We start from the raw sequence: 239578 nt of genomic DNA on the forward strand, positions 1-239578 counted from the left end.
GTCCCGGCCGTGTCGTCACCTGGGTCGCTCTGCGTAGCGCCGTCGCCACCCCTGTGGCCGTCGCCTCCAGCTCCCTGCTCCGCCATGGTGCTCCGATGACGCGCCCGGAGAGCCGCTCCGCCCTCTCCCTCCGCTTCGCTCCCGCCGGGCCCCGCCCCCGGGCCCGCGGCCCAGACAGGTGAGCGGCGGCCTGCGCGGGCGTGGGGCGGGGACGCCGAGTGCTGGCCGGACGCCGCCGGGGCTCGGCGCGCCCCCTGGCGGGCAGGTGCGGCGTCGCAGGCGCCCCGACGGACGCGGTCGGAGCTAGGGTCCCAGGCGGCGGGTCCTAGCCACTGCCGCGCCGGAGCGAGCGAGCGAGAAGAGCGTCCACCGCAGCCCCGGTGCGGCTGGGGGCGTTCGAGCGCTCCTGTTCCCCTTTGAACTCTGAAGCCTCCAGGTCAGTTTCGGCTCCGTGCGGACTGGAGTTCGTAGCGACAGTCGCCCAAGGAGCCGATGCCACGTGGAGAGCTGAAGTCCACCGGCTGGGTTCCGCGCCGGGGATCCTGGCTCCGTCTGTACCTTCGACGGTGACTCTAGCTTTTCTGTGTCTGATGGCCCAGTACGCACGTTACTGAAACCTGCGCTGACTGGCGTGGCGTTTCTTATTCTCGGATTCCGATTAGTACACTGTCTTGTGACTATCTTGTTTAGAAGGACCAGAGGCGTGGGTAAGGCAGCTTTTAAAAAGAAACATTAGCAACGGAGAAACAAATTTCTGCCGAAGCAGGCAAAATAAACGATAAAGCAACAAAATGCTGAGGGGGTGGTTAAGTGACCTACAGAAATGGAAACAGAAGAACAGAGCGGCCTACGGAGTCTGCCTGCTCACACACAGAGTCACGTGCCCACGCTCGGTTAGCTGAACAGATCCAACGATAAGTATGGGGGACAAAAAAAAAAAAAAAAAGAGTATCAGAACACAATCCTTATTTACAAGGGGTGTCCCTCTAAGCCCAGGATTGGAGTGTATCGCTTTAATTACAGATTTTCTGATTTGTCCTGGATTCTCCCCAGAGCACCTACAGTGGAAGAGGCAAACAGATTTTTTTTTTTTTAAAGAGTACACTGTAGCTGTCTTTAGACACACCAGGAGAGGGCATCAGATTCCATCACACGTGGTTGTGAGCCCCCATGTGGTTGCTGGGAATTGAACTCAGGACCTCTCGAAGGGCAGTCAGTGCTCTTAACCACTGAGCCATCTCTCCAGCCCCCGAAAACAGATCTTTAAACAGTGAGATAGTCCTACAGCATATTCCAACCAATCTTAACACGCTTCCGGTCAGTAAAAATGAAGTCCCAGGTAGGTGGAGGATGTGTTTGTTGGCCCCGGCTTAAGCACTAGCAAGGATTTTCACTTTGTGAAATCAGGAGAGTTTAGGAGAGCTTTCCTCGAACAGCAGAGAGCCTCTCTTAGCTGAATGTAGTTAGTTCAACTATTTGGCAGACCCCTGGAAAAGGAAGGTAATTTTTTTTCAGGCTCCTGATTGACGTTAAGTACACAAGTCAAGATGTTATTCATACTAGATGTTTCTGTTCTGTTGGTGTATTTGTTTAGCTATTATATTGGGTTTCTATATCTACCACTCTTCCAACCCTTATTTCACCCTAATCCCTAAGGACAGGAGAGAAAGGTGGGAGAGGAAGGGGGTATATACCTCCATAGGCCACTTTCTGCTGATTGGTACATTGTGTTTCTTGCCGGTAAGTCTAGCGAACCAGCTATAACAAAAGCAGCAAAAGATGGAGCAGCGGCCACCACAGGGTGCCCCACTCTGGACTCTCATTTATACATTCCCCCCACCCCACACCCCCAGAGTGCCCAGAATTAAACTATCTGTAGCTGGCAACAGTCACACCCCTGCTAGTGCAGGAGGTAGATCATGGCCACCTGCAGTGAACAGCCTCTAATCTCACACCTGGGATTAAAAAAGAAAAGAAAAGAAAAGAAAAGAAAAGAAAAGAAAAGAACCCCCCACACACACACACACATAATGGGGTTTTTAAAGAAGCCAAAATTCTCACTACACCAACCCACCTTACTCCCTGAGGCAGGAGGATCATCAGGAGCTTGAGGCCAGCCTAGGCTAAATAGTGAGACCCTATGTCAAAAAACTAAAAAAGCCATCGATGAGTGCTTGGCAGTAGTTGGTCCAGTGTGTGTTTGTCCTCCCGTTCCCTCAGTAGTTTGTGTTTTAGTCGATCCAAGTTAAATGCAGTAAGGCCTTGGACGGACTCCTCGTTCCAAACCTAGTTTGCAGTGTAGATGGTTAATTCACGGAGGGAATGACATCTGTTGAATGTCAGATGCCATCATACTGTCCTTGAGGCTGTACTTTTTACTAAGGGACACAGAAGCCATCTGCCTGGAGTTCACACAAAGTTCTGATCTCCCACTTCCCCTCCCCGGGGGAGAGCAGAGCCTCTGGCACTATTTCTTTTCTGCCTCCTTTTCTCCCTATCCCCTGGACACCCCTTCAGCTAGGGCCATGGTAACGTACAGTTTTTCTCACGCATCTACAGTGGCTTCCCAAGTCACAATATCAAGTGACTTTCTATCAGTTGTTCCCCAGATGTCTCCTGCCTCCACCTCGATGGCTGGGATGGTAGGGGGACGGTACCCCCTCAGGTCCCTTAGACACATTGTGAACTGGATCCTGCATTATTCTCAACTGGTTCACTCCCCACTAACCAGGCTTTACTCCCTCCCCAGACTCCTTTGTTGGTGTAGAGCTCTCCTCTTCTGTTTCCTCCAGAGATCTTCATACTCTCCAGAGTTTAAGCCACACCTTCCCTATCTCTTCTTTGTCTCTCGGGACCCTCCACCTGGGTGACTCTCAAGTCGAGAATGTATTCTCCTGACCTCAGTACCAACCTTCTCCAAAGCATTCCTTAGTCTTTTGTGTATGCGTGTGTGTTCGTTCATGGGTGTGCATGTATGGATGTATGGAGGTGGTTGGTCGGAAGGAAGGACAGTGTAAACCTTTTGAGACAGGGCCTCTCATTTTATCCAGAGCTTCCTTCTACAATGGCTGGCCAGCAAGTCCCCAAGGATCTGCCTGTCTCTACCTCCCCGGTGCTGGGGTTGCAAGCATGCACACCACCATGCCTGGCTTTGTTTCCGTTTGATTTTCTGTGAGTTGAACTCAGGCCCTCAGCTTACGAGGCGTTTTACTGACTGAAGTATCTTCCCAGCCTATTCACAATATTCTTTGTATAATACTGTCATGACACGCTGCTATGAATCCAACGGATCCAGATCATCCCGGCTGAGTTCCTACTTGTGACTCTTTCTTACCCATCTAGGCTCAGCATTTACCCCATCCTCTCCCTCATCAGCACTGCCCACAGTTCCCAAATCTTTTATGAGTCATTCCTGAGGCCCTCGCTTCCCATTGGCATGACTCACGCCGGACCCTCTTCCAGATCTGAGACAGGCTCGGAACTGCCCTGTCAGTTCAATTCCCCTTACACCGTGTTAGTAGATTAGCAATCACCAAACACACAGCCACTTTACACAGCTCTATCTGCTTCAAAACCTCTTTAATAGATTCCCTATTTCCATATAACCCGATGCTAATCTTACTCCCTACTTCCTGAGAGGTCCTTGGAACCCTTCATCTTCTAACTTGTGCCACGATCATTTGAATTTCTGCCCAATGGGTTTCACTCATTTTCCTCAAAATGGTTCAGATCCCCCTCTGGCCTTTCGAATGCCCGTGTTCGGCCCTGGTCCTGACTTAGTATCACTACTGAAAGGCCCAGGTTAAGATTCTACATGGAGTATGTCCACCTGTCCTGGCTCAGTGGGCTTTACCCTCTGAACTTGACTAGTGACAGCTGGGTTTAACACTTGCCAAGCCTGTGAGATGTGGGAAGATTTATTGCAAATCCAGGTCTTCAATGCATATTTTTGACGGCAGAACCATAAAGTCTGGAACTGTGAGTTATTTGTGCACAGGTTGAAGTGTCCTTGCTGACATCATGTACTCGTGGTGGGTGTCATTCATTTCTCTTCTATGGTGCTACAGCATCTCTGTCATCAGAGCCATTTAAATGGGGTTCTGGTAAATCCATTCTCTCTTAAAATAGAGGCACCGTCAACCCTGCATAACTTTCTATTCTAAATATCTTCCCAGGCTCAACTCAGCCTTGAAAAACTTTTCTTGATCCCGTTCTGGCTTTCGTATCCATAACCCTTCCTATGCTCTTGAGTCCTCTCTTGGTGGACCATGGGTGGTAAGAACTACCTCTTACTCATATGCCTCAGCATGGCCTCTCCAGTAGCATTTAGCCGGTTGTGTGCACGGTGTGTGCAGAATTCCTCTTGCACACTCGTGGAGGCCGGAGGACAACTGTGGAATTGTTTCTGTCCTTCCACTCTTGTGTGAGTTCTGACAGGTCATCGCAGGCTTGCATGGTGAACACCTCTACCCACTGAGGTAGTCATCTCATTGGCCCGCAGTATTGAACAAATGCTTCTGAGTGGCAACGATCCCAGGATGGGCAGCCCCTGGGCTCTTATTGTATGCCAGGCATCCCCTAAGTACCTTGCCTGTGCTGTTCTCCGTTCATTCCTAGAACAACCCTTTGAGGAAGGCACGCCGTTTCCCCATTTCACAGAGGGAGGAACTGAGACAGAGAGGCGAATTTGCCAAAGGCCCAAGTTAGGTGAGAGTTTCCTTCTGGGATCCACACTTAACAGTGAGGTAGCCACCTCACTCCCGCCCCGCCTAGGAGAGGAGCTGTGTCTCACTTTGCTTTTCATTGGACCCAGAAATGAGGTATGATTTGATCATCACTTGATGGGGAATTTAAAAGATGTGTTTGGTGCTTTTTATTTTTTTAAGATTTACTTTAAATTACGTATATGTACATGTATCTCCTTGTGTGTATGTGCATCTGAGTTTAGGTACCCATGGAGCTGGAGTTACTGGCTACTATAAGCTGCCTGATTTGTGGCTCTGGGAAGCAGGTCTTAACCACTAAGCCATTTCTTCCGTCCCAAGGTGCCCGGTCCTTAAAGCCTTCTTGTTGTTGTGTATGGTGTTACTGGATTGAGCCTACAGTCTCACACAGGGCTAAGCGAGTGCTCTGTGATATTACTAAGTATCTAGGTCATCTGAACATTCATCTAGGTCGAGAAGCCCGGGCATACTGAAGGTAAAGTCCTTCCTAGTACAAACCTTCCATGAACCTTAATCCACAATGGTAGGTGACCTGGGAACACAGTGTGTGTTAGGAAGGCTCGAGACAAGGAGACAGAAGCAGAGTAGGGAGGGAGGCAGAGAGACAGACAGACGGACACTGGAGGTAGGGGAGAAGGAAGGAAAAACTATATGAAGGACCGGTTAAAAATGGGTAGCTTGCTCCTATGTACACACAATATAAAAGAAGCACTTAAAACATTAAAATTAATGAGACAACCTGCGTCTTAATGCAGAGGATCTGAGAGACTAATGATCTGTCCTCAGGGGTGAGGTGTTTTAAAGAAGATCAACCCTGTTGCTGTCAATTGAGAACATTTTCAAGAGAATTATTTTATATACTCAATATGACAATATGACACATTGTACTTTTATTTTCACATAGAAATAAAGGCCATTTCTCTTTTATTGGAGACTTTTCTATGGGTCAAATCATGACACTTGAACGCCTCTGCATTGTTTCCACGCTATGGAATACACATCCCTGTGTATATAGGAAATTAATTTTATTTATCTACCTAGGAGCTTCACACCTCATCCTGGTTACAAAGGAAGGCTCATAAAAATATAATATTTGGCTCAAAAAATTTCCCCAGATGTGAGAACCACATTAAGGAGACAGAAAAGACAGTGGTGTCCATTAGGATCCTCTTGTAAACCACTTTGAGATATGGTACAGTGTCTTACTTTTTCGAGGTAACTTGGGGTCATGGGGAAAAGACATCGAGTTTAAAATATTCACGGCTCTCTTGCGCCCCCCGCCCCCCGCCCTGCTGTCCCCAAGGGACAATCTGGATCCCAGCTGTCCTTTCATTGCCTGAATAGAAACACATTCTATTCGATGTCATAGATGAAAGCAAAAGAAAAAACAAAACAAAACAAAAAAACAAAATTTAACCCAGTCATTTAGTGCATCAGCACAAATTAAGAATTCTCTGGACTCTGTCAAAGTAGCATTCCAGCAATCTTTTTACTTTTCTGTAAATATGACACAACAGATAGCTTTAGAACAAGCTAACATCACTACAATCCAGGCATGTGCTAGTGGTACCGTTCAGTAGTACATAAACCCCTCCAACAAACACACCCTAGGCCAGAAACAAGTTACAAAATACAGTCAATATGACAATTAGTACAGAGTAGAAACCATTACTCTTAGATTCTGCCCACTTAAAAAAAAAAAAAACAACAACTTTATACAATGACTGAAATGATGCCTTTCTGCTCAGACACTCGGGCACTACACACTGAGAACCCTAAAAAGCCGTGGTCACATTTTGGTTTTGTTCCAGTGGTACGCAGTCACACGAAACGTTCTGTCTTTTCCGTGGTAAACACCGGGTTGAAATGGATAGCTGCTGACTGAAAAACCTCTCCGTCAAAATGTGTAGGCTAAAACAAGCCCCGACATTACAGCTCTAATAAGGATTGTTCCGAAAAGTCCGTAGGAATTTTGTAGAAATGGAAGGTAGGAGATTTCAGTGTGTCTTATCTCTTTCTTTCTTTTTTGAGTAAACAAATACTGGATTTAAAGTGCAGCTTCTTCCTCGCCTCCCCTCGACTCCTCCTCCCACAAGGAGAGCAGTTCTTTATCAGTGTTCAGAATCTCCAGTCAAGGTCACCCTGGCGGCAGTCAGGCCCCTTTGTTCCGAAAGTCAATGATGGCCTTCCACAGCGTGCACAGCATCCCTCCCCTGTTTAAAGACAGAAGAACAAGCTGAAGAAAGCTTTCACTTGGAAATGAGAGGGAAAAAGGACTTCTCATTCAGCTCCTTTGGTGAGCGGGAAGACCCCAGGTTTAACAGGCTTCATGTGTTCCGTGTGCATAGTATTTCCCACCACCCTTCTTCAGTCCTTTCCTTTCCACCACGGAAAGTGTCGAGGACAAAACACCATTTTACATTTTGAGCATTTTTCAAATGTGATCATACATACATACATACATACACACATATACATACAAATGTGTGTATACATCATTTTACATTTTGAGCATTTTCCCAATGTGATCATATATACATACATACATAAACATATATACATATATACGTGTGTGTGTGTGTGTGTGTGTGTGTGTGTGTGTATAGTTTTTTTCAAGACAGGGTTTTCCTGTGAAGCTCTGGCTGTCCTAGAACTCGCTCTGGAGACCAGGCTGGCCTACAACTCATGGAGATTTGCCTGCCTCTGCCTCCCGAGTGCTGCGGTTAACAGCATGTGCCACCACCACCCAGAAAAGTGTCTTTTTAGAGGTGGTTGCTAAGTTACGGATCTACCTGGACCAGGAGAGAAAACTGACAAGAAATTGTACCAGATGATACAAATCATTCCAGCTGGTAAGTAAGTAACCACACCCACTATTTTACCAGAGGACCACAGGCTACCTTAAAGCTCTTCACGGAAGCCTGAATGGGATCTGCGTGACTTCGGTCTGCAGTCTGATTTAAGAAATCCCTTCCCATTGACTGTCCCATACTCAACAGAAATACTGGTTATTAAGAGTTTCCCCAAATAGCCTCGCCCAACTAATTTAGCTTAGTGTGAGGGTTGAGAACCAGACCCAGCCCTTGCTGAGCCGGCAGTGCTGGTTAGAGACCCCCAGGGCAAGGACCCAGACTTCCTGTTGTAAACCAAGGGTCTTTCCCTCGTGGTAACCAAACGTAAGAGGAAGAAGGCAATACCTTAGTCGGAGGCACTTCAAGTCGTCACGCGTGACGTAGTAAAGGACATCCACCAGCGTGTAATCCTCAGCCAGAAACTGCCGAGAGAGGGAAGCATGCACACGGTGAGATGCTGTATGTACCGTGAAGGAAGAAATAAAATGTGCCCACAGGGCAAGCGTTGCTAATAATCAAGAATGAACCCAAAAGGAAAGCCATTATTAAAAAACAACAACCCTCTGGAATTAGCAGAGGAAAAGCCTTCTGATTTCAGCCTCAGAAAGACACACGTCGATGTGATTCCCGTGGCTCACAGATTAGAGGTGATGCACGCAGGCTTAATCCTGCTTGTTGTTATGCACGCGCGCCACTCACGGCTCGCATCGAACAAGTCTCGTTCTCCATAGCTCTTTGTTACCAAGCAGTCAGACAGTATTCTTGGGACATTATTGCCTGTACATAGTCTCTAAACTTACTTTCCTTAGCTGGCAACACAGACCTCCCTGTAATTCCCTGCAAAGCCAGTTCTGGGTGGAAATGGAGCTTTTAATTATAGCAGCTGAAAGGGAAGATGACTTAGCGGGTCACTGTTTAGTCTCCCTTGATTGTGATTTGAGCCTGAGAGGATAAATATTTTGGAGAACTTGGTCGGGTGTATGGTTTTCCCTTAGTGAGAGAGTTACTTTGACTTAGGTATCAGTAAATTGTTAAATGTATATCTCTAAGGAGACCCTAGATTTTATGTTGTCCATATATTGCAAAAATAAAAGTTTATTTTGGTTATTTAAATGTATATGCATAAATCTGAAGACAGTATGGTATTATTAAGAGGTTGTCTTTTCTTGCAAATGGAAATACAACAACTTAAAAAAGGGAGTTTTTATTTCTAACTGTGTAAGGATGTGCGTTTGCACATGGGTATGTGCTAGAGTACAGGCATGTCTGGGCTCCAGGAGAGGGCACTGGATCCTCTGGGGCTAGAGTGATAGGTGGTTTGAGCCACCACATGTGGGTATTGGGAACCAAATGCCAGTATTCTATAAGAACAGTACACACTCTTGACTGCAGAGATCTCTCTCAGACTCTCAAATAGTACACACACACACACACACACACACACACACACACACACACACACACACGTTATACATGTGATGTTACCTCACATGCTCTACATGCTAACTGTAAGAGTATGGTGGTGAGAGAGGAATTTGCTGTAATAGACACAATGTGGTTTGTATAGTGAGTATTTCTGACATAAATTCCCCAGCCACATCTACTTTTGTCAAGTAGCAATGAGTAGCCACTGCCTAGCAGAGCTAATAACACTGCAAAAGAATTAAAAGGTTAAGGAGTAGCAGCAGAGGGGGCCATTTTCCTTGTACTCCTGTTCATTCCCTGCTCTTCTTAACTTCCCTTCTGTAAACAACAGAATCCTTAGAGGCCATGGACAACTGTGCGGTATCCACTTCCTTGCCTTTGTGCATCCCCCACCCCATGGAGAACAACTTCCTTTCCTGGTCTGTCCTGTCCCAGTGTATACAGTTGGCCAACTTTATAGTACGTTCTACCTTAGAGTCACTCATTGCCCTCTGGGAGAACCTTACACATGCACACATGCATGCATCCACACACATCTCCACATACACCACATATACCATACTCCACGCACATGCACATACACACCACAGACAAGCATAGCACACACACTGACAGACACACACAACCACATACGCGCATATATGTACCACACACACGTATGCAGATATACGACACACACACCAGACACATGTGCTCACACACACCACACACATGCACATACACACCACACATAGACAAGAACACCATACACACACAGACCCGTGTGCACACACACACACACACAGACATACACAGACACACACACAGAGCCCTGCAAACTCCATGTCAGAATTTGCTAATGTAAGACTGTTATTTTGTTTTTTTTTAAATCAGGGGAATTCATCTGTCTCTTGTAACGTATGAGCCTCTGTAGGGTGGGACTAGCTCTGACTCGCTGAGAAGCATGTCTCCCATGCCTAAGGTGCCAGTACATAGAGAACTGAAATACCACAGGTCCCACAGATAGCGCCTCTTTACCCGACTTATAGTGTCTTCGTCAGCTCCATTTTCCCTCAGCCAGCCAGTAAGTTCAGACTCTTCAATGGATGTACCAGGAGCGTTCAGGTGGCACACGGGAAACCCAGGGGTATCTAGAACCAAACGTGGGGAGAATCTTTAGTTTCACAGAAGCAATGTAGAACCCTCAGGATCCATGGGAATTTTGTGCTCATTTTAAATGCTGTCAGAGACTAACTAATAAAAAAGAACAGGTTAGCTGGCTACATGACAATATAAATAAAACTCAGACAAGCGAACTCTACCAGTAAATGGGAAGTCAGAAGTCACACTGTAATAAAATGTACTTTGTACTTTCGTATAATTTCTTAAAACTCTGTGTGCACCGATCATGCCTTGTGGTTTTCCTGCAGCCAAGAGAAATAGTTAGCAGAGTACAATACAATTACAGTCTCTTTCTTGACTATTTGTAATAATACAGAAGGGCCAAATAGTAAACAAGGAAGGGCAGCTACAACATCCTAATAATTAGCCAATGAGATTCAGCTGTGAGTTCTCCTAATGCTTATTCCTTCCCTGTTTCAAGCGATGGCCTTTTCTTACTGTAAGCTTATCTTATTGATGCCACTCCAGGTCTGAAAGGAGGAGAGCCAGAATATGCTGACACAGAGTAGCATTGTTTGATTCTTGCGCTCTCACTGTGAAATCTTCTGTCTGTTTTTGTTTTTTTTTTTTTTTTCCCCACAGACAGGGTTTCTCTGGGCAGCTATGGCTGACCTCCAACTCAGAGATCTACCTGCCTCTGCCTCCCAAGTGCTGGGATTAAAGGCTTGATCCACAGATGCTGCCAGCATTGTGAAATCTTGACAAGGACTAAAAGAGGGGAGAATCTTGTTTACCTCAATAATGCATTATCTCTGAAAGAGTAGCCACGAGCATGCATTTCTGTTGTGCTCATAGAAGATGAGCAGTTACTGAAGTTAAGAAGGAGATCTTTAAAAAGGACTTCCGGCTGGTGAGGGAGGGGCAGCTGCCTGCTAGCCTTCCCAGCCTTCTGTGGCAGCCTGGTTGAGCAGGCGTGCCTAAACGGGACAACTCTGAAATCCTCTGCTGCTTACCTATGGGTTGGGACTTAAGCCTCAGGTGCTTAATTTCTTGGTCCTTTTCTTCAATGGCTTGATGAAGGAGTGCCTGCAACTCTTTCTCTTTCCGAACCAACTCTTCAAGTAATCTGCGAGAGAGACTCTGGTTGGTTGACGGGATAAGAAAGCAGGAGGTAACAGTGCTTTTCTAAGCTCGGCCTTCTTTCCCAAGCTACAGCAAGCACAGGGATTTTCTAGAAATAAAAGAGTCAGTCGTGGGTACCAGTGGCTCTGGTCTGAAGTCAGGGAGTGCATGTGTCATGAGCTCTCTGTAGACAAGTCTCGGATCTGTGGAAATTTGAGGAATAACTTAGGCGAGGCTACCTCTTATATCTGGCTCAATAAAAGTTAATGGTTATTGTTACAATTGTAGCCATTACTGCTATCTTCTTTCTCCCTTCTTAGGCTGGGTTAGGCTAACAAGCATTTAAAAGCACAGCCCCATTTCTGGTACATTCAGTTCTTAAGGTGGGTCTGGTGTGCTCCCAAGACGCGAAGATAAATTCTGAGGTTCTAACATGACTTCTGCCCGTGGAAAGCCCACTAGCAACTAAGAACCAACCAGTGGCCAGCTCACACTGTCCAGCCTGTTTCTGTGAGGAATCACTACACAGCTTACAGGAGCTGGTGTCCTGGCACTACCTGGGAAATCCTGATTCACAGTTCTGCATGTAATTATAACGTATATAATCATTGGGGTTGGAAAGACGGCCGAGCGTTGAGGAGCACAATGTTATTCTTGCAGAGGACCCTGGTTTGATTCCCAACACCTACACGGCAGTCCACAACCACCCCTAACTCCAGTTCCAGGAAATCTAATACCCTCTTCTGACCTCTGAGGGCACCAGGCACACATGAGGTGCATGGGTATACATGTGACCAAAACACTCATACACACTAAGCAAATCTCAAAAAATAAAATACATAATTATTAAGGCCTTTACAAGGCCTTCAAGACCAACTATTAAGTAGCCTGCAGCTCTTGGCAAGCCAGCTCTGTTTCATTTTATGACCACTGATAGATTTACTTCGGGACTGTGCACAGCCAAATGCTGGTTTCCTTCCGTTGACATGCTGAGCAGACAGCATGCTGTAACTGCGAGATAAGCCTGCACCTGTAGACTGCCACACACTTCCTGTGTTCATCTTAGACACTGCCCAGTGCCTCCGGGCTTCAGTTTTCTTGTTTGTTAAAATGAAATGGGAAACTCCTAGGAAGGATTACTGTACAAATTCCATGAGACAACATATATAAGTAGAGGCCCCTAGCTTGCACTCCAAGACCTCCTCCATGCAGGACCTAAAGATGAGGCCCTCGTGAAGGAGATGGGTCACAGCAGAAGTGAGTGTAGAGGTGGGACAAAAGTGAGGCACAATAAGAGAGAGAGGAGGGCTAAAGAAGATAGGTAAGCAAAGAGCCCTGCAGAGAAAATCCTGTGCATGGTTAGATGGGTTAAACAACGGGGGCTGAAAGCAAAGGGCCAAAGAGAGACTTTGTATCAACCCCAGCAGGTGTGGTGTCCCAGTATGGGAAGAAGCGAGCTCTGAATGGATTTTTATTGGGTGATTTTGATCTGGAATGTATCTTTGTCTACCCTGCGGATTTACAGAGCGCTAGGAAAGGATGGCATATGGCTTTCTTACTTGCTATGTTTTATCTTTTGTGTCAGATCTCTCACTGAACTGGGAGCTCACAGATGCAAATTGATTGGCTGGGCACCAAACCCCAAGGGTCTTCTCCAGTGCTGGGATTACAGACAGGTGACACTGTGTCCAGCTTTTATGTGGCTGCTGGGGACTGAACTCATGCTTGCATAGCAAGCCATCTCTTCAGCCCCTAAGCTTAAGATTTTTAACACCAGGAGTTGCCCCCTTTCCTAAAATACACCCACATCTCCACACACACACACACACACACACACACACACACACACACACACACACACACACACACACACAGAGGCAGGCATGTACACTCGCGTCTTGTATCTGCTAGGCAAGCACCCTGTCATTGAGCTACCCTCCCATAACAACATTCAACTGGAGATAAGTCCAGGTAGTAGCCTATCGTCTCTGTACTTGGGAAGTAGGGGCAGGAAGATCAGGAGTTCAAGGGTATCCTTACCCACATACCTAGTTCAAGACCAGCACGGACCACATGAGACCTTGTATAAAAGGACTGAAAAAAAATTTAAATCTTAAGAAATAATAATATCCAACTGAATGTTCAAAAGGTCTAAGATAGACATTATCAATCCCTGCGTATGCGCTCAGTGCTGTTAGTAAACTGTCTGCCCTTCTTCCGATCATTTGTAAAGAAAATGTTGAATCTCACCTTACATTTCTGATGGTTAGGGGAATTTAGAAAAACCTAAAAAGGAAAGAGGAGACCAGTGGTCCTTAGAGTTCACAGATTCAACTGAGAGCGTGCAGAGAAAACACAAATGTGTAGATTATGACAAAAAGGTAGCTGTGTCAGAGGGTAATACAAAAAACATGGCAGATCCCTCTATAGAAATGGATAGATTTTGGAAAGCAAGACTTCAGGTTGAGCCAAGAGGACCTGAGAGAAGACCTGTGACCAGATGAAGAAAACAGCTGGGAACTGGGGTTCCGGGAAACTGCAGATGTCATAAACATGGCAGACAGAAGACTGTGCTGGACGGTGAGCTCAAGGCAAAGCAAACAGGCAGAGGAGAGGAGGGAGAACTACACGCACTTCTGAGATGTTTAGAAATGTAGGTCCTACCCACAAGCCCAGGAGGGCAGGCAGAGCTTTGATGGACAGACCAGCAGACAGACATAACAGCTCTTTGGTAGTGTTCCTGCAGAACTATTCTGACCAGAAACCATGGTAGGTACGATTGGAGCAACACAGTAATTCAGGAGGCTTCCCCCTCCAGAAACCAGAGCAGGGGCTCCAAAATCAGGACTGAGTGGCCGGGTGAAGCAAAGCGATCCAGTCTGTGGCAGCTACAATGAAGGGTCAGAAGAGGCACAAGGCAGAGCTGTGTGTCAGGGGACAAGGTCAGCGTGTGGATTATCAGAGTCACCGCCACCATATTCGAAAAACATCTCCCCCACGAAAATCACCAGCGATAAGCAGGTGAAGTTTAACTTTTAAAACCGTAAACTTACAGTAAGAAATATGTCACCTTTGTCACCATGGCGGACAGCTATATCTTCAACTAAGGTCTCTAAATATTTGAACGTCTTTTATTGATTCTCTAAAAAGTTTTCATTGCAGACTCAGAGCCATAAAGCCAGTTTCCCACATGTCAACAGGGACCGGTGCAGGAAGCTGTAAATCACAAGTACTCAGACTTTGAACTGTACCACCAACTGTGAAGACCAGGAGACATTCACTGCTCATTGGGTAACTGGATCAGATAGGTTCCAGGGCACCAAATTCTCAGCGACAAACACAATACGTCACGACGCAATCACAAATGTGGCCAGGAACCTTCAAGTTCCTGAGTGCGAAGTTTAGTCCTGTCCCTTTGAATACAGGGGCTTTTTCTTTTTCTTTTTTTTTTCTTTTTTAAATACATAACTAACTAACTTTGTTTTGGCATCTGTGATAGCTTTTTTTTTTTTTTTTTTTTTTTTTTTTTTGATTACATTGTTTTTTTTTTCATCCACTCATAAAGAGGGTCTGGGTTCCCATTACAGATGGTTGGGAGCCACCATGTGGTTGCTGGGAGTTGAACTCAGGACCTCTGGAAGAGCAGTCAGTGCTCTTAACCACTGAGCCATCTCTCCAGCCCCCTAGGGGTTTTTTCTTAAAGGAACTAGATATCCCAAGTCGTGGTCGATCTCTGTCTCCCAGAAGGACCGGACTGCCTGAGTCTGTTTCCAAGAGGGCCCCCATGAGGTCACAACTCAGTTATTCTGTAAATCCCAGGGTACCCAGGGTAAAGCAGCAGATAAGTGCTCGAAAGGCTCAAGTCACCCTCTGGTATTTGACACAGAAAAGCAGTTAGCTTTCTGCGCAGGGGTGAGAGAACCATCCTGTGTGGTCTGTGGGTCAGAATTTTGTTTGTTTTTATATACAAGGTTCCTCTGTGGCCCGGAATTCACTCTGTGGGCCAGGGTGGCCTTGAGATCTACCTGCCTCTGCCTCTCCAGTGCTAGGGTTAAAAGGCACACATCACCACACCCAGCCCCATGGGTTGGACTCTTTAAAGTAGACCCGGATTATTCACTGTTACAGGAAGGAGAAGAAAAGAAACGAGCCCGCACCCTCCCGTTACCTGTTAGTTTCCATCTTCATCCTCCCAAGCTGCACATTCAGCGAGCGGTGTGCATTCTGGGAATCATGGGATACGGTGGAGCTGAGCGTGCTCACCCCTGAGGTAGCCACGGCATCCTCCACGACAGGCTGAGGCCTCCGCGAGGTTTGATTCGAAGGCGATTCCTCGTGTTCATCGTCGACATCCAAGTCTTCCGGATCCGCCGTGTCGCTCTCCGACGCGAGGCTGAAATGTGGCCTCAACTCTACGCGGCAAAACACGGTATTAATAAACGCAACCAGCTGACTGTTTGCCTCCATGCGTTAGGTGGTATCAGCCCCCATGGGATCCGCCCAAGCTGCTCTTTCAAGGGAAGGCGAGTTTCTGTGCGTTTGTTCAGATTGGTCCTCCGGGCGGGAAGAGCACCTACAGGGCTCTAAAGATCATTCTCAGCGCAAGAAGTGAGCCTGGGGCTGGAGAGATGGCTCAGCGGTTAAGAGCACTGACTGCTCTTCCAGAGGTCCTGAGTTCAATTCCCAGCAACCACATGGTGGCTCACAACCATCTGTAATGGGGTCTAATGCTCTCTTCTGGTGTGTCTGAAGACAGCTACAGTGTACTCATATATAATAAATAAATAAAATCTTTTTTAAAAAAAGTGGGCCTGTATTATCTTTTTATTTATTTATTTAAATTTTCATTTATTTTTATTTTTAGCGTCCCATGGCTTCTATGCTCGGCATTTCTGTGCCTGGTCACCACCACACTGGAGAGGCAACAAGGAATACTCAATGTTCCCAGTGATCTTCAGGACAGCCAGAGAACAGAACTCCCCAGGGACGCACTCCCACTGCACTCTGTTCTGTGCCATCAGATTGGAACAGGGAGACCAAACACTTCTTGAACTTTTATTTCGAAACAAATGCTATTTACAGTAGCAGAGAAATTATATAACACAGAGGGTGTTCCCTTGTACCTACCAGAAGCTCGCCCTACGCTTAACGTCTTGTGTGACTTCAGAACTGCTGTCCAAACCAGGAAATCAATATTGACAACTAACTCCCCTCTCCCTCTCTCTTTCTTCCCCCTCCCCCCCTTTTATTTCTAAGAACAGGATCTCCGTGGCCCCCACCATCCTGCCTCATCCTCCCACAGGCTGGGATGACAGACCCACTTGACAGCATACCCTGACTCAGTGACTGTTAAATCTATCTCTTTTCTGATAATGTTCTCTCACTACAGTGAGGGACTGGCTCTTCTGGTCTCTCCCAGTCTGTGACTACTATTCCCGTGCTCTCATGACCTTTGTTCCCTAACCCCCCAAATAGGCTTAGTCTTTTTCAGGTAGGGTCTCTGTAGCCCAGGTTGGCCTTGAACCCATAATCTTCCTGCCTTAGCCTCCAAAGAACTTTAAGGAGAGCTGCTCAGATATTGTATACCATGCCCTTTATACTTGATAAAATGTCATCATTAAATAGACTGCATTTTTTTTTAATTTATCATAGACATGATGCTGTGCCCTTTGTGCGCCCATCATAGCAAGAGGTGCACGATGTGTGGGTCTTATTATCGCTGATACTTCCTTGGCTGAGGAAATATCCAGCCCTCCCCCCCATACCCCCCTGTCCCATCAGAGTTACTATTTTCCCTTTGCAGTTAGTAAACACCTTGTAAGGAGAGACTTGGAAACCATTCCCTATCCTGCCTTATCTACTAATTTTAGCAGTTCTTGCTTGCCATGATCAGGTCGCCCATGGTTGTGTGGTGGTGACTCTTCTATTTCCCGCACTCCCTCCACATTTGGCTAATAGAACTCTGTTGTAGCTACGGGCTGACTCTGCCCTGTATTTACTTATTCGATTATTTGGGTAATCCATCCTGTCAGGCTTGCTATAGTTTGGGTCTTAAGTTTCCCCCAGAGGGGGAAAGGGCTCAGTTCTTAGTACAGCGCCACTGGAAGGTGCTGGGGTCATTATGGGGCATATGTCACTGTGGGTTGTAGAACCTGGTTCTTGCTTCCCAGCCACGAGCTAAGAGGCTTAGCCCTGCCAAACACTCTCACTAGGACATGTCCCCACAAGCCTAAAGCCCAATTGCGGCCAAAAATGAACCGTCTCTCTTATAGACTGATTATCTGAGGAATTTTCTATGGTGATAGAAGAGTGACCGGCAGAGACCTATAACCCAATACTATTTCCGCTTCGTTTCATTTTGCTGTTTAAATTTCGGTAGCATGGACTCATGGGAATTTCTTCAAGTTGGATCCGGTATCCTTGTAGTGACACTCCCCACCCCCACCCCCACGCTTCTCAGAGCCCTTCCTGCTTTTTATCACCACAAGATGTCTCCAGTCCTCCTTATATCTCTCCTACCTCAGGCCTGAAACCAACCGCTTCAGCAGGAGCCCAAACTCCCCCTGTCAGAGAATGGTGTCCAGAAGCTACAATCTAGGTCCAGACACACTTAGGAACTTACAGGTAGTAAAGATGCTATGCCCACACCTGCGAACCAGACAAGGCATTCTTTGACCAGAGAGGGAATTCCACGGTTTTGAAGGATTCCCATTACTTAAACATTGGTGAGGTGGTAAAATATCTCATATTGATCCTTTTAGGTTTCTGTGTCCTACCTTTAAGATGCAGGCACAAAACTTAACAGCACACATGCCTAACCCATGCACACGTGTCTCTCTACAGACAGACCTGACTAGTGACATCTCCACATACAAGCCAGGCACAAGAGCTCTGCTTAAAAGCTTTGACTACTGAATAAACTGTCCAGGTACTTCAGAGGTTTGTCTTGGACCAGAAAGACACTCCTCACTCGTGTCTCAAACCTTGGCTCACCGACACTATGACTTTTGTGTCTCACTGCCCGTAGAGCGAGAGTAGTTTAGGTCAATGATTTCCAAACCCAGCCGTGCATCGAAGCGGCCAGAGAGCTGAACTCAAAAATCAATTTCTATAGCTAGAGTATAGAGGATTCTTTTCAGGGCCATGAATATATTCTCTGTGATGTCTAATGGTGGGGAGACATCATTACGTTCACCCAGACCCAAAGATCGTATAGTTCTTTTTTTTTTTTTTTTTTTTTTTTTTTTTCCTTTTTTTTTTTTTTCGGAGCTGGGGACCAACCCAGGGCCTTGTGCTTGCTAGGCAAGCGCTCTACCACTGAGCTAAATCCCCAACCCCAGATCGTATAGTTCTAAGAGTGGGCCTATGTGACTGGACTCTCGGTGACTGTGACAATGCTAGCCCAAGTTCATCAACTGTAACAAATGTGGCTTCCAGGTGGGGAACGCTCACACTGGGACAGGTTACGTGCATGTTGGAGCAGAAAACATATAGGAGGGCTGGAGAGATGGCTCAGTGGTTAAGAGCACTGACTGCTCTTCTAGAGGTCCTGAGTTCAATTCCCAGCAACCACATGGTGGCTCCCAACCATCTGTAATGAGATCTGATGCCCTCTTCTGGTGTGTCTGAGGACAGCTACAGTGTACTTATATAAATAAAATAAATAAGTCTTAAAAAAAAAAAGAAAAGAAAACATATAGGAAGCCGTGACTTTCCTCTCAATTTTGTGATTAATCTAAAACTTTTTGAAATTTTTAAAGAACCAGTTCCTGGGCCTTCACTCTGGAAGACTATTGCCAATTGGTCTGAGATGGGGTGGCGAGCTGTGACTTTTTTGCTGAATTTGTCAGAAGAACTGGCATTCACCGGTTAAAAACAGTGCCAAGGAAACGCGTCTATGGGTACAGATACCTACACACTGAAATTCATTACTATTTGGTGCATCTTACGGCTTCTAGTTCTTCTGTCCTGGTGGGCAGACTAAAGCAAGACTAGTTATGCAGACTAGTGATGAACGTTTGCTCAGTGTATCCCTGTGTATATTGGATGTACTAAATGAGTGTTACTTGGTGACTATGGTGGTTAAAATGAGAATACTCACACCCCATAAGCTCATGTAGTTTGGTGACACTAGTTGGGAAGGCTTAGGAGGTGTGGAGGAGTGGCCGCTGGGAGCAGACTGTGAGAGTTTAAAGACCTGAGCCACTTCAAGTTCCCCGTTCTGCTCCATGCTTGTGATTTAAGAGGAGAGCTCCCAGCTTTCTGCTTCAGCCATCACGCCTGCCCTCCGGCTTGCCTCCCCACCACGGAGGTGGTGGTGGTGGGTTGCTCCGGAGCTGAAAGGCCAGATAAACCCTTCCTTCTACAAGGTGCCTTGGTCATGGTGTTATCACAGCAAAAGAAAAGTAAGGCAGCAACTCAGAAATGACTTTTTGGAAAGTCAGCAAGTGCTCTTAAAAAACGCCTTAGTCAACCAGACACGAAACGGCCGAGGCGGACCGAGCGGCCCGGAACACACGAGCCCTGCTTATCTGTGTACACACTAAGTAAGGAGCTCTGACCTGGAACCAGGATGGTGATCGCTGTCTGCACAGCCTTCCGAATGATACTGTCCAAGGCAAACATCCAGTGTGGCTTGATGTTATGATTCCGGAGAACTTTATTGACCTGGAAGAAACAGTGACCTTTAGCCTATGTTAATTTTTTACATTATTTATTACTATTATTCTCCTCCCCCAAGGTGTGTGTGTGTGTGTGTGTGTGTGTGTGTATTTATGATGCACGGGTATATATGCATGAGGAAGAGGAAGAGGAAGAGGAAGGCTACAGTTTTGGAACTCAGCACAGCCAGAGGACGTCGTAAAATCGGGGAGAGTTGAAGGGGTTGTCAATAAAGATAATCCCTCCCCTGCAGTGTCCTGGATGCCATCTAACACAGACACATGCTAGAGCACACTCACGATCTGGAAATCGTCATGGGAAGAGAGTACAAACTAGCATTGGTGTGCAACCTACACCTCGCCACCATCCTGATCATTTTCTTCTTTTCCCGCAGCTGTTGCAGGTGCCTGTCTATACAGGGGAATAATCTGCTAGAAAATTCTAGAAAGCCCAGTCACACAAATCATCGGTTGTAAAGATAACCTTTTACAATGGCCGTTGATGTTCCACCCATTTAAACAGACACACGCCCGACCATTCTGTCCTTTAAAAAAAAACCATTGTGAAGTACACAGAATAGAAGACTTCCGATGTCAATCATTCTTTGTTTGCTCAGATGAGTTTTAATAGTATAGAATTAGCGATTTCAACCACCTGAGGCACTACGTGCCCTCATATTACTGTGTGGAGGCCCTTATCATCCATCCTTAGGACTGGGACTTGGGACTCACTGAGATCTAAGTTCTTACCCAACAGTCCTGCTTCCTGCTTCCTTCCTGCCTGACCTGCTTCCTTCCCTGTGGACTGCACCTCAGTAACCTCCCCAACGTCAGAGGAGGAACTGTTCGGCTGTTTTGAAAGACCATCCTGTTTGACTTAGCATTGACATTCTTAGGCCTCGTCCACAGTTACGACCCGTGTCAGAATTTCTTTTTTAAAGTTTGAACAGCACTCCCTTAACATCTGGACTGAGTCATCTACCTCCCTCCCAGTTCACAATGGCTGGGCTGTGGGTAGAGAACCAGGTGGAAGATGGGAAGTGGTGGGTGAGCTGCAAACTCGTGCCAAGAGTCAGAACAACAGCTGCTCAGCCTTTCCCTTGGTCCAGACTCATCCACACCACCCAGCTTAGGGGAGGGCCGGTCTGAGGACGTTCTCATAGCTGCTTCAAGGAAACGAACTACTTCTTGGGCTTCACTTGCTCCAGGAAATTCTTTCAGGCGGAGTTTGCAGTACCTCCATTTCTTAAATCGATCGGCCTGCTTATGCGTCTAACCGGTCTACCTCTTAGGAAACTGGAGTATTTCGAGTGTGAGTCTTTTTTACCCACGACGTGCCTACACAGCCTCTCATTATACAGAGCGTTGCTCAATGCCTCATTACACAGCACATTACTCAATGAGAGCACTGGACAGGCAAGGAGGAGAGCAGGGGTGAGTGAGTTTCATGTCCGTGTCTGACCTGGGCTCCAGGCCCAGGATTACAACTAAATAGCTCTCATTCTGAACTCTCTGGCCAATTCACTTCCCAACCTCTTGCCCAGAAGCCAATGTGTGGGCAAGCACAGATCAGCTACATCATTCACTCTGTGGCAGATGGCTGGGTTTCCACACTTGCAGTGTAAGCAGGAGGCCTTAGCATTTGATGTTAGTGACAATCGCGCTACCAGCTGCTTGGATCCTCTGTGACCGCAGTCCAGTCAGGAATCTAGTCCTGTTCCTGCCCATGGTACAGCAGAAAGACCGAGCAGTTTCCACTCAGAACACCTGTGCCTGATGAAGGATGGAGATTTGGTTTGGAATGGAGGATGTTTCTTATTTCAAATACAAATGTCAAGAAACCATCTAACACAGGAGTAATACATTACTACGGATTAACTTCTAAATTTTAAATAAAACCACACAGTGTGGTTTCATTATTCACATAACAGGTGCCCTCAAGATACTTTTCCCCCTGCCTTCCGTACCTCGTAAGGGTGGTCTGAGAGTGGTTCATGAGGGTCTACAGAGAAGCCTCACTCAGGAATAAGAGGAAAGGTTTTAAACCAGACTGGCAGAACAACCTCTAGCTTGTGCTGTGTAAGACTGTCAGCGATCTCTCATTGGAAGATGATTAATTTCCACTCACCGACTGTCTGTTCTCTGAACTATGTTTCTGGTGGGAAAACAGTGGATACTTATGAAATGAATCTGTTAAGAATGTTCTGTATGGAAAGCAGAGAAAAGCCATGGGGGCAGAGAGGAGAGATCACCAGTTATCAACAGTGAGCATTCCCAGGTGTAACCATGCATTTCTCGTGGTGGCCAGTAGATGGCGCTTCCTGTACAGCATTGTAAAACACGACTTAAGTTCAGAGGCCAGAGAGTAACCCACCACATAACCCTGAAGAGAAACCCAGCCTCGGGAATGTCTGTAAGTCTTGCTGTTTCCCTTGGTGGCAGCTGTGTGTGTCTCTTGCCTTTGAGGGAACTCATTAAATACCTCACATCTGTCATCCGAAGAGAAGGCAGTTTATCGAGTAAATGAAAGGGAACAGAATTTAAATTGTGACCCGTTTCTGCAGCGGAGTTTGTGGGGGAAACCACGGCACAGGCACTTACCGCATCCTGGAAGCCAAAGAGGACCACCTGCACCTGGCTGATGCCATGGCTGTCGAAGTCCAGCTCCAGCTTGAGCCTGGACAGTGTAGTGGCTATGATTTTCCGGTCAGTGGACCTCACGAACTCTCTGAGGCTCGAGATGAGAGTTGTGATGTGTTCCCACTTGAGTTTAGGCTCTTCAGGACCCTGAAAACAGAACCCACACAAGGCCTGTCACTCCACACTCCGCTCGAGCTGCCGTGCTCACAGTCTTTCCTCAGAAGACCTGAGCTCCACGAGACCCCCTGCTCATGACAAGGAGCCTGTTTGGAGCTCTGAGGCTCCCGACAGTAGCCATCACTGCTGCCAGAAGTAACCAGCCTTCGGAGAAACAGCTATGCCCACGCTGGCGGGCTAGTAGCCAGGCAAAGCCCAAACGGGGTTAGGCTGAGGTGATGAGAATTCTGCTCTCAGAAATTTTAATTGGACACTAACGTGAGACAGAGGCACCGAGCCACGGAATGTTAATGTCAGAGTCTGAAGGCCGAAAGGTCACGACCCAGGTCAGGGAAGCACCCAAGGACACGGGGAGGGGTGGGGGTGTGTGTAGATGCAGGGGAGTAGAGAATGACAATGGGTAGGGAGAAGAGGAGATAGAACAACACAAAACCAGCAACAGCCAAACAAAAGCAAGGACAGAAGGAACAACTGGAGCTTTAAGTCTCCTGGACTCACACCAAGGTTCCTCTCTGCCAGGCTCAGCCGGGTACCAATGGGCTACCTCTCTCCTGGCTGTGTGTATCTATCAAAAGGTGTGCCTGGCCCGTCCACTGCCTTTAAGTCAATTCCTTGTCATAGAAGGGGCCAGCTTGGACACCACCGTTGGAACCCAGCCTTAACAACAATGGGTAATCAGTTATTAAAAAAAAAAAAATAGAACCAAGGAAACGTTTACATATTTAAATCGACCTCTCTTTCAAAATGATTTATTTTATTTTATTATTTTATTGTGAGTAAGACACACTGAGGTGGGAGAGAAAACGTAATTTAAAGATGCTGTTTATCCTCATTTAACTTCAAGAACCAAAAGAATTTTTATTAAGCTCCTTTCTATTTCCTATTGCATTTTCTTACTGTATTATTAAAATTATGTTTCCCCACCGGGCCAATAAAATTCCCATCATTCGAATTCCATGAAAATTTTCAAAAAGCACCCTCACCTTCTTTCTCTACATAAATCCCTGATTCGGGAGCTTGGTCCCATGTTTTAGGTTCTCGTGAGAAAAGTCTAAACTGAAAGGCCTGAAGGCCGTCATTAAAGAAACATTTTAAAATTGCAAGGAGAACAATTACCCGCTTTGTTTTTTTCTCACCGCAAACTAAATGACAGCCAGAGGGAAGATTCACAGGCAACTTTGTAACAACAGGAAAACAGCAGGAGAGAAACCCGAGTTATTCTACAGGCTAGGAGGGCAAACATTTGTTTTTGATATCAGGTTTGTTTTCAAGACAGCAGCAGCAGCAGCAGCCGCAGCAGCAGCAGCGACATGTTGCCTATGGTTTATGGATGTGTGTGTTGCTGTCCTCTACAAGAACAGTCTCTACCCTGGGGAATGCTTCCTGTCCAGACTACCTCATCCCCTTGGCCATCACTACTCTGTCCTAACTCCAGGCCCTCTGTACTACGTCATTAGACGGCTTTCCTTTCTGAGTGAGGATGTTCTGCAGAGTAAAAGTGCCTCAGAACCCCACTGAACTGAGAATAGGACCCTCGTTGAAGGAATCAGAGAAAGAACTGAAGAGCTTGAAGGGGCTCGAGACCCCATATGTACAACAATGCCAAGCAACCAGAGCTTCCAGGGACTAAGCCACTACCTAAAGACTATACATGGACTGACCCTGGACTCTGACCTCATAGGTAGCAATGAATATCCTAGTAAGAGCACCAGTGGAAGGGGAAGCCCTGGGTCCTGCTAAGACTGAACCCCAGTGAACCAGACTGTTGGGGGGAGGGCGGCAATGGGGGAGGGTTGGGATGGGAAGGAAGGGGGGGGGAGGGGATGTTTGCCTGGAAACCGGGAAAGGGAATAACACTCGAAATGTATATAAGAAATACTCAAGTTAATAAAAAAAAAAAAAAAAAAAAAAGTGCCTCAGAACCATGGCAGCATTCGACAAGGAGCCTTTCCCATGAATTAGCATTCATAGGTTTTCTGCAGAAGTCCTCTCTAGTCTTATGTGCACAGGTGTGTGTGTGTGTGTGTGTGTGTGTGTGTGTGTGTGTGTGTGCGCGCGCGCATGTTATATGCGGATATGCACATATGTGAAGGCTACAAGCAGATATTGGGGTATCTTCCTCTGTTCCTCTCTGCCTTATTACATCAAGGTCTCTCAATGACCTTGAAGCCCAAAAACTCCAAGTTCTTCCATCTCTGCTTAGGCTGGGGCATCGGCATGCCCAGCCACGCCCAGTTTTTATGTGAGTGCTGGAGATTTGGATCTGAACTTTGCTCCTTGTTTCCACAGAAAGTGCTCTTGCCCACTGAGCCCTCTCCGTAGGCCCCTATTCTTTATTCCTTAAACTGCTGGTGAATTTGTGGAAGGTAATAAAGTTCAAAGGAGCGTCTGGGGCCGGGGAGATGGTGGCTCAGTGGTTAAGAACGCTCTCTTGTGGGGCTGGGGATTTAGCTCAGCGGTAGAGCGCTTACCTAGGAAGCGCAAGGCCCTGGGTTCGGTCCCCAGCTCCAAAAAAAAAAGAAAAAAAAAAAAAAAAAAAAAAAAAAAAAAAAAAAAAGAACGCTCCCTTGTAAGTATGAAGACCTGAACTCACCCCCCAACACACACGTAAAGAGGGGGGTCTTGTCTTCACCTGCCTGTAACCCCAGTGCCATGAGGCAGAGACTGGTGGATCCTGAGAACTCACTGGCCAGTCAGCCTAGCTTAAAGAGCAAACTTCTTGTTCAGTGAGAGACACTGTCCTAAGGTCAATAAGTCAGAGAGCAACAGAGGAAGACAGAGATCAATCTGCTCTGACCTCCACGTGAGCATGCACCACACATACTATCTCCATCCTATAACACGCTTCAACACACACACACACACACGCACACACACACACACCACACGCAAAACACACACACACACCACACATACTATCTCCATCCTATAACACGCTCAACACACACACACACACACACACCACACACACACCACACACACACACACCACACATACCATCTCCATCCTATAACACGCCTTCAAAAACACACACACACACACCACACACACACACACACACACACAACACAAACACAAACACACCACCCACACACACACAAACACACCACACAAAACACCACCCACAAACAACACACACAAAACACACACACACACCACACACACACCACACACATGCAAAAACACACACACACACACACACACACACACACACACACACACACACCACACACACACACACACACACACACACACACACACACACACACACACACCACATGCACACCACACACACACACATGCAAAACACACACACACATACACACACACACACACACACACACCACACACATGCAAAAACACACACACACACACACACATGCAAAACACACACACACACACACACACACACACACACACACACACACACACACACACACACACACACACACACACACACACACACACACACACACACACCACATGCACACCACACACACACACATGCAAAACACACACACATATATCACACACACATACACACACACACACCACACACATGCAAAACACACACACACATCACACACATGCAAAACACACACACATCACACACACATATCACACACACACACACACACACACACACACACACCACACACACACACACACACACACACACACACACACCACACACACACCACACACACACACATGCAAAACACACACACATATATCACACACACATACACACACACACACCACACACATGCAAACACACACACACACACACACACAACCATACACACACACACATACACACACACCACACACACACACACACACTCACACACACTCACACATACCACACACACATATACAGAACACACACACACACACACACACACACACACACACCCCACACACACAAGATATACACACCACACACACACATACAAGATTTCAAAGAAAAAAAGCTTTACATAGGTTAATATATTAAGGACCTGACTAATAATCCCCTTTGAGATTGTAGACTGAAATGAAAATATTTCTCTAGAAAGGTTTAAAAAACATTGAGAAAATAATTTCTACACAGAAGGGATTGTGATCAAGGTGCATGATGTGAAACTCTTAGCAAATCAATAAACACACTATGTGGGAGGGAAAACAAAAGAAAGTTATTTTTGTCCGGTTGTAGAATGAAAAAGATACTAGGTGACTATTACTAGGTTGGTTGATGGTAACAAGCTCACATCTGTACAGTGTTTTTTATTATGCTCTAGAGTTCCCAGGACTCAGCGACTCCTGTTAGCAATCCCAGGAGGCTTTGTGTAAGAAGGGAAGCAGCTCAGACTCTGAGGAGGGCAGTAACTTACCCAGCCTTTAAATGAGGGAGCCAGGGTTCTGACTAAGGCAAGTCCAAACTTAATCCAAGCTCCTAACTATGTGTCCCCAGCCACCAACTGGAGTCAAGACCCGTTCTGCCACCAAGCCACCATGTGCTGTGACAGATGGATGTCCCTCTTAGGAATTCACAGCATCCTGAACAGTGCAGCCAGCCACTGTCGCCTGACCATTTGGGTATGATTCCGGCTGGCAGTGCCTGGCACTACTCTAGGAGCTTCTTGGTGTCCAAGGCCTTCTCTCTAAGACTGACCTGGATGTGGGTCCTCCATTTTCTCTCACAGGAAACATTCCAGTGGGCTTTGTATTAAAAAATGTAGATATGCTATTCCACTGAAAATAATTTAGGAAAAAACCCCTCAAATTTTAGGAATTTTATAATCAACTATAGCCCAGTGTTAGAACATGTGATTCAGGTATTCCAGGCCCGGGCTTAATCCCAAGAGTGTATTCAGTCAATCAATTAGCCAGTGAATCAGAATTTCAGCAGTCACAGGAAGGACTATTCTGGAAAAGAGAGCTTCAGTGAGGACCCAGGCAGTAGAGTTGCAGCCAACCAGGAGTCAAAGAAACAAAACAAAACTACAAGACCACATCGTCTGTACTGGGAAACCGTACCTTTATGGAATGTGGGTAATCTAGACAATTCCTGACCTAAAAGTAAACATCATAAACTCTCGATCATCGGCAAAGCCTTCACTCCAGCATGGATAAGAGTGACCTTCCACCCCTGCTTTTCCACCATTTGCCATGCCAGGGAGCCAGGGCAGGGTGGAGGGTAAGACTATACACCCTGGAGCCAGACTGTCTGCATCTAACCCCAACTCCATCTTTCAAGGGCGTGTGACTTCAGAAGCTACAAAAGCCCTCTCTGTGCCCATTTCTGCATCACGAAAAGATGGTTGCCAACAGGAGTACACTTTAGTTCTGGCAACCCGAGGACTGAATGAGTACACACGTGGATACTGGCCCGATGGACTATTTGCTGTGGTTCAATGTATCTAATAGCTACCAGCTCTCTTCTCCTTCTCCTTCTCCTCCTCCCCCTCCTCCTCCTCCTCCTCCTCCTCCTGATGGACTATTTGCTGTGGTTCAATGTATCTAATAGCTACCAGCTCTCCCTCCCTCCCTCCTCCTCCTCCTCCTCCGCCTCCTCCTCCTCCTCCTCCTCCTCCTCCTCCTCCTCCTCCTCCTCCTCCTCCTCCTCCTCTGCGAGAATGTTAACTTTGGTGAGATACAGGGTTATTTTGTTCACTATTCTATCCCCTGCACGTGGAACAGAACTGGTGTGATGGTTGTATATGCTCAGCCCAGGGAGTGGCACTATTGGAAGGTGTGGCCCCGTTGGAGTAGGTGTGTCACTGTGGGTGTGGGGTATAAAACCCTCATGCTAGCTGCCTGGAAGTTGTCTCCTCATAGCAGCCTTCAGGAAGACACGGAACTCTCAGCTTTGTCTGCCTGGACGCTGTCATGCTCCCCTCACCTTGATGATACTGGGCTGAAATCTCTGAACCTGTAAGCCAGGCCCAACTAAATGCTGTCCTTTGTAAGACTTGCATTGGTCACGGTGTCTGCTCACTGCAGTAAAACCCTGACTAATACGCCTGACATTCATCAGCTGTGCCGCGTTTGCTGAATGACTAAACGAACTGCAAGTCATGCATCTGCTCCCTCCATCCAACCTTGGTTCATATCTCAGTCTGTCCTATTCTCAGTTCCTGAATGACCCTCATGGGACACCCAGCCTCCCTGACAACCACCCTATCCCCCTTACCTAGAGGCCTGCCTGCCTGCCTTCTTAGGCCAGAACACCTCTTTCCTGGGTCTCATGATCTCTGTGGGCCCTGTTTGAGACAGCTTTCTCTTAGGACCATAGTTGGTTTCCTTCAGAAAGTACCAATAGCATTCTCTTAAGTTCTCCCTGCAGCCCGAACCTTTACTGGCAAACACATTGTTCTACTTATGAGATCCAAAAGGTGGCTATCAGGGAATTCCAATGGTGACAGAATGTTCAGGCTCAGGGACCAGCTCAGAAGTTTAGTGAAGCTGACAAGACCCAGCTGCAGTTCAAGAGTAAAAGCCAAGAAAGAGAACTTGGCTCCCCATCTGTCTCGATGGAAGACAAGGCCAGGCCAACTGTTGGAGTGAGATGCTCATACCCTGGTCCACCCATCTATTCTCTTTGCAGCCGTTTTCCCAGGAGCTAGAGAGGAGCAAAGCTATGCGTGGTCCGCACTGCCACGGTCATGAGCAGTTCATAGTGATTACAGGGCACTGATGCTCACAGGGCCCACAGGGCTAACAGAGGATGACAGACATCACCGTGAGGATTTGCTATGTCTAAGGGAAGAAAGTGTGCATTTGCAAGAAGTCTGAGCTCTGGTGTATGTGCTGGGACTGAGGGATTCCTGTTATCTTAGGCGTAAATAAGGATGGCTAATCCATCTGGACTGGGGTCTTCATTAGATGTGTAAGAGACACTGGGGTGCTCACACACAGAGAGCGGGGCATCTTGGGATACTGGGAGAAGACGGCCATCGGTTCCCAGAGGACAGTAAATGTGTTGACACCTTCACCTCGGATGGTAAGCCTTCCCAATTTCAAGGAGACAAATTTTCTGCTGAGTGAGACACCCGGTTTGTGGCATTTTGTCCTAGCAAGCCAACGGACCAGGGAAAACAGTCTCTTTGGCAAGGTGTTTGGTTGGTTGGTTTGGTCGTTCTTTGCACAGGGATTCTAACGTACTACACAGTTGCTCACAGCTGACCCCCCTACCTCCTGTGTGAATTTAGTGACCTCATAAGCTAGGGTTCCTCCTGCTGATGCTTCCAGTGCTCAGAGGGACAGCTGACAGGCAGCCGTGAGCTAACGTCAAAATCAGCAATCCGTGTAACTTGTTTATCGACCGTGTGAATGAACGGCAGAACTGTGTAGGGACATGAGAATCTGTGTGTACCATCCAAGTACTGAGTCCATGTATGGACACTACGTAAGTCACACTCACTAACTTCCTAATGAAACAGCACATCCATTATTGCTACTGTGGTTGGTCTATCAGAGCCAAGATTTTACTAGGAGGACCGTAAACACCGTAATTCCTTCCATCAGTTCTCTTAAAAATACAAGAACAGGGAGGGAGGGAGGAGTAAAGGAGGAAGAAGAGCGGAAGAAGGGAGCACGGAGAAAAGGATGAAGGACGGACGGATGGATGGACGGAGGAAGGGAAGGAGAGGTAGAGGGTGGGGATGGAGAACAACAAGCAAGATAAAAAGGGAACAATGTTGCTTTTGATGTACAACCATTCACAAACATAGTTTCACACTTAAGGTTTTTTATTTATTTACCCTAATGTATTATTATTATTATTATTATTATTATTATTATTTTATCGTTATTTCAAAATAAGGTCTCCCTATTGTAGCCCAGGGTAGCCTAGAACTCACCATCCCCCTGCCTCAGCCTCTCAGGTGCTAAGACACCCAGCACACAGGTTTGTCTTATCACTCTGAGTCACAAACCCAGATCTCCTAGACAACTCCACGACGTACGCACACAGGTAAAATCTGTAGCATTTGGCTGGGGTATGGTGGGGTGTACCTGTACCCCACATTATCTGGAGGTAGAGTTTTAGGGTAGCTTGAGCCCAGTCTAGGCAGCCCAATGGAAATCAATTATTAAGAAATTAAACTAGCCGGGAGGTGGTGGAGGCGGCGGCCTCTGCACACTCCTTTAATCCCAGTGCTACGGAGGCAGAGGCCGGCCAATCTTTGTGAGTTCAAGGCCAGCCTGGTATACAGAGAGTTCCGGGACAGCCAGGGCTACAGAGGGACCCTGTCTTCAAAACAAAACAAAACAAAACACAAAACACAAATAACAACAAAAAGATTAAATAAAATTTACAAAACGACAACAAACTATGTGTATCTTCAGGAAGGGACGTGCCCCGGAGTCTTTACCTGGGCCAGAGACTCCATTAGGTTCCTCACAACCTTGTCCTGGTCTTCCGTCAGGATCCTGTGAAGGGTCGCCCGCCTTTCGCTATCCTTTCTCAGCATAAAAAAGCCAGAGTCTTTCTCTTCAGGGGACGGGGGCGCACTGTGATCTTCAAAGTTTTCATCCGGAATGCTGTAATAATGAAAATAACGTAAATCAGGGGTTCCTACACAGAGCGACAGTCCACAGGATGTGCCTTTTGGGACACACGAGTCAGCTCTTTACCCCAGGAACAGCGTCCGGATCCCTTTCCCGTCCTTTTCTCCACAGGACTTAGCTCTGGTTTTGAAGGAGAAGGGGTCGGCCTTCAGCTCTGTGTCCGGAGAAACGGAGCCGTACTCGCTGCTGCTGCTGGTGTCTTCTACCAGGACAGGGACCGGCAGCGAGATGCTTCTAAGATACTCTGAAAGGAGGAGAGAAGGTAGCAAACGCGTGAAGAACTTGACACGTATGGGCACGCGTGTCAAACAGACCGGTATCCTTGCCATGCCCTGACTGGATGAATCAAGCTGTGTAGGAAGCTGATCCTGGGATTACTGACCCTGCCTCACTCAACATAACAGGGGTAGGCGGGCCAGGGTTCAGTCAGGAAAGGCTCCCTTGCACCCTGAGAGAAGCCGTCTCTCAGAAGAAAGGAGCATCCCCCAGGACGGAAGAACTAGGCTGCAGGCTCAGCAGGTCCTGGGTTTCCATTTTAACTGATGACGTAAATTGACATTTACAGGTCTCACTTCCCACATCAGGAAACAGGGTGGCATGTACGATTTTAAATTTTACAGCTATATCCTCATGGGTGGGAAGGTGTGCCTTAGTATCTGTGGCTGCCTTGAAAGTAGGAAGGGATGGGGTGTCATGGGTCTAAGCCACAGGTTCTAATCCTGCTTCACCTAAGACAAACAGGCTGACTGCCCACCACGTGTCCCGGCCCAAGGAGGCACTCGAGAAAGCATTCTTTGTTTTTTTTTTAAAAAAAAAAAAAAGGCTTTGGAAACCAAGAAACCTGAGGCCCTCCCTAGCTGCCAGGCAGGAATCCCACTGCAAACTCATGCATCTGCTTGGCTTTGATGGGAGCTCCCCATATTTCATTCCAAACTGTTTTAAAAAGACAGTAAATTTTGCCAGAAACATCTTTAATGTCTCAACATTACAAACACCTCTTACTAAAAATAAGGCGAGTGTAAAGTTATAAAAGAAGCACCCATGGTTGCTTGGAAACCTCTTTTCACTTGATTTCTGTTAAGCCTGGTTGAGCTGATCTCGCCTGAATCTCAGAGACAGTGGATAACCCCACTATGGCAGGTTAGCCATCATTACAGGGGTGCTGGCCACAGGCCACCAGACAAACACCCACCGTGCGACAACCCACTCCTCTCTCTGCTTTACAAACACCCAAACGCAGGACGACCATCCTAGCTTCCCTTCTGTTAGAAGAAATCCTGGCAGAGACCGCCTAGGTGAGGAAGGGTTTACCTCAGGCCACAGTTCTAGGTTAAAAGCCATCACTTCAGGGACCAAGCAAGAGACCCAAGCCAGGAAATGGTGATGCTCACATGATTGGGTTCTCAGACCAATCAAGACAGCCTCCTGCAAACAAACCCAATGGCCACCCTGATCTGACAATTCCTCACTAACACCTTGTTCCCGGGAGATTCCAGACTGTGTTGAGTTGACAAGTAAAACCAACAACAGGCCTTTCATTTCTCCTTTGGCTCCTCTAGGTTGTAGATGTGTGTGTGTGTGTGTGTGTGTGTGTGTGTGTGTGTGTGTGTGTGTGTGTGTAATGTTATATGCTGCATATGTAACTAAAGAAAATATAAAAAAAACTATGTCATAATATTAATGGTAGTTCTTTCTAGAAGATATGACTTAAGGTGAAAGCATTTTCCAAACTTTCTACCATAAGCAAATTTTTTGTACGTGCATACAGGTATGTATGTGTTTGCAGATGTATATGCATGTGTTTGTGCATATATATGTATGGGCCCAAAGGCAAACTCTAGTATTGTTTCCCAGGCACTATATGTTTATATTAAATATTAAATAAATTTGTATATTAAATGAATATATATTATTTATATATGTGTGAATATATATGTATACATATATACACTGCCTTGCTTCCCACCTTGAGAATAATAAACTGAACCTCTGAGCCAGCCTCAACTAAGTGCTGTCCTTTACAGGAGTTGCCTTGGTCATGGTGTCTGTTCACAGCAGTAAAACCCTAGCTAAGGCAGGTAGCCAAAGGGCTTCAGTAAGAACTTGATTGAGCTAGGCGCAGGCTGTAATCTCAGCACTTGGGATACCGAGGCAGGAGGAGGCCAAGAGCCGGCAAGGTGGGGCAGGTGTTAATTTGTAAATCAGTGAGGCTCTACCTCCTCCAGTAAAGGAGGAATCAGCACCACGATCACTTGAACTTCAAAAGCAGAACTGGTATCCTGGGAATGAACAGACCATACTGTTTGCACGAGCAGCTAAGACTTTCCTACCTTGTGCTTCTGTAAACGTATTCATGTGAGGCGTACGCACGCCTGTCTACAGAGAGGGAGCGAGGCCTTCAGTTAGCCTACGTTTTACCTCTCTGGTCTCATTAGGTGGTTTGAATAGCCAGCAAGGAGAAAGTGTCTTGTGCGTTTCAAGGTTGCTATGGATACTGATTGCCTAAAAGGAGGCCTAGTGGGGTAAAAGTCTACATGCTTAAAGGCGGAACCCAGGACCTGTCAATCACCTTAAAATGAAAAGGACTTCTGGGGACAACACGTGTAGTCCTGGCTCTCCTCAGCCTGAGGAAAAAAATCAACCCGTGGACCTGGTTCTAAATTGCTTCTCTTGTTAAGCCCAGCCTCGTGAAAACAATCAAAATGTCTCCAAGGTTTCTGTTCTCTAAATATTAATGATATAATATACCATTTACATATTATGATGAGAAAGAATACAAGATGGAGGGGGAAATCTTTCTAGTAGGCAGGAGGTGTCATTTGATGATTCAAGGCAAGACGTCTGGAGCTCAAAAGAAGTTTGTGTCAGAGGTGTGACTTCAGTCACCAGTGATTGCAATGTAATTCAAAGCAAGGAATGCCCTAGTTTAGGGAAAGGTAGCGCACCCTTCCAGAATACCAATATTTTATAGAAAGGGAAGAGAGAGGCATCGGCAATGGAGAATGTTGAGGCCCAGTCATGGGACGAGAGGACAGGTAGATGAGGTATCAGAGAGGCCGGCACAGGGCATGGCTGAAACAAGACAAAACAGGCTTTCAGGCAAGAAGGCTCTGAGAAGTGGGGAGCTGAGGAAGTTCCTCTTGGATTTACCTCCCTGGGCCTCACTGGCAAGTTTAGTCAAAGCGGGTTCAGAGGTCAAGTGGAAGGGCAAATACTAGACTGCAAGGAATAGAAAGCAGAGAGGGCACTGTCTGAGGAGGATCAGGTCATGACAGAAGCCACCAGAGGCAAGTGTATATGACTTATATGGGGTAGGGGCGCTGGGTGGAAAGGACCCTTCTGGGCTCCTGGCCTTTGGTGGTTGCTGTCTGTCATTAGGGCTAGGAAGAAGGAAAGGGATACTTGGGTTTCCATTTACATGCTTATGAGGGAACTGTTCTAGATCGTTTGGCTTGCTTTCTCATGTTCTGGAGCTCTGCAGGCCGAGAGGAAGAGCTGTGCCTCCCCAGGAACAAGCTGACAGACCTTGAACAGCGCCGACACTCGGATCCCAACTCAGACAGGGGAGTACAGCGCTCAGGCTGTGGGATGGGAGCTGGAAAGGGTTTCTAGTCACTGGCAGTCTTACTGCCAATGCCCTGCCCGGTCCCACGAAGCCTGAGGCTATGAGGAGCTGGCTGCAGAAATCTTTAGAGGGGTTGATGGAAAAGAGTGTGAGTCCAGAATCCTCTAAAGGAAAGCTTTCCCGGAAGGCCAGGGTTTGGTTGGGGAAAGGGGCAGGTGGTCCCATCTAGGGATGGGACCCAGGTTGGCAAGAATTCCCATCTAGAGGAAGAAGGGGGCGCTGCTATTTCAATGGAAGTAGCTATGTTCTCACTTGGGGAAAGCGAGAGTTTGTCGGAGGCAATTTCTGTGAGGAAATCTCAGGTTAGAAGAGCTATTCAGGGGCAACTGGGACCTGCTAGGTTCCCCACTCACACAATCTAGGGATAAAGCTCCCCTCCAAAACAAAGCCTGCCAGCTTACCTGTCTCCAGTTGCCCAAGCCTTGGAGAACGGTCCCCACACCTTAGCTGCTCTAAGTTGGCTGAACTTTCTCAAGAGAACAGGAGCCCGGGCTACACTTGCAGGCCGTGGGCAGGGCCAGGCGTTGTTGTAATGACTAAGCAAGCATGCAGTTAGTCCAGGTAAAAGGATCCGAGTCTGAGTCACTTCTACACACCGAGTGTCCATTGCTAACATCCCTTGTGCTAGATGAACAGCGCCATTGAACCAGTGACATTAAATAAACAAACCATCCTCCGCCTAGCTAGGAGAATGATGACTGGTTTCACCCTACAACGTGGTAGCTGGAAGACTCAGATGATTAATTATTTATATTAACTAACATCTATCTAAATAAAAGACCAGTGCCTCAGCCATAGGCACCGTCGTTGAGTGTGAGACAACCACATAGGGTCTGGTGGGTGACGTACTGGATGGTGAAGACATAGGACACTTCTGTTGTTAGAAAGTTATGGACTCAGTGCTGGTCGGCGACCCCATTCCAGATCAAGCTCTCCTCCTGCTCTCTGCCCCTCTGCTAATTCTTTAGTATTTGGCGACGAGCCCTGTGGGATCCAAGCCTGAACACTTTGTCCAGTTTTGTCCTCTGCACACATGCTAACCAGAGGTAGTGCTAAGCCACCATGTTCCTGGTAGGGAAGTTGTCTGTGCTCTACCCAGGCATAGGGATATGACCTATAAAATACACCCAGGAAAAGGGGATAAAGAAAGGATTTCTTTTTGTCATCTAGAAACCCCAGTCATAGTCACGGATGTAATGGGTTGGAGGCACAAAGGTCGCAGAAACCCCGAGGACAGCGAGATGGTACTTTTGCTCCTGGTTCAGGGTAGCACGTGTGTCTTACCTGCTACCTGGGGATGCAGGGGATGGCCCCTTCCTTTGAGGGCAACCTTGTTCAGGTAGGGGGCGGGTAGATCATGGAGGAATAATCTCTGGGAGGGGGAAACTCAAGAGAATTTTGAACAGGAGAATCGTGGGGGCCATAAGGGAAAGAGCAGGGATCTGCAGGCTGTGGGAACAGCCTCTGGGGAAGCAGGTGCTGAGCAAAGGAGGCGGGCGACAATAAGAACAGTCACAACCGCCTTCGAAGTGCCTGTGTTTGTCACTGTGGAGAGTAAGTCACGTTCAACGTCACTCAGTCCACAGGGAACCCAAGTCTGACTCCAACACCCATCTGCTGACTCTCTAAAAATCCCAAGACCTTATAATAGCTTACCTAGAGTTGGACTATAAAGCTAGGGCGGAGTCCTGATCCCTGCAGAGTTATCCTGAACACAGAGGGGAAGGATCCAGGAGCCACAGCCGACCAGCAGAGATAACCTGAAATCTCATGCTCACCGAGAAGGCTAGGAGTCGCAGTGAGCCCAGTTAAGTTCACGGAAGTTCACGTATGTGGGTGGGAAAGGTTTCCCACAAATGAAAACCATGACCTTCAGAAGGGACCAAGTGATGCCAGACCAAGAGGCCGGGCACAGCCCCCACGCTCCTTCAGAACACTAGTATTGTCTCAGAATCAAATCTGGGAAGCAACTAGCACAGCGTGACAGCTGAAATAAGCTGCATGTCACGCATGAAGAAGAGATAACAGAGGCCAAGGGATCAAAACTGACTTCTGTGCCATGTGGGGTGCTCAAAAAAACCAAGAAGCACTGTGGGGTGGACCCTGAGGAAATGCAGGGGCTGCTTTCCACATCCCAGGATGCCCGTGGATAACGGAGGCAGCAACCTAGTCCTGTCTTAGAGCCAGCTCCCAACTAGAATCACAGAAGGACAACCGTAGTGACGGTGACTGGAGAAAGTCTGGGGACTGGGGAAAGCCTGGGCCTCTACTCTAGGCTGACTGGCTCTGAGGCAGCTAGGCAGCCGGCTGAGACCTGCTGGGGCTAACCTCCTGCCACAAGGGACATTAAAGCGCTCTCACTCCCACCAGCCGCCCACCACGGCCAGGCGCCTCCCCTCATTACTCTTTGAAATGCTTTCCCTGACCTGAGAGCAAACTGGACTTCTCGGTTAGGATTCGCAAACACAACTCTTTGCCCACTAGAGGGCACTGTACTGTCCTAAGATGCCCAGAGAAGGTGTCATCCCCCTGCCCCCCCCAAAAAAGGCCTAAGTAGCCAACTGGCTCACAGATTTCATCCAACTGATGATTTAAGAAAATGGTCACTACCCTGCACTCAGGGAGCAATGATTCAGGTCTCCGTTATGGAAGAGGCATGTGTTTGTACAGGAGGGAGCTGAGCCAGGCTCACAGCTGTGTGAATCCTTAGTGCACAGACTCCTCCCAGGTAAGCTGTGGTGGGGAGGAGGGGAAGAGAGGGAGGAAGAGGAGGAGGAGAAGGGGGAGGAGGGGAGGAAGAGGAGGAGGAGAAGGGGGGGAGGGGGGGAGGGGGGGAGAGGAGGAGGAAAAAGAGGAGGAGGAAGAGGAGGAGGAGAAGGGGGGAGGAGGAAGAGGAGGAGGAGGAGGAAGAGGAGGAAGAGGAGGAGGAGGGGGGGAGGAGGAGGAGAGGAGGGGAGGAGGGAGGAGGAGGAGGAGGAAGAGGAGGAGAAGAAAGAGGAAGAGGAGGGGAGGAGGAAGAGGAGGAGGAGGGGAGGAGGAGGAAGAGGGGGGAGAGGAGGAGGGGGAAGAGGAGAGAGAAGAAGAAGAAGGAGGAGGAGAAGGAGAAGGAGGAGGGGGAGGAGGAAGAAGAGGAGGAGGAGGAGGAGGAGGAGGAGGAAGAGGAGGAGGAGGAGAAGGGGAGGAGGGGAGGAAGAGGAGGAGGAAGAGGAGGAAGGAGGTGGTGACCATAAAAAAGTGTGGCAATGTATCAGTCACACTTTGCCAGTTCTCAGGTTAGTGGGCAAGAGTAAAACACAACTCACCATTCGATCCAGTCGAGAGAGCTGTGGGGGGAGGGGAAAAAAGCAAACAGTGTACATTAGCTTCGTCGTTAAACTGGGCAGTCAGTAAAACCTGAGCCCTTGAAAGGGGTCAATGTCGTTTCCTGCTATCCATCCGCCCATCCTTATCCAAGACAAACACCCAAATGCCAAGGACAAATGGATCCGTTGCCCCATCTCTCTTTCTGAAATGAATTATGGAGTCACTGACAAAAATTCGCTTATAATTTACACCTCCATGCTAATCGTTGCTAGCAACCAGACCCCCTGTATCCCTTCCTCCTTTCCTTTCTTTCCTCTCATTTTTGACAACTGTTCAGAAACAGTCTCTGGGAGGTGGCGGGTATTTTCTACGGCCTCCAACTAAAAGGCTTCATTAACTAGATGTTTGGGAATTTAATAGTTTTGTTACAGCCGGTAGCCCACTGGTGGCAATGTGGAGTTTCCACCCTGAAGGACCAGAGTTACCTCTTTCACACTGTAGAAAGTCCTGGCGGCTGATACAGTAACTACAGTCTATGGGCTGGGAGGTCATTACGGAGGAGGCCCCAGCATTTGGGGAATGGATAGTGGTGTGACTTCCCGATACAGAAGCAGATGCCTGAAAGCAACGTGCTGTTTGCACCAATTAATTTCCAGCGATACAGTAAATGGATGCTCCTTATAGAAACGCTCTTCCCTTTAAATGCTTAAGACTTAGAAACTGACCCACACCCTCTCCGTGCAACCACGTACCCGAGAGTTTGGGCTGTGTCTTCTTCTTTTTGCTGGAAACTTTTAGGAACTCATCAACAAGCAGGTCATTAGCACAGGCTCTCTTGTCAGGGTCTGGTTCAAAACACTTCAGTATGAACGCCTTGGCCTCGGCAGACATGGACTCTGGGATCTCGGGGTGGACCTTAAACATCCCCACCTAAAGCAAAATGAGAAGCACGCTGAGTCTCCCAACAGTCCTCTCTCACCGCATCCCCTCACCTTGCCCCTTTTTCTATCTCTTCTCCCTGTGGTCCCCAGGGTTTCATGCATTAAGTGGCCAGACACTGTGCTGTGTCCCCAGCCTGCCCGAGGCTCTCTGCAGACTACAGGGTACTTCCAGACTTTTGTAGCTTTAGCAACGATGCAGGAAGGGTAACTAGCCAAAGACAGACACAGTACAGGGCAATAAGACATTCCTTCAAAACCCGTGAACGCTCTAATATACAGCGCACTCTAAAAAAGATATTTTGCTGAGCTCACTGAGCTGTTCAGAGCAGCTATATGGTAGGCACGGGGGCCGGAGTTTTTCCGTTTGCGGACATCACGGAACCCTCTCTGCAACTAGGTGAACTATCGTCCTACTTACAGGAAAACAGGGCTTCAGAGAGAAGCACCTTGATTTGATTTGCTTAAGGCTCATGTTCCTTCCCCATCTCAAATCACCACCGTCAAGAAATATTTAGGAGCACTTTGAAATTAAAGCATATTTTATACTGCAGTTAGAATCAACTTTAGTATCTCAAAGGGTCGGGGCAGGTGAGATGGCCCATTTAAAAGCACTTGACAATCAAGCCTGAGAACCTGATGTTTGACCCCTGGGACCCAAGGTGGAAGAGACACGTTGTCCTCTGGTTCTTCACATGCACGACAGCAAGTGCACACACACACACACACACACACACACACACACACACACACACACACACACACATACACACTCACCACGGTTTCACATACTGTACAACTCAATGATGTCTTCATGTACCTTGTTATATATAAATGTATCCTAAGAAGTAATGATGTATTTGTAATAACTATATACCCTTTATGTTAAAAAATAATTCTAGGTGCTTTGCACAGATTATCTCACATCCCTCAGAAAATTCCCGTGAGAGAACCTGCTTTGCTCCTTACTCTGTACCTACTGATAAGGGGGTTCAATAATCTGCCCAATGTTCCATGCACGCTGACCCTGCTGGAGCCTGCATCAGAACACGGTATAGCAGTGTCAGGGGCTGTAGGATCCAGCCTGAGACCTTATCGCTTCTCAGGAGCAGTGGAGGCTGCCTTCCAGGGCCGGAGGTATGCGAACCTATCACCCGATAATTACCACATTAGGGATAATAAACAGCATCTTCCAAAAGTGCTGTCGGTGGAGCTTAGCATAAGGGATAGAACTCAGAGCTTCCAATGCTCACTCTTCATTTGCATACCAGCTTTTCAACAAGTGTGAGGTAGATCGCCCTTGGTACAAATGGGGATGGTACATAAGTATCACAGGGTCCCTGGCAAGAAGCCATCTGCAGAGGGGCAAGGGCTGTGCAACCGGCTAACAGTTACATCAGAGGTCCCTGTGGTACAGAGCAGGGACCAGAGCTTCCTGGGAGACAGGCAGCCTGGCTGGGAGGACTTTAGGGTCACTGCCTTGTCCAAATTTCAGGCCTGTATATTTCTATATCACTGCCCTCTGCACCCGGGGTGGGGGTAGGGGTGTGTTCTCACTTTCCAGAATTACTTATGGGAAAACAGACCGAAGGAACAGTCTAGGGAAATAAAGTTGGTTTACTCAAGATGGCAATTATACCCTTTATAAGAATGGATTCTTTAAACGTTTGTAGTAGAGAGATGCAGATTTAAATGTTACTTTGTGGAATTTTTGCGTTCCTACGTGCCTTACCACTGTGACAGATCCCCAGCCCCTCAGAATACTCTTACAATTTTCTTACATGAGAAACGCCCACACTGTCTCCCAGAGTGTAGAGTCCTGTGTTGTTTACACTGGGCTGTAAGAAGCTTACACGGAATCTCAGTTTAGAACGGAGGAAACTGAGGTGAAGGTGTAGAGTGGACTGCAGTGGGGGAGAAAAGCTCTCCTCGACCCCGACTGTGGCTCAACGAGTGCTTCCTGTAGCTTCTCCCCTAACAAACTCCAATATCCATGCATGCACAAAACACCCGTCAGCTATACGAATCTTTCACCCCTCTGTGTTTAACGTGTCATGTGTGTGACCTTGAACATGGCTGCCTGGGGCTCTCCTAGTTCATAAAACGGTGGTTTTCCAGTAGCCATTTCGATGATCGTACAGCCCAGTGACCAAATGTCGGCGGCCTTTCCATAGCCTCGTGGTCCTTTATCGATGATTTCTGGCGCCATATACTGAAGGGTACCTGGGAATAATGCAAACACGTTTCCACTTTAGAAAGGCAAAGAGGGATACCTAAGGATCATTTTAAATTTTCCATATAAATAGAACAATTAAGAAAATATGATTCAGGTCCCAATATCTCATCTTTCTCCGAGATCCAGCATTCTCTGCAGTTAGTAAAAGTAGAAATGTACGTGTTCACGATGGATTTGTATCACTGAAACAGAACAGTTCATCGATAGCATTTGGTTATGCATGGTTTAAGGCTCATGTGCCCCTCTAAGGGATGCCTTAGAGTCTTAACCATAGTTGGTCGGTTTCTGTTGTTGCTGTTCAGAACAGTAGGGAATACAATATATGTATTTCTGCATTCAGTTCTTCCCATCTATGACGACTCTATGTGTACTTTTCCAGAGAAAAATCTAGTTCTTTCGCTGATCTCATTCAAGCTATATAGTCCCCAGTTCCTGAACCTAGTATTTGACTCATAGATTCCCATCGTGGAGATCACTGTGGTTGGAGAAATGAGCCGGGACAAAGGCCAGTCCCAGTGCCACCAAAGATGAGAGCAAAACAGTGGTTATGAGACGCGGCCGGAAGTATGGACGTGAGAGACTGGGCGATGGGAGTCAGTCAGCACTGTGTGATAGAAAGTAAGGAGAAAGACGTCTACCCCATGGCAAAGACAGGAGGTAGCGATAACCAAGAGTGTGCTTGTGTTACAAACAAACAAACAAACCAACCAACCCAACAAGACAAAAACCAAGAAACTAGAAAGAGGATTACATGGTACCCATCAGTTGTGCAATCCTTCATGTCTCAAGAGGAAGGACCCACACGGACAGAGCTATGGCTCAGCAGACAAAAATAACGAGCACCGGGATTCTGAGAGCTATGATGAAAAGTAATTAAAAGACTTCCGGTGTGCGTGGCTCTGTATATTAAATATATACAATTCCTACTGTGGGTCTTAGCAAGACTTTAAGGTAGCGAGCGGTTCTCAACCCGTGGGTCGTGACCCCTCTTGGAGTCGAACGACCGTCAGATTCTGTGTTATCAGATGTTTACATTATGACTCATGACAGGAGCAAAATTACAAAGTAGCAACGAAAATCATTTTATGGTTGCGGGGGTGGGGGATGGGGGATGAGGGGTTGGCGGGGGGGGAGCTCACCACAACATGCAAAACTGTGTTAAAGAGTCACCACTTTAAGACGGTTAAGAACAAACTGTTTAATGGATCAAAGACAGGTCACGAAGCCGCTTTGAGGTAAATAGTAAGAGTGGACAAGAATAAACTGAGCAGGAGAGGGGTGGGGGTATGCAGAGCCGGTGGGAGACAGGGTGTGGTGTGGTGGAGAGGGACGGGCAGTGGAGGGAACCTTTTGGTGTTAGTTCTGGCCTTGAGGAAATGCAGGAAAGGCTTTCCTCCTGGTGCTAGGTGAGTGAGAAGCAGGGTCTGAAAGGCACTGGGCTCCAAGGCAGGTCACACCTTGTCAGACATGAGGGCTTTGTCATTGTTTCCTCTGCATGGAAGTCACTGGGACCTCTGGTGGACATTTTGGCTGCAATGTTGAGGGTGAACAGGAGGGGGCAGAAGTGGAAGCAGAGAGGCTGAGCGAGGCAGCCGGGACAGGAGAGCTGTGGTACCGGAAGGGTGACAGCCCATCCCACTTCTGGACCGACAGCTCCCTTGATGGTGGGATTGCAGCGTGAGAAAAGGCGCCAGTGACAGCCAAAGTCTCGAGTGGCCCTCGGTGGAGATAGGCAAGAGTGTGGGTGGGAAAGGTTTGAGGAGAAGGTAATTAATTCCACTTAGCATGTTAAGTCTAGTTCAGACCTCAGATCTTTACTAAACAGTCTTGTGACCTTGGGCAAGCGATTTAGTCTCTTTGAACCTTAATGTTCTCACCATAAACCGGGATAATGATGCCTCCTAATTAGGGTTTATGTACAAATTTCAGTGTGTACAATGCACCATGCACCCAAGTGAAGTATGCAGTCAGAACACTGTAAGTGATGACTACCCTCTGCCTTGCCCCTCACCCACATCACCACGGTCTGAAATAGAGCCAGGTCTCTCCTACATTCAGCAATGGTGAAGAGGCTTCTTGACCCCGAGACAATCAGGACTACAGAGCCCACTGTGTTGAAAGAACCAAGGCCTGCACGCCAAGGCTCTCAGATCAGCACTAAAGAGAAATCTGAGTGCATTAGTCATACACCGTACACATCGCCTTCCTGTGTGGCCAGTGGGAGAGGTAAGGGCCCAGGGCCCCCAGTGAGGACTCCTTCCCTGCAATGCCTTGGGGGATTAAGGACAAAATTTCAAGATGAAAAGAAGATATTAAATCAACATCCTGTCCCCAAACATTGCAGAAGTAGGAATTCTCATCTCCCAAGTTGCTAGGTCTGGGCAACATCTACATTGCGGCTTGCCAAGCTGAGGGAGAACGAGGGAAGAAGTGCAAACATGGGGGGAGTTGCCAGTAGGCTTGAGTTCATTTTAAAATACGTCGTAAATATGGGCAATCCTGTGTCTGAAATACATCGGAGTGTAGGAGGCGGTGCAGACTGTTGGATCTGAGAGACGAGCAGGATCCCTCCCTCCTCCTGCCCGCCTCTGAGGACACCAGCACAGATGCAGAGTAAGCCGGGGAGGAAGGTGGACTGCAAGCTAGTGTGAGAAGAGCAGAGAGAGAGAGGAAACCCTGAGCTCAATCACAGACAAACTGCCGTGACCACTGGAGATGTCTCCCTCTTCTTCCCACCAACGTCCCTATTTGCAAAACGGAGGCGTTTCCATCTACCACAGAGGATTCGAAAGCGGGGACATCTGGCCATCTTGCTTTACATTAAATAAAAAATTAGTCACGGACTCCTTAACTTTTCTTTTAAGTCAATCTCTAAATCTCTGGCCCTGCCCTCTTCTTCTAAGAATGACGGCACCTAGTGCTCCTGGAGAGGTAGCTTGAGAACATGGCGGAGAGACGTGTTCGCTGGCTCGGTATCTAATGGGCAGTCATCCATCTGTTGAGCTCTATTTTCCTCAGGACTCTGCCTCCGAGGCTGCTCAGTCACTGCGTTGCCTAATTTCTCATCTCCCCCTCTTCCAAGCGGATGAGTCACTTCCCCTTTTCCGAACTGAAACCTTAGGGTTATTTATATTGTGGGATTGATTCCTGAGAGAAAACAGAGTAAGAAGGAGGGAAACTGGAAGCCTAGATAGGAAGTGGTTGGAGTATGAGTAAGAATCAGAGAGGCTGGGCTAGCGCATGTTTGTCAACAGCAGTTTTGTGGGAGGGTCACTGTGGCTGTAAAGCCAGTCAAGAAAAAAAGAAAAAAAGACCGGGAAACAAAAAGCAAGTAAGTAGCCTTCAGTGGTTTTCGCACAGGCTGAGCCACTCCGAACCCCAAGAAGACAGAAGGGGAAGTCAGACCCGGTACACCATTTTCCAGTGAGCACCAGGCAATCTCAGCGTCAGTGTTCGTGAGAAACCTTAGTTTATCTCTCACCTGATGCTGGGGCTTAGCAATTACACTTTTAATTATCCCAGATGTGTATCATTAGTGGCAAACGTACCTGTAAAGGTTTCGGTGCACGGGTTTATGCCAGCAAGCCTCTTGGATGTCCCAAAGTCAGAGATCTTGAGCACGCCACTGTAGGTATTAATCAATACATTGTCACCCTGGGGAAAGAACATCCCAATCAAAACGTTATCTTTTCACGGATGCTGTTTGTGGCTGACTAGAGCCTGATCAAAGTGCCCTCAGAGCAAACAATGACATCTGTACGACCGTGTTCTCCACTAAGCAGTTTATCCCAGGACAGAGTTCTTTTCAGTACAGAGTTCTTGATATAATTTTTGTTTATATGCTATCAGTTGTTTATAATCTTCTCTTCGGGTCACAGGTTCAAACACGGCCCCGAGGGGAGAGCTCACACAGTTACAGTTAGCCTGGATCGCCTGTGGACTGGATCTATATAAATGACTTCCTTAACTTCCCGGGCCCTTTACATTCTCCTCTCTGTTGTTTCTTACTTTCCGTGGACTGCATAGGACGCTAAGCCACGGCTGACACTCCTGAAGACGTAGTCAAGAGAAAATGGCCACACAGTGGCCACAGTCATCTCTGCTCATCAGCATTCCGAATTCTTGGCTCTGGACGTATTATGCTCACCATTTATCCCTTTTGGCCATGTGATCTCTGCCCTAAAGTGAACACAGCACGGACACACACGTCCTCAGGCACGTGCCCCATCCAGTATCAGTTTGGCTATGTATGGACAGGCTCCACAAGAAAAGTCCTCTCTTTGTACAGGGGTGCACCCCAGTGTAAAAACCCTCAGCTCGCTTGCTCTAAACAGCGAAATGTCCTTCTTTTTTTCAACCTCCTGGTTCCACTGTTTGGTTCTGCACTCACCAAAAGGTGAACTCATTTTGTTTGTTTACAAAAGGAAGGACACACTTTAAGAACGTTAAGCTCTATCCGAACTTTATTATTTTTTGCTGGTGGAAAACGTAGGCGGTACCCTGCAAGATACAGGGAAAGACACAGACCTTCCTGAACGGGACTTCATTTGCCAAGGAATTAAGCCAAATAATTAACGAGTGGGACCTTATAAACTAAAAAGCTTATGCACAACTAAAGAAACAGTCAAATCGAGCTCCCTGCACCCAAATCCCATGGGGGAGAGAGGTGAACTCCCGGAAGTGAGGACAATCCTGAGATCTTAGGGGAGATGGCCATGTCTGCTCACATTGCTGGCCCAAGAGGAACCTGCTTAGTGGCCTCTGGATATAGGAATATAGGAGCAGGCAGCAGCAGGAACCTGCTGGTTTCTGCCTGCACCGGGTACTGAACTGAACTGGTCCCACAGCTCCCTGCACCAAAATGCCATGGGGGAGAGAGAGCTGGCCCCTCAGAAGTGTGGACAATCCTGAGAACTCAGAGGAGACAACTACTTTGTGCACACATTCCTGACCCAAGAGGAAACCGCCTAGTGCCCTCTGTACCCTCTGGGCACAGGGACCTAGGAGCAGTCAAGGGCAGCACCTTTTAGGTTTCTGCCTGCACCGAGAGCTGATAGTCAGTCGCCAGGAGCACCTACACACCTGAGAGCAGAGGTGAGACCAACTCTTCTACGCCAAGCAACCCGCCTGGAGCTTCAGGTCACACAAACCCAGGAGCAGCTCTCTGTTCCTAGGTCTGGCTGAAAGAAAACAGGTCTACAGGAATGCTGACACACAGGCCTACCGGTGGGTCAAGTCACTGAAAGAGACAGCAAGACAAGCTAACACCAGAGACAAACTGAGGTCAAGTGCAGGAACCTAAGCAACAGAAACCAAGACTACTTGGCATCATCAGAGCCCAATTCTCCCGGCAAAGCAAACACTGGATATCCAAACACATCAGAAAAGCAAGATTTGGATTTAAAAATCACATCTTATGATGATGATGGAGGACTTTAAGAAGGACATAAATAACTCCCTTAAAGGAATACAGGATAACACAAGTAAACAAGTAGAAGTCCTTAGAGAGGAAACACAAAAGCCCATTAAAGAATTACAGGAAAACAAGGAATTGAGAAAAAAAAAAAGGAATTGAGCAAAATCATCCAGGATTTAAAAATGGAAATAGAAACAATAAAGAAAGCACAAAACAAGACAACCCTGGAGATAGAAAACCTAGGAAAGAGATCAGGAGTCATAGATGCAAGCATTACCAACATATTAAAAAAGAAAATCTCAGGGGCAGAAGATACCATAGAAAACATCAACACAACTGTCAACAATAATGTAAAACGCAAAAAGCTCCTAGCCCAAAACATCCAGGAAATCCAGGACACAATGAGAAGATAAAGCCTAATGATAATAGGTATAGAAGAGAGTGAAGACTCCCAACTTAAAGGGCCAGTAAATACCTTTAACAAACTTATAGAAGAAAACTTCCCTGCCCTAAAGAAAGAGATGCCCATAAACATACAAGAAGCCTACAGAACTCCAAATAGACTGGACCAGAAAAGAAATTCCTCTCATCACATAATAGTCAAAACACCAAACATGCAAAACAAAGAAAGAATATTAAAAACAGTAAGGGGGAAAGGTCAAGTAACATATAAAGGCAGACCTATCGGAATTACACCAGACTTCTCACCAGAGACTATGAAAGCCAGAAGATCCTGGACAGATGTCATACAGACCCTAAGAGAACACAAATGCCAGCCCAGGTTACTGTATCCAGCAAAACTCTCAATTCACATAGATGGAGAAACCAAGATATTCCATGACAAAACCAAATTTACACAACATCTTCCTACAAATCCAGCCCTACAAAGGATAATAGATGGAAAACTCTAACACAAGGACGGAAGCTACACCCTAGAAAAAGCAAGAAAACCAAAAGCAACAAAACCAAAAGAAGAGAGAGACACAAACATAATTCTACCTCTAACAACAAAAATAACAGGAAAAAACAATCACTATTCCTTAATATCTCTTAACATCAATGGACTCAATTCACCCAATTAAAAAAAAAAAAAGACTAACACACATGATATGTAAAGAGGACCCAGCATTTTGCTGCATACAGGAAACACACCTCAGAGACAAAGACAGACACTACGTCAGCATAAAAGGCTAGAAGACAAGTTTTCAAGCAAATGGTCCAAAGAAACAAGCTGGAGTAGCCATTCTAATATGGAATAAAATCAACTTTCAAGCAAAAGTTATCAAAAAAGATAAGGAAGGACATTTATTCATCAAAGGAAAATTCCACCAAGATGAACTCTCAATCCTAAATATCCATGCTCCAACTGCAAAGGCAGCTACATTCATAAAAGAAACCTTACTAAAGCTCAAAGCACACATTGCACCTCACGCAGTAAGAGTAGGAGATTTCAACACCCCACTCTCATCAATGGACAGATCATGGAAACAGAAATTAAACAGAGACATAGAGAAACTAACAGATGTTATGAACCAAATGGACTTAACAGATCTTTATAGAACATTTCATCCTAAAACAAAAGAATGTACTTTCTTCTCAGCACCTCATGGTACCTTCTCCAAAATTGACCATATAATCGGTCACAAAACAGGCCTCAACAGATACAAGAAGATTTAAATAAATCCATACACCCTATCAGATCACCACAAACTAAGGCTGGTCTTCAATAACAACAAAAATGATAGGAAGCCCACGTATACATGGAAGTTGAACAATGCTCTACTCAATGATAACTTGATTAAGTAAGACATAAAGAAAGAAATCTAAGACATTTTAGAATTTAATGAAAATGAAGGTACAACACACCCAAACTTATGGGACACGATGAAAGCAGTGCTAAGAGGAAAATTCATAGCTCTGAGTGCCTCCAAAAAAGAAACTGGAGAGAGCATACACAAGCAGCTTGACAGCACACCTAAAAGTTCTAGAACAAAAATAAGCAAATATACCCAAGAGGAGTAGAAGGCAGGAAATAAGTAAACTCAGGACTGAAATCAACCAAGTAGAAACAAAAAGGACTATACAAAGAATCAACAAAACCAGGAGCTGGTTCTTTGACAAAATCAACAATATAGATAAACCCTTAGTCAGACTAACCAGAGGGCACAGAGACAGTATCCAAATAAAGAAAATCAGAAATGAAAAGGAAGACATAACAATAGAATCTGAGGAAATTCAAAATATTATCAGAGCCTACTACAAAAGCTTATATTCAACAAAAACTGGAAAATCTGGAGGAAATGGACAATTTTCTAGACAAATACAGTACCAAAGTTAAATCAGGATCAGATAAGCCATATAAACAGTCCCATATCTCCTAAAGAAAGAGAAGCAGTCATTAAAAGTCTCCCAACCAAAAAGAGCCCAGGTCCAGATGGGTTTAGTGCAGAATTCTATCAGACCTTCATAGAAGACCTCATACCAATACTATCCAAACTATTCCACAAAATTGAAACAGATGGAGCACTACCGAATTCCTTCTATGAAGCCACAATTACTCTCATACCTAAACCACACAAAGACCCAACAAAGAAAGAGAACTTCAGACAAATTTCCCTTATGAATATCGACGCAAAAATACTCAATAAAATTCTCACAAATGAAATACAAGAACGCATCAAAATGATTTTCCATCATGATCAGGTAGGCTTCATCCCAGGGATGCAGGGATGGTTCAACATATGGAAATCCATCAATGTAATCCACTATATAAACAAACTCAAAGTAAAACACCACATGATCATTTCATTAGATGCTGAGAAAGCATTTGACAAAATTCAACACTTCTTCATGATAAAAGTCCTGGAAAGATCAGGAATTCAAAGCCCATATCCAAACAAAGTAAAAGCAATATACATCAAACCAGTAGCTAACATCAAACTAAATGGAGAGAAACTTGAAGCAATCCCACTAAAATACAGGACTAGACAAGGCTGCCCATTCTCTCCCTACTTATTGAACATAGCACTTGGAGTCCTAACTAGAGCAATCAGACAACAAAAGGGATACAAATTGTAAAGGAAAAAGACAAAATATCACTATTTGCAGATGATATGATAGTATATTTAAGTGACCCCAAAAGTTCCACCAGAGAACTACTAAGCTTGATAAACAGCTTCAACAAAGTGGCTGGGTATAAAATTAACTCAAACAAATCAGTAGCCTTCCTCTACTCAAAGGATAAACAGGCTGAGAAAGAAATTAGGGAAATGACACCCTTCACAATAGTCCCAAATAACAAAATATTTCGGTGTGACTCTAACCAAGCAAGTGAAAGATCTGTATGACAAGAACTTAAAGTCTCTGAAGAAAGAAATTGAGGAAGATCTCAGAAGATGGAAAGACCTCCCATCCTCGTGGATTGGCAGGACTAATATAGTAAAAATGGCCATTTTGCCAAAAGCAATCTACAGATTCAATGCAATCCCCATCAAAATTCCAACTTCATAGAGAAAGAAAGAGCAATTTGCAAATTAATTTGGAAGAACAAAAAACCCAGGATGGTGAAAACTATTCTCAAGAACAAAAGAACTTCTGGGGGAGTCATCATCCCTGACTTCAAGCAGTATTACAGAGCAATAGTGATAAAAACTGTATGGTATTGGTACAGAGACAGGCAGGTAGATCAGTGGAATAGAATTGAAGACCCAGAAATGAACCCACACAACTATGGTCACTTGATCTTTAACAAAGGAGCTAAAACCATCCAATGGAAAAAAGATAGCATTTTCAGCAAATGGTGCTGGTTCAACTGGAGGTCAGCATGTAGAAGAATGCAGATCGATCCATGCTTATCACCCTGTGCAAAGCTTAAGTCCAAGTTGATCGAGAACCTCCAAATAAAACTATATACACTCAAACTAATAGAAGAAAAAGTGTGGGAGAGTCTCGATCACATGGGCACTGGGGAAAATTTCCTGAACAAAACATCAGTGGCTTATGCTCTAAGATCAAGAATTGACAAATGGGCCCTCACAAAATTGCAAAGCTTCTGTAAGGCAAAGGACACCATCATTAGGACAAAATGGCAGCCAACACATTAGGACAAGATCTTTACCAATCATATATCTGACAGAGGGCTAATATCCAAAATATACAAAGAACTCAAGAAGTTAGACTCCAGGGATTCAAATAACCCTATTAAAAATGGGGTACAGAGCTAAACAAAGAATTCTCAGCTGAGGAATATTGAATGTCTGAGAAGTACTTGAAGAAATGTTCAACATCCTTAGTCATCAGGGAAATGCAAATCAAAACAACCGTGAAATTGCACCTCACACCAGTGAGAATGGCTAAGATCAAAAACTCAGGTGACAGCAGATGCTGGTGAGGATGTGGAGAAAGAGGAACACTCCTCCATTGTTGGTGGGATTGCAAGCTCGTACAACCATTCTGGAAATCAGTCTGGAGTTTCCTCAGAAAATTGGACATTCCACTACTTGAGGACCCAGCTATACCTCTCCTGGGCATATACCTAAAAGATGCCCCAACATATAACAAAGACATGTGCTCCACTATGTTCATAGCAGCCTTATTTATAATAGCCAGAAGCTGGAAAGAACCCAGATGCCCTTCAACAGAGGAATGGATACAGAAAATGTGGTACATCTACACAATGGAGTACTACTCAGCTTTCAAAAACAATGACTTCATAAAATTCATAGGCAAATGGATTGGACTAGAAAATATCCTGAGTGAGGTAACTCAATTACAGAAAAAACACACATGGCATGCAGTCACTGATAAGTGGATATTAGCCCAAAAGCTCAAATTACCCAAGATACAACCCACAGACCACATGAAACTCAAGAAGGAAGATGACCAAAGTGGGGATGCTTCACTCCTTCTTAAAAGGGGAAACAAAAATATCCATAGGAGGTGATACGGAGGCAAAGTTTGGAGCAGAGACTGAAGGAATGGCCTGCCCCACATGTGACATACATACATACATACATACATACATACATACATACATACATACAAACATACCTACCCACCAAAATTAGACAACATGGATGAAGCTAAGAAGAGCATGCTGACAGGAACCTGATATAGCTGTCTCCTGAGAGGCACAGCCAGAACATGACAAATACAGCAGTGAACACTAGCAGCAAACCATTGAACTGAGAATGGGACCCCCCCTTGGAGGAATTAGAGAAAGGATTGAAAGAGCTGAAGGGGCTTACAATCCCATAAGAACAACAATGCCAACCAACCAGAGCTCCTAGGGACTAAACCACTACCTAAAGACTACACGTGGACAGACCCATGGCTCCAGCTGCATATGCAGCAGAGGATGGCCTTGCTGGGCACCAGTGGAAGGAGAAGTCCTTGGTCCTGCCAAGGACAGACCCCTAGTGTAGGGGAATGTCAAGGGTAGTGAGCAGGATGGGAGGGTGGCTGGGGATGGGAACACCCTTAAAGAAGAAGGACGGGGGATAGGTTGGGGGGTTTATGTCCAGGAAAGGGAATAACATTTGAAATATACATAAAAAATATCCAATAAAAAAAAAAGAAACAGACAAATCAGGAGGAAGCCAAAGATTCGGAAGGAATCTTTGCCAGCTATACATCTGATAGAGGATTAATATGCAGAATATATAAAGAACTGAAAAAATCAGAGAGTCAAAAAAATAAAAAAAGAACCCCAACGGATCAGTTCATATATGGGCTTGGGATCTGAACAGAGTTCTCCAAAGAAAAAATAAAGATGACTAAGAATTAGCTTTAAAAAAAAGTCCCTTGTCCCCAGTGATTAGGGCAATGCAAACTGAAGTAACTTTCAGATTTCATTTTACCGAAGTCAGAATGGCAAAAGTCAACAAAACAACGAACAACAAATGTTGGAGGGGTCTGGGGAAGCCCCACTCAGTGTTGGTGGGATTGAACACTGGTGTGGAGACTCCTCGGAAAGCTAAGTCGATCCCATGACACAGCTCTTTCTCTCCTCGGCGTAGGCCCAAAGGACCTGACACCCTGCCCCGCAGACACTTGTTCAGCCATGATGCTCGCTGCTCTATTCACCTAGGAAGTGAAGCAACCTAAATGTCCTTCAGATGACGCACGGATAATGGAAACTCGGTCCATATACGTCATGGAACGCCACTCAGCTGAAAAGAAGCATGAAATCATGAGCTCTTCAGATAGGTGGAAGGAACTAGAAAAGATCGCATTGAGTGAGATGACCCAAACCCAGAGAGGCAAATGCCCCATGTTCTCCCTCATCTGTGGTCCCTAGCTCCAAGCCTTCAGATATGAAAACATAAACTAGACCAACCGCAGAAACCAGGAAGGCGAAAAGGAGCTACGGAGTGTGGTGAGGGTCAATAGGGGGACATATCTGGGTGCGGTTGACTTGTAGAAGAAAGAGCAGGGGGTGTTTTTTGTTGAGGCAGGGTTTCTCAGTGTACCCTTGGCTGTCCTGGTAATTAGGGAGGTGGAGAGAGATTAATAAAGCAGGAGAGAAGGGGGTAAAATAACAGACAGAATGTTTGAAAAAGTCCTAAGGAATCACAACGATTATCTAGCTACTAGAATTACATATAAGGCACATAAGCCTATACATTCACACACACACACACACACACACACACACACACACACACACACACTATATATATATATATATATACACATACATATGTGTACACACACATATAAATTTCCCATCTGGGCTGTGATGCTCTCCCCACAAAGCCATACACTAGCTAACAGAAGCCCAAACATCAGGCATGAGAAGAACCCTTTTGAGCTGTAGGTCAGGGTTGTTGAAGAGACTCCCCATACATGGCTATTGCCACTGCTTCCAGAGGCTGACCGTAAGTCTCTGTTGATGTATATACCATATACTTTAGACACAGACATAAGGGATTCAAGCTGGTTCTGATTTTAGAGCCTCCTCCACGAGGCCAAGCTTTTGTTGTACCAGAAGATACCATGCAAGCTTCCAAGGAAAGGAAGAACCCAAACCAGCATCGCACACTATCCCTAAGAGTGCACAGTGGCAAGCACGTTTACTGGTAACCAAGAGTTCTCTAACTGGACTCAAGGCCCAGTCAACGAGAGGGAAATCGAGCACAGTGCTAGAAACCCAGCCAAGTGCAAGGGACTATGAACCATGGAGGAGAATCACCATCTACCACTTTACTAAACCATCACGACTCCTAACTCCATTCTAAACATCTACTCTTATGCCCACAGAAAAGGGTAGTTTTCATTCTCATCAAGGCAACTTCTCCTTATAACAGACAGAGATCATTAAAGAAAAGTAAACTGATCAAAATGCAGAGAACAGTGACAGTATGACACCAAGGCCCAACAACACATCTACAGCTCCTTCTCCAAAGACTCCATGATACATCTACAACACAACTCCTTCTCCAAAGACTCCATGACACATCTACAACACAGCTCTTTCATCAAAGGCTCCAGGGCCATAGCAGAAGAGAGGGCAGAAAGAGTTTAAGATCCAGAAAGTAACAGGAAGTTTGCTGTGAGGTTTCTTCTCCAAATGCCAGAGAAGTCACACCTAGAAAGTCTCACCAACATGGCTGCTTAAACAAGACCCAGACAAGGATGACACCGATAAACACATTAACATGGAAGGGGAAATCTCATGGGGCATCGACTCTAGAGAAAGAATTACAGGCCACTGAGAGCACAAGAAATAGAAATCTTCCCCAGGGAGGAGTCCCCAAATTGGTTATCCAATACCAAGAGGTCAACCTTGAAATCAAGTAACATTTTATACACTGAGCAGATTGTACTTACATATTTAGGAATATATATCTCAACAATTAAAGAAATGGAGGTCATAAGTTTGAGAGAAAGAAAGCAAGGGAGGGTCCAGGGGAAAGGCTGGAGAGAGAGAGAGAGAGAGAGAGAGAGAGAGAGAGAGAGACAGAGACAGAGAGAGAGACACAGAGAGAGAGAGAGAGAGAGAGAGAGAGAGAGAGAGAGAGAGAGAGAGAGAGAGCGCCAAGGTTGATTAGTTTTGAATTTGCTTTTTCATGAGAAGCTGATGTTTTTATTTTAGGAATTTGTATAGGAATTAATAGGCCTGGCAGTTCCTCAGGAAGAGGCCACATCCTGTTCAGCATGAGAGTACTAAAGTCCATGCTACAGAGCTCCAAGAAAACACCACGGATTGGCAGCAAAGTCTACTGGCTTCAGTGGGTGAGGAAGCTGTGCTGGAAGAAGACTCCGGCATGAGCATAACTGTGAACGGTGGACGAGAACTGTTACCACTCACTTTTCCTTATTCCCCATTCACAATGATCACTCAGAACACAACCCATCCCCAGAAAGACCCCCAAGGAGGATGAGTCGTGGCGCGTCCTACCTTTATATCCCGGTGAACTATCTGATTGTCATGAAGATATTTTAATCCTTCCAATATTTGCTTCGTATAGAAGCCAATCGTCTGCTCATTGTCTTTTAGTGGGCCCCATTTTGAACGGAGGAGAGCAGACAGACTTCCTGTACGATAAGAGAACCCATGGTTAAAACTCAGCCAAGCTCTTCAAATCATATACATGATGTGGCACTAAATTAAGCCGGAATGCACTGGCTTATCACAGTAGGTCAGAACCTACTGGTTACCTGGGCTCAAGTAAGAATGTGACACTATCCCTCTTCTGAAGGCAGTCATGATCCACAGTCTAAGTTCTAGGATGCTCGGATGCTAGCTTCAACCCAAGTCACAAGGGCTGAAACCAAAATGGTTTCGAAATGTCTGGCCTGCTGATAAGCATCAAGGTTATGTCACCTACCTAACCGTTGTCAAAGCACAGATAAGTCAAGACCTGGACTCTAACAAATTCTCGTTCCCTCTAGCTCTGCTTCGGGGCCTTAGAAACTCACACTTCTGAAAGTAAGACAGGCGGCCTCTTACCTCCTGGGACTTGCTCCATGAAGATTTTGATGAAGCCATTCTCACTGAAGGAGCCCAGATACTGGACAATGTTCTTGTGCTTCAGATGCTTGTGTAAGGCAATTTCCTCATGCAGGGGCTGAGAGTATCTGCAAGGCACGCAAACGTCAGGGCGCGAAGCATTCAGCCAGACTTCTGGAGAATTAACTTAAGCAGCGCACGCTGAAAATGCCAGCTAAACTGTGCCCACAAATAAAAAAATCAATGACCATCCAAGGCTTCTATTTTTCATAAATTCTGTGACCTTGCAGTTGCAGCTGGACAGGGGGCGGAAGATGTTGGATATTGTTCAAAGCCACTCGCTCATATCAACTCATTTCTTTTATCTAAATGTACTATTAGGGACACCCATTTTACAGACACAGGAAGTGATTAATAGATGGACGACCTCAGAGCACGAAGCTCCTGACGGACTCAAGACTTGACCTAGGAGAGTAGATACTATTCACACCACTGTCTGTGTTACCACGGCAACCTGCTCCACTGACTTCGTCGCCGTAACCACCATGCCAGGGGTGGGCAAATATTCCCAATAGCTTAACAATGCCCATCCACAACTTCCCAAAGGTTCATGAACTCCTTGGTAGGAACCACGAAACCATTCACGCTCCAATCTCTTTCAGCCCACTCGTTCAAACCCCTCACCTTCTGAATGACTTTCACCGGATCCTAAACAAAGCTCTAGGCCGAAAGGCCAAGCTGCACAACCGAGTTCAAACCCACGTGCTCAGTGTATGCAGCCGTAACAAACTACGAACGCGTTTTGTATTTCTGAACTAGCACAGCGCTTCTGATCGTTAAAGGAGGCCCTGCAAAGCGTCCCCCTTGAGAACGGCTATGGGAGTTAAGTGGCAGGCATTATGGTGTTCTCTGGAGAACGGCAGGATCGATGAGCGCTTAGGCAGGTATTGCACAGCCTGTCAAATAATAAAATTTCAACAAATCAATTTTTAGTGATTTAATTGGCTTTCCCTGGTAATTCATGACAGCATCTGGACCGAACAGACAGGAGACAGGACAGACCAGCTCAGGCTTAATGTAGTTTAAGCAGGAATGAGAAAACAACATGGTGCGAAGAACAACGGGATGGCTTCAGGTTGTATCCCTGCATGTATCAACGCTCGGAGGACCTACTTATTCTGATGGCTTAACCGGGCGGGCTCCTTAGACTGGACGCTACAAATCTTGATTTATGGAAGGCTCAGACCTTATGAATTAACAGATTAGGTGTAGGGGACACCAATTCCATTTTAGATTGATTTGTTGCAACCCAGAGTGGGCAGTTCAAATCAACATTCTTCTATTAGCTTTATTTAATAAGCTGTGTATGTTGGCGTATCAAAACTATAACTAAAGAAATCAGTAGTCCTCTCTCCTCTCTCTCTCTCTCTCTCTCTCTCTCTCTCTCTCTCACACACACACACACACACACACACACACACACACACACACGGCCATCCCCCTTCTGCTCTTTGGAAGCCGTTCTTTTCCCAGTTAAGAGTTTTGTACTAATCACTAAAGGAACAGACAAACCTGAGTTGGAATTAACAGGGTGGAGTCTCGTTTCCAAACAGCTCCAACAGTTAGACTTTATTTTCTGCCACAGGGTTAACAACCCAAGCATGTCAGAATACAGCTTTCATTAGTGAGAGTTACCATACCTGCTGTCTCTCTCTGGGATTTCCTTAATAGCAATTCTGACCTGGTTGCTCAGGTCTCGGCCTGCGTAGACTATCCCGTAAGTCCCCTTTCCTAGCACAACTCTGTCTCCATTTTCATCGTGTTCGTAGTCATACTGTGGGAGGGGACGGGGGTAAGACAGAAGAACAAAGCATTAGTTGAAAGTGACATTTAAAATACCAGGTTTTAAATTTGTTTGTTCTAGGCAGGGTCTTACGGTCTAAAAGTTGACCCAGATTTTATCATCCTCCTGACTCTACTTCTCAAGTGCTGGGGTTTCTGGTACTATAAGCAAATATTAGGTCTTTTCCCAAACATTTTCCTTATTTTAACAATGGCTTTACAAAGGAAAAAAATAAGATGGGCTTCTTAGGGAATGAAGAATAAGAAACATATATATTATTATATATTATATAATACATTGTGTGTGTATGTGTGTGTGTGCGTGCGCACACGCGCGCATGTTTATGAGCGTGTATGATGAAAACAGAAAAAGAACCACTAGTGGAAGGGTATGTGGGAAGATGAGAGACAGGGTTATCCATAAACAAAGTATAACTATCTAGATGATGAAAATACCATAACGAACGCCATCACTTTGTATGCTAATTAAAAATTAATACGCAAAATAGGAAAAGCTCCAAAAATTTTAAGAATTAAAAAGCAGACACTGTCAACACAAGGCAGGTAGCGTGTTCTCGTTTGATACCACGTAGCTTCGTAGCTAAGGTGCTCCCCCAGGAGGCTTTGAAGTGCTCCCCCCTCCCCTGTCCTGATTTTCACAGTCCACCTGGCAGGACATCTGTCTTTTCTGTCACCTCTAGCTAAGTTCCCCTGTGCTTCTAGGCTCTGGGTGCTACTGAAGCACTCCACAGCAGCCGGAACAATAAAACCGCCAACCGACAGAGCTCGAGGAAGAGCAAAGCTGGAGGTCTGAGGAGGTGACGGACAAATAAAGATTATTTATATTTTAGCCCCGGTCTAACAAGAGGAGGTGTTTTTGTGGATCAAAATGAGACAATTTATAAGGAAGAGAGAAGCACTCCCAGGAACAGCTACAGACCTGGGAGAGAAGCAAGACTCAAAAGTCCCCAACGGATCCTTAAAATAAAAAAGAGAGGAAATTTTTGATCTTTTATGTAAAAAGCAAACATTTATAGTCCTGAGTCCCCAAGGGTCAAGGATTTAGTCAGAACCGCATCAAAGACAACAGGGAACAGAGAACACTTCATAGAGGCCACCTCAGACCTGGAGGCTGCACATCAAAAGGTGTCGTGCACAAGGCGAGGAGACTCAAGCCCTGGACAGGAACTGCAGGATGGACAGGAGGGACTGAGGACAACCCTGCCCCCAACCCTGTACTCTCCAGAGCTGTCTGGAGTGCAGATCTAGAAACAGATTTGCCTCAGCGAATGATCTCTGCTATTTGCTTTGAAAAAAGAAATGGTTTCTTACACCTAAGAGCCAGAATTTAACATTAAATGCTGATGAGTCATGAGGATGGCCGTGTTCAAGGATTTTTATGTTTGTTAAGAAAATGACTTTGAAATATAGCATATCAGATTACAAATCAGGTTTTCATAGAACTTTAAAAAATGCATAAAATGGATTTTTTTTTTTTTTTTTTGAGACAAGAGTCTTGCTCTAGCTGCAGCCTCGTAATTCCCCTCCCTCTACTTCTTGACTGTTGGGATAGAATTCGGTCGGGCATGTACTGCCACGCCTGGTGAATTCTAGCAAACAAATTCAAAGAAGAAACTCTAAGGACACAGAAACTGAAGAATGTGTCCATAAAGAAATAAGCTGAGAAATCTCAAAAACAAGAGAAAATAGAACAGACTATAAATATTTGGAATGACTAAATGCAATTTCTAGAAAATGGCCCCTAAATAAGAGATAAAAATAAATTCATACATCATTACTCATGATGCAGGAACATGGTAAGACACCAAACAAGACTCCAAAGATAAGAAAGCTTATAAAAAGTAGCACCGGTCCAGGCGGATGAGAGGACTTAGGTAGCAATGGTACTCACGGTGGGAGCCCAAAGGTCCCGAGTTCAGTCCCACATGGAAGGAGAGAATGGACTCGTGAGTTGCTCTCTGATCTCCACCCCTGTGTGCTTGCATGTATCCTTGGGCACACACACTGTGCTGGCTAGTTTTATGACAGTGTGACACAAGCTGATGTCACCTAAGAGGAGGGAACCTCAATTAAGAAAATGCTTTCATCACGTCAGGCTGTAGGCAAACCGTCAAGGCATTTTCTTAATTAGTGACGGATGGGGGAGGGTCCAGCCCATTGTGGGTGGAGCCACCACTGCACTGTGGGTCCTGGGTTCTACAGGAGAGCGGGCTGGGCAAGTCCTGGGGAGCAAGCCAGTAAGCAGCACCCCTCCATGACACCTTCCTCCATGTTCCAGCTCTGATTTAGTTCTGATTCTGACTTCCTTCAGTGATTTGAAAGTGTAAGCCGAATCAACCGTTTCCCCCACAATTTGGTCATGGTGATTCATCCCAGCAATAATAACTCTAACCAAGACATATGCTTACTAAAAAAAAATGTTAGAAGGAAGTGTGGTTGTGCACTTCTCCAATCCTAAACTCGGGAGGTAAACCAGAAGTTCAGGGTCATCCTCAGAAACATAAGGGGTACTGGAGTCATTCTGTGCTACATAAGATCCTGTCTCGAATGAATGAATGAATGAATGAATGAATGAATGAATGAGAGCAAAGATAAAAAGGACAAGCCAACAACACAGGATGATAATTAGACTCCGGGGGCCCAACAGGCCATGCTGGCCTCAGCTCCAAGTTTTGAAGCCCTCATTGGGTCATATCTCTTGGAGGAAACACTCTGTTAGAGTAGGGTATGCAGGACTCCATCTTGGACTCCTCTCTCGGGACATGGGCCAAATTCGGGAAGTGCATGTCTGTTCTCTTGATGGCAACTCTGAACATCCACGTTGAGGTACCAGAGTTACATCAGAGACTCTTCCTATGTTAGGAACGATCCCTAGTGTGGAGAGGGAGGAAGGATAGCTCTTCTAACTCAGATAGATGGTCAGGGAATTCTGCTTGAGAGATGAGGAATGTGAGGGTAGGGGCGGGGCACGGGAGAAGCAGCAGGGAGCTTCGAACAATAGGCCCAGACTTGGAACGTGAAACAGGGATCTTGGAAAGATGTGGTAAACACCCAATTCCTGTGGTCTAGAATCTAGCAATCCGGGGCTGTGCTGGCTGGAATCCCACCAGCAAAGGCCTTTAACAAAGAAGCTCGACTTCGCCAACGTCCCTCTCAAAGAAACAAACCTACACACTAGACAGAGATTCACCAACACTTTCTATTGTTATAGTATTTCGAAACTTAAAAGGAAAGGAAAAAAAAAAAAAGAGTCAAGGCACCTTCCTCACCTGATCTCCAAACTCCTTGTTTCATAGTATGAAAGACACACAACCCCACCCCCACTCATATACACAGGGCCAGAGATCTCTTTTTAATGAAAATGTCAGCGGTGTGGTTTAAAGCCAGATCTTCAGAATCAAGGGCCTGTATTCATCCTACGGTGCTTTGAATGAGAATGGCTCCTACAGGCTCATGTATTCACATGCTTAGTCTCCTATGGCCTTGCTGGAGGAGGTCATGTTACCGGGTGTGGGCGTTAAGGTTTCAAAAGCCCACAGTAGGCCCAGTCTCTCTGCCTGCTGCCTGCAGATCATGATATAAATCTCTTAGCTACTGCTCTAGCCACCGTGCCTGTCTGCCTCTTGCCATGATGACTGTGGACTGTAAGCAAGGCCCCCAGTTAAATGCTTTCTGTGATAAGATTTGTCTTGGTCATGATGCCTCTTCACAGCAACAGAGCAGTGACTAAGATACCATGGTTAAAAAAAAAGAGTACTAATTTTGTTTTCAACACCAGCAGCGTAGGACAATGTCCCAGTGTATTGTCTGTACCCTCTCAACAGCCACACGCTTCTTCAAGCACAGGCCAGATAACCTTGCCCTTTCAACTCCCAATCATTCCTTCCCTTACCCACTCCATCGAATACATTGACAAACACTATGGGGTGCGCTCTGGGTAGGCTCACACTGCCAAGGTCCGTCTTCATTCTCAGTGCTAACGCCCCCGGACAAGCCTTAGAGTCCCCTTCCTTCTTGTTGCTTTCTTCTCTAGTCAGCTTTCCCTAGAAATATGACCCTCAACTTCGCAACATTCAAAACTCCAAAGTGACCATCCTGGTCACTTGAGAGCACCAACTCTGCTCTCATCTGACCCTGATGTTTTCGAGGGTCAGAGGCAGACTTTGGCACAGCATGGATATCCTTTAGGCCTCCTCTACCCATCTCCTCCCTTTTCTCCTCAGTCTCTTCCAGTGGGGATGACTCCAGATGCTGCTTTTCCCAGGCACAAAATTCCACCTCGTGCTGCAGGAATAAGAGCTTCAACCCATCATCTGTTGACTTCTCAAGACGACCTGATGTGCTCCCAGGATGCTCCGCTGCTCTCCCTTTGTTACTGTTATCAGTTTCACTAGGGACTGAAACCGAGGAGTGGTGCAGGCCAGCACGCATTCTACCAAGGAGCTACACTTTGAGCCTCTGCTCACATTTTCCACAGACCCAGTCTTGCCTATTTGTCTGCATCCTCATCCCTTATCTTAGCCTAGTAACTATTTGCTCAGTAAGTCAGAATACGGTTCAAAGTTTTAAAAGCAGGTAACAAATCATTTGGAGTCGGTTATCAGGTAGGGAGGTAGAGGCAGGAGGGTCAGAAGTTAAAGAGATGCCTTATATATAATTTGAGACCGGCTTGGGCTATGAGATCCTGTCTAGGAAAAGACAAGTTCTGCACCAGTTCAGTTTCGGTTGCCACAGGAGAACCGGTTCAGCCCAGTATAAAGCATGTATGCTGGTAGGATTAGCCAGACTTGAGTTTCCCACAGGAATCTAAGCATCCCAGGATCATTAAATGATGTGTTAGGTATAGAAGTGGACCCCTACTGAAAATGGCAGTCAGACACAAAACTCAGAAGATCTTGTAACAAAAACAGAAAGATCCAAATAAAAACCATCTCACTGGCAGCTACCCGCCTTGATGCTTTACTGCTCATTTTTCTATTACAAACTAAAGATATAAATTAAAAAGGCAATTCTGAAAGGGAGCTGAGATAGGAAGCTGGATGTTCTGTAAGGAGAGGGAATCAGCTATGTTGCAGACAGAAAACTGAGCGTAGAATGTGGCTGAGTACCCAGGAGGGCAAGGAGACGTCAGTTTACTTGGTGGCAACACTGAGCATCCATTCTAAGTGCCTAGAGTACTCATATATTAAGAGTACTATACTTTGGACGACCCTCCTATGCTAGGTGCTTAATCTAAGGATAAAGGATGTCCTGACCAGGGAAGTCTGCCTGAGAGACAGGCATGGGGCTGTGGGGACCTGAGACAAACAATAGGGGTAACCTTAGCCATTTGTTAAACAACAAACACGGGAAGAAAAAAGTGGGTGGAGAAGGAAGGGAGGTTGTTTAAAGACATCACACAGCTTATGAATCTTGTGTTCTATTTCTATGGCAATAGGTTAGCAAGTCAGGCTGTTGCTAAGGGAGACGGCAGCTGCATTTCAAAGCAATGATGGGAATACATGTAGAATCATTTTTTTTTGTTGTCTGTTCAGAAAATATAAACTGGTCCTGGGAAGAGAGCTGGCAGGGAGAATAGGAGTGACAGGGACAAACAACAGATCCCTGATCTCCCAAACAGACCTGGATTCTCCCACAGCAGATCCCTGATCTCCTACAACAGATCCCTGCATATCCCTGGCACCCTATAGCCCACCCCTCCAGTCTTGCTTATAGTATGAGCACTATCATACTATATATTTTAATTATTTGTGTTATTGTCTGTTTCTTCTTGAAACACTGGCTCTACTGGGATCTACTTCTGTTTCAGATTCTCCTGATTCTGTAGAATTGACTGTATATAGCAAGTGATCGATGTTTTCTGAATGGATTAGTTGGAATCCACTTGGTCCCGACAATGTAGATGAAGATGATTTCGACTAAAAATTTTCAAAGCAAAGAGCAGCCTTAGGGTATGGGGGTGGGGGAGGCTTTGGCTGACATAGCAAAACCTCCTTCAAAAACAGCTGCTGCAGCTTCCTCCCAAAGGGAGCATTAAGTACTCCAAGGTAGACAAGAAAGTGTATGTCCTTATGCTCTGTCCCTTGAAGTCCTAACCCTTCCAGTGGGTTGGCCTGAAGGTGCTTTTATTCTAATGCTAATACTGCTTCCTCAAGCCCTGGTTGCCCCAGAGACAGAGTCTGCTCATAGATCCAAGTGACGCTATGTAACCTTGCCCCCAAGTTGTTTCTACAAGGCAAATAAAGAGGCTGGCAGCAAACAGTTGGGCAGCAGAGACATAGGCAGGGTTTGAGATTCCCAGGCTGGAGGTCAGAAGAGTGGCAAGGGGGAGAAGAAGGTGAAGGGGGAGAAAAGAGACACCATGGTTAGGAGTCAAGAGAACATGGCCCTGAGGGCTGGCCAACTGGAGTTAAAAGCAGCTCAGATAAAACATAGTGAATAATAACTCAGGGTTACAGATAAGAAAGTAAACTCTAATAACAGAGGATAAATCCACCTAGCTCTTACGCTGTTTAAATAATAAGAGTCGTGTGTCTTTTATCGGGAAATGAGTGATCAAAGGTGGGGTAGAAATTCTACAATGATGTCCATCAGTAATTAATTCCAGCTGGCTTGAAGCCACTTCTGGGTATTTTATTCTCCTCCATTGATTAACATTAAAGTTTCACGTCCTCTCTTGTCTACTTTTCCTCTGTCAGTCAATGTGCAGGCCCCTAAGTACAGAACCTAAATTGGGAGAGGGTAAGAGATCAACAAAACGAATATACAGCGAGTGGAAGTTGATCTTACACAGCACCTCAGCAACACTGAGGGACATTTTTGTTTTCAGATACCTAACTGTCGCGTTTCAGATAGGTACAAAAATAGAAATAGGGTCTTAAAGAAAACAAGCAGTTTGTCACTCGGTCATTGCAAATCAATTCAGAGTCTCTGTTTAAAAGTGTTTGCGAGGCAGGTCAACAGACAGAGGAATGGTAAGGTCTTTCGTCACCGGGCAGGTGTCTGAGTCAAAGGAAAGTGTTCTTTCTATAGAACCTGTGCCCACTCCACCCACAAGGGGCCAACTTTCTCTTCCTGTTCACTGGGGACAATGTAGAGACAAGTCCTCAAAGCACGCTGCAGTGATGCCTCAGGCCTGTGCCAGTTAATACACAAAAGAGAGCTACAAAGACGTGTGTGTGTGTGTGTGTGTGTGTGTGTGTGTGTGTGTGTGTGTGTGTGTGTGTGTGAGAGAGAGAGAGACAGACAGACAGACAGACTGAGACACACAAAGAGACAGACAGAGAGTGAGAGACAGAGAGAGACAGAGAGTGAGACAGAGAGAGAGAGAGAGAGAGAGAGAGAGAGAGAGAGAGAGAGAGAGAGAGATGCTATGCTAGCTGTTAACAGTCCACAGCATGCTGCTGAATGACAGACAATACAGTGGGCAAAGTCGGGAGTGAAAGGGTAAAAACGGTATGGAAGCACAGAACATGAGAAACAGGAGAGGTTAAAAATAACTTAAATAGAAACATGGCACCTGAGATCTCAAAAAGCAGCAGATATGGTCCCCCAGTATGACAGCTGCCACGCTTGTCAAGTCTAGCCACTGGGAAGCATAGCACACAGGAAGGACGTGGCACCGCTGGACCACAGGGCAGAACGGGAAGGCATACAGGATCGAGAGAGTAGGACACTGGGCTTGACCCCCTCATTGTGGTTTGAACATGAAATCACCCCCACGAGCTCGTACATTTGAACACTCTGTCCCTAATTCATAGCATTGTGGAACCTTTAGTAACTTGCGGGAGGAGGCAGGTCATGGCTGCAGGCCTGGAGTTGTACCAGCCCATCATCACTTCCTGTCTACTCTCTGCCCCTTGCTCCCACGGTCATGTCTCCCTCGCCATGGTGGACTGCATTCCGTAAAACTGTACACACAAACAAGCCCTCTTTCCTTTAAGCTTCTTGTCACATCTTTGAGCACAGCAACGAGAAACACAGCTGGTGCACTCCTTCAAGGAGCTGTAAAAGCATAATAACCTAGCAGGCTCCGTGGTTAAATGTGAACTGGAGGTCTCCAACGAGGTTGAGAGGCAAGGCTGAGTGGCTGGGCCGGGGCTTCTCTCCCACTGGATTCTGGGGCTGGAGCTTGCTTGCACTCTCAAGAATGCAGTGGAGCAAGAAGTACAGGGGGGACTACAGGTAGTGAGTATTCAAACCTTCATGGCCAGCTATACTCAACTTCCTGAAGACCTCACTGTAAACCAGTACATGAAATTACCAAGAATATGGGCTCATAACCCTCCCATGAAAACGCAGCCTTGAGTCAAAGCGCACGGCCCTGAGGCAAAAGGAAGTGTTGCTGTATCAAGGAAGGAAGGTCCTCTGAGACATGACGTAGTGCTGTCTTTGAAATAACCCTGGAAAGTTCCTATGAATCGGGAAAATTATTTAAAAACTCGAAGCAGAGAGAAGACAATCGAGATCCTCTTGTTCAATTCTAAGGAACAAAATTATCTTAGACAAGGAGTATAAAAACTAAAGTTGTTTTCCTGGCAAAATTAGAACCCTTACCTTCTCCAGGGCTCTAGTCTCCAGTCAGAGATCTCAGAGGGTTAGATCTGTCTGAGCAGGAGAGGCCCAGGCATGAGTCAAGGGAGGCTGTACCCGCCATTACTGCACACCGCTCATTACTGGCACCAGAAGAATTCTAACTCCAGCTTCTAGGAAGTTTTTCAAGTGCCAGGAAATCTAGGGTTGGCTAAGAACTTGGAGCTTACGGAAACCACATTAACATTATCCGTTGAACACTGACAGCATCCTAATTGAAGAGAGAAGCATTCGGGAGCATCTCCTGGTCAGCCGTCTTTCCCAGTGTTCTCACTTTGTTGGGTGAAGGGACCCAGAGGCTTCACAAATTGGTACGTGTGTTGAAACCATCTGAGTCCCAGCTGAAGTACACACGAAATAGTTGTGTATACAAATCCCAACCATCTTTTAAAGGGAATCTCTAAGAAAATTTCTTTGTTTATAGGATAGAGGTTGGGAAGAAAAGGAACTTAGTTTGGGTTTAATCATACACAGGCTGAAGTTTGGTTTCTGTTTGCAGTCAGGAAGTGAGGCAATTCATTTTATTCCAGTAGCATGCTATATAAAATAATGTAAGTAGGAAATGCTGAGAGTAGAATCACCATCAAGATAGATATATATACACATACATATATATATGTGTGTGTATATATATATATATATATGTATGTATGTATATATCAGAAAGTTATAGACCATGTAAAATGTAAGTTAAGGTTTAACGATAGAGCTATGGCTATGAAAAACCACTGAGAGGAAGAAGCCAGGTGGGCCCCAACACCCTTCAGTCTAGAAGACTACTGTAACCATTCATAAATGCTATAACGCAGTTGGAATAGCTATAACACAGTTTCTTCACAGACTGGAAGATACTTAAGAGGAAGACCTGTAAGGTGCACACTGCATTCTTAACATTAATGTTGCTTTGTTGCAGATTCTGTTATTCAAAAACAACAAAATTAGCAACAGCTGAGGCACCAGGGCAGGTAGAGTCCAAACCCTTAAACAGAAGCTGCTTGAATTCTTGGCCAAGGCCATGAAGCCCATTGAGAATACCATAGAGATCATTCTGTGTCAGGGGGTTTAAACTATTCCAAAGGAGGACATGTAAGAAAGTTATCTACCAGAGAAGTTTGGCATTCCCAGGCTTACTGAAGAGTGCACAGGAGCGCTCTGATGAGTCAGAGCATTATCGAACATGTCTACCAGGTTTTGCGAGGTCAGCTGATTTAACAGAACCCTCTAGATGTTTCCAGGAAAAGACATTTGTATCCCCTACTTTAATTTGGTCATGTGGCTTTTGATAGACCCGCTCAGCCAGGAAGGGCCTCTCCCAACACCCACTCCAAATGCTACCACTAAACAGAGCTCTTTGCAAAGGGAGCTACTACCCTTACACAAGAGACGGAGGCCAGACAGATCAATCACAAATACTAGGAAGATAAATCTGTGCCATGCGCTGCATAGACTGAAATTAACTCCCAGTCCCCAAGTGGTGGTTCAATCACAAAACCAACCTTGTCTATCTATGGTTATCTATACCGTAGCCTGGATACAATACACACACATTTTTGTCAAAATATATGTAGTTTCTCAAAGGGGGAAAATGAGATAAAAGGTAGATGTTGATGGTGTAAAAAACAGAAAGAAAAGCAAGGAATGTGTGGATTGTGAGTGACTTTATAGATTTTCCTGCCTAAGCCTTTATGACTTTATTTTAGTGATCGTTCTCATTATTATTTTTACCCTGATGATGGATTTGTATCAAGTAAATCCAACTGAATTTAACACAAAATACAAATAGTAGGGGTCAAAAGGACACTGAAACAGGAGTTCAGAGACCTGACCCAAATATATAAAAGGACAGAACGTCAAATGCTCACAAGTATTATTGCCGACTACTCCTGTGACCGACAAGCTAACATATTGAGAATTTCTTTTTCTAAATTACATCTACCATCTTCTTTTACCTTTAAGAGGCATAGGCTTCCTCTTCAGTATAAAATTTACATAACCATTAAATAATTACAGAATCTAACTATTAGGTGATGACAGTAATGATTAGTTAGTATATTTAATTTTTTTTCCTTCAACTGTTATGTCTACTGAGTAACAGTTGAATTTTTTTTAATTTTTTTATTTAGTTCAGTGAATGGGATGAAATTACCAAAACAATCTAAAGCGTACATATACCGATCGTGAGTGTTAGTTTATAGCTTTTTTTCAGTTTCACCTTAATATTAGCATGTCAATTTCAAAATGGCGGCAGTGCCGCACACCTGTAATCCCAGCACTTAGGAGGCAGAGGCAAGGGGATCTAGAACTCAGGGCAGCCTTGACTACACAGTGAGTTCAAGGCCAAACTCATAGGGAAGGCCAGACAGATTTTATCACCTGGAATTTTCACTGAGTTTTTTGTTCAACATTGCCAAGGGGAGACTAGGGGGTAAAAAAGGACACTGTGGCCCACACCTTGAGGTCAGTGAACACCTCCATAGACATGGTGTAGTCAGTCACTGTTGGGTAATTTAAAATATGGCAGCTCAGTTCCTCTGAGGGCAGCGGTTCTCAACCCTCCTACTGCCCCGACCCTTTATATAGTCCCTCATGTCATCGAGATCCCCAACCATAAAGTTATTTTCACTGCTACTTTATAACTGTTAGGAACCATAATGTAAAATACCCGTGTTTTCTAATGATCTCAGGAGACCCCTGTGTAAGGGGTCATTCAACCCCAAAGGGCTCACAACCCACAGGTTGAGAACCATTTCTCTGGAGAGGACAAGATCAGTGTTTGCTTTAAAGCATTTTTATTGATCTTATCTGTACATGTTTCTGTAGGAGTGAAGTGTCGTATGTGTGTCGATGTCTGCAGAGGCCAGAGGCTGGTGTGGGAGCCCCTGGAGCTAGACTTACAGACAGCCGTGAGCTGTTGGACAAGGGTGCTGGGAACTGAAGCCAGGTCCTCTGGAAGAACAGAATGGGCTCGTAACTGCCAAGCCTCCTGTCCGGCCCTCTTATTAGAGAAAATTTACACTCGTTGAGTGCCTCTATGCTGCACCCCACCACTCAGTGATGAGTCTCATCCTTTCCCATCCCCCTTGAAGCCAGCTTCCAGCTGCTCCCTTGTAAGACACGTGCTTAATTCAGTCATTACCTCCAGGGAGTCACCTTCACAGTCTCCTTCCTCCGCACCTCTCCCCTTCTCTTCGGTGATGGTGTTCACCATTTCGAAAAACCTAGAATGAGAGTTGTATTCATAGCACATGTAATGTCTGTGCACATGTCTGTGCACTGCTCAGTAAACCCATCGTAAGTTGACAACATCTTAGGTGGGAAATTCATTTGGACACTGAACCCACTGAAGACCCTGACTCAGCCCGGCCTGCCTCCCGTGTGGTGAGAGCTTTTATGTCAGCCATAGAATGCAAGCCTAATTCAGGAAGAATCACATAGTCCACGGATCTTAGTGAACACAGTACCTGTATCTACCTCATAGTCTAGCACAGAGTAGTGTGTTAGCTGGCCACCCGCTAAGGAGCTACCGGAAGTGAGATCTGTGGTGAATGAGGATCACGTGCTCAGCTTTTGCTCAATTTGAAAGGTGCTAAGCCCAACCACTGTAAATCAATGTACCCCAAATGGACTTCGGAGCAAAAATGGAGAGGCTTTAGGCAAATACACCATTGGGATCCGTGTTAGGTGTGTGGGGGTGATGGGGGGGGTGGGGGTGGGATCGTGAAAAGAAATCTCAGGTTGAAAGGGTTTTCTAGAAATTCCTGATGGCAAACAATAGTTAAGTGTCACAGGGAACTAGAATACTGAAGTGACGAAGTCAGGAGCGAGGAGAATCAAATCAAGATTACTGGCGTCTGTGTGACCTCAGGCAAACCCTTCCACCTCCCGGGGGCATAATTGTGAAGCAGAGGAGAAACAGGTTTCTTGGACTCAAAGACACTTAAATACTCATCACGTGCTCATACGGTACAATATCTTCATAAAAATTAATGCTGCTTTGTTGTTACTATTGTAATTCAGAAACAACAAAATACCCACGTCCCGGCTATTCCAGAATATTTAGCATCTGTAAATTTGATCTGTCACTAAATCTTTTGCCTGAGCACTCCTATACATTATACCTAGAGATCCTATAAGTGCTGTCTAAAACACTGAAGTGAACTAGGGCAGAGACTGGCTTACGTATGCCCAGGTGACAGCCGCCTCTCTTGATGACATTTTTTTTTTTAAATGCTGTTTTATTTCTGAGGTTAGTTTCAATGCCAGGCAAGGTATCTGAGAAATAAATCTGTCCTCTGCCCTCTGAGTAAACTGGAGACCACTGGTTCGTATATAATGTGTGGGAAGTACTGTATACAGTGCTGCTGGTTTCATGGGCAAGCCTCTATGCAAGGCTGACCACATGGGCAGAGCAGGTTAGCACGTGACCAGTTTTTCTACAACTCAGAAATGATCTCTGTGCCTCATTTTATCTGCCTACCCATTAACATTTCCACCCATTCGACAAATATTCCTTGAACACTTAGGGCCTCACTCTGTTCTGCCTAATGGGACCCAAGGAACAGAGCTATTTTGGAGTTTGCAGTGTTCAATTGTGTCTACTTTCTTAGTTACTGAAGACACCCTTTTTATACAATAGATTTGGATCATGTTTTTCTCCTCCCCCAATTCTTCTCCTCCCCCATTCTCCCTGACTCCCGTCTAAGACAGACCAGGCTGGCCTTGAACTCAGCAGTCCGACTACTTTTGCCTCCCCAGTGCTGGGATTAAAGGTGTGCACCACGGTGCCTGGCTCCCCTCCCCCAGTTCCTAACCTCCATTCCTAGTGCACATTTCCTAGATGTCAATGAAATGAAAGCAGAGCAAAATCCCACAATTGATTAGGATATTAGTAAACGTGGAGTAAGGTGAAATTTCATGAGGAGTTAGAAACAGAAGTAAGATCACTGTGTTCTACAGGGATATGAAATATTTAACCAAGAGTACTATACCAGGGGAGAGTAATGCAAATGTACTGTGAAGTTCATAGATTTGGGTGGGTCATCTCTTTTAGGTATAGATCGGGCCCTAGGCTATGCGGCCGCAGAGGATCCAGTATGATTAGTCAGAAGTGGGCTCAGGTACTATGTATTTACGCTCCCCAGGAAGATCTATGGGAGGCAGGGTCGTAGTGGCAGACAGTAGTGAGTTTACGCTAAAGAATTCGATCATGAAAAAGTGGGCACTCATTTCTAATGAGTATTTTAAAAAATGAGGCATGGCATTAAACCATTAACCTGTTGGCTGATGTTTTGTGTAAAATACCCTGTGACTAGGCCAAGGCTTGATTGGATAAACAGAATCACCGAATCCAATGGCACATGCTTCTAAAGCAGAATTCAAATAAAGCGTGTGTATGTGTGTCTGTGTTTGGGTATGTGTGTATATATGTGTGTGTATGTGTCTGTGTGTGTGTGTGTATATGTGTATGTGTATGTGTTTGTGTGTATGTGCGCGTGTATGTATGTGACTGTGTGTGTGTGTCTGTGTGTTTGTGTGTATGTGTCTGTGTGTGTATATGTGTCTGTGTGTGTATATGTGTGTGTATGTGTCTGTATATGTGTGTATGTGTGTATATGTGTGTATGTGTTTGTGTGTATGTGTCTGTGTGTGTATGTGTGTGTATGTATATGTGTGTGTATGTGTCTGTGTGTGTGTGTGTATATGTGTGTGTATGTGTGTGTGTGTGTATGTGTGTGTGTGTGTGTGTAGCTGCCTCACCATTCAAAAGCAACCTGTTTTGTTTTACTTGAAAGCAGCGATCCCGTGAAAACAGCCCGTCTCACACACGACGACAAATACATGCCTTTTACAGTGCAGTTCTGTGCAGAAGTAGATTTGGAAGTCGTCGGAATTGTGAAGTACATAAAGGAAACAGCATCGTTCTTCAAACTTGGAGATACTGAAACAAACCAACCGAAAACTCACGTTACTCAGACAGACATCATCACTTTAGCAGATCCCTAACGAAAAGGGAGCACTTTTAATATCTAACCCAGTATGGCACCACTGCCATTTTATAGACAGCACTTTCGAGACACATAGTCCCCACACCATAATACCAGCATTCTGTATTACCCTACTCATCTGTCAGTGCGGGGCTGTTCTGCTGGGTGATGTGAACCACTTGTTGGGTTTGGTATGGAAGCGAGTCTGGTCTGGCATAGCCTTGACCGAGCTGAGAGGGAAGCTTATATTCATCCCAACTAACTGGCCTCAGTGGTTCAAGGCCTGTGGGAGATGCTTCCAGAGCTAGGGAGACAGGCCATACAGGTAGGTGCACTGCTCAGGCTGTAGAGATTTTAAAGGAGCGAAGCGAAGTGGAGCAGCACTGGGATTGGGCGTAGCGAGTGCTTTATTTTAGAACAACATGAAGAGTTTGGAGTTTGGTAAGTTAGGCCATGGTGGTTTATGATAGCCGTTAGCCAATGTTTTCTGTAGGGGGCCCGGTAGTAAAATATCTTAGGTCTGACAGGCCAAACCGCTCAGTTCTGCTACTGGAGCATGGAAGCCTTAGTTACAAGTGAGGCTATGGCTGTTGTCTAACAAAACTTTATTGATATGACAAGCCACGGTCCCCATTGGGTCCATGAACGTAACTTGTCAGGCTGTATTCAATCACCTTTGGATCTCCTCATTTTGGAACGCACGGCATCACTTGGCTTTTGAGAAAGGTCTTCCTATGTGCCTCAGAGTGAACTCACACTCACTACAAAATCCAGACTGACCCCGAATTCATGATTTTCTCGCCCTGGCCTCCTGAGCACAAGGACTACAGGTATGTACGAACATGCCTGGATTTTATTATTTTCCAAGAGTTAAAAATAGACTCTAGTCATCATCTTAGGCCAGGCGAGCCCTCTCCTATCCTAGCTATTTCTACTCAGACAGAAGGACTTTGTGCTTCTCTTCTCTAAAAGTGTTCCTTGTATGTCATTATTCATCTCTTGCCACACTGTGCCTGTTGTTAAAATGCTTGTTCCCCGTCCCTAGTCCTTACCTGACGGCAAATTATTCAAGAGGACGTTCTATCTTTGCCACCTTCATATCTTTAGCAGAATAGGACTCAATATGGTACGCAGCTGGTGCTCAATAAATGCCACTGACTGGAGCTGGGCACCTGGGTGACGCCAGGCAAACTGCTGACCTAGCTGGGTTATTCCTTAGTTTGTCACCCTTTCTTTATAGAGGAGGAAGCCAGGCAAAGGTGGCCGTCTTTGAAGTCACAGAGCAGAACTCAAGTTTCCCAACAGGAACATCGATCACCAGATGGAGGCACGACATATACACGCCGTGAGTCACAAGAACTGTAAGGAAGGGCTGCTGGGCCTAATTAACAAAGGCTAATTCATTGTATAACAGATCTGATGAGGCAAAATGCATAGCAACTACAGCGAATGGACTGTTGAAGAAGGCAGCAGTAAGTAAGGAGTTGCCTTGCTAAACGAGCGGTTTAGGGACTGAATATTAAGAGTGCAAACCTTTGCGAACGTATCGATTGGAAAGGCATGAGTCGGCCGCTTAATCTCGCTTGCCTCTATTCGATCACTCATGAGGTAACAGGCAGCTCCACCAGGGAAACTAAAATTATCTGTGACTCACTGCTCTGTCAGTTCATGCCCTAACACAGCCAGCTACAGCCCTTGCAAAAGCAACAGGATGTTGCACAAGCGGCGGACAGAAGTCTGCTGTCTCCCATCTCCACCATGTGGGGGTAGCAAACAGTAGGAAACAGAATCCGGTTTGAACGCTGAGTGAGTCTAGAAGCCCAGGCTTCCAGATGACAAAAGTTTTAAACACTTAACCATTGACAATGGATTCTGACCGGTAACCTTCCTTTTCATTCACAGGAAGAGCTTTTTTTTTTTTACCCTGAGCCACTGGCGTTATGACAAGGTTTTGGAACTGAACTGGTTTGTCACTGTGACCTCACACACATAATTGCTTCAACAGTGACCTTGGGGGAGATTTTAATGAGTTTCTTATTCACATGTAGTTCCAGGTCCAGGGTGTAGCCTGGGAGATGTCCTGCATAGTTTGGGTCTACAGATTATTAGTTCCTGGTAACATAAAGGTCAGGAAGCCATCTTACAGCCTTCACTAAAAGGTTAGTCAGCAGGAGAGGACCTCTACACGGCTCCCTGTTAGCCACGGTTCACATTTACCCCAGAGTCATAAGCATGGGGTCAGTTCAGGGATCCATGATGGTGAGGTACTGCTCACAACAGGCTGAAGGCTGAGCCTTTACAACGCAGGATTCCTGAAATGTTTTTCAAATGTGAATGATGGATTTAACTTAATAAAATATGCTAAGAGGATCTCAGAAAAGTATGTCTTCTATGTACATCAAACGGACCAGGGAAACTTACCTCACCCCCCTGACAGAGGAAGCGTTAAAGTTCCACTCATGGATACCCTTCTGAAACACAGGAGAAGATGAGCGACGATACATGGGGGGAAACATCATAAAATCATTTAGTTTTACTTTTAATAACAAAGTCATTTTTCCTGATGTGTAGCTCCTCAGGAGGGGCAATTCACCCTGAGTCCAATTCACCCCAAGCCCACAAGGGTGATGCTTACCTAACAGTTCCTGTGCTTCAAGACCAGAGCTTTTAAAAAGCCTGGAAGAATTACTGTCATTAAACCCGAAAGCTTAATCTTAGTTGTAACTACCGTGCTTTAATTTGAGGTTAAAACAAAAAACAAAAAAACAAAAACAAAAACAAAAAACAGACCAAAGTAAAACAACAAGAAACCAGTGATCAAGGTAATTCGATTGTATGGTTAAGAAGGTAATTTCCTTTTATGAAAAATGTCTAATGATTTCCCATGTCTTTGTGTGCTTGAACACACACGTCTGGGGTTTGTAAGCACATACGTGCAAACGCATGTGGAGGCCACAGGATAACTTCACGTGTCCTTCCTTGGCTTCTCCATTGGTGTGGAGCTTGTCTCTTGAGTCCCACGGGCAACTGTTTCTACCTCCCCAGGCTTGGGAGTGCGGTACATGCTACACCCCTGGGGTTTTCTCATGTTGGTTCTGAGAATAAACCTCGACTCTGGAACTTGTATGGAGCATGGTACTGACTGAGCTATCTCCCCAGACTTGGCATCTATTTTCCCAGAAAGAAAAGCAATCAATCTGAACAAAGCCTCTGTTGAACGCTGGGATTCCAGAAGCTACCACAGTCAGCTTGGAACTAACGTTAGGTAAAAATTTCAACGAAACCTCTGTGCCTTTTTACTTTTCAGAAATTAACATATGTGTGTGTGTGTGAAAGAGAGAGAGAAAGAGAGAGAGAGAGAGAGAGAAAGAGAGAGAGAGAGAGAGTGTGTGTGTATGTGTAAGTAGAGGTCCATTACAGCTCAAAGGGATTATTAGCTAATTTATGCAAAACTTAACATGCTAATAACGTTTGGACATAAAAATCTGATTTTATGTGATGATTATGTGATACAGCCCATGTTTTAAAAACTTAAAATGTATCTCTCAATCATGACTAAAATATCCTAATTATCATGAAATAATTGTTCTTAGATTATTTTCCCTATACAAGTGCTTAGGAATTTCAACACCTCCCACACTGACCTATGCACGGGATGACCTTTTGACCTCAGCCTACCTAACTGGTCTGGTAAGGGACGTGCGTGCTAGTTCAGTTGGCCACGCCGTTTACCCTGGCTCCCAGTTTCTCCTCTTAGTAAATGCAGACTGAAGAAGGCTGCCACACACTCTGTCATCAACATCAGTTGGGTTTTATTCAGTTTTATATCAGCTTTGTTCAGAGCATCCACATAGTTTGTTTTTGTTTTTAAAGCTTTGCTAGAAAATGAACTGACAGGATTCGGGCTCTCTTTTCAATCGTCAATGAGTCGCTGAGTCTAACTGACTTCCTTTACAAAGCTCCAGGGGATTGTTCTTGAGGCAGGAGTCTGACAGCTGGTTGGGAGTTAACTTACCTGTGTCTACTGAACTCTAGCTGTCATAGGGAAGACCTAGGGGAAGACTCTGGACTTACACCAGGCAAGGAAAAATGCCTCAAGCTCATCTACCAAGCCAGTGGCCTTCCATCTTGTGATGGACGACGGTGACAAAACCATCAGTCTTGCTGACCAACACTCATGCCAGAGCCTGGCTGGGATTCTTCAGATGCTATCCCTGCTTGGTCTCTTCCTCCAATAAGGACAAAACAACCCTCATTCTTTTCTTAACTATACCCTCTGTAAAAATTATAACAGAGATTGAAAAAGTCCCAAATGTTTGGCTACGACAATTAACAGCATGTAAAACAACCATGAAAGGAACCCCTTTTCCCCACTGTTATGAGGCTGCGGCCTCGGCCTGGCTAGTAGGAAACAGAGAGTCTGAGCTGTACCACTTTGAGCTGGTCTAGAACTCTTCTCTTGGCAAAAGCAACTCGGAAGCCTCCAATTTTTATCCCCAGCTCCTAGGTCTTTTCTAAGGCCAAGCAACCAGGAGTGCAGACAGGGCCTCTCGAGTGCCATGCAAGCTGCTCAAAAACCAGCGCTTGGTGCGTCTTACTGGGATTTGAGCAAATTCTATTGTCATGAGATCGAGGGAGGAAGGACAGTGCAGAAGGCCTAATGGGGAGCTGAGGGGGTGACCGGGTCCCTAAAGCATTTAGCTTGCAACACAGACCTGAACTCATGTAAAAATGCCAGAGAGTGGCAGGTCCCATGAAATCCCATCACTGGGGAGGCAGAGGCAGGAGAGCATCCCCGAGCCCCAGGAGTCAACCATTCTGTCCTAACTGGTGAATGCAAGGCCACCCAGAGACCCTGTCTCAAAGGAGGCGACAGCACACTCACGAAGATGCCACCCGAGGTTGTCCTCAGCCTTCCCACACGTGCATATATGCATCTGCACCTGGACACACACGTATGCATGTATGTGCACACATGCACTTACACACATATGTGAACCAGTAAACGCATGAAAATGTGTGTATGTCCTCTGTGAGCAGAGTGAGTGCTCTTAACCATCAAGCCGTCTGTCCAAGTCTTCATTTACTACTCTTTTTACCTTTTAGTACAGTACATGGATTCAAATTTTAAAAAATTATATAAACATGCTTCTCATTAAAAAAAAAAAAAAGGGCCATATATAAAGTTACCAAGTACTAGGCAGGAGCAAATGAAAATGGTGGCCTGCGGCCTCGACTCTCAATCTAATATTGGCTTCTAACGTCTATGGAGCTGAGGTCAAAATGTCTACATAACCGTGTGACCCAGAGAGCAGAGCAGTCTGGGTGGGCGTTGGCGTGCAAAGCAGCCACTGAGCATGACAAGCACAGACATCTGTAAAGTGGCACTGGGAGGAACCAAGGAGGGGTTCCTGAATAGACTGGGCTGGTTTGGTAGGCAATGAGCAGAGCACTTCCTGACTATCTGGTTCCCCACAGGCTGCTCTGCCCGGGGCCACTTTTCCCCACAGTGCTCTGAAGTTCAAAGCCGAAGCTGCAGTCAGTGCCCTGGAGACTCCGGACCTTCACGGCTAGAGGGACTCACCACAGGGAGGCAGTGGTGAGCTGCAAAGTAAAGTACCAGGGTCCGGGAACGCTGAGCTGGAGGGATTAGCCCAGCGGACCCCACAGCCTGGTTACCTATTTGAACCAGCACAAAGCACCATTTTCTAGGAACTGGTCCACCCCAAATCCCGTGCACTGGGCAGGGCAGGAATAAGAACTAGGAGCTAACAATGAAAGTGATAGTGATAATTTAATAATTATGCTATCGGGCCTTATTGCTTACCTGAGGTAACAGCCAGTCCTCCCTAGCTCTTCCTTCTCCCTAGCTAACAGTAATGACAAAAGGGTTTTGGTGTTGTTGTTGCGATGGTGGTGGTAGTGGTGGTGGTGGTGGTGGTGGTGGTGGTGGTGGTGGTGGTGGTGGTGGTGGTGGTGGTGGTGGTGGTGGTGGTGGTGGTGGTGGTGGTGTTACTGTTGTTGCTGTTGCTGTTGTTGTTGTTATTGTGTTGTTGTTGTTGTTGGTGGTGGTGGTTCTGCTGGGGCAGTAAATTTAGCCTTGATAAGTTCAGTTCCTTAGAGGTGGCTGACTTTTGTTATGAAGGTTTGGGCTGGATTCTCCTTTCTGGGATGCTGTCTCTAGGAATGAGGCGATCGATGCCTGTAGTGGCTGTTTATGTCCATGAGAAGACAGTCAACGGCTTACAGAGAACTCAGCCCAGAACTCTGATTCAAACCCCCACTCAGAAAGAAGTCATCTCTGAATTTCCCAGGGTAGGAAATACCATTTCCTTATTGGTTGAACTGTTTTACTTGGGAGTTTATAGCCAAACACGTCACAAACAGGGGAGACTGACTACCCAGTTTACTTGGCCTCTCCACACGGCCACTGGCTGAGAGCTGGGGTGGGAGAGGGCAGGTAGCCTTTGGGTGCTGCTGTTAGCCACGTTCGCGATTGAGAAGCCATGCACGGGCCATAAACACAGGTTGCTTAATTTTAAACCCTAAAAGGGAGAGAGGGATTTCAAATAACCACACAAAATGTCTTGCACGTGGCTTCTCTAGGTTTTTTCCCATGGCACACATGCAGATTTTTCTCAAGTATTGACTGTAAGCATCAAATGCCAATGGGGAACAAGTACAGGGCTGGGCCCCGTAAGGTAAAGCAGTTCTTTAAGAGTCCTGGGATTTAGACTGAATGGATGTCTATAGAGAGATCAGCTTACAACCCCGAGGGACATTTTTTGAACGTGGGCAATTTCACTATGAAGACTGCAGGGGATGGGATACCATAGGTGCAGTCCACAAATGTCAAAAGCCACTGAAAGAACTGGAGAGATAGCTTAGGGGTTAGAGCACTTGCAGAGACCCCAGGCTCAGTGCCTAGCAACTACGGGATGTCCCATGGACATCTACAATTCTAGTTCCAAGGGCTCTGGGACCCTCTTCTGATCGTTGTGAATATATATATATATATATATATATATATATATATATATATATATATATATGTGTGTGTGTGTGTGTGTGTGTGTGTGTGTGTGTGTGTGTGTGTGTGTGTGTGTGTGTGTGTGTGTGTGTATATACATGCATGCATGCAAGCAAAATAAATCAATAAATATTTTTTTAAAAGACCATGGAAGTAGATGGTGGGTAACTCGCCGCCTAAAACAGCAACCCTTCCTCACGTACTCATTTGTGCTTTAACGTAGGTATTCCTTAGCATACTGTAAAAAATTGTCAGAGAGAATAACAACGTCTGTGCCAGACCCACTTTGCTTAACAGAGGACCCTCCTGAGAGAGCAAACAAAACAATGAGTTGGAAATAGTTCTGTTTCCAAAATTCTCTGGCTCGCTGCTTGCTCTCTTCCTGTCTTCCAAAATCCATTGGCCTGCATTCATTCTCGGGACCGTGTTCCTCGCTAATTCCTTTAGCCGAATTCCGTTCCAAGTGTCCCTGGGTAACCTTGCTGTTTCCGGTTAAGCCTCTGAAGATCGCTCCCAGTCCTGCTCTCCGTCCAATGTAAGGACGTGTCTACATCTACTTCAGAGTGTGTGAATAAGGCACTGCATTTCAAGGCAATATGATTGGGACACACATACAATCACAGTGTTGTCTCTGAACAAACCGTGCCTCTGTAGGTGCCTGTAGGTCATCGGCTCCAAGTGCCCAGGTCCCAAGTGAAATTCCCCCAGAATTCACCTTTCCCTTCTGAGCACCCTGCTGCTGTTACCACTCTCAGACTTTGAGCCACCAGCACTTAATATTTCTGTTTAGTTTCTCTTCCTAATGACCAGTTGGGTCATAGATTTTTTCCTCCCTTTTCTTTTCAAATGACCTGTCACTCTGCAGCTGCAGCCCCGTTTTCCTGCACTAAGATCCCTAACCACTTCATTTCTGGTTCTTTTCTTAGCAGCCTTTTCCGTGCCCCTCGAGGGTCTGAGATTATGTCAAGGTGAGCTACATCTTACGGTTACGGTGGGAACATCACTGACACATGTTCTGTGCCCTGTTCTGGGGGATTCCTGGTAACTGTCTCATGCACTCTCCTATAGGGTTATTGTCTTTTCCTCATAGAAGGAGGCTACAGGAGAGTTACCCAGACTGCCCAGGTCACTCAGCAAGCAACAGGTAACACCAGCTTCCCGCTTCACAGCTTCAGTCCGACTGACCCTGACCCTGGCTGCTCTGTGCTACCCTCTTGCCAGCCCTTAGACTTTAAGTAGCTTCAATGACAGCACATATCTGAATTCTTTTTCCTCACTCAGGAAACAAGTTGTGACTTTTATACTTCCTGCCTCTCCCTGGTAAGCCAGAGAGGCTCTTTCCCACCCTTGAACACCTCGGGCTCACATTTGCTTAGACTGCCTCGGTTGGACCTGGCTCTCTTCTTCTGACCTGAGCTCATTCCTTTTCCTTTTCTCTTCTACTCCTGCCCACCACCAAAGCCCAGACTCCAAGTCGGAAGCTTCTCAAAGACATCCTGCCTGCTCATTTTCTCCTCACTGAACTCCACAGACCAAAGGCCCACAAGGTCTTCCCCACAAGCCAGCCTGGTCCCACAAGCCACAGAGCTCCTCATAGGGAGGAAGCGGCGGGAGTTCCGCTACTCATCAAGGCGTCTCGTAACACTCCACTTATATACTAGGAATGTTACTGACGTGGTGTCCGCCATTCTCTCCATAGGGAGAACACAGGGAATGCCTTAGCTGTCATAAAGCTCTTTAACAAGGCAGTTAGTTCTCTTTATGAATAAGTTAGTACTATAAAAAAAGACAATAGTGGGGTTGGGGATTTAGCCCAGTGGAAGAGCACTTGCCTAGCAAGCGCAAGGCCCTGGGTTCAGTCCCCAGCTCCGAAAAAAAGAATAAAAAAAAAAAAAAAGAAAAAAAAAGACAATAGTACCTTTTGGAATTTCCTATATTAAATTTCTATACATTAATACTCACAGTGGCCGATACTAACATAGGTATAAGGTGTATTTTGTCATCTGAAGATCCCTTAGTTACCACAACCTGTGAGTGGGCAAACTATAAAACCCTAGCACAGCTAGTCCACAGTTGTCCTGTGAATGTGGTAGCAGGGCCAGCGCTCCACAGGTCGGGATCTGAAAAGGCCACAGTTCTGACAGAAGCCACTCGGCGTCCTTCTGAAAACGGATAACTGTGTACACACTCTGGGTGGTTTTATGCTGTCCAGCACGTAGCCTGTCTGCCCAAACGCTACCCCCTTACGAGACTTAACATGACCAAATGTATTCAGACAGACACTAACTTAAAATATCAAGACGGGGGGTTGGGGATTTAGCTCAGTGGTAGGGCGCTTGCCTAGCAAGCGAAAGGCCCTGGGTTCGGTCCCCAGCTCCGAAAAAAAGAAAAAAAAAAAAAAAAAAAGAGCTGGGAAAGGCCTATCCCAGCTAACATGAACACCCCAGCACATGCGTTATCCTTCCTTCATTCTAAACATGCTGTACGGCTGGGCCTGCTTAGCTTCTGACACTGGTGGTTCATGCATGTGAGTTCTGACAAGTCGGGTGGTCCACACAGAGCAGAAATCCAGTTTTTAACCCAGTTCTTGTCACCAAAGTGCCAAGGATCCAAGGTGCCATCCTTTGAAAATTATCCTCCCTAGAGGCCCGACTTAGTCATAAAGTCAAGGAAATAATGTCTCTCCATCAGTGGCTACAACGGAGACGTTTAGTGTGTCCACAGCCCTTTATTAAACTTGTTCTCATCCTTGGCTGCGTATCAGAATCATGCATCAATTTCCCCATCAATGTGTGTGTGTGCACTCAGGGCTCACTCTGAGCACTGCACAAAAGATCACGACATAGTCATCCCGCAGGCTTACACAACGGGAAGCTCAATTTGTCTCCTAACAGATATTACAGTCTCCCAGAGGATACTCGCACATGGTTGAAAGAATAAAAGCAAGGCTAAATTCTTGGCTCTTAAAAATGAGGGTCAGCCCTAATTTAAAGAAACAGCAGTCATTTTATATTTGTTATTATCCTTAAAATATCTGTGGTGCTCCTTAGAACAAAGGGCTCCGTGAAGGGCGCTGTCTATGTCACTTCCTGTAATCTTCAGAACAAAAGTGGGAGAGGGAAGGGTTTCTTTTAGCTCAGGTTGGTCTGGAGCTCACCATGTGGCCGAAGGCGGCCTTGAATGTCTGCTCACAACAATCTTTTGAGGTGGATGATGCTGTTATAATAATAATAATAATAATAATAATAATTTAAAAGAATAATAAATACTTTATCATCATCATCATCAACTTCCGTTGTAAAGATAAGGCCTACTCAGCTTAGGAAATCCATATTGCCTAAGAACAGTGATAAAATCTAGATATATTCAGGTCTATTAACTTACAGTATTGCAAACTCATACCCAGTTCGTGCATTACCTTTACTATGTCACCACTGTATACATTTGCAGGTTCCCCTCATTGGTTTGTCACCACTGTATACATTTGCAGGTTCCCCTCATTGGTTTGTCACCACTGTATACATTTGCAGGTTCCCCTCATTGGTTTGTCACCACTGTATACATTTGCAGGTTCCCCTCATTGGTTTGTCACCACTGTATACATTTGCAGGTTCCCCTCATTGGTTTGTCACCACTGTATACATTTATAGTTTCCCCTCATTGGTTTGTCACCACTGTATACATTTGCAGGTTTCCCTCATTGGTTTGTCACCACTGTATACATTTGCAGGTTTCCCTCATTGGTTTGTCACCACTGTATACATTTGCAGGTTTCCCTCATTGGTTTGTCACCACTGTATACATTTGCAGGTTTCCCTCATTGGTTTGTCACTACTGTATACATTTGCAGGTCTCCCTCATTGGTTTGGTTTTTTGTTTTTTTTTTTTTTTTTTTTTTTTTTTGCCTCCCAAGGGGGAAAGTAAGTTCCATGAGAGGAGTAGGACCTGGCACAAAGTAAGTGCACAGCAAACATCTGTCCAGGGAACAAATGAATGAGTCGTGCTTAAAGAAAATTAAGAGAGTAATTTGGAAAACAATTATAACAAAAAGTCCCTCAAATAAACTTTCTCCTAAGACTTCTCTAATGCCTGTCCTTTCTCCTGTGGCTTGGGTAAGTCCTGCATGCTTCTGTTCTTTTAAGGGTAGGAGCGTGAGGGCTAGAACTGATGAAACCATGCATGTAAACTCACTAGTTGACACCGAGGCAGGGGGATTGAAATTTAGAACTCAGACTAGCCTACATATTGAGACCCTGTCTCAAAACGAAGAAAAACAAAATCTGAATGAACTTCCGACGTGCAAAGGCTGATCGTGTGCTTCCAGGGGCGGATGTAAGGGGGTCTGAGAAGCTTTGGAACCAAATGGCAGTGTGTACGCTGCCTTATTTTATCCAGACAACACCAAGCCAGTGCTAATGTGAAATTTAGCAGCTATATGGATAAACATGCGTTTGGACACAACGGTAATTATACGGGGCCCAGTGCAAGCCTACAAGTAGCATTATTCAAGAAGGCTTCTAGAATTAGGAAACATGACATTTACATAATTTTGAAAAATTACCCCCTTCAGGCATAACTTGGTTTACAGTCTGAGGTTCTAAAAAACGAAGAAATATCCCAATTTTTAGCACATTCGCAATGGCTATGCCATCTATACCATAAACCTGAATGATACCAAGTATATCCTGCTAATTGATGAAACTCCTAACCCCGCATTAGCAGTGTTTATTTTACAGCATGTACTTATGCCAAGATAAAAGCGTCAAGCTGTTTTTCTAATTAGCACCTCTACTGAGGTAGACCAGAAGGGCAGAAGGCCTTGTCTTAATGACACAGCTTACCTTGTCGTCAGGGAGGACATGCCAAATAGAGATCGTCTTCTCCTCGACTTCATTGTTGATCGACAGGTAAGAAGGCTGATAGATTTTCGTTGGCTCTAATATTAACACCTGGGGGGGGGGGAGGCAAAGAAGCTTGCATTAGAGACAACTGCTCCGTCAACCCAACACCATGGGGAAGAGGCCATAGGTTCAACCGCAGTAGAAACCAGCTTAGCTTCGGGCGAAGACTCCAGGATCGTCTGAGCATTTTGCGACACACACCCATTCCCAAGGCCCAGCTTTTATTGCTAACGGACTGTAAGCCACACTTCAAGTTCCACAGTTCAGCCATCCCAGGAGAACATAATAACTGTAAAAATCTGCATGCTTAAACTACGGCTCTCATGAGAGAGACGATCACCGCAAGTTCAAAGCCAGTCTAGGTTATACAGTGAGTTCCGGGTCAGCTTAGGCATAACGTGAGACACACCTCATCCCCAAAACTTAGATTAATCATCATGCAATACATATGCTATTCCTATCAAAGTAAACGCGTCACAAACGGCAGAGGAATGATAACGCATTTCTGCACACCCAAAAGCTTCGACTTCTAGAACAGGAATTTGAGAGTCTCTCCTGTCACCCTCTGCTATCAGGAGGCAGAAGGATGGTTTTTGTAGCCACGAAAATGTATTTATAAATAATTTGGGATTTTTACTGGAAGAGGTTTATATATAAACCAAAGAATCAGATATAGCTATGTGAAATTAAAAAAAAAATCTTTGCATTGTCTTCGAGATAAAGCTGGAACCTTCGATAAGAGATAAGTGATTCTCCTATTTCAGAGATGCCTGAAGGGCATGTAATAAGGGAGTTGAGACTCTATATTGAAAAGATACTGAAAAAGTTTTATTATGATGAATACTTTATATCAAGAGGGAACGACACCAATGTACCTTGCACTGCCTAAATTTAAAGTTGTGGTAGCTATGTTTGTATAGATCCTGAAAGTTAATTAAAAAAAAAAAAAACTGAGACAGGGTTGTGGGTGTCCCGGGCTGACCTTCAACTTGCTAGACTTTGCCCTTCTGATCATTTGAGCTCCTGCCTGCACCACTGTTTTAGGTGGCGCTGGGGACTGAACCAGGAACTCATGCATGTTGGGCAAACATTTTATCAACCTCGCTTCACCTCTAGTCCCCAAGACCTATTTTTTTTTTTTTTAAAGGCAGTCAAGAATGTTTAAAAAGAAGGAAGAAAAGGCATTACTCCATTACAGAGAAACTGGAATGGTTCTTTTTACTCTGCTGAATAAAGTTATTTTCAGAAGTAATCACAAATCAAGCAGGTTTATCAGATAAAACTGGAGACAAATCCTCCCCAGGGCTCGGTCATCAAGAAATAACAGGTTTCCCATGCATTAAAAAATGCAACGCAGCCTGAGGGAGGAAGGACAAGAATATGGGTCAGAAAACTGGTTCCTGGCCACATGCCAGGAATCCAAAACAGCCATTTGCCTGTGAGTTTACAATCACAGAACACTTACGTAACTTTATGTACATAGAAAGAGGGCAGGAAAACCTCCAGATTTTTCTTTACCCTCAATACAAACACAAACAAACAAACAAACAAAAAAAAACAGTCTCACAATGATGCCTGAGTTCTGACTCAGGACCCCGATTGGGTGAACCAAGTCTCCAATTCCAGTCAGTCAAGCTCAGTGCTACTAAGACTGAAGATGGATTTTCAACCACCAGGATACAAATGATGCAGTCTGGGACCTGGGTGGGAAAGGGGAGGGGAACGGGGAGGGAGGATTAGGTGTCAGGAGAGACAGGAGAGATGCCCAGAGGGCAGAAGAATGAATTAAAATATGCAGCTGCTGGCGTGGGGTTGGGGTCAGGGAATCTCTAGGAAGTCCTAGAGACCTGGGATGCGGGAGGCTCCTAGGAGTCAATGTGGGTGACTTTAGCTGAACCGCCCAACGGTGGGGATATGGAACTGAAGAGGCCACCTCCAGTAGCCAGAGAGGACCCCCAGGGGAGGGATAATTAACCCACCCATAAAACTTTTGACCCAAAAGCTGTCCTGTCTAAAAGAAATGCAGGGACAAAGATTGAGCAGAGACTGAAGGGAATGGCTGACCCGATTGTCTGGGGATTCATCCCACGATTGGGCAACATTCCCTGACACGATTACTGATGCTATATTGTGTTTGCAGACGGGAGCCCAGCATGGCTGTCCTCTGAGAGGCTCTACCCCACAGCTGACTGAGACAGACTCACAGCCAAGCACTGGACGGAGGTCAGGTACTCCTATCAAAGAGTTGGGGGACAGACTGAAAGAACCCAAGGGGACGGCAACCCCATAGGACGACCAACAGTGTGAACTCACCTGGACCCCTGAGAGCTCCCAGAGCCTGAGCTGCCAAGCAGAGCACACACAGGCTGGTCAGAGGCCCCCAGCACATGTGTAGCAGAGGGCTGGCTGCCTTGTCTGGCTTCAGAGGAAAAGGATGTGCCTAATCCTGTAGAGACCTGATGCCCCCCAAGGGGGGGATACCCAGGAGAGGGGCTACCCTCTCAAAGGCAAAAGGGAGGGATGGGGGGGACTCTGTGAGGGGGGACCGGGAGGGAGAGCAACATTTGGGATCTAAATAAATATAATATTAATTAAAAAAAAAAAAAAGAAACAGTGCTGTCATTATCTGAACAACCCAGCGTTTAAGGTACTTAAGCAAGTAATAGATAACAAAAGACGGGGATCCCAAAAGATCTTCCAAGGTTTCTTCACCAACAAACGAGAATCCTCTAGTCCCCAAATCTACGTGCACGTTATCTCAGAAAAGCACAGGCTCGGACGAACTCTCTCTCCTGTTGAACTATGCCTCTATTGTCACCCCAAATGTTTCCAATAGATAAACTCTGAACTGTGCGTTCTCAACTTGGGACAGGGAACAAAACAAGGTTATCGTGGCCTAAAGTTCCCGGAGCCCTGTGATGCCCTTGAGACGACAAAACAGGAGGCGTCTGTAAGATAACCACCGGAGGGGCGGAGGAATGGAGGGGAGAGCGAGGGAAGGAGGAGGAAAGGGAGGGAATGAGGTGAGGAGAAAGGGAAGGGGTGAGTAAGGAGGAGACAGGAGGAAGAAAAGGATCAACCAAGAAAAAGGAGGCAGCTGAACAGAGCCTGGCACATGACCGACCCAGCTCCTCACGTGGGACCCGACCCAGCTCCTCACGTGAAGTGTATACTCAGGCTCTCACGCCAGCCAACATCACAGTGACCGTGGACTTCACTGATCTGAGCCAGGAGAGCATGGCAAGGTCAATGGGATAGCTGTTAGCAACCAGTGCAAATTTACGTCTCTAGAGAACCCAGAGCACCAGGCCTCCCTCTCCTTCTGGTTCCTGACATTAGTTGATGGTCTCCAGGCTTTGCAGGGTGGAAAGCAAATCTCTTCCAACCCCAAGGGGAGTCGAGCAAAGGGAATAAACCAGACCGAGCATAAATAAACAGGGCCATCCAATGTCATTTCCCAAACTTTCCGCCATCTTTGACCATGTCTGGTTTTATTCTTTGACTCTTGGATGGCAAAGTAGTAGTTAGGAGAATGAGGTAAAGAGAAACAATCCAGTATACGACTTCTCATGTGGTCCCCTGGGTTTTAGTCAGACTGACTTTCTAAGTGGACAACGTGACCGTCCTAATCAAGAACACCAAAGCCCCCCCAGTATGAGCCATGGAGGATGCTACCACACAGACAAGATATGACCGACACAGCACCAGAAGGCTCCATGCCTTCTGTGAAGGGATATACGTGGCCGATTTGAGACACAGTGCAACTTACTACCAATGTGCATATGTGCATGTGTATACATGGATGCACGTCTCTCTCCCACAACCACCCCTGCCATTTTGTGATCTACATCTTGTGCATTTTCTTACATTTACCGTATGCTTTCCTTATTTCTGCAACAATCGATTTGCACTTTCTGCAGTACTTATCCACACATGCAGATACAGGAAAACAGGCATGTGGCTGACTGCAATGGAATTAGGAACTTCCTGGTAGATTTGTGCTTTCTGGAATTGATAGAAAATGAAGTGTGGAGAGTTCGACTAGTTGGGCATAGTGGTGCACACTTGCTCTGGAGGATGTAGCATGAGACTAGAACCATTGACGTGGCAAAATCTTGTCTCAAAAATCAAACAAGCAGGGCTGGGGATTTAGCTCAGCGGTAGAGCGCTACCTAGGAAGCGCAAGGCCCTGGGTTGGTCCCCAGCTCCAAAAAAAAAAAAAAAAAAAAGAACCAAAAAAAAAAAAAAAAAATCAAACAAGCAAACAAACAAGCTGTGGTGGGAGTCAGTGGTAGGGAGAGGAGGGAGGGGTTAGTAGTAGAGTGAGGAGGGGAGGGGTCAGTGGTGGAGAGGGAGGAGGGGTCAGTAGTAGAGCAAGGAGGGAGGGGTCAGTGGTGGGGAGAGGAGGGCTGGGTCAGTGCTGGGGAGAGGAGGTCCAAGGCTAGCGGTAGGTGCTGGGGGTTATAGGATGATTAAGCGTTTCTGACCCATATTCTCAAGGCCTTGGGTAAAGTAAGAATCAGAAAACTGCAATTTTGAACTCAGTGTTAACAGCAAAGCATGGGAAAGCAATTTTGAGTTTTCAAGTTATGTGTTCTGGAGTAGGAGTGAAAGAAAACAGCACTAAACCCTCTCTTTTAGTCTCTTAAAAAACAGACAGCCGCAAATAAACCATGAGGCTTCAAGAAGACATGGGATTGCTGCAAAAACAAATGATAAACAAGTCTGCAAGATAGAGTAATGTGTGCACGGCAGTGTAACATGTGCACGGCAGTGTAACATGTGCAGGGCAGTGTAACGTGTGCACGGCAGTGTAACTGTGCACGGCAGTGTAATGTGTGCACGGCAGTGTAATGTGGGCCTCAGCCCACCCCAGAACACAATGCCAATACCCCACCATGCTTGCTTCAAGACAGTTTCAAAGAACAGACTTTTCAAATACAGCTGAAGTCCCACGGTCCCTTCCATATCTCATCCCTTCCCGAGACAACTTTCCAGCATGTCTGGCAATTTCTACACCCACCAGCAAAGTCTAAAATGTTCTGTCCCCTACATTTGCCAACTGTAAACGTTTTACTAATCCGTGTCCAGCACAACAAAAACTATTTCTCAACTTACTTTGTATTTTCATGCCTACTTAACAGGTTAATTTCCTTCCCCTATGGTTCACTCTCTTTAACTTTCAAATTAGGCAAATTGTACATTTTATAACATTTGTATTAAATACTTTTCCTGCTTTATGGTTCTGTATTTTGCATGTTTATGGTAGTTTTTTAAATAAAGATTTTATTTATTTATTTTATGCACACTGTCGCTGTCTTCAGACACACCAGGAGAGGGCATCAGGTCCCGTTACAGATGGGTGTGAGCCACCACGTGGTTGGTGGGAATTGAACTCAGGACCTCAGGAAGAGCCGTTAGTGGTCTTAAAGGCTGAGCCATCTCTCCAGCCCCTATGGTAGTTTTGAAAGAAACACTTCCCTTTTTATATTACAGTTCTCCACATGCCAGGGAAGCCCTCTACACTGCTCCATTCCCAGAGCCTCCATTTTGCTGTGTGCATATGGGTATAGGTGGGTGTCTGTAGGTTCACATGTATATTTGAATATATATGTGCGTGTATACATATAGCCAGAGGACAAGATCGGTTGTGCTTCCTTGGGAGAGGCCGTCTACCTTTTGAAAAATTAGTTTTATATATGTGTGTGTGAGTTGCTTGTGTGTCTGTCTATGTACCACACATGTGCAGTACTCCAGGGGGGCTGAGGAGAGAGTCTTACCTCCTGGAACTGGAATTGCATTGTGAGCCATTGGAAAGGTCCTGGAAATCAAACCCAGGTCCTCTAGAAGAGCAGCCAGTGCTCTTAACCACTGAGCCATAGATATTCCAGTCCTCACCTAAAGGGCCTCTCACCGGCTTGGAAACTTATCAAGTAGGCTAGGCTAGCCCATCAGTGTGCAGACGATCTTCCTGCCTCTGTGTCCCCTCGCACTATAACGCCAATGGATGTGGCTTTAATGTGGGTTCTCCAGGTGGGGCTCTGCTTCTCCTGTTTGCATAGCGCATACTTTGTGGACTGGGCTATCTTCCCGGCTCTCCTCCTCCATTTTTAAGTGAGGTCAATCAGGATGAGGTAATATTTTCCCTGAGGAACTATGGGGCTCTTCTTGCTATAGAAAGTCTCTGAGATGGACATGGCGGTATATGAGTAGAATGCCAATACTTCTGAAGCAGAGGCAGGGGAATTTCAAGTTTGAAACCAGGTCTAGAGACACAAAGAATTCAAGGCCAGTCTGCTACATAGTGAGGTCTTGTCTTCCCTCCCAAAATGTCGCTTTGTTTTTGTTTTAAATAAGGGGCAGGGGTGTTTCTTAGAGGTAGAGTGCTTGCCTAGCTTTGAGTCTGATCCTCAGTATAGAATAGAGGGGAGGGAAGGAGAGGAAGGAGAGGGAGGGAGAGAGGGAGGGAGAGAGAGAGGGAGAGAGGGAGGGGGAAGGGGAAGAACATTTAAAGTAGGAGAAAGATTTAAAAAGGAAAATAGAAAAAAGTCTTTTAAACTTAGAGTTTATCCTCTCACAACTTCTCACTATTCCCCAGGTCTTATTTCTTTATTCACTTACAACAGACCAATTTACATTGAACTCATTTAAAGGAGTTAGGAATGGAAGCTACGTGGGTCTCCTTTCACTCGGCTTTCTAGCTCATCAGGCCAGCAGCTCACCCTTTCCCACCATTTCCTGCACCAGGGAAGGGCGAGCGGCCAGCTCACTCCGGGATATGGCTTTCCTGCTCTGCCCATTGTCTACACTAGGAAACAGCTCAAGGCTTCACCAGGAAGCCGGAGCAAAGCATGTTCATTCCGAAGCCCAGGATCCTAGAACTGGAAACTGGGGTTTATAAAAATAAAAAGGAGAACTGTCACTTCCCATGAGCATAGGACACTGACATCAGAGAGCTCAAACAAGAGATGTGTCACGTAGATATGGGAGGTAATTTCTGCCCAGAGCCGGTTGCTACTAAGTCCTGGATCAGATGTGTGCATGTACATGTGAGTGTGTGTGTGTAGCTTAGTCAGTAAGTGTTTGCTCTGCAAGCATGAAGACTGGGTGTATCCCAGTAACCATTGAACGAGTCAAGCTTGCTGCTATGAGCTCATATAATCCCAGTGTTAAAGAGCCAGGGACAAGTGAATCTCTGGAATTGTTGGCCATTCTAACCTAATCCCAGTGAGAGACCTTGCTTCAAAACCCAAGTGGATAGCTCTTGAGAAATGACACTGAGGATGACCATGGTCACACACACACACACACACACACACACACACACACACACGACCTTGAGAAATGTCATGAAGGATGACCCATGGCCACAAATAAATACTGACACACACACACAGGACCTATGGACAACCTATGGACACCCCACTATGGATTTGTATGCACAGTAAATATGTCTATATAGAGAGACATATATATATATGCATACATATGTGTCAGTGTCCATGTCTGTGAATCCATGCACACATGCATATGCACATGCACACATGGATGTACATGCATAATATGTATGTGTGTATGTGTGTATAGAGACATATATATATATATGCATCTATATGTTTATGCCTATGTCTGTATCCATGCATACATATACAGATGTATATGTACAGTATGTATGTATATACAGAGACATATATATATATATACACACACATACATACATACATACACACACACACACGTCTATGCCTATCTCTGTGTGTATTCAGGAATGCACAATGACACAGAAGTATGTGTACAAAATGTGTGTATGTGTGTGTATATAGAGAGACATTTATTATGCATATATATGTATATATGTATGTGTCTATCTATGCCTTTATCTGTGTGTTTATGGGCACACACACATGGATGTATGTGTATAATATGTGTGTGTATAGAGAGAGACAGAGACATATGTTTTATATATGTATGTTATATATATACACCTATGTCTGTGTGTTTATGGGCACACACACATACACATACTACACACACGTCTGCTAGAATCAGACACTGAATTGAAGACCAACCTGTAAGTCGTCATTTTTAGAGTCAGCCCAGGAAGCGACTGCTACACGCGTGTCTATGTGACCATGGGGCACCTTGACCCACCTGGCTTAGAGTGGTTGAGACAGAATCGCAAAACAAGCGAGCGGATGGCTTGGCCATAGCCATGCTGATGATCCCTAAGACAAAGCGACAAGACTGCAGCACCCGAGGACAGCAACCAGCCTGGGCCCCAGAGCTGACCCAGCAAAGCTTTCTGAGTGTGCCTCAGGACACACCGTAAGGAGCAACTCCAAGCCCTGCCCCAAGATGCATCTCACTCTCTGGTCTGGAGACCCCTGCAGACAAGTCAACAAAACTAGGCGTGGTGGGCACGCCTGTAACCCCAAGCTAACCCAGCACCAGGCTGAGGCAGGAGTTCAAGACCAGCCTGAGCTACTCAACCAGACCCTGCCTCAAAATATACAGCAATAGCTAAGCACTGAAAAATACAAAGTAAGCCAAAGAACTCAATCTGTAGAAAATAAAGATGTCTGCCAGGTTACACGCTGTGCATACTAGAACATGGGGTCAGAAAGTCACTCACATCACGACTGTCAAAATCACACTACCAGATGTTTCTTAATGACAGAAGCAAGGCATAACTGAACGCTGATATGCGTTAGAGTACTCACTGGAAATCTAACGACAGTAACATCTGTTTTTGTGGCCTCCACCAGGAAATCCATCCAGAAGTCCACGAGCTCCTGCTTGGCCGTGGGCTGCTCTGTGGTCAGTTTCACAAAATGCTTATATATCAAAATGGTCTCCACAATAGACTTGAGGTACCTGAGAAAGGGCACAGAAAACAGCACGGATTTAGGGGCCGCCTGCTCCCCTCAACCCCGTGTTTACCCTACAGGGGTATTTACATTCTCTTAAGTACACTTGTACTTATCATTGGGCCTCCGTATTTACCAAGCACGCTTTACTTTATGCTGCAAATCAGGTGCTTTCTCATGTTTAAATGTCACAAAAATCTAACCAAGTAGGTTTCTGAAAGATGAGAAAACTCAGGTGTAGAAAGCTTAAGTAAATTAGACCTGGAGCCAAACATCTCCCTAAAATGTGTTTTTATTTGTCATGCTGGAGATCAGACCCAAGCCTGTGCATGCTGGGTAAATGCTTCAAATCTGAGCCACATCCCCAACAACAGATCCTTCAGGAGACATTCTTTTCCTCTGAACCATTGAGATTAAGTATTAAACGAGTGTCCTCAAACTAAAGACAGATGGTGCGTCAAAAGAAAAAGTTAAGGAGAATGAGGAAGAAGATAATTATGCAAGGTGGTGGCTAAGTAAGCACTTTGCGGGCCACAGACGGGGAAGTTGGCATTACATAATAGGCATTACCGTGTGGCTGCTATAGCACTGTGGAGGATGGTGTCTGCCTTCTTCCTGACAGACTCCGAGATGCCTAAAGCCAGAGCTCTCTGTATCCCTACTTCGGTCCCCACTTCTGCCATCAGAAGTGTCCAAAAAAAGTTGTCAAAAGGAACAGCTCGTGTGGCTGAATGTAGCACGGGTGTTTTCGGCCTCATTTAGCTCATGTCATTTACTCAAAGGCCACTGTGGACATGCAGATATCAGCATAGCCCCTGTCCTCGAGCTACACACGGTGCCATGGAGACACATATCAAAAAGGCATAACAACCCCAGGAATAAAATCAGTGGGGATGGACTGTAAGGAAAGACATCAGCATCGACTGAGGCACACTGAAGAATGTCAGAAACAGGAAAGCAGGTGGTGGCCCGGGGTGGCAGTGTTAGGGGGTGGCGGCAGTGGTGGTGGTGGGGGGGGAGGGGGATTGCGGGTGGTCAGCATGGAAGTTTGAAGTCAGCATCGGAGTTAAGACGTGGTGTGTGAGCCTTCCCCCAGACAGATGAGCAAGGAGGCTGCAAGGGGCATCTTTAGGCAAGTGCTCGATGCAAACATTTAAAACAACCTGCTGCTCCCTGAGCAGTGTGACCCACAGAGTAAAGTGAAGCCTCTGGGAAGGCTGAGGGTGAACCTCGCTTGCAAAGCCAAGGAGATGGACTTTACCCCTCAGCTGCGATGGCTACTAAACTGGACTGGTGTAAGGACTTTTAGGGGAAGCAAAAGTCAGACTTGTATTTTAGGAAGATCTGTGTGGAGATGCTGTGGAGGAGGACTGGGCGATGAAGACATGAACGCAAAGTCCTGTTAGAGGCCACAGCTGCCTCAACATGACAGGCGCTCCGGGGACGTGGACAGTGAGAACCGGGCCTCAGACATGCGCTAGGAAGAGACTTTCTCTGCATGGCTACGGACCTCTTGGTAACCGCACGGGATGCAGAATAGAATTAGCATTTTTTTTTAAATGACTGCAGAAGGAATCTTATCTCTCCCATACTGCAGAGACAATAATGAGATTTGGATGTCATCCAGAGACAGCCCGGGATTTACAAAACACACATATGGGAGACACTCCAGTGTGTCTACCACACCAGGAGTGAATGGTAGTGGAGTCCAAGAATAAGAATTTCCCAGACAGAGACTGGATCATGCAGGGAACAAAGCACATGGGTTTACAATGGAACCCAGAGAGGCTGAGATGAACGAGTGGTCTCAGACCCGGGGTTGGGTCAGAAGTGAAGACACAGAGTGTGATCTGTGCGCACTTTATGTGTGTGATGCTAAGTCAGGTTGGTCTGGAGGGCTGGCCAATGTGCAGGAAAAGCTTAAGTGGCTTCACCGGAGTCACCACAACTTCTAATTCTTCAATAGTTTCCTTTATGAAAATTCTGTTTTTTTTCCTATAGGCTCTGGATGTTAGCCTAAAAACAGACAGCATGTCCTATGAGCTGTAAAACCCAAGACTGGTACGAGGCCGTCTATTAAACCGCATGAGCACGCGGGAATTGATTACCACGCTGGCGTCTTCAGTCTGAACAGTTTCTCAGATGCCTGAATGACCCTCAGATGGTCGTTGGCCAGGACACTGGCTCCCAGAAAAAATCCGACTTCCCAGTAGCTCTGGAGTTTCTCCAAGTTCCCCTTTTTACCCAGAAGGCTGCTCAGTTTGACTCCTAGGGGAGGAACGGGAAGCAGAGAGTTACAAGGGAGAGCCTGACTTTACACCTAGACGTGCAATTAAGTTTTCATTGCCCTTAACCATCAAAATAGCCGTCTTCTAGCAGCCTTCGGATCAAGAACTCCCCACTCCTCCAGCGCCATGTCTGTGTTCATGCCCCCTGCCCTGACAATAACGGGCTGAACCTCAGAAAGTGTAAGTCAGCTCCAATTAAATGCCGTGCGTTCCAAGAGTTGCCTTGGTCACGGCCTCTCTTCACAGCAATGGAAACCCTGAGACAGACACATTGTCTCACTAAACAAAATGCACACACAAGGTAAAAACTCTCTCTTAAAAACGTGTATTCGTTTTTATGTGTATGAGTGGTTTTGGCCACATGAATGCATGAGCATGCCCGATGCCTTGGGCAGTCATGTTTTTGTGTTTGTAAGTAACGTACAGGGTGTGTCTGTATGTGCAATGTGCACATATATTTACGTAATTATGTGTTAGCGGAGTTGTGGACCTATACAGCCAGACTCTAGGTAGACATTAGTGTGCCCCATTTTGCCCTTTGTTATGCTGTGCAGGATTTGCAGCTCTCAGCTCTATCTCCAGCCATTACTGTTCCTGTCTCACAAGGCATGATAATATAACTGTATTCTCCAACTGCTTTATTATATGGCTTGCATTATTTTGTATAATGTATTGATTTGCTTAAAATAGGTCCTTGTAAAACTGCTTATACTACTAAAATCCACTATGTTAAGAATTATTTGAGACCTAGCTGCACACGCCTGTACTCCTGGCTCCTGCAGAGGTGGCCGAGATAGCAAAGGCTGAAGGTTTGCCTGGGCTACAGAGTGATTTCAAGACCAGTCTGGGCAACATGATGAGACTGTCAGAGAGTACGTGGATAAAGGGAGTAGGCTGAGGGTAGCTCAGTGGGGAGCACGCATGTAGCACATGTGTAGCACGTGTGTAGTGTGTGTGTAGCACGTGTGTAGTGTGGCTCTGAGTTTAGTTCCCAGTTATCACTAAAAAAAAAAAAGTCTTAAAATTTAAAAATTGGGCTTTTGGCGGCGGCAGCCATCTTCCAGTAACTCGCCAAAATGATGAACACAAAAGGAAAAAGGAGAGGTACTTGGTCTATGTTCTCTAGACCTTTTAGGAAACATGGAGTTGTTCCTTTGGCCACATACATGGGAATCTACAAGAAGGGTGATGTTGTAGACATCAAGGGAATGGTCAGTGTTCAGAAAGGAATGCCCCATAAGTGTTACCACGGCAAAACCGGAAGAGCCTACAATGTCACCCAGCATGCTGTGGGCATCATCGTAAACAAGCAAGTTAAGGGCAAGATTCTGGCCAAGAGGATCAATGTGTGGATTGAGCACATTAAGCACTCAAAGAGCAGAAACGGCTTCCTGAAGCGGGTGAAGGAGAACGATCAGAAGAAAAAGGAAGCTAAAGAGAAGGGCACCTGGGTTCGGCTGAAGCACCAGCCTGCACCACCCAGAGAAGCCCACTTTGTGAGGAGTAACGGGAAGGAGCCTGAGCTGCTGGAGCCCATGCCATACGGATTCATGGCCTAATGGACAAAGGGAAATAAAGGACCCGGACTGCAAAGTGAAAAAAAAATTTAAAAATTGGGCAAAAAGGTAGGACGTGGCACTGTAACAGGAATAAGGCAGGGCGTAAGGCTGCTCGGGAAAAATATAATTACTACTTATTAACCTATAAGTATTAGTCTAGTTAACATACAAATAATTTGCTAACAGAACATATAATCCCTAAGATTTGTGGCCTGTTGGGACATAAACCAGCTTCGAAATAAATCAAGTGTAGATACCTTAGCCTAATACTTCTTATTAAATCTTTACTGCTGCTTAAATGGTCTTTAACTCAGACATATAATCTTATTGAAGGCGTCCACATTAAAATGATTTATATCTATGTCTACTTCATATTTTCTGAGAGTCATAATTTTATGCTTTTGAACATTATAACTCAAAAACAGTAACCTTTACCTTTCGAAAGTTACTTTTTATTATATAACGTATTTAAGCCATAAATACTTCTGGGGGAAAAAAATGAACATTTGGGCGTTCTCCACATTTTGAGGATAAATTAAAAGGAGAACAGCTTTGCCATCAGAAATTTTCACACGTTGGAAACAGTTGCACCTGCCTATGCAAACACATCACAGATCCTCCATGGATGTACAAAAAAAAAAAAAAATGTTTACAAAGTGGGCGGGAAAAACAAGATGCTAAAAATGTGTCTGCCAGCCTCAGCTGAAATTAGGTGAGAGTGAACCACTTTTCATGACGTCACACTTGTATAAAACAGTGACGCCCAGCGCAATATAACAGAAGAGTCCTGCTGCTTAGATGGGAAGCTACAACAGTCACAATAAAATCTCAGCACATTTTATACACAGAAGGTCACTCTAGGGTGGTCATATTTGGCTTTAACCATGGCAGAAAAATCTGTCAAATGATCATGACACCAGCCTTTTGACATTCGGGCAAAAATGTTTTTTAAAATTAATTTTACACTTAATTACGTGTGTGTGTGTGTTGATGTATGTGTATGTGTGTGTGCATGTGTATGTATATATGCATGCATATGTGTACATATGTATATGTGTGTATGTGTGCTCGTGTGTGTGTCCACCAACCACCACAGTCAAGCTCATATCATGGTTATGCCTGCAGAGGTCAGTGGACGACATGAAGGACTTGGCTGTTTAATTCAACCATGCGATTTCTGAAGATCAGATTCAGGTCGTAAGGCTTTGTGGCAAGTACTCTCACCCACTGCCATCTTACCAGGCTCAAAATGTATTATTATCTTTAACAAGAAATAGTATTTTAGCACATGGGTATGTCGTAAATTATTTACCCAAACACAGATGGGTGGCCATGTCTTATTACGTTCTTGTATACCTAGCTTTGCCCACTCACTCTGAATCACGAAGTTGTGAGTGCTGAATTGTTTAGGGACAAGAGATTTACCCCTGTGCTGACATGCTGTGAGTCAAGGCTAACACATGGCGCTGTTGTTCTTCCCCGTGACGATTGTGAGAATTGTCGTGTCCATTCAGCATTTCCAATCTCATTTTGTTTTGTTCTACTGAGACAAGATCTTATTATGTACCCTAGACTGGCCTCAAATTCCTAATCCTCTTGCCTTTACTGGTGCTGGGGCCATAGTACATGGATTAGAACACCGCCCCAACCACCTTTTAAAGCCCTCGTGATTATCCATCTTGTTTGTTTTGCAAGTAAACTTTTACGTCCTTCAAATTATGATGAATAAAACCTTTTTTATATGAAACTATAAAACTTTTAATATTGGAGCTAAAAATATGATTCTAATGTATGTGTGTTTGCTCAGGTACATGTGTGTGCAGGCACATGCTGTGTAAGTGTGTATGGAGGCCAGAGGAGAACAACCTGAGGTGTTCTTACTGGGTGAGGGGAATCTTTAACTCAGCCATGCTGGTTGGGCAATAAGTCCAGGAGATCCATTTGCCTTTGACTTCTCAGTGGGAAGATTACAAGAACACCCCACCATTTCAGCTTGGATTTTCTTTGTTGTTTTGTTTTGTTTTATTTATATATTTATTTGTTTGTTGGTTGGTTGGTTTTTTTTGAGACAAGATTTCTTTTTCTGTGTAGCACTGGCTGTTCTGGAACTCCCTCTGTAGACCAGGCTGGTCTCAAACTCAGAGATCCACCTACCCCTTCTTACCAAGTGCTGGAATTAAAGCTGTGTGCCACACCTGCCCAGCTTATTTTGACTTTTTTTTTTTGATGTTTCACGTAGCTTCTGAGATTTGAACTCAGGTCCTCATGCTTGCAGGCCAGCACTTTACCGGCTGAGCATCTCCCAGTTCCACCAATGTTTTTATATTTGTGAGGCTTTTCTTTTTCGTATACATTTATATATTATGGAACTAAAGACTTTAGTATATAAGACTGTACCCGTATTTAGGACATTTCCACAGAAGTTCTCTTTAGAAGTATATGTTATGCTGGGTTCCAGGCTACAACATTTTATTTCCTAAGTGCTGGGATCATGTGCGCCCCCCTGAAACATCTTCAAAGGTACTTAGGCATAATTTCTGATGTAATGACACAAATTATAATTTACCAAGTCCTTACCAATACATTTTTTTCTGTGTAAGTTTGTTTGTTTGTTTGTTTTTGGCTAAAGTTGTAAGCAATGAATGTTGTGTCCTCGTTATTTCAAATATTTTCCCTGCCATTTCTTTCATCGAATTGTCTGCTTATGTGGTTTGGATTTCAGCACACAACTCTCACTGGAACTGGCTGACTTGTAATCTCTGAGTTTTCAATAGTATAGTTTTTTTTTTAATCACAGCATTTTCAGCTGGTGGCTGCTACTAAATTCAAGGCTACTCTAACAGACAAAGGGAGACACGGAGCTCTGACCCAACACTCATTAGTTGCCTAGCACTGGGCATATTAAAACTGCTGACTCTTTCAGCACACAACACAATGAGCGAGGGACTACTTCCTTTTGCAACGAGAACAGAGAGATCTGGTAGCTCCCTGAAAGGCAGAGATTAGAGTCTTTCATTTTGGCTTTCTATTGGGAAGTTTCAAATATACACAATTATAAAATATTCTATAATAAGGGGGTGGGGAGCCAATGCTCAGTGGTAGAACACTGACTTAGCAAACACTATGTCCAACATATACAAAAACAAAACACACATGTGTGTATGTACAATGCACATACATATGTACTACAGTGAATGACCCGTTTCGTGGCAAATGTTAACATGTTATTGTTCCAGCTCCTTGATTATTTTTGCTGAACCATTTCAAACTAAGTCACAGTTATAATATTTCATGTTTATAGATTTTCCAGGAATCTTTAAAATTCCCCTATAAATACGTAATTCCCCATTAAAACCGTAATTCCCTAATGTTATATATTAGCTTGTCCTAACTAAATGTTACCTAAATGTCCCCCTTAGTTCTTTCTTTTTCATAACCAAGGTCATTTCATTTGGTATCTGTCACTCCGAATGCCTTCCAATCTATCTAACCAGCCATGCTTTTTTTCCTATGATACAGATGCCCTCCTCTTCTCCCCCAACTGAAGCAGGGGTGCCCTCTTATAAAATGTCCTTGTACTCTGGGTCTGGAATTTCCTAGTAGCCCCTAACTTATTTCACTAGATCTCTTGATTCCTACTAAATGGATATTGGACTTTAAATTTACAGTTAAACATTTCTGGTGAGACTATTTCATGAGAGGCTCCATTTGCCTCTTGGAATGGAAGAAAAAGGTAACAAGGTAACCACTTAAGACAGCGACGTGAGTTTAGAATTAGGGTCCTCATGAAATGGTTTTGGCTCTCACTGAAAATCCTCACCACGGTAACCAGGATCATGACATCCCCATCATCATCATCATCAGCTTGATGAATCGGGAGTCTCTAGGAAACCGTGTCCTCCTTGGGAGTAATAGCGCATGTAGCAATCTCCAAGTGGACAAGTGCATCGGGACAGGTAGACCAGAACGCCCTCTTTAACAGGAAGGGAAAGAATTTGACCTTTCCATCCCCAGCTCTGATTTTCTGAGACAGTGGCCACCTTCATGAGGGACAAAGGGTGTTCCTTGTGGTTGGTGATGAATTGTTTCTGTCTTAATATTTGTTCTTATCTTTATGGACACATGGATTGTTATAGTCAGTGATAATTATTTTAATTCATCATTTTTTACTGTTTTGAGGTTTTGTTTTTTTCTGGGTTTTTTTTTGGGGGGGAACTAGAAGATCAGCCTGTCACTGATCTTCTAATCGTCCTGCTTCCATTCCAGCATTCCTGGGTTCTGAGATTACAGGTGTGGCCACCAGGCCACTTATATGGTGCTGGGGATTGAACTCAGGGCTTCCTGAATGCCAGACAAGCACTCTACCAACATGAGCTACAGTCCTGGCTCCACTGATAATTTTAATGCTCAGGAAAAATGAGATTAAAATAGTAACTCATCTCATTTCCAGTCACAAGGTTCTTTTTCCTACACCATCATTATTGGTGTGGATGCAAACAGTAATTCTGACTCTTCACGAAATGCACCACAGAGTTTAAAAAATTCCCACAGAGGATGTGCGAAGCTACTTTTTTTTATTTCGTTAATGTTAAAAATATTAATTTTCAAGACCATGAAGCTAAAAACCGAGAATTTAAGATGTGATTCCGAGTTTTAAATGCTAGCTCTAAGTACTTGAACCCTCAATTTTTATCCAAAAAATGAAGACCTATGAAGCAATTAGGATAGCCTTAAACAAACCCGTGACTGTAATTAAGAGCTTGCGATGGTTTGGACTGGCGTGGATGTCGGTCTCCAAGGTTTGTGTACTAAAAGCTCGAGGCTCAGGATAGTGGTATCAGGCAGTATCAGAATCTTTAATAAGCAGAGCCTTATGGGAGGGTGGTTAGCTCATGGGAACTACTATCCTCAGTGTCCTCAGAAGGGATCTAGGTGGTTCCTGTGGGACCTTCTTTAGCTCCTATGAGAGTGAGTTGTTACACAAGAAAGAGCAAGTCCAGTCATCAAATCATACCCACAATTCCTGCATCACCACATAGCTGTTCCCTCTTGACATCCCCCACAATGGGATGCAGCTAAGAGACCCTCAGTGACTAAACCAGTGGGGCTCCTAGACCTTGGACTTTCAGCCTGCAAGCCTGTGGTCTAGGTAAACTATTCATCCTCTTGGTATAGCAGCAGAAAATGGACCCATTTTGACCACAGATCACGACGCTTAGGAATTTTTTTTTTTTTACACTAGAGATTTGCAAGCTTCAGATTTCTTGATTTTCTTGTTAGACTTTAAGTTTTAATTTTTCCCTTCATACAAAAAGCAAGCTAAGAAGGTTATCATAAAAATAAAAGTGATTACTATGGGGGTTGGGGATTTAGCTCAGTGGTAGAGCGCTTGCCTAGCAAGGGCAAGGCCCTGGGTTCGGTCCCCAGCTCTGGAAAAAAAAAAAAAAAGTGATTACTATGACAGTTTAGTAATTCAGACTAATTTGTGTTCTCAGATGCCGACACAATCAATGGAAGAAATTATAAATTTGAAAATTTGATTAGAGGATTAAATGAAATAAATACATTTAAATAAATCAAACATACCACTAGTCTTCCTTTTCCTTATATAATATTTAATATTGTTATATTAGCTTATTAATTTATTTGCCTAAACCATTTTTCTTGAAAAGGCACATAAATCTAAATTTTCTATGTAAAAATTAGTCTTAGGTCAACTCAGTTTGATTGGCATAATTTATGACTAAATACGATATTACCTAGAAGGCTAACCATCATCTCATGCTTGTACGGAAATTATGGTACGCATGATAGCATTGCATAAGCCCAAAGCTTAGTTCTTAGAGCAGCTATTCAGTCATAGTGTAAGTCTTCCTATACGGCAAAACTTGCAAATTTAAATGATTTAACCTCGTGTGTGTGCACATGCATGTGCAGGGGGTAGGTCTGTGTGCACAAATGCAGGTGGAGGACCGTGGGAGAGCCCCACTGGGGTTCTTCAGCTGCCCCCCTCCCCAGCACAGAGGCCTCCAAGTGGCCCATCACAACCAGTTTTGTTATGTGAACGGAGGAGGACGGGCCAAAGTCACATTTCCCTAGTTGCATGGCGTGCACTTTTACCGAGTTACATCCCCAACCAATTTTCAAAGATTTTAAAGCCAACGTGGTTTCTGAATGTTTGCTCAGCATGCGTTGTGAGTTCTTCTTGGGATAGAATATAGGGTTTACTTGGTGAAGTTACATTACAGTTCTCCCAACCTCAACGTGCTGACTGGTCTCATCTACCCACTACTTAAAAACGGGACCGAGAATAATTACATTTCCCAAACCACTGCTACTGCTCAACCTGCAGACGCAAATTGGCATCAGATCCCATGAGGGCTAAGAGGCTCCGATAAAACTTCATTTTTGTGTTCCAGGGCACAGCGACAAAAACGTTCAGACTACCGATATGGGGGAAGTTTGTGCTATGATAGAGCTTTTAAATTAAGGCGGACTATCTTAGCATCATTCTAAAAGGCCCAAGTTGATGTTTATTTCTATTTTCTGATTTTTAGTTATCAACCAAATACTTATTCTACTTGATTTTAGACAAAAGGTGGAAAAAGTGATCCAATTAACTAACACATGACATCAGCTAGAGCATGGTGCATTAATACAGAACAATGCTTATTAGATTCATATCACTCCTTCAGCCTGGGACTCTATTTACCCTCAGAAACGTCTTAGGACAGTGCATGACAGAAACCTTGAAAGTCCTTCCCAGATGACTTAAATAAAAAAACAAAACAAAACAAAACAAAACAAAACAAAAAACAACATAGGATTTACTTTCCTTAGAGACACCTAAACCATTTTCAACTTCAAAATAGTAAGACAAAATATTTTATAATGAATAATTTAATTAGTGTTTTTTTTAATCTTGCAAAAAAAATAAGGCCACAGACTTTTGTGGCTGTGGTAATAATTTCTCAAAGAGCTGGGAAGGTCTCTAAGGAGGGGTCCAGCCATTCACCAGGACAAAATCTGGGTTACCACAGAAGACAGGCCAGGATCTAGAAACGAACAATAAAAATGCTATCGAAGTCCCGAGATCACTGAAAACTTGATTCACAAAGATGTGAATCCTGATTTCATTAAACTCCAGAAGACCAGCAAGAGAGAAGGGCACATTGTAGCAAGGTTAACCCTTCGGAAACAGCGTCTGAGGGAACAGGTTACCACCAAGAGTGTTACCTACGTTACTGCTCTTCTGGGGGCTTTGCAGGCTGCACCTGCCACCAAGAAATCACAGGGGCAGCTGTGTTCGAGGCAAAAACAAAACAAAACAAAACAAACAAACAAACAAAAACAACAAAGAAATAAACGACAAAGAAAACAAAAGCCAAAAGAAACCTGAAGTGAGCCAGTTGGCTAGCCAGCCTGTTGTCCATCTGTCCTTCCGTCCCCTTTCTCCCTCCTTCCTGCCTCCCTTCACTTCCCTTCCTTCCATTTTAGATTTGTTCTTGTCGTGAGACCATCTCATGTAGCCCAGGCTATCCTGGACCCCGCTATGTATCTGAGGATGATCTTAAACTCTTGGTACTCTTGTCTCTACCGCCGAGTGCTGGGCTTACAGGTTTGCATCACCACGACCCAGCTGTCTCCTGCCCCCGAGCTGGGGACGGGGACCGAACCCAGGGCCTTGCGCTTCCTAGGCATGCGCTCTACCACTGAGCTAAATCCCCAACCCCTTCCTGTCTCTTTGATGTTTTTTTTTTTTTCTTTTCCTCTGAAAACACCAGGAACTCACAGTCTTAAACGCACCTGACATTCCCCAAAGTTAACCACTTGGGGACTGGGGTCTGAACGAAGAAGCTGCAGGCCAGTCTGAGTTGTAACAGTATGAACCGAGAACTTAAGAGAACGTCACCGTGTGAATCATATCCCAGGACTAGAACTCTGTACCCCAGTATGAAATTCTGACCCGGGGGACCCAGTAACACCCCTCCAGACACAAATTTAGATGAGATATAAAAACAAAAGCAAGGATCATCTCCTTCGACCACCTCTGGGTCCAGTGCCTTGGTGTTCTTTAAAAAATATCAGGCTGCAATTACCAACTTTCCGAAGCTCAAAAGAAGATTCAAACTGGTGCCCAGCCGCCAGCAAGAGGACTGCGTAATTAATTCCCGACTGTAGTGTTGGCTCAGACTCAAACGCCTTTTTGAACCTGAAAAAAAAAAAAAAAAAAACGTTTACTTTCTCAATCATGAAACCCTGGATGTGCAGTAAGTTCTGTTGGCATAACTTCGGTGCTCAAGTAAAAACTATTCCATTGGCTTCCACCCCAGAATCTAGTGTGCTATTAGGATTTAATGCTTAAGTAACTGCTTACCCATGACTCCTCATGTCCTCTGGCTCCGATACCTAACCCATCCCCTACCTACTGACCCCATCTTTTCTAAAGATTTCTTGTTTTTCTTTTTTCTTTTTCTTTTTTCTTTTTTTCGGAGCTGGGGACCGAACCCAGGGCCTAGCACTTGCTAGGCAAGCGCTCTACCACTGAGCTAAATCCCCAACCCCGATTTCTTGTTTTCCAACAACTAGCAGGAACATGGATGTGTGTGACGGACATCTTAGCAGTGAAAACACATAGCATTTTCATTTTGTTTTGTCCTGGGACACACGAAGCTTTCGCTGAGCAGTATCACCCTGGCAGTGCCCTGAAAGGATGGGGACATCCAGTAAGTGGTAGGAACAATGACAAAGGCCAAGGTGGGGCTGCTGCACCCGAGTTTTGGCTGGAAGGGTGCAAAGCTGTTTTCTGAACATGGGCCAGCCTGCGCTCCAAGCTTGAAAAGCACACTCAGAAGGACCAGTGTTTGGATCCCTGCTACCGTTTTTAAGGTAACACACACTAGGGGCTGATTGAGGGGTTCCACCCATGCGCTATTAAGCAGGCAATGAGGTCGAGAATTATTTCATTTGGACACATGAAGAAGGAAAGGAAAAATATAAACATTCTAGTCCCCAACAGAATGTGCTTGAGGTGAGCACATGAGGAAAGGGACTTTCTATTCAGAAATAAAATCAGAACAAAGGGAACATAGACTAAATTCTAATAAATGACCATTTCAGGACACATTAAAATAAGATTACATAAGGAAAAATATCATAAGAGCTATTTTATTTAAACCGTAGCTAGAACATAAGAAGAGCAAAACTGTGGTAGAGGGCAGATTATTGTATTTATATCCTTGGCTTTCAAATGTACTTGCCATTTCTCATAATTTAAAATAAGTTAGACATTGAGCAAAAACACATCTCTCTGCGTGTTAGATAAATATTTTCAGATTATTAAAGGAAATCCCAGCTATACAAAAGATCCGTACCTCTTTTAGAAATACAGATGTTTCCGTTCTAAATGGAAAACCAGGGTCATATCAAGATAACGTCATAACTTACAAGTCCCTGAGTATGTCTTAAAGGTCTTTGTTCATAGACAAGGAGACGCTTCCAATAGGAAACTTGCTTTCTCCCAGTAACATGAAGCTACACAATACTGTTCAACAGGAACCAATGAGCATGGAGTATCCCACCCATGATGGACTGTGACCTTCTGAACCGTGGGCCCCAACAAGCCCTTCTTCTCCTAAGTTGTTTCTGCCGGGTACCTTCTTCCACAGCAACAAGGAACGTTACCAGCACAAGAGGGAAACGAGTATAAACTGCACTTTATATAAGCCTGGAGACTGATGGAAAGCATCACGGACCTCAAACTCTAGAGAAGAGACTCCAAAAGACAAATACTGTTTGTTTTCTCTTCTACGCAGAAGTTAGCATTTAAGCACTTGGTAGGCGTGCCTCAATGCATAAAACCACAGAGGACAAGAGGAAGATGCTAGTGGGCAAAGGAAAAAAGACTATACAGTTATGGAGAGACAGGTGGGGGATACTGGAGCGGGCGCACTAAACAGGGAGAGAGGGGAGAATAGAAAGGTAAGCTAAGAAAGGAGCAACTCATGCTAAGGGTCATTTGAGGGGGTCATATGGAAACTTAATACTCAGAAGCTTCTTAAAATATAGACATATATGAAAGTAACTTAAATGCAGTCACCCATTAACAGGGAAGCCTTGACCACACACCTTTTGTCAAAAAAAACCTCCAGTGGGTTGCATCTAGTTGTTGCAAAGGGCCAACGAGGAAACCCCAAAACTTCTCAGGCGAATGCCAAGGCTGTTGGTTGCTCTCCACAAATGGATGGCAAGGCCCCATTGCTGAAGACAGCATTTATCTCTCTCACTAATCACAGAGAAGCCAAGCCGGTGCCTACCAAGAGCTTTCTCCCCTACTGACTAATGTTCATGGTACTGGAAGGTACTCCACATGTTACCAGAGGGGAGAGGTAAACGCTACCCCAGCTACAAACTCTGCCATCTACAGCAGATACCTGCCTGCATGATAGGCTAGTACAATACTAGCTCAAATGTTGTGGGAGTAACCAACCACCTTCTTATTGAGTTTAAAACTATTCCATTAGACAGAACCCATGCCTGAAACTGCTCAGGTAACCAACAACCTGAGACTAGAAGGCTATGGGCCTAGGAGAAAAACCAAATTCAAATACTATTGTTCCGCTAAGGGGACAGCAATACAATAACGCCTGATGACATTCTGCTAACGCAGAGACGCAGAACTGGACAATGTGCAGAGACTGAGGGGTTTTGGAATACTCAGTCCTAAATGGGATGCCTTCCAAACCCTCCCCTTCAGGGCTCAGGGAGCTATGGGGAAGAGGAGGCAGAAAGACTTTAAGAGTTGAGAGGATGGGTGACTCCAAATACTACAAGGACAGATACACATGTGAACTCAAATGATTATGGTGGCAGGCTTGCGTAAGTTCAAACCAGACAGGGTTTCATCACAGTGGTGAGACAGGAAAGTAGACATGGGCTTGTACCTCTGTCCAAGAAGCTATCTCCCATTGGCATCATCTTGCAAAGGAAGCATTAGTGCTCTCCAATGGAGTCTCACTAGGTATATTAACTACACTTAAAGGTCGGTCCCATGCGCAACAGTAGATGACCATTATAAAACGTGTAGACTTTTCGCCCCCTATTGCACTGCATAGTTTTATGTCAACTAGAGACATGCTAGTGTCATCAAAGGAGGAGCCTCAATGGAGAAAATGCCTCCATAAGATCTGGCTGTAGGACATTTTCTTAATTAGTGGCCAATGGGGGAGGGACCAGCCCCTTGTGGGCGGTGCCATCCCTGGGATGTTGGTCCTGGGTTCTGTAGGAAAGCAGGCTGAGCAGGCCATGGGAAGGAAGCCAGTAAGTAGCACCCCTCCGTGGTCTCTGCATCAGCTCCTACCTTCCCTGCCTGCGTTTCTGCCTTTACCACTTTTGATGATGAATTGTTATATGGAAATAAGCCCTTTCCTCCTCATCTTATTTTTGGTCACAGTGTTTCATCATAGAAATAGTAACCCTAAGACACTTTGGTGGGGCAGTGCTTGTTTCCCTGGCCTTTGGTTTACACATCATAGTTTCCAATTTTTATGGTCTCTCTCTCTCTCTCTCTCTCTCTCTCTCTCTCTCTCTCTCTCTCTTTCTGTGTGTGTGTGTCTTCCCTTTTCTAATTATGGTTTTTCTTGTTTATTTATTTTTTGACCCAATTGATAAGATATAATTGCCCACTTAAACATACAAAGCCCGGTACCATCCATCCCTTAGGAACATTAATAACAACCTGTAAATACACAGAGCAGTCTTGTTTATTTTCTAAAGAGAGAAAATGAAAGAAGGTAAGTGGGTGAGGAGGTCAGGGGGATCAGAAAGGAGTTGGGGGTGGAGGGGACTGTAATTGGAATATATTGTATGAAAAAGCTTTTCTCAATTAGAAATGACATCACTCCAAAACCACCGTGAAATTAGCATAACTCTAAAGTAAGATAAAATCAAATTCTGGAGACAGAAATGTTCCCCTGAAGAGACCTGCGCTGCTGCCGATCTCTCTCCCTGGTATAAGCAGAGATAGTCGGCCTGTTTGAAGGTCTGTTTGGGAGAAATGAAACTCACGGAGTACTTGATAATTGCATAGGTTAAATCTGAGAGAGCCTCAGACAATATGGCTCACTTTTCCCCACAGGGCGTGTTGAAGGATCGGTTGGGTTCTATAGCAGTCTGTGATGGGGCAGGCTTCCATAACAGAGTAACAATTTATGCCTGGTAATGTTCAAGTCCCACCTGGTTAACATGTCTTTAGGCAAAAGGGCTCAGTCTAAAGATGGTACTGAAGTTGGGGAGCTGTCTCAGCAAGCCTGAGAGCCTGGGTATGGATCTGCAGTCTCCATGTAAAACTCTGGGTACCACAGCGCACAGCTCTAACTGGAGTATTTGGTAGGAGAGACAAGTGGGTACCTGGACCTCGTTACCCAGGCAGGATAGCTGTGAGTTCCAAGTTCACTGAGAGATTATTTTTTTTTTAATTGGATATTTCATGTATTTACATTTCAAATGTTATCCCCTTTCCTCCCCTCTCCCAGACTCCCCACCCCCTCGCCCTGCTTCTATGAGGATGTTCCCACTTCCATCCACCCAATCCAACCTCAACACCCTGGCATTCACCTACATTAGGGAAATGAGCCTTCACAAGACTGAGGGCATTTCCTCCTATTGATGCTGGACAATGCCATCCTCTGCTACATATGTGGCTGGAGCCATGGGTCTCTCCATGTGTACTCATTAGTTGGTGGTTTAGTCCCTGGGAGCTCTGGTGGGGTTTGGTTGGTTGATATTGTTGTTCTTACTATGGGGTTGCAAACCCCTTCAGCTCCTTCAGTCTTTTCTCTACTCCTCCACTGGGGTTCCACTGGGGTCCCCTTGTTCAGTCCAATGGTTAGCTGTAAGCATCCCCATTTGTATGAGTAGGGCTCTGGCAGAGCCTCTCAGGGGACACCTACATCTGACTATCAGCTAGCACTTCTTGGCAACAGCAATAGTGACTGGATTTGGTGGCTGCATATGGGACGGATCTCCAGGTGGGGCAGTCTCTGGATGGCCTTTCCTTCAGTCCCTGATCCACTCTCTGTCCCTGTATTTCCTCCCGTGAGTATTTTGTTCTCCCTTCTAAGAAGGAATGAAGCATCCAAATTTTGGTCTTCCTTCTTCTTGGGCTTCATGTGGTCTGTAAATTTTTTCTTAGGTATTTCAAGCTTTTGGGCTAATATCCACTTAGCAGTGAGTGCATACCATGTGTGTTCTTTTGTGATTGGGTTATCTCACTCAGATTCTATCTAAAAGAATAAGCTGGAAAAATATTGAGGAAGATAAGCTATGGTGACCTCTAGGCTTCGTCCTTGTGTACATTTATATATGCATCTGAAAGCACTCATACAGACACACAAACACTTGTACACACCCCACATATAAACACACTGAATAAAAAGGGAAGAAATTTACTAAAGTGTGGAACTGAAGAGCTAAATCCCAAACGCTGAAACGTGGACAAGAACTCTCCCACAATGTTCAAGGGATCAAAAGGGGAACCTTCTAGGCTCTCTGTCAAAAGTCAAAGAAGGACACAGCCAAGACAGGGACAAAACAGACGGATTAGCTCAGCCCAAGCTGAACTCAGACACAGTTCACCTATGCTGCATTTGCTGACATCAGCAGCCCCCTGACCTACATGCTCTATGAAAGAAAACACTAATTTTCAGTCCTAATATAACTCTGGGATGCAAAATGCTTTGTGTATAATGAATCATAAGGCACGGAAAGGGTCAACCCAAGAGAACCACTAGAGCAGAGTCTGCTCAGGCAAGAATGGCCAAGATGCACATTACCTAGAAGATGAAGTCTTCAGATGCAGACTTTAACTACACATAAGGAAAGAAAATAGGAAAAGATGAAGACAATGAATGAAAGGAACAACTTTAACACAGAGTTGGAGTATTAAAAACATCGAGTAACCTGAACCTAACATATAGCATACTAGAAAATAAAAAGTGGGCTTAAAGGCACACTAAATACAAGAGAAGATATTTTTGGCAAAGTAAAAAAAAAATATTCAAAACGAAGCAGAGAAAGAAATAAGAAAAATGGACACAAGTGGACCTCTTCCTCCATCTCTCTACAGGTATGTATCACCCAACCTAGAATTCTTGAATTGGCCAGAGGGAGCTACTGCAGGGCTTAGTGGAAGAGCCTTTATCAAATATGGTTAGAGCCCTGAGTCCAATCATCAGCCCCAAGAAAGAAAGGAAGAAAGGGGCCGTGGGTCAGGAAGGAAGGAAGAAAAGCAAGTTGGCCAGAGAAGGATAAAGGCCTAACACCCTCCAAAAGAACCAATAAAACTGAGTTGGTTTTGCAACACAAACAGTGGAAGACAGAAGAAATAAGACTCCATCTTTAGGGTAATAAAATAGATGTTGTGAGACAAGTAAAAACTGACACTCACTGCCAGTTGATCCACACTACACATACCGCCAGGGTGTTTCCAGAAAAGACTGATCCGAGTTGGTACTGAATTGCAGAAACACAAACATCAAAATGGTGACCATATGACCACATATACGGTCAATTTAGGTATAGCGTCTTAAATCTATTGACTGTTTAAATTAGGTTTCCTGATTAGGAAAACAAGGAGATACAATTTAAGATACTACGCATAATTCAAGAGGACACCCTTGTGATGACTAATCTTGGTTATTAATTTTACTCCATCTGGAACTAACTAAAACCTAAGTTGCTAGGCACGCCTGTGAGGGGCTGACCCTCTCCTTCCCTTCCTTCCTTCCCCTTCCTTCCCTTCCCTTCCCTTCCCTTCCTTCCTTCCTTCCTTCCTTCCTTCCCCTCCCCCAACCTCTCTTTGATACAGGTTTTTCCCTCTGTAGCCCTGCTGTTGTTCAGTGACAGGAACTAGTCCCTAACTCAGAGCTCAGCCTGTGTTTCCTCCTGGGTTCTGGGATTAAAGATGTGCACCACCACGCCTAGCCTGTGGAGAATTTTCTTGATCTGATTGTTTGAGAAATCAAGACCCAGCCAACCCCTGACACACCTTCTAGTAACAAACCTTCAAAGAGGGACATGGAAAAAGGAAGCATTGTGTGTGTGTGTGTGTGTGTGTGTGTGTGTGTGTGTGTGTGTGTGAGAGAGAGAGAGAGAGAGAGAGAGAGGCAATTTCATGCTCATATAAATTAATTAACCACTATAATCCTCATCCGTCCAGTTTCCTACTACCCTTATAAATCACCCTCCAGTCTCCTCCCCACCCTTGTAAGCCCCTCCCTACAGTTTCCCTTCCAGACGGTCACTCTTTTTTACTACAATCCATTGAGTTTGCCTTTGAGATTCACACCTGATAAAAAGTACCCTTAGATGCTACAATAATGAAATCATTTTAGCGTAAACAGATTCGTTTTAGGGAAGCAAACTGCTTGGCAGTCCTAACTCAGCACGGGCCACCCTTCTGTGCTGTGCACTCGGCAGATGGTTTGGCTTGCTTTGCTCTGCTCTCCCTCTGAGATCTGGCCTAAAGGAGCAGCCACTGGTGGAATGGCCAGAAAAAAAAAAATGCTCACACTAAATCACAAATGGTCTTGCAGGGCAGAATGCACATCCATCCAGACATGTACTGAGCTTAAGGGCTGGAGGAGGTAGAAATGTGCAATCTTCCTGCAGAGAATGTCTCTGATAACATGACACCTGTGACGTCATCCGGGAGAGAAACTTGTGGCTAGTTCCAAAATACTAAGAGAGAGTATGAAACTAGCAGCCTCCGACTATTGAGTTCTTAGGCAGTGACAACTATAGGTGACATTTGGGGACCAGTACTTATCACCCTGACGACTGTTCAAGATCAGGGGGGAATTCCCAACAAAACTGAAACTGAAGCACAGAAAATGTCAGTCACGCGGTGTGAACGGGCACGAAGGAACTTGACTTTGTTCTCTGGATTCCAAAGTGTAAGCCTTTTTCTCTATCCCTCTCTACCCTTGGTTTGTACTTTAAAAAATATTTTACTAGCTTTTGGTCATGTGTGTGTGTGTGTGTGTGTGTGTGTGTGTGTGTGTGTGTGTGTGTGTGTGTGTGTGTGTGGTGTGCGTGCACCCGTGAAGTCCAAGGTCAATGCCAGGTGTCTCTAACTGACTTCATGAAATGGCATCTCTCACCGAATCAGTCCCCAGCCCCCATGTTTAACTCCTGACAGCCACTGTGTCTACTTTTCAGGAAGGATCTGAATTCAGGTCCTCTTGCTTATGTGGTAAGGGCCACATTCAGTTCCTGCCTCAGGTTCCCCCTCGACTTCCTAACTTGGCTGCCTTTGAGAATGGATCCCTTGCTCCTTTAAGCTGCTCTTGGTCACACATATTTAGGGCCATCTCCCTTGGCCCTTTTGTTTTACATAATAAAAGAGTTTGGACAGGAAACCATAAAAGGAAGAATAAAAGCAAAGAATAAAGTTTGTGGAGCTGGAGAGATGGCTCAGCGGTTAAGAGCACTGACTGCTCTTCCAGAGGTCATGAGTTCAAATCCCAGCAACCAGATGGTGACTCACAACCATCTGTAATGAGATCTGATGCCCTCTTCTGGTGTGTCTGAAGATAGCAACAGTGTACTCGTCATATATAAAATGAATAAATAAAATCTTTTAAAAAAAAAAAGAATAAAGTTTGTGTCTTCTATTGAAATTAATATGCTCTAGGAAAATGGAATTTTTCACCAAATACATTTAATTAGCTTCATGAGGCCAAAGACTAAATATTTAAGAAAAAGTTAGTACAACAATCGTAGTTTATATGCCCATAAAGTACGCCAAAGAAGTTGTTTGACGTTGTTAAATCTTTACAGTCTAGCTCGCAGGGGGATAAATGAGCACGGCTTTGTGTAAAGAAAATGGCAGTGGTTAGCGCTGCAAAATTATTAAGAAAGAACTAAAACGATGAGCTGAGAGTAACGCTGAAGCAGAGGGAACTTCTGCTGTAGCTTCAGCCGTCAACTTGTCATAGACTTAATTCCCTAGGCAGAGGAGAACCTCGACTGAAGACCAGCCTAGACCACACTGGCCCGTGGGAGAGTCCATGAGGCTTTGGGGTATCGGCTAATTGACACAGGAGGACCCGAGGCACCACACCGTGGAAGCCATCCCTAGATAGCCAGTCCCAGCCTGTGCAAGGAAGCAGCTGACGGAGCCAGGGTAGCAGGCCAGCAAGCAGCATTTCTCTCCGTGGCTTCTGCTTCATGCAGCTCCTTGTTTCCCCTTGACGTCCTAACTTGGCTTCCTTCCCTAATGGACCCCTTGCACCTTTAAGCTGCTCTTGGTCACACTGTGTCACAGCATAGAAAAAAATGATCGAGACAACTTCATTTGGAAAAAAATAATAAACCTTAGCAAAAGAACTGAACACACGTATGTATTAAAATTCCAATAATATTTGAGTAATAGCACAATGCTGCTTCCATTCCTGTTTTTAGCGCTAAATATCTGTTGAAAGGGAGCTAATAGGGCGTTCTACATTCAGCTTATCCTTACCTCCGAGAAATGATATTTTGTATCTAAATGCAGTTTTATCGTGGTTTCACTTAGAAGGCATCGATTCTCATTCAAACTTCCGAAGAGACAGATTTTGTTCAAGAACTTCCACCTTCTGACTGCCCGTGAAAGAGCGAGGCCTTGGTGGTGAAGTGAGTGGTGTGTTTATAAAGACTGTGTGCACACTTCCCTCCTGGCTGAGGAGAGTCTGCTTCCCAGCCGGGAGAAACGGGGCTCAAGTTCCATTTTGCTGTCACTTCCCCTTTGTCTGTGCCCTAACTGCCGTGATCCTCCCAGTGAGCCATGGGTGATTAAATTATAATTCCGTGCCCTTTGGTGCCTCTACAGACTCCTGAAATCATCACCCTCGAAACTTTCAAAGGCAAGGCAGAGCAGCACGTGTAGGGAAATGAGTGTGGAGTCACTTGCTAACTGGATCTGGTGACCAGGGAACAGCCTGCTAATTCCAAACACTTAGACACCGGCTCCTTATATTAATAATAAAAAATATCAGAGTGAGAATTGTAAAAGCCCCAAACACTGTTTATTCCACCCATTTCCACAAAATCTTTCTTTTTCCTGAAAAGAGAAAAACCATGCTGTTCATGATCTGCTTTTAAATTTAATATCTCGTGACACATCACCAGAAACATTTTTTTTTTCAGAGCTACACACGTTTCCTCAGCGTACATCCAAAAGAACTAAAATTGAGACCTCTAAAGAGATATCTGCATGCTGATATACATAGCAGTTCTTTTTATAAGGTGCAAAAGGCGGAAGGAGCGCCATGCTTGCGGGTGAATTTGGGGATGAGCAAAACGTGGTCTACACACATGGAGAGCCAGTGCTCAGCCTTGAAAGGGAAGGGATCTGACATCAGCTATCATATTTATAAACTCTGAAGATACGGTGGCAAGTCGGTTAAAATAACCACAAGGCGAATCTGAGGTGTCTTTAGTAGACTCACGGAAGCAAGGAGTAGAATCGTGATTCCCAGGGGCTAGGATAAGCGGGGAAAGCAAGTTATTTAATGGGTACAGGATTTCAGTGCTGTGGGATGGAGAGAGGCCTGTGCCTGGGAGGTAGGGACAGACAGACACACACCTATACAGGTTCTCCAGGTTGCTGAATTACAGTCTCAAAACCAGTTACCATGCTACATTTCTTTTAAGGTACGCTTTGTGCCATGACTGTCAAAAGAACGCAAAGAAACCAGGCCCCCAACTTCGAATGACTGATAGTCTATCTTGTGAAGACCCTATCCTCTATTTTAAAAACAAAAACAAAAAAGCAAACATTTAGGTTTCTTTTTTCTTGTTACCACAAGTCCAGTGCAGTGAATGCCACTGCAAATAAACCTTTGATTTGCATCTGCTATCTCTTTAGGACAGTTTCCAAACAGCTCAAGTGTACCAAAGAACATGAGTCGTATCACAGCTCTAGATGCATAAAGACAAACTGCATCCCAACAGATCCAGCCGACTTGTATTCTCCAAGATCACTGTGGAGAGACTCTCTCGTGCAGCCATGTTGAAATGTTCTCATCTCTCTCCCCCTTTGTCAAGAGATAAGGACAACAAAAGTAGACTGTGCTGATCCTCTGACAAGCGCTGCAATCAGAGAGGCTGCTGTCATTAACTGGCTGGCACAGCAATTATCGCACGGTGGTTATGGCAAACACCTGCTGCTGCTCAGCCAGTTAACGTCCTCCTCGAGACACGGTGAACTCCTTCTACCAGGTCCTGAGGCTTCTGGGCTGAGAGATAGCTCTCTGAACTGCACGTGCCAACCCACCATATCCAAGCTCCACTCGAGCATGGCAGTTTCACTGGAGAGAACAAGCTACACCAAGCCGAGAATTAGCGGCAGATGCGTACACCCCAACGGAGTCCCATATGAAACACGGAACTATGGCAACGCAAGTTCTCCAAAAACAGCCAGTGCCCTAGCAGGTCACCTAGTGAGACTGAATTAATGACGTCCCAGAGAGCTCAGATATTCCAAGACAGACAAGACAGTGCTCCAAGTCCATTGTGCCATGTGAGAGTTGGGTGTCACAATCTTACAGTTCTCTCTTTATAATAAGGTCTTACAAGAGGCAAGGTGACGATCCTGCTAACCAGTATCTCTGTGGCTTTCGAGGGACCCACCCTTATTCCCTTAGACTGTTTCCAGTTGTGAAGACTGCCCCCTTGGCAAAGTCTGGAGCCCCTGTTTGTTACTCAGGGGTTGCCAAAGCTCTTAGGTCACAGCATCGTGTCATCTCAAAGGTGACTGCCCCTCCTGCTTCACCCTCCATCTCTCATCCCACCGTCTCCTACACCACACCAGAGTTCCTCTAGCCAGCATGGCACCGCACCTGTCTTCCCTGACTTACTTAGTAGCTGTGATTTCTGTTTTAAAAAGGCATACTGGTTCATTGAACCACACTCCAATCACATAAAGATGAAAGAAAGCTATTTGTAGGGCTTGGTCCACGAACTACGTGGTTTGAAAACATGGGAGACCTGAGTTTGCCTTCTAGAACCTACATATGAGAAGCTCTTGGCAGCAGGCACTTGCAATCCCAGGCCTGTGGTGATAGATTCAGGCAGATCCCGGAAGCTCACTGGCCAGCCAATGGGTGAGGTACAGGACAGTGGGAGGGAGAGAGAGAGGGAGGGAGGGAGGAGAGGAAGAAAGGAAGGAAGCTAGGAAGGGAAGAGAAAGGAGGGGAAAAGGGAGGGGAAAGGGAGGGAGGGAGAGAGGGAGGGAGGGGGAGGAAGAAAGGAAGGAAGCTAGGAAGGGAAGAGAAAGGAGGGGGAAAATGGAGGGGAAGAGAAGGAGGGGGAAGGGAGGGAGGGAGAGAGGGAAGAAAGGAGGGGAAAAGAGGAAGAGGAAGGAGAGAGAAGGGGAAGGAGGGGGAAAGAGGGAGGGGCAGAGAGGGGGAGGGGAGGGAGGGACAGAGAGAGAGAGAGAGAGAGGAGAGGGAGAGAGAGAGAGAGAGAGAGAGAGAGAGAGAGAGAGGGAGGGAGAGAGAGAGGGAGGGACAGGGAGAGGGAGAGGGAGGGAGGAGAGAGAGAGAGAGAGAGAGAGGAGAGAGAGAGAGAGAGAGAGAGTTCTGAGTAAGCCAGTCTCTACTTGGTACTTGGTAACTGTTGGGCAGACCTAGAGATGATGCTAACTACAATTGCCTGGGGGTCTTTTCTGTTGAACTGAAGCTCCTGTCTCTCAACTTTCTGTGGTACATGGATCACAATTTACTCAGACACAAAACGCTCCAGGCTATGACTCAGGCTCCGGGGACTGACTGCTTGCTGAGACACTGCATTTTTTTTTTTTTTATCCCAGCACCTGAAGTTGACAGGGCAAGATTCCAATGACTATGCCCCAAAAGAGAAGGGCAGGTGAGGGAGGGGTTGGGATGGAGGCCCCAGGGCAGGTGTGAATGGGCATCTGTCGGATGAGGTGCTTGGGAAACTCAGAGGTGCCCTAACCTCAGCACCCCAGCGGGGCAGCTTCATTCTCAGCTCTAACAGAAAGCTAGGCGAAGGTCACTGCTAGTGAGAAAAGGCAGGCCCTACCGGAGGGACTGAAACAGTAAGAAGAGGCACAGCTAAATTAACTAATTAATTACAATTAATTTACACGAATTAATTAAACTAATAAATTAATTAAAATTGCAAGCATTAAAAACGATGCATTTAAAAATGGGGCCAGGCTTAGTGTCTGGCAGGATAGACAGACGTGACAACTCTAAAGTTATGGGCAGGCACTCTGGTGACGTGACAGTTCTCCAATGGTCAGTAAGTCAGGAAGTGATAGGAGAGCCATTCTAAGGTCTCCCACGGAGTTGGCTGACCCTTAGCAGCCTTTCCTATCACTAGAAAACTCAGAGCCACTTGGAGTGAAATCATAAAAACACGGGCCCTCAAGACCTTGACCACAAAGCTTTTCTGAAGGCAGTTAATCTTGAGCTGAACAGGAAACATTTAAAAGGAACCAGTAAATGAAACAAAGCCAGAAAAAGACAGAAGAATCTCTGTGCTCCTTAAATGGACCTAACACAACCTTGATCCGTCTTGCTATAGCCCAAGCTCCTGTTTTTAAAAGAGGAAACACTTCTACTCTGCTCATGTGCCCAATGCACGTGACCTCACCCAAACACATTTTCCACTCGAATTCACAGACTTTGGGAATCAGGCGTTTTGGGGAGCATGATTGACACAGTATCTCCACCATATCCCCATGGGCAGAAAGCTCCTCACACAACTGTCTCTAATCCCCTCCCATGAAGAAAAGTCTAATGTGCAAACCTCACGGTAATAAGCATTACTCCTCTGTAACAGGAGAGGGGGGAGACATCTACCGGGTTAAGAGACATAACAAAACTCTTTCACTGTAAGAATAATTTGAGGTACAAACTCAAACTTCAAAGGATACAGGAAGTCACTGTCCTTTAGTCTTATCTAGGCTCTCAGTCATTGCTGTGTTTCTAGTCTTCCTCTAGGCTACCAGGAGGACACAAATTTTAAATACCATTATTTCAGCCTCGCATATTAACAACAACGTGTTACTAGCTATCGGGAACTCCTGAAGAGTCACTTTCTTTAATAAACAGACAGACACATGCCAGCAAAGTTGTACACAGAAAACTATACATGAATTGGTCAATATTTCAGGAATAGTAAGACAGGCAAAAGGACAATATAAGCAGTGCTCTGATATAGCCACCGTCCAACGGTGGGATGAATGATATTAAATACAATTGAACTGCACGTGAACCACTCGACTCCCTCCTGTTTGCGGTGCCGTTATACTGGATTTGAGGATTACGGCACCCACCTATGCATCTATACAGACACTTTACACACACGACGACACTAAATATCCTATAAAGAACATAGGAAATTTTCATCTAACATGCACACATACATAAACACACATACACACGCATGCACATATATGCATGCACACGCACGGGCCCACATGTACTAGTACTAAGACCCAGGGCCTCATTCTTACAAGGTAAGCACTTTACCACTGAGTTACCCTCCCTCCCCCAAGTCTCTGTTCAATTTTTCAAAGGACTTTCTATATCACAGTTTTCTCTAAGTGTATATATCTGCTGTGTCTAGGGTCAACAAGTCGCTGACTTCTCTAGGCAATGCCAATATCTCCGGGTAGTTATAAAAGAGGCAAGGAATTGGGACTCCCCCCTCTTTAACATCCTTACCAAAAATTAATATTGTCAGATAATAAAATCTGGGCATTCTGAATAGAATTTGTATGTTAGCATTTGGACTATAAAAGGACTTTATTTTATATAACTAAAATACTTTTTCAGACATTTGTGCTTTTCTTTTTTTTCCCCTTAGGCTCATTTCAATTTTTTTTTTTTTTTTCGGAGCTGGGGACTGAACCCAGGGCCTTGCGGTTGCTAGGCAAGTGCTCTACCACTGAGCCAAATCCCCAACCCCTTCAATTTTTTTAAAAAATGTTTTTAGGCCAGGCCATATATATTGAGCAAAATCCTGTACTATGTTTCTTGGTACCTTTTATATTACTCATATATTTATGCTTCCCAGTGCATAGATTCCTTCCTGTATTTCCAGGTTCCCCTTCCTCCTAAAGAATCCCCTGTCACATTCTTCTAGTGAAGGTAACAAAAGACATGATATTTATTTACCTGGAACAGACACAGTTTTACCTTCAAGTTTGAGAAAACCATTCCTGGCCTCCTAGCCTCTGCTCATCTTTCCTTTCTTCTGGTAGTCACTGTGCTGGCCCACTGTCTCCTGGCTGCCCTCCATGAGGACTGTACCCTCTCCCTTACAGAATGTAGCTGCTCTTGGATTACTCTTACGGCATTTCCTGGCATTTCTAAGATCTAGCAGCTTCGTGATGATGTGTGAATGCAAGCTTTTCTTTGTTTAGTTTGTGGGTGGCTTGCTCTGCTCTCTAAACTTGTGGGGTCAGGATGCATCAAGCTGAGGGGGAGGCATCGCCATTTATACGCTTGGAATCTTTTTCCTTCTTGAACTTCAAAGTACAGGTTGTGTCAGATGCAGCAATGCTTGCTGCGGATCACTGAGAAGGTTAATTTCTCTCTCAGTCTTTTTCTTCCTTCTGCTCCAATCTCATTTTGAACTACCTCTTCTCAAGGTTACTGACCTTTGCCTATATTATGTGACCTATGGGAGATTAGCACCAGCCTATGGCGTTTAACTTCTAATACGGTATTTTTTTTTTTAGCTCTAGAATCTTTGATGTTCTTTCTTTTTCAAATCTTTCCGTCCCATAATCCCTCGCACTACTATTCATCGTAAACATCTTTCCAAGTGCATTCTTTAATATTTTATTACTCTTTTTATGTCCTGTCCTTCCTCCCTCCCTCCCTTTCTCCATTCCTCCCTCTCCCTCTCTCTCTCTCTCTCTCTCTCTCTCTCTCTCTCCATCTCTTCTCCCTTCTCTCCTCCCTCTTTCTCTCATTCCTCTCTCCCTCTCTTCCATATTTCAAGATGGGGTCTCATGGAGCCTAGGCAGGTGCCAAACTCACTGTGTAGCTGAGACTTCCATTGAATTCCTGATCCTGCAGTCTCCACCTCCCAAGGGTTGGCATTACAGGCGCACATGCATACATCACCACAACCAACTCTGTGGATGCGTTCCTATGCCTGGCTTTTCTCTTGAACATGCATCATCCTTTTCCACCCCTTCAATAACTTTCCATGGAGTAATAGACATAGAGAATATGCTACAAAATCTGGTCTCTCTTATTTCTTAAGAGTTTGGTTATATCTTAGCCACCGTTCTATTGCTGTAAAGAGACATTTTAACCAAGGCAACCCTTATAAAAGAAAGCATTTAACTGGGGCCTTACGTATAGGTTAGCACAGGACCAGCATGGTGGGAAGTGGACAGGTATCATGATGGAGCAGTGGCTGAGACCTTTTCCATACTGAACCATAAACAGCAGGTAGAGGTGGGGTAGGGTAGGGAAGGGTGGGAGAGCAGCCAGACCGGACCTAGCCCAGTGATAGACTTCCTCCAACAAAGCCACATCTCCCAGTCTTTCTAATCTTCCTCAAATAGTTCCACTCCCCGGTGACTAAGCTTTTCAAATATCTGAGTCTAGGAAGGCCATTCTCATTCAAGCGGGCACATTGTATTACCTCACCCCATGGGCTCTGACCCACACCCCAATGCAAAATCCATTCCTTTCAACCTCAAGTCTCAGTGCTGTTCAAAAGTCCAAAGACTCGAGGCAGTCTCTTAACCGTAACCCGTTGTAAAATCAAATGAAACCGCAGATCGCCCACTTCCAACATGTAATGGCACAGGATAGACATTACCGTTACAAAAGGGAGTAAGGGGAGCCTAGTGAAGAGACACTGGACCCAAGCAAGAACGAAATCCAGCAGGGTAAACTCCAAATTCTGCTATGAGGCTCTTCCAATCCCCTTCCAGCTCTGTTGACTGCCACACATTTCTCTCTTAGGGGATGGCTCCACAATCTGTCTGCAGCTCTCCTTGGCAGGTATCCCAGGGCTCTGGCATCTAAACATCTTAGATCTCTAACACAATCCAGGATTCCCCCCACCCCCCCAGCTTCCCATAATAGCTTCTCCATGCAGGACTCCCCTGAGTTCTGTCTCAGTGGCTTTCCTCAATAAAGCATTTTACTCCTGTAACCTTATGAACCCTAAAGCCAGAATAACACGGCCAAAGCTGCCAAATTCTTCTGTTTGCTAGGGCTGGAACCTGCCCCTCTTCTTGAATTACATTGCTATAAGGCCCAGGAGATCCCTCGGAGCTTTGCCTTCTGCAGGTTGCAGGGTTAGTTGAGTGTGGTCTTGCCCTTTATTCCCTTTAGCATCAGGCTTTTCTTTCATCTGTTTATAGAACACAAGCCTTGGCCCCAGCCTTGCATCCCCTGGCCCTCCTTTTCTCCTCAAACTGAACCTTTTATAGTTCTCTTTGCTTCACTTGTCGCTTCTCAATGTAGGTAGGCCCAAGTGTGGTCCCGACCATGGGACACAGTCCATACTAAGCCGTCTTGAAATTTCCTCTGCCAACCTCATTAAATTCAAAACTGTTGAATGTAGCCTAGGGGCATATTTTAGGATGAGGGTGAAAAGCCGTCACATCATTTGCCAATATTTCACAAGAATGATCTCTAGGCTAGCTGCTAATAGCCGTCCCCTCTGTAGCCTTTTGAGCTGGGCCTGTGTAGTCCAAATGTTCTTCAGCACATACTGTCTTCCATGTTCCTACAAGGACGACCCAGTGAGCCCCACTTGGAGAACTCAACATCTTTTACAGTCCGAAGTCCCTAAGTTTTCCATATCCCACCCACAAGCCACAAGGTCAGGACTGTCATAGCAACATCTTTACCCCTAGTACCAACTGCTGTCTTAGCTACTCTGTCCTACCGCTGTGAATAGACACCATCACAGACGCAAATATAAAAGAGAGCAATTTAAATCGGAGGCTTGCTTAAAGTTTTAGAGATTTAGTCCACAATCGTCATGGCAAGAACCAGATAGCTAAGAGCTTTCTATAGCTAAGATAGCTAAGAATGGGGTTGGGGATTTAGCTCAGTGGTAGAGCACTTGCCTAGCAAGCGCAAGGCCCTGAGTTGGTCCCCAGCTCCAAAAAAAAAAAAAAAAAAAAAAAAAAAAAGATTGCTAAGAACGGTAGCTAAGAGTTTTATAGACGATCCACAGATGGCAGGCAGAGACAGAAAGACAGACAGACAATGGTCCCACTGTGGGCTTTGGAAATGTCAAAGCACACCCTAGTGACACAATTCCTCCAACATGGCTCCATTTCCTCCAACAAAGCCACACCTCCTAATCCTCCTCAAACAGTTCCTCTTCCTGGTGATTAAGCATTCAAATACAGGAGCCTAAGAAGCCACCATAGGTTAAAAGAGGCAAATAGAGTATTAGCAATTGGTCAACATATGGAGGCTTGGTTTTATTTGTTGTTGTTTGTTTTTTTTGTTTGTTTGTTTTCTTTTTTGTTTTGTTTTGTTTTTTAGCATGGTTCTGTGATGGCCTTAACTTACAGTATTCCCTTCATCTTAAGGCTAAGCCTTTTAGAGTTTCTCTTGAAAGTTTGAGATTCTCTGAGTCAATGACTTCAAACTGAAAGCCATCTCCTCTGCCATGGGCAGCTGCTGAAACTTCTGTTCTGTCCTACAGTCTTCCAGATGCCAGTTTACTTGGAGGCTCCTTCACCCAGGGTCCAGACAAGGAAGAGTTCAACATGCGGATCCTGTGTCTCCTTCTGTGGCATGGTCATTACTCAAGGGTTATTTCTAGGAACTTTGGTCACCTAGTATCATCTCCTTAGGCCAGTAAGATTGTGATTTTCTATTTGAGTCCAAAGAGAAGTCTGGGGGATTAACTCCATGTTCTTCCCGTAGCCAAGGACCAAAACCTCCCCAGGTTCTGATCCTCTCTAACTCTTCCCAACAGTTCTAATTGTCATCAGCAGGAAGATCAGCACAACTGAAGCCACTCTGTCCCCACAACACCCCATACCCCGCAAAAGCCAGTACCTTAAGAAGCAGCAGCACATCTGAATTCTTTGAATTCTTTTGTGTTTTTTGTTTGTTTGTTGTTGTTTAGGATTTCCTTGCTTGGTTTTTTTTCTTTCTCTTTTTTGTTTTGTTTTTAGTACTTTGAAGGCCTTGTTTAAGAAATTCATTCCTAACCCAAAGCCATAAATAATCTGCAGTTTTAGGCTAAAAGTATTTTCCTTAATATATCTTTATTTTCGCGTTTGGATCTTTCAACTCGCTTAGAATTAAACTTCTGCGTGAGGCTTAAGAAAGAGATCTGGGCCTGGAGCTGGGGTTGTTCCTTAGGCTTGTCTAGCATAAATAAGGCCCTGGGTTTGATACTTAGCGCCAGAAAAAAAGGGGCAAATTTAAATAAGTGAAACAAAGCAAAATAGAGATTCAACTTTGTTTACTTCTCTGAGGAAGTAAATCCATTTCCTAGGACCTCTCCTGAAGTCCCAAACCCTCCTCTGGCTCATCACTTCACTAATCACTTCCCATGCCCTGTCATAAAACTAGTCTGATGAGCATAAACCTTTGTGCTACAATGTTTCCTTGGCCCAGGCCATACTACAACCTCCTGAGCCTCCTCTGGCCCAGCAGGTTCCTCCATCTACTCTCCAAAATTGCTATACCTATTCTTGGCCCTGGAATCTTTCAAAATAAACTTCAGAAATCAAGTCACATAAAAAAAAAAAAATCCGTTCTGGGACAATTAAAATATTAAGCTGGTGTATCCACAAAAAACTTGTGTATTTTTTGACTTCCTCAAATCTCTCCATGTTCCTTCTATTTTTTTCCTCACAAAATTATACTTTTGCTTTTCATAGTATACATTTTGAATCAAATTACTTTCTTAACTTTTCTATCTCATTTATGTAAATTTACCCTTCGGTGTTAAATGAACCTCACCAGGTTATGTACTAAAGTTAGGAAATAAATATTTGGCTCACAACATACAATCGAGCTGGCACAGTCGGAATGCTTCCCTTCTCTCATCTGCACAGTGTTGTGCATCACAGACTTTGGGAGTGGGAAGATACTTCCCGTCCTCCAGCCTTACCAAGATGCTCCATGGTCCCTGCTTTCGGTGTCAGTGAAATTTGAATCCAAAAACATGTCTTTGTAGATTCGGCCAACGAGACAGTACATATCCGAAGCAACTTGTTCTTCACTTTGCACCATAGGGATCATGATGTCAAGAGCTTTTGCTCTGTCTCCAGGGAGATTTCTCCTAAAGTAAAAAGCATTGTTTTCGTATAGATCATAAATGCAATTAGAAACCAGTTGCCTAGTCCATGTAATTGATTTGCATCAGTAAAGTTTGGCAGAATAAAAATAGAACCTGAGACTCCTCTGTGGACCCTGTCCTAAACCTTCTTATCCTGTCTACTGAGTCTGTCAGGGATCTCTTGTGAGGTGTGAGGGGTCAAGATGATGGACTTATAGCTACCAGAGTCCTGATCTCCCCCCTGCCTGTGAACAGGTTCAAGATGGTGGAATGCTACTGTGTGGACCCTGTGACCTTGAATGGAGCAGAATCAGCTATTATAAATAAGGGAAAACTCTTGACCTTTGTTTTCAATGGCTTTTGTTCCAAAACAATGAAAAAAATTCATTCATAGATGATTGCAAAATTAAAATCCACCCTAGAGTTCACTGGTTTCTCCATGTGGCTAAGCATCTGTGGAAGTGGCCTCATGGAGTTCTTACGGTATGGCCTCGAAGATGAGACCTCAGTCGGGCATGTTAGGCAAGCACCCTACCCCTGAGCTCTATTCCGACTTTATTTTTCACTTTGAATTTCAAGACAGGAACTCTCTGAGTTATCAGGACTGGCCTTGAACTCCATGCAGCTTTTTCTTAAGTAATAGGTGTGGATGGCTCTCAAAATCACAATTTACATTTCTCCAGTGACGAAAATATAGTGCTAAGTGGAAAATAAAGTCACAAAAGAGGCTGACAACAGTATGATTCCACTTATGAGAAATATTTAAAATAGAACAATCAATACTGACAGAAGCACATTAGTGTTTGCCAGGAGCGGGAGGATCTGTGCTGTGTGGGTTAGGGTGACTGCCAATGGGTAGAAGCTTTCCATATAGGGTAAAAAGATACTTTATAATTTGTGGGAATGACAGCTATATAACTCAATTAATATACTAAAATCAGAGCTACATGATATTTTACATGAATAAGATAAGATATATTTCAAATAAAATAACTTTTAAAGTTATGTGTACTGTCATATTCTCGACTATTTCAAATTTTTTGGTTTATAAATTCAATCTTTACCTAAACATCTTGGATTTAGAATATTGCTTTATACAAATATGCTTTTCATTCTGTTATACGCTACTTTTGGAGAGAGAAGGCAAAACACACAAAGTAAAGTTGTAAGAGATTCCTAGGGTTTTCCTGTTTGTTTCAAAAGACATTTTACTTTAAATAAAAAAGGGGACGTGTTTGACAAAGAGCAGGGACGCTCTGGAGGTCTTATCCAAGCCCATCAGATGTAAAGGACATTTAATAAGTGAAATACATAGTGGCCTTCTGTCTACATCTGTTGGTGAGGTTGGCAAGTTCTCCAGTTCTGTTGGGTAGGGGAGGAAACACATCGGTTCTAGCTGGACATCATGGCTTTCTAGGACAGCACATCTCCGCTGGGAGCCTTCGGAGACAATTACTCAGCCTTTCCAAGCTTCAGCTATGAAATGAGGGAAGTTATGATACACGGTGAGTTCTATATAAATTAGATTTCTTCTGCAGCAGCACATATAAGCACCCACCTCACCCTGAAGGAAAGAGTGGTACAGCTAAGTATTTTTGGAGTACTCAGGGCTCTGGTTCCATCCAGGGTCAGAGCAGAGATGACCCTGTGTGATGACTGCAGCGGGGAAGTCGCACTGAGGTGTGCTATGATGCAGACAGAAGGCAGAGGGGCAGGGGGACTAAGACAAGCTCTGTCAAAAGTGACTCAGACAGGCTCATGGACACGTAATTTAAAATGTCACCGCCAGAGTTCCGGTTATAACTAATCCTGCTCACAGCAGTCCTGGGGGAAACTGTCTCTGGATGCGAAAAACATTCACTTCCTCAAAACTATCCTCATACTTCAATGAGTCAGTATGTGAAGGGCCAGATGATAGTAAGGTTGTGAATCTCAACCCAGGGTTCAATCAAATAGCATTGAGAATAATTAGGGAAATGTCTATACTGAACGTGCACAGATTTTTTCCCCTGAACAGAACAAAATAACAACCATTCTCATAGCATGATAGTATGTTAGATATCATAGTTATCTAGAGATATAAATATATATAAATATAGAGAATGTTTAAATATATAAAGAATGTTTGGCTGTTATATGAAATCCTGTACCAATCTATAAGGACTTGAACATCCTTGGATCTGAGTACCTTTAAAGAGTTTGGAACACATTTTTAACAAACACCCAAGGAAAACTATATTTGCTTAAAAGTAGTATAATATTGATAAAATATTGAATGTCATAAGATATAAATAGCAAACACAAGCTCTGTCACAGGAAAAAAAAAAGAATTATAAAAAAATCGTAACTACAAATACCATGACAGGCTTTTACTAACAGAGAGACAAAGGACTCTCGCGTGCAGGCACACACAGACACACACACACAGACACACACACACACACACACACACACAGGCTGGTAAAAACAACAGTCATCAAAAGTCAGACGTAGGAGGATCAAAAACTCAAGCCAGCCTGAGATATACAGTGAGACCCCGTCCACAAACAAACAAAACCAGAGAGAGATCAGAAGGCTTGCACTACCTCGCATGGGCTGTGGTAGATATGGGAGCTGCTGGGAAACCACAGGGACATTGGTAAGAGCTGAACCGTCATGTCGGAGCATCCCAGGAGGGAATATCTTACCTGTTCAGGGCAAAGGCATAATGAAACTTCACGTGGTGGTGCGAGGCCAGATCGAAGGTCGGTAGCTTTTCTAAGGTCTCTACCAGCTTCACTATGGAGTCATAGTCCTTTCAACAAAATGAACAGAACAGAATTAAACCCTGAGGAGAAACCTCCGACAAGACAGCCAGGCATCTAATGCTGAGAAAGGGACTAACGGCAAAGTTAGAATTGTTGAGGGGCATAGAAGGCCTCTGCAGCAACCCCCATCGACACACACACATACACACACACACACACACACACACACACATACACACACGCACGCAGCAAACAGTCTAGGCAGGAAGCCATTGAAGAGAACTCTTAAGAGTTCTGATAAGGATGCTGAATGGCTCCTGGTAGGGGCGGGGGTGGGGAAGGACTCAGTTTTCTTTAAGGGGTTGGCCACTGGGAGTTTGACCATGCTCTGGAGAGTATACACAAGTTGGACTTAGTATCTGTTTTTTCTTTTTCTTTTTTTGGGGGGTAGGAGAGGAGATCCCAGGGGCAGGAGGTATGGACCTGGGAGGATTAGGAAGTGAGTGATTGTGGTATATGATGTGAAATTTCCAAATAATCAGTAAAAGTATTGTGTTAGGAAAAAAAACAATCTGTTGAGACCTTTGAAAACCCTAGAAGCAACAGCCGTGTTTCTCCTAAATTCCTATTACACGGATTAAGGCATGAAAAAATAAAGTTATAGGATTTGACAAAACCCAAAGAAACAAAACAAATAAGCCACAGTCACGTGACTGGCTCTTTTCATAGCTCCTGGTCTGCAGGCTTCCATCAAGTACCATAAAATGATTCCACCAAGGACGTTAAAAGCTTGAAGGTCATGAGGCAACTGACTGAAATTCTGTTGTAAGTGTAGCAAGATGACTGCAGGTCACGTTAAGTGAGTTTCCTCTAGCCGCAGGCTGCTAACTACCATGGTTCTCTGTGTACTGAGTCTCTCTCATGGGTGAAGTTTTACACAGGGTCAAGAGGCTGGTCCAGGAACCAGAAGCCTGGAGTTACCTGGATTTTATGATACAACTCTAACGTCACACCCCTCACTGAGAGAGTTTTAGTCTACCTGCTGGATCTTAAAAAAAGGCTACGACCCAGCAGAAGAAATGATGCCGTACGTCCGTGGGTCCGCCACTTCTTTACGAGGACTTGGTTGCATATTTCTTGCTCTTGGCGCCATCAGATTCAGTAGCATAGTTTCAGGAAGTAAAAGCTATATCCAGAGAGATCTACGAGCCTCTGCTGTTTGCCAAAACAAAGCTCTCATTGGCTGACTGACAGGTGTGCCCGAGGCTCACTGAGGAGATCAGCCCTCCAAGAGCTGATCAGGTGAGCAGCTTTTGAGGAAGGGTAAATATGAGCGTGTCATAAGCCCGACAGTTAGCATCTGCGAGTCTCTTCCACTCGCCATGAAGTCACAGAGAGGAAAGGTAGCAACATGGATTACTTATTACGTAGCTGAACTCTAACACCCCAGGCCCTGAGAGACACCTGAGAGACAGTGCGTATCCTCTCACCTGGATATCTCTGTAGGAAAGCAACAGGTTGATAACAATGTCTGCTGTCAGAACTTCAATATTGTCTACCCGCTGCCGGATCCTCGCCAGCTCAGCCGCCAACTCTTTACCAGTGTACAGATTCCGAGCTTTCCTGATGTCGTTGAGTATAGATTCCCGGAAGTACTGGCTGGCGAAAAAACCACACGTTTCAGAGAGTTAGCTCTAGAAAACATTCACTGAAACACAGACATGCAAGGCAGGTGTCCATGAGCAGTTTTCAGTCCACTAATACACGCTGAAGGAGCACCTCATGTATCTGGCATTAGTAAGAAATCTGGGAGTGCGTGTATTTCTTTTAGAATTCTGCCGTATTTCAAAAGAATATCCAAATTCTATTTTTTCTAAAAGTCCCCTGACATTTATTCTGATGTAGCCATAACTGATCGTGTGTGTATGTGTGTGTGTACACACACATACACACACATATATATATTTATTTCTTTATAAACATATATATTTATAAACAATAAGATTATATATAAACTTACTTCAAAATAAGTAAAAGAAATATAAATATATATATATGATACAGATAGATCAATAGATAGAGAGGTCTTTGTCATTATTATAAAAGAATTAATAGATTGGGACCATTTTTTCCTTCCATTTTTATTAAATTGGGTATTTCTTATTTATATTTCAAATGTTATTCCCTTTCCCGGTTTCCTGTCCATCAACCCCTAACCCCTACCCCTCCCCTTCTATATGGGCTTCCCCTCCCCATCCACCTCCCATTACCACCCCCCCCCAACAATCCGTACACTGGGGGTCCAGCCTTGGCAGGACCAAAGGCTTCCCCTTCCATTGGTGGGGCCATTTTTTTAAATAAACCAATTGAACGAGGTTTACATTGTGAACTAACCAGTCTCTCCTCTCCCCATTCCCCTCCCTTCCCCCCCTACGTGTTTATGGCTGGCCTCTCTCTCTCTCTCTCTCTCTCTCTCTCTCTCTCTCCCCCTCCCTTCCCTCCTCCTCCTTCTCAACTCCACTTCCCTTTCCCTTAATAAACTCTATTTCATGCTGTAAGAAAAAACATTGTGAACTAAGATGACATATTTTCCCCTCCACTCAGAAGGTGCTGCACACCATCCCCTGGCTCTTAAGCAGAGACACGTGACAAGGCACGCGCATGAACCACGCAGGGCAGCACTGCACGCTCACCACCCACCGTGGGTGCAAAGTGTTACCTGGAACTGGCTTGCGCCACCTTCAGGAGCTGAAGGAAACGGTCCACGAGAGGTAAGCAGATCGGGCCCAGCAGGAGCTCGAAGTTGGGCTGCATGAGCTCGGTCAGGCCCTTCATGAAGCTGCTGTCACAGCAGTAGACCTTGTTGTGCGGTGTCACCATGTAGGGGATGAAGGTGTAGTTCCCAGTGCACACCTGTGGAGACAGGAGGCGCTGGGCAGTAAGGGAACTCGCCCAGGGAACACCACACTGACAAAAGAACGCCAGGCCGTGTTTCAGTGACTCAAGTCATTATTGCCGGTAATAATTCTGAGTGCAAAGGGAAACAGGAGAGATCCATTTCTTATTTATGGCCCATGAAAACAGAATTTTCCAATTTCCTTAATTGCTCACTTCGGCATAATCAGGGCTCGCACGGGATTGAAGCATCTTTCATCGGCCGTTACATATGCACGTGCTGTCACACGTTGCGACTAGGATACGTGCTGAAACCAGAATAATTGAAGCATAACTTCCGGTCTCCGGGGAATCAGAAATTCAGTCAGGCCCCACAGAGGACAGCTTAAGAGTTTCACTGGGAACTAAAAGGGCTTCCCCAGGAAGAGGCCAGGATGCAAGGTTACTTCCCACACTCACTAAAACCTGAGACTGTCACAGCCCTAGCTCTTCCTGCCCTACAATCTTGGATCTGCCTGTCTCCCTCCTCTCCTAGCAATGAGGGCCATACACCTCACACCTGCCTGAGTCTGCAGGGGTTTTCCTGTTCCACACGGCTTCCCTGTTACACTCCCACCTCCACACCGACCTCCTGCCATCCTCTCTCTACCCAGCTCCCAGATAGTCTTTAACATTTTAGCTCCTCCAGCTGCACGAAGCCCCACGGGAGAGCCTGTGATGAGGACGAGGTGTGTGAGCCTGTCCACAGGAGAGCCTGTGATGACCTGGATGCTTACTCGGCTGTCCGCAGGCTCCTGACCCCTGCACACCCCACCCTTTGCTAGCAGCAGCCTGTGCCCTCTCCCATCTGTGACTGAGACCAGGGTTGGCTGACCTAGCAGTTTATAGATCCTGTCAAACGAGGGGATGTTTGTGCCAACCAAGGCACGGTTGGGGAGCTGACAGAGGGAACTGGCGTGCAGACCCCTGGATAAGCAAATCTGACTGCAGTTTAGGGCCCAAGGAAAGGACCAAAAGGCAAGCTAAAGATTTTCAACTACATACTCTGAGCAGCTCAGAATGGACACGGGATCCAGGCCAAGGAAGAGAAAACAACAGTGGCTGTGCACTTTGGCATTCTGGGCAGACAACAGGATACACTGTAAGCGCGAGAGCCAAGATTTAAGGAAATGAGGCAGAAAGCTATGTGGCATAACCAGATCGGAGTTGTGGCAACGGGAAACAGTAAGTAGTTACGAGCTCAGCACTCAAAGGAGAATGGACTGCGTCTGAGAAACAGTCCCATGTGCAGGACAAAGGAGAAGGAGCCAAAGGTGAATCCGAGTGGGGCTTCTTTAAAAGAATGGTTACATTTTAACAGAAAGTGAGAGGAACGGGGCTTCTTTAAAAGAATGGTTACATTTTAACAGAAAGCAAGAACTCAGCCTGCAAGCCCAGCCTCCCTGGAAGCATGCTGCTCTCTGAGGAACTGCCGGCAACAAACCCCACACAGAGCCCCATCTCCAGTTAAACTGTGAGAAGACCTTCAAGAGACTGGAACTTGAACTTGGCTGGAATGGAACGCTCACTTGGAAGGAGTACAGATTTCCTTCAAAGATTGGGAGGGATCTGGGGTGGGTAGGAATGTGAGCGCAGATCAGGGGACGATTTGATATAATTGAATGAGATGCCAGGGACCTCTAAGGGAAAACCCCTAAAGAGAATCAGACAAAGGACTGAGCAGTAGACTGGGTGTGCGCCTCCTGGAGGGCACTAGGGGTCCCAGCCTCAGGAGGACGCGGAGAGCACGTGCTCTCTCACTGCTCTGCCCTGACTGGTGAGAGCAAACATTAGCTCAGCACTGGCACGGAAGAAGGTAAGCATGGCCTTACTGTCCCCACAACCTCTGCTTACATGACTGCAGCACACACAAAAGAGGCTCTTGGTGCCACTTTCCAGGTAAGGTGACATCAACCTCAGATCAAGCTCCTGGCCTTGGTGTACCTAAGCTTCTAGCCCATCTCTGAGTAGCACTGCCATGGCTACTAGGGGTGAATTAACCAGCTCACATGACCTTCACAGAGAGCCACACTCGCTCTCCCACCCGATTTTGCCTCCACAGGAATCTGCATGAACTAATGACGGCTCGCTGCGAGCACGAGAGTTTATTATGGTCAGATTTACTTATTTCTGAGCAGGTTATGCTTTGACGCATCTGGATGTCAGCATCGAGCAAAAAAGGAGATCGACTGTCAGAGTACGAGGAGGACCTCCACAGGTGGGGGTGGCAGTTTTCTATCAAATCAAGTTGCCCTTCGAAAAGTGATGGGGAGACCAATCAGGAAGACTGAAAAAGAACTTGTTCTTCTATGATGCCACCTGGATCTCAGAGCATCGCAACCACGTAACTTAACCCTTTGACTGAAGCCCTGCCCAAGCTGGATGCATATATTCTCTCTCTCTCTCTCTCTCTCTCTCTCTCTCTCTCTCTCTCTCTCTCTCTGTCTCTGTCTCTCCCTCCCTCTCCCCTCTCTCTGTCTATGTATGTTTAAAATCCTAATGCTCAAAATGCCAAACCTGTACTTGATCCTATCCAGAGCACAGAAAAGCCACCAACATCCAGTCTTAATCTATATTATAGCTATGTTGTTTTGAATATTAATAATGCTGACCTTGCTTTTCAATCCTTAAGAACTATATGAAGGAACAAAAGTATATGTAAGAAGGAGTCAAACTTCTTGAAGGAAACAATGCTGAAGGAGGTGTGCACAAGTCAAGTTTATAAAGGGCGTCCAGTCCCCAGATCACAGCGGAACCTAAATCAATATCTCTAAGCACAAGGCTCCTCTTACCCTTCCTGCCCTTCAGGCTTAGGGAATGATACCTCCCTTGGTGGACTCTGATATAATGAGGGCCACCATCTCTGCAGCAGGGCATGTGTCCTAATTTCCTAAAAATGTATCTGTTTGTTTGCTTGTCCTGATACGCACCTGCACTCTAGCATCCCCACTTTTTCATCTCACACAACAGTTATGAATATCACTGTTTTTATTCTCGAGCACTAGTGAGTCTCCTTGGGAGGTACCAGAGCCAGGTCCTGGCACGTAGTTCACGTTCAGTTAATACCTGCTGAGTAGAATGTGACACACTGTACTGAAGCGTGGGATGGAAGTGTTCATTTCCCGATGGAATGAGAGAGATATGAGTTTATAGTGGCACACTATCCACACTGCAGTGCGTCTCCCTCGTGGGGAAACCTTAAACCTACCAACCGTAACGTTAATCTCACCATCTCATATGGGATCATGTGTGATCTTTTGCCATATATTACTATCACTCTGAATTGTAGCTGTATATCTGTTTTAGGGTTCTTAAACACTGCCCTACTTCACAAGATAGAATAGATCACTGGTCCATGGGGCCGCTCCCATTTCTATGGTAACAGCTCAACATTTTCGATATAGTCCTTTTAAATTAAAAATATTAAATATCTCTGGTTTTCACATTAATTTAATTCCACATGAGGGGTTAGTATTCTGTAATGTGATCTCAAAGAAGGGTTTCAGTGTTTTGAGAATGAGCCTGGGGATTTAGCTCAGTGGTAGAACACTTGTCTAACAAGCACATACTCATGAGTTCAGTCCCCAGCACCGCTGAAAACAGACACAAAAAGCCAGCCTAAGAATTTGACTGAATGCCTCAAAACAGAAGATACATGATAGGTAAACAGAAACACAAACAATATATATTATATATTTATATATTATATAATACACACATATATATATCCATATATATCAACATATACTATAAATTATATATCATATACATATATTCATATGCATATATATTTATATCCATCGATATTGACATATATAGGTAATATATATTCACATATATATTACTTTGTTATATGCCTTGATATTGCCAATTATAGTTGTGTAACATTGAATGTACTAGGAAAGTTTTTTCTAAAACATAATTATACATTAAAAAAGTAGGTATTAGTGTTACCTTCCACTGTTATAATATTTCACTATGATGGGTTAGTTAGAAAAACATAATTGTGTTTATACAGACATATGAGAAGCCCTAAAAAGGAACAAAAGAAATAAAAACTGACTATCTGTGCAGATTCAAAAATAACAGATTAACCAATGGAAAAGAAAAGATTCGAAAATCTTTGGAAAGTTAAGCCAAATACTCACTGTGTTCTTCTGGCAAATGATTTCCTAAAAGAAAAAGAGAGAAACAATCTTAGCAAATGTTATGACAAATCTGTGGCCCTTACTAAACACCGTACACAGTAAATTTGTATTATGTTTGTATTGGCAATCAGAAATGTCAGAGGAACACCGTAAACACATTTACGTTTGCAGTCAGAAATTAGACACTAGAGTTTCTACTGAAAAACGTGTAGGAGAACACAAAAGTGTGAAGTTCGATAGTAACAACACGAGCGTCACAACAACACAAGCACACACAACAACACAAGCCTGCACAAATCCCTAAACCGAGTGCCTGAGACCTACTCTAGGGAAAGCAGATGTCCTTCCCTAAGCAAGGCCTCTCACAGCCTGGGATAAGCAGCAGAGGACAGCCCGTTGGGTAGCCGCAGGTAACATAGGGTATTTTTGCCAATGACAACCTCATACATAGATAATGAGGACAATAAAAGTGAGAGTAATTTAGATGTTTTCTCTATGAGACATGTAATGGGATAAACACACCACACGGACAACAACTGTTTCCTAGATTGTAAGGAACGAGCTCATGAAAATGACTGGGATATGTGGCCTTCCACACCAGAATTCTTATTAAATGGTATCTACCACTACTCCTATCATTACCAGACGTCAAAATAACGAGGTGCTGGGGAGAGGATGCGGAAGAGCCGTGGTATACTAGCTTCACTGGTGGCGAGGCAATCATGATTTAGAAAATAGAAAATGAGACTGCATACTAGGGAAGAGGCTGTGTGTGTTGTCATGGAAACAGGAAATGTAAGGCATTTGTGGAGTCTTTCTGCAGAGTCCATCTGGCTAAGGGGAGCAGCCAGATCCAGCAAGGTGAGAGCAGAGACACAGAGCCCAGCAGAGTGGCCAGCATCCGGATGCTAAACGGACACAGGGGAAGCACAGAGCCCTTGCAAACCAGGCTCACACCTCTAATCCCGGCACTCGGGAGGCTAATTCAGGAGATCTGCCATATATTTAGGCTAGCCTGGGATACGCAGCAAGTTCCTCAGTATCCTGGGCATGAATTAAGACTTTTGAGTAAAAAAAAAAAAAAAAAAAAAAAAAACATTTTTACATTTTTAAAAAAACAAACCTCTGATTGAACATGTAGGCGTATATATAAACTGCTATGGTTTGAGTGTGAAATGGCCCCTACTAGCTTATGCGCTTAAACACTTGGTCCTTGGGGGTGGTAATGATTCAAGAGGCCATGGAACCTTTAGGAGACAGGGACTAGATGGGAGAAGTAAGCCACTGGAAAGTGAGTCTCATGGGCTTTATTCTGCTCTACTTTTCTCTTGTATCTATCACCCACCCACCTGCCTGCCTGTTTGTCTGTCTACTATCTTCATTATCTACCCACCACCCACCTACCCACCACCCACCTACCTACCTACCTACCTCCCACCTACCTACCTGGGTCTCTACTTTTCTACCCCTTGCTTCTGTGAAACTTCCCAGCCACACACTCCTACCACCATGAACTTCGGGAATGATGGGCCATGCCCTCAAATCACAAGCTTACAAAAGTCTTCTCTCCCACAATTTGCTTCCTGTTAGATACTTTACCACAGCAGTAAGAGCACGGACAACTATACAGGGACTCGCCATGCACGCTAAAGGGCAGGAGAAAGATACAGATGGTGTGAGCTACAGTCTCTCTGAGATGATATTCTTGCAGAACTGGAGGTCAGCTACGAGGGTGGGTCAGAAGCTGAGCTGTGCAGAACAGAAGAAACTGCAAAGGGGATGTGGTGGTGGTGGGTATCTGAAAACCAGATTTAATGTCCAGCTTCCTATATAAAGTTTAAAGGAAATTAAGTCCCTCTGTACCTGCAGAGCAAAATCACAGGTCAAAGATGGCACAAGAATGTCTTGAAAGGGCAATCATGGTAATTAATCAAAGATAATCTCCTTTATGACTAATATTCCATCATGTGTGCAGAACGCTCACCCACTCTCCACCAACATACATCTCTGCTACTCCCACTTCTTGGCTATCATGTTTCCTAGAAACAAAGGCACACACACATTTCTTCCGTGTCTTGCTCTTAATTCTTTTGTGTACCCAGTCAGAAAGAAGACCGCTAGGTCCGGCTGGAAATCTATTTCCAACGTCCTAAGGAACTGCTCTGCTTTTTAAAACAGCTGACTCTTAGGAGATGACTTAATGATGTTGTCACAAGATTTGGGTTTGTGCACATGAGATTTCTAGTGTCGCTTCTAGAGAGATGCTCATCAGATGCCGACCGGAAGGAGAGGGTATGAGGGGGTCAATGCACATTCACTGTATCTAGCAAAGGAGTGTGCAGGAAGTACAGGCAGACTGCCACAGACAGCCGTCTTCTGAGGAGACTCCCATCCGTAAACTGCTCTCCAGGCAACAGCTTAAGAGAAAAATGCAATTTCCCAACCAAGGAACAATCAGCATGACCATCGCATTTGGCGCGAGCTGCAAAGCCATAGGCCACGTGCGCTCTCATGTCTGGAGAAGCATTTCCTCCGCAGTGCAGCAAATGGGAGAAAAGCAGATGCTCATTTGGAAAGCAAAAGAGATACGTCTGAGACTTCCGGTCCCAGCCAGAACATGTGGGAAAAGAGACTAACAATATCTGGGAGTTTGAATGCCCCAAATGTGTGTAAATGTATGTGGTTATCCCTGTGTACGTAGGCGTAGACAATCATTTCCTTTAGAAAATGTTAACTATCAAGTACTTCAAGGATATAAAATGTCTAAAATGTTAGCATGTACCTCACCTATGTACCACCTAAACTTACATTAGAGATGTGGACTTCTCACCCCTCAACGCAATTCCTCTCCTCCACTCCTAAGAGGTAATTTATTCTGAACGTTGTCTGAAATCCCCAAACACACTCGTACCCATCCCTAACGCAAATGCGTATGATGCGTACTCATGCCCATGCCATTTTATAGGGCTGGTATGGTGCCTTAAACATACACTCTGAATTCACACATGACCGTAAAATATACCGATGGACATCTGTGACATTCTAGTTGATCTGCCTTAAGCACTCTACGATACTCCATTAATAACTACCAAAGGTATTTAGTCATTCTCCTATGACATATTTACTATTTCCTCCGCAGAGAAGGAATTAGAATCTACGTGACATAAAACTTCTCGGTGGTATTTCCTTACTCCCGTGAACCATGTTTTCTACAATGCACATCCAGGGTCAAAACTGTCCCATCACAGGACGTTAATAGTCGTTGCCAAATTTTGGTTTTAGAGGTTGTGCCAATGTATGTCGCTGCCAGGGGTGTGTTCGTCGTCCTGCTCACCCCAGTGCTGCCTGGATTAAAAGGGGTTTTCTGGGTTTCAGTTCTGGTTTGGTGCAGGGCTGCAGAGGCAGCTCGAGGAGACTGGTCCATAGCCCAGGCGTCTACAGGCGCCTTAGCTCCTAACCGTCTTATACCATTCAGCAGTATTTATTTCTTTACTCTGTTGGACAAGCAGATCAGATGTGGGTAGGAGGTGTCCTCAGATGAAGGGAAGGAGAAGAAGGAAGACAAGCACAGAAACTACGGGTTTTATCTGAATAGAACTGCTGGTGATGTAAGAAATGGTTGTTGGGACTCCGAGAAACAATATCCCGGAGAAACACTACCTTGTTGGACACTCCTCTCTGAACTAAAAGGTAGTCTCAGAACCAAGGCCTCTCTGACCTTGGTGTGTGTGTGTGTGTGTGTGTGTGTGTGTGTGTGTGTGTGTGTGTGTGTGTGTGTGTGTGTGTGTCTGCCCCTGCCCTCTGTGTCTGTGTATCTCTGTCTGTCTGTCTGTCTCTCCATCTCTGCAGTGTACAGTCACTCTCTCCCCACCCCCACCCCCAATGTCCTTATCCATCTAAAGGCCAGATCCTCTACGAGATTAATGAGCAGGAAGAAAGTATAGAACTGAGGCCACATGCCACAGTCAGAGATCTGGTGAACTATGGCCCGAGTTAGTGTCTGTTCTTGGACCCATTTATCACCCCTGAAAATCTGTTTCATTCGATCCCCAGGACAGAGCTCAGTGACAGAGTACTTGCACGGCATCTGGCCCAGGGCTGAGTATCTTGCACTGAAAACAGAACACTAACAACTGCTCCATGCAGAGGAGAGGTTCAGAGGTTAAAGGGCGTGCCACGTAACTGGGAAGACCTAAAGTGAGATTCCCCCAGAAACCTACATATGTGGTGGGTGAGTGTGGCAGCCCACCTGTAATTGCAGTCTCTAACCTGCAACACTGATGTCGCTAACAAGCTCTGGGTTTCACTGAGACACCCTACCTCAATGAAAAAGGTATACATCATCAACCTTGGGCTTCCATATGCACACCGTGCCTATGTGCAAGCACCCATACACACGTGCACAATGAAAAGACATGTCTATATTGCATCATACACACACACACACACACACACACACACACACACACGGAAAAAAACCCATCCACTCCACCTCTAAAACTAAATATATCCCCTAAGTCCCCTCTCACCCATGAAGAAAGTATTTTAGTTTCAACTCTCAGCCCTTTTCTGACTTTACATTCTGTGTGATCCTGGATGGTTGTACATTATCAAATATGTATGCCTCTTCTTGCAATCTGTTATCTGCCTCTTCCTCGCCTTTAGAAGCCTTGGTTATCATGCTGTTGGGGATGAGAAGGGACTTCTTTTTGATGCATGCATCTGCACCAGAGGCAGTTAGCCAGTGGAGCCCAGATGTCCTCCTCCACACACTGAGAGATACCTGACCCTTTGAAATGCAGGCAATAAACCAGAAGCTAATGGTTATTAGCATTCCAATCTTTGACAGAAACGTAACTCTCAGCATAGAGTCTGGTCCATAAGTACTAGTAGGTACCTTTAAAGTTCACATGGTATTTAAAGAAAATTGTGAAAATGTTGTTACAATACCAAAAAAAGTCAACTTCCTTTTCTCAAAGTGAAAGTATTTTTAAAATAGCTTATTACTCATGGGTATAATAAGGGCAGGCCCTACGCCCAGCACTAGATGGTCAGCACACAATGAACTCAATGGTATTTTTGTACACTTTTTGTCTCACATGGGTGTTTTTGAACCTTTTTTTTTCTCATTGGACTTTTGCTTGTACATTGTAGATTCTGATTTTGTGCTTTTTTGCGTGCGAACACATGCGCGCATGTGTGCGTGTGTATGTGTATTCGTGTGCACGTGTGATGTGTATATGTATGTGTTTGGTGTGTGTGGTGTGTGTATGTGTGGTGTGTGTATGTGTGTGTGGTGTGTGTGTATGGTATGTGTGTGTATGGGGTATGTGTGTGTGTGTATGGTATGTGTATGTTATGTGTGTGTATGCGTGGTGTGTGTGTGTGTGTGTGGTGTGTGTGTGGTGTGTGGTGTGTGTGTGGTGGGTGTATGTGTGTGTGTGGTGTGTGTGTGGTGTGTGTATGGTATGTGTGTGTGTGTATGGTGTGTGTGTGTGGTGTGTGTGTGTATGGTGTGTGTGTGTGTGCACGCACGCATGTGCGTGTTGCCTACTTTCTAGAATGAGAATGGTCTGGAGGTAGGTGGACAAGGAGGTAGGGAGGAGCTAAAAGTACTTGGGGGAGGGGAACAATGATCAGGTATACCATATGAAAACATTATTTTCAATAAAATATTATAAATTTTTACATACGTACATGACATGACTAGATTCCAATTATCCTTTAAAACTGTAAAGCATTTTTACAGTTTCTTTTAATTAGGTTTTGAAGAGCCTACATCTTTAAGGTCTTTTGTTCTATGGTTTCTTTTTGAGAATTCACTGCCACATAGACACTGCCATCTCTAACACGGGAGCAAATGAAAATGAAGCAGGTTTGGCCTACTTTCCTTGGTGTCCAAGGCGCACATGTCTAGGTAAAGCTAGGGTTTTATTTGCCTCTTCTGTGCTCCGCTGTTTTAAATGGCTGCTTCTGTTCACTGCGGCTCTCCTTTCTGGTGGGAGCCAGTCGGTCAGGATAGCCAAGTCACACTTACTGCAAAGGACAGCATAAATAAAGTTCAGCTGCAATCAGCCCCGGCACAAGTGCCAGCTTTTCTCAGTAGCACAGAGCTCGGGAGACGGCGAGGCTACAGAACTTGTTCTGTATCATCTCCACTCTTTGCAAGCGAAAGACCTGACTAGAAACAGTCTGAATAAGAAATCTGGGTTGTGAGGACCACAGTTCAAGTCCCAGAACCCATTTAAAAAACAAACAAACAAACAAACAAAGCCAGGTGTGGTGCTGTGCAACTCTAATCTCAGAACTTAAAAAAAAAAAAAAAATGGAGGCAGGCTAATTCCTGGGGCTATTCCAAGAGCCAGCCTAGGCTACTTGGCAAGCTGTAGGCCAATGAGAGACTCTATCTTATCTTGCCTGCCTGCCTGCCTGCCTGCCTCTCTCTCTCCTCTCCTTCCTTCCTTTCTTCCTCCTTTTCTTCCTTTCTTCCTTTCTCTTTTTCAGGTAAGAGTTCCCTGAGGGTGCCCTGTCCTCCATAGTACTCGCAGCAGCCATCTAATATTTGTCAAAGACGTCAAAAACACACTGAAGAAAAGACTACAGCTCTAACGAATGAAAAAACTGGGATGTCTGCAGGAGAAAAAATGGAATTCACATTCATACCTATCACACTCTGAAAAAAAAAAAAAAAAATTGGGCTGGAGAGATGGCTCAGAGGTTAAGAGCACTGACTGCTCTTCCAGAGGTCATGAGTTTAATTCCCAGCAACCACATGGTGGCTCACAACCATCTGTAATGGGATCTGATGCCCTCTTCTGGTGTGTCTGAAGATGGTGACGGTGTACTCATATACATTAAAAATAAATAAACTTTAAAGAATGAAGCCATCCGACTCTGTCACCAAGCACAGACACAGGAGAACTAGAGAGGCGTAGGTGTGGACTGGCTGCAGTAAGACAAAGCCAACCCAAAAGAAAACTAAGAGTGGTTTCTCGAAGGACTAGGCCTGGTGAAAGTGGAGCTAGGCCAAGCAGGTGTGAATGCCTGAGGGCTGAGCTGGGCTGTGCCTCTTAGGTCCAGAACAATGGTCTTCTGGGAGGAAGTTACAAGTGTTTGCTTAAAGAAGCTGCAGGCCTTCCAGGGGAAGCAACATTTGCTTTTGCCTTAGTGCTCAGTCAAAGCAAGATGGCACTCAGAGTTTTGCATGGATTTCTGGCTAGAGGCCTCGAAAGAGCTGTTAGGCCATGTCGAGGCTTCGAAGGCCGTACACCCCCCAACACCCCCAAGGCTGACTTTGATTTGGAAACTGGAAGACGGAGATGATTTTGAAAACGCTACTGAAGCTCAATGCCAGTTTCACAAAGGAAATGAGTGATCTCAGGCACCACCCTGGCTTTTACAGACGCTTTTCAAAGAACCGTATGGTGTAAGATCACTCGCCCAGCAAAGCACCCTTTGTGACTTTTTCCCTGTTGTTTTTTAAACCTGTCCTCAATATATAGCATCCTGAGGATCTATATGTAGACCAGGCTAGCCTAGAGCTCAAAGAGAGCCGCCTGCCCATGCCTCCTGAGTACTGGGATTAAAGTTGTGTGACCTCACACCCCTCGAGCAAAAACCTCTCAGTCAACCATGTTGGATGGAGGAAATCCCTGTATACCAGTAGTTGACTGTTGATGGAGAAAATGATATTATAGTAGGTTGGACTTTACAGAAGAAAAGTTTCTGCTGCCTTCTGCCATCGTTGTTGGTAATCTGTCCAAGCTCCACCCCCACAGTTACCTGGCAACAGCCAGCTGTGCCTGACACTATATAAGGGGCTGCTTGCCCCCTCCTCATTGCTCTCCTCCCTTCTCCAATCTCTTGCCCTCTTCCCCTTTGTCTCTGTCCCTTCTCTCCCCATCTCACTCCCCTTCCCTCCTCGAGCTCATGGCCGGCCTTTCCTCCCCTCTTCTACTCTCCTTCTCTCATTAAACCTCTCCACATGGAACCATGTTGGTTTGGTGTGTTCTGTTAGGACACAAACCGAGATTTAAACCCCAACAACTGTAGTTGAAATTATGCCCAGTTCCCTGGGGATATGCAGTGAGAACGTCTACTGAAAGCACTTTCAAGAAGCAAGCATACTTTGAGCTGGAGTTGTACTCTGAGAAGTCCCCAGTGGCCCAGCTAGGCCTCCATATCTCACGTGGGCTTCCTTTCTCAGACTGAAGGCTTCCTGCCGTGAGTTCTGTTACTGTAGGGTGCTTGTTTTGATTTTGGAGTTTTGAGACAGAATCTCTTTCTCGGTAGCCCAGACTGACCTAGAACTCACCATCCTCCTGCCTCATGACATTAATAGCTGAGATTCAGGGACATCATTCCTGAGGGCTTCTTAGCCTTATGGGCTAAAAACCTTGACCTGGAACTCAGAGATTAACACTACGTTTTTTCTCCTTGGGCGTGATAGGTTACTTCTCTGCCAGTGAAATGAGCCAATTCAAGCCAGGTTAGAATACATTAAGGTAGGTTTACTGGGAAGCTGGGAAGGAGAGTCCACCGGCCCCAAGGAAGGGGACCAAGGAGCGGGGTGGGGTAGGCAAAAACAGAAAGAAGGCAGGGTTAGGGGAGGAAAGAGGAGAGAGAAAGAAAAGGAGGGGAGGAGGGGGAGGAAGAGGAGGAAGGGGAGGGGAAAGGGAGAGAGGGAGGAGGAAGAGGAGAAGGAAGAGGGGGAGGAAGAGGAGGAGGAGGAAGAGGGGGAAGGAGGGGAATAAGAGGAGGGGGAAGAGGAAGAGGAAGAGAGAAAAGGAGAGCACTGGGAGACCAAAATATTTTGATTATATAGGGAAGAACCTCTGGGGGAAGGGCTGGAGAGTTCAGGGTTGGGGGCAGGGTATGCCAGGTAGGGACTGAAGGATGCTAAAAGAACCTGGAGGCCGGGTCTGCCTTGATTTGTAAAATATGCACCTGAGACCCTTGTCCCTGGGTCCCAAACCAAAGAATTGCCATTTTTATATCCAATTACATAGACCTCACAAGGTGACCAGTCTTCCCCGCCCAATTCTCCTGCCAACAAAGCTAACTTTTCTCAAACGCCAGCTACTTCAAATGTTTCGGATGACAGCAATGCGACCCTCACTGCTGGTGTTGACCTTGAACGCTATGCGCAGGGGGATTACCTTCAGGGACTGAAGCGAGTCTGAATTAGTATCGCAGTAGAGGATGATGTTGTTGGCCATGCTGAAGCTCTCTCTCACGCCGAGATGGTAAAACAGGGAAGGCTGCCGGAAGGCGTCACTCATCTCTACCACGGCGATGTCTGGGAGCAGAAGACCAAGTCACCAAGAGAGAACGAAGTCACCAAAAGAGAACGGCCCTACCCGTACCCTGTCCAATAAGCACATCTGGGCTTTAATAACTCAGTGTTCAAACGAGGAAAAGAAAGGGATTTTTTTTCCCTCTCTCTTTACCACTGAACTTTGAATGCAGGTCTACCAGAGTGGGTTGTTTTTTAATTCAATAAATCTGTACCTTTTTTTTTTTTTTTAAAAGAAAGAAATCAAACCAATATTACAAATCAAGGAAATGTCTGTGGATGGTGAGAAGCAGCAGCTGAGGCTCTGTTGAATGTCATTGTCACAATAAGTATGTTTACAAGGTAAAAAAAAAAAGTTTGAAAGATCCATAGACTGTGGCAGTCACAGACATAGGGTTTTTTTTTTTTTAAATATAAATTCACTAGTCAACAGCTATCTTTAAAGTTAATTATTAATTAACATATGGCCAGCCTGTGGCAATTATGATCAGAGAAGAGATGAGGCATAGAACAATATGACTACAAAGACAAACATAATCACAGATGCGGATATGGCAAAACTCTATGACACCTCATATCGAGTAACAAATAATCCCCCCATGCCAGAATTGGAAAATACATCACGCGAATGGAACTGAAAATTACTCTCCAACTCATTCATACATATAAATAAAAAAACGTGTAAGAGACACTAATCCCATGTACCAAACATGTAACATGCGTGCACGGGGAAGTGGGGAGGGGGAGGAGAAGGAGGAGAAGGGGAGGGGGACACCGGGATGAAACGAAGTCTGAGGTGGTTTCCCACTGAACAGAAGGGAGCAGGAGGGCAGAAGGACACATGGCAGACGGCCACATGCAACATAAAATGATAAAGGCAGTTTGGGGGCAAGGAAAGTGGGAGGGGACCTAGGCGTCCTGCAGGCAGAGAAGACACAGATGATAATCGATACAATCAAACTTCATTTGAAAACTGTCATAACAAAACCTAATACTTTACATGCTAATAGGAACTTAATTTAGAAGTGGTTAGATATAGATCCTTACAGAACGACAAAGTTGTCTGTTATGTACATATGCTGACAATTTCAAGCACATCACGTGGCCACCAAAAATCGTTAAGACAGAAAACTGCTTAGAAATGGGGAAAATTCTGATTTTAACGTAGACATTCTATAGGTGTATCCCTGTAAATAAAAAAAGCAGCTGGCCATGTATACACCACAATGTAAATCATGGTAAAACCTTCTGCTTCTCGAGCTCCCATCATCACTTCTTACTGTCTTTCGTAGGACCACCGATTCGTAAGTCAGAAACTCACCAAGACTGAATGTAAGGCGGGAAATAAAACTAAGGTTGTCTTTCTCTTTTCTGCGGTGCTGGGGACAGAACCCAGGGCTTCAAACATGCAGACTGACTCACCTAGTGAGTCGAAATAGTGAGTCAGATGCAACAGAGGTTAAAAAACACAGATTTACCATCGAAAAGCTGCCTCAAAGGCCCCTCCCTCAGAGCTAACACTGACTACAAGAACTGTAAACCATGTTTTTTTTCTTTGGGAGTCCGTACATAAAAATCAACCCAAGAAACAAATAGATCATTGGATTCCATCATGCAGCCATCTTCCTCCTGCCCAGACAAGCCTTCTGGTCAGTCGGTCACAGACGGAGCCCACAGTGGGGCTGAAGGAAGCCCAACAGAATACTGGACGATGAGATTCGCAAAAGAAAAGAAAAAAATACCAAGTAACAGAAGAGGAGAGGAGCTTCCAAAGACTCTGGGATCTGGTGCTAAGGTCAAGTTGAAAACACTGCAGTAGGTTTTCAGATGAAGACAAGAACTTGATATTGAAGAGGAATGACGTGAGTAAAAACGGGGTCTATTCATTAGGTCCCAACACTGAGGAATGAAGAGACACATCTGGGGAAGCTATGCAAGACATTAAGAAGTTCTTAGTGGTCTAATTGTAAACTCCAGTAAAACAAAACAGCAACTCAGAAGCGGCTTAGCTTCTTCCTGCTTTAAATCCAGACAGTCGACTTGTTCTGTGTTCTCTATGATTCGGGATACTCCCTTCCCTCCAGCTTCTCCTCTCAGTGGGATGCAGGATACTCCCTTCCCTCCAGCTTCTCCTCTCAGTGGGATGCAGGATACTCCCTTCCCTCCAGCTTCTCCTCTCAGTGGGATGCAGGATACTCCCTTCCCTCCAGCTTCTCCTCTCAGTGGGATGCAGGCTACTCCCTTCCCTCCAGCTTCTCCTCTCAGGGGGATGCAGGATACTCCCTTCCCTCCAGCTTCTCCTCTCAGTCTGTCCTTTTGCAGTTAGTGCCCCCAAGCCAATGACATCTCCTGGTGACTGCCATCCGATTACTGTCCCTACAATGCTGCCTTTGCCAGAACGTAACCAAAATGAATCACACAGCTCAAACCATTTTGGGTTTGACTCCCTTCACCTAGCAAGATACATCTGAGCTTCATCTCTAGATGTCTGTTCACTGGTTAAAAGACATCTGGATTGTCTCCAGGTGGGAAAACATTGAACAAAGCTGCTATTCTTGTACTACAAGACTTTCTACAGATGTGTTTCTATTTGTCTTGGACAAAAACCCAGAAATTTGGGCCACATGGTAACTATGTGTTAACTGAGTAAGAAAATGCCAAACTTTCCCCCAAAGTATACTTTGGAGGCAAACAGGTCACAAGTGACAGGAGACTACCCAAGTCTCCAGTACTCCTGCCCTAATTGCCTGAAGACTGACCGGTGACTTCCAAGGTCTTGTGCAAACGTTAGAGTTGAACTCTTTCGACTCGCACTCCAAAGGGCCAGTCTCAAGAAAGACAAATAGTGACATGAGCTTTATTACCTAACAAGATAGTAAGCCTCACACCTCTTATCTTTAAATACTGACGTCACACAAATGGGCCATAAGGTAAGACCAATGGTGATCTGATTCAGAATGGCCCCCATAAGATCATGTCTGAATGTTTGGTTCCCACAATTAGTGGAACTACTTGGGAAGGACTAGGAGGTGTGGCTTTCCTAGAGGAGGGGTATCACTGAAGGTGGGCTTTGAAGTTTCAAAAGCCCAAGCCAGGCCCAGCCTTTTTCTCTCTGCCTGCTGCTGGGAATCAGTATGTAAGCTTTCAGGCACTGCTCCAGTTCCACACTCCTGCCACGATCCCCACCATTATAGACATGGACTAACCCTCTGAAACTGTAAGCAAGCCTTGCATTAAACACTTCCTTCTACAAATTGCCTTGACCATTGTCTTAGTTACTGCTCTGTTGCTGTGAAGAGACACCAAGTCCATGGCAACTCTTAACAAGAAAGCCTTTCTAGGGGGGCTTACTTAAAGTTTTAGAGGTTTAGTCTACAGCATTATGAACCATGGCAGGAAGCATGGAGGCAGGTGTTAGAACAATACCTTAGAGCTTTACATCCTGACCTGGAGAGAGGGAGAGGGAGGGGGAGGGAGGAGAGGGAGAGGAAGGGGAGGGGGAGAAGACCAGGAGAAGGGACAGAGACAGGGAGAGGGGGAGAGACAGGGAGAGGGAGAGAGACAGGGAGAAGGAGAGAGGGAGAGAGAGGGAGAGAGAAGGAAGAGAGGAAAGGAGAGAGAGAGAAGAGGGAGAGGGGAGAAACAGAGGGGGGGAGAGGGAGAGAGACAGGGAGAGGGGGAGAGACAGAGGGGGGGCATTGACTAAGAGAGACTGGGCCTGGCATGGGTTTTTTTTTTTTTTTTTTTTTTTACCTCAAAGCCACCACCAGTAACATATTTCTCCAACAAGACTACAATCTCCTAATTCTTCCAATCCTTCCGAAGAGTTCCACTCCCTGGTGGCTAGGCATTCAATGGCTCCTAAGGGACCACTCTTATTCAAACCACCGCAGTCAGGGTATTTCATCACAGCAATAGAACAGTAACTAAGTTCTAACTGCTAAATCTCCTCTATTTCCCCTTGCAGAGTCTCTCTCTCTCTCTCTCTCTCTCTCTCTCTCTCTCTCTCTCTCTCTCAGAATTCACCTACTCTAGTTTCTATCTCTCCTACTACCTATTTATTTTTTTAAAGAATCTCTGTGTGCTCGAGTGTATGAGTGCAGGCCTGTATGTGTCACTGCCTATGTGGAATTGAGGACAAAGCTGGGTGCTTAAGAGAGAGTCTCTCGTTCAGTAAGGCCTACGCCTGGCAGGCTGGCCTGGGAGCTTCCCAGGACTCTCCTGGCTCTGCTCCCATTTCGCTGTGGGAATCCTGGGACCACAGATCTGTAATCTCCCAGCACATCTGCTATCACATAAGTTCTGGGCAAACGAAACTCAGGTCCTTACACTTGCGCAGCACGTGTTCTACCCACGGAGTCATCTTTCCAGCTCCATACAGACTTCATTAAAACTTTGTATTATTCCCAGTCTTCTAGAAACTTTTACCACCATGCCTTGAGCTTCTCCTTCCCAGCACATTTTTGTTGGCCTGATGAAGAACTCTCTCTTCACCTCCCCTGACCTCTCTACACTCTGGTGCTTACAGCTGTCAGCTGAGCAGAAGCGACTGACGATCTCTGGCTGGGACATCTCTTTAGTAAGATCCAAAGGCCTTGGAGCCATGACAGTAGACTGCGGTCACCTATAATCTTATGAGACAGCAAGTTCTCAGTCTCTGAAGGAAAGCCTCGCTTCCCTGAAGGTCCCTCGCCTCAACAGGGCCTGATGGTACTAGAGAAAGGAAGACTGCCCAATATAACCAACCCGAAGGTTAAGGAAACACATTTCCTTCTGGGAGTCTTCCTCATTCTCTGCATGTGGCAATCTGACAGCCACAGCTCATCCAGGTGGATCTGCACATACCCAAGGACCCCCTCGCGCCCCTCCCCTCACTCCCTGTCAGACACTTGCTATGGTCTTCACAGCTGCAGGATGTAGAACACTTAGCTCTGGTGGTGCTTGCTCTCTGCAGCTTGCCTTGCCTTGACAGACATCCTGATCCTAGAAACCATCGAGTACCTGGACTTTCTGCAGGTCAATGAGTCCTCTGTCCCTTACAACTGACTCGAAGCCAGTTTCAGTCTGTGCCCTTCATGATTCATGCGACATGTCTCTGTGCTGGCTTGTGTGTCAACTTGACACAAGCTGAAGTTGTCACAGAGAAAGGAGCCTCAGTTGAGGAAAGGCCTCCATGAGACCCAGCTGTAAGGCATTTTCTCAACCAGTGATCAAGGAGGGAAGACCCAGTCCCTTGTGGGTGGTGCCATCCCTGGGCTGGTGGTCTTGGGTTCTATAAGAAAGCAAGCTGAAGAAGCCAGGGGAAGCAAGCCAGTAACATCCCTCTGTGGCCTCTGCATCAGCTCCTGCTTTCTGACCTGCTTGAGTTCCTGTCCTGACTTACTTTGGTGATGAACACCAACTGGAAGTGTAAGCTGAATAAACCCTTTCCTCCCCAACTTGCTTCTTGGTCATGATGTTTGTGCAGGAATAGAAACCCTGACTAAGACAACAGTATTCCCCAAAACATGGTCAGGTTGTCACAGGAATACCCCACGCCTGGTACCAACTTGTCTTAGTTACCACAAACATGGCCCTACCTGATCATTTCCTAGTAACACTAACCAGCTTAACTCTTTAACCTAAGTCCACATAGGAAGCCCTGATCTTTTGTCTTGCTACACTTTCTCAATGTTGCTAAGAATGTGTTGTTGAAATAGAATATCTAAGAGGAGTCCTGGTGAGGATCCAGTGGAGCAGACAGTGGAGCAGAACCAGAAGCCTCAAACCAGACCATGACTCAGGGCAATGGACATTTGCAAGTAAAGACGTGTGGACAAAAGGGTATAGTGTGGCACACTGTGACATACTGCAATTTCCAGAGGTGCCCCCCCCTTGGGGGGGTGTTGTAAGGGTAAACACAAAGGGACAGAGAGATGAGTGGGACTCGGGTGCATAATACCATATTTACAAAGAATTAGTAATAAGTTTTTTAAAAGACTGTGTTCTGAGATCCATCTTCTACCTTGTTTGTACTAAGGGTACTCTCTGATTAAATGCAACGGTGTTTCATGTTCCCTGAGTTTCCGTCTAGAGCACTCCTAATAGCTAACCCCATTTCATCCTGTGTGTCACTCTGCTGCTGCTAGTCTAGTTGTTAGCCTGGGTCCATGAGCTGGTATTTTTGTTTATGTAAGTCTCTGTCTGTTACCTGTAGGTATTTGTTATGCGAGATGCTCACATAACGATATCCCCCTAAAAATGCTCTATAAATCAACAGGTGTACACATACACTTGGCCTCAAGTCCTTTTGGCTTAAATGACTTAAACAAAGCTAACAGATTGTTTGAACGTTGTGAAACAGGAGTTTATTTGGCCTATGTGAACAGTGACACCAAGCGTGTTCAGGAGGGGCAGTTTATCATGTGTACCACCAACATGCTTAGTACTTCCTATGCGCCAAACACTAACGCTTTCTTTTTTTTTTTTTTTTTTTTTTTGGGGGGGGTGGCTGGGGACCGAACCCCGGGCCTTTGCGTTTCCTTGGAAAGCGTCTTCCCCTGGGCCAAATCCCCAACCCCACTAACGCTTTCAAATATGAACTTGCTTCACGAACTTCACAATGGCCCCTGGCTGTAATTAATATTAGTATTGCAGGGCTCCTGGGTCAGAGACTCTATCTGCCGAGTCTGGCTAAAAGGGGGAAGCCGCAGGATTCAGATTCACGAATGTGGCTCCAGAGTCCATGCTCTGAGGCCTTCCCTGAGCCAGACCCTGACCTGCAGGAGAGGGAAGTTTGGGGGCTTGGAACACAAATGAGGTAATCATGATTGAAGGGGTCTGGAGGATCAAAGCAAACTCCTGACATGTGACTGTGAGCAAATGTGATCTCCCTCCACATCTCTCCCTCCCTCTATCCCTCTCTCCTTCCTTCCCTCTTTGTTCTTTTCCTCCCTTTCTCCCTTCCTCTGTTCTCTTTCCCTCCCACCCTCTTCCCTCAGCCCCAGCTCCCAGATGGACTCTCACTGTATCTATAACCCTGGCTAGCCTGGAACTTCTGATATGGACCAGATTGGCTTTGGACCCGGGGAGATCAGTGTGCCTCTACTTCCCGAGCGCTGACATTAAAGGCGTGGGCCACAGGGCCTGAGCAAGTGCTTTTAATCACTGCCTAGTTGAGTTCTGTGGTAATCTAGCAAGTAAAGTTGTCACGTTAAATAACCCAAGACAAAGCCAGTCACGTTAAGTTTAGACAGAAACCTAAAAATCTCCATGATTCTTACTTAAAGCATACTTTGTTTCCCTGTCCTAACTGAATTAATGTTAAATGGAGCATAAAATTAGGTTTAGTGGTGGACGATTAGAGCATCATGAAGTTCAGGGCAATAACAAATCCGTCAAGGCCAACTGCACTTTGATCACCAAGTAACACGATTCGGAGTATTCAAGGTTTGCTTTTCTCTTCTTTAACTGAATTTTTCCTTTCATGACACAGTGTCTATTAGTTAAGTGTCCAATGACTTGCTGCTGCTTCTAAAAGCCAGAGCTGATTATAAAACAAAACATTAATGTATCATTACCTTTTATCTAGTCAATGGAAAATATTATACATTATATATAATCCACTGATCATATATATATATCATATATATATCATATATATATATGTAATCAGTCATGACGAAGCAAGATGACAAAGTAAGGATCAATATTTCTAGTACTATACAGTCTAGAGGTTGCTGTCCCTTCCGCGATTCATCAAAGAGAGATTCCCAAGTTACCACACAGAACCTCCCTATCCAATCACAATGGGTTAATTCCCAAGGCGACATATTACCATCAATTCAACAAACACGCTGAATGCCTATTATATACGTGGTCCTGCTCTCTGTGATGCATTATGGAAGTTAAATAGGAAACCAAGTTTCGCCTCCTTTGGGAAGGGTTAGAAACACACATTGGCAAGCGCTGATAAAAAAAAAGATGAAGGCAGCCACGGCTGTGGAAAATAAAAAGGGGCGCTCAGAGGTTAGAGCATCCTGAGCTGTGTGGATAAGTGAAGCACACCTTTGTGAACAGGGCATTGTCTGCCTGGGGAACTGGAGAATGGCGAGCTTCAAGAGTGGACAAAACAAAGAGTCTCGGCCCATGAAAGGCAAGATGGGAGATGCCAGTGAAAAGAGACACCTGTGGCGTGGTTAAAGAGAAATATAGAAAAACAGCATACTAGGCCAAGCATCCCCAAGGGATGAAGCAGGAAAGGTACCCCAAAGTGTATGCCACCCCCAATACTCATCCTTTGATTGACAGAAATATCACCTGCATTCCTTGGCTTTCCAATTTTATGAATAATTTGATACAAGTTACAAGTAAAGCATTTTATGGAAATTTCTAAAACGTAACTCACGACCTTCAGCCAGTGCCCTACAAGCGTTGATACTCTCTCACCTAAGGTCCCATTCCAAAGGGGACAAGCATATGATATTGGGAAACTACACAACTCCTGTTGCTCGTTGGGAATGTTGGAATTCAAGAAGGATCAAAGATGAGTCTGCTGATGTCCTGCTAAAGTCTCAGCTACAGGTAGTAACAGAAGTAGTGGGTGTCGAAGAGAATGTCAACCCAGCACTGAACAAAGTGTGAAGGGTTCTAAGACCCAGGACTTCCCCTCCTTGTTATGTACCCAATGAAAACACAGATCATGTTCAACAAAAGACGGGTAATGGATGTTCACAGCAGCCCTGTGTGTAAGCCATCAACAGCGGAAGTAAAAAGGATGGGCGTATAAAGATACTGGGTGACAATTTAAAGTCATAACAGTGAGCACCAGGAGGGGAGAAGAGGTCAAGACTTTCTGATAGACATGCTGGTAAGGCTCTGCTTCTCCACGTAGGTGCTGGTGGCTCCTTGGGCACGGTCACTTGGTGAGAACCAACTTGTCTATCTCTGGTTAATCATCTTGCCCAGAATGTTAAAAGATGACTATATTAATTTCCTTGACCGCTGTAACAATTTAACAAAAACTTTAAGTCGTAAGACAACAGAAAGGCCAAAAGTCTAAAATCAAAGTGTCAAAGGGCCAGGGCCTGTATTTTATTCATATATAATGTCAACCTGCCCTCTGTATCTCTTATCAGGAATTTATGGTGTCATTTGGGAGCCACCAAGATATGCCAAGATGAAGTTATCTCATAATCCTTAGCTCAACCCCATCTTCAAAGACCCTTTTCCAAATAAGTTATCGTAAGAGGTTCTAGGACTTTGCTATAGATAATGGGGCAGGTCAGGAACAGTTTCTGTTGGCACAAGTGTTACAGAGAAGCCTCATGATGAAGAACTAGAAGTCTAGGGAACTCGAGGTGCTGAATGAAATGAGAAGAATGAGAAGATTTGCCCAGATCTTTGGAAAGAATGTTTAGTAAGAAGATGAAGAGATAACATTTAGGAGAGACAGAAGGATTTTCGCATTGGAATAACACATTTGAACATCACCTAAAGATTCAGGAGTCCAAGAGGGCTAATGAACGCAGACAGATAATCTGTGCTCTCAGACAAGATAGATGGGTTAGGTTCTGTGGCAGACATTAATAATAATAATAAAAAAAGGATATTTTAAGGACAGGGAGAGAAGTACTACAGCAAAGAGAAAACTATGAAATGGAAAGAAGGATACTGAGGTCTTTGATTTCAGCTAGTGATTCTTGTTGGGCAGAGAGTTGGGGTCCTTCCACCAAGAGATGTACTCCCCTGAATCCTGGGGGCATGATGGGAAATCTGGGCGGCGGTGACCGGTCTGAGCTTCCACACATTTCATCTGCACTCAGAGGAATAGATCAGGGTCTCTGTCACTTGTGGGGGTGACAATGGTGCCATAGCAACCCCTACACTTTCTGGAGTCTCTCTCTCTCATGCTCACAATGAAGCTGTGTAAAGGATTAAAGGGTGGAATTAGAAGCTACAGAGAAAGCAATTGTGAAGAGTTCAACGGCCAGAACTTGATAAAAGTTCAGCTGTTCTTGGTTACAGGTGGAAGGAAGGAATCCTTCCCCTCTGGCAAAGAAGAATCTTGAGCATACGACTTTTGATGGTAAATGCTGTCCCCAAATTCTGTCTTCACTCTGGCTCATGAAGAAGTTAATATGCCACATCTTTACCTTCTAGTGTGCAGCAAATATTTTATGATGGAATTATCTTCTGTAGGTGGGCATGCTTGTGTGTGTGCATGCATGCGTGTGTGCATACGTGTGTGTGTGTGCATGCTCACATTTGTGCATGCACATGGAGAGAGGACGGTTCTAAGTGTCATTCCTCAGTCATTATGTCCGTGTTTTTGAAGCAGGGTCTCTCACTGACAGGTAGTTCACTAAGTAGGTAAGGCTGGCTGGTCATAAACCCCCGGGGTTGCTTGTCAATGACTTCCCCACTACTGGGATGACGAGTGAACACCATCAAGCCTATCTTTTAGGAAAATGTAGCTTCTGGAGGATCAAATAGGTCCTCAAAGGTCCTTTTCTGACTGAGCATCTTTTAGCACTAAAGTGGTATTTTACTGGTCACACACGATAGCCCTCTATCTAATCTTGCTTATTTAAAAACACAAGAGTAGGTCTGAGTTAAGATAGGGTATTTATTATTTGCTATGACTTCTTACTGCCTTAGGGTTTCCGTTGCTATGAGGCGACACCATAACCAAGGAGACTCTCATAAAGGCAAACATTTAATTGGGCCTGGCTTACAGTTTCACAGGTTTAGTTCATTATCGTCATAACAGGAAGCGTGGCAGCGTGCAGGTACATGGTGCTGGGGAAGGAGTGGATTCCAAGGGAACCTGGAGCAAGGAAGCTCTCTTCTGCAATGGGGAGAGCCTAAGCCTAGGAGGAGACCTCCAAAGCCCACCCCCACAGTGACACACTTCCTCCAACAAGGCCACACCTCCTAACAGTACCACTGCCTATGGGCCACGCCTATTCAAACCATCCCACTTAGACAGCCCCAGGCTGGCCTCACGTTCCTTCTACCTAAACCTCTCAGGTACTTGTCTCACAGTTATGAGTCATTACATCTGGCAAGGAATTTATTTCCTAAAATTATGAAAATAACAATAGACTGAGGAGTGACTTATAAGGGATCTATAGTGTCAGATGGGTGTGGTGGCACACATCTATAATCCTAGTACTCAGGGCAGGGCAGGAAGACGGCCCTGAGTTCAGGTGTATGTGTTGGAGAGTAGTGTCAACATCCTAAAGCCCACCGTAAGACAGAACAGCCATTGAGGTTTGGTCTGTCGCTATGTATTACAATGCTAAATTCTGTACCCAAAGGTCTAGGACTATGAGTGAATTCTCACATTTCCAAGCTTTGGTCTTGCAACCCTTTTTCCTTCATGTAAAAACTACTGGTTAAATAAAATTGGCTACAGGCAATTACTGGAGGATTAGAGATAGGTGGGTTTGGAGTGACCTGGTTGGGGTGGAGAGCTGGGGTGGGGGGGAGAGAAGCGAAGAGAGACTATGAGGTGGGGGGGGGAGGAGGAAGAGGGGAGGAGGAGGAAGAGGAAGAGGGGGAGGAGGAGGAAGAGGAAGAGGGGGAGGGGAGGAAGAGGAGGAGGAGGAGGAGGAAGAAGAGGAGGAGGGGGAGGAAGAAGAAGAGGAGGAGGAAGAGGAGGAGGATTGGTTATTTTATTCGATCAGGCCAGCAGTAAGAGAGTAGACTAGGGGTTACCCCCAGAAATTGTCAAAACCAAATAAAATAACCATTGCCAGAGTCTCATTTATTTGGAAGCTAGCCAGGGATAATCTTCAGGTGGTTGTACTATAAACACCCAATGCATTAGAGGTAGAAACAGAGTAGTGAGCATTAATGCTGGTACAAGCAAACTGCTATCTCTTCAGAATCTTGACACTTCCCGACTCTGTCTTGAAGCATCACGAATTCAGCACTCTATAAACCCGTTTCTTGTAGTATACTGCAGCCCTGTGTAATCAATCTGAGTCAAGACACTGAAAAGTCTAAGTGGCCTGTTTCAAGAGTTCGGCGTGCTTCTGAGATCGTAGCTGAAGTGCACGTTAGTTGTTTCTGGTCTTTCCTGTTCTGTTTTAATTACATCATCAAAGCCCCATCTTCCACCGTGCTTCAGTGAGGCCTCAAGTACACAGAGATTTGCAGATTCAAGAATCTTACAAACTGTCCGCCCACTCCCCACCAAACCAGACACTGGCCTCAGCGAATTGGCGGCCGCCTACGTTACAATCAGCTGGGAAGGTCTGACTGCTTTTCATGGATATGCATCTTGAGGAGAATGTTACTCTCCATCATTCTAGACACTAACAACGTCTTCACAGACACAGCAGAGAGCAGCTGTCCTCACAACCCCGGGCAGTGTTCTTCAGCCCAAACAGCCATGGCAAGTCCATCACGTTTGACTGTTTGGATTGAAATATTTTCCGATCGTTAGTGAGGGAAAAAAATTCTCACTGTCACATATGTGTGTTACGTTTACACAACACAGTGATCCAGTGACCACTATTCAGACTCTAGAAAAATATGTGGTAAAAGTGATCTGGTTTTATTTTGTTTTTGTTTTTGTTTTTTTTTTTTTAAGTTATGAGGGAGCAGGGAAAGAAATTAGGAATTAAAAGTCGATTGCAATGCAGATCTTCCCTGGATTCTGCTGAAACGATCTGCAAGTTCGTCAGCTCTGTGGTGAGAACTCAGATTTTGAAAATGGACAGGATATCTCATGACATTAAGAATATAATTAATTTAATGGAGCTGGAAAGTCATTCACTGGTCAATAGCACTAGCTGTTCTTCCAGAGGAAGAGCAATTACCACACCCACAGGGCTCACCATCATCTGTAACTGCAGCCCAATGACCTCTCCGGGCCCCCAAAGACCCTGCATGCATGTGGTTCACAGACACACATACCAGCAAAACGCCCATTACACATAAAATAAAATGAAAAAAAAAGAGTTATTCTGTGTTAATAGTAAGCATTATCATTCAGAATGTAAATATGTAACGCAATGGTTAAATTGTATGAATGCTAAAAATGTAAGGTGGTGTCCAGCTGCACACAATACATGCATTCTTTGTCCAACAGAGTTATCATTTCTAGGGCTGGGGGTGTAGCTCAGCAATAGAGGAATAGAGTCTGGCACACTTGATACGTGTGGGGAATGAATGATGCCAAGATACACACTAGTCATGTGTCTGCTCACCCTGGTCTGCAGGCCACCATGGAGGACTCCCCCTGTGCTTATAAGCCTAGCTGGAACTCAGAGGTGTGAATGGTCCCTAGGAGCTCCAGATTGTTCCAGGATTCCTAAGGCATCAGAAGTGTCTCCCTGGGTTTCACCAAGACCCAAAGTACATGGTCACACTTCTTTCCCATACCTATTCAACGAACGATTGACACCAGTCAGGTTTACAAAGCTTCTCCTAATGGTTCTGTAATTCTAACACCACAGATGTGTAAATATGATTCTGCCAGTAGGACTTCATTCCTAGTGTATGTGTTGACATTCCATTTGAGTTCAACAGTTCTTTGAGGGAGGGTGTTAAATGTCTTTCTCGAGTATGACAGATTAGACAAATGAGTGGGACGGAGACTCTTCATTGCCAAATAATCTTTTTGTTTTGTTTTGTTTTGGTTTGGTTTTTTTGCTAACAAATTGACCTCCCTTAGCTGTAACAAATTTATCTTTTTACTCCCAATGTCAACTAAAATTAAATTGTTTTAAGGAACTCACTTTCCAAGAAGCTTAATATGATTTTAATTTGAAAGATGAACACATTCACAGAAGCGTCACATGAAAAAAGAGAGTTGTCCATCTAAAAGTCCAGCCACACAGATGACCATCAGGGTGGAAGAGACCCTTGGCCTATCTCCAGGAGGGCAAAGGGCATGGGTCTATACAACAGACACCAGTAATGCAGGAGGAAAATAGTAGTCCTCCCAGAGGGCCTTTCGAGGCCCCATCACACCGCAGAGGAGGCTCTGTGGCAATCCCGACCATCCCAGTCTGGAAATACTCCATTCCGCTCTCACTCATTGCTGATTTAAGAAGCTTTTGTTGTTCGTTCCATGAAAGATACTGATGAGGGGTCAAAGGAATTGGTAGCAGCTGTTCGACGGGTCCTTTGTCTCCGCACGCGATGAGACAGCTGGACCTGTAAGCACAAGGCTAGCGCCAAAGGAAATTTACTTACAGGGCACAGAAAAGAAGTGAGGTTCTGAAGAGGAATTCTGAAGAAGCAATGAGGAAGGTACAGCAGGGTTAAGTCAGCACACGGACACCGGGAAGGAGGGCAGGTCTCAGGGTTCTGCGACTGCACGATCTAGAGTCTCTTCCTCCACCATCTGAGAATGTGCATGCACGTCACCCCCCGTGCATGAAGAAAGCCACCCATCCAGCTGCCAGAACTACAGGAGTTTATGGGGGTGAATCTGCACAATCGCTTGGGGGGATTTATTTCCAGGATCCCCTATTTCTCTTAGGAGGGAGGACAGTGACTTTTGCTGAGGCTTTAATATGCTTTAGCTTACCGTTAGATATGTCCTCTCTCCAGACCCATCACCCAACTTACTGTTAGATTATGTCCTCTCTCCAGACCCATCACCCAGCTTACTGTTAGATATGTCCCTTTCCAGACCCATCACCCAACTTACTGTTAGATATGTCCCTTTCCAGACCCATCACCCAACTTACTGTTAGATATGTCCTCTCTCCAGACCCATCACCCAACTTACTGTTAGATATGTCCTCTCTCCAGACCCATCACCCAACTTACTGTTAGATATGTCCTCTCTCCAGACCCATCACCCAACTTACTGTTAGATATGTCCTCTCTCCAGACCCATCACCCAACTTACTGTTAGATATGTCCCTTTCCAGACCCATCACCCAACTTACTGTTAGATATGTCCCTTTCCAGACCCATCACCCAACTTACTGTTAGATATGTCCTCTCTCCAGACCCTTCACTTATAAGCTCACTGTTCTCTGGGGAGTTTGTGTTGCTCTCTCTTTGCAAAAATCCCTCCCCTTGCTACAGCAGTGTCTGCTTGTCCACACTGGGGATGAGGGTGGGAAGGAGTGATAAACTGTTTAACCAAAACACCTCGGAGAAATAGCCTTTGTTAGTGAGAGGACAACTTTTGATTCGTGCTCCCCAAAACGAGAGAAACAAACAAAACCATCAACTCCTAGAATCAAAGAGATTCTCCCAGATTCACCCAAAAAAGGCAAGTCCACACAACACCACCACACCAACAGAAAGCCTCGGGGGAACAAACTGTAAATTTTCCAAAGGTATTGACAAGATTAATCCATTTGAAAGAGTTTCACGCCTCCAGCCTCAGCATTTGTTTCTATCTGCCTAATTAACCACTGGACACAAAACAGCTAACAAACCAAAACAAACAGTGAGCATCACTGAGGTGCTCGGCACGCCTGCCCTGCGAGCATTCTGCTCTCACACTAAGTAAGTGGCGGCCACATCCGTTCCAGCACGTGGGGGACCTGTGTAATCTTTGTTTAACCCATGCTCGCTAAATCTCTACTATATGCTGGGTACTGGGATTCAAAATAAACCAAATGTGAACATACATGCCTATCCACATGCACACACAGATACACAAGTGCTCATACATGGACGTGCGTGTGCACACACACACACACACACACACACACACACACACACACACACACACACACACACACAACCTGCAGGGAAGAGTGTCTAGGGGAGGTATCGATTCCCTAATTGGTTTTTGATTGTGTCAATAAAGACAGGGGAAGCCAATTGCTAGGTGAGGGGGGAAAGGCGGGACTTCCAGGTGCCAGGAAGAAGAGAAGGGGGTGAGAGGAAGGAGGCAGAGCAGGCGGTAAAGCAGAGGAAGCAGCAGACATATAGGTCTCAGGGGCACCTATAGTTTGTGGCCTCCAGAGGATGGGGCGGGATTTTCTTGGCCCAGCCATTGAGTTCTCTAGCTAGTTTTAAAATATCAAGGCTGTCTGGTGTTTTCCATCCAGGGCAACTAGGGTGTGCAGAAGAAAGGGCACAGCCGGGGAGGTCGTCGGCAGTTTGGTAGAGCTGGCTGTGAGAGGTTGAGGGAAATTCGAACGAACTCTAGGGAAAGAGCAATCGTGTTATTAAAATTACACACAACAGAGTTGCGTTTTCCTTGAATGGGCTTATTGGGGTTGGAGATTTACCACAACAGGGATGCAACTGCCTGGAGTCACACTGTCCAAGCCCACACTTGTACCATGCAGCAAGCAATACCAGGAGCCCCGGTCTTAGATACTCAAAGCTCATACTTCTGTCACTCATATAAGAGTGACAACAGTCCTTCTTATGAGAAGAGATTATCAACGAGCCCTTAGTGACTATTAGTCATTGATGCAGAGCGAGCCATGGGTTGGGAGGCACCCAGCACACTTTACTGCCACCGCAGGGACCTGTCAACAACAGGTCATAGGTAGATTTCTACTCTCTTCCTGAGTACAGGAGCTATGTGATTGGCAATTTCAGCCTCATTCTTCTCCCAAGAACCAGGTGTTTGGAAGAAATCTGTAAAGAACGTCTTCCTGAGACTCTAACTTGGGGACACAGCCAGCAGTGCAGGTAATTCTCAGGTTTGGAGAGCAACAAGTTACAAAATCCCAGAAAAATGTGAGGATGGACAACTGAATACATGTCTTAGTCTCCTTGGTATGGATCCAGAAGTCTAGGGCCCTATTATGTCAAGCTAGCCCACTGCCATTTCTAGTTGAGTCTCTCTTCACTCTCCACCATCTGCCAGGCTCTGAGCAATGGGGGGGCAGAAGCTGCATGGTAAATGCTGTTCCAAGGGACAGTGGCAAAAGATGCCCACATAGGCCTAAAATCTCGGTGACAGTGCTCCACACTGCTGTCACCCAAAGCCCTTGTCTTGAGACACTTGTCAGCCACATGCTGGTCACATTTCTCTCAATGACAAGCTGCTGTTTTCAAATCTCCCAGGTCGTTGTAAGAAAGAATATTTCAAAAATGGTATAGAATGACCTCAGTCAGCACTTATGTGCCTTGGAGTAAAATGCATTTTGTTTGGTGCAGGTTTTCACCTTGGCTTTGGTCAGTGTCCCAAAGCAGGCAGAGGTGGTGTGAAAAGATACCTGCCCCCTTCTCTCTTAATACTCCTTTCCTCTCTTGGATCCTTTGCTGGCCCAACCCCAAGGGTTTACCTCCGTCCTCACAGGTTTCTGCTGTTTCTTTCCCTCTCTTACTGGAAGCACTGATGCCAAAGCTAAGGGTTTGTTCTGTCTTATTTTTTTCAGACATCCATGAGACAAAGTGGTTTTGTAAGTCAGACCAAGTGTTCCTTGAGTCCTGAACTGAAAGTTCAAAATATTCTTGGGGAACTGGTTTAATCCAGATGGCCAGCTCCAGACTGCACTCTCCCCAGTTCTTTCTGCTCTTTGTGATTTGTTTCAGAGGAACACAGGCAGAGAGAGAAAATAAGAGAACCTGAAATTCCGCCATCCATTGCTAACCAAATGGCGTGTTTACAAGGGTTCCTGGGCTAGCCTGGCTCACGTTAGAAGGGGCATGACACAAACTGCTTTCTAAGTCTGTTCCATACTCCTTTGAGCATATCATACACAAGCCAGACCATGAAAATGAGCCCGAGACTAAATAATAAAGTCATTTTCCACCATTTACTGGGAAATGGGTGTGTTTAACTGGTGGATGTTTTCACTCTTAGAATCACTGCTTCGTCTTGATGTTGAGTTTCCAGTAACTCCTCCACATCTCGCTATGGTGTTGCATGTGTGTTCCTGTCAACAACTTGGCTTGGTTCCACGAGCACTATCATGATGACTGTAGCAATGTGACCATTAAATGCACAAGAAAGTAAAGCAGGTCGATGATAGAAATTTAATGGTTTTATGATTAATAGTTCTTTAAAATATAGTATATAATAATGTATATTTAAAGATGTGTGTTCTGACTTAGAATCCTATCACTCAGGAGGCTGAGACAGGAGGATTACAGTGAGTTCAAGGTCAGTCTCAATATAGTGAGATGTCGTGTGTGTGTGTGTGTGTGTGTGTGTGTGTGTGTGTGTATACATATGTGTATATATATGAATGACAAATATTGTGATGGTTTGTATATGCTCGGCCCAGGGTGTGGCACTATTAAGAGATGTGGCCTTGTTAGAGTAGGTGTGTCACTGTAAGTAGGTTTTAAAACCCTCATCCTAGCTGCCCGGAAGCCAGTATTCTGCTAGCAGCCTTCAGATGAAGACACAGAACTCTCGGCCATGTTCCCACCTTAATGATAACGGAACTGAATCTCTGAACCTGTAAGCCAGCCCCAATTAAATGTTGTCCTTTATAAGAGTTGCCTTGGTCACGGTATCTGCTCACAGCAGTAAAGCCCTAAGACCCATATACAAATATGATATATATATATATATATATATATATATATATATATATAATTCCCATTGTCACAGAAAGGGAATTAAATGACTATTATGCATTTCATTCATACATCATCACACACACATACCCGTATAGTCTGGGAGGAAAATTACTGCTGCTCTATAAATAATGCACCGATAATAATCCCTTATAGTTGCTACCCTACATCGGTGAAGCCTAAAGATGTTCACAATGGCTAATGAATCAAAAGGATAAACGTCTGTGTTCGAATAGCTACAGAAACCATAAGAGCTAACATTCACATGTAATGGTGAGATTAGGAAAAGGCAAGCCACCTCTTCCTATCCCTTACCACATCATGGTAATGTCCTACGGGCTAAGACAAGGAAATGAAGATAATGCTCAACTCACACAAGAGTCATATCCAATAAATGTGTGAGTTGGAAATACTGTAATTTAAATACACATTCAATAAACCTACGAAACACTGTGGCTTCACAACCTACATTAAGCAGGATCGAAATACATCGATCAGGTTGGGCAAAGGCATCTTCACATAAAAACTTTATAATAAGTCACCCTATATTTCATATGCTTCAGTCACTTCTGCGGTTGGACAGGGTAAAGCCGGGACGGCTGTGTGCATTTGCGCTGTTGTAGGGTTGAAAATCATAAATCGGATCGCCCTAAGATGGAGACTATCTGCAAAGGGCACACTGGTTAGGAAGGAGGAAATAAAATTTGTCTTTATTACCCAGCATGATAACTGTCTATAGAGGTATTTCAAAAAAACCAACTTAAAAACTTCTTAGAACTGTAGTGGTCAAAACCGAGATTCAAAACCAAAGGCTAATATACGAAACCAATGATTTTCTTACATGCTTACCACAATTTAACATTGAAATTAAAAATACAGTATCATTTATATTATCCCAAGATAAATTTGTGTGCTGTGTGTGCACACATTCATGCTGGGGCGCCTGCAAGTACATGTGTCTCCTTCTTCCGCTGCTCCTGACCTTACTTTTTGAGACAAGGTCTCTCAATGAACCTGGAACTCTACAATTTGACTAAACTGGCTGGCTAGCCATCTCCAAGGATCTCCCTGTCTCTGCCTCCCCAGAGCTGAGATTATAAATGTTCACCACTCTGTGTTTTTTTTTTAAATCAGTGTAATATTTTCATTAGTTCTTTGAAAACTTCATACAGATTATGAAGGTCATACTCACCTGCCACACGTCCCAAATCCACCCTTGACCTCTTTTCCTCTTCCCAATATCAGCCCCCCATCCTTTAATAACCCAAGTCCAGTTTGTTCTGCTGACAGACTCACAGCTGTGGGGCCATCTACTGAAGCATGGTCTGTCCACTGCGGGCCACATTCTTAGATAAAACCGGCTCTCCCTCTCCCAGACCTATGGACTGTCAGTAAGTCCTCAGTTAAGAGTGTTGGCTTATGGGGTTGGGGATTTAGCTCAGTGGTAGAGCGCTTGCCTAGCAAGCACAAGGCCTGGGTTCGGTCCCCAGCTCTGAAAAAAAGAAAAGAAAAAAAAAAAAAAAGAGTGTTGGCTTGTGAGGATGACCTTCCAGGCAGAATGACTGTGCCTGGCTTTTCAAAGTGGACTCCGGGGAGATCAAACTCAGGCCTTAAACGCATACCAACCGACCTTTCTTCTTAGTCCTCAAAGAAAAATGAATTTCTATTATGTGTAATAGGCACAAGATCTATATAGGATAAACTATGAAACTATTGTGAAAAGAGTCCAAGAATTAGTACATGACGACGTGACCCCTACTCACAGACACAAAGAAGGCTCAAGACTCAAAATTTCAGTGTCCCTCCATTGAGGTACAGGTAGGGGAAAGGCGATTTTAAGCAAAATCTCAGTAAGGTATCTTGTGAACTCTGGCAAGCTGATCCTAAAACAGTGGTTCTCGACCCCTGTAAGGTCTCTGGAAATATCAGGTATTCACACGATGGTTCACAAGAGTAGCAAAATTCCAGTTGTGAAGTAGCCACGAAAACAATTTTATGGTTGTGAGTCACAACGTGAGGATCTGTAGGAAAGGGCTGCAGCATTAGGAAGAGTGAGAGCCGCTGTCCTAAATTTTCCATAAAGAGGCAAGAGATTTGGGGTAGCTAACACAGTAGGAAAGAGAAGCATATGGTTGAAAAACTGGCTGTCTTCTCTGTCGTTGTGATAGACACCACAACCAAAAAGAAAAAAAAGGGGGGGGGTTTATCTGAGCTCACAGGTCCATTATCAAAGCAGACACCACAGCAGTTCACTGGCTGGCTCCCCTTGCTGGTGGCCAGCCTGATTGCTTACACACCCAGGACCGCCTGCCCAGGGATGGCACTGTTCAGAGCAGGCTGAGCCATCTCCCACAAACCATCGATCAAGACAATGCCCCCACAGTCATGCCACAAGCCAGTCTGACAGAATCCTTCACCCGAGGCGCCTTCTTCCCAGGTGTGCCAGCTGGTAAGGAAGACTCCAACCACTGCACCGGTGTTAACTCACACTCACGACTTACTACCAATGTGGTACCAGTGGAAAAAGAAACAAAGACAGATGAATTGGTGAATGAAAGAAAATAGAGAACCAGAAATGAGTCTGCACACAGAGTGAGCAAAAGCCATACAAGGGAACGAAGGTAGTCTTTCCAGTAAATGAGGCCCCACCAACTTCAATTTAGCATAGGAAAAGAAAATGAATCTCGATACAGACCTTAGCTCTTCAGAAAAACTAACCCAAATGGGTCACAGACTGAATGTAAAACGTAAAACTTGAATCCCCTGGAAGACTGGCAGACAGGGTGGCCATTCCTTCAACAGGCCACTGGAAGCATGGGCCACAAGAGAAAGAACTGTTAGCCTGGATTTGAAGACCGCTGCTTTGGCCAGACATGGTGGCACTCACCTTTAATCCATCCCAGCCCTTGGGAAGCAGAAGCAGGTGGATCTCTGTGAGTTCTTGACCAGCCTGGTCTAAACCATAAGTTTCAAGCCAGACAATATAGTAAGACCCTCCTCAGAGGTCTCTGGTCCTGTGAAGGCTGGATACCCCAGTGTAGGGGAATGCCACAGTGGGGAGGCGGGAGTGAGCGAGTGGGTGAGCACCCTCATAGAGGCAGGGGTCGGGGGGATGGGATGGGGGATTTCTGGAGGAGAAACCCGGAAAGGGGAAAACATTTGAAATGTGAATAAAGAAAATATCCAATTTAAAAAAAAAGACCCTCCCCCGCCCCGTCTCTGTCTCAAAAAAAAAAAAAAAACTTCTGTTGCCAGTAAAAAAAAAGATACTGCCAAGAATCAGAACATGAGCCACAGAGTAGGAGACACATATTTTCAAGAAACATATCTGACACAGAAGTGATGCAAAAATGTAAAATTAAAAAAAAAAACATTAAAACCCCCAATGAAACCAATCAGACCCAAGAGTACAGCAAACACTTGAATATATGCCTTAGCAAAAAAGACAAACAGATGTCGGCGGGCGGGTAGGGGGGGGGAGCTCATGAAAATTCAATCAATAGCCCCTGCCCTGGGGGACTTGCAAAGAAACAACAGTGAGGAAGCTCTGTAACAGCATCAGGATGGTGGGGCAGCAGCGACAGTGGACCAGCCCCAGCATCAACAGGAAGGATGCAAAACCACGCAAACGCTCCTGGTGGGAGGGCAAGATGGCACCGCCCCCTACTGTGAAAAACGCTTTGGCAGGGTCTCCCGAAGCATCATTTGTCCCTATTGTCTGGTCGTTGTATCCCTAGTCATTTGTCCAACAGCATTGAAACTTACACGGGCTAGAGAGACTAAACCTGCACACCAATGTCCATAACGGCTGTCAGAACTTAGAAGCAACCAAGCAAGGTACCTTAAGCGAAGGGGTACACTGAGGCATGCGCAGAACATGAGGAATGAGCTGTCAAGCCATGAGAAGACACGGCGGGGACAAACGCATGCAACTAAGCGACAGAAGCTGGCATATACAGTTCAGTGCTGAGACCTTCTAAGAGGTTAAAGGATGGATGCTTGCCAGTGGCTAGAGGGCAGAGGGATAAAAAGGTAGCAGAGAGGACATTTTAAAATGGCACAACTTTCCTGTGCGGTATGTCATAGTGGATATATAACACCATGGCTCTATCTGACCTTGTAGAGTCTACACCAAGAATACCTCCTACTGTCAGCTACGGGTGTGGGACGATGATGATGATGACAAACCAGTGAAAGTCCCTCAGCTGTAATGAATGTATTATTCTGGTAAGGGGGGTTGATAGTGGGAGAGGCTGTGTACGTGCAGGAATAGGGAGGGTATAAGAATGTTCTTATCGTCTGTCTTCATTGCTGTGAAGTTAAAATTGCTCTAAAACATAATGTATACAATGTGTTCTAAAAAGAAGATAATCACACACACACACACACACACACTAAAATCGCACATGCACACACATACTCCTCCTTCCTGCCTGTCCCCAAATCTCTGATCGCTGTGTCAGGGTTACCAGGAAGTCTGCTGACAATTTAACAAAAGCCCAGGACATAGCAAGATTGTGCTAAAAGATGCAGCCAGGCCACCAACCCAACAGGGAGAAGCTTCCTGGTGTCTTCTACCCATGCACTCCAGTGTGCACAGACATCCAGTGCTTGTGCCGCACTCATCAGCGCCCACACCTGGGACTCCTGGCTAGACAGAGCACACTTGCAAGGCCCTGTCGTGTAAAGCATGATTCATGCACAGCCTTACGTGCACACTGCAATCAGAGCAGCTCCAAATCACGGCGAGCTCAGTTCTCGCCCAGGAGCGCCTGCTTTACCAGGTGTGGGAAGAGGGGGCGAAGAACAGGTTTTCTTTTATTGTTGTTGTTTGTTTTTGTTTTGTTCAGAATCAGATGACTCCAATTTTCACTAAGACTGAAACCCACTAAAAACCACTGATTTCCCTGAGTTGGGAGCTGCCGTAAAAATGTCCACTCATCCAGCAACCACGCAAAGAACAGGCTGCCTACTTCAGCACTCGGATCCGTTATCTTGCTCCTTAGAAATGTTGTCGGCAAGCACTCGCTTTTATGTCGATGGAGGTAAATTGCTGTTCTTCTAATGAAGGCTGGTGTCAGCGGTACTTGGATGGGACCTAATTCTTCCCGTGCACAAGGCTGATGGGACGGCGGCACTTGCCCTTTCTTAAATCGCTTTTTGAGCGATTGTAGTGTTTGCATCTATTTTATGTCCTGTTTTGGAAAAGTCTAAGTTGGTTGAACAAATGATAACTTTCCCCTTTGTCACGTTGCACGGTTTATAAGAATGCGTTTTATCTACACAGATTTGAGGGAAGAAGAGTGGCTTCCTGACTTTTCAGCTTTCCACCATGAACACAGATGACTGTGATGGTCACCTAGCACTGATGTGACCTAGGAAGTTTCCCTGGGGAACACAGCGTTAAGTGAGAAGGCAGCAGGCTCTGACTGCCTCTGACTTCTGGGTCAAGAGGCTGTTGGGACCTTTTCCCTGGAATCCCTTTTTCTCTTTTGTTTGAGCAGAGGAGACAGGAGTGCCCGAGTGCCCAGCACACCTACCATCCTGACCATGAGAACCACAAATCCTGTTCACCAAGTAGAGTTTGAAAATAAAACCACTTTATTCACAAGCTTGGCTCTTGCTACTGCCCATACCTCATTTTCCCTCTCGAGAATCCTACATGCTTTGTAACTGACTCAGAACTACGTGCAGAGAAGAAACGTAGGAGAGTTCAAATCCACGCGTGCCATTTGACAATAAAAACACATGGGACCTGTTCTTTCTGTAGCCAGTAATTATTTATATGTAAACAATAAAAGACGTTATGGTGTAAAACTCCTCCCAGTCAGGGTCAGACCCGGAAGTTAACTCAGCGTGACCACCTGAAAGCCCACGAGTTGAACAGCTGCCCTTTAGTTTCTTTGGTTAGAACATTAGTTGGAGACATCTTGAACTTGAATATTTTAAAGAGATATATAGTCCTCAGTTTCCTTACCCCAGACAGCCTGTTTGATCTGATGTATTTTGGGTTCCTTCAGCAAATATTGAGTGAGAGAGTGGTGTCTTTCAGCTAATATATAGGGGCTCCCTAGGATCTTTCATGTGTGTGTGTGTGTGTGTGTGTGTGTGTGTGCATGCACAGATGTACAGGAGCCAGATGCCAACTTTCTGGACCTTGTTGAGGCAGGGTCGGTGTTTGGCTGATGTACTGCTCTAGCTTTCTAGCCTCCCATGTAGCAACGAGAGCACCGGGATTACAGATGCCCTGACACGGCTGGAAGGTTTTTTTAAAAGTGGGTTCTGTGGATCACACTCAGGTCTTAGGGCCAGCACTTTCTCCCTAACCCCTCCTGTGATTTATCACATCCTAAACTCCCATGATCTTTAAAGTTGCCTCTTGCTGGGGTTGGGGATTTAGCTCAGTGGTTAGAGCGCTTGCCTAGCAAGTGCAAGGCCCTGGGTTCGGTCCCCAGCTCCGAAAAAAAGAAAAAAAAAAAAGTTGCCTCTTGCTTAAACCTATACATAAGAGAATCCCTGCGAGAAGTGAATTAAAACCTTGAGTAGACAGGAAACATGTTTATTTGTAGGTCCATGAAGAATCATACACAGGAGATAATAAAAACCACAACGGCGAGAAAACTAGCTAGTCGTGCACTATTAGGTACAACTACGACTTAGCAATTCCCGAGAGCCACTCCACTGACACATTTGACGACAGTCTCCTTAAAGTAGCCAGCAAGGATCTGATGAAACGGCCACAAGGTAAGCATGTTTGCTACCAAGACAGCCTGCTTGGATCTCCCAGGTTCCATGTGGTGGGAGGAGAGGACAAACATTCACTAGCTGTCCTCTGACTTCCACACGAGTGACGCGGCACGCGCATGCCCACAACAGCCACATGAATATAAATAAATAGAGTAAAAGATTGTAAACCAACCAGTGAGGAGCAGAGCATCACAGACGAAGACTAAATACACCGTGGAGCACTGTGTGTCCTTATAGGAACTCAGCAGGCAGACAGAAACCACCCACACACAAGCGAAAGTCATGCTAAGCGTCAACACAGAACCTACATGTAATCAAGACTGAGAATGAAAGACTGTCTCAGTCTACAGAATGCTCTCTACAAGTCTATGCCTCTCCCTCCTTCCCCTTCCTCACCCCTCTCCCCCTTTTCCTCTCCCGCTCTCCCTGCCCCACCCCATGCTTTTGCAACAGAAAAAGCAATGGAGAGTAGGATCTGGGAGATCAGATCTGGGAGATCTGTAGAAAACAACAAAGGACCCGTCTCATCTCTCTGCAACAGCCCTAGTGGTCTTTGTCTTGAACATTGCTGTTTCTACTGATGGACATACTCCATTATCAGACTCTTTATCATCCTTTTAATGTATTTTTTAATATAAAAGTAACTTTTTCCTCTCTTGATTCTTTTAAAACATTTTTGTGCATGTGCCTGTGTGAGTATAATGCTGTGTGTGTGCACGTGTGCACTCGTGCGAGTGCATGTGTGTATGTGTGTGTGTGTGAGTGTGTGAGTATGTGTATGTGTGTGCATGTGTGTGCATGTGTATGTATGTGTGCGTGTATGTGTGTGTGTATGCCTGTGTGAGTATAATGTGTGTATGCGAACGCATGCACTCTTGTGTGTGTGTGCATGTGTGCACACGCACACGTGTGCACTGTTACTCTTGGAGGCCAAAAGGGGCACCGAGTTCCCTGAAGCTAGAGTTACAGGTGGTTGCGAGCCACGTGACATGAGTGCTGGGAACCAAACTTGGATCCTCTGGAAGACCAGAAAGCACTTAACTATTCAGCTGTATCTCTAGCCACTGCCTTTAATATTTATTCTTCCCAATGCTAGAGAGCTAACCCAGTGCCTATGAGATGTCAGACAAGCACTCTATCACTGACCTACATTTCTGCCTTTCTTCTAATTTCCTAGTCATTGCTTCTATTTCTGATTTCTTAAGCAACACTGAAAAAAAAAATCAAACAAAATTCTGTTTCCTCCAGACACACTCAGATATTTAACAACAGTGACCATTGTATCTCTGACAGGTGCCCCTCCTGGTTACAACACCTCTTGTCCCTTCATAAGGCAACAGGACACCTGTTGGCATTTAACATGGTTACTCTGGGTATACTATGGCCCAGGAATATACAAGAAGCCAATGATCAGTCAACAGGCTTTCTGGAGAAGAGCAAGGAAGAGCTACCTCTCAGTACGTAACTCCTAGTGGAGCCTGAATACTTACTATCCATCAAGACGGTACCTGCCGGAAATGTGTGTCCCGGGCACAGGGCACTGTGCACCTTTCATATTAATAGGTCATTAGAGTCTTTTTCAAATGCAGTAGACAAAAATAACGAGTCAAACGCTGTGTGGGAGTTTATATGGTGAAACATACCAAGTTCAGACTAATATGCACATTTAATGTATACATGAGTCACCAGGATATTTTGGATTAAAAAACAAAAACAGGTTCTGATTCAGTTGTGACAGGGAGGAATTACAACAACCTGCCTTTGCCATGAGCATTCAGATGACTGACAGGCACGATGCTGGTACAGGAGTGAGCAGCCAAATAGAGACTAGTATCATGCCACAGGCAAACACTGGCAAACTGGAAACACAGGCCTGGGGTGAGATTAATGCGAGGGTGGGGTGTGGCTCAGTGGTACGTACCTACTACATGTGAGGTACTGGATTTGAACCTAATACGACACACACAAATGCTATCAGTATATTACAATCCATAGAAAGGGTAAAAGGGATGTTATAAGCATGGTATGAGGCAAAACAGTAGTATGGTTAATTATTACCATATAAACAAGAACAGGTCTACCAGTTATCCAGTGCTTCTCTTGGCAGGTCTACCAGTTACCCAGTGCTTCTCTTGGCAGGTCTACCAGTTACCCAGTGCTTTTCTTGGCAGGTCTACCAGTTACCCAGTGCTTCTCTTGGCAGGTCTACCAGTTATCCAGTGCTTCTCTTGGCAGGTCTACCAGTTATCCAGTGCTTCTCTTGGCAGGTCTACCAGTTATCTGGTGCTTTTCTTGGCAGTCCGGTGTCTACAGCCATGAATAAATCAAGAGAATTCAAAATGCCTAAGTCTCCAAAAGAACTGCAAATGTGTGCAATTTCTGCTCCAAAGTAAGAACTCCTAGAAAAAGCAGGAGTATCCGAATCATGTGTACAGCCCTGCAGGTGCCCAGGTAGGCCCAGAATAGTCACCATCCATGTCTCAGCCTTACTCTTTCCGTTCCAAGTGTGAATATCTGACCCGGGAAGCTTCTGGAATATATCTGGACGAAGGATGTGCTTGGGAAGATGCTAACACTTACCACTATATTCCCACAATGGAACACTGCAACTCCCCCAAAAGAAATCTCCCGAAGTGTCTATATGCTCACTCAAATGTTTGTTCACTAAAAACAAACTAGAGAATCTTTTCTTTGAAAAACCTGAGAACATGGGCTCTACAAGCAATATGCAAAGAAAATCTGAGGGGGGAAAAAGAGGATGCAATGTCAATATAAGGTTAACTTTTTCAAAGAATAAAGATCGAAATAAACCTAAAATTTTAACACTTGAAATGGTACAGCAAAGTAATTTAAAGAGGAAGAATTAAAAACTCAAGAGAAGTTTAAAGAAGTTAAAATGTAAAGTGTTTCACAATGAACCTGATCAAAGATAGAGAGGGCTGCCAAGCAACCAGAGCTTCCAGGGACTAAGCCACTACCTAAAGACTATACATGGACTGACGCTGGACTCTGACCTCATAGGTAGCAATGAATATCCTAGTAAGAGCACCAGTGGAAGGAAGCCCTGGGTCCTGCTAAGACTGAACCCCCAGTGAACTAGACTGTGGGGGAGGGCGGCAATGGGGGGGAGGGTGGGAGGGAACACCCATAAGGAAGGGGGAGGAAGGGATGTTTGCCGAAACCGGAAAGGGAATAACACTCAGAAATGTACATAAGAAATACTCAAGTTAATAAAAAAAAAAAAAGATAGAGAGGGCTCCTTTCAAAACTGGCACAGAATTCTTTTGAATTAATTTCATCTATATTAGCACTAATTAAAGTTCGTGGGCATGAATGTGCTTTCATGATAAAAAGAGAACAACTCAGCCACTCTAAGAGGTTTAACATTTCAGAGATTAAGTGATCACAGGCAAATTACTTGGTAAATATAACAGTAGGGATTGGGCATGGTTGCACGCACTTGGAATCCTAGCATTCGGGTGACTGAAGCAAGAAACCCCTGAGTTCGGACTAGCCCCAGCTACCTTTGGACTAGCCCCAGCTACCTTCAGACTAGCCCCAACTACCTAAGCAGGCCTTGTCAGAAAAGAGAAAGCGGGAGAGGGAGAGAATCAAAGTAGACAAAGAGTCATACAATATGTTCAAAAGGTACATGAGGACACATATTAGGGTCACCAGAGAAAATGTGATCACTTTTGACAAGGGCCACTGTCTTGAATAACTGCTAGCTGAGGACTACTGTCACAGGCAAAGCTGGTTGATCCTCCTTATGAAGTGCTTTTAACACCTGGGGTAACACAAAGAGATCTTTATGATCTCCCATCACCCACAAAACCAACCTGAGTTAGCAGTTACCGTAAATTTGGAACTTATCATTTGTCAGCTTTGTCCACTTGAACATAAATTCTCAGGCAGGTACCACCACGTCTGATACACCTAGTATCACAAGTCTAAACAGGGGTCCAAGTGAATGTCCAAGTGACAGGATGAACCATGCTGGGAAACACAGGGCAGAAGAATGAAGAAGCTGGTAGAGAAACCCGGTGGGTTATGCTATGCTGGGGATTTGATTTGTGCTTACGTGGGAATTCATACGGCCACTGTGGGTCCCAGCCGACAGTGGGTTTTTTGACTAGTCAATAAAGAGCCAGAGGTCAGGGGTTGGGGATTTAGCTCAGTGGTAGAGCACTTGCCTAGCAAGCGCAAAGGCCCTGGGTTCGGTCCCCAGCTCGAAAAAAAAAAAAAAAAAAAAAAAAGAGCCAGAGGTCAATGGTTGGGTAAGAGAACAGAGGTGGGACTTGGAGGATTCCCAGAGAGGAATCGAGGGAGAAGGGAAAAAAGGAGTCCATTGTGAGAGGGGCATAGGATGAACACATGCCACGAAGAAGCAGGAGGGTGACACAGCTGAAGTGTAGGTGCAAAGGAAAAGCAGTCCCATGAGAAGGTTGCCCAGAAGGAAACCGAACAGCAAAGATGAAATAAAATTTGGAAAGTATTAACTCTGTATACCGGAGGGGAGAATGTGCTAGCCACTTGAAGGTTCAGAAGTACCCAGCCACTGAGCTAGTTAAGGTATATTAACATATAAAGGCTGTGTGTGTGTGTGTGTGTGTGTGTGTGTGTGTGTGTGTGTGTGCCCAAGACCTTCTCTGGGGTGAGCACAGCTCAGAGAGGTGGTAGGTTGTGGAGCACTGTCCCTCCAGGATTTAAGGTAAGGTCCAGTGTTGTTCACACAGTAGGGCAGCTGAATCGGTGCCCTGCCTGTAGCATTCAACTTAGTCACCAAAGCAGGACTCTCTCCGTACCACACTGCCTCGACAAGTCACAGGATGCTGGGTCTTCAGCCTTCATTAGTTAATACAGAGTAGCCTACAAATACCTCTGGTGGGCTTCTGAGAGATGACCTATACCTCTCAGGACCAGTTAGGACTTGCTAAGAACAGTGGGGACCATCAGTGCCTACTGCAAAGAAGGGACCAAGTGTTGTGTGCTTGAGTGGTTTTGATGATTAAAAAAAAAAAAAGAAAGAAAAGAAACGTTAAATACTTCTTCATACCTTTCAACAAATTCAGAATGTGTTGATTTCAAGATGTATTTCTCAGTTGGAGGAATAGTTCAGCGGTTAGTAAGAGAACCTCTTAACCGCGCAGACAACCCCAGTTCAGTTCCCAGCACCCACATCACTCGTATCAGGTGGATCAGAAAGCCTGTTACCCTAATTCCAGAGGATCCAACACTTGTTTGGACTCCTTGGGCATCTGCACTTACTTGAGGGTAGATGTGTGTACATGTGCATACATACACACACCCACACACACATACACCATTTAAAGAAATCCCTTTTTAAAAGCGGTCTTGAGTCTAGACTTCCAAGTTATGCTTATTTCTTTTTCTGAGTGATGGAGAAACTTGTCCCAAATCTGTCATTCTCACGCACTTCGTCCTCCTCCTCCTCCTGAAGAAAGCTGTACCAAGTCCAAGGCAGGCAGCATGCTTACCCAACTGTCTCCATTTTCTCGGACTCAGCTGAAGAATGTAAAACTTCCCACTGTTGCTCTTCCAGGAACGTTTCACTAATGTATTTCAGCAGTTGCTGAAGCTCTGCGTTTTCATGCTACAACTTTTCAACTGTGGTAGCCAGAACGATGACTAGGAGTGTTCCTCTCATCTGGGAGTTTAGTTAGAATTGTCTCTTAGCCTCATAGCTTCTAACTCCAGTGAGTGGCCACCCTTCTACCATGATTCATATCTGGCTCTACCTCCTGCATGCCCTGTTCCTGTTTTATTGTTTAGTGTCCCCCCAATATCTGTCTGTCTGTCTCTCTCCCTCTCCCTCCCCCCTTCCCCTGTGTTTGTGTGTGTGTGTGTGTGTGTGTGTGTGTGTGTGTGTGTGTGTGTGTGTGTGTGTGTGAATGTAGAAGCCAATTCTCCTTGGGCTCCATTTGCTCTGGCTAATGATCCTACAACCCTCTTTTTTGATCAGGACACAAAAAGTCCTATCATCCTGAGTTCCTGTATATGGTAAATGTTTACTTTGGGATTGCAACATCATCTTCCTGAAGATGAAATGACATTCTAGTCAGAGGAACTGAATTCCAGGCTGCCAGCTACACCGATAAGGAACTTATCAAAGTTGGGATAGACTCACATTGAGGGACCACTTAAGAAATCATGTAGGCGTCTAAAGAGAGCCGTGAGAACTCAGATCAAAGGTAGTAATGGCTTTTTTAATAAGGGGGAAAAAATTGCATTCGTGTGTGTGTGTGTGTGTGTGTGTGTGTGTGTGTGTGTGTGTGTGTACATGCACATGTGCATGCACATGTCAAGGTCAAAGGACACCCTGCATTAGTTGGTTCTCTCCTACTGTGTGAACTCACAGATAAAATTCAGGTTATCAGGCTCAGCGGCAAGCACCTTCAACACAGAGCCATCTTTCCAGCTCTTGGAATTACTTTTAAAGAAGGGATATACAGGGACCAGGGGGAGGGCTGGACGAGTACATGTGCAAGCATGAGGACCTAGTTCATACCCCTGGCACCTGTGCAAAAAGTCTTTGCGTGTGCCTATAAGCCCAGTACTAGGGAAGCAGCAACAACTGGATCTAAATGGAGCTCTTTAGCTGTCCGGTCTAGCTGATTCATCAAGTTCAAGGTCCAGGAAGAGACTGTCTCAGAAACATTAAATTGAGAGCAATTAAAGAGATACCCAACATTAACTTCTGGCTCCCACTCATACATGTGCACAAGTGTGAACACACACACGCACATAGACCACAGATACAGACAAAAAGGAATGTCCTATAAAGATCTACTTCTTCCTTTTGTCCAGTGAACAGGGATTACCAAAATGTCCCCCATCTAGATAGAGCCGCCAGCCAGCAATGAGAGCCCACGAGTGCAGGACTGAACGGTCTTTTCTCTTTTACTAAACAATCAAGCTGCACTGTGTCGTGAAATCCAGAGACATGGATTCAGCCTAGAAAAGAGAAGAGCACGCACTCAAGTGCCTTATCTTCTGGCCTGCAGTGTTATTTTCCAGCCCGGGCTGGAAGGGATGTGGTTATACAGAAAGTAGATTCAGGCGTGCATTCTTGTAATCTAACCCACCAAATATGTAAAACATCGAAAACACGCTGACTTCAAAAAGGCAATGCCAACCCCCTCCTACTTTCAGGAGGACACCACCCTAGAAATGTAGGTGAAATTTCAGTTTGATGCAATCTACGTGACTGTGGCAATCGGTTGGTTGCTAGCTAACATCTCTCTCTTCTAATGTTATTTTTCTTTAAAATTTATTTTTCTCAATGTTCTTTTTTTTTTTTTTTAAAGAATTCTACATGGTTCCTTCCTTCTCTCATTCTCGCCTCCTTCCTCCTCTTCATTCAAGCCTCGAACAATAATAAGTTCTCGTGGCCTGAGCGAGGTTCTAAGGACTGCTATACCTGAGATGACCACGCCCTGTGCTCTGCTCTCTGCCTGGCCCAAGCTCCACCCAGACCTCTCTGCTCTGACACTCCAGCTCATCTCCAATCCCTTACTCTAGCTGACCTCAGCACCCCGTTATTACAGTCTGGATGGGAACTGTCCGCCACAGGCTGTGTACCTAAACGCTTCGTTCCCACACGAGGGCACCTCTCATTAGAGAGGAAGGGGAATGGCAAAGTAACCCCCTGTAATTTAAATCAAAAAAGGGTCATTTGAGAAATGTCTACTGTGCAGAGGAAGCGACCGGAAGGACAGACTACGCCTCCCTGCAGAAGAGCGATGCGATGGAGGTGGGAGGGAAGAGAGTGGGTAGCCAGGAGCTGGTAGCACGTGTTCCAGCTAGGTTCTGGGAGTGGGATTACACTCAAGCGAGAAACGAAGGATGCTCCCGACCAGAAAGCAGGGAGAAGCAGAGTGCAGGCTTCCAGGGGGCTAGAACAGCCGATGGGTGGAGAAGAAGGAAGGGGCGGGGTGAAGTGAAGGGGCGGAGCGAAGTGAACGGGTGGGGCTTCGAGAGTCAAGCTCTGCTCTCTCTGTCTGGCCCAAGCTCTGCGCAGACCTCTGCCCTGATTCTCCAGTTCATCTAGCAACTCTTACCTCACTCTCCAATCTCAATCTCGCCTCCAATCTAGCCTGCCTTAGCACCCTGCTGTTACGGCCTAGATGTGAATTGTCTCCCACAGGCTCACGTGTTTAAACGCTTGGTCCCCAGATGGTGGCACTGTTTCGGGGACTTTGTGGAACATTCTGGACATGGGGTCTAGCTGGTGGACATCAAGCCATAAGGGCAACCTTTAGAGTTAAAGACCAACATGACTTCCAGTCTGGCTCTCTGCTTTTTTTTTTTTTTTTTCCTTTTCTTTTCTTTTTTGCGGAGCTGGGGATCGAACCCAGGGCCTTGCGCTTGCTAGGCAAGCGCTCTACCGCTGAGCTAAATCCCCAACCCCGACTCTCTGCTTTTTGATGAAGACACTACTGTTGCAAGATCCTGCCACCACAGACTGACTTGTCCAGGGGCCACCAGCATGCCTTCTCCACTGTGATGGAGAAGTCTGTGACCCTAGTGTTAATTCACCACAATGTTAGTCACCGTGGATTTGTTACAAATCAATAATTAATCAATCAATCAATCAATCATCAATCCTGGAAAGGGACCGTAGATGGAACCTGGTGCTAGAGCACCTGACCAGCCTGTGTGACGCTCTGGAGCTGATATCATTACAGTGATAATATTCAGAAACATCCAGCATAAGGGTCGGTAAGGACGACTGTCCGGGGCTGTGAGGATCTTCCACTGAGGCAGTACCAAGATCCGAAACTCACTCTTCAGTGCTACAGAGAAATAGGTAGAGAGGATCTTCGGTTTGCCACAGTCCAGAGAGTTTGAGAATTCTGGCCCGGCCCAGCAGTGTTCTTCATGGGACCCAGAGGCAGAAAACTCGAGCAGCCAAGAGCTACCTGGCCTTGCTTCCCTTTCTGACTATGTGCCTACTTCTTAGACCTCTTGCTAAGACTGTGGCATTCCTTAGCAACCTAGACAAATACGAGCTAAACAGCCCATCATTTTCAACACAGTTTACAGGAGATGTCCCCGTCTTAGGAAGCAAGAATTTATAGGAGCACGCTCTGACTAGTCAAGCATGAGTATCGTCCTTATACTGACCATTCCCAAGACTGACTGCTGCTACAGGGTCCACCTATTAGAAATAGTAGAGGCCCAATGGACATTAACCAGAAAACCCACTGCCTATTTTAGGAAACTGTTTCCCTATGTTGCAATACGTGAATGAATTCGCTTTCGGTATAAAATGGGGAAACAAAAAAGTAAAGCCTTTAAAGCGATAAAATGCTAGCATGTTACGTAAAGTATTAGCATTAAAGAAACAGTCTTTCTATTTTAATACCAGCAGCCAATGTAAGAATTTTTTTTTTTTTTTTTGTGAAAAGATCCGGAGTACATTAGGTTCTTTAGTAATTTAGTAACAAATACTATTTTCATTTTCCTTTCACTTAAATACACTGCAATTTAGTGTCATTATATCATAATACAATTTAAATAATCCTCAACTTTTTTTTTCTTTGCTCCAGCATTTTTTTCTCAGTTAACAATTTTAGAGCACTACAAGAAGTTCTTATATAACAAACTCTTGCAGTCTTTCGGTCACTTCCATTATTTTAACCAATTTTTATTCTTTATGATACCCCACAGATATGTATATATAGTGATATAGAAAAAAGGTATAGAAAGTGATATAGGGTATCATGTAGCTCAGGCTAGCCTCACACTTGCTATGTGGTGATGATACCCTTACCCATCTCCAGTTCCATCTCCCTTGTCCTCAGATTGTAAACTGCTGCACCACCATGCCTGATACACAGATCACACCCAAGGCTTTGGGAATGGCAGGCGAGCTCTCTTCTAACCGCGCTGTGGCCACAGTCCCCGGGAATAGCTCTTTAGGGCCTACAGAGATGGTTCACGGTTAAGAACACTTGCTGCTCTACCAGAGGAACAGAACGCAATTCTCAGCACCTACTATGGGTCTCGCACAACTGCCTCTAACTCCAGCTCCTGGAAATGCAAATGTCTCTTGAGGCCTCCGTAGGCATTCATGGAGACGTGTACATAAACAAACGCAGAAAGACATGAATACACGTAAACAAAAATTAAACTTTTCAGAGATTAAGATTTTAAAAAGCTAGAGGGTTCACCCACCTACTCGATATTTTCAATTGTCACACCAAATAATTTATACTTTGGGCAATCGATCCAGGTCTTAGAAGCGATGTGACTCCCCACTGCCTCCCTTGTCTATGCAGCAGAGAACTCAATAAAAGAAGAGACGATCACAATGGAAAAATTAAAAATTTAAGGACTTTGTTTAAATAACCAATTATTAGGTTTAAGTGCATTCTATCTTAAGAAATAAAGATGTGCCTGGCGTAGTGGCACATGTGTTTAATCCCAACACTTAGAAGGCAGAGGCAGGTAGAGCTCTGTGAGTTTGGGGCCAGCCTGGTCTACATAGCAAGTACATGGCAGCCAGAGCTACACAGAGAGACGCTATCGCAAAGGAAAATAAAGTAAAACTGTGATCCAAGCAGGGCACAGTGAGAGGTCAGCTAGGGTAACATAAGAACCTGTCCACCTGCCAAAGAGTGTTGGGAGCTTTTGGGGCATTACACATTCACAGCAGGGACCTGTTTCTATGTCCCTGCTTACTCCACAGACTCGGGAAGGCCACCGTGTGCGACTTTATTTCCTCCTTCGTGTGATAACCGTTTACTGAATAAATATCGTGCACCAGGTATTCCTCTAAACGACAAGAAACAAAGGTAAGTGAGGAGCTAACCACATTTCCCCTGTAGGTAAAACGCAGAGACCCGTGACAAAACCCACTGCGACCAAGAGTAATGCCATCCTGAGAAACCTTCCAAAATAATCTTTACCCCGAAACTATGCATAAAGTCCACTTAAAATTCTGGAGACAAAAAAAAAAAAAAAAAAAAATCTATACACAGATTGTCCCCTATTTCCCAAGAACATGTTAGAAGGAAATTCACAGAGGATCTTTAAGAAAGAAATGAAAAGGCGCTAAAAACAACCCTTTTATATTTTTCACTTACTCCGGCTGGGAATGTGGCTTAGCTGGTAGAGCGGTTGGCTGGCAGAGAAGAAGGCCTCAGGTTCAATCCCCACCACTACATAAAGTGGGTTTGCTGATATAGACAGGACTTTGGAGGTAGAGGCAGGGGGATCTGAAGAGTTGGAGATCAGCCTAGGTTACTGGACCCTTTCTATAAAAACACAGAGGGAGGGAGTGAAGAAAAGGGGAGGGAGGAAGGGAAGGAGGGAGGGAGGAGGGAGGGGGGAGGGAGGGGGGACTTTGCCTAATTTTTAAGTAGGATATCTGAAAGAGTAAGTGTGTTTTGTAAGGAGTAAGACCACTGCTTGACTTTTGAATTGTTCTTGCAGACACAGCAGAATGCACATAGTCCACACACGCTGTCACCTTGTGTAAGAGCAGTGCCGAGCCTTTTATTTATCCGCTTAGGTGGCTCCGTGTGCCCTAAGATACTCAGCAAAAACTAAGCTTGCAGTCCGTGCCATTTAATTGTCCTGAGTCTGGATTTTTCTTTCTTCCAGAAACAATAGAAGACTTAAAAGTGGTCACAATCTGTAATCATGCACTAAGCTGGAAGGCACTGTCAGTTCCTATATTGATTAACTTCCCCTTTCTGGCCACGGCAACGAATAGAAAAAAACGGCAAAATATTTCCTGAGTTCTTACATCATACATTGTTGACAGAAAAAAAAAAATCGCATCTGCTCGAGGAATTTAATAACAGTATTATTTGTTAATATTTACTCAGTACATTACACAAGCCCTCATAAACAGAATAAGTGCCCTTATAAAAGACACCCCAGAGAGATACCGTGTCTCCTTTGCTACCTGTAGCTATAATTAGCAGACTCTGTCTGTGAGGAAGTGGCTCTCATCAGACAGAAAATCTTCCAGTGCCTTGCTTGATCTTGGACTTCCCAGTCTGTAGACCGTGAGAAAACCTTATCGGTTTATAAACCACACAGCCTACGGTATTTTCCTACAGAAGCCGGAACACACCACGACAAATGCTTCAGAGAGAATCACGTGTGGACAACAGGGACAGAAGAAGGAACAAGATGACCCTAACCTAAAAACACAAGTCAGTGTTACGAAACAGTGGACTTAAGCTCAGGATACTGGGACAGGCAGAAAAGGACCCTCTCCAGGCTGCTGTGCTCACCGAATACTGATCAGTAGGAGGCCACTTGGTCCAGAAACTTCAGGAGGCAGATTCTAGGAAGGAAGGAAGGAAGGAAGGAAGGAAGGAAGGAAGGAAGGAAGGAAGGAAGGAAGGAAGGAAGGACGGACCAAAGCATCTAGAAAGAATCCTCCTGTTCTCTAAATTATTGGTTCCAGCAACTATTAGCACAGTAAAACTACAGGCCCTTAAGAGGGGTAGCAGGGCCAGGGAAAGAATATGCATGGAGGATTTGGGGGGGTGGGTAGGAATAGAGACCCCTGAGAGCTATCAGCTCAGGGAAAGGCAGGAAGGGTAAGGCTGGGCCTGGTCACAGGGGGCTGCAGTGACCTCCCAAGGACCTGTGGGGTGGACCAGCAAGCGTCCTTTCCCTTGGTGGGAGCCAAAGGAGGGGAGCTCAAGGGAGGCACTGCTTAGAAGGTCCTTTCAGAGTAACAAGAAGTGCCAGGAAGAAAGGGAAGAAAGGCAGCCACCCAGAGTGCCCAAGGCCAGAAAAAGTCTGCAGGCTCTTCAAATCAGCCAGCAAAGGTACCCCAAACTGAAAATTCCTAAGCGGGGTTCGTTCACAGCCCTATACGATTCAAGATGATTAAAGAACGCCACCTTTTGTCTTCCTCTCGTCGGAGGTGAGGCTCTCTGCCTCATTTGGAGTGAGTGACAACAATAAGGAAGGGAAATATAGACTGACAGCCAGCCTGAAGGAAGAGCAGCGGAGGGAGTGGTGTGGAGGTGGGCAGAGGGGACAGCAAGGCCCAGCTCTGACTCTGTGCAGTTCCAGCTGGACATAGCCCGTTCACCAAACAGAAGAACCCATGCTTTTCCAAATGTAAACAGTGCTCTGGATAGGACGTGCAGCCAAGAACTGTCCAGTGTTTGCACATGACTCTCAGGTGGGCCCCAGCCAAAGATTAAGGAGGAGTTGGCTCCTGTCCCTAACTGCTGCAGCCTGCCACTGGATTGCACCAGAAATAGGCGGCAAGCGTGTGAGGATAAGGCCGGTGGAGAATTTAGATTAGGAAAAATACTAAAAGAAAAAGAAATGCATATGTTTCTAAAGCTAAGTGGGATGAGGCAGGGGATGCCCTGAGGGAGAGAGCCTCCCAGACCCCATGTTTATCTGGAGACTGATATCTGGCTGCAAACTCCTCTGGGAAGGCAGGCTGTCTGCAGGCTAAACCAGTCTATGAACACACACTTGCATCCACACTTGACCCTCAGGGAAGGCCTCTCCCCACTCCTAGACTCTCAAAGTTTCTATCAGCATTTCTACCCCAAGTTCTCTGGAAACCTACACCACCCCCATTCAGTTTTTCACAGGGAGAGAACAAAGGTAACAGATTAGCCCGTGCCCCAGGGGGAATAAAGCAGTATTAGCAGGGACGTAAATAGTTAGCTTAAAGCGGTCATTCTCAACCCATGGGTTTCAACCGCTTTCAGGGTCAAAGGCCCTTTTCTCCGGGGTTGCCTAAGACTAGGAAAATACAGATATCTACATTACAATTCATAACGGTAGCAAAAGTATAGTTATGAAGTAACAACGAGAATAATTTTATGGTTTGGGGGTCACCACAACATGAGGAACTGTATTAAAGGGTCACAGCACTAGGAAGGTTGAGAACCACTGGTTTAGAGAAAGCATTTTGTCTATAAATAGGACTTCTGACTGTTCACCACCTTCCTCTCACACATCAGCCAGGGTGGGTGACTGTTCAACTACGTCACCCAGCATTCTCAAACACAGGGAGGTCAGCATAGAAACCAGTGCTCTTTCCGCTTGATTTTGGCAGCTTGATGCTTTTGTTACTTATTATACGTAAGTACACTGTAGCTGTCTTCAGACATACCAGAAGAGGGCATCAGATCTCATTACAGGTGGTTGCAAGCCACTGTGTGGTTGCTGGGATTTGAACTCACGACCTCTGGAAGGTCCGTCAGTGCTCTTAACCACTGAGCCATCTCTCCAGCCCTTGATGGTTACTTTTAACCGTCAATTGGACACAGCCTAGAATCTTCTGGGCACAGAGTTTCCAAGAGAGACTGTCTACATTGGGTTCCTCTGTAAACAGTCTGTGAGAAACTGCCTTAATTAGCTTAATTGATGTGGGAAGACCCAACCCATTGTGAAAGCAAGGGGGGCGGAACTGGGTAAGAACTGAGAAATTGCTAAGTATGGTGGTGCATACCTTTCATCCTGGTAGCAGGAGACAGAGGCAGGTAGAACTCTGTGAGTTTAAGAGCAGCCTGGTTTACCATACTAAGTCCCAGGCCAGCACGGTGGCATAGTGTGACCCTGCCTGTTGTTATTGTTGTTAAAGGAGAAACTGAACTGAACATAGCAAACAGGTAAACAGGAATTCATTTCTCTCCAGTGGAAATGATATATCTGTCTGATGTCCTTACCTTGGAGTTGTAAGCTAAAATAAACCCCCTTGCCCCCCCCCCAAGTTCCCTTTTGGCTAGGGTATTTTATCACGACAGAAAGGAAAACAAGGCTAGATGGTAACTTTCTTCCAGGTCTATGTAGAGACATGGAAAAATCCAGAGGAAAACAATTTTCCATATTCTGTAATTGTTCTCACTCCGTTTTCAATGACCACTTTCTAAAAATACGATGCCTATTCGAAGAGCCGTGGCCTCAGTCTCTCTGCAAAACAAAGCAACGAGATGGACAAGACGGATGCAGACAGAACAGGATGAAAGTTGTCGACCTGCCGACAAGCCCGTCACATCTGTGCCCATGTGGGTGACACACGCAAGAACTTCAGACTGGGACGGGTGCCTCCAAAGATGGCCGCCATCAATTCCCTGTGTCCACATGCCACTCTCTCCCACTGAAGCACTTCCCTTCCTTCAGGTTGGCCATGTGACTGCTCTGGTCAAGAGATTGCAGCAGAAGGAATGTTCTTAAAAAGTTAAGATCAACCTCAGATAACTGAGAGCTTCTATTTCCTTCTTCTTGGCACGCCCACAGAATGCTCTACTCAGAAGCCAACCTCGTTGTATAGAAAGGCCATACGGCAGATGTAGGAGGAATATATCTGAGGCCAGCAGACAGCTGTGTCAACTCCCAGTCATCGGAATGACCTTCTTGGACACGGCAGCCCAGTTCAGTCTCCAGGTGATTACAGACCCAGCCAAGAGGAGACACACCCAGGAACCTACTCAACCCATTAGGCTGGGAAAGATAACAGGCTGCTGTTTGAAGCCAATATGTTTTGTGCAGCGACACAACAGAAAAGTGTGACCCTGCCTGTTGCTATTGTTGTTAAAGGAGAAACTGAACTGAACCTCTCAAAATAATAAGCCCACACTAAAATGTAAATGTTGGTCTCCCCTCCCCCACCCCAGCCCCGTTAATCTCCCTAGGTGTTAAAACACAGGTTTCCCCACTGTGAGAAGGATATAGAAGCAGCTGGACTGAGACTCAGAGTGATCCTCCTGGTTCTAGATGGCAGGATTCCCCACCCCCACGTCCCCTACCCAACCCATCCCCCATCCCCCTACTGTAGGGCAGATGCTGGGACTCTCAGTGAAAGAGATCGCTATGACCAGGTCGGGTTCCTATGTGATATCCCGCTACCCTGTCAGTCACTTGAGGCCTAATATGCCACCTACCATTTAAATCTTGAATGTCCTTCCAATGGAAATCTGTTCCTCAAGTTGTGGCTCTATTAGGAGCTGGTAGAATCTTTAGGAGATGGGCCTAGGGGAGGCAGTCAGGCCACTAGAGGTAGGGTCCTAGAACCCTGGACCCTTCCACAGCTCCTCTCTTATTTCCCAGCCACCATATGATAAACAGGCTTCCTCTGTGGTATGATGCCTCGCAACAGGTCCCAAAGCAACGGGGCCAATCAACCACACGCTGAAACTCTAAAATGGGCTCCACACAAACCTTCTCTCTTTTTGCATCCATTACCTCAGCTTTGGATATCTTTGTTTACATAGCATATTAATAAAAAAAACTAGGAATTTGAAATTCAATTCTCTGCAATAATAGTTTTAAATAAAAGATAATTTTATTTAACCTGCAGTAGTAAAGGTGCATCAAAAGAAAACCACCCAGCAGATTAAGGATAAGATGCTAGGTTATACAGCCTGAAAATCCGGTGGCCCATGGTCTCCAAGATGGCACGATCACATTTAACTTCTCGGCTGGCCTGCAGGGTTCTAACTGTGAATCTCCATATTGTAGAGGAGAAGCTTGGAGATACGGGGTGGGGAACTCAGTGCCAAGCACTTGCCCAGCAGGTGCAAGGCCTTAAGCCAGGTCGCTGGCAAAACACAGCGGCAGCAAATAGAAACTCGGTGGCTTAGAGAATCACGAGCACAGAATCAGTAACTGGCAGGGCCAAGATTCAAAACCTGAAGCCTTCCAAATCCAGCCCCAGAGCTGGTCATTTTAGTATATGACTTCAATTCCTCTACCAACAAGACCGGTTTGTTTGTTTGCTTGTTTGCTTGCTTGCTTGCTTGCTTGTTCTGACCACTGGGAATACACGTGTACACATTTAGACTTCACACATTTCAAGGAATAATCCCTGCCCCCCAGAGAGCCATTTTGGTCATGAGGTCGGCAAGAAACGGTCTGACATAGCCCCAAGGCATGGGAACTCCTACTGCAAGACCAGAACCAACTCTCTACCCTGCCCCAGAGAGCAGAAACTGAACACCTCCCTTGCTAATCAGCAAGTGCTCTATGAGAACCGCTTCTGGGTTGAGGCTCCAGATTCCTTTTGGTATAGGATCAAGCAAGAACACGCAAAGAAATGCTGACAAACATGACCTCTGGGAACACTTTGAGATTTGCAAACAAAAATAGCTGGCAGCCACTGGCCTCACAGCCAAGTGGGTCAAGGGGGGATTCCTGACAGACCAGCACTCCCTGCCTGCCTTGCCTCAGTTTACCCACAGTGACCGGCAGAGCTGAAGGGTCTTTCAGGTTTTTATTTACCCCTTTCACTGTCAGACCCACTGGCCCACAAGTAGGTGTTAGGCACAAGTAACTAAAATCTCCTTTCAGCAAACCGGACAAGTCAGTATCTGTGATTAAAAGACATCCGGGGCTGTTAAAAGACTTACAGAGCAAACATACACCACAGTGATCTCCTAGTTAAATAGGACATCTCAGAGAAAGCCTAGCTAGTTAATCACGAGAGCTGATTAAATCACTAATAAATTCCACTTCTTCATCTTGTATCTGACTGTTAAAACGCAGCCTTCAAAACACCAGGCTAACCCTTTCGCTCTTTTAGAAAGACTGTAAGTTAGTATCCTATGGGAAACATTTAACTTTGCATGATTTTCTTCTTATAAAAAAAAATCGTATCTTCAGCCAGGAAACATGGTCGTGGGAGGCTAAGTATGAAGATTGGGAATTAAAAGCCAGCCTGGGCTATATACAGAATGAAAAATAAGTAAATAAATAAAGGAACTGGGGGAAAGATGGTGTAGTGGCTGTTCCTGGTGGTCGACTTGACTGTATCGGGAACGAACTACAATCCAGAACTGGAGGGCTCACCTTTGATCCTGATCTTGAGACTGGGAGATACGAGTTTCTGACCTGGATCTTGGTATGGAGATCTTGAGGCAAAGTGGCTATGAACCCCAGGAGTTTAAGGCAAGGAGATCTCTGAGTTCAAAGTCACCTGGGACAAACCAAGTCCCAGACCCAGGTGTGGTGGGACACACCTTCTGCTGGAGACCTACATAAGGACATTGGGAGAAGGAAGAGGCTCTCTCTTTCTTGCCTGCCTGCCTGCTTCGTGGGACAGAGGCACCCATAGATCCTTGCACTTTCATTCACAGCTGCTGCTGACCGTTGTTGGGAGTTGGACTGCAGACTGTAAGTCACAACCAATTCTCTTACTATACAGAGACTACCCATGAGTTCTGTGACTCTAGAGAGCCCTGACGAAGACAGATGGTGTCCGCACTAAGCATATACGGATCCTTTTCCTCTTATATGAATGGCTTCTGCCGCGTTTATGTGGAATTATGACTTGAAGATGACGGGGGACATTCACAGCCTGCAGACGAATACTATTTTATGTACAGGACTTGAGCTTCCTTGGGCTTCAGTATTCCTGGATGTGGAGGGTGGCAGAGGATGGGCTTGAACATCACCATAAAACTGCATTTGCATTTATAATGTTTTATAAAACATTATTTATAAAAGCAGAAGACCTACTCCCGGCTAACATCACCCTTCATCTTCCCTGTCCTACCACGATGACGATAGCGTAGAAAACCATAGAGAGCATCTTCAGGACCATCTGCTGTGGTCTGTATATGCTTGGTCCAGGGAGTGGCACTATTAGGAGGTGTGGCCTTGTTAAAGTAGGTGTGGCCTTGTTGGAGGAAGTGCGTCACTGTGGAGGCCGGCTTTGAGACCCTCCTCCCAGCTGCCTGAGAGACAGTCTGCTCCCGGCTTCCTTTGGATGACGATGTGGGACTCTCAGCGCCTCCAGCACCATGCCTGCCTAGACACTGCCTTGATGATAATGGAGTGAACCTCTGATCCTGTAAGCCAGCCCCAATTAAATGTTGCTTCTATAAGAGTTGCCTTGGTCACGGTGTCTGTTGACAGCAGTAAATCCCTAAGACATGACACAGCACATCTTTCTCAGTGCCATATGTGAAAAGGGTAAGGTTGTTGATCCCAAAAACGCGGGTAAAACATCAGCAGCTGTTCACAGAAGGCCCGTTTCGACTGGACGGCTTCTTTTTGCAATGGACAAAGACTACAAACAAATGGACAGAGCTGGTAGAGGGAATTTTTTCAAGCTACTCTAGGGCTTTCTTGAGAGGCTAGTCAGAGCAGTTCTCCACTGAACACCGGTTAGAAAGCTAAAGAGAAGAAAGCCCCAAAATTAGACAACTTGGGAAAGACGTGAAGTGTTTCCATTGCAGACTTACCAAGGGCTCACTTTTAACACAGCCGGAGCTACAAGCAATCAAATAAAGAGGAAGAGACAGAAGTATGTGGCTTCCAGACCCTGATCGTTAACGTTTAAAAGCACATGAAGTCTGGCTACTAGGAACAAACGAAAAGAAAAGTTACCTGGCATCTCAGTCAGGGTTTCTATTCCTACACGAACCATCGTGAGCAAGACGAAAGCTGGGGAGGAAGGAAGTCAGGACTGGAACTCACACAGGGAAAAAAACCTAGAGGCAGGAGCTGATGCAGAGGCCATGGAGGGGTGCTGCTTACTGGCTTGCTTCCCCTGGCTTGCTCAGCTTGCTCTCTTATAGAACCCAGGACCACCAGCCCAGGGACAGCACCACCCACAATGGGCTGGGCCCTCCCCCACTGATCACTGGTTGAGAAAATGCCTTACAGCTGGGTCTCATGGAGGCCTTTCCTCAAGGGAGGCTCCTTTCTCTGTGATAACTCAAGCTTGTGTCAAGTTGACGCACAAAACCAGCCAATTCACCTGGCATTAGATATCTCTTTCTTCGCTCCCCAAACAAGGCCTACCCTTCTATACAGTGCGTCCTATCCGTAGTAAAATCCTACGCTTAAGGGGTCTCGAGTTGAGTTCAAATAACACCTAAGTTATCAAACAGCACCAGAAAAACAACTCCATTTTAAACCAATTAAAATTAGAAGAAAAAATACTCAGCGGGTGTGGCTCAAAGGCAGAACATCTGTGTCGCATGAATGGCACCCGAGGGTCAATCTCCCAAATCAAATCCAACCAAATAAGGGAAGCTCTGACTCTTGGTTGCATTGACCACACTTTACGAAATGAAATGAGTAGAAAGCCAGTACATTTAATCTGGTTTGTGAGCATTTCCTATCATCTTAACCTCACTCCAAAGGTTCTTCCTGTGATAACGTCCTCAGAAATCTGTATTCCACGTCCTCACAAAGCAGGGCGTGATGACCTAGCCCTGCGTCTCAGACACAGACAATGGCGGGGCACGCCAACGTGCGTGCTCGATGCAGACAGCTGTTTCTACAGCTTCTGCTAGACGCTCTGTTCGACGCACGGGGAGAAGGGCACGGCACAGCGTGTAGGGCAGAGGAGAACTTCCAGGATCTGCTTCCGCCACCGTCCATTGTTGGATCTGGGCACAGAACGCAGGTGGCCAGACTTGCACGGCAGGGGGTGGTTTACCCAGCTGAGCCACCTGATCTACTAAAAGACACAGCTTTCAAAACCACATGCCTGGGCCTAATCACCATTGCCACTCTGTCCCCTCTACCTGATGTCTAACATTGCTCCCTTTCTGGAAATTTCCCTGACCTAAGTTACTTAAAACTCTGTAACCTTCAATTCCAGCTATTTCTTTTAAACATCCAACTTGGGCTGGTAAGACGATGGCTGAGCAGGTAAAGGCATTTTGCTGCCAAACACACACAGAGACACAGAGACAATCAGACACACACACACACACACACACACAGACACAAACCCACTAAATATCATGTAACAAAAATTACATAATATTAGAGCTTGAGAGGTTCTGCCAGAGTCCTACTGATACAGATGAGGATGCTTGCAGCTAACCATTGGACTGAACAAGGGAACCCCAATGGAGGAGATAGAAAAAGGACTGAAGGAGCTGAAGGGGTTTGCAACCCCATAGGAAGAACAACAATATCAACCAACCAGACCCCCCAGAGCTCCCAGGGACTAAACCACCAACCAAAGAGTACACATGGAGGGAGCCATGGCTCCAGCTGCTTATGTAGCAGAGGATGGCATGGTCCAGCACCACTAGGAGGAAAAGCCCTTGGTCCTATGAAGGGTCATTTTCCCTAATGTAGGTGAATGCCAGGCCGTTGAAGTGGGAGTGGGTGGGTAGGAGTGAGAGCATCCTCACAGAAGCAAGAGGGGGGATGGGAGAGGGGAGAAAGGGGATAACATTTGAAATGTAAATACATAAAATATCCGAGAAAAATAAAATTTAAAAAAATTACATAGATGTAAAAAGAAAAAGTCATCTATTAGCCCAGTGCTTTAGTTTGATCGCGACTGTCTCCATAGAGACGCCCTGCTGCTAAAGCTAAGGTCCAGGGTGCTCCTGGGAAGTGAGTGTAGAGCCTTAAAGAGGCGGGGCCGAGTGGGATGTTTTTAGGTCACTGGCATGTGCCTTGAGGACTGTGGGAACCAGGGAACCAGGGTGTCTCTCACTTACCCTTTGAAGCTTACGGTGTGGACAGTTCGGTTCAGTTTTGAACGGGCCAAAAAGCAGCGGGGCCATTCCACATACCCTGGAACAGCTACCCCCTCACCCCCAAATGTGAAGCAAGGCACAAATGTCCCCTCCTATCTGAAGTCTTAATTCCTGTCCCAGAATCCTCTGCCACCGTTTCCTCTCTCAAATCATTTTATATAATCCTCCAGTGTACCGATTAAAAGTCCCGGGACTGAACCCAGGGCATCAGCACGCACAGCAGGTACTTTCCCCTGCTAAGCCATCTCCTCCACCCCCTTGCTTTGCTTTTTAAGACAGGGTCTCCTGTAGCCCAGGTTGGGTTTGAACTCCTGCCTCCACTTCCCAAGTGCTGGGATCGCTGACCTGTGTCACCATACTCTGTCAGGCAGCGATTCTTAATGTCCCAGAACAAAGCAAGGCTGCTTTGCACACTGAATCCCGAAGGCAAATCAGGATTCATTTAGCGTCCTTAAGAAAGAAAGGGTTTCAAGGGAGCAATGGCTGCTAACCGACACAAGCAGCTTAAAAACTGCACGACTCTCAGAGAACAGTCGTAGAATGATGAAGAGTTCTGTGATTAGTCTTAACTTATGTGGAAGAGGATGCTGAGGTCGCATTCACAGACAGCTTGGTGATCTGCTGGATTCAGGAGGAATTGCCCCTGTGACCACACACCAGATATTATCCTGTAGCTGAAACGCTGGCTCGGAGGCTCTTATGTGAGTAACTGGGAAGTCACAAGTGCTGAGAAGGAGTCTCATAAGGAAAAGATGGGGGCCCCAGGAGCTTCTACCTTAGCCCGAGTCTCCAGTTAACCTCCCCACGTTTAGCTCAGGTAACTGAAGGCTGAACGCACCTGAGGCCTAAGAGTCTTAAGTTATCCCTTAAGCCAAATCTTCTTTTACGTTCTTGGAAAATCTCCTCAAATGCAATGTGGCTTATCCTCCGGCCCAGAACTCTCTTTGGACAACTCATGCCTAATCATCTGACAAACAGACCAAGAGAATCCAAAGAGCACGGGGTTTATAAACAGAAAAGAGAGGATTGGGTCTGCCTCGCCAACTAACCCCAGCGTGCTGAATGGCATTTTTTAGGGGAAAACAAAGACATGGTCAGAATAGCCATACTCTGGGGAAATGACGGAATGCTGCCCATGACGTAGTAACGCAGTACACATCTGCCTCCATATTCCCAAGCAATGTCTCGACACAGTGGTAGCTTTTAAGTGCAAACAACTTCCCGTCCCCTAGGACCTCTCCAAGCTTCTACAGCCAAGTGCAGTAGGGCGTCCCTAGAATCTCCACGCTTCTTAGGATGAAGCAGGAGGATTCGAAACCCGGCTGAGCCACGCACCCTGGAGCTAAGTAATGACAGGGGTCAATTCTGGAATATCAGAGGGTAACCATCAAGAAGAATGTTCGCTACTTAGTTAACAAGATGAACGCAACTCCATAACAAAAGGCTTCACCATGCAGAGCTCTGGAAGACTTGGAAACTGGGTGGAGGCGTGGCTACGCTCTCTGTTACTTTGTTACTGTTACTGTGTGTATGTCCAGCCTTAAGAAAATATGCGACTTACCTGCCAAGGCTGAACCACCCCTCATCATCCCCACCTCTCACACCTCCCACCTCCTCACCCCCCACCCCATACCCCCCACCCTCCCACCTCCTCACCTCCCCATCCCCCCCCCCTACCACCTCACCACCCCCCCACCCCCACCCCCCACCCCCGTAGGGAATGTCAAGGCTGGAGGCGGGAAGGGTTAGGAGGCTAGGGAGGGGGATCACCCTTATTGAAGAGGGGGAAGGAGGATGGGATGAGGGGTTTATGGACAGGAAACCGGGAAAGGGATAACATTGGAATGTCAATTTTAAAATATCCAATAAAAAAAGAGAATATGTGACACAGTATTGCAGGCGAGCAGGAGGAAGGTCATTTTTCTGTCAAGGCCTCACCTTCTAAAAGATGCCATGCGTACCCATGAGCCCCGGGCCATAGCAGTTACAAATTATACTCCATGCAGGTTTTACAGCAGCCTGAGATGCCTACTAATTGGTCTGCTGCTTGCCTGGCTTCTGGTGCCTTACCATAATGTTACAGAAGGATTCAGCCTGAACTTCTTTTTTGTTCTTAAGATTTATTTATTATATATAAGTACGCTGTAGCTGTCTTCAGACACACCAGAAGAGGGCATCAGATCCCATTACAGATGGTTGTGAGACGCCATGTGGTTGCTGGGAATTGAACTCAGGACCTCTGAAAGAGCAGTCAGTGCTCTTAACCACTGAGCCATCTCCCCAGCCCCAGCCTGAACTTCTAAAGAGATTCAGGTCAGCCCATCTCTAGCTGTGCCATTAATGAACACTGAGAACTGTTAACCTGTTGCCAGCTTTTAAATGCAATTTCCCTTCTTAATTGCATCTAATTTGTTTCTCCAAAAGAATGTTTAAAAAATTAATAAACTATGCGTGTATGGTGATGCTCATGATTTAGTCTGAATTTCTGTCATTTAAAAAGTTGGTCTGAGGGACTCGAATGATGGAGAAGCAAGAAAAGAATCTTAGCCCCTGAGTACTCAAGCCTGGGCTGCTGAGTTCAATCCCAGTAACTCATGCGAAGGTAGACACAGAGAAGCAGCTCCAGGCAGCTGTCCTTTGACCTCCACACGTGTACCATGACATAGGTTCATAGGTTTTTCCAAGCCTTCCTCCCTCCCTCCTCCTCTCCCACTAATAATAATAATAATAATAATAATAAATTAAATTTAAATTTTTGATTCGATACAAGCAAGATTAATATTGATGAGACAAATGTGCTACTCACTTCGGTATATGCTAAATGGACTGATAGGGTATTAACATGAATTTTCTATCGATTGACGGTAATAATTAAGTCAAAAGCCTAAGTGTCTGTGTGGTCTTCACAATGCTGACAACCCATAATATCAGACTTCAGAGGCAAAAAAAAGAGATCTGCTGAATGACATTATGATAAATATAGAAGGGTCAGTCCACACACAACACACACACACACACACAACACACATACACACACACCACACACATACACACACACACCACACACACACACATATACACACACATACACATATACACACACACACCACACACATACACACATATACACACACATACACACACACACACCACACACATACACACATACATACACACACACACACACACGTACATACGTACATCATATGTGATTAAATGAATTTTCTACATTGGTAAACTTATAAGACAATGGTTCTCAACCTTCCTAATGCTGTGACCCTTTAATACAGTTCTTCATGCTGTGGGGACCCCCGACGATAAAATTATTTCCGTTGCTACTTCAGATCTGTAGTTTCGAGATTGTGATGATTCGCAATGTAAATACTTGTGTTTTCAGAAGGTCATAGGAAACCCCTGTGAAAGGGTCCTTTGACCCCCCAAAGGGGTCATGACCCACAAGTTGAGAAAAAGACCAAGAAGGATCTAGAAGTCTGCTAGAAACTTAGGCTAGCCGTTCCTTTCAGATTTTATTTCAGATTCACCGACAGCCAAGTGTACTTTAAGCACAGAAAATATGGAAAGCTTTGCTTGGCAAAAAAAAAAAAAAGGTTAGCCTACTGTTCTGCCATAGCTCTCGGACAAGCCCACCACTGGGTCACGCCAAGTGACTTGTACCGCAGCCCTGCTTTACCCACACCCGCCCACATTGAGAAATGCAATGTCTGTGAGCCAGGCTTCCTACACAGGCAGATGAGCCATAAGCCTTTTCCCCACTCTACTGTAGCTTAACAGTAAACACTAAGTATGCCTCAGAAATTAGAGGTTCTGCAAAAAAAAAAAAAAAAAAAAAAAAAATTCTACTGTCCAGAACTGAAGACTGAAATTTCCACTGGATCAACCAAAACTAGTTTCCCAAGACAAATTCTTCCAAACCTTGACTGTGTCATAGTGAGATCAACACAAGTTTACTCTATACCTGTGACCCCCAAACGACTACAAATGTCACCAGCGAATATAGCCGTAAAGTTATCCCAGAGACACCCCTCCCCCCAACTGTGTAAGCTCTGGCCATCCCTCTTGGTTTTCCTCCAGAATTCCAGTGCTGAACACACACATTGACTTGGGTCAGAAAACAGCAAACCGTGCTGGTGGGGCCCTGGAAGTTTCAGACTTGCCGGCTAGTAGTGCTGGAAATTGCTATGCAAGCTACCAGAGAAGTTATCTGGTTATCGTCAGGTACAGTGTTGTGGAGATCCCTCAGAGAAGTGCTTGTTTCTACCTCATTAAAAAAACGTTGTGTGTGTGTGTGTGTGTGTGTGTGTGTGTGTGTGTGTGTGTGTGTGTGTGTCTCGCGTGTTTGGCTGACCACGTGACAGGGTCCATGTGTGAAGGTCAGAGGACCATTCTGTAGGATTGGTTCTCTCCTTTCCCCTCTCTACAGGTTCCAAGGATTGAACTCCGGTCATAAGGTTTGTGCAAGCAAGTGCCTTCACCTGCTAAGCCGTCCCGCCGGGCCTCTGTCTCACTTCTATGCACGAATTATAACCGAGCTGTGACTCCTAATGATCTCGCCAATCCGTATTTACCTTCTATTCTGTAAAAGGAATTTTATTTGTTTGCTGTTCTCATTCTGGCCCAGCTATTCAGTAACTTGGCGTTCAACTGGCACTCTCTGTCTCCCAGAGCTTTTTTTTTTTTAAATTGGGTAAGATCACACACATGTGTAGAGCTCCTGGCATAGTACCCAGCATGCAACAGTCGTATTATTTATTTGGGTATGACTTGCCTGAAACTTTAAGGCCAAAGTCATGTTTTTGGCAATGCAGAACTTTACAGCAGTTACAGGCCTCCTGAAAAATGTTTATTTTCAATCTGCAAAAGAAGTTTATCTGAAGCTGTGTACAATACCAAGGCCATGTGTCGAGGTTTGATCTTCTGATGTGTATTGTAATGATAGATACTGGCCCCCAAGGTCTGGTTGCTCCCAGGAATGAGAGGATACACGAGGTACAATGTGACCTTGCTCCTTAATCAAAAACTATTGGTTAAATAAAGATGCTGACAGCCAATAGCTGGGCAGAAGAGACATAGGTTTGGGGTCTGAGGAGAGGAAAGGAAGATGGAGAGAAGATATGGGGTAAAAATCTCAAAGTAATGACCATGAGGGATGGCCAACTGGAGAGAAGAGCATCCTAGACATAACATGGCAGATCACAGAGTGGGGTGACCGGCAGGGAACGAGACATAATAACATGGAGGATGGGTATCTCCCCAGCTCTAGTGCTGATAAGGGCATATTATAAATTAAAGGTCATGTGTATATTTTTATTCGGAAACTGAATACACCAAAGGACTAGTAGAAGCCCCTTAATTGAGATAAAACGCGTTCTACAACAGCCATTGGTTATCAACAGTGGTTTCCCAGCATAATAATGAAGGTGGGTTTCCAGACTCTACAGGCATCGGCCTGACACACTCTTAGTGGCTTTCTGGCCACAGAGCCTTTACCTCTCAGTATCTCATTAAAGCCTTGGGGACTGACACCTTGCTACTCAAATGGTACCATGGTTCCAGCCATTAGGAGGAGGAGCCTTTTGACAGCATGGTGTTCTAAAGCCTTTTCAGGGCAGAACAGCTTCAGACAGTAGCATCCGTCCGGCAGACAGAAGGATGCCAACGGTTGCTTTACGTCACATAGAGCTCCTGCAAGTCAAGTCAGGCCTAGGGACACAGAGACTAACCAACCTTCAGCCCAGGAAACTGTCAAAGACACGCTGTGGGCAAGAGAGAGCATCGAGTCCTCTCACTGGAGGGCTGGGCCTTATAGCATATCATCTGGGAGTTAATTACCCAGTTTGAAAGGTAAACGTTCCTTATACTGTCCCTCTATTGATTTGGCTATTGGGCAGTGTCAATGGGTAAAGTGCACACCTGACAGAATGCCAATGTCTCCTCTCTAAAGAAATATGTATGATTATCTCTGGTATAGATTGATTTCTATCTTATGGGGAAAAAAAATGAGTCCAACATTTATACCTACAGACCTGTCCTACAAAGGAGTAGCCAGTGTTTCATCTATTACCAAATTCATCTCTGCTTTTCTGACATAATTCCTCATTGGTCATGTCCACACATATTTGATTTTCCTATTAAATAATGAATTAGTTGGTCAGGTGTAGTGACTCGAGAGACTGAGACAAGAGGATTACAAGTTTGAAGACTTACTTGGGGAACGCAGCAAAACCTTGTAATCATTAAATAAATAAATGAATTAATTAATTAATTAATTAATAGCAAGAATTAGGAAGACAGCTCAGTCAGCAGAATGTTTGCCAATCAAGCATGAGGACCTGAGTTCAATGCCCACACTCACTCAAAAGCAATAGTGGGCCCTGTTTATAATCCCAGCGTTGGAGAGAGGGAGACAGAAAGACAGGAAGGACCCAGCCAGCAGAGCCAACAGCAAACCCAGGTACAAGGAGAGACTTTCTTAAGAAAGAAAGAGAGAGAGAGAGAGAGAGAGAGAGAGAGAGAGAGAGAGAGAGAGAGACAGACAGACAAGACAAGACAAGACAAGACGAGATGAGGAGCAGCTCCTGAGGAACAATTCTGGAGACTGATCTGGGGCCTCTCCACCCAGGTGAGTGCACACATGCACACATGTGATCTTAAACGAGTTAACTAAATAGTTGACATACATGTAGGTTTGTGGCTTTTATGAGTTTGAAAGTCTTCATTCACAGTAGAGCAGTATAGCACTCCCCAAGGGAGAAAGGGTTTTCCCCGGAAGGGAAACCGACAATGGAGAAAGGAGATTTTAGTTTTCTCCAGAATGGCTCCAAGAGAAATGACACAACTCTGCCTACGCTTCACAGCCATGGTCTTCAGGCAGAGGCTGCGTGAATATCAGAAGGTCTGGTGAACTTTTCCGATGTTCTTTCTATTACTGAAATGGTCTGAGTTACATTTTTAAGGTTGTTTTTCCTTTGTTCGTTTGTTTGTTTATCGGGTGGTGCTGGGGACCAATCCCATGGCCCCTCCATGGCGGATGGAGCTCTACTACTGAGACAGACCACCAGCCCCCAAGGTTGTCTTTTGCTGTTACTCTTGTTTCTAGCTAGTTGGGTAGGGCGGAGTGTGGAATACAGGGAATTCTTGACTTCTTCCACATCAGTCGTTCCCATGGAAACAGACACATACACCTTTTTATTCCCAAAGACTTATGCCCTCTATTTCAAAGTTCTTCGTGTAGCTAATACCTCAGGCGATTAATCGGTCTATCCGAACTTCAGGCGTGTGCTATCGTGTTGGGTGTGATGTCATATTAGGGGTAAGCAAATCAGACTCAGGAAAAGTGGGAACGGGCTGTGAGCAGAGACGGCCTCTGTGCATCTTTCCAACAGAAAGGCTTCTTCGGGCTATCACCATCTGTGAGCCCTTTGACTCCCCAACTCAGAATCTGACTCAAGACTTCCCTGGGAAAGTATGAGTCCGGCCAAGCAACTGGCAATCAGCACTTTTCTCCTTCGATGGCACTGATAAAGAAAATGTCAGCTGGTGTCAGTAAGACGTCCCTGAAATGTGTTAGCAAGAAGAGACCAGAGTGAAGTGTCACTGCCACGGCCCACCCTCATGGTGGCTACCATCATAGACTAGATGTCAGACCTGTGGTTTAAATGTTGGTCACCGCAGAGGATACCTGCAGTACTTTGCCACACACATACCAACCGTGACAGTGGGGAAACGGCCCATGCGATTTAAAAGTTGGGGATATTTGATTCCTATTTGATCACCATAGAAATGACAAGGTGGAGGTGAAAGCAGCAGCCACTGGAAACAGGAATGGCTCTCCCGGCCCTGGCTCTCCTGGCCCTGGCTCTCCTGGTCCTGGCTCTCCGGGTTCCTGGCTCTCCTGGCTCCTGGCTCTCCTGGCTCCTGGCTCTCCTGGCCCTGGCTCTCCGGGTTCCTGGCTCTCCTGGCTCTAATCTATACTTTTCACAATAAACAAGTTAGAAAGCTTGACTATGACATCAAGAGGCATTTGAGCTGGGTATAGTGATGCATACTAATAATTCCAACACTGAGCTGAGACAGGAGGATTGCCAGGGTGAGAAGGGTCACAAAGAGAGACTCTTCTCAAACAGCAAAGCTGTGGAATAGCAGCATGTCAGTGTGCTATGTGAGCATATAGGGGAGGGTACACAGGATGTTATACACGTGGAGGGCCAAGGCTGATGGGTATCTTTCTTCTGTCATGATCTGGTTCTGAAATAGAGTCTCTCACTAAACCTGAAGTTTAATGGTTTGGCTACATCAGCTGGCCGAGAAGCTTGAGGGATCTATCTTGTCCCACGAACTCACCCTCTGACACTGGAGGTACAGGGGTCAGCTACCACACCTGGCTCTGCCCTGCCCTGCCCTTCTCTTCCCTTCCTTTTCCTCCCTCTCTCCCTTCTTTCCTTCCTTTCGTCCTTTCCTTAATGTGGGTTCTCAGTATCCGAACCCAGCCAGGCCCCGTGTTTGCACAGGAGGCACCTTACGTAAACTGAGTCATCGCCCAGGCTCCACTGTAATGGAGATTTTTAAATGAGGAAGGCTTTCTGGCTTGGGAAATACTTGATTTCATATAGTTTGTGGTCAGTGAGCAGATGGACAGGTATTCCCTGATACTCAGTAGGGCAGCTCTCCCGAGTGTCTGCTGAGCAAGAAGTTCACAGGTATGAAGGAGACTAAGGGTGCTGGCAAGCACTGAGTGGTCACGGACATTTTCAGACTCCCTGTGTAAAGGGGTCCAACTTTCTGAATGAATGGATCACATACCCAAGGCAGCGGCTTTCCTCATTATTGATTACCCACCCTAAGAGAAGACATCTGTTTGGAAGGGATGCGTCCTGACACCCCGAGTCTCAAGAGCCTGCCTTGCGTCTCCCCTAAGACAATCACCACACTGTAGGGTTGGGCTTTGTCTCTTGACTTTTATGCTTTTTTTCTTTTTAAGTTAATATAAAAATGGAGGGGGTGGGAAAGAAGGGGAAGAAAGGAAAGAAAGAGAGACTTAGAATCCCTGGTCAAAAAAGAAGTCACCCGTAGTTCTGCTGGTTTGGACTGGTGTTTGAGGAGACAGGCTAGTTGAGGAACTAAAAAAGCACAGAGCTTGGGCACCTTACTGTGGAAAGACCAGCATATTCATTGGGCTCTATGCTTGTCAATCTCCCACTGCACCACGAAGAAACTATGAACCAGCTGGGCCCCCAACAAGAACTAAACAGGGCTCAAACCAGGCCTGCGAAACAGGAAGCAGGGCAGTCCCAGTAGCTACCACAGAGGAACTGACATGTGTCGGCAAACTCCCAGGAAACTGTCACCAGCCAAGAACTCTGGTGAGAAAAGACAGCGCGATGCTTTACACATGGGTCTCACCTAGAGGGGGAACCAGCTCTCTGCCTATCAGAGGACACAGGCCAAGGCAGCCATGTTTAGGAAAGAAACCACAAGAACAGGAAGCAAGATCAGTCGTGACTATCTGTGCTTAGCTATTTTGGGTAAGAAATGGGAGCTCTAAAAAGGAATCTATTTTTTTATATTGAGAACTTTTCTTTTTAGATTCTTCTCCCCCCATACGGTTTTTTTTTTTTTCTTGCAGGATTCCTATAACATTTTAGTTTAGGAAAATCATACTTCGTTTCTGTTAGCCAATTAGCCAAGAAAGCGGGAGGCAGCACTGGGCTCCCTGTTTAGATGGGGCGGCAACAGCTGACCCAATGGTCAGCCACTCCATGAAGAAAGCACGTGTGGGCTTGTCTCTCCTTTTAAAGTCTAACTAGAAAGAGGTTGCTTGGCTTCAATGAGCTTACCAGTTTCTTCTTTTTGAAAATCACACCGAGGCTTGTCTCTCTCAAAAATTTAAGGTAAGTGACTGAAAAGCAGAGGCCACCGGATAGTTCAGACCAGAGGCTGAGAACGCTAACTGCTGATGCTGATTGACAAAATGAAGCTTTCGCTCACCTGTGGTTTTACGGGGAAATGAATAATACTCTTCCTAGACATTTACTATACGCAAAGACCTATCCTTCATTCTGCTTTGTTTGCTTCCCCGCCCCCCACCCCCTCTTGGACATGGTCTTATGTAGTCCAGGCTGATTTCAGAATTGCCCTATAACTGAACATGACCTTGAACTCCCCTGCCTCCACCTCTCCGTTAGGACTGCCAGCTCCGGCACACTTAAGGCGTTTTCTCATTACTGTCTTTCTTTTGCTGCGGTTGTTAGCGTTGCTGTTTGCGGTGCTGGAGATGGAACTCAGATTCTCACAAATGCTAAGTGAGTGTTCTAGTATTGAGTTATGGCTCCCCAGTCCCTACCTAAATTGTGAGGGTGCTCTCTTAAAAAAAAAAAAAAACAAACTGAGGGTGTGTATGGTGTGTCTGCCTGTGCTTATAAGTGCAGAGGACAGAGGTCAGCATCAGGGTTCTCCCTTTGCGGAGTCCCTCACTCAACCTGAACGTGCCCATTCTAGCAAGACTGGCTAGCCAGCAAGCCCCTGCGATCCTCTTGTCTCCAACACTAGGAGAACAGACGCCCTTGGCCGTACTCCGCTTTCCTGTGGGTTCCGAGGATCTGAACTCAGGTCCCTGTGTTTGCAAAGCGTTGTGCTTTACCCACTGAGCCATCCTGCCCATCCCTTCCCCTCTAATTCTTTTAGTCTAAAAGTATCTTTCCTTTTTAAGAACATTATATTAAGGCTTTCTTTCTTTATGTTATAATATCCTTAATTAGAGAAATAGAGTGTTGGCAAACACATTTCCATTTCAGTTCTCTTGAGTTTTTTGGGATTTTTGTTTTTGTTTTTGTTTTTTTAAACTGGTTCATGGGAACGACCAGTTCATTAAGAATATACACTTCATCACTTCATCCTCTTCCTCAAAGCACAGGACGATCCTTACAGCCTGAGTCCGGGCTGGACTTGAAAGCAGAAATGCAGAAGTCAGCAGCAGCAAGACTTTCAAGGACTCAGTCTAGGGCAGACAGGTAAAGAAAGGGTCATGTTTTATTTTGCCGAAGAACACTGGAAGTCCTAAGGAGGTGGGGCAGAGGCAAATGAGGCAAAACAGAGGCTCGTCAGACGCCCCCCCTGGCTAAGCCGCACAAGGGCTGCTCTCAGCACAAACTCCACTCCACTGAAAGCACAACACCGAGGATGAAAACTTCAACTAGCACAACTAGCACACACTTCCTTCCGGCTCCCCACTACTGCCGCCGCCGCCTCGTGAAAGACGGAGTCAGAGATTGTAATCTGCAGTGAGTCAGCTGAAGAGGAAGGCCCCAACGATGCAATAATGACTGGTGGCAAGGTAAGGGGAAGTGGGCAGTCCATCTAACCCAGTGCCCACCAGAGAGGAAGGTAGGTGGCTTTGAGCCAAGGGAGGTCCCTAAGCCTTACACCAGCAGGCCATGAGAAGGCAAGGCTAGGGAGAAAGCTGAGAGAAGCTCCTCCCGCCAATGCCCAAGACACAGCCAAGTGTACTGGTGTACACTGAAAAGTGTATCGAGAGCCCAGTGTAAGGGGATCGGAAACATTTCCTGAATGCTGAAAGTAGTGAATGGGTTCCACGTGTTTGGGCTGCCGAGGCTTCCCTACAGGTGACCTCCAGGACCTGCGGCTACCTGTAACAGCTGATTCTGTGGAAAGATGTGAAGCTCACCTTAAAATCTCACGTTGACCTGAAGGAATACACAGAACTGTGGTCCGGCGCTCTCACGGGGCAAAGTACAGAGATAACGGAGACCGCTCCGGCAATGCACACAGAGCTGGGAACGACGCTCGGTCGGAAGAGTGCTCGTCAATCCCCTGTGCTACCCAGCACCCGAGAGATAGAAGCTAGAGGTGTGGACGTCCACGGTCATGCTCCACTGCGTTAACCCCACAGAGGCAGCACCTTACACCATCAGAAAGCACCTGTGGCCTTTGCAGACTGTCACTGCCTACCGTGCGTGGGGCTTGGGGCAGGTGCGTGGTTTGGCTGGCTATCCGCCACCTCTGAGTGACACTCTCTTATGTGTAAAGCTGCAAGCATCTTTAAGACGCATAAATATTTCTCATACCGGCATCGATTAAGCATGAATCAGCTCTACCTGACAGAATAGGAGAGCGGCACATGTCGTCAAAAGATGAGCCAAGGTAAATAATAATGAAGTCCTAATTCAGGGAACACTTTGACTCCGATGTGTTCTCCAGAAGACATCGGTACACAGAGTAGGAGACGTTCTCACAATACCAGCACTCTTCATTCTGTCGTTCGCTCTAAGCTGGACCACTTGGGCTCTGATCTTCCTTTCATGGCTTTCATGGCTCTGGGCTGCAGCCAGGGGCAGAGCTGCTGTCTGGCTCGCACAAGGCCTCGGGGTGGGATTCTTAGCACTGGAGAAGAAATAACTCAACAAGCCCCAGGTTGGGCTGTTCTTGCTTACTCTCCCATCTGGCTTCTCTGGTCACCTTTAAAAGGCTACCCTGGGTGCTAGAAATTTCTGGCTTCTGGGGGGACCCTCACAGGCTCTGTGACAGTCGCGTCACAGGTCCCCACCCTTCCTCCCCACTCTGACCTCCTCGGGACCGAGGACAGGCCGTCAAGGAGCACTTAAGATTCTCCATGAAGTACATTGAGTCACTTGTAGTAATGACGCTGACATTTTTAAAGAACAGACCGCTCCAGCCATCTACTCCTCTAAAAGTATGAATTGAGTCACTCGGTATTACAGAAGAGACTGAACCAGAGAGAAGACAGACCCCAAAATCTTGTTACGGTATCCACGCTTTCTCGCTTTTCACAAATCCATACAGGATTCAGGGGGAACCTCAGACACGAGATGCTGCTCTCCCTCCACTTCTGCCCTGGTGAACTTTTCAGATAAAGAAGCTCTACTGAGGGGTTGGGGATTTAGCTCAGTGGTAGAGCGCTTGCCTAGCAAGCGCAAGGTCCTGGGTTCGGTCCCCAGCTCCAAAAAAAAGAAAAGAAAAGAAAAGAAAAAAAAAGCCATTCTCACGAGAATATGACCCAGAGCAGAACTGGGCAAACACTCAGCTCCACCAGGAGGGGCCATGCCCTTCCAACTGTATCACAGGGATTCAATCCAGGTGAGGTAAGAAAGTAGAGAAAGAGCCAGGCCCAGGGACCTGCCGCTAATTCGCCTAGCCAACCTTCAGGCGAACACCGTTTACCCGTACAGTTTTATTATCCACGGTCACACTCTCTTGCTTGCTTGATTCCGTTTTTGTTTCCGAAAAAGAGGTCCCATTGTGTGGCTCGGTGTGGCCTTTGAGTCACTAACTAGCTCGGGACTGACCTCAAACGATCAACGGTACGATCATCTCTTTAGAGAATGTTTGCAGCAGTTCTCACAGCAGAGTTGGAAACCTGTGACAGAAATCTGAATGACTTCAGAGTCTCGGATACTCAGCTATCTGGCCTCTGACGGGAAACAAAACAAAACAGTTGACAAGCTGTTGATCAACAGTTGACCAGCAGTTGGCGGAAGGAGAGCGGTCACTCTCTAAGACAACAGGGGCGAACCCAAGTAGGCCTACTACCAAAAGCCCAATCAATGCCTTCAGCTTAGAAAGACGAAAGGTTGGGGAGAACTGGCATCATCTTCATTCCGTCACAGCGTCACGCTGAATAAGATCTCTTCTAGCTGGGCAGAGATTAGACTTAGGCCTTACTATGTTGAAAGACCCAGTGGGTTGGGATGGCGGCCACCAATGGGGGAGTCCCAAAGAGCACATCCTCGCCACTGTTCCTCACTGCACCTCAATGTCTCTGAAGATCTTTGCCCGCTCTTGATCCTGGGATCTGAAATCAGAGTACTTCCCCTGATTCTAAAAGCAAAGACATCCTGCCCACAGGCAGTCAAGGCCCCTCTTGATCTTTTTTTTTTTTTTTTTTTTTGGTTCTTTTTTTTTGGAGCTGGGGACCGAACCCAGGGCCTTGCACTTCCTAGGCAAGCGCTCACCACTGAGCTAAATCCCCAACCCCTGCGATCTTTTTAATATCAGCCCTGTGCACTGGACAGTTACTGCCTACGAATCCCAGGGCCAGTCTCATCTAATAAGTAAATATTACTCTTGCCCTAGGCCTGGTCCCAGGGCTAAGTGAGATAGAGTTCAAATGTCTGCTTGCTCTAACGCTTCTCCCTTTCCCAGCGATGGTATTTGGAGAGTAACAGAGGACAGCCTTGTTAGGAAACTTTCCATCATATTAGCTGAGGGTTTAAGGTTTTTTTTTCCGGGGCTCCTAGGAAAAATAAGCCCACTCTATCATTGCAATAAAAATAAGCTCAAGTTTTAATTTGGCTTTTTTCCCCCTCTCATATCATTTGGTTCTTTGAAGATTCTTCCAAATTATAATCCAAAAATAAGAGTGCTATAATTTTTAGAAAAGCTATGTTTATTTAACTTTTATAGCTAGCCACCCCAAGAACCAAGCTATAATATTTTATATTCATGTTCAGTTATGAAGAGCCAGACTGTTAAAAAAAAAAAAATACCCAAACCAGAGAGTCTTAGTTTATTTAGTCTGGCTTCCTTAACATGAAGTTCTTCTTGTTCTTAAAATATTCAGCTCTGGCTGAATTCCAAAGAAGACACAAGCCTACTTCAGGTGTTTTTGAAGAGGCTGTAAGAGAATTAGATTGAAATATAAAACCCGTGATCACAAATGTTAAGAAGCTTACTGTATCTGAAGAATGGAACCAGGTTTCCCACCACAATTATAAAAATTAGCACGTCTGTTTACTTGATCCCATTGGATCTCAGTAGCACGCTACCATTCCCAACATTTGCTAACAGACAGCTAATTGGTTCAGTCATTAGGACGCTCTAACAGTTTTGAAATCTGAAATGGACTAAATGGGGAGACCTCCCTCCCCATGTGGATTACTTTAGCAATCACTTTAATGGCCAACCGAATCGGTCATTAAAATTGCATAGGAACTCTTTAAATGATGTTAAATTATAAACTCCTCCACCCACCACAGTATCAGAGGTAATAAAAAAAAAAAAACTGGTTCTTTTGGCAAGACTCTAACAAAGATCACACACATTTGGTGTGTTTTTCACAGTACTTTTACTCTAACATGTAGTTATTTGACAGTGTAAAGTGGTAAGAGGACGAGGACGGGAAACTGAAGCCACCAAAACTCCAAGGTGAAATGAGTTGGGGAAGGTCACGCTACGCTTTGAAAACTCAAAAGGAAACCCTGCCGCATGCTGGCGTTTCTGTACTCCCAAGACTGCACGGCGAACAGAACATCACCTCAGAGGGCCACAGGTGTGTGCAAAAGGAAACCCTAACTATACACTGACTAACTGAAGAGAAGTGACTGAAGAAATTATTCGCAATGGGGGGGGGGGTGTTTGAGCCTTGCACTTAGACTCAGGGGCTTCACTGCCGGATAGCGAATAAATGAGCGGATCTTCTGCCCAAATACAGCCTCTTGCACCAGCACACCCTCTGCTAGGAGCAGCCGGCCTGAACCGTCCTGCAACCCCTCTCGCCGCTCCCAAGGTGGGGCGTGATGTAAATAGGAAGCTTGCTTCCCGCCCACGAAAAACAAAACAAAACAAAATATTCTCCCCGCCCCACCCCCACGAAGACAGCCAGGGGAAACCCGGTGGGCACCGCAAGGAGCTGCCACTCACCAGCGTTGTAAAAACGGTCCAGCACGGTGGTTTCCCCAAAGTCCAGCTTCCCGAAATGCAGGGTCTCCAGGGTGGCGCCCACCGCCTCGCACGCCTCCCGCAGGCTCTGCAGGGCCTCGCTCTCCGCCACCACCAGCTGCCCCTGGCTCGCCTCGTTGATCACATACGCCACGGTGGTACGCCGGCCGCCCCCGCTGCCAGAGTTGCCCCGGCCTCGGGTGGCGCTGCTCCCGGGGGCGGTGGTAGGGCAGCTGGTGCCAGGAGCCGCCGCGCTCTCCACGTTCCAGAAACTGCCCGGCGGTGGTGGCGGCGGCGGCATAAGCAAGGGCTGCAGGCTCGGCTCGCCCTCCGCCGCCGTCGCCGCTCCTCCTCCCCTCCGGCAGCTGCCGCCCTCCGGGATGGGGCAGAAACCCGCGGACAAAATGGGCGGCACGGAGAAAGTGATGCCCTCGCCGGCTTCGGTGCCCATCTCTACCTGCCGAGCTGCCACGGCGGCGACCCCGGGGTCTCCAGTCCTGACGCACCGTCTGGCCAGCCACAGCTCCGGGCTGCTCCGAGCGCGCCGGGCTAGGCAGCTGCCATCGCGCGCCGCGCCTTCGCCGCCCCGCCGCCGCCTCCCGCTCGGGCGCCGGTCCCCGGGGCCACGCCGCTGCCCGGCGGCGGCTCGCCCCTCCTCGGCGCCTCCGTGGCCACGCCGCTCGCCCGCTGCAGGGTGGAGAGTCCACGGGGTGGGGACGCCGGCCGCGGCGAGCGGGAAGGGATAGAGCTTCCTCCTCTTGGCGGGCGGACCAGTCGGCGGCCAACCTGCGCAGCCCGGCGGCTCAAGGGCGCCGCGCTGGGGGAGCCACGAGCTGTCGCTTGCCGAGCGCGGGCCGAGCGAGGGCGCCCTCTGGGTGCTGCGCTACCTGGAGAACACCTTACGCGCGGTGGGCGGGCCGCCCCGGGGCCGCGTCCCGGAACCGCGGTGGCCGCTCCCGAAAGGACCCGCCTCTCAGCTCCGCCGCAGCTCCCTTGCACCGACTCGGTCTCCTCCTTCCTTCCCTTCCTTTTTCACCGGCTCGCCGCGCCCTCCGAGTCCCAGCGAGTGTCTCGCAGCCGCCCGTCCTCTCGGCTACCCGCCTCTGGCCGCCCACTCGTTGCTGCACGGAGAGCCAGGGCCCGCCCCTGGGGAGGGAGCTGCTGGGAAGCTGCAGCCTGGACCGAACCCACTGCTCCGAGACCTCAGAGAACCGGGAAAGAGGGCTGAAGCCCCGCGCGCGCCCCGCTGCGGGACGGCACGAAAGAAGCGTCTCTAACCCGCACGGTCCGGGTCAGCCCGCCAGGCGTTTGCAGCGCTGGGCTCAGCCACCGCGCCTCGCCCGCACGGGTCGGCTGGTGGGCAGCGCGCACTCGGACTGCGCGTGGCGCTGGAAGCCCCGTGGCTACACGCGTGCCGAGAAGCGGGAGGATCCAACAATCGTCCTACAGCCCAGGCCTTAAGTGGAAAGTGGTTTATAAGTGACAGGGGCGCTAAATTTAGAAGTGGTTGGCTAAATTTATCGTGGCAGCCGCTGGTACTTTTCATTGTAAAATTTCCAGTTGCTTACGCTGTTGTCGTTAATGAGTAATTGATTGGCTCCAGGGTGCTGAATGATTTAATATTCTCATATAGCATCCTAAAGTCACCCCTCCCGCAAAATGCCACATACCTAAGATAGGAAATACATGGGGAAATTATCATCCAAAGTTGAGACAGTGAAGTCGATCTATTTCATTTTTAAAAACTGAACCACACACAGAAGAAACGGGTGGGTTGTTTGAACGTAAAGAAAAAGGCTCGAGCTTATTTTGGGAAGCAAAACCAGATGTGCGAATTCCCAGAGAACTCTTTCGGAATGCTGCAGGTCGTTTTAGGAAAACCAAAGCAAGCTGCACTACGTAAAGGATTTGGATTGCCTAACTTGAGGTTAGACATAAAAGAGGCAAAATGCAAATTGATGTCAAGCTCCCCAACGCCTTACTTAACACAGCATTAAGTAAGGGGAATCTGGGGGGAAGGGACACATTCAGACCAGAGCGATGCCTAATTCTTAAATTTGTTACAGCATTTTATTGATAGTTTCCAAATTATAACGTCCTTTTTAAATGACTTTATTGTACTCCCAAGCAAACTGGAAGCCTGGGAGACTCGTCTGTCTCTCCAATTCCTTTAAAACAGTCACCAAGTCCATTTTCTAGTGAATGGCATGGTAACATCCGGACATCACTGGGCTGTTTTACATGTGCTTCTTAAATTTCCCTGTTTAGATGAGTCTGGAAGGAAAACAAAAACAAAAACAAAAAAAACAACCACTGAGAGTCAACACAAGGACCCCATTACACCAGGCAAATTTTATACCTATTAAGAATGGAACTGAGTGCTTAATACATATTAGGGCAAGTATTTCACAACATAGGAATGCAACTAACTTCAGGATTAGGATTCAGAAATCTAAAAGGAATGGGACTGGAGAAATGACTCTGTGTTTCTGAGGAGAGCACTAACTGCTCTTCCAGAGGTCCTGAGTTCAATTCCCAGCAACCACATGGTGGCTCACAGCCATCTGTAATAGGACCCTATGCCCTCTTCTGGTGTGTCTGAAGAGATCGACAGTGTACTCACATACATAAAATAAATAAATCTTTTTTTAAAAAAAATTCTAAAGGGAAAAAATTATAAAATCAATTAACAAAATCTTTCCATGGCAGATGTAGGGTAGACAAATAAAATGTTATCTGACACCAATATATCACAATCATGAGTTTCTAAAAATAGGGAAAAGATAAAAAGAATTTCTATTTTAAGATGTGTTTTATTTGTCTGCCTGCAGGCATTTGCGTGTGAGTGCCGGTGAACTTCAAGAGCAGTGGGTGTCAGTTCCCCTGGAGCTGGAGTTACAGGTGGTTGTGAACGGCTCAATGTGGGTGCTGGGAACTAAATTCTGATCGTGCACAAGAGTAGTATGGATTCTTAACTAATGAGCCATCACTCCTGCCCCGAAAAAGGGTCTTTAGAAAGAAACATAAAGTCATATACAATTCACGATCATGGGACTATACACGACTCTTGCCTGTGTAAAACGAAATTCTCCTCTATTGGTAACAAGATAAGGACAGATTATAACCACGTTCATTAAATGTCTTGGCGAAATCCTGACGTTTTCCAGCACACTTTTTGAGACTGGATGTAAGAAAATAAGACACTCTTAACTGTAGGCTTACATTTAAAAAAAAAAAAACCTACTTTAATAAGGGGTATGGCCCATCAATCAAAGGTAGGGGAGGAAGATGGTTAATAGGACAAGGGGGAAGGTGGACCTGTTTAGAAGTCATTCTTTGGAATGATTCCATTCTTCCTTATCAACAATCCACTCAGGGTTGGGGATTTAGCTCAGTGGTAGAGCGCTTGCCTAGCAAGCGCAAGGCCCTGGGTTCAGTCCCCAGCTCCGAAAAATAGAAAAGAAAAAAAAAATCTACTCAAATCAGCAGCAGTGGCTCTGTCCAGAAGAACCCGAGAGGCCCCACCAGTGGGCACCAGTCTGCTGAAGTAGCGAGAAGCAGCCTGAACGCCTCCAGAAGTCCTTTGGTGCATTTCTCTCTACAAAGTCACCACAAGCGAAGATATGTGAAGAAAGCCAGCAGAACCAGTGTCAGAGCGTCATAGACGTCAGTGAAGCCCAACCAAGCCCAGGGTGTCATCCACTGTCTTTCTGATGTCCTCTCAAGCGTCTGCTCCAGCAAAACGGAACATGCCCTTTGACCAGACAGCTTCCAGAAACACATCACAGGACACAACAGAGTCTCCAATGGAACCAGAAGCTCCCACTTCACTCATTGCTGGTGGAATGGGAAATAATGAAAATCAGGTGTGTGCTGTCACGTGCCTGTAATCCCAGCACTTGGTAAGCTGAGCAAAAAAGACCACAGATTTGAAGCCAGTCTAGACTACCTAGCAAGAACTTGCCCTAAAACATAGCTACCTACCCACCTACTGATATACCTACATACGCTCACACAACAACTATAAAGAGAGATTGTTAATATCTAGCAAAATGGGGCTGGAGAGATGGCACGGTGGTTACGAGCACTGCCTGCTCTTCCAGAGGTCCTGAGTTCAATTCCCAGCAACCAGATGGTGGCTCACAACCATCTATAGTGGGATCTGGTGCCCTCTTCTGGCGTTTCTGAAGACAGCTGTAGTGTGCTCATATATAATAAATCTTTAAAATATCTAGCAAAATACATCCACACTTATGCTTATAAAAATGTATCTCAAGAGTTGGGGACACACAGCACCAGAACCTGAGTTAGGTAGGAGCCCCTCTCCTACCCCAGCACCTGAAAAGTCAGGCATACAGTTTGTACTGCAATGGCAGCACTGGGTACCAGGAGAGGGCAGAGACTGGTGGATCACTAAAGCTCACTGGCTGGCCATCCTAGACAAATTGAAGAGCTCCAGGTCTAATAAGAGACTGTCTCAAAAAATAAAATGGGGTGTGGTTGAGGAAAACATTCAGTGTTGACCTCTGGCTTCTATATACACTTGTATATGTGCCAGAATACAGAGATGCACACACATAAACATACACCCTGTCCCCGCAAAGCCCCCACACACACACACGGAGAGGGTGAGGGAGAGGAGAGATAGTTTTTCAGTTTTGAATTCTTTTTTTTTTTTTTCCGAAGCTGGGGACCGAACCCAGGGCCTTGCACTTACTAGGCAAGCGCTCTACCACTGAGCTAAATCCCAAATGAGTGAAAACCAAACTTACATCTCATTTCCTTAAGCAAATGGCAGCATGCTGTCCACATTTTGTTCTTTTGAAACATGGTTTTAACTCCTTGAGAATTTCATACAACAATTTTCGAGTGCATTCATCCCCTCTGTGTTTCTTTTAAATATTCCTCTATAAGTAGTGAAGGACGAGGGGGAAAGGGACAATGAAAGAGATGCGCCTTCTGATAAGAAGGAATTTCTAGGTAATGACAGGACAAACAGGGCCAGCAGTCCTGGGGTGAGCACAGAATGATTAGAATTCCTCTAGGCTGAGGCAGTTAGATTCCAAGGGCAAGAAGCAGAGAAGGACTTCAGGAATGTGTGTGCACAACTCTTGTGGAAAGCTATTCAGCACACCTATAGGATAAAACAAACAAACAAACAAAAGATTCAGTTCTTGCCAGAGTCACTTCTGGGCATGGCATTAAGTATCAGGGAGGTCTGAAATGGACACTTTCCTCAGCTAACCCAGAGCCAGGGATAACTAATGCTCCACCCGATCCTGCCTCATCAGGGTAGAAACCTTAGAGAAAACATGGAACATTTGAAACACATCCCAAATTACCACACCGTAAAAGTGAAACCAAATCATTCTAAAGGATATGTTAGGTGTACCCTAGGCTAGCTTAAAAACCAGAAAGTTCGCCTGTAAGTAACTATTTGCGTATCAGAAAAACCAAATCAGAAAACCTACACTTTTGAAAAGCCTTAACGAGACTATTCAGTGGGTAAAACACACACGACATGTACCCACTCTTACCGAACAAGAGCAAAAAATGATGACATAATAAAGAGGAAAAACTAGTAAAATATAGTCACAGAAATGACCAGACGATTGTAGCGAAGACTTTAGTTGTTATTAGGTATTGAAAATAGAGGATGCGAATGAACCCGTAAGCATATTACAAAGCAAGGCAAAACAGAATGGATTGGAATGGGGAGGAAACTGTGTCTAAAATTTGTTTGGTTTTGGTTTTTGAGACAGAGTTTCTCTGTGTAGCATTTGCTGTCTTTGAACTCACTCTGTAGACCAGGCTGCTCCTAAACTCAGAGATCTGCCTGTGTCCCAGGTGCTAGGACTAAAGGTTTGCACCACCATGCCCAAGTTAAAATTTATTTTTGATTAGATGCAATTAACGACAGATTAGACACCATGGAAGACCAGACTTGAGTAGTAGAAGCAATACATAAATACATATATTTTTTACAATGTAACATTTTACCGCAGGACTCCCCTAAGTACAAGATCTACTAAGAGGACTTACATAGCTCATCATGTGGTTCATACTTAAGTCCAGAGGAAATCAGGCACAAAATTTTTGCTAGGAATTTTCCCAGTAAAGTCACGCAGGACATGATCCCCTCAGCAGTATGTAGCAGTGCTTGTGAAGTGTCAATACCCGGAAAGTTCAGAGACTGGGAACCCAGGAGTTCACAAAGATGCAGGACTCCATAAGAAAAGGAGGTGTCCTGCTTGAATTGTGCTCTGTGCACAGTTTAGGCACAGCGAGCTATTTTTAGCAGGGGATGAAGGAAATACTCAGAAATCCAACCTTGAATGCTGACCTTTCTAAGAATAGCAGCCTCCAGTCAGCTATGTTGACTCTTTTCTGAGAATTTCCAAGCTGTACAGCATAAAGTGTGTCGTTTACTGACGTCACTTGCGATTCAATGGAGATATTTGTGTTATAAGAGTTGTAGGAATAATAATAAAAGCAATGAGTGGACAATCAAAGATCTTATGCCGGAAGAAAGATAAGAATGACAGAAATGCACACAGCAGTAGTTTAAAATGTAGAAAAGACAAACACAGCTCACAGAGACAGAAAGGGGGTCAGTTCTCTGTAGTTCTCTAGAGAGGACAAGTTGGCCCTGCGATGTGTATGATGGATTTGTTAATGTACAAGATTGTCAGATGACTTCATTGAAGTTGTTACCTGGGCGTGTACATCTTTGCTATGTGCTGGAGTATACAGTGAGTTGGGCATGATGATATAGGTCCCAGCATTCAAGTAGAAGCAGTGGTGTAGAATCGCGTGTTCGAGGCCAGCCTGTGCTGCGACAGTGAGTTCTGGGCAACAGTGAGAACCTGTCTCAAAATTAACTAATGGAAGTCTGTCCATTCATAGTATGTAAAGACTCAAAACAGTGGGAAGAGCAGAAATAGAGAAGATTTTTTATTTTTTTCGGAGCTGGGGACCGAACCCAGGGCCTTGCGCTTCCTAGGCAAGCGCTCTACCACTGAGCTAAATCCCCAACCTGAAGATATTATTTTTATTAAAACTTTATCAAGACATTAATAATTATTATTAAATCTTATTTTAATAATATTTAATGACGCATTTAACAATGTATTTAATATTTTAATATTTTGATAGTTGAAATTAATACAATTATTAACAACAATTATTAAATGTTATCAAAATATTATTTAATTGATTGTGCTGTTTTATTAGCTTAAATTTAAATTAATTAATTAAATTATTAATTATTAAATCGATTATTGATTAATTATCAATTGTTATATTATTCAAACAAATATTAAGAGATTATTAAAACATTTCTTATTTTGTAGATTTTGACTCTGGAAATACGACGTTATCCATAGTTTTAATAGTAAAGCTTAGAAAAGGATGCTGTAAAAGTAAAACAATGCTATTAACCTAGGATGTGTCCCATCGATAGGCCATACCGTAAGACAGTCCACAGAGGTTACAGCCAAACATGGGAGAATTTGAACAGACATAAGGACAATAAATCCAACTAACTGAAACACACCATGCACTTTAAATTCAAGAACTAATAAAGAACCCACAAAAATGAACTGGTTGATGATGGAAAATACTGTGCACTGACCAGAAGAAGGAGAAGGATTAAATGTTTATGTCACGTTCCACAGCTGCATTGTGAACTGGACACATTGGTGCCGTCCTGTGATACCAGAACTCAGGAGGCTGAGACTGTAGAGTCGTGAGTTCAAGGCCTTCCAGGATTACGCAGTAAAGCCCTGTCCCAAAAAGAAAAAGAAAAAAGCATGCACGTCCCAGCTGTTTCCGAGAGTACCCACATAAAGTTTCTCTCCATGAATGCAGCCTAGTGAATAATGAACAAACGATCGGATTAACATATGAACACGGATAGTTTTAAGTACCACTATTAACCTATGAAATAGTTTCACTTAAATTCAAATAAGAACCCAACAGGTTTCTGCATCAAAATAATTTTATTCATGAGTATACTGTAGCTGTCTTCAGACACACCAGAAGAGGGCATCCGATCCCAACACAGAAGGTTGTGAGCCACCATGTGGTTGCTGGGAATTAAACTCAGGACCTCTGGAAAAGCAGTCAGTGCTCTTAACCACTGAGCCATCTCTCTAGCCCCAAAATAATTTTAATAGAGGACAAAGGAACATGGGAACATAATTATATAACAGGAATGCAAGCAAAATTCAAACTTCAACAAAAAAGATACATGCATGCCCTTGTTTACTCTGGCTTTTGATACAAAATATATATAATTGGGTCATTTAGTTATAAAATTTATTTATATGTGCATATGCTCTACATACTCACACACTAAAATCAGTTAAAACGTAAATGAAACTAGAAGGAAAATAAAATTGTGTAGAGTATAAACAGGAATCGAGATGGCAAGACAGAGAGGTTACTCTCAAACGAACCAGGCTTGCTTTCGTGGCACTGGGAGCCTGCTGAGGGAGGCAAAACCTGCCTTAGTGAGGGTTCTACTGCTGTGAACAGACACCGTGACCAAGGCAAGTCTTATAAAGGACAACATTTAATTGGGGCTGGCTTACAGGTTCAGAGGTTCAGTCCATTATCATCAAAGCAGAAACATGGCAACGTCCAGGCAGGCATGGTGCAGGAGGAGCTGAGAATTCTACATCTTCATCTGCAGGCTGTTAGCAGAATACTGGCTTCCAGGCAGGTAGGATGAGGGCCTTAAAGCCCACACCCACAGTGACACACCTACTCCAGTAAGGCCATACCTACTCCAACAGGGCTACAACTTCTAATACTACCATCCTTGGGCCGAGCATGTACAAACCATTACAAACATCAATAGTCTTATTCTGTCTTACTTACCCCGTCTGCTGAAATAGTCACCTGCCGGGCAAGGTATGTTCAATGGGATAATAATGGCGTGGCAGTTATAGGGTAATCAATCACTCACTGCTTGGATTTGACGACTTCTCCATAGGAAAGAATTTCATTGCTGGTACTTTAGTCCTAGTGAAAAGTCCATCACTGGGGAGCTCAGAAGCCCTAGATTGGAAACAGTTACTGTTATTTTGTAAAATGGTCATGTAATGAACTCACCTTCTAAATAGTTATATTTATAGCCATAGACAAGGGCTTCTCTCAACCTTGGTTGAAGAAGCATCTTTCTGGAGTGGGCAGCAGCCAATGAGGAGATAAACAACTGTCAAAAGGCTAAGGATAAGACACTATGTGTTCAGCCCTAAATGGGTCAACTATATATAATCCCACCACCGCCAGAAGGAATGTGATGAGAGCTGTGAAGTAGAACAGAATGCTATAGAATTCATCTTCTGGACATAACACAGATATTGCAATCATGAACCCTCAGCAGCATTGGCTAACTGTATAAGACCTGTGCAAAATCAAGTCAGCCAAAATCCCAGCATGGATCAGGTGGAGAATCCCCAGCCGCCCCCCATTAGTGAGAAGCTACAGGCAGTGGGTAATTGCTGGGAGGGAGAATCAGTCTTTGTTGAAAATGTGGTCACTAGGAGGCCTTCCATGTTCCAGTAGATGGCACCACACTCAGGCACACATGAGCAACACTAACTGGTCTAGTGGGTTAGTAGAAACAAGAGCAAAGGGCTGAAGAGATGGCTCAGCAGTTAAGAGCACTGGCTGTTCTTCCAAAGGTCCTGAGTTCAATTCCCACCAACCACATGAGGCTCACAACCGTCTGTAGTGGGATCCAATGCCCTCTTCTGGTCTGGTCTGAAAACAGCTATAGTGTACCAACATAAAATAGAAATCTTTAAGGAAAAAAAAAGTTGGAAGTTGGGATGGGATGGGGTAGATACGATGTATATCATATTTCATTGTATACGTGTAAGAAAGTCTCAAGAATAAAGACAACATGGAAAGAAGTAGAAAAAGAAATAGCATTACATAGAGCAATTCTTTGCTAACAAACATACAGGTATGCAGCAGGGAGGAGTTAACGTACTAGTAGTCTCTCTACTTTTGTTCATGTTTAAATTTCTCCACTCTGAGAATAATAATAAATAATTATATAAAATAAATAAATAATAATTAAATAATAACAATCTGGAAAGATTTCAAAAAACATGGAAATAATAGCATTTTATCATAAACATGCACGGGAAAACTGAACACCTAAAACAGATGAACTTATTTGACCTTAATTTGTAAAGGTAATGAATTTCAAACTCAACTAACTTGATCTTCTGACAAACAGATTCTAAATTTTATGTGAAAGTGAATAGTTAAAACTAACCGGTATAATTTTAAAGAAAGGTGAAAAGGGTATACTTCCCTACTTTTTCTGAAATTGGGACATTGTGTGTGTGTGTGTGTGTGTGTGTGTGTGTACATGTGTGTATTTCAGATAGATAGATAGATAGATAGATAGATAGATAGATAGATAGATAGATGATAGATAGATAGATAGGTGGGTGGATGGATAGATGATAGATAGGTAGGTAGATAGATGATAGATAATAGATAGATAGATAGATAGATGATAGATGGGTAGATAGATAGATGATAGATGATAGGTAGATAGATAGATAGATAGATAGATAGATAGATAGATAGATAGATAGATAGATAGGAGATATTTTACTTTTTTTTTCTTTTTTTTTTCGGAGCTGGGGACCGAACCCAGGGCCATGCGCTTCCTAGGCAAGCGCTCTACCACTGAGCTAAATCCCCAACCCCGATAGGAGATATTTTAAATAAATGCCCAAAGCAGTAAGTTGCAAAAGGACAAAAGTATGGAAGACATAGGGATGAACAATGAACTCGTTTCTTTGGCATGATCAGGGAGAGACATATCTTCCCTGACATAGGTGATGTTTACTATATTCTACATACTTGAAGCAAGTATAACTTAATATACAACATAATATATAACTCTACATAAACGAGACCAGTATAACTTTGCATTTTCTTTTATTTTCTCTCCTTGAGAATTTTGCCCTGTCTTAAAACCATTCTGGCTTTTCATAGATTTTTATCTCTTCTACTTAACTATCAGTTCTGCTCTCTGTATTTTTGTGTGTTTGTTTGAGGGACTTGTTTGTTTGTTTTGTTTCGAGTCAGGGTTTCTCTGTGAAGCCCGGGCTGTCCTGGAACTCACCCTGTAGACCAGGCTGGCTTTGAACTCAGAGATCTGCCTGCCTCTGCCTCCTAAGAACTGGGATTAAAGGTGTGCACCACAGTGCCCAGCTAATTTTTAAGTGTATTTTTTAGTTATTCTTTGAAATTTTTGCACATACACATATGATGTATCATAAGCATATCTACCCTACAATCTACCTTCCACTTCTGCTCGAGTACCCACTAGGTACCTCCCTCCTGACTTCACTTCCTCCTTTGGTTTGTTTTTAAACCCACTGGATGAAGCTAGCGCTTCCCACATGTTCACGGGTGCACTATCCACTGGAGAATGGACGACCTTTTAGTGGCCACCTGCCAGAGAGTAACAATTGCCAAGAGTTCCTGAGCTACGGGAGGCCCGGGGAGGCCCGGGGAGACCCTCCCCTCCTTCCTTCCCCTCCCCTCCCCTCCCCTCCCCTCCCTGCCCGGCTCCGCTCTGCTCCTCCCCTCCCCCCTCCCCATTCGGGGTTTCTAAATGGCTTAGTCTTACGCAAGTCTTGTACAGGTAACGGTGGCTGCTATGAATTCACGTGCGCTTCAGCCACGTCCTGATTCACATTATTGTGTTTAGTATTTCCATGTTTCACTACCAAGAAAAACAGTAAAACTATTTCTTTTAAAAATTAAGCTTTGTGGGGTTGGGGATTTAGCTCAGTGGTAGCGCTTGCCTAGGAAGCGCAAGGCCCTGGGAAAAAAAACCAAAAAAAAAAAAAAAAAAAATTAAGCTTTGTTCGGTCCTCAGCTCCGGGAAAAAAAAAAAAACAACCTGGGAAGTGTCTTGTGCCTACAGTTCTAATTCCTTGGAAGACTGACTCAGGAGGATTGTTTGAGCCCAGAAGTTTAATGTCTGCCTGGATACAGCTTTGTTTAAAAGACGGAAGGGCCAGCTAAGCCCAATGCCCTAGGTTCAGTCCCTGGAATCTATAGAGTAAGAGAAATCCAGCTCCCACAATTTGCCTTCTGACCTCCACAGGTGAGCCATTATTCATGCCCTTTCTCCACAATATTTAAAAAAGGATAAATAGATGTCATTTTTTTTTCTTTTTTTCGGAGTTGGGGACCGAACCCAGGGCCTTGCGCTTGCTAGGCAAGCGCTCTACCACTGAGCTAAATCCCCAACCCGATGTAATTTTTTATGTAGCAGGGGATGGCCTTGTCAGGCATCAATGGGAGAAGAAGCCCTTGGCCCTGTGAAGGCTCGATGCCCCAGTGTAGGGGAATGCCAGGGTAGGGAGGTGGGAGTGGGTAGGTGGGTGGGGGAAGCACCTTCATAGAAGCAGGGAGGGGGGGGATGGGATAGGGGGTTTCCGGAGGGGAACCAGGAAAGGGGCTAACATTTGAAATGTAAATAAAGAAAATATCCAACTTTTTTTTTTAAAAAAAAGGAAAAAAAATAAATGTAATTTAAAAAAAAGTCCTTAAAAAAAAAAAAAAAGGCTTCTCTTTTGTGCTATGTGCCCTGCACTGCTGACACCGAAGGAAGACTTGAAGATTGCATTTGATTTAGTTAGTTAGTTAGTTAGTTAGTTAATTAGTTAGTTACTTAGTTAGTTAGTTAGTTAAATTGTTTTGTTTTGTTGGAGACAGGGTTTCTATGTGTAGTTTGGCTGTCCTGGAACCAGCGCTGTGGAAGAGGCTGGCCTCAAACTTGTAGAGATTTGCCTGTTTCCGCCTCCCCAATGCTGAAATTAAAGACATGCACCACGACTGCCTAGCTTTCGACTTTAAAACTTGTTTTAAAGGGCTAAATCTGTGTTTTCTATTTCCATGAACATTTATTTAGGCTTTGCAGAGAAAATACTTTCATTATTTTCCCTCAGAAGTTTACTGAATGCTCTAAATCCACATGAATTTTTCTCATCCACCAACTAGGTCTCTGCTTGTTTGTTATTCCTTCTGCGCGCCCTTTAAGTGTGGATTGGTTTAACAGGAAGACGATGTGAATTCCCTTGAAAATAAGACGCTTAATATTTGGCATTCGTAAACGTTTCATTACTGTTTATAACTTGAGGCCTTGACTCGGTCTGAATGATGATCAAGAAAAGATAGAGAGAAAAACAAGTACCTTTGCTCAAGTGAAACAATGTCGCCTTTCGTCTTTAATAATTCTTTATTGGGTTTTTATTAAATGTATGTGTAGTTTTGATCAACACAATACTATATAGTCATAATATTACTTTCTACTGGTATTAATAATAAATAAATATAATTAAATTTAGAAAATAATCACAAAAATCATAGGTCAGTAAAAATATTTTAATTGAAATTTCAGTTTACATATATATGTGCAATGACATAGCATAAGGAAGTTAATGGAATAGTTTTGAGTATAGCTGTAGAAAAGTATAACCATTAGAAAAAAATCCAGAGGAGAATAAAAGAACGGAATGAAGAGTCTAAAGGGAACAAGAAATAATACTATTTTCTAAAAGTTAAATTCAAATACTTTTACAACCTGGTAGGTAGGCGTCTCTAGCCCTTGGTGTATAGATAGATGTTCAGAGATGGTGCTGATAGGCTGTGCTTCTATGTCATTTGCATAAATCCCATAATTCCCATGAAGAGTGGGGTTGACATAACTTGCTTATAGAGTTTACAGCAAAGGTGGAAAAATTTCCAAGACGAGGTTACAAAAAACCCTTTAACGTATGTCCTCTTGTTCATCTCCATTCTCTCTGTGTGTCTCTCTGTCTCTCTTCCTCTCTCTCCCTCTCCCTCTCCCTCTCTCTCTCTCTGAGAAAAGCCATTTGACACATCGTGAACTGCCTTCTGTGGTGAGTAACTGGGGATGTCTCTGGCCATTAGCCCACAGGAAGGGAATCCAACCAACAATGACATGCATGAGCCAAGGCGGTCTTGTCAAGCTTTCAGGTAAGGACTGAACCCTGCCTCACTCCTTGATGGCAGCCTTGTGACAGAATGGCTTTTTAATCCAGAAACACGGTGAGATAATAAATGGTTGTTTTCAAGTGTTACGATTAGGGAAAAATTGTTACATGCCCATAGTTAACTACTAAAGCAATCAAACAGGTATCGCTTTTAGCATCTACTGGATACACTTAAGAGCAATACACGGGTTTTCTTTTTAGTTTTGAATGACACTAATTTTCAATAAACTTGAACTTATGTCATTTTGCAGCTACTGAAGTGTCTGAGAAGATAGTCTAAGGGGCAATGATATGTGTTGGGGGTTGGAATTTTCATAAATCATTGTGAGTAAAACTTAGCAAAGAGAATCCTCATTCTGAGTGACGGTAAAAGAGGCTCTGAGGGAATAGGACCTAGAAGGTTCCTTTGGATGAACCGAGGATTACGCTAGCCTAGAAAGCACACAGCTGAAGTCACCTCTGCCGACTGAGAACTGACAGTCACTTACTCCTGCCATTTACTTAACCCTCCCCGCCTTTCGATGTGAGATGCTATCATGACGGAACTGTAAAGGAGCCCACCATCATGACCGTGTGCCTCAGCTGAGTTGAGCTTGCAGAGGCGGTGTCTACTTAGCATCTCTCCTGCCTCCCAGACAAGGCTGGGCAGTCAACACGAACAGCCAATGGCTGAAAGGAGACCTGAAGGTATCAGGCTCTCTCAATCACGGAAGAATAGGACTTAGGCTCAGTCTGAGGTCTGTGACTTAAGCCTTGTTCTCTCGATGGTGGTCTTTCTTAAAGCAAAGGGAAAAATACATGTATATTCTGCTATGCTCACATTAAATCAGGTACCTGAAGCTTTAGTTTGATAGGGTTGCTATTGTTCTTCCTCTTCCTCTTCTTCCTCTTCCTCCTCCTCCTCCTCTTCCTCCTTTTCTTCTTCCTATGAATGAGATAGATTTCCTATACCCGCAGTCTTACTAAGATTCTAGTTTCTTACTGTGATAAGATATGCATTCTATAAAATTTACCACTTAGCCCTTCTAAGGGTACAGTTTTGTGACAGTACATTTGTATTGTTGTGCAACCACAACCATTTACTCCCAGTACTTTTTTTTTTTTTTTCCTTTTCTTTTTTTTTCGGAGCTTGTGACCAAACCCAGGGCCTTGCGCTTGCTAAGCAAGCGCTCTACCACTGAGCCAAATCCCCAACCCCTACTCCCAGTACTTTTGCATCCTATCCAACACAAGTTTCATCCCCACCAAGCAATACAACTTCCCCTTCCCCCCTTCTCCCTGTTTCACCAATCACCACTGACTCTGGGCATATAAATTAACACACACGGCATTTGTTCTCTCTCGACTGCTTTATTTAACGTAGTATGATACCTTCAAATTCATCCATTCAAGAATACCCTTTGCAGACACCAAACCCAGACACTAGTGCTGATGCCAAGATGTGCTTGCTGACAGGAGCCTGGCATGGCTGTCCTCTGCAAGGTTCTGCCAGTGCCTGACTGAAACAGATGCACATGTTTACCATCTGCAACCATCGGACTGAGCCCGGGGACCCCAAGGGAAGAGTTAGGGGAAGGACTGAAGGAGCTGAAGGGGTTTGCAACCCCATAGGAAGACCAACAATATCATCCAACCAGATTCCCCCCTCCCCCCAGAGCTCCTAGGGACTAAATCACCAACCAGTGAGTAGATATGGAGGCACCCACGGCTCCAGATGCATACGTATCAGAGGATGGCATTGTCTGGCCTTAGTGAAAGGGCATGCGCTTGATCCTGGGAGGACCTCTGGAGCTTGATGTTCCAGAGAACGGTAATACTAGAGGGGTGAGGTGGGAGTGGGTGGGTGGAGGAGCACCCTCTTAGGGGTGAAGGGGAGGGGAGATAGTGGGGGGGTTGTGGAGGGGGGACCGGGAAGGGGGACAATGTTTGATATGTAAATAAATAAAATAATTAATAATAAAAATATCCTTTGTCTTGAATCTAAATAGCACTCCCTATTCTGTACTTATTACATTTCATTTTACCTGGTCATTTCCTATCATAGTCCTATTATAGCAAAATCGTTATGAGAGGGTACTTTATAAACAACAGATATTACTTCTCATTCCCCTGGAGTCTGTGGTCAAGATACAAGCAGGTCCGGCAGTGGCGAGAGCTCAGTTCTTGGTTTACAAACAGGTGGAACCTTCTTGCTGAGTTCTCCTATGATAAAATGGGGAAAGCCCACCTTCTTTCTCTTTCTGTTTCTCTCTCTCTCTCTCTCTCTCTCTCTCTCTCTCTCTCTCTCTCTCTCTCTCTCTCTCAAATAATGTAAATCTGTGTTGGGAAGAGGGCCCATGACACAGAGCACATAGTTATCATAGGACGGTCTAGGAAGTTTGTTCTCTCCTTTCATCATTCTGTGAGTTCTGAGCATGGAATTCAAATTATTATGCTTGTATGGGATCTCTCTCTCTCTCTCTCTCTCTCTCTCTCTCTCTCTCTGTCTCTCTGTCTCTCTCTGTCTCTCTCTGTCTCTGTCTGTCTCTGTCTCTGTCTCTCTGTCTCTGTCTCTCTCTCTCTCTCTCTCTCTCTCTCTCTCTCTCTTTCCTTGGTTTCAAAGCCACTGGTCTCACACTGGCTCTACCTTCTAGGACCCTCCATTGTATTATTGGCTACACTCAATATATGAGTTTGGGTTGTAGCAAAGTCATCGTGATCATCTATCAGGAATCAGTTGGCTGGCTTCTACTTTCAATTTTAAATATATAGCCCAAAGTGGACTTCTTGGATTATGCCATAGTTCTGTGTTATCTTTTTTTCTTTAAAGACATCCTCTCACTATATATCTGTGATGGTTTGTGTATGCTTGGCCCAGGGAGTGGCACTATTAGAAGGTGTGGCCTTGTTGGAGTAGGTGTGTCACTGGCTTCAGAATCTCCACCCTAGCTCCCTGGAAGTCAGTCTTCCACTAGCGGCCTTCAGATGCAGAACTCTCAGCTCTGTCTGTGCCACACCTACCTAGATGCTGCCCGCTCCTGCCTTAATGATGATGGACTGAACCTCTGAACCTGTAAGCCAGACGCGTTTAAATGTTGTCCTTTATAAGACTTGCGTTGCTGGAGAGATGGCTCAGGGGTTAAGAGCAGTGACCGATTTTCCAGAGGTCCTGAGTTCATTCCCAGCAACCACGTGGTGCCTTACAACCATCTGTAATGGGATCCGATGCCCTCTTCTGGTGTGTCTGAAAATAGCTACAGTGTACTCATATAAATATAATAATAAATAAATCTTTTAAAAATAAATAAATAAGACTTGCATTGGTCTTAGTATCTGTTCACAGCAGTGAAACCCTAACTAAGACAATATCCCAGGCTGGTCACCAACTTGTAATCCTCCTGCCTCAGCCTCTAAGCGCTTACTTAGATGACAGAAGTGTGCTGTCGTGCCCAGATCTATGTTTAATTCTTTTGAGGAACTGCTATGCCATTTTTCTCACTGGTCTGTACCATCTCCCGTTCCACATGTTCAAAGTCTCCTAACGAGGAAAGGCAACTGAAAAACAATCGAGGGACGATGTAAAAATGCACAAGGTAGATAATTATCTCTTAATTATGGACTCTTGGAGCTTGGAGTGCCTCTGCAGCCCTTCATCAGTGTAAATGCTCATTATGTATTTGAAGATAATACTCGATGGTCTAAGATGATGATTGGAATCCCCCCCTATCAAACATCCTTTAAAGGTTTACTTCATACCCAGGACAATGCTGCCCGGGGCTCTGAGGAAGAAAAAAAAATCCATTGTTTTTAAAGTTATAATCCATAACGGCCACAGGCAGCCTTAAACATGATTAATTTGCTCATGATCATGAGTCACCTGGCCTGGAAGCACCACACATTTTGATTGTTTTACTTCTAGTCAATCTCTATAGGAGGAATGAACTAGCTTTATAAAAACTATATGGCTTGGTAAATGTTTGCAATTAGAACTTCAATGAGGTCACCACACAGAAGCGAAACAACCTTAATATAATTGCGTATCTTTTACAGAAACCTGACACGTAGCCATACCCACCTACATTGTTTTTTAGTTGTTAATTGTTTTCCACGGTGTTGGCCAGTTTTGGAAGTTATTCTCTAAGAGGCGATGAATGCTTACACAAAATGGCTGCCATTTTGGGTCAGAAATGCTGAGAACCCTAAGCAATAATGAGGATAGATAGCAGGTGGCACGTTCTAACCATAAAGTGGAGTTCGTCTAAGTGTAGCTGAGGGGTTTGGTTGGAGTCTCGGTTATAGCGGATGGAGTAAAGGGCTTACGTACCCTGGTGCCTTCTCTGGTGTGACTTCTGATGAGAATTCCAGTAAGGTGTGCAAGACAAAAAAAGTAGTTTTCTTGGCTCTGCAGAACCATGGAGACTGACCTAATATCAAGAAACCTTTCCGAATCCTCAGAGCTTGAGTCTGAAATCTCTTGTGGGCTCATGTGTTTGAATCCTTGGTCCTCAGCTGGTACTGTTATTTGGGAAGACTGTGGGACCTTTGGCCCATGGGGGTCTAACTAACAAAATGGTCAGTGGAGGCTGGAGTTTCAAAATTATACTCAACTCTGGTTCTGACTTGAGCACTGTCCTTTTGGGTTCTGCTGCCACAAGAAGCCTCCCAGAAACACTCCATCTTTCTTTGCTTGCCGTGATGGGGGCTGCTTAGTGAAGCCATGAGTCAGAGTGAGCCACTGCCACCAGGAGCCACTCTGACCATACTGTACGCTATGCCGTTCGTTCTAGAAACAACATTAAATAGATACATTCCCACCCTGCAGCGTTGGGAACGTGTGATTTCTATTCTATGTACTTAGAAGAGTTTGTCTAACTCCTTTCTACACTTCAAGATGATTGACGTGGACTCCAGTTGCCGTTTTCAAAGGAAGAAACCAAAGTTGGGATTGGGAAGTAAAGGCAGAACTGAGAAGTGTGGAGCACATTGAGAGTAAGCTGGGTAGCCTTTGTCCTTTGCAAAGGTTACAGCATCGGTAAAACACATTTGATCAAAGTCACTGCAATCTTCAACAGGATGTGCAAGCATTTGTGTGCCTTCATCAATGATAGACAGGCAGACAGATGATAGGTAAACAGGTAGATAGACAGGCAGACAGGCAGACAGACAGACAGATCGATGTACTGTACAGGGAGATAGATAAGATAACACTGGGCAGTCTTTTTTTCTTTTCTTTTTTTTTTATAAATCTTTTTTTTTCAAAGATTTATTCATTTATTATATATAAGTACACTGTAGCTGTCTTCAGACACACCAGAAGAGGGCACCGGATCTCTTCACAGATGGTTGTGAGCCACCACGTGGTCGCCGGGAACCGAACTCAGGACCTCTGGAAGAGCAGTCGGGTGCTCTTAACCGCTGAGCCATCTCTCCAGCCCCAGTCTTTTTTTCTTTGAGACAGGGTTTCTTTGTATAGACTTGGCTGTCCTAGAGCTCTCTTTGTAGACCAGACTGGCCTCAAACTCAGTGATCCACCTGCCTCTGCCTCCCGAGTGCTGGGATTAAAGGCATGTTCCACCATCAATTGGCAGGAAATAATTTTGACTTATCTAATATCCAGGGTTATTATTATAATTGGAGTAAAAGAGATTGTCTTATTCTTTATTATTTATTTATATATTTTGGTTTTTTGAGACATGGTTTCTCTGTGTGTCCCTGGCTGTCCTGGAATTCGGTTTCTAGACCAGCTGGCCTTGAACTCAGAGATCTGCCTGCCTCTGCCTCCCTAATGCTGAGATTAAAGGCATGCACCATCAAGCCCAGCTCAGTGTGTATGTGTATGTGTGTATGTATGTATGTATGTATCTATGTATGTTTGTATGTGTGTGTATGCATGTATGTATGCATGTGTGTGTATGTGTATATGGATGTTTGTATGTGTGTATGTATGTTTGTATATGTGTGTGTATGCATGTATGTGTATGTATGCATGCATGTATGTGCTTGTGTATGTATTATGTATGTTTGTGTATGTATACATGTTTGTATGTATGTGTGTGCATGTATACATGTTTGCATGTGTGTATGCATGTGTGTATGTATGTATGTTTGTATGTGTGCACATGCATACATAGTATGCATGTGTGTGTATGTATGTGTGTTTGTATGTATTTACCTTTTAAACAGGGTATTATCTATGTCAGGTTGTCCTCTAATGCACTATGTAGTCTAGGGTGGCTCCCAGCTCCCACTCCTAATTTTCTGTCTGAGATACCTAAGTGATCAGATTATAGACATGCATATTAAGAGCAATCCTTTGGTGACCCTTTTATAAACGCACAGGAAACACATTTATAGCAATGAGCTTTAGGCAGTCCTTAACTTCTGCAGAAACCCTTAGCATCCTGGGAGTCCCCTCAGAAAATGCAGCTGGAGGAAAAGGGTGTGAAGCAAGAGAAGGCGAGAGACTGAATAAATTTATTTCTTAATTTTCTAGTTCTATCCAACATATGAATATTCTTCAAGGTGTCAGACACACACACACACACACACACACACACAGAGAGAGAGAGAGAGAGATTGAGAGAGAGAGAGAGAGAGAGAGAGAGAGAGAGAGAGAGAGAGAGAGAGAGACATACAACTTTGCTTCAAAGTGCCTGGAATCCAGTGTGGGAGTAGGGTTTTAATGTGTGTTTAATTGTACATACTTTAGAAAACCTCTCAGGTGAGATGGATTATTTCATAATACTATAATTATGCATCCCACAGCAAGGGGCAGGTAATATCTTGGAGCTCCAACCCCACCCCACCCAACCTGACTACTTTTAAGGCCAGGATTACTGTAACCAGTTTACTCCAGCTGGCCCAGCCTCTGTCCTTCCCAGGCAGACCGCACTATTTCTAGCTCAGATTGGATAAATCTTCCCATACCTCTCTGCCAAAGTTCCAGCTGTTTGACGGCTACTTACTTCAATGTTTTATTAACCCCTGTGGAGTGGATTCAAAAGGCTCTACACATTTTCCAGTTTATCCTGTAAAACCATAGCAAAGCCTTTAACTGTTGCAACAGGCTGTGGTCATTCCACAGCAGTGTCGCCTGAGGGCATAAGGCCAAGTCCTTTAGGAATCAGTGCACAGTAAAGCTATCTAATAACAAGGAATGTGTGTCCCATGCAGTGGCTACATGTAACAGAAACCCAACTCTAACAGAGACCCGAAGATACCTACATCTTTTTCTCATGAGAAACAAACAGGTCAGGATCTGGTTAGTCCTGGCCTCCATTGATCTGGCTCACCGTGGCTCTTGATGCCTTCGCTATTCCTTTTTCTCCTCAGCCCCATTTCATAGACGACACCCAGAGTGGCCTCCTGATTATGAATGATTGGCATATCTAGTGACTGTGCCCACATTCTGACTGCTTCCTTATTTCTCTCATCGATGTGATCTGCTTCGAAGCTGTTCTTAAACAGGGAGAGGTGTGGCTCGAAGTCCTAGGGGGAGCATTTACATGGGGCAGGAAGGCTGCGTAGCTGCAGGAACAGGGGAGCAGCTGCTCACCTTGCATCGAAACTAAGGATCATGAAGTTGGCCTAAGCTACACATCCTTAAGACCCGACCCCAGGGATCCAGGAAACCACTTGAAGCTTCCATAACCTTCCAAAACAGAACCAACAGTCAGAAACCAAGTGTTCAAGCACACGGGCTGATGACGGAGGACGGTCTACACTGGCACATCACTAGGCACTGGCAAGTGAGGCAGAAAAAAAGAACATTGGGGACCGTGAGGAGGAAAACCAGCCCCTTCACTCTGGAATCATTGGACTGATGTTTTTGCCAGAAGCAACGCAGAAATTCCTGCCCATTCACCAACTGCAGGGGGCACCTTTCCCTTCCTATCCACAAATCCATAGTTTTCTGGGGATCTCACCAGAAACCTCATTTATATGGAAAGAACATGTACTAAACTCCCTTTGCAACCTGCTGGAGTTTGGTTTTCCTTATCCCATCACAATTCCATTCATGGTATCTCTGGATACCCAGCCCCCGCTGCCATGTATCAAACATTAGAGAGGAGAAAAGAGGTTTTCTTCCCCATCCAGAGCTGAGGACCGGAACGGGACCTTGCGCTTGCTAGGCAAGAGCTCTACCACTGAGCTAAATCCCCAACCCCAAAGAGAGGTTTTCTTAGCAACATTTTGAGACATAATATGAGAATAACATGAGAGTCACTGAAGGCTAATGTCATGATGATTGGTTTCTCTAGCCCAGCGGTTCTCATCTTCCTAACAATGTGACTGTTTATGGTGACCCCTCCCCCGCCCCCAACCATAGAATTATTTCTGCTGCTACTTCTTCTTCTTCTTTTTTTTTTTTCCCGGAGCTGGGGACGGAACCCAGGGCCTTGCGCTTGCTAGGCAAGCGCTCTACCACTGAGCTAAATCCCCAACCCCCTCTGCTGCTACTCCTTAACTGTGATTTTGCTACACTTGTGGATTCTGAGGTAAACATGCAGCCCTGAAAAAGCGTCGTTCGACCCCCAAAGGGGCTGTGTAGTGAGAATTTTAGTTTCTTTAAAACCACAGAAATGTTATAGGAATACGTTTTTCTCTTAATCCCAGGTGTGGGGGCTGGGGCTGCTTCCCCAGATGGTCCACAGCAACTGACTGCGATTTCTTTTGTGCTCTGTGGGGGCGGGCGGCGCGTGCGATTTTGCCAACTGAAGATAGTTTACCTTTGGAATCCTGGAGACTCTTGGAGAGGGTATAAAAACTCCCAGAATTCCAGAGGCTGCAGGAGTAGCTGCTGTTTCTCCTCCTGTTGCCGCTTCCGCTGCGGCTACATTGCCGCTGCTGTGGCCCCACCGCGCTGCCCCGCGCTGGTTTTCCACTTTCCCAGAGGAAGATCGAAGTTGCTCAGGAAAGGGAACTTGATGCCCTAACCAGCTGCAGTTTAACAATATCGATGCTTCCTTTCCCCTCTAGCCTTCTTTCTCTTCTATCTGGGTTGGGGGGTTGGACAGGATAAGGGTGAGAAGGGTGGAGGGAAAAGAGCCCAGTAAAGTAGCCAGAAGTGGGTTACAGGGCTGTGACCCACAGGTTGGGAACTGCTGCTTACTATACTTGGGTGGTCCGGCTTCTCCAGTCTCCCTTGGGAAGCACACACTCCCACTGGAGTATGTTTTATGTTTTTCTAAGTGCCTCTTTTTCTTAACTCTCGACATAGGCTTACGATATGTAAAATATATTCCTTTTTTTGTTTCCTTCCTTCTGACCTTCTCTCTTCACTTTACATCCAGATTGTGCCCCCACCTCCCATAGCTCCTCTCCTCCCAGTCCCACCCTTGCGAATCTCTCCCAGCCCCATTGCCCCCTTCCCTTCTCCTCAGAGATGCAGTAAAATATATTTCTTACAACCGTCAATTCTGATTCATAAACTGGTTAGTCCTGAAATTCTATTTAGAACTGAAACTGCAAGTCTTGGATGGCCTGGGTGCCTGGATCTCTAGAAGTGCAGGATAATTTCCTCCGGCTGCTGAAGGTGGCAGTGTGGGGCTGTCTCTGAATACTGCTGGAGAGAGGTATCAGAGAGAGGGGGAGGGAGAGAGAGAGAGAGAGAAAGAGAGAGAGAAAGGAAAGAGAGAGAGAGAGAGAGACAGAGACACAGAGAGACAGAGACAGAAAGACAGACAGAGACAGAGAGACAGAGACAGACAGAGACAAAGACAGAGAGACAGAGACAGACAGAGACAGAGACAGACAGACACATAGAGAGACAGAGACAGAGACAGAGACAGACAGAGAGACAGAGACAGACAGAGACAAAGACAGAGAGACAGAGACAGAGACAGACAGACAGACACATAGAGAGACAGAGACAGAGACAGAGAGACAGACAGAAAAAGAGACAGAGAGAGAGACAGACAGAGACAGAGACAGACAGACACATAGAGAGACAGAGACAGAGAGAGACAGACAGAAAAAGAGACAGATAGAGAGACAGACAGACACAGACGTGCACACACACACACACACACACACACACACACACACACACAGAGAGAGAGATCTGTTAAAGAGTAAACTCCTTAACAGTAAGTAGCCCTGACCCAGCTCCGAAAAAAAGAATAGAAAAAGAAAAGAAAAGAAAAGAAAAGAAAAGAAGAGAAAAGAAAAGAAAAGAGTAAGTAGCCCTGAAACCATATCCAGCCTTGTCTACTTACTTGTAAGATGCTCTGGGACTACAGTTGTAAACCTGGGCATGGGCGTGAAATGAAAAGATTTCGGGGGGAGGGGGTTCTTCTTAGAAAGGAATAGGAGATTGGATATAGCGCAGACAGCAATCTTTGTTACTGTAATCTTAATTTCAACACTATTTGTAGGCATGTGTATGTCTTTACATTTAAACAGGCAGTCTTTACAGAAGATACTAGGGAAACATACTGTGGAAGGACAGGTTTAAGGCAATGCATGCAACAATTATTGTATATATAAAGTACTTTTTGGTGGTGGTGTGTCTTTTAAAAATATCACATCCTCTTTCTTTTCTGCTACCGCCATGCCATCCAGACTGAGGAAGACCCGGAAACTCCGGGGCCACATGAGCCACAGCCACGGTCACATCGGTAGCACTGCGAGCATCCAGGAGGCCGAGGGAATGCTGGAGGCCTGCATCACCACAGGATCAACTTTGACAAATATCATCCAGGTTACTTCGGCAAAGTTGGCATGAGGCATTACCACTTGAAGTGGAACCAGAGCTTCTGCCCAACTGTCAACCTGGATAAATTATGGACGTTGGTCAGCGAGCAGACACGGGTCAATGCAGCAAAAAACAAGACTGGAGCTGCTCCCATCATTGATGTTGTTCGATCAGGCTACCACAAAGTTCTGGGGAAGGGGAAGCTCCCTAAGCAACCTGTCATCATGAAGGCCAAAGAGAAGGCCAAGAGCTGAAGAGAAGATAAAGGGTGTTGGAGGTACCTGTGTTCTGGTGGCTAAAGCCACTACAGAGGTTAATTAAATGCAAACATTCCCCCCCCCCAAAAAAAATCACAGCCGGGGTTGGGGATTTAGCTCAGTGGTGGAGCACTTGCCTAGCAAGCGCAAGGCCCTGGGTTCGATCCTCAGCTCCGAAAAAAAGAAAAAAAAAAGACAAAATAACAAAAATATCACATCCATAAACCCTAACTTTAAATATTAGAACCCCTGCTAATATTTTTGTTACTGTTTTTGTTCATTTGTTTACAAGACAGGGTCTGGTTGTCACGGAACTCACTCTGTAGACCAGGCTGGCCTCCAACTCACAGAGATCCCCTGCCTCTGCCTCCTGAGCTCTGGGACTGAAAGCTGGTGCTTCCACACTGAGTGCTGATCAGCCCTTCTAGAGAACCGTTTAGAACACGTGACTCTCCTCATCAAGTGAACTCTATTTCTCCCTCCCAGTTTCTCCTTCTCGGAAATCTCACTCTCAAGTGGGAGAATAAGGGTTTCTTGGGAAGGACTTGGGCTCCTGCACAGCAGTGTCCCTGAGTTTGGTGACGTCAGAGTGCTGTCATCTACCCTTTGCCAAAGCAAAAGCAATGGGGGTGGGAAGGGGTTTAAGCATCTAAACCAGTGCTGAGCGAGCGTCTGAACCAAAGCCAACTCTCGGTTTTCTAATTTATACAGCAAAGGACAGAGTATATTCAAGTGTTATCAGCAGTTAACCAGTTGGTCATCGACTTCTTGTAAGTTTTCTGAATTTTTAATCAGCCAATTTATCTCTCTTTGTCCCAGAAATGATTGCTTTAAGAACGGGATCCAGGTATAGACAAAAGCTTCATCACATCCCTTTCTTAGCTGTGCTACTAACAGAAGGGAAAATCCTTTAGCCATGAATTCGTCGGTTCAGCTACCTTTAACAAAGCATCCCGGACTGAGTGGCTTAATAAAACAGACATTTTGTGATGTGGTGGGATTCAGTTCAGAGCACTGTGGTTCAGTCTTCATGAGAGAAGCTTCTTCTTGCAATTGATGGGATTTAACATGGAAACTCACAACTGGACAGTGTGGAGATAGTGGGAGACCTTGAACACCCAGTCTTTCTCTTTCTAAAGATTCATTTTTCAAAGAGTACACTGTCGCTGTCTTCAGACACACCAGAAGAGGGCATCAGATCTCATTACAGATGGTTGTGAGCCACCATGTGGTTGCTGGGAATTGAACTCAGGACCTCTGGAAGAGCAGCCAGTGCTCTTAACCACTGAGCCATCTCGCCAGCCCCTAAAGATTCATTTTTCAGAGTACACTGTCGCTGTCTTCAGATATACCAGAAGAGGGCATCAGATCTCATTACAGATTGTTGTGAGCCACCATGTGGTTGCTGGGAATTGAACTCTTCTGGGAAGAGAGGTCAGTGCTCTTAACCACTGAGCCATCTCTCCAGCCCAAACACTCAGTATTATGTAGCATTTCTTTATCAAATCCTCCCCCTCCAGGCTCAGGGGTCTGTGCTAAAGAAGAGGCAGAGAAAGAGAGAGAGAGAGAGAGCCAGTCAGAGATGGTGGATGAGCTAAGGGAAACTTTGTCATCAAGATACAATCTGAACTCCGAGACTCTGTCACAGCATACACATGACTTACACAGGTTCAAACCAGACAAACACCCAGAACAGAGAAGGGGAGGTAGACACAAAGTCCTACCCCAGGAAACTATTTGCAACTGATACCTGCTGGGAAAGAGAAAATTAGTTTCCTCCAATGGAGTGTTACTGAGTGTATCAATCATTCTCCAGGGCAGGCCCAGGAAGTTAGCCAACACAAAACAGAAGCCATGTCCTTAAAACACTTTTCTCATTTGTCTGTGGTTTTTGTCTCACTGTTCTGTTAGTTTATTTTGATTATCTCTTTAAGAGACAATGGACGGGAAATTGGGTGGACAGAGAGGCAGGGAGGTATAGGAGAAATTGGGGGAGTGGAAAGAATATGCTCAAAATGTATCCAAAATTAACAAAAAACAAAAATTTTTTTTTTTTTGGAGCTGGGACCGAACCCAGGGCCTTTAGCTTCCTAGGCAAGCGCTCTACCCCTGAGCTAAATCCCCAACCCAACAAAAACAAAATTTAATTAAGAAAAAAACCCCGGGCATTTATTTTTTCACACTTTGGGTAGATTTCCGTCACAGTACCTGCAAATTTGGTTTCTGTTGTCAGGACTCCTCTGGCTTGACAGTGGTTACCTTTGCCGTCATCTTCGCAAGCTTTTCCCTATAAGGAAAGTGAGAATTTTCTGACAATTCTTCTCTAATACGGACACCAGTCCTATCGCATATGGACTGCACTCTCATTATATTGCTGAGCTTTAATTAATGCCCTGTAGGCTCCATCTCTAGATACAACCACATGGACAAGTTAGAGCTTTCACACATGAATTTGATGTAGGGGACAGGGACAGTCTAGTCCAAACAAGTTGTGACAATGTAGCACAATGCTCTGTGCCCGGCATAATCCTGGGTTCTTTGCATCTTTGTTTTAGGAACTAATTATTAAATCCATGTCCAGATAAGGAAACTGAAGGGAAATACTTAACCACATTGTTCTGATGACGAGTGGTTGGACCCTGCTCTTAAACCCAAATCTGCTTAAGCCAGTTCGTAGCAATATTACTTGGGGTAAAAATATTACTTTGAGTAAATTCGGAACCTTCTGGATGGCTAAAAATATATATGATAAAAATATGGGTTGATACGGAATAATACCCAAAGGTATATTATAGTTGTTTGCAGTATACAATTAAAAAGTAATAAAAGAAAACAGGGACTAGTAAGTAAGTCTTGTTCAATTTTGACTTTCAATGTCTCCATTCTTCCTAGAGCAACTGTGGTATTTTCTTCTCAGAAACATTTTATGATTTAATTTACCAGTAGACCCACACACACACACACACACACACACACACACACACACACACACACACACACACTTGCTCACTTTTTTCCCCTTGGAAACCAACTTTTTAAAAGTTTGAAACAAAGTCTCACACAGCCCAGCCTGACTAACTCCCTATGTAGTGAAGATAGTCACCTAGTGGGCTACAGTCAGGAGGAGGTGCTCTGTCTGCTTAGCCATACTTTGTCACAGTTTTATATAGTACTCAAGTTGATATTAGGTCGGATATAGATATTGATAGTAAGGGTTATTGAACAAAAGCTAGCCAAAGATGACTTTGGCTGTCGATGTGGAATATTCCATTGCTCTGCAAATCCTGATGATCCAGACAGCCAGCTCTGCAAGGGAGATAGATGTAAGTCTTCTTAGAATTTCCTGCCACACACTGCATTTTCTGGGGAAAGAGACAGGAAGAAAAACATTGCTACATGGTTGGTAACATAATTTGTTCCTCAAATATTTTCCATAGATTGGTTAAATCTTCAAGTTCAGAACACATGGATATAAAAAAAAGTTTTTTTTTTAAAATTGGAACTCACATTTAAAGTATCTGGCATGAAAAGACTTCTCATTATTTACTGTCCAAATATTTTACCACATATGTGCATTTTTTTCTTAAAGAGTACATATGCAAAAATATATAGCCTGGATATTTGGATGAATATCTCAAAAACAAATACTAATTCTTTATAAAGAAAATGAATTTAGGTCAACAAGCTTTTAATTTTTTTTGGCAGTGTTTTGTAATTCTTAAGGAGCAGCATGATTTTCAACAGCATTTGCTTTATTGATTTAGTTCCCAACATTACCTCCCCAGTGACAGGAAATGTTTCCCTGTATCATGGAAACGTGGGATAAAGCTTGGCCACCCTCTGGTGGGCTTAGTGTGAATAAAAATATCTTTCAAGTATGGTGAATCTTCCTTATAAGAAGCCTTAAACTTATTTTTATTCATCCAATTTGCTACAAAGAGGAGATGATCTATGTCTTGGAAAAATGGGAAAAATGAGAAAAGCAATTGTAATTCTCATAGACTCATGAAGAACACCTTTTTAAAAACATTAGTAATTCAATCTTCTGTTGGCGGGAATTTCTGGAAGCAAGCACTTAGTCCTTGATGGAGAAGCTCAAAAGGACGTTTTCTTATGAGATGGGAAGGTAAGACCATGCCTGGGTAGGGGCAGCCTAAAAACAAACCGGCAACAGTAAAGCCGTGGCTGCAGAGGTCAGAGGAAACCTGTGGTCTTAGGGAGATGGAGAAAGGGGAATTAGTTTCATTTTTGAGCTTTTTGAATGTTTCCTCTCTGAAAGCTAACAGAGAGGAATACCAGTTTTGGGAGAAGTTGGCACACGGTATACGTCTGCAGGACTCTAACTTTTCAGTTCACACTGCCATTAGAGTTTCTCTTTAATGCATCATACTTTCTAAAACTATTGTTCTCCACTGGGTGGTGCTGGGGCATGCTTTTAATCCCAGCACTCTGGAGGCAGAGGCAGGTGGTCATCTGTGAGTTTGAGGTCAGCCTGATCTACAGAGAGAGCTCCAGGACAGCCAGGGATATGCAGAGAGAAAAACAAACAAACAAACAAACAAACAAACAAACAAACTTGTTCTGTAAGTCATTAATTTTGAAAAGTAGGGGCAAGTTGCTCTTTTACCTGTGAGTTTGGATTGCCCTTTATCTAATCAGAATAATAGTTTAAATAATAGTTTAGTTTGGAATCGAACTTGTGAGTGTCTGCAAACATGAGTGACAGAGGTCTTCGTGTTGACACCAATCCAGGATTATGTAAGCCATCTGTGTCACCCTTACAGGGAGTGTAACTGAGGTGACATCACATGTTTTCCTGAGCGCAAAGGTCTTGGAACAAACAGGCATGAAGATGTCCCCCATGCATGTAAACTTCCAAGATGACTCAAGCATCACATGTAGCATACTTATTGTCTAACGGAAATGAAATATCAGGGGTTGGGGATTTACTTCAGTGGTAGAGCGCTTGCCTAGCAAGTGCAAGGCTCTGGGTTCAGTCCCCAGCTCCGGAAAAAAAAAAAAAAAGGAAATGAAATATCACTGGAATTCAGATTTTAACTTTGAGCAGTAAAGCTGATAATCAGTAACTGGAGATGAGCCTGTTGCCTCTGGAGCCTATACTCACACCACATTGCCATGTGAGGAATTCCGGTCTGGTGGTGTCCTCTGCTCAGCCCAAGCGGCAGTGGCAGAAAGGAGAAAAAGAGAAGGACTGGCAGCTGGGGTCTCCAAAAGCTCTTCCCCCTCCCTGCCTGAGTTCTCTCCCCTTCGCCCGAATCCATGCACCTAGTCAAGAGATCTCCCTGGGAGCACACCAGGGTTCCAGAGTCCTGCAAATGGTAGAACATTTGCATAGCTCGAGAAGGTCTGGGTTGATTCTTCAGCACAAAACACACAAGCCCAATTTCCAAGTTCATCCTTTGAGACTTTGAATAGACACGCTCCTACTATGTCCTAAAAATCTGCTTTGTGAAAGTCAACCCCACAAGACTCCTAGGCAGTAGGGAATAAGATTTTGGGGTTTGGAGGCTTGTCTGGTTTATAATCAAGAGGTAGCATGGTTACCAGTATGTATTGCCTCCATGTATTGATTATTACGTGGTTATGAATTAGTAATTGGTCAATATCCTTTAATATAACACATTAACGGAACTATATGACAATTAGTACACCTCGTTTTCCTTTGCTTCCCCCTTCCCTTCATTCAGTTAAGTAGGTGGAACCTTCGTGGTTACTGGCTCCGGGTACCCGGAGGACTGGCACAGAAGCTGGTAGAGCCTTCAGTGAAAGCGTGGACTCACAGAAACAGGAGCACTGAGTTGTCCTGGGGAGGGAGCAAGTTAGAGAGGACCATATGATGACGGTGACAGAGAAGAGGTTGAAAGGAGGTAGTCCAAAGCATGACAAGTGACAGCGATGTGGATTCGCAGAGATCTCAGGTTAGTGGGAGCCCATCACGTTGACTTCCTGTATCCAGCGTGATGTGTCCATCCAAACTCACATGGGGGAGCTGTCTGAGAGACCCTTCCCCATGTGCCAGGTCCTGCTTTAGTTACTGGAGAGTGAACGCCACTCTGACCCTGCCTTTATGAACGTCATATTCTCGGTCAGACTCTAACCGGTCCCCCTTTGGAATGCCAAAAAGCCTCAAGCAAGGTGAGACAGAAGTCTCTACGTCCAGGGGCAGATGCTGCCTCTCGCATGCCCAGGTCTCAGGGCAGTGAGGGATGCTGAAAGAACAGACAGACACACGCTAGTTAGATGGGGAGTGCTCTGCTAGAACTCCGTAGCAACAACTTAGAACCTCGGCGCATTCATTACGTACAGCACAGGAAGGGGAGTTAGTTTGTCTAACATTTACAAACACACACACTTGCACACATCATCGACATTCACAGCAAACCAGAGGAAGGCTGTGCTCACCCTCTGAGCCTCATTCTGCTAGGGCTGTGCCCAATCCCACGGGTCTGAGGAGTTGATGTTTTTGATCTGGCTGTGCCATGTCAAACAACACACATTCCCTCAGGCTCCCCTTGGCTCCCCACAGGGATAGATATTTAAATCCCTTGGAAAAATATAGAAATGCTCTACTTCTTAAACATCTGAGTTTATGATAGCCAATCCTTGCTTGCCATTATTGGAATAATTTCCATATTTTGTCTAGTCTGCAGTTAGTACTGCTATGGACAGAGATACCAGGCGCCTAAACAGATGTTTTCATAGCTGTAAGAACTCTGCTGTGTCACTGCCTAACGCAGATCTACTTACTAAGGATCCAAATCTACGTCAGAAGATAGTGTGTGAGTCTTCCCAGCGTGAGGAATATATCTTGTTGGTTGTTTTGTTTGTGGAGACAGGGTTTCTCTCTATACTCCTGGTTGTCCCCAGGACAGCCACTCTGTAGAGTGGGCTAGCCTCAAACTCAGAGGTCCACCTACCTCTGTCTCCAAAATTCTGGGCTTAAAGGCATTAATTCACCATGCCTGACTTGAGCAGTATTTTCTTTTTCTTTCTTTTTTCTTTCTTTTCTCTTTTTTTTTTTTTTTTTTTAGCTGGGGACCGAACCCAGGGCCTTGCGCTTGCTAGGCAAACACTCTACCACTGAGCTAAATCCCCAACCCCTTCTTTTTTTTTTTTCTAAACAAAGTAATTTATTTTATGTGATGTGAATATATATGAGTACACTATAGCTGTCTTCTGACACACCAGAAGAGGGCATTGGATCCCATTACAGATGGTTGTGAGCCACCATGTGGTTGCTGGGAATTGAACTCAGGACCTCTGGAAGAACAGTCAGTGCTCTTAACCACTGAGCCATCTCTCTAGCTCCTGAGCAGTATTCTTAAACCAAGTAATAAATTAGTCTGTAGTCCCCATCACGTGCATCTCTCTCACCTTCCATAGCTTCTCCATTGCCATCTTTCCACATGGCCGTGTTTCCCCAACTTCTGTCTTTATCTGCCTTCTCTTATCATACCATTCTCTTCCTAAATGAAAATCATTCCCGTGGCTTAACTATTATCTACATGCAAATAAGAAGGCTTGCCTGGGCTCCGTTCTGCTGTATTCAATACCACACACAGTATGCACTCAACACATTAAACTGGAGTTTGTTGCTGTCCCAAATTTGTCTCCTCCCCATTGTCCTTATTTCAACAAACAATTCCTGAATCTATATAAGCACTCTACTAAGAGTTGGAAACGATTTAAACCTTTTGTCTTCATTTGACCCTTAATCTCACCCTCTCCACACCTTACCATAATTCTCAATAAAACACTACGACCGGGTCATGGTGTCTTTTGCTTGAGCTGTTGCTAAAGTCTCTCAACTGGTACTCCATTGCCAATCTCTAGTCTCCAGTTAGTGTTTCTTGAGAATGGTAACTCACTTAAGGATCCATATCTGAAATCTTATACAGTTCTCTACTATTTAAACTGCAGCACAGTTCCTCTGGCATGGT

The 239578-nt window shown here is 45.1% G+C and overlaps 1 protein-coding gene and 1 pseudogene across 1 annotated transcript; one reads left to right on the forward strand and one right to left on the reverse strand.

Annotated features, from left to right (window-relative positions):
• Positions 1-6194: 6194 nt before the first annotated feature.
• Map3k5 (mitogen-activated protein kinase kinase kinase 5) lies at positions 6195-207623 on the reverse strand. The gene is made up of 30 exons (XM_032894935.1): positions 206602-207623; positions 144099-144238; positions 134941-134964; positions 130578-130771; positions 129349-129517; positions 127799-127905; positions 124944-125114; positions 104909-105021; positions 95071-95230; positions 92816-92969; positions 84036-84143; positions 74586-74635; positions 72023-72118; positions 69317-69398; positions 57426-57559; positions 55726-55853; positions 55174-55310; positions 44905-45010; positions 41186-41343; positions 38935-39112; positions 38182-38202; positions 31321-31498; positions 31059-31227; positions 22486-22671; positions 19786-19891; positions 15393-15636; positions 11116-11228; positions 10019-10131; positions 7922-7998; positions 6195-6937 (listed from the first exon to the last, which is right to left on the reverse strand). Exons 1-30 carry the CDS (start codon positions 207068-207070, stop codon positions 6877-6879), a joined length of 4146 nt encoding a protein of 1381 aa, XP_032750826.1. The 5' UTR covers positions 207071-207623; the 3' UTR covers positions 6195-6876.
• A 23593-nt stretch (positions 207624-231216) lies between these two features.
• On the forward strand, positions 231217-231614 carry LOC116894695 (annotated as a pseudogene).
• The last annotated feature ends 7964 nt before the right edge of the window (positions 231615-239578 follow it).

This window comes from Rattus rattus, chromosome 2 (assembly GCF_011064425.1).
Source record: "Rattus rattus isolate New Zealand chromosome 2, Rrattus_CSIRO_v1, whole genome shotgun sequence".
NCBI classification, from domain to species: Eukaryota; Metazoa; Chordata; class Mammalia; order Rodentia; family Muridae; genus Rattus; species Rattus rattus.

Bases quoted from the DNA above. Each gene is read 5' to 3' on its own strand.
- Map3k5 (XM_032894935.1), bottom strand. From the start codon at position 207,070: ATGGGCACCGAAGCCGGCGAGGGCATCACTTTCTCCGTGCCGCCCATT. The intron at 41,344-44,904 runs GTACGTTTGCCA...CATTATTCCCAG, and splicing joins GTGCACCGAAACCTTTACAG to GTACCCTTCAGTATATGGCG. The intron at 38,203-38,934 runs GTACGTGGTTGC...CTCCCCCCACAG, and splicing joins GACACAGCCCAAACTCTCGG to CTCTCTCGACTGGATCGAAT.